The 288,358-nt window shown below is 31.9% G+C and overlaps 12 protein-coding genes and 2 long non-coding RNA genes across 21 annotated transcripts in view; 9 read left to right on the top strand and 5 right to left on the bottom strand.

Annotated features, from left to right (window-relative positions):
• Positions 1 to 8,245, bottom strand: part of LOC134689826 (demethylmenaquinone methyltransferase-like) — a 14,719-nt gene extending 6,474 nt beyond the window's left edge. The window contains exon 1 of the mRNA XM_063549792.1: positions 8,129 to 8,245. Coding sequence (XP_063405862.1) covers positions 8,129 to 8,245 — 117 coding nt within the window. The remainder of the gene's footprint in view (positions 1 to 8,128) is intronic.
• Positions 8,246 to 57,268: 49,023 nt separating this feature from the next.
• On the bottom strand, positions 57,269 to 61,408 carry LOC134689825 (serine/threonine-protein phosphatase 6 regulatory ankyrin repeat subunit A-like). The gene has a single exon (XM_063549791.1). It carries the CDS (start codon positions 61,406 to 61,408, stop codon positions 57,269 to 57,271), a length of 4,140 nt encoding a protein of 1,379 aa, XP_063405861.1.
• Positions 61,409 to 73,595: 12,187 nt separating this feature from the next.
• On the bottom strand, positions 73,596 to 80,021 carry LOC134689824 (uncharacterized). Its single transcript, XM_063549790.1, has 4 exons — positions 79,731 to 80,021; positions 76,800 to 76,878; positions 74,307 to 74,731; positions 73,596 to 73,787 (listed from the first exon to the last, which is right to left on the bottom strand). The coding sequence occupies exons 1-4, from the start codon at positions 80,019 to 80,021 to the stop codon at positions 73,596 to 73,598; spliced, it is 987 nt and encodes a 328-aa protein (XP_063405860.1).
• An 11,420-nt stretch (positions 80,022 to 91,441) lies between these two features.
• On the bottom strand, positions 91,442 to 95,710 carry LOC134689592 (platelet glycoprotein Ib alpha chain-like). Its single transcript, XM_063549560.1, has 2 exons — positions 94,922 to 95,710; positions 91,442 to 91,925 (listed from the first exon to the last, which is right to left on the bottom strand). Exons 1-2 carry the CDS (start codon positions 95,538 to 95,540, stop codon positions 91,849 to 91,851), a joined length of 696 nt encoding a protein of 231 aa, XP_063405630.1. The 5' UTR covers positions 95,541 to 95,710; the 3' UTR covers positions 91,442 to 91,848.
• A 5,682-nt stretch (positions 95,711 to 101,392) lies between these two features.
• On the bottom strand, positions 101,393 to 278,638 carry LOC134690836 (leucine-rich repeat and coiled-coil domain-containing protein 1-like). Of its 2 annotated transcripts, none has more exons than XM_063550943.1 (15): positions 278,540 to 278,633; positions 273,907 to 274,090; positions 272,870 to 273,012; positions 270,948 to 271,019; positions 269,712 to 269,819; positions 268,358 to 268,432; positions 266,411 to 266,585; positions 119,691 to 119,893; positions 118,740 to 118,799; positions 113,422 to 113,637; positions 111,635 to 111,775; positions 108,732 to 110,634; positions 107,326 to 107,370; positions 102,237 to 102,295; positions 101,393 to 101,600 (listed from the first exon to the last, which is right to left on the bottom strand). In XM_063550943.1, exons 1-15 carry the CDS (start codon positions 278,609 to 278,611, stop codon positions 101,475 to 101,477), a joined length of 3,582 nt encoding a protein of 1,193 aa, XP_063407013.1. In that variant the 5' UTR covers positions 278,612 to 278,633; the 3' UTR covers positions 101,393 to 101,474. The 2 variants fall into 2 exon arrangements, with proteins under 2 accessions (XP_063407013.1, XP_063407014.1); XM_063550944.1 differs by having other exon boundaries at positions 101,394 to 101,600; positions 273,907 to 274,194; positions 278,540 to 278,638.
• LOC134690837 (uncharacterized) lies at positions 122,288 to 148,648 on the top strand. 4 transcript variants are annotated; one of them, XM_063550946.1, is made up of 3 exons: positions 122,288 to 122,348; positions 125,458 to 125,632; positions 135,341 to 137,715. In XM_063550946.1, exon 3 carries the CDS (start codon positions 135,424 to 135,426, stop codon positions 136,966 to 136,968), a length of 1,545 nt encoding a protein of 514 aa, XP_063407016.1. In that variant the 5' UTR covers positions 122,288 to 122,348; positions 125,458 to 125,632; positions 135,341 to 135,423; the 3' UTR covers positions 136,969 to 137,715. The 4 variants fall into 4 exon arrangements, with proteins under 4 accessions (XP_063407016.1, XP_063407018.1, XP_063407015.1 ...); XM_063550948.1 differs by lacking the exons at positions 122,288 to 122,348; positions 125,458 to 125,632 and adding exons at positions 132,277 to 132,409; positions 148,027 to 148,648 and having other exon boundaries at positions 135,341 to 136,762; XM_063550945.1 differs by lacking the exons at positions 122,288 to 122,348; positions 125,458 to 125,632 and adding an exon at positions 132,277 to 132,409.
• On the top strand, positions 150,568 to 157,888 carry LOC134690840 (uncharacterized). Its single transcript, XM_063550952.1, has 2 exons — positions 150,568 to 151,164; positions 156,354 to 157,888. The coding sequence occupies exon 2, from the start codon at positions 156,394 to 156,396 to the stop codon at positions 157,486 to 157,488; it is 1,095 nt and encodes a 364-aa protein (XP_063407022.1). The 5' UTR covers positions 150,568 to 151,164; positions 156,354 to 156,393; the 3' UTR covers positions 157,489 to 157,888.
• LOC134690844 (uncharacterized) lies at positions 179,031 to 185,103 on the top strand. The gene is made up of 3 exons (XR_010102031.1): positions 179,031 to 179,157; positions 180,855 to 180,922; positions 184,579 to 185,103. It is a non-coding gene; the product is annotated as an uncharacterized LOC134690844 (long non-coding RNA).
• On the top strand, positions 196,896 to 209,187 carry LOC134690846 (uncharacterized). The gene is made up of 3 exons (XR_010102032.1): positions 196,896 to 197,000; positions 205,034 to 205,103; positions 208,831 to 209,187. It is a non-coding gene; the product is annotated as an uncharacterized LOC134690846 (long non-coding RNA).
• Positions 214,708 to 217,715, top strand: LOC134690838 (uveal autoantigen with coiled-coil domains and ankyrin repeats protein-like). Its single transcript, XM_063550949.1, has 3 exons — positions 214,708 to 214,937; positions 215,960 to 216,164; positions 216,564 to 217,715. The coding sequence occupies exons 1-3, from the start codon at positions 214,782 to 214,784 to the stop codon at positions 217,685 to 217,687; spliced, it is 1,485 nt and encodes a 494-aa protein (XP_063407019.1). The 5' UTR covers positions 214,708 to 214,781; the 3' UTR covers positions 217,688 to 217,715.
• Positions 220,670 to 229,046, top strand: LOC134690839 (uncharacterized). The gene is made up of 3 exons (XM_063550950.1): positions 220,670 to 221,913; positions 223,404 to 223,725; positions 227,862 to 229,046. Exons 1-3 carry the CDS (start codon positions 221,779 to 221,781, stop codon positions 228,764 to 228,766), a joined length of 1,362 nt encoding a protein of 453 aa, XP_063407020.1. The 5' UTR covers positions 220,670 to 221,778; the 3' UTR covers positions 228,767 to 229,046.
• Positions 238,491 to 246,254, top strand: LOC134690842 (uncharacterized). 4 transcript variants are annotated; one of them, XM_063550957.1, is made up of 3 exons: positions 238,491 to 238,684; positions 243,291 to 243,441; positions 244,956 to 246,254. In XM_063550957.1, the coding sequence occupies exons 1-3, from the start codon at positions 238,529 to 238,531 to the stop codon at positions 245,630 to 245,632; spliced, it is 984 nt and encodes a 327-aa protein (XP_063407027.1). In that variant the 5' UTR covers positions 238,491 to 238,528; the 3' UTR covers positions 245,633 to 246,254. The 4 variants fall into 4 exon arrangements, with proteins under 4 accessions (XP_063407027.1, XP_063407026.1, XP_063407025.1 ...); XM_063550956.1 differs by lacking the exon at positions 238,491 to 238,684 and adding an exon at positions 241,157 to 241,233 and having other exon boundaries at positions 244,956 to 246,253; XM_063550955.1 differs by lacking the exon at positions 238,491 to 238,684 and adding an exon at positions 241,242 to 241,318 and having other exon boundaries at positions 244,956 to 246,253.
• LOC134690841 (uncharacterized) lies at positions 252,076 to 254,347 on the top strand. The gene is made up of 3 exons (XM_063550953.1): positions 252,076 to 252,138; positions 252,675 to 253,303; positions 253,586 to 254,347. Exons 2-3 carry the CDS (start codon positions 252,680 to 252,682, stop codon positions 253,856 to 253,858), a joined length of 897 nt encoding a protein of 298 aa, XP_063407023.1. The 5' UTR covers positions 252,076 to 252,138; positions 252,675 to 252,679; the 3' UTR covers positions 253,859 to 254,347.
• On the top strand, positions 256,977 to 264,524 carry LOC134690843 (uncharacterized). Its single transcript, XM_063550958.1, has 3 exons — positions 256,977 to 257,218; positions 259,921 to 260,057; positions 263,102 to 264,524. Exons 2-3 carry the CDS (start codon positions 259,923 to 259,925, stop codon positions 263,816 to 263,818), a joined length of 852 nt encoding a protein of 283 aa, XP_063407028.1. The 5' UTR covers positions 256,977 to 257,218; positions 259,921 to 259,922; the 3' UTR covers positions 263,819 to 264,524.
• Positions 278,639 to 288,358: the final 9,720 nt, after the last annotated feature.

Raw genomic sequence — 288,358 nt, 5'->3', positions numbered from 1 at the left:
TCGAAGCCATATTCAGTTTGGGGCAACCCCTTAAGTAATGTTATCAATTTATCCCTTTGACATGTTTTATGAGGGATCAATATAAGTTATAATATATATGTTTGTACAAAAGGGCTCATATTTTCTCAAAGAACTATATATCTATCTGGTATTAAATGGTCAAAAAATGTCCAAGAATTTTGTAATATTCCTGGACTTTAACACATTTTCTTTAACAGTTTAATAATTATTCAAAATAAGTGGACCCCTCATTTAGAAAAAGTTGTTTAAAATATGATGCAACTCTCCTCTTGTTGAGTACAACATTCTAAGTTTTCAAAGGTTTTGTATATAAGAACTAAACAAATCCTTGGTCATGTTGGTATTTCTATTTTCTTTTCTACATCAGTAAAATGACCCCTTGTCTGAGGATGGGTTGTTCTCAACCTGATAATAACAAACACAGGTCAAAGTACGGCCTTTTACACGAGGCTTTGATACAGACCAAACAGCAAGTTAAAAAGGACCCCAAAATTATTAGCGTACACAATTCGAACAGGAAAACCAACGATCTAATGAATATATCCGAATGGGAAAATACCAATGAACAACATCAACAAACGATGCTGAACGACAGTCCCCTGAATCAATCAGGACAGGTGTTTAAACATGCAGCGGCTATGGATAGTTTTGTTTCGCCAGCATACAATATAATTGCAGTTGAAGGCAAATCCTTCAGAAGTTCTTTGTTCTTTATTCTAACAACGAACATTTTCTTACAGGGAATATAAGTAAGGGGGAAAGAAACCATTTTTTGTTCTTAAAATGTATTTCCGCTGTTCTAAATTTATATCGGAGCACTCCTGCTTTGGATAAATAGGTTTCATGCTAAAACAAATATTCTAACAGATATTTACACAGTGTGGTTGGGTGCTTATATGTTTAAAATCTTTATATACAGGTTAGAGTGTGATTTAAAAGACAGATGTTGATATCTTTTTAGAATATTTACAAAAAAAAAACGGTGCGGGAAATGGACATGATTACATTTCCGGATGCGGGAAGCGGGAATATAGAAAAAAATTTAAAAATCTGTTTTGAAAAAAATAGGTGCGGGCGGGTCCGTCGAACAAGGAATCAAATTGGTGTGGCCTTAACATTTGCCAAAGAAGAATCATGCAATTATGATCTAAAATATGCAAATTCATTATATAAACTAGATGTTTGTTTTTTCTACTTTTTTAAAAAGACATGTTGACAGCTTTGAACAATTTTGTTTAGACAGTTCTTAGCCATATTTCGGGCTTTACTAAGGACTTATTCCTTAATTCTGAGAAACATTGGAAACACATATTGAACATATATATATATATATATATATATATATATATATATATACGAGTCTAAATTGAAAACTACGTTAAAACCTATGATTGCGTTGGATAAAAACCGCAATTTTTATATGTGTGCATGTTAAACAAATTTCGTTGTAGAAGGGTCTAAAAACAGCACAAACAACATTTTCCAAAAGACTAAAAAAATGAAAAAGTTTATTTAAACAAAACGCATTTGACTAACAGATCGAACAACTGATGTTCTTTAAACCTGCTGACTGCCAATGGCGATTGCCAAATAAAATTGATCACAAGATGTAACAAAATGGATCTTAATTTAAATTTAATACTAAACAGAAAAACTTTTTAAACTTGTGGCCGCGATGTTATGCCACAATCATACGGTGTCAATATATTTTAGTACACCAGATCCGGATTTCGACAATAAATGTCTCTTCAGTGATGTTAGGGATCGAAACGGTATTTGGAAGGCCATATAAAGAGTATCCTCATTTTTAGAAAAAGTACCCTCATTTTTAGATAAACTCTTGAATTTAAAGAGTCAATAAAGGATGAACGGATCATATAAACCGGAGGGAAAATATGATACAAAGCCCAAACAAAAAAATATAAACGAGTCTTAATTGAAAACTACGTTCAAACCTATGATTGCGTTGGAAAAAAACCGCAATGTTTATACGTGTGCATGTTAAACAAATATATATATAGATATAAAATCACAATTTAGTAAAAACTGTTATTTTCATCACGAGAGTGATTAAGTTTTGTCAGAGCATGTCGATTTTGTATGTGTCAGCTATGTTTGCATGTATTTTCATCAAATGTGTACAAATACTAACATAGTAATATTTCATCAAATGTTTACTAATACAAAAATAGTAATATTTCATCAATTGTTTACTATAAAACTAACATAGTAATATTTCATCAAATGTTTACTAATACTAACATATTAATATTTCATCAAATGTTTACTAAAACTAACATAGTAATATTTCAGCAAATGTTTACTCATACTAACATAGTAATATTTCATCAAATGTTTACTATAATACTAACATAGTAATATTTCATCAATTGTTTACTATAATACTAACATAGATAAAAATATTACAGACCCCATGAATTTGAGGCTTCTGACTTGGGACAGTCACATATAGCTATATAATGTGAAGGGTTGAACATGTTTGTGAATGCTCAATCCTATTCCAACCTGGCACAGTGATGTGATAACACAACATACGAACTATAGAGATCAGTTACACAGGGCTTAATCATTCATCATATTGGATAGAGGCACAAAAACAAACAAAAAACAACAAAAAGACAAAAAGACAAAAAGACAAAAAGTACCGATCTTAGTGTACTCGCAGTTACTGAAAGCTAGTTCAAAGCAAATTAAAACTAATAAATAAATCACGTTTTTCCAAGAATAAAATATCAATCAGTACATATTCAATGGATTTAGTGAAAAAACGTCATAACACATTAAACAGTCTGACGAACATATGGCATTGTGCGATGCCAAAATAGATGTATCGACAAGATGTAGAACCATTTTAAAGTGTCATGACTACAGCAATACATACATTTTATCGTATTTAAGCTTGATAACTTCTCCTCATATATTGTGACGTCGCTAATAACATCTGCTCACGTCTCTAAGCAATGATACAAGAATTACGGAGCGACTGAACAGGGTGGTATAGACGAAGGGGTGGACGATAATTAACGAAATCAGTGTGTAGAAAACCCGATAAATCTATGCATATCATATGCCCAAACTCATTAACAAATATTTCTGCTGTTTATATTTTGTTTGAACAAAGAGGCTATATTTTTCTCTGAAGATATCTTTTTGGGGCCTATTCGGACCAAACGAGCGATTTGGTCCTATGTTTCAGTGTCTCCTTTCCATACACAGTATTTCATAAAAAACTGTTCTTTATCGTCACGCCATTAAATTTATCGTTTTCGTCAAATACAGATGAAAAAAAGCTGTTAACGTTAATTGGCAAAAAAATTTAACGTTAGTGGTCATGAAGGTACCCCATTTTATCCCCGGCTTAGTATATATCTAGGATTTTGATTGGTTAACGCACGTCGTTACAAAACCCATAGCCCCTGGGTGTTGCTAACCCATATCCCCGGACGTTGCTAACCATTATCCCGCGGGAACTTCATGCAAGTTTTCCTTCGTTCCATGGTTGTTCCTGGTGAAATATTGAATTCTGTAGATTATTCATGATGTTTGTAATCAAATATACTGAACGGCTTTAGAAACGCAACACTCATTTTGTTGATTTTTTTTAACCAAATCGAATTTGATTTTCTTACAACTACTTTGCATGCTTATCTTACTTCTTTCTCCGTACAAAAAATCAAAATCTGACTTACCTGTAGTTATTGAACATGCCGAATTTTTGAAGTCGCACGAATTACTTAAAGCGAAATTTTGGACCCATGAGAGATTGTTTTGGTTGTTTTGCTTTGTGAAACAGTTCATTCAATCCTTTGCCTCATTTAAACCAGTTTTAAAATGGTGCATCTCCATTTTGCCAAGACTGAGAAACAAAAAACTGAATTACCCCTTAAGAATACTGCAAACATTAAAACATAAACGTGCTGAAATCATACTGTATGACTTCAGAAACTCGTCTTACTGTCCTTCCAACAACGCTACAAGTAGACAAGATTTGTTGCTGGCCATCATTGAACAGATAAACGTTTAGAGACAATGAAACATTAACAGGAATTTGAATACGCAACGTCATTTGCCAGACATGTTTACGGTCGTAACGTCAAATGCTAATCAAATTGCCGGGTGCCATTGAGTACAGATTCATGCCATAAATGTTTCCCATCAACTGAATTGCCAAAGAATCGAGCGAAGGAAAACCTTAAAAGCCCTCAGGTTCAAACCGCATAATTGCCAAAATCAATTAATGGGTTGAACAAATGCAAACCCAGAAGGTGTAAAACAGAAGCCAAAACATGTCAGACAGAATTTGTTGACCTTTCTGACAATTATTTTTGTGTTTATAACATGCAGTCATCGCTTTTGACGGGGACACATTCATTCAAAAATAACACAAAAATAATCTAGTGTTGCGTTTCTAAAGTCGGTCAGTATTTTTAATGCATTAACGATATTGTCCTATTATGCCGATCATTTACACTCATTTCATTAAATGCATCACTTGACTGACACATTTTAAAGGAATGGGACTACTGAACTAGCTATGCAAATGACCCACATTGACGTCAAACTATCTATGACGTACCTCCAACAACATTGAGCGCCAAATTTGACTCAATCCGGTTTCTCTGTCTCCGTATTATAAACGTCTTATATTTGACTACCTGTAGGGTTCTACAAAAGGTAGTACCCTACACCCCGTAAAAAATATGTAAAATTTCCAAATTTCAGTAAAACTATTTTAGATAATGAAAAAAACGTTGTGTTCACGTTAGACTTGGTACCCGAATTTCCATAAAACTCGCCCGATTCGGACTAAGACCGGGGATAAATTCGTTATCTACGTTCATATCCGTAGATATGGGTATTTTAACACCCTGAAGTACCCCAGTACACCATGAGGCGTAAACTTATAATATCCCTCATATAAAGACGAGTTAGATGTATCATTTTGTTTTAGAAAAAAGGAGAAATACACTCAACAACAACAGTTTTGAAGCTATTGTGTGCGTCTAAGATTAGAAATATTACCGAGAAAATCAAGTAACAATATACTATATCATCCACGACAACTTTAAAACGTATTCAACTTCACATTCGAACTTTTAATCTTGTGAGATAAGTTCAATTTTGAATACATTTATTGTCGGCTTTAGGGGGTTTTCTAGCTTTCTAGCTTAAAACAAGCATAATGCCGATTTCCTGGTGCATGCAAGGCGTGTTTTTTTTCTGGAATAGCCCTCGTCAGTAAAGACGACAAACAAAAATAAAACGTATTAGAACAAAAACACCAAAGGGGTCAAGACAGAATAGACAATAAGCTAAGAAAGACTGTGGTCAACTTAATCCCCGGGAATTGAAATCTTAGTTTTAGTACAATTACAGAATTAATGAACATGAAATTTATTGATAAACTTTTTCAATTGAATCATGGCAGTACTGAAATACTGACTCCTTGGCGGGTTGTACTTTCGGGGAGTGATTTTAAGTCAGCTGCCAAGTGATTTTGATGACACAAGGAAGAGGAGTGTTTAACTGTTTTGCCTAAAAATGAAGTATAGAAATGAAAGTCATTGACGGTATATAGATAAGGAGACGGGGTATGATTGTAAATGAGACAACTATCCACCAAAGACCAAAGGACAATGATCTAAGCTATTACATACCGCCGATATGTTCATTTAATGTAAGATATTTGAAGTTTTATGTATAATTCCGAGTTTATACGATCCATAAATTCATTTGAAATAATACACTGTTAACCATACATTTTATATTTTGATTTAAAACTGAAATAAAGTTTGATACTATATATACTAATTCCAATAGGGACTAACTGTGCACCACTTATTGCGGACCTCTTTTTGTATTGTTATGAGTTACAATTTATGACAAAAATAAGCAAGGATCCACCAAAACAACATCTGATAAACAAATTTAATAATACTTTTAGATATTTGGATGATATTTTGGCTCTCAATAATGACGACTTCAGTATGTATATTAATGAAATTTATCCTGGTGAACTTACTTTAAATAAAGCAAATACTAACAATGACCACTGCCCTTTCCTCGATCTTGGTATCTATATCACTAACGGAAAGCTGAATACTAAAATTTATGATAAAAGGGATGATTTTTAATTTTCTATCGTTAATTATCCGTTTTTAGATGGTGACGTTCCCTTGTCACCATCTTACGGTGTTTATATATCTCAACTTGTACGATTCGCTCGTGTATGTAACAATGTTTTAGATTTTAACGAGAGAAGTTTATGTATTACTGCAAAATTATTACACCAGGATTTTCGATATCACAAACTAGTCAAAAAATTTACTAAATTTTATCATCGGTATAAAGACATCATTCGTAAAAATAGCTCAACATGCAGACTTCTTATACGTTCGGGTATTTCACATCATATTTTTTATGGAAATATTCTTTATAAAGCACAGAGGTGTCAGTATTCACCTCAGAAACTTACAAAACCTTTGAAAAGACTTATTAGGAAGGGATATAATGACGATACTGTTGTCAAGTCATTAAAGATTGCATATTTTGGCCTTAATATTGAGTCACTAATAAGGTCTTTGCGTCGGAACTAAACACATTTATTCTAAAAATGGTTGTTGGCATGACACGGGTTTTGTTCTTCTCCTATATGTTATGATGGTATGATACTAAACCCCTAACGGGAAGGATTGTGCCTGATGTTCATATGATGAAATCATAATCTTTCAGTCAGTTTAATTGAAGTCTGGAGCTGGCATGTCAGTTAACTGCTAGTAGTCTGATGTTATTTATGTATTATTGTCATTTTGTTTATTTTCTTTGGTTGCATCTTCTGACATCAGACTCGGACTTCTCTTGAACTGAATTTTAATGTGCGTATTGTTATGCGTTTACTTTTCTACATTGATTAGAGGTATAAGGGGAGGGTTGAGATCTCACAAACATGTTTAACCCCACCGCATTTTTTCGCCTGTCCCAAGTCAGGAGCCTCTGGCCGTTGTTAGTCTTGTATTATTTTAATTTTAGTTTCTTGTGTACAATTTGGAAATTAGGGTGGCGTTCATTATCACTGAACTAGTATATATTTGTGTAGGGGCCAGCTGAAGGATGCCTCCGGATGCGGGAATTTCTCGCTACATTGAAGACCTGTTGGTGACCTTCTGCTGTTGTTTTTTTATTTGGTCCGGTTGTTGTCTCTTTGACACATTCCCCATTTCCATTCTCAATTTTATTAAGAATAAATTGCTTACTAAAATTGTGGAGGATAAAAAAAGGGCATAGTAGAAAAGTAAACAAATCAAATAGTAGACAATCATATCATTACAACATCTCTGCTAATAATTGATGACTGATTGTTGGTGTTTTACGCCACTGTCAGCATTCTTGGCTTCAATTATTCATGATAAACGAATAAGTATGATGTTTTTGTATGTGGGAAATGTCATCTTTTTACACGGAACAATGTTTTGAAATGGAATGTAGGGTCTACTTTTCAAAACACTGCATGCGTAGTAATATTTTTCTTAAGTACTATTTTACACCCGCATGTGAGGGATATGTTTTGATATTATTACTTCTTGTTTCCCTCCCTCCCCCTCCAAAAAAAACCCCCAAAAAACTTGATTATCGATACTAAAAGCCAACATACTATTATATGATACAATAAGTATTATATGTTACTGCAAATGAAATAAACACTATAAATTTCGTCTCAGGGTCCGAAGCGCTTTTCTGGATTTACCTTCACCAGGGACGCTCAAACCTAAATTAGGAAGCCGGGGATGCTAGATTTACCTTTATCAGGAACGCTCAAACCTAAACATTTGGGAGCCGGGGATGCATAAATACGCTGAGACTTTTGGAGCTATCAACAATCTTCTACTACTTTTGCTGTTGATAACATAATACTATTTTTTACCCTTTTAAATCTGCCATAATCTTCGTTTTCAATCTTGAATGTAACATTTCTCATTTGGTGAATTTAAGACAAAGGATTAACTTTTTAAGAGTTTTTCCTAAAAAAGAATACCAACAAGCTTAATATACGCAGGAATGTATTGATCATTCTTACATACATAATTACCTTAATATCCTTCTGTAAATGCACTTGCATCATACCAACTATCACATCTGCCCCAGCTGCCCGTCGTCCATGGTCATAATTCTCTGAAGCCGATTCATAATCGGCAAACTGACTCATTTTCCAAGTAGATGCTTAGATGTTTCTCTATAAACGATAGGTTTTCAGTTAATATCAAAAATCAGAGAGTGCATTGTAATTATTTTGCAATTTTAGTTTCTAGTCGAAACCTCGTTTTTTTTAATTTACATGTATATATCTTTTTATATTTTGAAAGAAGGAATAAATGTTCAGATAACCATATTTTTCCTAATTATCTTCATTGGTTGTTTTATTAAGGGTTATACTAATAAATCTCGTGCTTTTTATACCAAAATCTTCTCCATCGAACAAATTACTTTTCTAAACTATAGAAATTGAAAAGATAAAGATGAATTTGTAAATATTGTATGACATTGCATTGAATTACATCTGTGGGACTAAATAATATTTTGATTATATGGAAATTTGTCAACAAGTATGTGTTAGGTTGTTGACCCACTGACTTTGACTTTTAAATATTGCTACAAAAACTACACTCAATAACCGTTAAATTTCATCTACTTGAAACATGTCTATCCTTTTAACTATCTCCTGACTACAATTATAGAATTTATAATTATGTTTGTAATGAAGCATATGCAAATATTGGAAATCATTATTTTTGGAATGTAAAAACCTCTTTGGACGTTTAAATATATTACTTGCTTTTAATGGTTCATTTAATTCGGTTGACATATATATGACTGTTCGACTCGGTACACTTCACTTCCATACAATCTTATTAAACAGAAGTTTTCTTACTTATTCAAATGGTCCTTCGAAAATCTGATTGAAAATTTATTTGCCTCAACTCATTTAAAGCATTCTGTAAAGAAAAGGTTAATATGCTAGATATAATTACTGGAACTATGATGAGATGATTAAAGCTGTTAATTTTCTCCTTGACAACATGTATGTACGTATCGGCAATACAGTTTATCGACGGGTTTGAGGTATTCCCATGGGCACCTATTTTACCCCTTAAATAGAAGACCTGTTCCTGTATTTTTATGAATCAAAGTTTATTGCCAAACCCAGTAAGTATCCGTTATAGATAACACTTACCGTTACCCTATAATAATAAAAAAAGTTTTAATTGTACTAAAAATTTACACTAGAGAATTTAGATAAATATTACATAATAACAGCCATTATTGTAATTTTTAAGATTTGGATATTTCAGTTTCACACGGGAAAATGGATAAAAAAGAATTAACGACAAAAGAAATGAATTTTCGTTCCTTATTGTTAATTTACCTTATTTTGATGATGTTGTTGCTTTTGCCTCTTCTTACAGTCTGTATATTTCCGAACTCGTTCACTACGCTAGGGTCTGTAGTGATGTTTTATTACAATGAACGTAATCTGTTTACAAAATGTATAACTGTATAATTAATAAATTATTAATTCAACATTTCATTACCACGATTAAAACCTTTAAATAAATTTTATCACAGATACAAAGTTTTGGTGTGCAAGTTTTATGTGAAGTTAGCAGCCGGTTCGTTATTCGTTATTCGATATTCAATATCCAACCGGCTGCTGGCAGTCAGTTCGATATTCAAAATTTAGTTGAAAATTATAAGAAAATGAAATACTTGATAACATTAAAAGCACGATTTTCATAATTAAAACGACTGATGAGATACGTAGGAAATCGTTAAACATGTTAAATGACTTCTTCAAGCTGTCGTAATTCAAACATAAACCCTAACCCTTCTCTAAGTTACATATAATTTGGCTGTATGTAATATAAATTTATGTCAATAAAACGACTTCAGATATGTACTTTTGTGTATTACATTTCTAAAGACAAAAAAGAAAAACCGATAACTCTAGAAATATTTATATTTTATAAATAGAAATATATACGGAAAGCCAAAAAAAAAATGTTCAGCTAAAAGATGTCAAAATGTTAGGACAAAGGTCACAGGGTAATGGTGAGAGCCCCCTGATCTCTCAATCTTTCTAATATTATGCAGATATTTAGTCAATAGGTAGATACAAACGTGACTAAAATGAATTTGGGTACACTTCCTGTCTTCCATGTTTACGGAGCGCCCAAAGTGCCAGTTGGATATTCAAAATATATAGCGAAAACCTACCCGAGACCGCTTAAATGAGGTTGAGACCCTACTGGTCTTTCTATGTCCATGAAATTCAACCAAATCATTGACTCTGTACATATAAAGGTTGTTATAGAAGGATTTTCCAGAATAACGTCATCCTCAATATCTACGGAGGGTTAAGATTGTCACTTTTCAGCTAAAAATGTCAAAATGTTAGGACAAAAAGGCACAGGGTAATGGTGAGAGCCCCTTTATCTCTCGATCTTTCTAATATAATGCAGATATTAAGTCAATAGGTAGGTACAAACGTGACTAAAATGAATTTGGGTACACTTCCTGACTTCCATGTCTACGGAGCGCCCAAAGTGCCAGTTGGATATTTAAAATATATTGCGAAAACCTCCTCGAGACTGCATAAATGATGTTGAGACCCCACTGGTCTTTCTATGTCCAAATATTCAACCAAATCATTGACTCTGTACATATAAAGGTTGTTATAGAAGGATTTTCCAGAATAACGTCATCTTCAATATCTACGGAGGGTTTAGATTGTAACTTTTCAGCTAAAAAATGTCAAAATGTTAGGACAAAGGGCACAGGGTAATGGTGAGAGTCCCCTGATCTCTCAATCTTTCTAATATTATGCAGATATTAAGTCAATAGGTAGATACCATCGTGACTAAAATGAATTTGGGTACACTTCCTGTCTTCCATGTTTACGGAGCGACCAAAGTGCCAGTTGGATATTAAAAATATTTAGCTCCGTAAACATGAAAGACAGGACGTGTACCCAAATTTCTTTTCGTCACGCTTGTATCTACCTGTTGACTAAATGTCTGCTTAATATTAGGCAGATTGAGAGCTCAGGGGACTATCACAATTGTAATGTGCCCTTGTCCTAAAATTTTGATAATTTCTAGCCGAAAAGTGACAATATAAGTCCTCCATAGATATCGAATATAACAAAATTCTGGGATATCCTTCTAATACAACCTTTATATATACAAAGTCTATGATTTGATTAAGTTTTATGGACATTGAATGACCAGTGGGGTCTCACCCTCATTTAAGCGTTCTTAGGTAGGTTGTCACTATATATTTTGAATATTCAACTGGCACTTTGGGCGCTCCGTAAACATGAAAGACAGGAAGTGTACCCAAATTTCTTTTAGTCACGTTTGTATCTACCTGTTGACTAAATGTCTGTTTAATATTAGGCAGATTGAGAGCTCAGGGGACTATCACCATTGTCCTGTGCCCTTTGTCCTAAAATTTTGATAATTTCTAGCTGAAAAGTGACAATATAAGCCCTCCATATATATCGAATATGACAATATTCTGGGATATTCTTCTAATACAACCTTCATATATACAGAGTCTATGATTTGAATGAATTGTATGGACATTGAATGACCAGTGGGTCTCACCCTCATTTAAGCGGTATCAGGTAGGTTTTCACTATATATTTCTTTTTTGGGCTTTCCATAAATATTTCTATTTATATTTCTTAATGTTTTCTAGAGTTAGCATTTTTTCTTTTTGTTTTAAGAAATATCATGTATAAAAGTAGATCTTTGAAGTTTATTTACTGACAACAATCTATTTTACTTAAAGACAAATATGCAACTTAGAAAAGGGTTTATATTCGAGGACAACGAGAATTTACATCAGCTTGAAGAGGCCGTTTTACGATTTCCTACGTATCTTACCAGTCCTTTCAACTATAAAAATCATATTTTTAATGTTATCAATGATTTTCAACAAAATTTTGAATATCCAACCGACTGTTAGCAGCCGATGGATATTGAATATCGAATAACGAACCGGCTGCTAACTTCACATACTTGTTTAATTTGGCTGTAGAATATATTATAAGAATATTATAAGAAACGGGATTTTACAGTGCATGATGGGTTTCTTTAACGATAGTTGTTAATATAGAGACCGTAATTTTAAATACTGTCAATGTTAACATATTTTGAATAAACTTAGTACTAAAGTACGAAAGCCGAGAAGGATCACTCATAATTCAGAATTCAAAACTCGCAAATCAAGAAAGATAATCCTTTTATTGCAGTTGCAATCCAAACACAACAAATATTGTCTTAATCTGATCAATTGATCTGATAAAATATACCGTAAATTAATAATACAATTATGAACAGACAAACATTATAACACTTTTCGAAGGATATGTGCCGACATTGTGTCATACAATATTCATGTTATCATTTTTACTCCGGGAGAGAGAGATATCGAGTGTCACTTCAATCCTTACTCGATTGTGTTTTTTTTTCTTTTTCTTTTCATGACTTGAGAATCTTTCATAATATAAAAATAAGACCATGTGGTATGATTGTCAATGAGACAACGCTCCACAAGAGACTAAAATGACTCAGAAATTTACAATTATATGTCACCGTACGGCCTTCATCAATGAGTAAAACCCATATCAGATAGTCGGCTATAAAAGGCCCCGAAATGACAAATGTAAAACAATTCAGACGAGAACACAAATTTGATATAATACAGCAAAAAAACGACAACCACCAAATTGCAGGCTCCTGACTTGGGACAGACACATACAGAATGTGCACTATCCTCATTTATTTATCACAAAGAAAATGTTGTCAACTTTTAGGTGTAGTGAATGAGAATTATTGTCAGGCGTAAAATTAAAGAATAGGCAGGCGAAGAATGGAGATCGTAGCGTTTTTTTTATCCACACATGGAACACATTGAGAGTTTTTATGCTGTAAGAAATTAAGCATTTCGCATTGTGTCCAGAAAGACAAATTTTCTTTCATTGTAGAGGATGCTTACATAGTTTTGACATACTATATTTGATTGTAATAAAAAAAAATCATTTTTTTTTTAGATGATTATTTTTTAATTTATTTCTGTTATTTCTTTAACCCGAAACCGTCTTTGGAACTGGTGACAATGTTTTGCAATGTTCCTGTATATCAATTTTACCCAGGGTTTTCCGATTTTTTCATTGCTGTCAGTGGGAAATCTAGTGTCAAAATATTACCTTTTAAGTAAACACTGAAAACATGATCTTTCCATGTTGGTTCTGTTTTAACAAAGACACTATAAGTTAAAAATTCACAAGAAAACTTTTTGGTACATGTAGTAACAATAAAAAAGATTTGCACTAAAAAAAAACAATTTCAAGTAAATTTATCATTTCCCTCTTAAAATAGCAATTAAACGACAATACAACAGGCTACAGAAATTTTGTGTATAATGAAGATAAAAAATTAGGTGAAAATACTCCTCTGCGAATAAATTCCCGGAGTCCCAGCTTTAATTTATGTTTTACTGGCTGTATACCTCTCTGGAACATGCTAATTATCCGCATATGTATCATTTGTACATTTTGGTTCACTGGTGCTCATGATGGCATTTGAAACAGTCCTCTTTTTTTCTTATAATGACATCAGGGCTTTATATGATTTGCTATGTGGTATGGGGTTCGATCATTGTTGAAGTGGTAATAAGCATTGTATGGAACTTTCATAACATTTGGTTAAGGCATATAAAGTTAGAGCGCGTAGACAACAAATTTAACATATTTTCCATTTATAAATAGGCATGAACGGCAAAAAGTGATGCCAGCCAAATTTAAACTTGATCGCATTTTGGTGGAAGTTAGCATTGTGTATAAGATTCATAGCATTTATTTGAGGCAAAAAAAAGTTAAATTGCGGAAAACTCGAAGTTGTAAATTTTCCCATGAATACGTACGTCCGACACGCGTTAAAATTATTGCCCCCTCCGCTGTAGCTTAGATGATTCCGGCGGCACGTCTGTCTATGTATACCTTCGTAAAGAAATGGGCCATTTATAAGAATGGATAAGGTTGAAAAAAGTTTGTGTGAGAAAAAGGGGGTGGCAAACTTCTAAAAGTGACAAGAAAAAAACTTATTTTCTATGTAGTGAATTAATCTAAAATTTAGTGATTGTTCTCTTTCATTTTCATTTTTTAGTTTAATTGTTTGTCTTAAAATGGGAGGGGGCATAGTTGTGTACCCTTTTTGTCCCTGGCTCCTATACATACACTGTTATTATGACATATGTGTTGTAATAGCAATGAAACGAGTAATTTCGAATACCTGTATGAAAATGAGACTGTTCTATGACGACTTTTGTTAATTGAAGGCCCTTATTTATAAAACAATTCTTAGCTCTATTTAAGAACATGTAATTTAAACTTGTTGAAATGAAGTTAGTTTAAAATTTGTCAAAGTAAGCTTAAAGAATTCCTTTTTTTTTTAAATTTGTCTTTTAATTTTATTTATCATACATAGTATGCGACGCGAATCAGTTTCAAAGTCTTGGTGTTCTCATTTACGGTGCATTTATTATAGATATATTTCAGACTCCATTTATGAAAAAAAATCTATAGAGCAGAGCATTTTTTTTTTTGTGGCTCTATGTCAGAATATGTAATTTAAACTTGTTGAAATGAAGTTAGTTAAAACTTTGTCAAAGTAAGCTTTACGAGTTCTTTCATTTTATTTAAGATTTAGTATGCATGTCTCTATACATAGTTGGGACGCTTAACAGTCTATAAGTAGGTGTTCTCATATATGCATTTGCTATGGTGCATTTGCTATGGATATATTTCAGTCTCCGTTTATGAAATAAAATCTAAAGAGCAGAGAACTTTGATTTTTTTGTGCGTGTATCAAATTAAAAAATGTAGATTCAAATATTTTACACTTCAAACGATAAAGTAAAACTTCTTCAAAACTTATATATAATGTATAGGTCGGCGTCCGCAAAAAAGAAGCCAAGGAAAATGTTTATCTCTTCTTCACAAATACGTATTTCATTGAATCTCGATATTTATCATGTTTATAATTTTTCTAACAATGACGTTCTACCTCCATAAGCCTGGAAAGGTCATGACGGGTCACAATTTCAATTTATAAATATAGGAACCATATATAAGTTATATTATATGAATATGGGTACATTGTTTTTATAAAACATATTAATACTTGTGTTTGTCCTCCTGGCTAGCTATATAGAGACTTTTGAAACCTCTCTCCTTGTTTTGTATAATTATATTGTAAATAGTTATTGTTGTTATCTCTGTACTGATGTGATTGCCTTGTTTGAACTGTAAAATGTGTGCACTAGTCTGAATAATCACCCATAATTATGCCCATGTTTACTGATCTATCTTACACAGCTGTTACAGGTAAGGTAATGGGTTCGTTGATCCCTTTTATTCAAAAAGAGCTCTTTCCAAGAGAATATCATAATAATATAGAAAAAAGGAAGGATGTGGGGAAAGCAACAAATGCGGCAAAATATGACATATAGAATACAAAATGGTTATTGAGTAAACATTCGCGTGACAACAACTCAGACGATACATAAAAATCAGAATAATGAAGAAAAAGTTGGTTTCCCTATATACGTGTACCTGCAGTGTTGATGTAAGTACAGGGCGCCGAATGGGACTCTTGTGGTTTTGTACAAAATTCAATTCTGTCATAACAAAATCATTTTTGTCTTACAAAACTATGTGATACAGACTTGTTTTGTGAGAACTTCAATTTTGTGATGACAAAATTCATTTGTGTAGACAAAATTCATTTTTGTCATGACAAAATTCATTTTTGTCATGACAAAATTCATTTTTGTAGACAAAATTCATATTTGTCATGACAAAAGTCAATTTTGTCTAAAAGGTATGCAAATATAAACATATTTGCATACAAAATTGACTTTTGTTACCTGATATGGAAATTAAATCACAAAAGTCAATTGTGTGAGGCAAAATTGACTTTTGTGAGACAAAATTGACTTTTGTGGACAAAATTAACTTTTGTGGACAAAATTAACTTTTGTGAGACAAAATTGACTATTATGAGACAAAATTCAATTTTGTTGAGACAAAAGTCAATTTTGTTAATTTTGTTGAGACAAAAGTCAATTTTGTCAATTTTGTTGAGACAAAAATCAATTTTGTCAATTTTGTTGAGACAAAAGTCAATTTTGTTTATTTTGTTGAGACAAAAGTCAATTTTGTCAATTTTGTCAATTTTGTTGAGACAAAAGTCAATTTTGTGACGACAAAATTCATTTTTGTGACGACAAAATTCAATTTTGTAACGACAAATGAGACAAAATTGACTTTCGTGAGACAAAATTGACTTTCGTGAGACAAAAATCAATTTTGTTGAGACAAAATTCAATTTTGTCAATTTTGTTGAGACAAAAGTCAATTTTGTCAATTTTGTTGAGACAAAATTTAATTTTGTCAATTTTATTGAGACTTAAGTCAATTTTGTCTCACAAAAGTCAATTTTGTCAATTTTGTTGATCACATTGGTCAATTTTGTCTCACAAAAGTTAAGTTTGTCAATTTTGTCTCACAAAAGTCAATTTTGTCAATTTTGTTGAGACTTGAGTCAATTTTGTCAATTTTGTCTCACAAAAGTCAATTTTGTGTAACAAAAGTCGATTTTGTATGCAAATTAGTTCACAGAAACCAAACGAAACTAATTTGAATACAAAATTGACTTTTGTTGCCCAATTTTCAAATTAGGTAACAAAAGTCAAGTCTGTGTAACAAAAATGAATTTTGTCATGACAAAAGTGACTTTTGTCCGCTGATAGATAATTTTGTATGACAAAATTTTAAATTTGTAGTATGATACAAATTTTGTTAAACTGAACTCATTTTTGTTGAACAAAAGTCACCTTTGTCCGTACAAAATTGAATTTTGAGTACAAAACCACAAGAGTCCCATTCGGCGCCCCGTAGTAAGAGGCGCGTTCATGATTTATATTATGTTACTTGATAGGAAAAATTGACAAAAAATAATATTTTACTTGTAAAAGTAAATCCTGAGCCTGTAATAGCTGCTCTTCTTGTTCCATTTGAATTAATAGAAACAACGCTTTCGCTTTTCTTGTTCTCATAGAATCATATGATATGAGCGACATGTTTTGTGAACGTCTTTCTTAACTGTCGTATTAGACTGACCAGTGCATATCGCGCATTGCACTTTAAATGCATTTTAGCGCGAAAATTAACTTACATTTTTAGCTGGTGTTATTGTCGTCATAGTTCCATCTTGTAGCCTACGTACTTTTATGCCATGGCAACACGACGGGATTACGAGGTCTTCACGAAGTGGTGTTGCCCTCGTAACACCTTCGGGTAACTTCGTGATTCATTCGTGTAGACATCGTAATGTCAAAACTGCCCGATGGAAACGATTGAAACACGAATGCAATACGACGTTCAAAGATGCATTCCCGGTGACATTACGATGGTGAGGATGGTGATACGAACTCAATACGAACTCTTCCCGAAGTTGTCCCCGAAGGCTAGAAAAAGTGGCCGATGGTTAAAGATGGTTAAAGATGGCACTAAGAATAGCCCGATCTGGATACGATCAGTCCCGATTTTGAAAATTTCCACAATCGTGTTGCCATCGGCTTAAAAATCGGGACAGTGTGACGCGGGCATTAAGGTTATCATTTTTACACTGTAGTAAGATCTTTGAATATTCTCTATTGGTCCTGATATTGATTTTGTTTTTGAATAAATAACATAACTTAATACATGTACGTATTGCTATAAAGTTATGAACACTTATGGTCCTACATCCTCACATATTATTTTTGTTTTTGCATTGCAAAAAGTATGTTTTACTCAGACTGTTTATGGTTCTTTATACTGAATCTGTTGGATGAGTACTGATTGATATTACAGTCTATGATAACATGCTTGGTTTATTAGTTTGTAGGGTATTCTTTATATGCCTGTCCGAAGTTAAAAGCCTGTAATTCAGTGGTTTTCATTGGTTGCTGTCTGCCATATTTGTGTTTTTTTTAATAGCTTTTAGCATAAATTAGGTCGTAAGTTATCTTTTTTGAATTACTTCCCATTTGTCATGTGGGGCATTTGATTGCTGAAATTTACTTTTGCTCGTTGTTGAAGGTCGTATGTTATCCTATAGTTGTTATAACATCCTCGTCTTTTGGTCTCTGCTGGATAATTATCTCATTGGCATTTACAATACATGTCATTACCAGTATTTTTATATATACGTTTTGTCAAATACATGTACCATGACAGAGAAGGTAAAACAAAGAGAGTTATCGAAGTGCTTATACCCCGGTGGTGGTGAAATATGAACGAATTTCATCTGATGAAAGAAAATACCTGTAAGATACACTAGCTATCTACCAATCGAAAGCATATAAATAATAACAATAGATAATAGTTAACAGTGCACAGCAAATAACTGTAAATTGTCAACCTTAACCCACAGGAGACTGATAAGAAATTAACATACATGTACATGTGTTTGTAAGTGAGAGTATACTAATTCACTCGGTGATAAACAAGTGAAATATGTATATTAAAGATATTAAATAGAAATTAATCAAAAGGAGTAGAATCAAGAGTTGTAACATGGCTTATATATCATGTACTGTGTTACAACTCTAGATTCTACTGACGAAGAAAAATAACACTAGGCCACCGAAAGCTGAATTTTTAGTTCAGTCTAAGTGGCCGAGTGGTCTAGAGCGCTGGACACAGTGCAGGCGGTGTTGTCACGATATCCCAATAGCATGAGTTCGAATCCCGGCGAGGGAAGAACAAAAAATTGCTTCAGCAAATTTGCAGATTTTACTTTGTTGTGCTGATATTTAGAGTAATTTTGTAGGATCCTTTACGATAGATAATTTAGCTGATCTGTAAGAATAACATCTTCATGCCTTATATATCATGTACTGTAGTAAGACGCTTGATTAAAACTGACGTGGAAAGGTAACACCCTGCCACCGAAAGATTCATTTTTATGAAGCCCAGGTGGCCGTGTGGTCTAGCGGGACGGCTACAGTGCAGGCTATTTGGTGTCACGATATTTCAGTAGCATGGGTTCGAATCCCGACGAGGGAAGAACAAAAAATTGCGAAAGCAAATTTTACAGATCTAACATTGTTGGGTTGATGTTAAGTCGAGTTATATATCAGTATATTGAATACAGCTTGTTTATAACGTTTCCATTAAAAAATATTTAATAGTTAATGTTACTTACTTAAATTTACATTCCTCCTGTGAACTATTATAATACGACGTTGAATTGGATAAATTATATTCTGGTCAATACTTAAAAAAAAAGATTTTTAATACACCAATGCTTACACATAATGTTAAATCGAGTTCATATGGCATGACAGAAATTTTTCAAATAACCTTTATATGGTGAAATCTTAATAAAAAGAAAACGTTGAATATCTTAATACTACAAAACTAACTATATCATATTAGCAAAATAATCTAAGTTAAAAGAATATCTTGCACACAAAAACATATTGAAATGATATTGATAAGACAAAACACTACAAAAAAATTCAAATGTTATTGTCAGTGTAATTTACAATTTGATGACGATACATACATATATTGTCACCAAATATATTTCATAATATCATAGTATCATGTATCATTGTTGTTCTGTAACATATTTTAATTTTTTTTTTTTTTTTTAATCGTTGTCGTTTCGTGAATTCCACATCTCATTTTCATGGAGACATGTAAGAAGGGCTTGTTCCAGCGACTGCAGTTATGTTAGAGGCACGACAAATCTACGTTCACTTTGACAATTAGAACATCAAGCTATTAACAGAACAGCTAATATCGTCTTACTTGAACAATACGTAGGACAGTCACAACCACATTTTTTTTAAATAGAAAATTATTCAAAATAGATACCTGGAATAAAAACAATTGCAAGTAAAAATACTTAAATCTTATAGTGAATTCCAAAAACAAATCTGCGTTCGGTATTACTAAATATGTTCATTTCTTTCGATTTCTGCTAAAACATAAGTGTTATATATCAACAGGTATATACTCAAAGAGGGCTGATGTGTAATATAATTTCGTTATCAAAAACAATAAAAGTTTTTATGATATTTTTAAAAATTTCCCAATATAAATTTATATTATTTACTACATTTGTGTCAGAGGTCATTCACCATATCCATTTTTCTACTTTTATCTAATGTTCATCCATAAAGTGTATAAATATATGCATAATATAAATATCCTAGTATGTGGAATACAGTGTGTTTAAAACGTTTCTATCAAAGAAATATATATTAATGATATTACTTACATCTTGTCTATATACCAGCTTTGGTTATTTGGAATATCTTCAAATTTTCACGTCTTCTTACTCAATTTGTTTAGACTTCAAAGATTTACCTGTATTATTAAAACCGGTTTTTTTCTAAAGTGAATATTTTCGAAGTGTTAAATATTTCGTAGTGGTGTATTGCAATGACTTTGTTGGTTTGTTTTTTGGCCTTGAATGTTTGTCCCTAATATTTTATTAACTGTGCATTTACATTCAGATATCGCCGATCAAATTTATTCGTTCATAGTGTTTGATTTACGTTTTTTGATTGGTTTAAGCCTGCCAATTGATATTTTATCGTGTGTTTTTCTATGCCGTGATGGTATGCTATTGTTTCAAAAAAAAGGGAGAAGCTTTGGATCCATTAAAACGTTTAATCTCTCTGCAAATGTTTGCACCTGTCCTAAGTCAGGAATCTGATGTACATTAGTTGTCGTTTGTTTATGTTATTTATACGTGTTTTTCGTTTCTCGTTTTTTTATATAGATTAGACCGTTGGTTTTCCCGTTTGAAGGGTTTTACACTAGTAATTCTGGGGCCCTTTATAGCTTGTTGTTCGGTGTGAGCCAAGGCTCCGTGTTGAAGGCCGTACTACATTGACCTATAATGGTTTACTTTTTTTAAATTGTTATTTGGATGGAGAGTTGTATCATTGGCACTCACACCACATCTTCCTAGCTATATCTAATTACTAAACATTCCTCCATTTTAAATTATGATATACAACGTTAAATTGGTCAAATCTAATCCTGTTCAATACATAAGAAAAGAAGTAACATTGTTCAAAATAAATATTGGTAAGACATCAATGAACACAGATAATGTAAAATCGAGTTCATATGGCATGACAGAAAATTTACAAATAACCTTTATCAGGTTAACTTTAAAAAAAAGAGAGAGAACCTTAGTTTTAGTATAATAATCACGCTAAATGTACAGTTAAAATGAACTGTACTATATATGAAAATACGGATGCACGTGCAATAATGAAATGATGTTTTCATGTCAAGCGAACATGCTCACTCTGTGCATACAGCAACAAAAAATAAATTAAAAAATATCAAAAGAAATATCATCTAATCCAAATGTCATTGTCAGTGAAATTTATGATTTGATGGCGATACATACATATTGTCATTCAAATATATTACATAAAATCACGTATCTGTAACAAGCCAGGAACTCTAACAATTGTTGTTCTGTAACATATTTTAATGTTTTTGCTCTTTGAATTTTTTTTTTTAATCTTCGTGGTGTAGTGAATTCCATATCTCATTTTCATGGAGACATGTAAAAGGGTCAGCTTGTTCCAGCGCCTCAGGTTATGTTAGAGGCAGAACAAATCCATATTCACTTTGACCATTAAAATATTACGCCATAAACCGCTAAAATCGTCTTACTTTAACTATACGTAGGACAGTTACAACCACATTTTAAAACATAGTAATGTAATGTTTATTGGTCGTTTAGGTTACAATAAAGTAGAATATTAATGTAGCAATGAATGGTTTACGCTTGACAAAGAGTTACACAGATTTAGACGTTTGACGGGAAAGTTTGTGGCCGGGTCGAAGGTTATGTGTATTGTACCTTGACACATAGTGACTACCTGTTGAATGCGTGGTTAAATTCAAGTTGATTTAAAGATTATCATTTTGTATCTTTTGATCTTTACTCAGTGAATTTAAGCCGTCACGGTTCACTTTTCTAGGTGTTAACATCATTTTGTATGAATGATAAACGAGAGAATCTTTTAAAATATTTTCCATAAGCTCAGTTTAAATATATTATTGACGCTGAAATTTTTTTGTGAAAAAAGAAATATTGAATTAATTTAATTGAATAATGATCTCCTTATAAACACGAGTAAATGAATTAAAAATTTTGAAAGAAAATCGGTGACTTTGAATTTTTGAAATATATAGTAATTTCCAATTGCTATTATATAATTGGTTCGTTCAAAGCGATCTTCTTTCTTTTTTTCTTTTTTTTACATATTGAGGAATTAGTGTCCTTATCAAAATAATGTAATTCTCCCCACGTACTAATTTTTCAGCTATTTGAACGAAAATATAAAAAAGGTTGACAGAAAATTTAAAGGTCAACTTTGTCTTACTAGAATGGAATTGAATAAGAACGAACATTTTTTTTATTCTTTGTGATTAAATCGTGCAACGAGTTGCTATTTTATTTCAATCAGTGTATGGTTTCAACCCCGAGGCCTTCAAAATCTAACATGAATACCCAGAGATTTGTTTGGATAACCTGAAATTTCAATGATGGAATCACCATTGTTATAAATACACAAGCTTATCAAATTTTAAAGACTAACTTCTACCTATTTTTTTTATAGAGGTCGGTCATTTACAAACGTATCAACCGCATCGTATACGTTGACGTATCCGCATCTGCAGATATATATAAAAATATTATGTGATCCTGAGCTTATTAGTAAGACCATGCTTCTTTAAAAAAAAAAAAAAAAAAAAAAAAAACTAATTGGAATCTCTTCGAAACAATCAAACATACACTTTCAATATTTGTAATAGTGGTGTTCAGTAAAAAAAATAAGGGGTGCTATCAACTACTTTTACATGCACTTAAAAAGGAGCCAATGTAGGGCAGGTAAACGAATATCATACACAATCCTTTAATAATCTAGTTAAAAAAAAATCAAAATATTACATAAATAAACACACACAAAAAAATCAAATGGACTTCTAATATACATGTAAGGAACTTTGAATATTGTTCATTTCCGATGTTATCATAACAGGTAATAAACAAGTTCTGAGTATCACTCTATTTGTCAATTAACAATTTGGTTCTACTAGAGCATTTGCATTAATCAAGTATTTGCTGGCGTATCCGTATCAACGTATCGTATAACACGTATATGAGGAAAGGATAAATTAAGTCAAGTTGGTCCCGATAAAAAATTGGCGACCTCGCATAATTAATTATCCAAACACATTTCTGCCCTTGCGGGTTGGAGATGCGGGTTCATCCCAAAATAATAAGTTTCTAGATATTGTCATAGAAAGTTCTGGTGGAGCGGAAATCATCGAAAACAATTCATTCAAATCTTCATCAACAGGCGATGAAAAGTTTCGGAGCATTTCAAGGACTTGCAAAACGAAGTCCATACTGGCATCAATTCTAGAAGAAAATTGAAGAAGGAACCAAAATATAACAAATACAATTCTACGTTGATCCTAAAACAATCAGGAACATATAAATATGAATTATAAAGAAGTCTATAAAAAAACAAAAATAGCTTTTATTTTCTGAATTTCTCTGATCAAAATATATTTTAACTCACAAAGGTGAATGTTTTAATTAAGGTTCATCATAACCTTTTGGCTAATATGGCCGTATTTACACCACAAATTTTACTCTGAGTACAGACAAACCTATTCAGCTGCAAAAGTTTTAAGGGATGGCAGGAACTAGATATATAAATTTTGCTTTCCAGTTTTTTTTCCGTTCCTGCAGAAGGTGCCAAAATAAACTAAGTCGAGAAAGAGGTTTAAGAATCTCCCCTCCGATAATACATGTTGTGAGTAGTGTTGATTTAGATGGACAATTATAGATGGACAATTGACATCTGCAGACAATAGATGATTTAAACAGTGTAAATGAGTGGACCGTATCAAATGAAACTGGGGTGTCTGTTTATTTTGCTATCTTCTGCAGACTGGAAAAATACGGACATCAAAATCCAGGTAGTTTAAAATTTTCTGAAACGTATACTTCATATAACTTTTATATATCTAGTTCCTGCCATGCCTTAAAACTTTCCTAGATGTACCAGTTTCTCTGTACTCATAGGAAATTTTGAGGGGTAAAAACGTCCATATTTCTAAATTCCTTAAGATGAACCTTAAAGATCATTTAACGTTTGGGATACGTTTTATGAATCGAGTACACCCCTCATTCTAAAATCAGATATGTGAGGCTCTGAATGTTTATTGTGTCTTATTGTTTGAGTTGATCAATTTATATCAAAGAAGTTATAATAACCGACTTTATATCAAAAATATTATTCAAATTGAGAAATATTCTCCAATTAATTTTTTTCCTGAAGAAAAGATCCTTGAGTAATGATAATTTTTGACTAAAGTTAGAAACTATCCTCGTGCGCCCATTTTACACGTATCCCCGTACGTATCACAAACCGTTAGCACGAGTGCACCTTACAGATGTAGACAACTTAAAAAATGTCTAATAAAGCTATGATTATGTATTTTGTGTGTTTACTGTACTTTATCTACGATTTTAAGATGTATTATACTGACCATATGGATGTAAATAGTATATAAAAAAAAAGTAAAATCACAAAAATACTGAACTCAGAGGAAAATCAATTTGGAAAGTCCATAATCACATGGAAAAATCAAAAAACAAAACGCATCAAAAACGAATGGACAAGAACTGTCATATTCCTGACTTGGTACAGGCATTTTCAAATGGTGGATTAAACCTGGTTCTATAGCGCTAACCCTCTCACTTTAATAACAGTCTCATCAAATCCCGTTACATTTACATGATGCGTTAAGGTTCATCATAACCTTTTGGCTAAAATGGACGTATTTACACCCCAAATTTTACTCTGAGTACAGACTAACCTATACACCTGCACCAGTTTTAAGGGATGGCAGGAACTAGATATATAAATTTTAAATGCATTTTATGTTCCAGAAATTTATTAACTTTTCTAGATTTTGCTATCCATTTTTTTTCGTTCCTGCAGAAGGTGCAAAAATTAACTAAGTAGTGAAAACGATTGAGAAGCTCCCCTCATATAATCAATGTTGTGAGTAGTATTGATTTAAATGGACAATAGATGGACAATAGACACCTGTAAACAATAGGTGATTTAACAGGTTTAAACTGTGTAACTGAGTGGACCGTATCAAATGAAACTCGGGTGTTTGTTTATTTTGCTATTTTCTGCAGACTGGAAAAAAATGCACATCAAAATGCAGGTAAGTTTTTCATTTTCTGAAACGTAGACTTCATATAACTTTTATATATCTAGTTCCTGCCATGCCTTAAAACTTTCCTGAATGTACCAGTTTGTCTGTACTCATAGTAATTTTTGAGGTGTAAACACGGCCATATTTTTCAATTCCTTATGATGAACCTTAAATAAACAGTCACAATCAATAAAATAGTCAAAATATGGGAACATCAGTCATCATCGTATAACAATTTAACAGGACACAACAATATATATACCATAATTGATGCTTAATACAGTTTCCAGTGAAGAAAAGGTGTGCTGGATTTGATTGATACTCTCAGTTCGAAGCAATTGTGCAACCCTAACCCTTTTTATCGGCAACATGTATTTCATGTTTTGTTTTTATTTACATTGGCAGAGGGGGGTTGGAGCCCCCCTTTTTTTGGCCGATGAATGCATTTGAATGGGGACATATAGTTGGAACACCCCCTTTTTATCCTGGATTGGGAACACCCACCCCCTTTTTAAAATTGTTAGATCAGCCCCTGTGGTAGTAAATCAACAAACATAACTTGTGTAGCAGTTTTTTTCATCAAATCTACATCAATGGTCCAGATTTTTTTTTTTAAAGTGAGATGGAGATGGGGATAGTCTCGCTTAATTTAACGGGTTTATAAGCAGTTTGATAATGGGACTGGGACCATATTCTGTCAAAATTTAATGATGATTTTTAATTAAATCCTAGATAAGGGCCCCTTATTCTCCCTCTTGACCCGCCTCGGGCAATAAACACACTTTTAAGTTCATAATGTACCCGTTAATGTTCGTAGACAAGGTTTGTTCGATTTGATCCTTTCATATATAAAATAATTTGTATATGAAAAAGATACACTTGGCACACACAGTTCTTAAATACGAAGCGTGTATGTTCTTGATCTGATAAAAGCAATGAGTATTTAGTGTTTTAACTATATATCATCAATATTTGGTTCATATTTTACATCTGTTTAGTTTAAATTGAGGTCGGGACTAAAACATTATTTTATACAAATCTGCCCGATACGTATACGTCGATCCGTGTACGTATATAGATAGGTGAATAATGCAAATGCTCTACTTATAGGTTAGACAATACTTGGTCATGTTTTATGAAGATTTAAGCCCAAGGCGAAGCCGAGGGCTTAAATCTTCATAAAACATGACCAAGTATTGTCTGACCAATTTAGAACATATTCACACTTTTGAGTGACCTTACAAAACTATCCTTTCCCATTGTAATATTCAAACCTAAATACGAGTTCACTTTTATAATGAACTAAATATAAAACATAGGTAATTAATGATCATTTCAATGAATGAAATGAAATAGCACGGACATAATTTGTGAAGGATAAATTGTTTTATTTCTGCTTCAGGTAAATTTTAATACTCATATATCTTTACAATTTTTTATTTTAAAAAGCAACACAATACTATATAAATCCCCTTTTTGGAATTTGATTTTTTTTATAGATATAAAACTCTCTGTATGCAAATTTGAATTCAGACCATTCAACATTAAATGCTTACTTTTTATTGATAAATATAAATGTATTGCGTTTCTCCGAAAACAACCCTTTGTTTTATATATCAGCAGTCTGGCATTGTGTTTTTTGAAGGAAAGAAAAATAATTCCCTCAAATGTAAGGTATACAAATTAAATAAATATCATTTTATTTATCCTTACCAATTTTGTTTGTGTATCCTATTATGTGTACCATGAGAAAATGCATGAAATTTTGCAAAATTCAAAATGTTTTTATTTTAATCTTGATCTTTCATCTTTAATCAGTAGGCTATTTTCCCAAGGAAAATGCCTTAGGGGATTGTACACTTCGTTAGTGTAGCTTTTAAGAGTTCACTTTCATAATAAACTGACAATGAAAAGTCATTCATGTATAGCATTTCATAGTGCATGGAAAACCATGTACTATGAAAATTAGAGGGCAAAACACTGACTTTTCATTGGACGAGAAGGGGTGAGTATGTTCTAAGTGAGCACAAGTTCATACACAAACAAACGATTTTACCGTATTCACTCCTATTATGCCTGTAAACTGTTCCAACTATCCGATATATCTTTAAAAGTCAGGTTACATGTTCCACAAAAATTCGATATTTCCTAATTGTTTTGTAAATTTCTGCATTAGCCATTAATCAGTCGCCCGTTTGCATTATTGAAAGTACATAAAATTAAAGCTCAGGATCACATACTGTTTTTTAAGTATTTCTGCAGATGCGGATACGTCAACGTATATGATACGGTTGATAGTCTTTAGATGACCGACCTCTTATACAAGATCAAAAGACGTCGAATTAACTTAATCAATGAACTTTTTTTCTCAATTTCTTGTTTTCTTATGATAGGAACGTGGTTGTTTTTGTAAGAAGAAAACAGTTTTATATATAAAGTATCATTGGATTTTTAAGAACATGTATATATATTTGTGCAATGTGTCTCATAGGCCAAATGATATGGTATTGATTGTTCCATGTATATTTTAATATTGTTGCATGATATGTATGTCAATCAATATGTGACACCATAATAAAATAGATTATTATTATTATTATTATAAAGCCCTTTAAATAAATCTATACTATTAAGCTAAAATGTCTAGTTCAGAGAGTGAAAGTTCTGATAGTGTATCCAGCTCCCAAAGTGAGACCAATTTTGAAGAGTGTGGGCAATTTGGGTACATATTAGAACCGGAGTACAACAAAGAAGAACTCCAACAAATTGAAACTGAAGAAAATTCTAGACAGCATATATTATAAATAACCCTCGCTAGTACAAACTGTATAGTCATGCCATTGCTGGCGGAATGTTTCTGCTGCCACGAATTTACACTATTTGATGAAAAAAATAAAATTGGGTGAATGTGTCACTGAAAACACAGATTGTAGATTAGTATGTCTAAACCCCTTTGTTCTTGAAACAAGCTTGATTAGTTTTCTCAAGCGCCATAGAGGGAGCGCTCCAGACGTACTTACTCACAGGCAAAGCAAGCTTATGGCTTATCGTCAGTTTGTGTGTTGGATCAGGAAAGGTCAACCAACACAGAATAATCCTACCGACTTGTGTAGTTAACATAGTGAGAAAAGAGTTTCAATCGTTGGATGGGGTATACGAATGATTCAAAGAATATGAAAGCGACACTTCAGACTCTGCATAGTTCAAAATTATTTAAACGATTTACCAATACAATTTTCACCGAATGTTTCAGATTCATTTCATTATGTGTGTATTAATAAACCTGAAAATGAATTATTTCACTTTGAGGTCTAATTTTATAGATTGCTTGTTGTTGTATATAACATGAATTTGTGGTATACCACAGTACCACGGAGCGTTGATATGATTTGACCCGAGGTCCTCCCGAGATGTTGGTGGGGTTCTTGTTGTGCAACCTAAACCAGTTTTCGATGATGTGTTTTTTATCTATTTGTTTGTCTTTTGATCGTTTAGTAATTTTTTGCTATGACGTTGTCAGTGTGTTTTTTAATACTGAATATGACTATCCGTTTTGGTACCTTCTGCCTTTTTACAAACAAGACCATGAAACTGAATATTGTAAATGTATCATGCTACTACAAAAGAAAAAGCACTGATGGATTGTCCTAAAAGCATATTTTATGAGAATAATAATGGTCTATAAGCAGTTACATTTATTTCATGTTTGAAGCGGTGCAATTTTTTAATTCAATTTGACTTTTACAAAGAAATGCATTGTAGCAAAGGGGAAGAGTAATTGTGGTCTAGTGTCAAATACTCGAAATAATGGAATTTAACAGAATAGGAAACAAATAACGGATTTTGGCAAAAATAGAGAAGGCTTTTGATACCTTTTCTCCAAACATAAAACCTTTTACAATAAATCATCCTACAAATGTACAACAGCTTAAAAGCTGGAAATGCCAGGAATTTCGCGGGTTTGTTTTAGTGTTCTAAAAATCTTATATTGATAAAAATGACAACTGTCTCCTTTAAATAATTGAATGTACATGTACAGGAAGTCAAACGATTACTGCACGTTCTAGAGACATGCCACGAACTAAGTATCATCTCCGTGTCATAATTGCGCATGCCTGTCTCTTCACATACAAGTAAACGTAAATTTCCTAATAGGCAAAATATTTCGTAAATGCGCATGCTCATATCAGAAATAGGACCAGAATGTTTGAAAGATAGTCATCCATAATTTATCGGTAAAATTCTCTAGGATTTACTCCAAACAATGTTGTAAAATGATGCAGTATGGTTTTTTTTCTTAATTTATTCATCACAACTCAAGATCATAACTTAAATTAAACATTTGATAAGCCAATAAAACAAGCTGACAAAACATTATGTAAGTTATTGTTTACAAAAGTATTGGCAGATCCAGGGGGAGTGGTTCCAGATGTTGGACCCCCCCCCCCCCTTTTTTTTTGGCCGATCAATACATTTGAAGTGGAACATATAGTTGGAACCCCCCTATCACTGCGTTACAAACCATGTACGATGACGGTCACATAGATTAGAATACAATTGGTTATTAAAAACTAGAGAATGCCAAGCCTGCATGGTCGATTGTATCTGCTTCCCAAATTACACAAGGTTAACAACCAAACAGCTCCTCCTTCTTTGTCTTAGGATTTCACTTTAAACAGTGGTATCAAATCGCTGCAAATTGGTTTACTTGACTTATTCTGCGATTTGCTGATCCAAATTCTGAGGCATTTATCTTTGTCGTTTGGACATCAATGCTTAATTCCAGGCCATCAAGTTGGGCAAAAATATTTGATGATTATGCAAATGATTTTATACTGCCTTACATGAAATCTTGCATCGATAAGTTTACAAGAGTAGACATTGTATTTGAGGTTTACTAAATGGATAATTTAAAGGCTGTGAAAAGACAAAGACAGGTTCTTGTACTAGACGAAATGTGTTGGTTCTGGTGGAACACCAAGGGTTTGGAGTAGTTTTCACTGTGAAGATGACAACGAAATGAAAATTTTCAAGTTTCTTGCCGACAGAAATGCTTCTTTAGAATTTTTGTTTATGGGCCAGTTGGAGGACGCCTCCGGGTGCGGGAGTTTCTCGCCGCATTGAAGACCCATATTTGGTCTTCGGGTGTAACGTCTGCTCTTTGGTCGGGTAGTTGTCTCTTTTTCCATTTCCATTCTAAATTTTACTTGCAATTTCAATAAGAATACTTCCCTGCTATCCCCTTGTAATCATGAAGAAGCAGATACACGAATGTTTGTCCATGTTCGGCATGCATGATTATGAAAATTGTCGTAGAAAGTAATTTTAGGTAGTACAGACACAGATGTTGTAGGAATTGCAGCACTTGCAAAATTAGGTTGAACAAATTGTGGATAGGTTTTGGAAGAAATAAAAACTTTTGATTGCTTCCTGTATGTGATATATTAAATGCGTTTGGTCCTCGTGTAGCTGCTCTTCCTTTCTTTCATGAATTCAGAAGCATATCAAGGAGGACATATTTGGGCTCAGCCTGATTCAAGTATTCGACGGATACATGTACAAAGTCATGAACGCTCGGGTTGGACGGAAAAAAAATCAATGACAGTTGGTAACCAAAATGAACTTCTTTTCCTCATGTCAAGACTTTTGAAATGCGGAGTCAAAAAATTCAGCTGTGTAGGTAACTGTAAATGGTTCTGTTCTGGCCTTCAATCTACGGGTTTTTGTATTTGCAATTGTCAGATTATAGGAGGAATAAGAACCTGTCTTTCTAACCAAACTATTTCATGCTTGTATCAAGATTTGCACAATTATTTCCATAATATCTCCCACTATTATATGGAAATGTAGCACTAAGTTGGTGTGAAAATTATGAAAACAAAAAATTTTGGTATCTTTTTTAGTTTTTTCAAAAAATAAGGTAAAAAATGCAAAAATAGAGAAAATTGTAAAAATTGAGAAAATTATGCTTTGGCAAACCAAAATGGTATTACATGGATCAAGTTGCAAAATACAATTTACTTTTGGCTTCTTTTGTACAAATTTTCACCAATAAAGTACTTAGTTGGAAGATGCAAGAAAATTCTCATTGAATTGGCCTGTAGATCATAAATGAATGCCACAGATACCTACAATATAACTTTTGCTTTAATTTGACCTTTGACCGCAAAGTAAAAAGATGATTTTTGATTACACTTTTGTGTCGATGATCTGTTAGCCCTGTGACAAAATCTTATAATATTTGGCACATGTGTGCAGCACCTCAACACTACCATCATCCCCAAATTTATCCCTACCTTTCTTTTGGGGTATTGAACCTTCTTCCTAAATTTCATAGAAATCCATTCATTTACACTAAAATGATTGTCCGGAAACCAATGTGTCTTCGGACAACAACGACACCATACTATTATACGATTCCAAAAAAAAATTGCGGTGGTATAAAAACTGTGTAGATCCTCATTTCTTAACCTAAAATATTCTAAACTGCCAACGGGCATGACCGTCATGACCATAGATCATGTCTATTTTTATTTTTTATTTTTTTTATTATTTTTTTTTTGGGGGGGGGGGGGAGGATTTCAGATCATTTTTCCAAGGGCAACTTTAGTAAGAGGATGGATACCACGCGACTACATTAGTACATGCACGTAAATACTAAATAGTGACACAAATAAGCATGCTCTTGGTTTTTGCAAAATCAAAAATGATATGCAAATTGGTTTAGTTCTTTATTGAAGGCTGTACCTATTGCTATAAACTTTTACATTGTTTGGTCTCTTAATGGAGAGTTGTCTAATTACAGTCATACTACATCTTCTGATTTTTATTGTGTTCCATAGCAGGTTCTCAAAACCTTAGGAATTAGAAGCACTGTTTATCTTCTTCACTTATTTTGTATAAAATTCAGGATGTGACAACAGAGAATTTTTCTCATACATCACAATGGTTATGGTGTAAAGAGAACTGTACAAGTACATTTTAGCCGTGAAATTGGCAATCATGTCAGCTCTTCTTTGTAATAATATGGATAACTTGGCCTGATTAAATGTGACATATAATTTAAATGTGACATATACTTAGCTACAGTGTGAACATAACAATTAGTTTATCATGTTTATTTAATCTATAAATTTTGAACAAATGCATGTACTGCACAAAACAAAAAATAACAAGGGCATACCACATTGATACTTATAAGAAGTTTAATTCTTTTTTATGCACATATTTCTGAATAACACAGAAATATTAACACAATTATTTTCAAAAATACATCTTTTTCCTTTTTTTTCCTTTTAAAAGATTTTTTTTTTATAAATTGATTCCATTTTGCGTTACTCTGTAATAATTTGGAATTCTTTTATCAACACATATACAACTTTTTTTAATTCATATAAACCCTTGCTTAACATAAATGACATACACTACAGCTCAGGTGGATTTTGCTTTGTCCACCCGTCCACAGTGGGAGTGGGCACCGGGTGGGCGAAATTTCTAGCTTGTCCACTCTGCCCACCCATAAGAGTGGGCATGTAATTTCTTTTCTGTAATCAAAAGACTTGCAAGTACAATCAATTACAAACATCATATAAGCATTTGTAATCAATATCTTTACAAAAAACAGAGATTGAAGCTAGAGTGTCCACCGGTGGGCAGGCGGAAAAGGCAATATTCAAACAGGCTGTTGTGTATATAAATATTTGCCTATAAACACGTGAAACATTGTAAATATCTAAAAAGTTTCAGAAAAAATTGGAATATTCTTTCAGACACCCAGCAAGTAAGCTTTTAAAAGATATAGTCCATAAACATTAAACTTGAGTTTTAAAATTGTCCTCTATTTCAAATTGACATTTTCAATATTGAGGTCTCTCAATTACTGAAGTAACTGCCGAAATATCACCAAAAGTCAAACATATACATAAAAAAGTATTAAAATGTTCTGTTGTTCACTTTGATGGTCCCAAACTGTTTACAGTTTCATGTGTGTTTTTCTTTTAGTCTCTTGAAAAAAAATAAAGGAATAGTCAAGCTATACACCTGGTTGAGATTTATTTCCCCGAGGGCATCACAAGCCCAGTAGTCAGCACTTTTTGTGCTGACATGAATTGTCATTGATATTGTTATATTTATAAATTTACTGTTTACAAATGTTTGATTTTTTTGAAATACTAAGGCTTTTCTACCTCAGGCATAGATTACCTTAGCTGTATTTGGCAAAACTTTTAGGAATTTTGGTCCTCAATGCTCTTCAACTTCGTACTTTATTTGGCCTTTTTAACTTTTTTGGATTCGAGCGTCACTGATGAGTCTTTTGTAGACGAAACGCGCGTCTGGCGTATACTAATTTTAGTCCTGGTATCTATGATGAGTTTATTTATACATCAGTTTTTTGCTTAAAAATGTTTTCAATTAATTATATTAAATAAGATTAATTTAAATATTATATACATGCAAAAATGTATATCATGTGAATAGTATAACATTATTCAAGTACACATATTTGAAGTTTAATATAATTTTTTAGAGGATTTCACATTCAGAACTTCATATACATTTGTAGTGGAAGATTAAAACCCTTCTGGCATATCTAGAGTACATTTTTTTTTGTGTGTTATATTTATATTATTTTTTTTAAATTAAGCCGACACTAGTCATCTACATGTAATATGTTTTAACAGTTCAATTGACATCAGACTCGGACTTCTTTTGCACTGAATTTAATGTGCGTATTGTAATGCGTTTACTTTTCTACATTGGCTAGAGGTATAGGGGGAGGGTTGAGATCTCATAAACATGTTGAACCCCGCCGTATTTTTTGCGACTGTCCCAAGCCAGGAGCCTCTGGCCTATGTTATTCTTGTATTATTTTTAATTTTAGTTTCCTGTGTACAATTTGGAGTTTAGTATGGCGTTCATTATCACTGAACTAGTATATACATTTTTAGGTGCCAGCTGAAGGACGCCTCCGGTTGCGGAAATTTCTCGCTGCATTGAAGACATGTTGGTGACCTTCTGCTGTTGTCTGTTTTATGATTGGGTTGTTGTCTTTTTGACACATTCCCCATTTCCATTCTCAATTTTGATTGTTATGCATTCTTAAGTTCTGATATGCATCATGTATGTACTGATGTAATGTCTAGTATATTGGATTTAAGATTTCACATGCTAAATATCTTATATGGTACGTTTTTGTCTAATTATAGGCTCCTCTACATGTAAGTCCGTCATCTAATGTATCTTTTATCGTTTAAAAGAAATAACAGATTATAACATGTATAAGGTGATCAATTATTCTTTGAATTGAATTTGGAAAATGTATTTAAAATCAAATTAGTTATTTTCTTATCTTAAGAACCCATGGAAAATATATATAATGATCCGTTAGCATCTTACTACATTAAAACATAGAAAACTTATTCAACCTTTCAAAGTTACAAGACTTTTTTGTATGATTATTTCTATTGTTAAATTGACAGGTTAATATAAAAAATGATCTAAATGAACACTTTAGTCCAGAAAGGTCAATTGTGATTTACTTATTACTAAACAAGTTTACTTCATATATTACCTTATATGCTTATCATGATCATACTTGTACATGTACAATTGTATCTAAATACTAATGACGAGATCTCAAAATGAGCTATTTTGGGGTGTGTTTTCTTGCAGTTTTGTACTAAATGTTAAAAGTTTGAAATCCTTATATCATATACATGTCTAGATTTATTTTCTAAGGACATGAAGGACAATAAACAACAAATTTAAGAAACGTATGGCCGTCCCAAAAGATCCCATCTAAATAGTGGATTAGGAATATTATTATTTTAAGATTTGATTTACAAGTTTAATTTTTTAGGCAGTTAAGCTGCCTTATGCGAGCACCCTAGATTTGTGTTCTACCCAATAAATGCCATTGTTATTATCTAGCTGGACGTTATGTTATTTATAACTAATTGGACAGTTTTTTCATACTTTTAATTCTTGATTACAAAAAATATGATCAGAAAAAACTTAAATGATCGTCGATTTATCCAAAAATTTTGAAGTTGCCGTAGGAAGTAGGGCACATTAGGAATCTTTATGTAGTTTATTATCCCTTGAGATTTTGACTAAGCTGTCAAAGAACAAATGTATGAAATGTTTTAATCGCCGAAAATCTCTAAAAACAAGTAGTTTAGATTTCCGAAATCGCAAAAGTCGTAGGAATATTGTTTTTCGTCAATACGTAGTCAACTACGTCAGTAGTCTTAAAATAAGTTCCACTGTTCATGCTGTTGGCGGCAATTTTAAATTATAAGCCAAAATTTTTGTATCTTTTCAATTTGGAGGCAAGGGTTCAAATTAGCGGTTGTCCGAGGTCTGCGACCTTCCACTTTTGCAGTCGGACTTTCGACTTGGTTACTAGCTACGCTCGACATGCCCGACTTGAGAGGAAATAAAAAATAACTTTGCAAACCTTTTTTCCAAAGTCTCCTAATAAACGATCTCAAAACTTGTTTTTATCATTATTATTCATGACAGCGATGTTCATTTTGTTCAACCGCTAGCTTTATACAGAAAATCGCCGACAAATAATATGTAAATTCGAGTAAAATCGTATCTGACAAAAACAACATTGAAAACAAAATGTGAGAAACATTTGTGGGTGTTATATACACCAATTTGTTCTACTCTGAAACCAGAGGTGTGCCTTCCCTCTCCACATTGCCTTGTCTTGTCTTGTCTTCTACGAATATTCTTTCAAAGGCAGAATATTCGTAGAAGACAAGACAAGACAAGGCAATGTGGAGAGGGATTAATATAAGTTGCAAAACTTGTTTCCCAATCCACTATAAATAAATATGTTTAAACTAAACTAAAAAAACTAAGGCAATGGCTGACATGAGAAGAAAATTACAATATCGGATCCAATTCCGGAAGCAGATATGGGTAATTCCGGGTTTTGGCGATGTTTGAACTTTTAAAAACATCAGACAGATGACAAAATACATCTTTGCATGGTAAATAAATATAAACACTAGAATTGAAAACCAAAATATATATGTAAAAGAATGAAAAAACAGAAAATATTTTGTACTGAAACTCAAAATTACTTTTTGACAAATTTTAATGTCAAAATCCAATACAATGTGAGTCTTTGTGACAGCTGGGAACAGTATATCTAACAATATATATGGTCCTGGTGACAGTATAAATTTTCTTTATCAGTAATAAATTTTGGTAAAGCAAGTTAGATGCTTTTAAAGTGTAAACATATTACTGCAATTTCAATGGGTATTTTTTTTCTCAATTTTGATGGGTCAGTTAAAATAGCTGGAAGTTTCTTATTTTACACATATAGTGCAACTAGATTATATGATATCTGAATGTAAGCAAATCATATGATATTTATGTGGAGTCCTTTTAGGGCACTCTAACCCTCCTGTTTAATAACTTTGAAACGGATGAGATCCCCACCTCTCAACCATATACATTCATGTATGGGACTATATAACTAATCAAATGAAATATAGGTGAAGTCCCTAGGGTCACCCACCAGCTCCTGCTTTAGAACTTGGAAACAGTCGAGATGCCCACCCCTCAATCATTCATGTATGTGACAATATAAACAATCAAATGAAATACAGTGGGAGTCCCTGGGGTCACCCCACCCATCCTGATTGGGAACTTTGAAACAGTCGAGATCCCCCCTAAAGCATATATATTCATGTATGGCACAATATAATAAATCAAATGAAATATAGGGGGAGTCCCTGTGGGTCATCCCACACTTCCTGTTTGAGAATTTGAAAACGGTTGAGATCCCCACCCATAAACCATATATATTCATGTATTGGACAATATAACAAATCAAATGAATTATAGGGGGAGTCCCTAGGGTCACTGCACCCTCCTGTTTGAGAACTTGGAAACAGTCGAGATCCTCACCCCTTAACCATATATACTCATGTATGGGACTAAATAACAAATAAAATAAAATATAGGGGGAGTCCCTGCGGTCACCCCACACCCCTACTGTTGTTTGAAAACTTGGAAACAGTCGAAATCCCCACCTTTAAATTAAACCATATATTTTCATGTATGGGACAAAACAACTAATCAAATGAAATATAGGGAGAGTCCTAAGGGTCACCCTACCCTAATCCTGTTTGATAACTTGGAAACAGATGATATCCCAAACCCCTCAACCATATACCATATATATTCATGTATTGGATAATATAATAAATCAAATGAAATATAGGGGAAGTCACTGGGGTCCCCACCCCTCCTGTTTGAAAACTTGATAATGTTCCAGATCCAGACCCCTAAACCATATATATTCATGTATGGGACAATATAAAAAACCAAATGAAAAATAGGGGTAGTCCCTAGAGTCACCCCACACCCTCTTGTGTGTGTTTTGAGAACCTGTAAAAGATTCAGATACCAACTCCTAAACCATATTCATTCCTGTTTGTCATTTCAAAAAGATTGAATGACATACAAGGTCAATCTCATAGGCGTCACATATGCATATCACTTTGCTAGACCTAACACCTGTCATTTTATTCCAAACTTCGACATCATGGACTTGGGTTGAAGGTGGGAGTCATTTACATTTACTATGGACAGGTCAGTCAGACCTAACCATTGATCCATATAGTAGTAAACATTTGTCTGATTTGTGTTTCATTACTTTTGTACTGTAGAACACAAACTCAGTTGTCTTTCCAGGGAAGCAAGTTCATTCATACTTTTACAAGCTCGTACTAAATATAAAAAAGAAGATATGGTATGATTGCCAATGAGACAACTATCCACAAAAGACCAAAATGACACAGACATTAACAACTATAGGTCACCGTACGGCCTTCAACAATGAGCAAAGCCCATGCCGCATAGTCAGCTATAAAAGGCCCCGATAAGACAATGTAAAACAATTCAAACGAGAAAACTAGCGGCCTTATTTATGTAAAAAAATGAACGAAAAAAAAATTTGTAACACATAAACAAACGACAACCACTGAATATACAGGCTCCTGACTTGGGACAGGCACATACATAAATAATGTGGCGGGGTTAAACATGTTAGCGGGATCCCAACCCTCCCCTAACCTGGGATAGTGGTATAACAGTACAACATAAGAACGAAGTCAACTTGAACTACTAACAGTCAACTAATACGAACAATTACGATCAACTAGAAGAACTGCAATCATTGCGAATTTGTACCACTGCTGACTCAAGACTCATGACTATGAAAAAAATATACTTGATATATACGTTGCTATTGAAAACCTTGATAAAATATAAATTATTTGCCTTAATGATTTAATTTAATTCATTAAATGAACAAGCATGTACAATTATATATGAATGTTTAATGTTTGTTCTTTTAAATCTTTAAAAAAAAAATTGAAGCAACATTAATATTGCCACAGTTTTCATAATTATGTTTGCCATGGTTTTTGGTTAACTGCCTACAGTGTTTACAGCGCTTTGATTTAGATATGCAATAACCAATTTAATGTGTGTCTTTCATATATCATAAGCCATGATAAGGTCATGTAAAATATAGGTATATGTTCATGTAGCAATCAAAATTACAGAAAATTTAAGTTTGACTCTCAATTGCTTCTGCTTTTTAACAAATTAAGCTTACTGTTTACATGTATATATCTGAAATTAACACATATGACTATCCTGATAACTGTAAGAATGTCTTTACTTTCTTAAATTGTGACTTGGATGGAGAGTTGTCTCATTGACACTCATACCACATCTTCTTATACATGAATCTATTCTACATGTATATACAAATCTGTTTATTTGTAGTTGATTACATTCATTTTTGTACATATACATACATTACTAGAACACACCCGTGATATCGCGGGTCCATGACTGAATTAAAGTAAATAACAATGCGTAAGCCTTATTTTAGTATTGGTATTATCATCTGATAAAGTCATACCGATTATAAGATACACAGTTTTCTCTCTGCTTTCAAGATATTTCTGTTTGAACCCGTCGACCTGGAACTTGTGAATTATTGGTTTTTATTAATTTTTTTGGAAAACAAAAGGTCCTGGAATGGAGTATTTTTAAATCAACAGCACTATAAATTAAGTTGAATTCTTGTATTCGCTGTTTACGTCATGCCCGCTAACAAATTGAAAACTGTACCTATACGCTTTATTTTAAGTCCAGATTTTTAGTATTCATATTGTTATCTTAGAAAGTCTTACTGATTAAAATACTACAATAGGGAACAATTTGACAATGATTGAATTTAGGAGTGTCAACCCTGTGATTATGACCCGTTTGCCTAATACATCTTTTGGTGGTGCGCCTGTCAAATGCGGAACGTACAGATAAGGTAATAGGTAACAGCCAGGTGAATATACTATTGGTATCGGTATCGGACTCGACCTGGAACTTGTTAATTATTGGCAATATTAATTATGTGGAAATCAAAAGGGTCTGGAGTGGTGTAATTTTTAATCTACACCATTGCCCTATATTAGTTATATATAAAGTTGAATTCTTTGATTTGTCGTTTTTACCCGACGACGGCTGACAAATTGGACCTCGTAATTTTAGTATTATAGATGTACATGTAGATATTAAATAACTTTAATGATAAGCATAATAGTGTGACAGACATGTATGGTATGTTGTGTATATGTAGGAAAGTGGTATCGTACATGTGATTTTCTCATTGGCAATCATCATGATCATACCACTTCTTCTTATTTTTGTAATTTTTGAGTCTGATAGTGCTAAATTTTTTTGAATTTTATATTATTATCCTACTCAAATAATGTTTGAACAAATTTAACGTAATGAATTAAAATGCATTCAGCGCAGATCATACATTTGCAGATAATAATTTCCCATTGTAACTCAAAAATTGGGGAGAGGGGGGATTTTTTTGAAATAATGGAACAGGCCTCATGGTTGTCAGTTGGGAAAACATTGTAATTGGTATAAAATGACTTCTAGTTTTCAAAATAAAGCAGCATCAAACAACAATGTGTCTGGAAAATTTTCACAGGAATTTGATTTTGATTCCATTTAAAAGACATTTTGAAAAGTATGTTTAGTAAAATTCATTTAATCTTCTGAATGCTAGTATAATAGTCCCAGCTCTGATTGGTGCCTTTTTGTATCAATTTAACCGAAAAATAATTTCAAACTTCCATAATTTAAACTATTACCTGTTCCAACTGTCGCATAGAATTCTTTTATACGCTATAACTATCATCTGCTTCAAAGTGATCCGCCTTTCCAGTTTTCAAGATGCCCAAAATTATGACATTTAGATCTTTCTTTGGTGTCCATGAAATACCATGTACTGTTTTAAGATTGGAGCAAACTGTATGATTTCCAGCTGGATCATCAAAAACTACCGACGGATGGCTTTAAATTCCTCATATTCCACATTTTCAGCAAATAATACAATAATTTCAGTCTTATAAATAATTATCATTCCTGTACAGAATTTGTAACTGCCTCTAACAATGTGTCTAGGAATTAAACATCACCCGTACATGCATGCAACATTTTCCTGATGAGGGAAGTAAGTTTCCCAACTCAAAAAGTTATATACTTTTGTTAAATCGTTTCAAAATGTTCAATTATGTTTCAAAATTTTCAACTGAAGTTCATTTTTCCATCAAAAAATTACAACCTTTATCGGTATATATGATGATTATGAAGAAGATTTTAAAAACATTGTATGTATTACTGAAAAATTATAACACCAGGGTTTTTCGATATCACAAACTAGTTAAAACATTTACTAAATTTTATCATCGGTATAAGGACATTATTCGTAAATATAGCTCAACATGCAGACTTCTTATACGTTCAGGTATTTCACATCCAATTTTTTATGGAAATATTGTTTATAAAGCACAAAAGTGTCAGTATTCACCCCAGAAACTAACAAAACCTTAAATAGACTTATTAAGAAGGGATATAGTTACGATACTGTTGTCAGGTCATTAAAGATTGCATATTTTGGCGTTAATATTGATTCACTTATAGGGTTTTTGCATCGGAACTAAACACATTTATTAAAAAAACAGTTGTTGGCATGACACGGGTTATGTTCTTCTCATATATGTTATGATGGTATGATACTAAACCGCTAACGGGAAGGATTGTGCCTGATATTCTTATGATGAAATCATAATCTTTCAATCAGTTTAATTGAAGTCTGGAGCTGGCATGTCTGTTAACTTCTAGTAATCTGTTGTTATGTATGTATTATTGTCATTTTGTTTATTTTCTTTGGTTACATCTTCTGACATCAGACTCGGACTTCTCTTGAACAGAATTTTAAATGTGCGTATTGGTATGCGTTTACTTTTCTACATTGGCTAGCGGTATGGGGGGAGGGGGGAGATCTCATAAACATGTTTAACCCCGCCGCATTTTTGCGCCTGTCCCAAGTCAGGAGCATCTAGCCTTTGTTAGTCTTGTATTATTTTAATTTTAGTTTCTTGTATAATGTTTAAATACTATGCTAGATTAACTGACATTGAAGTTGGAAACAACCCAAAATTTGATCTATTAAAATCTGCATTCATTGAAGATAAAAAATTGTATACACAAAAGAGCGCTTGCTGGGTACAGTCATTACATAAACTAAAAAAGTTAATCGACTTTGATTCACTTCAAATGTCACATAATATGTTTGAGGACTCACTGAAAAACTTTTATAAATGCAAGATTTTGGGTCAACTTGAGAATATTAAATCTAATAACACAGGTAAACTAAGATTTTATAGTAAAATGTGCTCATCATTTGACTTGAAAGCTTACTTAAGATTTGATATTAAGAAATATGATAGGTCACTGCTTACAAAAATTAGAATAAGTGCACATTCACTTGCAATTGAAACTGGGAGGTATAGCAAACCAAAAATTTTAGCAAGTGAAAGATACTGCAAACTTTGTAAAGATAAAGTGGAAGATGAAGTTCATTTTCTTTTACATTGTCCTCTATATAAAGACCTTCGAGAGAAGTTTGATATTTTCAAAAACCTTAATAATGATGATGATATTAAATCAACGATCTATTTACTTAACCCAGTAAATCTGGTTGCCACCAGACAAATATGTAGTTATTTAAGTCAAGCTTTTGAAGCTCGTAATAATAATCTAATGTCAGTTGGTCTACCATAAGTATAATACTATGTAATACTGTGATATTATATATATAATTGGTACTTCAAATGTTTTCTTTATTTTGTATTTGCATAAATTGTCATGTTTAATGTGTTTATATCTTGGAATACGCATTGTATTTGTCCAATAAAAATATTTGAATTTGAATTTGTATACAATTTGGAAATTAGTATGGCGTTCACTGTCACTGAACTAGTATATATTTGTTTAGGGGCCAGCTGAAGGACGCCTCCGGGTGCAGGAATTTCTCGTTGCATTGAAGACCTGTTGTTGACCTTCTGCTGTTGTTTTTTGTATGGTCAGGTTGTTGTCTCTTTGACACATTCCCCATTTCCATTTTCAATTTTAAATAAACATGCACCTGTGAAATCTAGGGATCAAAGAAATAAACCACTTCCATGTATGAATAAAGAACTGAGAGGGGCCATATATAGAAAACAAATGCTTTGTTCACAATATACTAAAAACAGGAGTGACAAAAATTGGGAGAAATTTAGACAACAAAGAAATTTGGTAACAAATAAAATACTTTTTAGAACGTTGCTCTAGATCTGGTGGGTCAAAATCTTGCGATTTTTGGACTACAGTCAAAACATTTTTATGAAAAAAGGAGAACTGTGGAGAGCTACATTATGTAACAGCCTTCCAAACCATTTCAGGACTGAAAACAGTTTTTCACATTTTTGTTCAGTCCTGGAACGGTTTGGAATGTCGCTGTTCTGCTTGCACATAATTCTTGAGCTGTTTATTATTTATGCTGCTTTTGGTTGCTCTGGTCAAGCATGTTTTTACTTCATTCAATAATGTGTTGCTTATTTTTATTGCATGCTATGTATGTGAGATTTCAACTTTGTATTAGGCCAACTAAATTAATTAGTAAATTTTCATCAAAATTTTTGAAAAAAATGCGGCGGGTGGGAGGATTTTATTTTTTATTTTTTATTTCTTATTGAACCCTCTTGTGACGTGTTCTTCATATACGCAAATGTAATAATAAGCTTATATCATGTATATACATGTATCTAAAAGGAATCATAAAATAATTTTGCAAATCTTAAATAAAAATCTAGTGTTGGCAACCATTCACGGTTTACATGTAATTGCTGTTTTAGAAACCCATTTTTAGTAAACAGCATAAACATACAAGAAATGCTCTCTTCAGTTGGACTTCCTTCACCATATTTCTGTTTTTTTGTCTCCATAAAACACAAGAACTATGAATACAGAATAAAATGAAAACTCAAACAGTTTTAAAATAATAGGGTTGGTGCTTTTATGATTCTTTTTATAGATGCAAATATAATTGATATGTAAAACATGAACTAAACAAAAAAGAAGAAGTTGTTTAATGACTCTATTGAGGGTATTGGGACAGAAGGTGTTTGCTTTTTGTCAACAAAAACACAATAGCCATGGGTAAATCTAAGTGTATGTTTGCCGACTTTTTGAACTCAATATATACTGTCATAAATCTAACAAGTTCGTGCTTGTGTCAATTTGTTTAATCCAGGTATGTTTTTGTACTAATGTGTTCCACGATTCTTGCTCTTTGGATATAATTCATATTCAAAAATTCCTGACACAAAGTCATTTTACCGATAGTGTGTTTGCACTTATACCGTAATTAACGATTCTAATCACAGAAATATATGTCATGCCGCGATTTGCGTTCTTGGACACATCGTATTACTTGAATCCCGATTATGTTATGCCCTTCTCGTAATCAATCTCTATTCTCGGTAGATGATTTTGTCAACATAGTCATAGAGCTGCAGAAACATTTTAAATTACTCGGAAGAAATACGAAAACCGAAATTTGAAACAGGAAGTTTGGAATGAAACGAAATTTTTGACGGTTACCGGAAACGGAAATGAACAAAATCCGGAAATCGTAATTTTTTTAAAATAAAAAAAATCGGGGCGGGGCGATTTCAGAGGTGCGGGCGGGGATGAAAATCTATCAATTAATTTTCATTGGCCTTACAGGTTGTTTTATATGTCTAAATTAATGCACTGTTTTTATGTTATTTATATGTTTTTATATTCGGTCAAAAGCTCCTTAGAGCTTGTGTTGCTTATTTGTACTTATGCCGAATCAAAATAAAGTTTTCTTATCTTATCTTATCTTATCTTATCTTATTGAAGAGCATCACTTTTGGTATGTCTAAACACCAAAAAGTTGAAAATAAACTGCTGTTTTCAGACAGTTTACTGCATTAGAACATTTACATATCAACAGATACCAGAGATGTTATTATCATTTCCTGCTGTATTCATGGTAATCTTTTAGAATATATATCAATTGTTATATTGTAGGCTGTTTTTGTTGAGAAATTAATACCCGTATTTCCCTATATAAGCAGTCAAATTTACATTAAAATCAAATTATTTTTTTTTTTGAGTTGCGGCCCCTGAACTAAGGTGACGGGTGTTACATAGCTCCGACGAAAATTAAACCTATTTGAAGATTTTGAAGATTTAATGGTAACATTCTTATATGTGTTGAAGACAGTAGGTAGTTGCACTACTCTAAAGAACTTTTCTGCAATATTTCGGGATAAAACCCAGTAAATTACTATTGTCAATGTGTACTGACAAAGACGATCCAAACAAAGAAAAAAACATGGCTGCCTCATATGCCGAGGCAGCAAAAGGTGACAATACACAATCACAAGCATATGATGATAAAATGACCGGAGTTAAACCTATTTTTTTACTGGAAGAAGATGTATTCGGAAACAATCTTGTAAGTCCCAATGGTCAGCGTTACTTTTTAACTCACCATGAAGTTTACCATGCAATAAATGAGCAAGTTCCAGTCAAATCACTGTCTGGTCTACAAAGAGTACGCGGTATATGGAGAATATACTTTGATAACGAAATGGACAAAAAAGACCTGTTGTCCAAAGGAGTTACAATCAGAAGGATTTCTGTTACCCTGTACACTCGAAATCCAAAAATTACTTTTCGTGAACAGGAAGATACAATCAGAGTACGGGTAAAAAACATTCCCCTCTCAGCCGACGACAACCAAATAATAAGAACATTAGAAACTTCTGTCAGTAAATGTGAGGTTCTTAGCTGTTATAGGGAGAGGCTCCGAATAGACAACAAGATTACAAATTGTAAAAATGGTGACCGCATATTGATATGCAAAACTTTTGAACAACCCTTACCTAAAACTATGCAGGTTGGGAAATACTGGGCCAACATAAATCATTATGGTCAACCTCATACAACAAGGCCAAGTACAAAATGCAGCAAGTGCCTTGATGAAGGACATACAGCAAGAGAATGTCCAAATGGCTGGAAATGCAAAAAATGTGGGCAATTTGGGCATAAACAATTTGAATGCACAGAAAATATGAATTCTGATAGTGAGGTAAATGATGATGGTGATGAAATGAATAACACGTTCAACAAAGAAAATCATGATGATGATGATGACGATGATGACGAAAGCAATGATGATTGCACAGGTGAAAACAATCAGTCTCTTGAGGAAGGAAATTCCCAAAATATAACAAAGCCGTCAATGAGTATCGAGGAAAGTAAGAAGACGGATATTAATCCAGAACAGTCTCAGTCAATCCTTGAAACTCAAAGTGTGTTGTCCAAAAAACAACAAGGTCAAACACCAAAGAACAACAAAAACACAGGCCACAAAGAGAGCATAACAAGATATCTATCAACAAAAGGCAGAGATCAAGACAGCACTAACAATATTAATGATACGCCTAAACAGTTAAGAAATAAAAATCCAAACGTTGAAAAATCTCCTGTGACGCCAACTGAAAATCTTCATGACGCAACGAGAGATGCAAAGAAGCCAAAGAAAATACGCTAGCTTGATGATGATGATATTAAAAATACAAACTTTAGATAGAAATACTTTTAATAAAAATTAAATATAAACATTAAAAAAAATGCATTGCCATGTTAAAATGTCTCACAAAATAGTTTGTACAGCACTGTTTTTATTTATATCATCCAGTATTTACTATCTAAAATGTTTGATCTGTAAATTTGATGTAAGCTGTATTCTATTGCAGCAAGTTGTGAAGAGAATTGAAGGTCTAGTTTCAACAGATTCTTTAACTCTACTGAAGTTAATCCTGTTTGAAATGTTTAACCTGAAAAAGAAAAAAGTAAAAAGAAAATATGAAGATTCTGATATAGAACAAAGGTGTACTAAGATAGTGAATAAATTACATTTAATAAATTTGAGTAAAACAAATCTTTTCTATTCAAAGCGAATTATGACTTGTCAAATGATAATAATGTTAAATTTGTTTGTAAAATATATAAGAAGCACACATTCAATACTCAGATTAGCTTCAGAAAAGGTTTTTAATATTTTGCCTAATAGTAAAAGCTCTAAAAATGCTATTTTTCAAACTGTGTACTTGAGAAAAACAGTATACTATATATCACATGTTTTTGTTATAAGAAATTTATATGTATATGTATGCTATTATGTATGGACATTTTTATATCTATTAATACTAATGATATACGTTCTAGAGATATGTATTGTGATAAAATTATCTTATCATATTTATGATGAAAAGAGTACTGATAACTGCATATTGTGCCAAAAAGCGCCTAAGTTTACATGCATTATTTTGTGGTTAAAAAAAGTGTGTCAACACGTGCTTGTGTTTACATACAGTGTCACGTGGGCAAGTAAATATAGGTCATTCGACCTTGAACGGACTTTTAAATCAATTTCAAAAGTTTTGTATCTTGCAACAAGATCTACTGACGAATGTCTTAAATGGTTGTCTATTAAATTTTATAACATAGTTTATAATGAGTGTAAATCATTAAAACAATGGAAACAATCATCAAAATTCGATTCAGCCTTAAACATGCATCTACATCTACATGCATCTACATCTACGACATAGCGGAGCTATGTCGTCACTTGAAAAGGGTACTTCGACCCATCACTCAAGTATGGTTTAACTTTTGACGTCCTCCAACATGACAATAAACTTTCTATATTTACAAATGGTTCCAAAATTGTGCTAGAAATTTATATACAGGTGCAGGTTAAAAACATTTTCTACCAGTATCGACTGTCTGTGTTGCTAGCCACTACAGAGGAGCTTGGTGAGTTTGGTCTTGAATTCCTCACTGCTCTCGATCTCTAATAGTTCATCTGGTAGTTTATTCCAGTCTCTGATGGTCCTAGGGAAAAAGCTGTATTTGTAGATATCTTTATTTGGCCTTATTTGTACATATCTTTTAGTGTTCGGTTGATGGAGTCTCGACGTTCTTCTTGGTTTTATAATGTGCGTTGGAATAGGTATAGCAACTCTTTCATGGATGGCTTTATGAAAGAGTGTTATACGTGCTACTTTTCGTCTTATTTCTAGTGGTGTTAAATTTAATTCTTCTAGAAGAGTTGTTACTGTTCCAGGCTCTCTTGAGTAATTGCTTTTGATAAAGCGTGCTGCACGGCGTTGGACCATCTCAATCTGATAAATATGTTTTTGTAGGTGAGGGTCCCATGCGCTGCAAGCGTATTCAAGGTGCGGTCGGACAAGGGCAAGATAGGCTTGTTTTTTAACTTCCTCTGGACATGATCCAACATTTCTTCGAATGAAGCCTAGTGCTTTATTTCCTTTGGTGACAACTTTGTTAACTTGTTTGTCCCATGACATGGTGTTGGTGAGTTCAGCTCCTAGGTATGGGTTTGATGCAACTGATTCCAGGATATGACCATTGATGTTGTAGTTGAAGTTGATGGTTTTCCTTTTTTTGGTTATTGTAAGGACATAGCATTTTGAAGGATTGAATATCATTTGCCAAATTTTTGTCCATTTTACCATTTTGTCGAGATCTTCTTGTAGATGTTTGCAGTCATCCTTTGACGAGATTGCTAGGTAGAGTAGGCTATCATCTGCAAACAGGCGAATTTTTGATGTTATGTCATTCCCGATGTCGTTTATGTATAGGAGAAACAGCAATGGTCCTAAAACTGTTCCCTGTGGTACGCCAGATGTTACTTTAGCAGTACTTGATCTTTCTCCTTCCAGTGTGACTTGTTGTTCTCTTTTTGTCAGCCAAGCTTCTAACCATGCAAGTAACATTAGACTCAATAGAAGAGTTATTAATAACAGTAGGTTAAAATCTAGAACATATGTAAAGAGGCAAGCAAATTTAAATAAATGTAGGATAAACCGTAACAAAAAATCGCCGGTAGTAAAAGCTAGACAATTGTTTAAAGGTACATCGATAAAATTTAAATCCGTAAGAATCAGTGAAGCGTATTTTGTAAATACTCAGGAAATATACCTGTATATGAAAAGAAAAAGCCATTTAAAACCTTTCTGTAAACATACATTTAAAAGTTATAAAAACGCTACATATATGGTAAAAGGTTTCTGCCAAAAAATGAATAAAAAGCCCTATGAAAAAGCAAAGTATAAAAATGATATACAAATGTATAGCAACAGCTGTATATTATATATGGAAAATATTTTGAAAACTATGATTAGAAAATGGTACTTACCAGATAAAACGCTCAATCAAATTTTTTTTTTAATCCAAAATGAAGAATAATCTACATATAAGCACGGTCAATGCCAATGGCCTGCAACAACCTGAAAAAATAAGTAAAATTGTAAGCTGGTCGAATCAACAAAAAAATGATATTCTATTCATACAGGAAACCCATTTTACAAATAAAATGAAGTTCACATTAGAAAAGGAATTTGGTGAAAATCTTTTTAGAAGCGATGGGACAAGCAATTCACGTGGGGTAGCGATATGGATAAAAGATAAAACCAGATTCAAATACATAGATGAACATAAAGACTTAGAAGGGAGAGTCATTATGATTAATATTGAAATTGATGAAAATATTTACACATTAGTTAATATCTATGCTCCGAACAGATTAAGAGAAAGAAATAGTTTCTTTAAAACAATAAAAGTGTTTATTAATAAATACGGACTCGGGCAAGTCATTCTAGGAGGTGATTTTAATGACATTTGGTCACTGCTAGATACAAAAAATAAAACTAAATCTTCCAAAAAATTTGATAAACCTGTAACAAGTTTAAAAGGGCTTATAAAATCATGTAAACTAATTGATATTTGGAGAAATAAAAATAAAAATACTAGACAATTTACTTGGTGTAGGAAAGATAGAACAGAAGCTACCAGAATTGATTATTTTTTTGTTTCTAAAGAAGTACAAAAAAACTGCAAAAATTGTGATATTCGACCTATTGTCCAAAAAATAACTGACCATAATGCAGTGTCACTCAAAATAAATACAGAAAGAGGAAATAAAGGAAGGGGGTATTGGAAGTTAAATGCTAGCATAATGAACAATGAAGAATATGTTTATGTTATTAAAAAGCTAATATCTAAATATGAAAAAGAATTAACCAACTGTGATGATTTGGGGATTCTTTGGGATAATTTGAAAATAGAAGTAAGGGATGCAAGTTTAGACTATTGTAAAAGAAAAGCTAAAGTAAGAAAAGATGAGATAAATGTTCTAGAAACAAAGTTGAATAACCTTAATAATAAAATAAATGATAGTACTGATATAAATAAAACATTACAAAAAGAAATACAGAATGTTGAAAATAAGTTAGACACTCTGTATAAAGATAAGATTAAAGGTCAAAAAATAAGGTCAAGGGTAAAATGGTTTGAAGAAGGTGAAAAAAATAGTGCATATTTTTTGGGGCTAGAAAAGAGTCGTCAAACAAAAAAAGTTGTTACTGAATTATATGATGAAAATGGTTTGGCTACTAAAAATCAAAATAAAATTTTAGAGTTAGAAGTAAAATACTATAAAAAACTTTATGAATCAACTAATCCCTGTGATAATGAGGTTAAGAAGTATATAACAGAAACAGAAATATCAAAACAGCTAGATGAATCAGAAAGCAATCAATGTGAAGGGGAAGTAACTGAGAAAGAATGTACAGAAGCAATCTTTAAAATGAAGTTAAATAAATCCCCTGGCCTGGATGGTCTGACGGTGGAATTTTATAGGCAATTTTGGAATAATTTAAAAAATATTATGGTTAAAGTATTCAATAATAATTATGAGAAAAAAGAACTTACCAATTCACAAAAAAAAGGTGCGATTTCCTTAATATATAAAAAAGATGACCCGCTTTCATTAAATAATTACCGTCCAATTACATTACTTAACATAGATACAAAACTACTGGCTTATGTGTTAGCACAAAGACTAAAAAAAGTTTTACCATCTATTATAAGTCTAGACCAAACTGGATATGTAAAGAATAGATATATTGGTTTTAATATAAGGCAAATTCAAGACATAATTGATTATTCAGAGAAATTTAACATAGAAGGAGCAGTACTATTTCTAGATTTCAGTAAGGCTTTTGATTCCTTAGAATGGATCTTTATGACAGAAACTCTCAAAAAGTTTGGATTTAAAAGTGGATTTATCAGATGGGTTGAAACTATGTATAATGATATTAAAGGGTGTATTTTGAATAATTGGTGGGTCTCAGGTCCATTTAAAATATACCGCGGTATTCGACAAGGGTGTCCGATTTCTGCGTTACTGTTTGTTATAACTGTTGAATTAATGGCCATAAGATTAAGAAAAAATAAAGAACTTAAGGGAATAACAATAAAATTAGACGGACAATCTTGTAATTTAAAAATCTGTCAATTAGCAGACGACACAACACTATTTCTTCAGTCTCGTAAAGATATAAGTCTAGCTCTCAGTATAATAGAGACATTTGGAAGTCTATCAGGGCTGAAACTTAATAGGAATAAAACAGAAGGAATATGGTTAGGGAGATTAAAAAGCAGTAAAGATAAATATGAAAATATAAACTGGACAAATAAACCAGTCAAAAGTCTAGGTATTTATTTTGGATATGATAATAAGGAATGTCAAACATTGAACATAGAAAAAATCTTGGATAAAATTACAAAACTTGTAGACAGATGGTCAAAAAGAAATTTAACATTGCTTGGAAAAATTTTAATTGTAAAAGCTCTTCTGCTACCAAATTTAACTTATTTTGCTACTAATGGTATTATTACTAAAGATAAGTTGCAAATCATCAACAATATAATTTATAGGTTTGTTTGGAATGGCAGAAAAGATAAAATAAAGAGGTCAATATTAACAAAAAATTATGCTGAAGGGGGATTAAAAATGATTGATCTGGAGTCTTATATAATGTCAATACATATAAAATGGATTAAAAAAATAATACAATCAGAAAATGCTAACTGGTCTGTGTTGCCTAAACTATACCTGAATAAGTTTGGCAAAAATTTGCTAATTTTCAAGATAAATATAAGAAATATAAAATTAATTGACAAAAAAATATGGAACAATACACCTTTATTCTATCAAGAACTGATAAAATCATGGATTCAGGTAAATCTGAATGAAGCTAAAAATAATAAAACATGGAACTTTTTAGAGATCAGAAAGCAAATAATATGGGGCAATAACTTGATAAAATTTAAAGGACAATGTCTGTTTTTTGATAAATGGATTGAAAGTGATATTCTATTTATAAATGACATAATTGACAATAGAGGACAAATATCAGAAAAAGTAATCAATTTAAAACTAAAAAACAAAGGTAATTGGATTGCTGAATTTTCAAAACTTAAAAAAGCCATACTAAATAACTGGGAGGAGAAGCTTAAAACTGAGAGATCATTCAAAACTAAAGTAAATATTAACAGAGAAAAAATCAGATTAAGAGACCATGAGGATATACTCGGCATTAATAATAAAGATATTTATAAGATAGTGCAAAGTAGAATAAAAACAGAAACACCCATTGGTTTTTTGAAATGGGAAAAGATATTACATACAGGAAATATAAATAGTGAATTCAAAGACACGATAAAATTCACTTTTGAATACTTAAAAGATAATAAAATTAAGATGTTCAGGTGGAAATTAATGCATTTCATCTTAGCAAATAAAGAGCTATTATTTCAATGGAAAATTTCTGAAAACAGCCTTTGTTCATATTGTAATGAACAAGACAACTACAAACATTTTTTCATCACATGCGCATATAACACAAACTTCTGGAGATCAATGAGAGATATATTTAACAAAATAGGTATTGACAAACATGTTATAAGCCTACACTCTCTAGTAATAGGATACAAGATTCATGATGATGCTTATTTTGGACTCAATCACTTGCTGAGTTTAATGTTTTTTTCAGTCTATAAATCAAATTATAAATCCAATAATAAGGCAAAAAAAATAGATATAGTGAACATTTTTAAATATGAAATCTCGAGTACAGTTGAATTATATTATACGGCCAATATGGAAATAAACAAAATGTTTAAAAAAGTGTTGCAGATCTTGAAATAAACAAAATTAACTCTTGGAAAAAAACAGAATGTATGTTCTAGAATGTTAATATTGTGTACTTGTTTTCAATATTTCACCAGTGGACTAGTAAAAAAATATGATACTATAATATAAGTATAGGTGTCTATGTACAAAAAATGTATGAAAACACATGTAGATACATGTACAATGTATGTGAATGCATCTTTTTGTAAAGGTCTTTATACATGTTATATGTGTGTGGACATGTATGTATGTAACTAGAGCATATGTGTGAATGAATATATATGTAAGTGTGAATGCATGTATGTAGGTATGTAAGTTATGTATGCATGAAAGTGAAGTATAAAAATAATTTGGAAACAAAAGGGGGGATAAAGGTAAAAAAAAATAAATATTCAACATGTATTCTATTATATCTGTACAACAAAGATTATGTACATTTTCATATGTTTAATGATGTTTTTCTTTTTTTTTTATGTGAAACTATATGAACATATTATGTACAAGAATAATAAGGATAATTCTAATGTTTACAATATAAAGGTCACAGACAGGTCACAGACTGTTCACAGGTAATAAAATTTGGGTCAAATTTGTAAAATCAAAAATCATGACAAAAGCTTATAAGAAACATACAAAGAGAATACTTTACTTACCATTTTTTAGTATTAACAAACACTTCCAAAGAATTGTATAAATCCAAAGGTACGAATTAACAAAAGTTAACAGAAACAGTAACCACGCTGTATCTCATTCATATTTTCATATGGTTCAAAATTCTATTAAAAGAACCGATAACGGATTTTTCTCCGTAAATTTCACGACACATGGTCTGTAACATCTTTAAGTACTTCGATAAGATTTTATATGATATTATGTATATTTATAAAGTAATGATAGAAAATAGAAATGTATTAAATGGCTATGTATAAAATAAGATAAGTTTTACTGTATATTCTCCCTGGATATCAGTTATAATTGTATGTAACAGGGATACTTGATGGAATGCTGTACATTAAGTAATTTGTTAAAACAGCAAAGAGTGCAATAAAGAATTTATGAATGTTAAAAAAAAAAAAAAATCAAATTATTTTTTTTTAATTACAATAACCCAATATGACTTTTAAAAATGTAATTTCCCAACAAAACAAGGTAAATACAATACAAAAACACATTAATCCAAAAAAGGTTGTTGAATGAAAATTTTCAAGTTCTGCCTAGTTTTCTCTAACATTGTTTGCTAGATGAATTTTAAAACTATGGAAAGCTAAAATAACAAAATTCAAAAAGATCTTTTAGAACCTGAATATAATATGAAAGTTTGATACAAGCTTTCTGGGTTTTCTTTGGATATTTTTTCGATTCTAAAAAATAAAAATAAAATATATTGACTCTGAAATAAAATTTTCAGTTATATATTTAAATCACTATATTTACTGCACAGACTTTAAATCCATTGTCAAAGACCATGGTGTCTTATTTGCATTTAAGAATACTGAATAATGTCAATTTTGTTATGAGAATACTATTAACCATTCTTTTGACATTCTTTTTTTATAATCAGATTTTTACTTTTCTTTATATTCTTATCTTAATAAAAGAAAATGTTTTTACATTTTGGTTTATTCCTCTTATTCACCAATTTCTTGGTAATATTGACTTGATTCTTTCATATTTCGTTCTCCTTTCTTAGTGGTCCATTACTAAAACCTCATTTTCTAACGTTTTAGTTTGTTGATATATGACCAATCGGTCATCCATACACGTTTACTAAGCATGGGCGGACTAACCGGACATTCGCACTCCCGTGAAAAAACACAGTTGACCCATTTGTCTGATCGGTTTTCTAATCATTTCAGATGTATCTTTGCAGAAATAAGATTATATACGTAACATTGAGTTTTCGGTGAAAAGATTGAAATAAGATTTTATGCAATTTTTATATAATAAAGAAAAAAATATACATGCACAAACCCTTAGGTGGGTGGAGTTACCGGACTGCATCGTAATATAAATTAATGTATCTTCTTCACGGTTAGATGCTTACTCTTTGTATAAAGTCATAAGAAACGAGTGACCGGTGAAAAATAATGTTCTTCCAATTCTTGAACCAATGCATACAAACATCATAAACTTAGTCTTCTGTGCTCGAATTTATAATTTTTTTCTTGCAAATTTCGTATAATTGTCAATTTTTTTTCAATCGGTCAGTGTTGTTGTGAAAATATGGCAGGTAATTAAAGTTCGTGTTTTGAAGCCGAAGTTCAACGATTGTCACCTGTTTGTCAACAATTGACGAAAAATAAACAAAAAAGCATGGAAATTGAGCACGTGTTTAACATGTAAATTCAGATAATAGTTTATTTTAAGGACATCCATGCGTATTGTGGTCACCGGATTTTTACGAGATGGGTCACACTGAGGTCACCTTGCATACGGAAAATATGTCGGGGGAATTGCTTGCTGGAAGGAAGCTATTCAAATAAAGTAAACTTCTTCTAAATATGAATAAATTAAAGAATTTTCTTCAGAAAAAAGTATATGTAAATAAGTTTTATAATGAAAACTATCCATTGAGATATTAAAATCATATGCATTATTTTTTTTTTATTTGAGGTTTCTTATGACTTTAATCGAAGAATCAAAAACATTAGTAATAAACATTTTATGAACTGGCTTTTTTTGTATTGGTCCTGTTATAGATAAACTCATTATAGATACCAGGACTAAATTTAGTATATACGCCAGACGCGCGTTTCGTCTACAAAAGACTCATCAGTGACGCTCGAATCCGAAAAATTACTATAGATTAGCAGTACATTTTGTATTTGGATCCGAGACTCGAAGACTGTTCTTGAATGAAGTTGCCTTAGTTGGTTAATTAAAGTATAAATATATGGACTTTTCATATTGGCCCTGTAACATGACCGAGGTATTAGCAATGGCCAAGGATGGTTGTAATGGCCCGAGGCAGCGCCGAGGGCAATTACAACTGTCTAAAGGCCATTTTTAAAACCAAGGGCATATTACAGGGCCAATATGAAAAAAGTCCATATAATGTCCATTAAAGCTATACTATAATACATGTACAATATGAATAAAACATAATAACATTTAAAAATAAATTTAAGGAAAGTGTGTAATATTTGTTTCTGTATATGAAGACATAACATCAAAAATGTGGTGCACACTCTATTACCATCGTAGCTGGGTTTTTTAAAGTGTGCACCACATTTTTTTATGTAATTTTGAATACAAAGAATATAAAAAATATTACAGTCATTCCTTATAATTTGATTCTAACTACTCCATTTAATAATGTAGGCGTTAAACTATTGATGGCATTGCTGTTATTCAAAATTTAAAGCTCTGTTCTAGACCTTGTCCATATCTATTATAACTTCATCGAATTTCACTTGCGTATTGTTAAAAAAACGAGAACTGTTTCCCCATTTTTAATATCATACCGAAGCAATTCAATGTATTTAAGGTCATCACTTGAAGAAGTTATTATATTCAGTAATGCGATACATATATGCGCTCCAAAAAAATGACTGTAAATGAACATGTTAACAGATTAGTTTATCGGTCGTCCCACTGTCTATATAACTATATTACTCAGCTCTTAATAAAATTGCATATCACGGCATTGTGACGTCAAAAACGTTGGCCCGGCCTTAATAACTTTGATCCGGACATATCAGCAATGTCATAATATTTGAACCGACGTTGACAAGTTTGACCCAAACTTATCAAATCGTCTTCCGGTTTGCTGTTGAAACAAAGAAAACACTCCCAAAAGTTGCAAATGCTGCCACATAAATCGATTATCATTTTTGATCTCGTTCACTGCGCTCACTCGACAAATAGCTTCATATTGTGACTCGCAGCTGATATTTTACGATATCAATATGCAAACAACCTGATAATCGGTACTTATCATTCCAAATATAGGAATCTATGTGTTTAAGTTACAGAGAAGATAGACAAGTCTCTTATTTTGTTCCATCATATATAACTTTCGGATTACTTTTATCAAGTACTAAAGAGTCAGTGTAAAAACACGCATTCATTTCATCTTCAAGAGCCGATCAATAGATTTTTAAAAAGCTCCTTCAAGTTTCTTTTTTCCTCTTTGTTTTAATCGATTGAAAACATCTAAAACGTCTTCGTGTATGCCCTATTTATAGCAGAGAACCAATACAAAATTCCCCTTGGTCAATGATTTCAGCTTATTATATTCGTGAACATTTTAGATTTGACACTCAAGATAATCGACTGTAGTGTATTTAATCCTGATAGTTTTCGAATAGTGCTTCAGATGTTAGTGTCTCTCCACTATTTGTTTTCAAATCAATATCGATTTCTTTACCTAAAATCAGTTCAACTAATTTTTCATCTTTTGTTTCTTTAGCTACTGACAATGGTGTTCTTCCAAATACATCTTTAGATTGAATATTTGCTCCATGTTTTATCAGTTGCTGAATCACTTTGTATTGGCTGTCGGTAAGATCATTGTATTTTAGTTCAGGTTGTGAAAGTTTACAACTCTCCCATTGATAAGGATAATCTGATGTCACTGGATGGAATCTTCTTCTGAATTCTGACAAACCAAAATTTTTTCCCGAAGGGAAATCCATTTTATTTTTTAATACATATACCATTAATGGTGTTATGCCATATAAATCACAGGCATTTATATCACCCCCATTCTCAATGATTATTTCGATAATCTTGTTATTTCCTTCTTCACACGCTGTATGAAGGCAAGATCGATTATTCGTTACTGCATCAACAGAAGCCCCACTATCTATTAAAAGTTGGACTACCTTATGATTACCAGCAAGGCATGCAGCATACAAACACGTTGAATCACCCAACTGATTAATGTTCGCTCCTCGCTCTATAAGGAACTTAACTATTGTATCGAATCCGCCGATACATGCAGCATACAGCGCTGTCTGGCCATACCGAACACATGAATTAACATCAGCACCTTTTTTAATTAGAAATTGGACAGCGTCAATGTAGCCTTCCCGACAAGCATCGTACAAAGTTTCCTCTAAATCTGCCCCACTATCTAAAAGTATATTAGTAATTTTATCAAATTTTCTTTGGAAGGCTGCAAACAATGGAGTATATCCATATTGAATAGTGGGGGATAAATTATCCCTTCGTAAAACACACTTTTTTTTAAAGGTTAGATTTACATTAGCGCCATATTTTAACAGTAATTCTATTACTTTTTTGTGTCCTCTTCTAATGGCTAAACACAATGGGGTTTGTTCAAACCAAATAATGTAATTGTGTTCTCTAGGTTTAAAGAAAATATTGATATTCAGTTTTGAAAGCACTGTTTCATTTATGAGTGCTTCAGTGTGTCCATTCATACATGCTTGAAATAGATATTCATATCTCTTGTCACGGTTATATCCTCTGTTTACTATTTTAAAAGTTTTGTCCGATATAAACGTATAATTGCACTGTTCGCTTATATACGCCGACAAATCATCATTTCCGGCAATGTCTGCTAATAAAAAAGGTGTGTATCCATCTTTATATACCATTTTTAAGTCAACTTTATTTTCATGCAAAGTCCGAACCTTTTCAGATAGACCTAACTTACATGCATAATATAACATAGTGGCATTAAAGTTTGTTAAATTAGTTGTATAACCTTTTGATACAAGCAAATATGATAAGTCATTTTTTCCACTCTGAAATACTGAAATCAAAGCTGTCTTTCTATCATCTTCTAACATTGCTATATGGTAATCCTTTTGTACTAAATACTCTGATATCAGATAAAACCCTCTATCTATTGATAAGAAAAGAGGATATCTTCCATCTTTATCTGGTATGTTAGATACTAAAACTTTCTCTGTCAGACGCTTGTATAAATCGTTATTGTGTTGCAAAGCTTTTCTATCCGCATATATTTCATTAACATCTGCCCCATTTACGATTAGCATTTCTGCTATTGTTTGAAATCCAAGCTCGCATGCTTGATATAAAGGTGTTTTTCCGTCTTTACAACGATAGTTCAACTTCGAACCTCTTTTAATAAGTAACTCCACTATATGAAAGAATCCCTTAGTGCATGCGATGCAAATAGGTATATTTTTATTGCTGTCGACATGATTGATGTCAGCACCTTTCTCTAAAAGAATTCTGATCGTCTTTATCGAACCCGCTTTGCATGCCAATGTCATGAGGGTGTTCACATCATCTCCAAAACACCCTCTCTTGCATAAAAGAATATTAACTGTTCTTTCATAGTCCCTCTGAATAGCAGTTAACAATGATTGATTTATATCCGCTCCCTTGTCAAGCAACATCTGTATTAATATACCATGGCCTTGTTGACAAGCAGCAATCAACGGTAGTTCACCATTGTTTGTTTTCATGTTAACGTTTGCCCTGTTTAGTAAAAGTGTTTTAACAGTTTCAACGTCACCCCGGTCACATGCTTTATATAACGGTGTCCATTTATATTGTTCCGCTTCCACGGATTGTTTCTTAAATTTGCCGTCGTGGCTTTTACTTATACGTATTCCTTTAAGTTTTCCTAGGGGTACTGTCTCTAGAAATTTCAACATGTTTATATCCGCAAGTTTACCTTCGGTTTCTGCCAAGTCTCCAGGGGTATAACCGTCTCTATTGGCTTTGTTTTTGTCTGCTCCATTTGCCAAGAGCGTTTGTATTACATTTACATATCCTTTTCTACATGATTTATGCAAAGGTGTTTCCCTATATTTATCCAGCATATTTACATCTGCCAAATTGTTTATCAAAATTTGCACTATATCATTGATTCCAGCATAGCAAGCAGCATGCAGAGGTGTGCTGCCAATTTTGTCGACCTTATTAATATCTGCTTTTTTGTCAATAAGCAATTTGACTATATTAGTATAGCCTTCCTCGCATGCAATTAATAAAGCAGTTCTCCCTTGCATATCGACAACATTTACATCGACTCCTTTTGTAAGAAGTGTTTCAACTAGTTTAACACTGCCTCCACAGGTGGCACCTATAAGTGAATCACTACATTCGAAAACATTAACTCCACTGTTAATCAAAAGTCTTGCTACGTTATCATGACCACTCAAACACGAAACATACAAAGATGAATGATTAGTATTATTTATTTTGTTAATATCAGCACTTCTATCTATCAAAAGTTCAACTAAAGCATAATGACCACCAAAACAAGCAGTATACATTGGAGTTTCACCATCAACATTAGTTTTATTTATGTGTGATCCTTTATTTAGAAGAATTTCGACTGTCTTTAAATGCCCATCCCGACACGCAGCTGTTAAGGGCGTGAACCATCCATTTCTGGCATCAACATTAGCTCCTACAGACACAAAAAAATTAACAAGCTCTTCATATCCTCGCAAGCAGGACGTTATATAGGAATTAATCCCCGTGACGTCCTTGGTGTTGATTAATCTCTTTTTCAAGTCATAGTCAAGATTTTTAAGAAGATCCACCAACTTTTCTCTATATTCTTTGTATCTCATTTGCACATTGTTCAAACACCAGTGTATCTTTCCATTTTCAACATCCTTCTTCAGCCGCTCTACATACTTGCTTTCATCATTTATCGAAATAATTATTGCAAATTCACTATTTGGTTTGTGTATTGACTCTAGTTGTACACGTTCACATATAAGTTTATCATCTGCGAATTTGAGAATCTGTGTAATTAATGCTTTTCCAAAATAACAACACAGAAAGTCAAACATTTTATCATGTATAATTTTGTACTCTTTGTCTACTTTTATGAAGTAAGTGTCAATACAGGCATTCAGTTTGTCTTTTATTGCTGAACGGGATGTGTCACGGCCTAAATTACAGCATTCAAAAATGTCTCCTAATTTCAGTAGATCATCCTTGTCTAACTGTTTAGAAATATCAACTATAGATTCATCAATTTTCCCGTTATATAAAACACATAGGAATAAAACACAGTATTTCTCTTTGTCTAAATATTTCAGCTTATTCCATTCCTTACAGAACGTATCGTATGGACTGTTTAAGAAGTCATTGATATCAAAGTGTTCATGTTTGGCACACATATAGCACATTAATGGGGTGAAGTCAACGTTTTGTAAAGTAGCTGATAACATTTCTTCATCTTGGTTTAGATATTTTCCAGCAATGACTAATTTATCTTTAAATGAATATTTTTCAGATAAATTGTATGAAGATTTATTGAATAACTCAAATGTGGCTTGGAATATTTCTTCGAGGAAGACTTCTGTACGACAAGTAGCCAGTATTTTTGTCATTCCCTTCCGAAGAATAGGTTTGAAAAATTCATCAAGTCTCATCCAATCCTCGATCTTCTGTCTATTTGTTGTAAATCTACCACATATGTCATCTATAAAAAACACCTGATTATAGGCGTCCGTATACCGCATTTCGATATCGTTAAGATTACTGCATGGAACTATACTGTATTTTTGTTCATGCCATAGATGCAATGCTATATTTTGTGCGGTCAGTGTTTTCCCCATTCCAGATACTCCGGTCAAAAGTACACAATGGCAGACTTTAAGGAGATCTAATATATCATTGACTACGTCAGTTTTGACAAAATGTTCCATTTTCTGATTCCATGTATTAATTAGGGCTTCAGCATCTGGAAAATAAATGATTGCATTCCTCACTAACATTTATCAGTTTCATTGGAATCGAACACATTTGTAGGGGATTGGCGTGTTTCTGAGTGTAACACATATATGTCCTGTTGTGTATTTCAATGGTTACACTGTTAATCATCCCCACCGGAAATTGGGTACCAACGAAGCGGATAAAATAAATAAACAGAATTTCTCTAATTTCTTCTATTTCAACCGTTACGATTAGCTTTTCAAACGATTGTCTGATATAAACAGCTTAAAGTTTTTATGTTCATTTTTTCGTTCATTTATTGCACATAAAGTAGGCCGTTAGTTTTCACGTTGGCAATCATACCACATCTTCCTTTTTATAAAAAAAAAAAAAAACCAATTCAGCCTAGAGTACAGCAACTCGCTCCTGTTGACACATTTACACTACCGCAACTTGTTTTCGAACTGTATGACAATTTGCTATTTTTACAGTATTTATATACCGTCCTTTCAGTCAAGAAACGGTTCACATTTTCCTAATTATACATGTTTCACATCTGTTTGAAATGCAATTCGTTTTGGTGACGGCATTGTAGATTATGATATTCCAACTATTGTATCAAACCAAGGATTGATATAACACTGTTTAACTCATTCAGGAAAAGAGGAATAATCGTTTAACTCAATGCCAGTTTGAAGAAACAGATGTGTAATAAACGTAACAATAAAATCTATGTCAGCAGTATTTTGACTTGCTATTTCAATAACAACAATAACATATTCAGCATTGAACAGACAAAACAATGCACCGGGTTGTCACTATAACTTAGTCTAATTATAATTTATAAGCATCGGAGAAACACATCGGAAAATTACCTAAGTAAGGGTCTCTTTATCAATCGACAAAATAAATGACTTGTAAATCCCGTTTGGCAAAAAATTGCAGTTGTGCGCTAAAAGTTTGATTTCGATAGAAAGATTGATAAAAATATAGATATAAGTATTTAAATCATTGTATGTACCTTTATAATACAAATTTGATTATTCGATTTTCTTTTGATGTTTTAAAATGTAGAACTGTTCAAAGGATTGGTTCAGACTGCCATATTTTTCTGCAGGCTCCAAATTATGTATTTTTGCACTGACGATGACGTAAGAGAAAACGTTAAATCGTCCATTCAAAAGCAACGTTTCTTACGTCTTTTATTTAATGACGCTTAAAAAGACGAACAGTTTTCGTTTAAAATAAATACAGAATCGTTATTAAGTTGTCTTAATTTTTTTTCTTCTTGTCCGAATTATTTTTAAAAGCGAAAAAAACTATAAGGACATTTCTATAAAATGATATTACATGTACTTAACGGACATAATAATTCCTGTCTACGGAGTATGAACTTCGATGTAAATTATAAAACATTCCGCATTAGATATAGTGCTTAAATGAGATAAATGAAAACTCTATTTTGTCATACATATAAACAATGGTAATTGTGGCAACACGACGGGTGCCACATGCGGCGTAGGATCTGCTTACCCTTCAGGAGCACCTGAGATCACCCTCAGTTTTTGGTGGGGTTCGTGTTGCTTAGTCATTGATTTTCTATGTTATGTCTTATATAATATTTGTATGCTTGTCCTTTTATTTTTGAGCCTTTGCGTTGTCAGTTTATTTTCGATTTATGAGTTTGACTGTCACTTTGGTATCTTTCGCCCCTCTTTTAATGATAAGGGAGGTAAACAAATAAAAAAAAACGCAATTTAATTGCATAGATAATGTGTTAATTTAAACAAATAATGATACTGAGATCGAAAATGAATGTAGAGAACGATGTCATGGCGGATGTAAACAAGTTACTTCTCACGAGAAGATTTGGCAAGATAAATCAATATTTGACAGAATAATGAAAGTATTCCAAAGGTAACCATTACCCAGATATACATATAAAACTGGTCCTTATCGTTTGCAAAGTATAAATGGTTTGAATCATGAGTATAAAAGTCAATGCATTAATCACTGTTTGTGCACAACCGAGAAGTTTACCATCGGTAATATTAAAATAAATGTACGCTGAAGGTTGCCTACGGGTGCGAGATTTTCGCTACATTGAAGACCCATTGGTTGCCTTCGGCTGTTGTCTGCTCTATGGTCAGGTTGTTGTCGCTTTGACACATTCCCCATTTCCTTTCTCAATTTTATTTAACACAATTAGTAACATATTAAAAAAAAACAATTATCAGTCCACAATGGTCACAATATAATGCTTCAAAATTGCATTAAATCTTTTGAATTAAACAAAATATACAGGTTTTTCCAGATGTATTCATATTATGTAAATATTTTACCCTTACAAAAAATAATCCATGACTGTTCCGTAAATACAACCTTTTAAATTTTTACTTACTTCTAGTATCTATCTATTTTTTTATTTTTCATTTTATCTCTTCTATTTTCGGGTAAGCGAGACATGCAAGGCAATGCAGTTAACAATGAAGAAATGAATTATCGCGAAGACTTTATCCGGATTAAACATATATTTTCATCAGTCTCTTGAGGGCCTATAGTTTATTTGTCAAAACAATACGTCTAACCCACTGTGTATCATCGCCACCGGACATTATTTACCAACGAAGCGGAGAGAAAGGTAAACTAAATAAAGAAGGTAAGAAATCAGTTAATTTTAACCTTTTCTAACGTAAGGATGATGTCAATGCTTTTCAAACGATTTTTTTTTTTTATATATAAAGCTTTAATTTTCTATGCTAGCAAGCAGCAATGAAAGACAAGATTTGTTGTTATTCTTCAAAACTGTGCACTTGGTGTCTAAAAATTTCTAGGTCGATCGCACTCTGTCGCCCTGTTGGACAGAATTCTAACTGTTTTTCATTCTTTTTCCAGACAGAGTTTAAGATTATGATAGAGTGACTTCATAATTTATTGAAATTCGCTATCAAAAAGACGTTTTCTAAAGAATATGACCAAAATAGTTTACATTGTACGGCGAATTGCACGACTTGTATGGCGAATTGCAAATAACAATTGGTTTTCTGTACAGCCTCTTGCAATATTCTGTATAGCACTGATGATATTAATCGCTCTATAGATGATAACACGAATAACGAAGGGTAATAGTGTGTATGTTCCAGACCGTATGGGTATTTAGACCGTACGCAAACGGTTTGAACCGTATGCGTACTTTTTCAAAATACGCATACGGTCGGACCGTACGCGTACGGTCTGACTGATATATATAAGTTGGTCAAGTTTATTATAAACAAATATATATAGCAGATCAACGTAACTTATATCTCAAATTAATATAATATTTCAACAGCATTTGAAATAAAAACTTAATATTTTAACTATTTAAAAAGATCACGCTTATTTAATCTGTTAATCTCCTGTATTTTGCATGTCAGTAATTCATTTATTGCAACCCAGTATGCTCACTGAAATTGAATTTACCGGAAGTAAACATAAGGTTGGAGGACAATTGTTTAAGAATAATTATGAACTTTACAAAAAAAATGCAAATGCAAAAAATATGACGTTCTTAGTAGAAGCAAGAGTCACCGCTGCCATCATAACAAAATAGAATTCACGGATATACAATTAAACAAATATTTAATCTCAAATGTTCGCTTATTCACTTTATCCATCTATTTTGTAATAATAACCATTTGTATAACTAAAAATAAAGATTTTAATAAATGTTTGTTTAAATTTAACCCATATGATCCCAAAACATGTATGATCAGCTTGACCATACGCGTATACTCATACGGTCCGATCGTACGCGTATGGTCGGAACGGATGAGTATACGTATACGGCCCGGACCGAACGCGTACGGTTCAAATACTCATATGGTCTGGAACATGTACATATCATTGCGCTTACAGCTTACAATAAACGAAATTCTACTATAGCAAAAAAAACTATTGATGCCGTTAACCCCATTCAGATGTCATTAAACAAGTTTGTTCGACATAATTATTCTAAATGTATTCAAATGCACTGTTGTTTAATTTGTTTTAAGCAAAAGGATAAAAAAAAAAGATCAAAAGTTCAATACAACACCTACCATTTATTTGCGTGGGCTTAATATTTTAGTACATTATTTGGTTTTAAATTTCTTTAATTAGGAATTTAATCAATTTCTTGTTTGAAATGAAAGTGAACAAAGTGCAATGTGCTATGTTACTATTTAAAATCAGGGGGTCGAACAAATGTTTCATTGTTTTTCGAACAAGATGTATAGTTTCTGTATGTTATTGAAAAATAACTTCTTTTCATTTAAGTCGAAAAAAAATAGAGAAAATCATGCCCCTTTAGGTTGCACTTTGTAAATACAGCTGTTTATCAAAACACGCCTCTTTTGGGGAGATCTTGAATATTCATAGAAAATTAGTTGTGTTTACATACTGGTTCCTAGTTATCCACTCTGTGTTCCATCTCACAGAGACATAACTTGGGAATGTTACCAGTAAATATACATGTGCATATTGTTAACATTGAAATCTGTGATAACTTTTCATTCGAGGTAGGGGCAGTTAAAAAAATAGTGTTAGTTTAAACACTGAGAAGTTCAGGGCATATAAACGTTGAAAATATGCCGCACAGCCCTATATTTTGACCTTTGAAAAAAATTGAGGAACATATGAATTTTCAATTCTATGATAAGACCAAAACTTCATAGTAAAAGTGGTACAGTTTTAGCCGTAAAAGGAGTTCCTATGGGAAATTGCATTGTCAATATTTACAGAAATGCACCCTATATAGGGTGAAAAAGGGGAACTTTAAGAATTTAACCAAATTTGCTTTATTTTACAGATCTTAAAGAAATCAACTCAAATATGATGTTTTATAAATATTTAATGAAGATTGATAGAATCCTGGGCCTTAAATATAATGACTCAGCATAAATTCACAGTTTACAGTAAACATAGTTTACTTAAAGTCCTGGATACAAAATTAATTCATAATATTTGCATATTTGTAAATAAAATTGTTAAGAAGTGTTTATATTAACTCTTCACAGTCATTGAAACTCATAGATCCTTCCTGAATATTATTTATGGGGCGTTTGTGTCCTTTCAATAAACCAAAAGTTAGCCGCAACACCTAAATCTGATTTTTTGTCACCACGGCATAATAAATACAAGCTAGAAAAACAAAAATCTCAACAAAACTTACAATAGTGTGTTCTATCCTGAATATGTACTAAATATTCCAAATTGCTAGAAACAGCAGAATGATTCAGGAAATTGGAGGCCCATGTGTCATAAAACAAATAATTTAACTTTTAAATGCTATAATTTTATGATTTTAATGATTTTGAAATGGAAAACAATAAATATACTTGGAATTTATTCAAAAATCAGATTTTAGCAGTCATCTCTATAACATTTTTAGTGAATTTATATCTCAGACTGGTATCTGCATACATAAAATTATTGCAAATTTGGCTTTGTTTGAACACTTCTAGTATATATATTAGCTAAATTGTGTCAGATATATGGTTACAGATGATACTGTTGTGACAAGAATTCTAAATTGACTATTTGAGGCAGAAAATGTGTACTTTAATTGAAAAATAGGCATACAGTAAGATGTGGACTGGAGACAGAGGCTGGATTGGATACTTTATATAATCTTGAATGTTGTAATGATTGACTGCTAAACATTACATTTAAAGTATTCTGGTATGCTTTCAATATGTTATCAAAACAGTTTTAAACAGGTTCTAGGCATTATATATCAGAAAATATGCAAATAGGGTAAGCTGGCAATGATTAAAGTCTTGTTTTCAAGTTCTTTGAATAATTGAAACAGGGGAGGGAGTATAAAATGTACTGTAAAGAAAAACCTACAGTATACGCAGTGATTTCTTTAAGGCTTTAATTCTGATAAATGAGTATTAATGTGAGAGAAACTGATTTAAGAGAGTTCTCTATTTGAATAAATGTTCGTACGGTGACCTATAGTTGTTAATATCTGTGTCAATTTGGTCTCTTGTGGACAGTTGTCTCATTGGCAATCATACCACATCTTCTTTTTATATTGTATAAAGGATGAAAAGTCAGTGCTTGAAATATAATTCTCTCTAAAAAAAAATCAGCAAATAGACCGCTGTCTACAATTATTTAGTTCTTCAATTACACGTTATCAATCCTAGCTACCAATGCAGCAGACTATTAATGTATGATAATTTGATAGCTAAGACCAATAATCACAGCTTGCGATAAATCTTGGAATGGAAATGAGGAATATGTCAAAGAGACAACAACCCGACAAAAAAGCAGATAACAGCCGACGTCTACAAATGGATTCAAGCACTGACTTTTCATTCTGCTTTAAAGGGGTATGAATTTTCCTTTTGCTTGTACATGTTGTAACAAATTAAACAACAGTTATAAGTTTATATGTATAACGATATTTGAATATATTTAGGATAATTATGTCGAACAAACTTTTTTATGACATTTGAATGAGGTTAAGTTAACGGCATCAATAGTTTTTTTGCTATGGAGTAGATTTCGTATATTGTAAGCTGTAAGCACAACGATATGTACACACTGTTACCCTTCGTTATTCATGTTATTATCTATAAAGCGATTAATGTCATCAGTGCTTTACAAAATATTGCAAGAAGCCTTACAGAAAACTAATTGTTATTTACAATTCGCCATACAAGTCGTGCAATTCGCCGTACAATGTAAACTGTTTTGGTCATATTCTTTAGAAAACGTCTTTTTGATAGCGAATTTCAATAAATTACGAAATCACACTATCATAATCTTGAATTCTGTCTGGAAAAAGAATGAAACCAGTTAAAAATCTGTTAAACAGGGCGACAGAGAGCGATCGACCTCGAAACTTTTAGACACAAAGTGCACAGTTTTGAAGAATAACAACAAATCTTGTCTTTCATTGCTGCTTGCTGGCATAGAAAATTAAAGCTTTATATATCTATAAAAAAAACAACGTTGGAAAAGCATTGACCTCATCCTTACGTCAGAAAAGGTTAAAATTAACTGATTTCTTACCTTCTTTATTTAGTTTACCTTTCTCTCCGCTTCGTTGGTACCTAATGTCCGGTGGCGATGACACACAGTGGATCTAAGTGCATTTTCTAGAATAGCTATTCTTCGATATTACAAAATAAATTGAAGTTGATGACTTTGATCTCTGTGATGTAAATCGTGTAATGCTGATATTTTTTCTGTTTTCATTGTGGCTTCGAACCAGTGTTGTTAATAGTTGTCAAAGGTACCAGGATTATAATTTAGAAAGTTTAAGAGCATTTAGGACCAAAAAATACGAAAAGTGGTGCCAAATACGGCTAAGATAATCTATGCCTGGAATAAGAAAATCCTTTGTTTTTCGAATGATTCAAAGTAAAACACATCATTTGAGGGCAATAAGGTTTTTAAAGATTTCACTCATTAATTCGGTTTTAGTGACCTATTTGTAGATGGCAATTCTGACATTGTGACAGTTGATGCATGAATACAGGAAACGCATTCTATGTTTTCAATTAATCTCCTCATAAACCATCAGTTACACTGATTCAAAAACAACGAGAAGTGCAAGTCGATGCAAAGTTGAAGAGACTTGAAGATCAAAGATTCAAAGAGGTTGTACCATACTCTGCTGAATACATATCTGTCTTTGTGTACTGTTTACCTAATGTCCTGTTTGTATTTCATATTGTGATTTAACATAAATAAGCGGCGTCAATGATATTAGTTACGTGCTGACTACTGTTCCTGATATTCACTATAGAGGAAACTGTTAAAAGTAGACTGAATGTTAAAATTTGCATTACTACAATGTACCTACCATATGAGGATTTACATTTCAATAACTTCGTCTCGTGTATTGCTATTTTCTGAAAATATATATATATATATATATATATATATCAGTTGGTTTATCGTCCTATACTATTATTATTTTAAGATTTGCATCATACAGAACCGAACGTCTTAACGGGCTTCAAGAAACTGATGTTCGTATTCAGTCAGATGATTGTAGTTCAGATTTAATTCAAAAACACGTTTTACTGTCACTAATTTTGAACTGATGGAAAAAAAAGATGAGACAAATCAATGACTCATTCCAGTCTGAAACAGATCCCAATTAAATAATTTTAAAGTTAGGAATGTTTAAACATTTGAAGTTTTATTACAGGCGTCAGCTTACGTCGTCAGTGTGTTGTGTTTACGATTTAATAAGAATTTTCCAACAGCTACAATACTTTCGAATGTTGTGACGGAGTATAATTCAATATGAATAATCACTATCTGATATCTGATATCCTTTGATATTAACGAAAAAGAAAAAAAATGTAAACTGTATGTGTTTTACATCGTATACTAACGTTGTCTTTTACAGAAAACCATATTTACTTAAAATCTTAAAAATAAATTGTCATAAATGACCTGCAATGTAACTGCAAAATACAAGACTAATACAAAGGATTAAAAGACGACCATTGGGCACAGACTTTTAGTTCAATGGTGTGCTAGTGACATAACGATTTACATGTGATTAGTAAATTCCATATAGGATGCGAGCAAAGCTCGAATCCCAATATGGAGTTTATGAACCTCATGTTTAACTCGCGTTGGCGGTTTGAAGTGGAGAAAACGCGATCAAGGTTAATCAAAAGAATAAAATTTCTACTGTTAAAACTGTTACCTCCAAGTAATGTATTGCACAGAAGGAATCGACTCTATTTCCAGCAGACAGAAGCAAATGTTTCAAGAACTATGTTTTCTCTCCGCAAATTTTCGTGTTGTAGATTATAATACACTTACTTTCCTAACTTACAAATAAGCTCTGGATAATTTTTTAAACCAGAGGCACATTGATCGTGTCGAGTTTAAGAGTATGAATATTCAAAAATCCTGAAAAAGTGTCTGAAATAGTTATCAAAGGTACCAGGATTATAATTAAAAGTGACTGTTTGTTTAGAAGAAACATATTCTATATTATGTATGGCATTGTTGAAATTAATGAACCTCTTTTGTTAAAAAATATCCCAAACAAAATAATGTTATTAATGCTAAAACAAAGTATCAATGGATCATACAATTGACAGCAGAAAGGTGCATTTGAGTCAATATTTTTGATATTTATAAGAACCATTTTAAAAAGTCGGATCAAAATGTGATTGCGTATTGATTGCATACATTATAAAAACAATTTATTGTTACTCACATTTTCAAGAGATGAGATTCTTTTATCGTACCGACTTAATGTTTTCTCAATTTCTGTTAGCTCAGTATAAACTGTTGAAAACTCTGTATCTGCTGACTTGCAAATACACTTCTCATATTCGACAAGTAATTGTATCTGTTGGCGGATACTATTAACCAACTCAAGGCCAAGGGTAGTATCGTTTAAGTAACTTGTTCCTAAAATGATCATACCAAAAGTAAAATTTAGTTTATTTGTCTTCTTATTCACAAAGTTTAAAACGAAATCAACAGCAATTGCATTATTGAAAGATGCAATCAAAATGGTAATCGAGTTTTGAAAATAATAGCAAGAAACATGTCATTTATGAAATCATATTGAATGGACCACAGTGGACTTGATGCAAGTAAAACAGAAAAGGTCTGCTGTTTTATAATCAAATTTGTTATAGATTCCGTACAATTTGTAGAAAAATACATTTTTCCGAAATGTGTAGTGTTTTTTTTTTTATTAAAATAGTAAAATCATTACAAAGGTCATATATATAAAGGCATTAGAAGTTAACTGATATTCAAATAAATCGATTATAATTACAAATCAAGAAAAAACATAAAGAAATCGTATGAACCGAAAACAAAGACCGCTTGCGTCGAAAGTGTAAGCGTCTCCTTGAATGCATGTTGCATGAATCCCGCATCGCAGAATCCACAATCTGGAATAAGACTTCGAAATGTGATCCGAGTTGGTTAAGTTACACATATCAAGTATCGGTGAACCATTTTGTAATGGTGACCTTAACATGTTTTAAAAGAGGGACGAAAGACACCAAAGGGACAGTCAAACTCGTAAATCTAAAACAAACTGACAACGCCATGGCTAAAAATGAAAAAGACAAACAGAAAAACAATAGTACACATGACACAACATAGAAAACTAAAGAATAAACAACACGAACCCCACCAAAAACTAGGGGTGATCTCAGGTGCTCCGGAAGGGTAAGCAGATCCTGCTCCACATGCGGCACCCGTCGTGTTGCTTATGTGATTACAAATCCGGTAAATAGTCTAATTCGGTAGGTCAAATTCATGAAAGGGAAGGGGATTGTAGTTACGACGTAAGGAACATATCCGATATCATTTGTGAAACGGTTATTCCATAACGGTCAACCAACTCGTGATGGCGTCCGTAAAATTTACGAAGGGATGATTTCAACTTCACCATTTGGAACTCTTGGTTTAATAGCTTCCTTGTGAGCAGTAACCCTCTATCAAGAAAATCATGATAGGAAATGCAAGCACGGGAATATCGTATCAATTGGGAGATATATACCCCGTATGCAGGTGCTGCTGGAATGTTGCTACTTAGAAATGGAAAGTTCACAATTGGAAAGCTGAAATCATCTCTTTTGTCGTAAAGTTTTGTCTTCAACCGACCCTCATTGTCAATTTCTAGATGTAAGTCAAGATATGAAGCCGACTTAACTGTATCTGTAGTATCCTTTATCTCCAATTCGATGGGATAGATGCGATCCACATAGTCACCAAATTTTGAATTGTTTAGTGAAAGAACGTCATCTATATAGCGGAAAGTAGAGTTAAAGGATATAGCTAACTTCTTATCTTTCTTCCTAAGAAGTTCCTGCATGAAGTCAGCCTCATAATAATAAAGAAACAAGTCAGCAAGTAGAGGGGCACAGTTTGTTCCCATTGGGATGCCGACAGTCTGTTGAAAAACACGTCCTCCGAACGTAACAAATATGTTGTCAATCAAGAAATCAAGCATCTTGATAATATCGGTTTCAGAGAATTTTTTGTTTGAATCAGAATGGTTCTTTACAAAGTATGATTTATCCCTCCCTAAGACAAGATACTTGTATCTACGTTGGCCATTCTTTTTTATGAAGCAAAGTAATACCAACTCTTTTAATTTGTCTTTTAGTTTGGAATGTGGAATACTTGTGTAAAGAGAAGAAAAGTCAAATGTTTTAATACTGTTACAAGATGAAAGAGAGTTAGATTTTAAGTGTCTCTTTCAGTCGTTCTGACCAAAAAAATGTTGCACAAGTGTGTGTATAAGCCTCGTACCATTGTTTTTGAAGTCCATATATTTACCGAGGTAAATATCATATCAAAACATTAGTGTCAGAGTTTGGTATTGAAAGAACTAAAATGCAATAATCATGTATCATGTATCATGTATCGCTATTTTATCATTAAACGAATAAATGCGATACATTGCATGTGTAATACAGTCGGAAGAAATAATCGCCTATCGGCATATCAGGAGTGACTAGCTGCGGTACCGTAGCTCTTAGGTCCTTATGGTATTTTTTTGACTATTTGCGGACCATAGAGCTACGGATTTTTCCTATTTCAAAACGTTCGGAATTGCGACCCAGGTTCAGGTCGCACTTATTTCCTAAAAAAATATTCTTTATAATCCATGCAAAGCTTGTCAATATATCTTGTTCGTTTCGTTAGCTATTTTTCTAGGATATGACGTACCTATTTATGTTTGAATATTCATTTCCTTAACACTATTATATAATTATTTCCATTTGTATACATTCTCCGCCTATTTTGTTCGGCCATATTGAATCTCGTAGTGACGTCACGAAAAACAAGAAAAGATAACTCAAATACCCTCGACCTCCTATGTTGGAGGTAAGGACCTAAGAGCTACGATACTGCAGCTAAGGATTGATAGGCTTTTATTAAGTACGCCATGTGAATCCTAGACTGTTAATCGTTTTGAAAAATATATATCGTGCTAGCCTTTGATATTTAATACAATCATCTAAAGTACATGTAATCACCATTGGTCTTCCATTTGTTCAATTCCCCTATGGTTTGATTTTTTTCTGTTGCATTCAAAGGAAGCAGATTAATGAAATCTTCGATTTTCTGTAGTGACTTGTTGTACATTCCAGAATTCCACTCTGTAAAGTTGCAGTGAGCCCATCGATTTCTTATTTCTGATCTGACCTAAAATTACACATTGTACATAAAAGAAATATAAATATGGGATAACAGTAACAATAACAATATACTTTATTTGGAAATACTCAGACACATATTTACATGTGCAACAAGAGGCAAAATACGTAGTTATTATTATAAAAGAAAATTTGTATCCTGCCTGAATAAAATATGATTTGTGTGTATCATCTAGAAAATAAGATGATAAACTTGCTTGGCGATCTTTGAGTTTAAATGTATATTTCAGATATGTGTTATTTTTTTTAAAGAGACTTAGTATCGCCTAACAATATCCCGAATAGTCAACGTATTACAACTAACGTACAGTTAGATTCAAACATCATATTGCCCAACAGAAAGGTTAATAAACATTGGAAACAAGTTATTATGGCTAAATAATGTATCAAATATTCGGAACAATAATAAGAAAGTGTTATTGAAAAAATGTCCAAATAAAATGTATGTTACGCGTTCTTATTATAATATATATGTTTGGAACTAAAAAGTGTTTCTAAATATTCTTACATATTCTGTAGCACTCTGTATGTTTCCAGGAAACTTGTCTATATTAACTATTAATCCAAGCAAAGCCGATGCATCACATGACTCGTCGAATCTTTTGTAATGTGCCATATTGATCTCCAGGAATAACTTTGCCAAATCCACAGCATTCTGTACCTTGTAATCATAATGGGGTGTTCGATTACCAAAAGTCTTTTTGTTATTGTTGATTGCCTTATAATTGAGGTATTTGATATCTACTGCGCCATAAATTTTTAGATGTCCTATGAAATTTTGTTTGTCAATCTGATGAGAGAGCCTAAGCGAGTTGTAAAAGTTGGTAACAACAGGCTCCACATATTTTCGTAAAGCAGGCGACAAAATACTGTGCAAACAGATTCCGATCACAAGCCATCTTTTCTTGTTGTCATCTATTTCTGTTGGTGGACCTTAGTAAAAAGTAAAATACAAAAAAAACACGAAAAGTTTTTAATCAAATGGCAAAAAAAAAGGTTAATAAAAATATAAATGAATAGAAAACACATGTCATATTCCTGACTTGATACAGGCATTTCCTTATGTCAAAAATGTTGGATTAAACTTGATTTTATTGTTCCCATTTCCATGGCAGTCGGATATAATGGCGTGTGAGCAAAACAAACCGAAGGCCGTATTATGACCTTTAGGTGTTAATAAGTGTGTCATTTGGTCTCTTGTGGAGAGTTGTCTAATTGGCAATTATACCACATCCTTTTTTTTATTTATACAAAGAAGACTCCACAAAAGCACTTAAAAATTATAAATAGATATAGAAAGAGTGGTATGAGTGCCAGTGAGACAACTCTCAATCTGAATAACAATATATAACAGTAAACCATTATACATGTTATAGGTCAAGTAACGGCCTTAAATACGGAGCTTAGGCTCACACCGAACAGCAAGCTATAAAGGGCCCCGAAAATTACTAAACGTGTAATACCATTTAAACGGGAAAACCAACTATATAAAGAGACTGAGAGAAACAGACACCATTCAATTTATTGACTCTTATTACATTCTTAACGATCTGCATCTACAGCATCAACTAAGCACTTACTTAATGCGACAAGTGACATGTCAATATTTTGAGCAATTCAAAACAAGAACTATTTTCATCATGTGCTCTTAAAAATCAAATCAAATCAAATCAAATATCTGTTATTGCTAATCAAAGCGCCCACAAGGAGCAGAACAATCAACAAGCATTACATACAATTGATTACAAGTGATTCAATAAGATTTAGACACAATGTTATATAAAAAATATTTATTAAGATAAACAGAAGAATACAACAAGCATAGTGTTCAATAATATAACTAGGTTAAGAAAGGGGGGTCACTGGGCATTACTAAATCTATATATCATTTAAGGAAACTTTCCTATAGGAGGATAAATTTTCCAATAATTCTCCGAGTTTCTGGAGTATGAAATATCTTCAGAAGAAGTGTGATTTAACATCTAAACCACCAAAATTTTTAATTCTTTTAAAAAGTTAAGACGAATATTTGAAAGTTTGTGGCATTGAAGAAGAAAATGAATTTTATCCTCAACTTCAGTACCACACAATTTACAGATACGTTCTGACATTGTCAGATTGTTGTACCTTCCCCTCTCAACCTCTAAATCTTGAGCACTAGTACTGATACGGAATTTTGTTAAGTAATTTCTTTATTTAAAATTTTCCTGCAAAAGGTAATTTTCTAAGCAAAATCTGCTTTTAAAAAGTCTATAAGTTCTAAGCTTGTTCCCATATAATGTATTGCCTCTGAAATCATTAAGCTCAGTTTGCCATATTAAATCATATTTTGATTGCATCTTTTCGCATAAAAAGTTTTGTAACTTTGTCTTTGAATTAAGTGCATAATTTTCATTGATGCTAAAGTATTTAAATAAAGATTTAATACTTGTATACCAGCTCTCTTTCTGCCCATCATGTAGAGACTTTGAGAGGTTGAAAGCCTCTTTTAATAATAAATCAAAAGATTTTTTTAAACGTATATAGTACTTAAAAATATTTTTAAAAAAACCTCCAAGAATAGAGGATATCTGCCAAGTTCACCCATAACTGCAAAATTTGTTGAATTTTTACATACCCCAAGTATAAATTTATAAAAGCTTAAACCGAGCCTTCTCTACTGCCAGGTCTCCACAGAGTTTTTTGAAATAGTTATCCCCTTGAGTGTTTAGTTTATGAAAGTTATCATTTCACTGCCATACATTAAGACTGATTTAACTGTATGGTCAAAAACATGAAATATTTTATTTTTGGTTTATGACCTGAGAAACATTTTTTTTTGTTTAAATCAGGCCTTTAGCCCTTTATTATGATTTACATGATTTGAAGATTAGGAATTTATATCATTAAACCAACAAAACGACATATGTACTCGCTAAGAGAAGTTAATGTATTCGAATATATTATCAAACAGATACATTTGTTAGCATTTCATAATGACAAATGCCATCAATATTCTTACCTGTATGTGACGAATAATCCATTTCGGTTATTCTTCTCTTTAGATCAGTTGGAATTGAACTATGTATCGGGGTTTTGACCTGAAGGCAAAATGTTCAAAAATTCTATGCTTATCTGGTTCTAAATAAAGGTGTCAGACCACTAATTCAAAATCAATCTTTTCTATCAAATTTTGGAATTTTCTTTTAACTTCATAGAAACCAGTTATATCATAAATTTTACATGTGTCACCTTCCTACATACCAATTTTCAGTCCTTGTTTGAAGACGTCCAAGAAAGACCTGCCTTCTGGAAGACACGTACTAAATTTTCCCTAGTCTGGAAATCTTAAATAAGTATACTAAAACATTTGTAACACTATGGAGTGCACTAATCCTCAATGTATAATGCAAACTCATAGACAAGTAGATTTGGCTAAAATGGTCTAAATATATATTTCTCTTTCACTAAAAGTTTCATTTTTGCAAATTTAGATGTCAGAGGCACTATTTTGTGTCAGATAAGAACTAATTTTACATTCGTTCAAAATTGGAGGGATTGAATTGGTGGTCTGACATTTAAAGGACAAAAAAATAATAATTAGAAGTCTTTTGTTTTGCTTAATTCTCTATTCTTGGTAAATTTCTAGTAAAAACAAATCCTATCTGAGCATAATGCAACTTTTATTGCAAAATCCACAGCTCAATTTAAACTACAGGAACATAATCTTTCAATACCAAGATCAATCCTTATTGATTTTTCCTTGTTTTGTACATCTACTTTGAAGACTCTCCACAATTTTAACAATTAGTTTGGTAAAAAGTCATAGGTATTGATGTGTCAAAAAAATATTGCCAAGTTTCCTGTTAAATGATATGATGGAATGATATAACGTGTACACATCATATTATTTCATAAAAGAGGGGCGAAAGATATCAGTGGGACATTCAAACTCATTGTTTGAAAACAAACTGACTACGCCATGGCTGAAAAAAAAGACAAACAGACAATAGTATACATGACACAACACAGGAAACCAAAGACTAAGTAACACGAAATAGACGAAAAAGTGTGGGTAATCTCATGTGCTCCGGAAGGGTGAGCAGATCCTGCTCCACATGTGACACCAATCGTGTTGCTTAAACAATTTCAAACCCGACAAAAAGTCTTATTCGGTAAATAGTCTTAATCTGCGTGACAACAAATAATTTTGGTAGTTAACGACCTATGGTTTAATGTTTAACACATCAGAAACAACTTACTGTGCATTCGTCAAATTAAGGATTATGAGAAACAATTCCTCCTGCTCGGTTAATTATTAAAATCAATTTAATCAGCAATCAAATCAGGGCTTCAATGTTATTTTGAAACTGCCTATTCTAGCGGTGGCGTGAATCAGATATGGATACTTAAAAATTCCATAGATCTTTCAGAGTACATAAAATCTAAGACTCTTTCATCTTTCAAATATTTAAACATTTTCACTTTTCTACACTTTACACAAATATTCGTGTTGAAAGAGTTGGTTTTGTTTTGTTTCATTAAAAAGAATGGTCAACGTAGATACAAGTACCTTGTCTTAAGATTGGGAAAGTTCTACTCTGATTTAAACAAAAATTCTCTTAAACTAACATTATCAAGATGCTTGACTTCTTGATTGACAACATATTTGTTACGTTTGGAGGACGTGTTTTTTCAACAAACTATCGAAATTCCCATGAGAATCAAGTGTGCCCCTCTTCTTGCCAGCTTGTTATTTTATTCGTTTGAGGCTGACTTCAAACAGGAACTTCTTAGGAAGAAAGACAAGAAGTTAGCAATATCCCTTACGTTTACTTTATGCTATATAGATGGTGTTCTCTTACTAAATGACTTAACACTTGGTGACTATACTGAAAGCATCTATCCCATCGAAGTAGAGATAAAGGATATACAACAGATCACATATAAGTCTGCCTCATATCTTGACTTACGTCTAGATATTGACATTGAGGATCGGTTGAATACAAAACTCTAGGACAAAAGAGATGATTACAGCTTCTCAAATGTGAACTTGCCATTTCTGTGTAGCAACATTACAGGTGCGCCTGCAAACGGAATATATATCTCCAAATTGATATAATATTCCCTGGCTTGTATTTCCTATCTTGATTTTCTTGATAGAGGGTTGCTGCTCACACGGAAGGTATTAAACCAAGAGTTCAAAATGGTGAAGGTGGAATCATCATTTCGTTAATTTTTCGAACGCCATCACGAGTTGGTTGACCGTTATGGTGTATCTGTTTCACAGATTATATCGGATATATTCCTTATGTCGTAACAACAGTCCGTTTCTTTTTTTCAGGAATGTGACCTACGGAATTGGACTATTAACCGCGTTTGCTTTAACATGAGCCACAAGACGTGTGCCACATTTGAGGCAGGATCTGTTTACTATTCCAGAGCACATGATATCATCCCAGTTTTTCGTGGTGTTCGAGTTGCTTAATCTTTTGATTTCTATTTTGTGTCTTGTGTAGTATTATTTGTCAGTTTGTCTTTTTCGTTTTTAGCCATGGTGTTGTCAGTTTATTTTCTATCTTTGAGATTGAGTGTCCCTCTAGTATCTTTCACCCCTCTCTTTTGTAGGACATTTTTGTATATATTAATGCATACTCTTACAATATGTAATGTCATTTAGTAAGAGAACACCATCCCTCTGTACTCCCAGCATCACATTATAAATGAGCATCCCCAGATTCAATGCAACAATGCTTTGTTTTTCTATGTTCTACTTATTTCGTTATTTTGAATGATATGAATATATTCAAAGACATTCACTTTTAATATACCAGAACCCCGACATAGTTAAATCTAAGTCACATCCAACTCTTCCTCCTAAAACCATCAATGGACAACTTCTTTGTATTGCATTCAACCAGTTTACATGAAATAAAAAGATGTATACACCTACTTTGATTCCCTTTGAATTCTTTTTATTAGGAGAGTTTTCGTCACTTCCAGCTGACATCCGTCTCTTGCTGCTTCTACACTGGGCATTTGCTAGCTCTATTCCAATGTGACACAACCGAATTAAGTCACTAGCCTCAAGTTTTTTGTTCAACATTTTTTCTACTTTATCAACTGACACTGACAAACTTTTTTCTAACCGATTCATCAAGTGATCAACACTCAAAGTTCTCAAATCTTCTTCTTCAGAAAATTTGTTGGTTTCACCAAATTCAATACCATTGTTAAATTCCATTATTAAGTCCAAATACATATCGGAATTAAAATCGGATACTTCTTTTTCAAGCAGCATATTGATGTTTGGTTTAATGCCCCAAAATATCAATAACTGATAACAGCCCTGGGAAATGGTATCTGTAATAAACATAAAGGAATCATTTAGAATATTATAAGTTACAGGAGAAGTCATGAATGTCCCTGTTATCCTTACAATGAAGTATGAAATAAACAGGATTAGCTTCAAGTTGATCATTAGGTGTGCAATAAATTCTAACTGTAAGATCTTTCAAATTCAATGAATATTTACAGAGATTGTTTAGTTGAACGATAAAAAATTTCAACATTTAATGTTTTTTTCATATATTTGTTACTTGTAACCAGTACAACCAGCTTTTTTCAACAAAGCTGCTGCTTATATATTAACATATTGGTAAATTATATTGATTCAATGCATATATTTATAAAAGATAAAAAATGCAGATACAAAACATACAGTTTTTTGTTTTGTCAAATACTGTTGGGCCTTAAATATTAATAAGAATAAAATGGATTGGATTTAGATGGGATTTCGGTATATGAAAACTTTTCTTGAATATCTGCTTTGGCAAGATAAATCTAAAAGAAAAGGGGTAACATCCAAATTGAGGAGAGAAAGTACAGGTGTTCGAGTCCAATGCTTTTCCCGTTAAATGCAATCTACATGAAACAAAACTAAACACAGATCAAATGTCATATCGTTTCAGAATCGATTATTATTGTATTTTAAAGCTTAATGTTCATTTTCTTTATATTAAAAATTCACATTTTAGCAGACTAGCTAACAAAAAATATCAGTTAAGTGAAATACCTGTGTAACATGTGTAATGAGTCATCGAAACATAGTACTAGCAGTGTTTTAAAAACATGACCTCATGTTGATTTAATCGTTGAAAGGCAAACATTTCATTCAGGATTGTTGTTCGAAAACCGAATTTCTAGCGGAAGGTTTGTTGGTTAACGTCATTACATACGGACAGAATACCGTTTACTTGGACATTAATCCAATCCCAGATGTTGATCAGATAAAATTTGTTGTTCAAGAAAGTTCATGTATGCGCAACTAAAACATATTCAACTGCTTTGAACTTTCAATAGCATATGCCATTTAAGTAGTAAAATTTCAGAAATGGACGAATAAATAAAGACAACAGTAGTATACCGCTGTTCAAAACTCATAAATCGATAGAAAAAAACAAAAATGAGTTACAAAATAAAACTGAGAGAAACGCATTAAATTCAAGAGGAGATCAACGACACAACATTAAAATATAACACACACAGAAAAAACTAAGCATTAAACAAAATCCGATGAGAATAACAAATATAACATCAAAACTAAATACATGAATTTGGTATAGAAAAGTACCGTGACACGTCTTATAATAATGTGAATTCACACTCAAATATAAGGGGAAACAAACGACACAAAAGAAACATAACTTTTAAATGTAACACACACAGAAACGAACTATAATATAAAAATGGCCATATTCCTGGCTTGGTACAGGACATATTTAAAAAAGAAAAAATGGTTGGTTGAACCTGGTTTTTGTGGCATGCCAAACCCCCCGCGTAAATGGCAATGATAAATATAACATTAAAATGACAATACAACATTACAGGACTACAATACAAATAAATAGGAGAACTTATTGGACAAAGAAACTCACGAATAATAGCTAACAAAAGGCATAAATCTAAAACATTGAATCAAATTAATAGTGTTCTTCTATATGCCATTTACAGTGGATATCATATGGGGTCTGAATTTATTGTTTATTGCAAACATTCAGTCTGGAAATAACAAAAAGTTTTGCAAAATCTTTGTGTTGTGAGACTTTATTATTTTCGTTTTATTTATATTTATTAATAGATGAAAAGTAAATTTACATATTGTGTTTAGTACAAAGAAAACCAGTACGGTGACCCAATTTACACTGTCACCCGAAAGTGCATTTTAGAATTATCATTCTGTTATATAATTCAAATAAAGGCGCCTAAAAATCCAACAATTTTTACACATGTAACGTAGATATTCTTAAATTATCTCGGTGAATCATAATATTTTAGTTTAACTAATTTTGAAATAGATATGCACTACATTTGACACAAATAGGGTAATTCATATTCAAACCCTTATCTTCCTGAACACTGCATTACAAAGGTATGTTTTATATTGGGGGTTTTTAAATGAATAAATGCGTCGGTATTATTGAAAAAAAAGCCTATTAAAAGATTTAAGGTCATTATTTAAATCCATATGTCGTTGAAATGCGATCGAATTGCATACTGGCTTCAATACAAGCGTTAGCTATACAACTATAGTGTTTTTTAAAGTCCCGATGTTGTTACTTGCATATTATAATCTATATTGGAGTGTTTAGTCGTTACAGTGTCATAGATTCGTAAGTCATGATTAATCTGTTCAATGGAGGACAGATTCTACAACACTATCCTATGTTTAACTAGGTGGTGTCGATAACGCTTACAAGATAATGTACCCGGAAGAAAATTAAAAGAAAAATGTCATAATTTATGTGATATGCAACTCTAGCTAAGGGGTTAAATTGAAGGTCACATGAATACGGATTCAAAAACATATCTGGTGTGCCAAATTTTAGCATGTTATCTCATATGAGCTTACCTGAATATAGGTGAATATAAGTACTCCGTCTAAAATAAGCCCAACCATTCTAAAGCTGCAATTGTATAACATATTGGTATCCGTTCAAAAGAAATAAACATGAAATTATAATAAACCAACCGTAATGTGTATTTTGTTAGACAATTTATTCAAAACTGCATTACAAAGACAAATTTTCAGAAATCCATATAAGCATACGTCAGTGTTTTACTCAATTTAAAGGTAAAATATAATTGTAAAACAGTTTAGAATAACCGGATGTTACACATTGTAAACACTTTATTAAAAATTGACGAGGATCAGTAAAGGGGTTTTATGGTATAAAAAAAAAACCTGTAGTATTAAAAAATCAATTTAAAGGTAATAGATAATTTTTTAAAATCTGCTGATATGGAAAAAAATACTATACCCGATCGTTGTATGACATGAAGTTAATAACAATAAACAGGTGAATGACAACATAAACCGGAAGGTCTAGAAAACAGTGTATTTAAAGTGCGAATCCAGTGTGTTTATTTTCAGTTATATGCGAGTATGTATATTGTAGAATAAAGGATTACGGGAAAAAACTGCGTTTGTTCACTTTTTGAAAGTACGAAATATTTGATTTAAATGTAAGTCTTAACACAATTTTATAAGAATATAACTTTCTAATGTATAATCCCAAGATTAAAGTAAAAAAAAAGTGTAATTAAAGCAGCATAATCCATAATACTGTTGACTGGTTGCTATTCATTTTAACTATTATAGAGGTGATGAATTGTCACTGAAAGTGCAATCATTTCTGATGTGGAATGTTTGGAGGCGCGATGAATTTTCATTATTGTTTTATATGATAATTCGACATGCAACAACTGCAAATAGTCTTAAAAAATGACTTTAATACTGATAATATTTACAATGCAAGCTGGTCGTAGATTAACACTTGAATATACACGGTTGTAACCAACTTATGGTTGATTTTGGACATTGTGTACTGTGTATCGATATTTTTTCTGTACTTTGTTTTATGTTTTTTTTCGTAATAGTTCTGGACCGTTCGTAAGTAAAACATCGAGAACATACTAGTCAACAATGTATGGGAAATTCAAACATATATCAAGGTGACTCGATTGATGCTCGAACTTTCTTAACTGTATAACATGTATATAAAATGGCATCACAAAAATTAGTTATGCAGCCATCCAGACGTCAATTGTAAAGCAATTGTTTGTTCGAGATGAAAACGTTACCAATAAATCAACCGTGAAATGAAGATCTGTTTGTGACTGCTCTTTGATCTTCTAGATGCATCCATTATTTTCATAATGCTTGTACTTAAACGGTTTGGTAGGCTTGTTTGCTTTTTTAGTATAAATGTGTGCTTAATCCTAATTACAATGCAGTTATAATTTACTTAGAGCTAAGAACTTCTTTTTACTTGCAATGGCACATTAGTTTATATAACAACAGATTTCTTTTTGGAAAAAGAACTATATTAATGTTTTATTGAAGAAAATGAGTATACGTCTAATTTTTAAAATTTTCTTGGAGGGGTTCATGAACCCAAACCCTCCTAGAAGGTCCGGATCGCTACGTAAAAAGCATTCTTTTTTATTGGCCCTAAAACTTTACAAGCTACTTTCGCATCACAAAAAAAAGTTACAAGCTGCTTTGCATTGAAAAAAATACAAGTTACTTTGACTCAATTAGAAAAAAGTTTGTTTAAAAAAAATCCAAAGCCCCCTCACCATAAAATCAAATGGTTGCTGCCTTAGCTGTCCAAGATATATGTATACAATGGTGGTGTGTCATAGGAAAGGATATATTTAATCCTACATATAGATCTGGGTCTAAAAAAAATTATCAGAGAATATAGAATTGACAATCTTACCAATAAATGCCATTTTTACGGAATTTATTGATATATTACTTCAAAGTTTCACTCACAAAGTATGCATATATGATCAATCCTTCTGACTTCATAAATTATGTAAGAGAGTCGGCTAAATAACGACTTTATATGATGAAAACTAATTAAAATCCTTCTGTGAAAATGCATCGCATATACAACAGTAATGAATCGCTCTACCGTGAAAATGAAAGTCTTTTATCATTATTCATGATTAAAAATGAATCGCATCACAAAAACAACAAATGTAGAATTTGATTCAATATCAACAATATGAACAACAAAACCTGTTTTAAGTTATACTACATTATAAATCATGTTAAAAGGTACATGTTTCTATAAATGAAACCTGACTGCTACTTTTATAACTCTTGCACGCTCTGTTCGTGAACTTTTCGTAATATATATGTAGTACTCGGAACCGCGATGGTTCTCCGAACCGCGATGGTCACGATGAAGTGCGATGGTAACATTGTGACGTTAATTTGATGATAACTACGCTGAAGTGCGATTGTGGTTACGCTTAAGTGCGATGGTGGCTACGCTGAAGTGCGATGGTCTAACTATGCAGCTGACTTTAATGAAACGATTAAGTGTAATGGTGTATACCAGTTTAATGCGATGGTCTGAAGTATGAACTCTATTGAATGAGGTGTGGTGTAGTAATTAGCGCATTAGCTTCGCATTTGGGAGATAACGAAACGTGACGCGAGTTCAGTGAAAAACTTGAGAATTAGCTGATTTTCCGCTATTCAGCAGACTTACCTGTTGCAAGAGATTTATTCTGTAAGAACACAATGTTTGCGATACACCACCAAACGCTAGATAGCCAATCTGCAGACCAGGATTATCTTTTGGACGCTTTGTTCCCTATGATTTGTTGCATAACTTAGTTATAAATATTTTTAAACCTACACCTCTAATGCTAAAAAATGTTCTGGATTTGAATCGTTCGTTACTTTGGTTTCTTTTTCATTCCTTTGTTCGCAATTAATCTTCATTTAAAAATTCTTATCCTCCTGCCTGCGAATCCGTGTTGTTTAAAAAACGTCACAAAAACTTTTAGTAAACGTCATGCTAAACCATCGCAATTCAGTGAAAGGACCATCGCACTTCGGCGTAGACCATCGCACTTCAGCGTCCCCATCACACCTCCGAGTCCTACATGTACATATATCTATCTATCTGTGTATCAATTTTACACCTGGATGGATGTGGGCACGATCAAAACCCGTCCGCATCAAATACATTTATCTCGAATTTATAAAAACAGTACATATTGTATATAATTTCTCATTTTATTCAAAAATCGTGAAATTGTCGTCTGTTTATTTATCATTCTACATAAGAAATTCATCACGGATACAGTGAAAATGAAATTTCAGGATTCGCACATTACATACACAAGAAAAATCCAGTTAAAACACATTTAATGTTCACCTAAATTAGTCGTTCGCCTATTCTCAAAGAAGACAAAGCTATACATATAAAATAATTTCATTCTTCATAATTCCCCAAAAAAATAGAACAAGAAAGACATTACTTTTAATCTAAACCGTTTTCTGTGGCTTTTAGTCCTCATCGTTTGATGATTTCTAGTTTACACTTTCATAAAAAAAAATCTTAAAAAATGCTGAATCGAACTTAAAGACTTTTTAAAAACAAATTCCAGTAAGAAAGACTCAAACTTACCAATTATACATAATACATTGTACATAAAATTATCCTTAATTGCTGCATTAATTAGTCCCAAAGTTAAGCCCGTCATCAAGAGGATTTGTTATCAAATTACTTCACTACGATCTTACTTGGTATAGTTTTGTATCAGGTGTACACACTGTCGTATACGTATCAGCTATATCATAACGTCTGAATGAATTAACCATGCTTTCAAATACAACAAAATATTGCACATAAAGCAGTTTAAATTGAAAGTGGACACATACAACATTTAGAAGCCGGAAAACACACGAATGGTAGGCTAAAAATTCTGAATCTCCCAAACCCCCGTATGATGGCTGCTGACTAACTTTAGGGTTTGTTGTCTAAGTTTACTGGTCGTGACCGTATTGAGAACGCTAAAATAAGGTAACAGGAAGATGATCTCTTTGAATCTTTTTTCTTGCGTTTCTATTCAGATCAGTTAATTAAACTTTGTCATAAAGTTTAAAAAATTATTCAGTGCATTAATCATCTTACTGTTTGTTTACTTTTTCATTCATCAGATATTCTAACCAGATGTCTCGTGGTTAAGATCACTGCATACGGACAGACTATCGGTGATTTTTTTTTTTTTTAAAGAAAATCCATGCATTTTAACGTGTTTTATGGTAAACATTTAAGCACATGAAACATATTCAGAGGTTTTTAAACTTGAAGTATCATATGATTTTTAAATAATAAAGTTTTCAGAAAATGATTGAATCAATCTTAATTATTGAATAAAATTCAACAGATTGACTCAGTTCTTCTTAGTCCATTTAATAATATGTGATGTCTAGCTTTATCTTTTTTTTTTTATTCAAAAGTCGTCGTGGAAATAACCAAAACAAGTGCAAAAAGACTTTTCTTTCAAACGAAATCAGAAATACATGTATCCAAATTACATAATACTACTACATCTGTGTCAGTACTACTTAAAATTACTTTTTACAATCATTTTCAGCAGCATGCTAATCATGGATAATCATTCGTGTATCTGTTTCTTCATGGTTACAAGGGGATAGCTGGGACGTATCCGTATTGAAATTGAAAAGAATATTTTCACCTTTAGTAACATAAGCATTTTCATAAATCACTAAAGAAGCAATTATGTCGGCAAGAAACTTGAACAAATCCGTTTTCTTGTCATCTTCACAGCGAAAACTACTCCGAACCCTTGGTGTGTTACAAGAACCAACAACTTTCCGTTTAGCACCAGTAACTTGCTTTTTTTTTTCTCGTCCCAGCCTTTAAATCATTAACTTAAGAAACATCAAATACAATGTCTACTCTTAGATACTTATCGTTGCAAGATTTTAGGCTAAAAGGCATAATTATCAAATATTTTGCTCCACGTGGTGGCCTGGAATAAACCATTGCTGCTCCTCAAACGACAAATGCGTCAGAATTCGGATCAGTTGATGGGAAATCGCAAAATGTAACAAGTATACCCACTTGCTGTGATTTAATACCACTGGTTAAAGTGACATTCTGAGACAAAGACGTTTTGGTTTACATGGCTTAAGAAATCTTCAAAGTCAAACCGTCTACTTTGACAAGAAATTAAGGTAAAGAAAAGAGATCGCAATCACTTTTCAGGTTATCCAACTTTGTTTTTGACAAAGAAGTTTCCAGTTTTATTTTACGCCTTTTATAGGGAATTGTTCTTTTTATCTGGTTATAAAAAGCAGATTCTCTTTCAAAACCGTTTTGCATTTGCTTCAAAATATCTTCGTATTGTTTGGACCCAATATCTTTGAGTTATATATGTATTGTGTTGTGATTTGTTGTGTTTTGTGTTGTGGTATATTAACCCGACGATTGTAATGCCCTTTGGCGCAATCTGGGGGAGGCTCAAGGTAGTAGGCCGGGACAACAATGGCAAAGAAAAACCAAACTAAAATATCAAGAAATTCGCTATTAACATTATAGCGGCTTGATTACTTTATATACTAATTTGTGCGTGTCTTGAGCCTTAACTTATCTATTATCTTTATCTGTAATTATAATGCCTACATGTAGTTGACCATTGTCCATAGTTTATGACATAATTTGTTAACCTTTATCAAACAAAATTAAGTAACATTTGTACTATCAGAAAGTCACTAAGAACAGCGTGACATTTACTTGAAACAAAAGTCTATTTGTTGTTTCTTATGTTCACCAATTCAACATGAAAGTTTGACTTTAAAGTATATAGTAGTTAAACAATAATTGACTATAAAATATTTTTCACAGAAGATTCTACATGTATTAATTAGTAACTATATAAAATCAAATAAAGTACATTTTTCTATTACAATAATCGCTCTCCCTTTGAAAAGGAGATTGTTCCACCAATCAAAATTTATTAACACCATGAAATAACCAACAATAATAACACAATATTTTTCTTTGTTTTGTTTTGTTTCTATTTTTTTTTTTTTTTTTTTTTTCATATACATATATATATAATACAATAAAATACACAATGAAAAAAAATTAAACATAAAATACAATTAAATGGATATATAACATAAATCAATGATTTAAATGCCTTCAAATATTTACAGATGTACATAAAGATACTTAATTAAATGACTATTTTAAAAACAATGATCATTATAATACATCATTCAATTAAGATCCATGACGTTAACGATTTTCCCTTTCATGCCTAAACAAGAGACATTTTTTTTTCTTTTTGTATAATTTATACACATATCACAATGGCAGCGATGATTGCATTTTATTTGTAAACAAGTATTTCGCGTTTATTCGCGCACTTGAAGGTAGGAAATTATAGTCCAAAATGAAGGGGGAATCTATATGAATTTTTTTTTTATTGTAAAACAAATTAATATATGAGAACTTTGAACAAATAGTAAATATAATATATTTATCAATTGACAAAATTTAAATTTAACGAAAGTATCTAAGTTGTCTGATGTATTGTTTGTGTAGTATTTCATAATAGGAAATATATAAACTTAATCATTATATGGTATATCCACCTCTTAATTTTTAAATAAAATTTCTAAACATGCAGTCTGAAGAGATGAATAGTTGAACGGATCAAAATTCATATCCGCTAAATAATTTAAGGCTTCTAAATAATCTATATCCGTATGATTATTAGATAATTTATACCAGAGCTGGGACGGCGAAAAGGTAGTCACGTCTTTAAACATATCAATATCTGAGAAAATAGAAAAAAAACAATATTAGTACAAGGTAGAAGGGTATACATTAGTGTTACGCATGTTTGGTTGACCTGAGTTATCACCATTTGTTGCGAATCTATTCTAATAGGACATTTAATGTTATATGATGAAGTAGTATGACATAAACAGAGAAAGGATGTTTAAGTATTGACCTTAGTGTGCATGCTTGGAAAATGTTCAGATCGATAATTTCAGGTACCTGAATGGATAGATAAGTATTTTTATTGCGAACCGTAAAATTTGGATAAGAAATATGTAATTTTGGCCTAATGTAATTTACAACAGATAAATTATCAATAATGTTTGGAAGTTGAATATCCCAGTATGTTGGACATAGAGGCATGGAATAAATTGGAATGCAAACACAATTGAAACCTGTTGTTATTTCTAAACATAATTTAGTATTCATATTTGTTCTTTTGAAGGATTTAACTAACAAAATAATAGTCATTAAAAAAGAAGTAAAAGCTAATGTAAAAACAGCATGATCCCAAGTTATATTGGAATTTAATACATTGATCCATGTAGTAGGTGCTTGAGTTGTGGAAGGGTCAAATTTAAAATTTGGTAGAGTGGTAGCAGATATTTGCACAGGTTGATATATAGCTATTGCAGCAGCTATAATTTTGAATTTATAAAATAACCAGATAAGAACAATTGTATTAAGTGAAGTAATAATAATTGCAATTAATGATAATATATCATTGGTCGTAGGCCATTTTTCAAAGTTTAGATCAATTTGTCCATCTACCATAGAATCAGCTAAAGTCGAATATATAGTATTTTGTGTCTTGACTCTTGTAACCAATTTTTTTAAATTGAGGTGATATTTTTCATCTTTAGCAAAAATATGATTCATTTTATTTTTGTATATTGTGAAGTTTGGTAAAGAAATAGAAACTGGATCAGTGAAAGTTGTAGTAGCAAGGATATTTTCAATTTTTGAATCATCAAAGAAGTGTTGTAAAATTGCTAAGTTAACTGGGTGAAGTTTGGTAAAATCATATGTTCCATTTTCACAAAGTGATAATTTTGTTGCAAAATGTGAATTTTTAGAAAGTAAAATACAGTGACAAGGGATCCTAAAAATACAAAAAGAACAACCTGATAGTGTTATATTTTTATCATTACACATTAAATTTAAATTATCATATTGATAAATTAGAACTGAATCGTCTGATATTTGCTCAATATGGGGTGAAATGGAATTAGGCAAAAATTTAAAATCACAACAGTTTTTAATTTTCTGTTTGTCATTATTGAAAATATGAAAAGCACATTCTGTAGTATTGGATGATTGGAATAAAGGATTAAAATTACAATGCTTTGGAGTCATACCTTGACACATATTCATTTGTTCAAAAGTTAGAGTTGTGAAAAATTTACGATCATGGGTGATCAGCATATATTAGGTACATTAAAAAGTTGTGTTGCGTGAGAAGTATTGGTAGTAACTTGAACAGGTACAGATTTTATTTTATAGACTTCAAATAGTTTGCCATGAGTTGTTAAAGGAAATTGGACAGCTAAATACAATTTTGTATTGTTTTGGAGAACAATATATTTAGCGTAATTATAATAGTAATGTGGATTAGAAGTTAAAACTTTGTATCCCGTGTAGTTAGCGTTTAAAATATTTTGAATATCCAACACAGTTTGTTGAATTACATTTGGTTTGAGAAGAAGAGGAGATAATTTACCTTCAACTAAATTAACAATGGCTGATTTCAAATCCATTATATAATTTTGTAAAGTATTAGCATCTTGATTTTGATCTGTTAGAATTTGAAAATATGCTGTATAATGTTCTTCTAGGTTTTTAAAATCTCTTTGAATAAGGGTATTTAAAAAGGATAAAGCCTGATAATTTTTTTCAATACCTTGCATTGCATTGTCAAGTCTTTTTTCTGTTTGTGAAAAAAAAGACGCTAAACTACCTCCATATTGCTTTAAAGCATTTGAAATTTTATTGTTTTCAGATGTTAAGGTATTTATATGGGAAACTATTTTTTTCATAGATTCTTCAGTTACTAAACCGAACAATCCCCCTACAATGCTTCCTACAAATGGGATTAATGCTCGCTTTGATTTGCCAATTAAAGTGATATTTAGTCTTGGTACCAATTTGTCTATTAATGATTTCGTGTCTTGTATTTGTGCATTCATATATTCTCTTATATAATTTACTTGTGAAGCAATTTTGTTATACGATTGACATTGACGACCTGCTTGTTTTGGACATTTAATGACCAACTTATGTTCTATATTCAAATACATTGGGATTTCATAAATATGTGTCCAATAATCAGTAGCAAAGTCAATATTAGGTTGATTTTCAAATATTATTCCATAATTTATTCTCTGTTCATCTGCGTTTGACGTTGACAAAAGTAAGACAAAAAGCAAAAAATCGCAAAGTCACAAATCCAAATCTTGACATGCCTACAATATAAAAAAAAAAGAATTAATTTGATTTCTGGAGATCAAAAGATTGGGGATAAATTTTTCCAGTGGTCTAAATGAAAGGACAATTTTGATATAGGTAGTCAAGTGGATTAATGTAATTGTGAATTGCATGTCACTTTTGTAAATAAATACTTTTAAAAGTTTTTTTTTATTTTTTTTAACGTCTTCTTTTTAATCTTTTGCGCGCTTTTTCTGAATGAAATGCTATCTTCAGAGGTTCACTAACATTTTCTTGCGGTTCCCATGTTGGGTTTGAATTATCTTTCCATTGAACTAAATAATGTTTCTTTCCTGAAATCCATTTTAGTTTTAATAATTTAATAGCCTCATACCATTCATCATTTTTGTTTTGACCTTGACTTGATGTTGCTTCATCAACATCTCTTTGAGAGTTATTTTCGGAATTTTCTGGTTGATTTAAATCTTCATTTAAATTATTAGGATTTGGTTGATTTATATTACCAGGCTCATTATGTAAAGTTTCATTATCTTTTCTAAGATTTGGTGGTGGCCTGAAATCCTTTGGATCTTTATAAGCTTTCAGTCTGTTTGCATGAATAAATGATTTAACTGGCCTAAGTGTTTTTATAAATCAAATCATGTCGATTTTCCAGTATAGAAAATGGTCCAATCCATTTAGGTTCTAATTTCCTTTTCTTTCCTATTTGTACTTTTTCTTGTTTAAGTAAAACATGATCACCTACTTTAAAATTTTGTATTTTAGTGGTTTTATCATAATATGTTTTGCTTTTAAGTTGAGCATCTTCCAAATTTGTTTTAGCAAGATCATGAATAATTTTGACTCTATTTATTAATTGATCTATATATTTTTCTGGAGATTGAGTGATTAATTCTTCAGGGATTAAAGCTGTATCTATCGGTAAAGGCATTTCTCTTCCAAAGATCATATAGTAAGGTGAAAAACCTGTAGACTGAGTACAAGGACTCATTCTAAATGCCATCATAATACTTGGTAAAATTTGCGGCCAATTTGTTTGTTGCTCAGAGCAATACGCTCTTAAAGATTGTGCTAATGTAGAATTTGTTCTTTCACATGCTACGTTACTTTGCGGATGATATGAACTAGTAAAATGTTGTGTAACATTGAACATTTTGCATAAAATGTTGACAAGTTTACTTAAATTACTTGCATGTCTGTCGGATACCAAATATCGACAAGCTCCATATCTGGTAAAAATTTCAGAATATAAAATGTTTGCAATTTCTTCAGCTTCTTGAGTTTTCATTGGAAAACTTTCGGTTAATGCGAGAAAGAATCGGTTACTAACAAAATATATTTGTATTTTTCTTTTGAAGTTGGTAGTCCCCCTAAAACATCCATGTGAAGGCGAACAAAAGGTCCTTGTATTGGTAATGATTTTTTAATGGTTCTAACAAGTAATTTTGATTCGGCAATGCCTGAGACAATCTAACACAAACGTTCATAATTGTATTAGGAGGGATTGTTGTCTTCCTATAGACCCTAGCAAAACCTGGTGTTACGCTTACTACATTGATTGTAACTGAATCTTTAATCAAAGATAATTTGTTAGTATTCCAATTTAAACAAACACTTTTTTCTTTGCAAAAATCTGTTCCTAAGATCATAGAATGTCTTAAAGCTGGAATAATATAAAAATTTTGAGAAAGTATTACTCCGCCTATTTTAAATTTTAACTCAATTTGACCTTTAACTGGGTAAGTAGCTCCACCTGCCCCAACTATTTGCTTAATGTCTGATTGTAATAAACGATTGCTTGCATATATCGTTTTCAAGAATGTTTTTTCATTAATAGCAGATATTGTTGATCCAGTGTCCAAAAGTGCTTTAATGTAAATACCACCAAAATATACAGGAATAAGACATTGATGCAGATCTGTAAGAAATTGTTTTGTTTGCTTTTGTGAACTTTCATGATTTGAACAATTGTTTTTAACTTTGTTAAATTTTGTATGCCTGTCCAAAGTAGAAATTCGAACAGGCTTGAATTGCTATTGTGGTTGCATTCTTCTGGTAGATAGACAGGCTGTTGCAAAATGTCCCATTTTGTTACAAAGTTGGCAAGTTGCATTTCTGGCGGGACATTGGTTTCTATCATGAGAAAACCTATTGCAGTATAAACATCTACGAGATGATGTTTGTGATTGATTTTGAAATCTAAATGGTTGTCGAAAATTTTGATTAACGGGATAGTGTGGAGGCATCCTATTGAAATTTTGACGTGGTTGTTGATTTTGTGGCGCCTTATACCTATTTGATAGATACCCAGTATGATATGGCGTTCTTGGGGTATGATAAACTGGCTGTTGTACATAAACGGAATTTTGAGGAGGTTGATAAGATTGATGTTGGGGAGTATCTGGAGTTGTACTATTTACATTAATAGATTGTATATGTTCCTTTAGCGAATGAATTTCATTTAAAACAGTTTGATTCATAGAATTTACAGAATTTACATTTGAATCAATAGCTTTTTCTGCCAAATTTGCAGCATGCCTAAATTCTTCAATATTTTTAGGTTCCTTCGTCATGACTATTGTTTTTAAATCAGCCCTTAAACCATTCATTGCTACGGCTAGCAATATATCAGATATATTTCTATTAGTAGCTAATTTTAACAACCTAGATAAGAAATCTAGTACAGACTCATTTCTTCCTTGATGGGTTTGTAAAATTGTTATGTCCAAAAGATGTTGTTTATCTTTAAAACGATCTCTGAAAGCAGCGATCAAAAAATCAAAATGATGTTTTTTTGAATCGGCCACTGTGTCATACCAAATTTTGGCGTGGCCTTCTAAATGAAAAGGAAATGACTCTGCACTCTTTTTCTTTGACAAATCGTAAAAACTACAATATTGATTAAAATTGGTTAACCAAGTTTCCGGATTTTGAGTAGTGTCACCTTTAAATTTTTCAATTTTCAAAATTGATGACATATTATAAATGTTGGTAGGAGGTTGTGTTGTCCTACCTTGGAAATGGGCTGTTGCTGCTGATCCTGATCCTGCTACTGCTCCTGTTCCTGGTCCTGGTCCTGGTCCTGCTACTGCTCCTGGTCCTGCTAATGTTAATGCTACTGTCCCTGGTCCTGCAGCTGTAGTTACTGGAACTGTTGTGGATGTTGTAGCAGTTACTGTTGAAGGAATTTGTGATGTTGTGGATGTTGTAGCTAAAATTGGTAGAGTAGGATACAATGATGAAAAATGTTGTGGCGTTTGAAGTAAAGTTGTGGTAGGTGCCGGTTTTTTAGCAAGCGTTGATGGAATAGATGGCCGGCGTACAATTGATGGTCTTAATGGAGTGATACTGGATGGCAAAGTGGGTTGTCCTGTCCACGACGAAAGAAAGTTGTTAGAATGAATAGGCGATGATTGAAAGAAAGGCTGGTCTTCAACGTATGGTATAGTGGTGTCGTTATCATCAACTGGATACGATGGTGGGTGATCCGGTTTGAAGCTTATAACGTTGTCTGGTTTTTTTGTGAAAAGATCTAAATTGTCGAAGGCTGATTCAATATCGCATTGAATTTCCTGATGGTAATTTGCTGGTGTTTTACCTTGTTTCAGTGGTTTTTTGCTATTGTTGAACATAGTCCTCTACCATATATTGTGTTGTGATTTGTTGTGTTTTGTGTTGTGGTATATTAACCCGACGATTGTAATGCCCTTTGGCGCAATCTGGGGGAGGCTCAAGGTAGTAGGCCGGGACAACAATGGCAAAGAAAAACCAAACTAAAATATCAAGAAATTCGCTATTAACATTATAGCGGCTTGATTACTTTATATACTAATTTGTGCGTGTCTTGAGCCTTAACTTATCTATTATCTTTATCTGTAATTATAATGCCTACATGTAGTTGACCATTGTCCATAGTTTATGACATAATTTGTTAACCTTTATCAAACAAAATTAAGTAACATTTGTACTATCAGAAAGTCACTAAGAACAGCGTGACATTTACTTGAAACAAAAGTCTATTTGTTGTTTCTTATGTTCACCAATTAAACATGAAAGTTTGACTTTAAAGTATATAGTAGTTATAAAATATTTTTCACAGAAAATTCTACATGTATTAATTAGTAACTATATAAAATCAAATAAAGTACATTTTTCTATTACAATATATGTCGTGTACAAGTTGCGATTTTGTACAGGTTATAACATGTACAAAAATATTGTACATGTTATAACTTGTATGATGCAAAAATACAAGTTATAACATGTACAAAAGTACCTCATACATGTTATAACCTGTACAAAATATTGCTTAAAAATGGTTTTAACTTGTACAAAATCGAAAAATAAGGATATGTTTCTATTATTGCAACAGATGTTATTGACATCAATAATATTTTCATAACTTTTTTTATTATTCCTTCATGTTAGTGTTTTTGTCCTTTTTTGATACAGTTAATGTCCAGGGGTCGGTATTACGAAGCATTCTCAAGACTTGTCATAAGATACATGTATATCTTAGGACATGTCTTATAATTCTCTTATGACTATCTATGGACATATCTTTATTTGATGAATTGTGAATGTGAGTGTCCACTTTGAAGGCAATAGTCAAATACTTTCATTCTAGTTGACACTTAAAGACATAAGAGGATAGCCAGGACAGATGTGTCTTCAAATAAAATTGGGAATGGAAATGGGGTATGTGTCTAAATGATAACAACCCGTTCAAGGAGCAGACAACATCCAAAGGACACAAATACATGCTTTCAAAGTAGAGGATATATATTTAAAACATAAAAATGACATTTGCCTAATGAAATAATCTTATAGTTTATAAAAAAAAATGAGTTATAAATTTACATAAGTCATGCTGAAGTCCAAAAATGTTGAAGAGTAGATCCAAAGATATTTATAATGAAACGTGGTGCAATGAAAACTATTTCAGCTCTCTCTTGATTTTACAGAGTAGGCATATAAAACATTGTTTTAGTCTTTGCATGCTATAAAACGAGAGGGAGGAGTATTACCCAATATTATTAGGCATCGTTCTTAAAATTTTGGGAAGAACTTAGGTACATGTACTAGTATCTAATGTAATTGTCATTGAGGAAATACAAGCTTTTAGTAAATAGTGTCACACTTATTTAAGCCATGATGGACTATATAAAACATTCAATCACATGAAAACACATTTTACCATCATAAGTCATGAAACATATATTTATGAAACTTTGTGATCATTGTCCTTTACAGAAAAAGACACGTTATGGCCTGTTTGTTGTTGTTGTTCTTTATGCATTGGTGAATTTAAATGTGTATTTTACTTCTTAAGATTTATCTTAAATTTTGTACAAGTTAGAACCATTTTTAAGCAATATTTTGTACAGGTTATAACATGTATGAGGTACTTTTGTACATGTTATAACTTGTATTTTTGCATTATACAAGTTATAACATGTACAATATTTTTGTACATGTTATAACCTGTACAAAAACGCAACTTGTACACGACATATACATGGCTTACCTGCTTCCGAATCAACAACCTCATTAAAGGAGTCAATTGTGTACAAATCTGACGACTCTTCTAGCCTGAAATAAATTTCCAAACTCGTTTATCACTTTGGAAAGCCTTTGAAGTTTTTTGAAGAACAACTTGTGTGTATCGTAGAGTCTTTATGATGTCGGTCATCTCTTGTAGCTTGACTCAAACCACTAGATCTATAAAAATTCCTCTACTAGCTATATATAGTCTACTGAATTCTGGTTCAGCTACTATACATCGTCTCGAAGGGATCTTTTGGTAAACGTATGGCACCAACATTGCCCTTCACAATTGTATTATTCTGTTTTTGTGCCTGATCAATTGTATTTTAAGAAAACAACTATCTGGTCTTACGCATTACCACTTGCAAATTTCATTGCTACCTGTAAGTGATGTTCGTGAAGGGATGCCATATCTCGGAAATGGATAGGTAACCATCAAGCATAATTAACATGATCAAGACAAACACAATACGGTATCATGCTTTGTATGGACTATTTGTAACGTATATATCTGACTTGTGAAATGGACGTACTACCGACAGCACAAGAAGTTCTTAATTTACGAATGAACGCCAGAAATAAAATTGTTGTCGAGGTGACTCTTCACAGTTGATCAAATACTTAAACGTCACAGAGTCATGAGTTATATTTTCTGCGTTTATGCTTTCATAAGCTGACATTATCAATTCCAGCAAAACACATGCTGTCATTTGATGCGAGTGTTTAGTCCTTATTACATATGAACATATATGAAAAGAATCTGCCATTCTAGGTGTTGCAATATCGGTTTCAGTGAGGGCACATGTCCATCCGCTATCACGCATTATTTCAATCAGACATAAAACAAGCCATTGCAATGTACAATCCATCAAACATGACGATAAACTTATCTTCTTCGTACAAATCTGGCCATTCCAACTGAAATTGCTTAGCCAATACCAAAGTGGTAGATCTGAAGCTATAATTTATGGTTGCCCGGGATTTAAAAAGTTAACCGCCTTTTTCATCTTATCCAATGAATGCTTGATCATTGCACCTGCAAGGATGTGTTTTCAAACAATGGCATCATAGAAGTTGCACGTTCTTGAACAGAAGAGCTTAGATGTGTAGAGGAAGGAAAAGATGACGAAGATATGTTAACAAAATCCAAATCCTCATCTGTTAGATGAACTACAATTTACATCATTGTGCCCTTGTAGTGCGTGCAAATCACTCTTCATGTCTATAAATAGCCTGCGCATGCGAGAAATTGTTAAACGCATGTGTATCATAACCTTAAAAATGGTATTAAACAAATTCATAACGTCATTGAAAATACCAAAGCGCTAATAATATAATGAATAGTTCAATTTTTTTGTGCTAATTTTGAAACATTTTTGCGCATGCGCAAACCCTGAACATGTAAAATATTCATTTCTAATATATATGTCACATGAAAAGAAGGTACCAATCAAATCTGATAATGTTTTGTTCTAAAAGAAGGCCAAAGAAAACGTTTTCCAGAAAAAATTGTATTTTAAACCTGGAAAAAACACCCATTTTAGAAAAGGTGGTGGCCTTCTTGAAAAAATGATTTTTTTTAAGGCCAGCAGTTTTTTTTCTCTTAAAAAAGTATATAAAAATGATGCTAAATGCTAATTTTCATGCTAGTATCATCATTTGCACAATTCTGTCGATTTTGCTTGTTAATATCTTCCACTATAAATACGGTGATCACATTTTCCAAAATCACCAACCGTATCCCACTGTCATCCTCCCAAAAAACACATTTTAGAATTATCTTCTGTTGTTTTTTATACAATTTTAAAACAACGGTCCTGTAACTTTAGTATTTTGAAAAGGCTCGTTGACCTATAATTTGTTTGAAATTGTATGATTGCACTATATTTAGAAACAAATATGACTATCTATGTTTACAGTTTTTTTAACTAACCTTAATGTGTTCTTCTCCTGTCAATATATTTTAAACTATATTACAAAATGTATTACGATATATTTTTTTATAAATTCCGTTCTCGATGAAAACAATCGTTCTAGTCTTTTATACAATTGAAAGAGAAAGGATTATTGAAAAAAACATATTTTGTAATTGAACTGAAATTAACTATAACCGAACTATTTACATTTTAAACTTTTTTTCTTAATACTAGTACGACAAAAAATGAGATTCAGTTAAGGGCATATACGGACTTAAATTGAAGTATTGGACAAATTCTGAATGTTTGTCCACAAAAAAGTTGATAAGTGTGTGTTAAGTTTTTACTATGTCACAATAGACAAACAAGTCAATAACACATAAAAATATCAACATGACTATATGGTCGTTAGCCTAAATGCACATTAGATCTTTTGGACATATATATCCTAGAAATTTGGCATTCACAGCGTGTAATTTTCTATAAATCTTATAGTAAATACATGTACTTACAAGTTATCCTGCTTTGCTATAATACCCATGTAACCGTTGCCTGCATGATAGGATTCGACGTCAATTAACGATAACACATGTTTTCCCCCGTTACAGTAGATAAACCTGTATTCAGAATGAACCATACAAATTTATCAATGTGTTCTTCGTATGACAATCCATTTTTAAATGCATGACGAGGAAGTATTTTTAGAATGTGCGTCCCGAGTGAATAAACAGTCATGTCAATGGGTTTTTTACACCCATCTATAGGAAACAGGTACTGCCATATTATGTTTGTTGTTATTGAAATGCAATTGTCTTTTACTTAAATAAATACATTGTAAACCTTCAGTTAAAAAATTGTAGAAGAAATGGTAGAGTGGCCTTAGAAATTTTTTTTCTTCATCAGTAATTTTCCTTTTTAGTGGAAGATATTAGCAAGCAAAATCGAGGGAATTGTGCAAATGATGATACAAGTATGAAAATTACCACAAAGCATCATTATTATATAATAAAGCTACAATATCTTAAATATATTTTATTTCAGAAAAACAGTCAACAATTTAAATAACAACACATTTAACAATAATAATGATAAGACAACTATGTGGTTAACATATATAAAACATTGATAGAACATATAGAAAACAGGTAAATTTTGATTTCAGAGAACAACAATTTGTCTCACAAGCAATACAAGCATGGATATATCATGACATGTCAAATGATCATGTCTAAAAGAAGATGGTCCTCTTGTTTCAATTGTTTTCACTGATTACTGAATATATTTAAAGGTTGGAAAGAAAAAGTTGGAAAGGATTTGATAAAAATGTCAACTTTACCCGGGTGACAGGATTTTTCTGCAGATTGTCAAAATATTGATGAGGGATAGAAGGCAAAATATAGCAGAAAGCTTAAAGTTCATGGCAAAACATCAACAAAAGAATTATCTTCAACATAACTGATGATAGTTAGGTAAAGCCATTTTGAAACTAAGTGATTATTTTATATCATTTCACTTATATATTACCCCTCAAGCAAACAGATAATGTATGAACCTCTTGATTTTACTACCTTAAACATTCTTTTGTTTGGGTTTAAATTCATGCTGAAGTATGAAAAACAAATTCTTAAGTTTTTTTAAAGCGTATCCCCCAAAATTCTTTATGTAACCATTAAAAGCACTTGTTCTTGTACTTGTAATTTTGACAGGAATAGACTGTAATTTCAAAAGTTTTACAACTAATAAATGATTTTTTTGCTTTATGTCTTTGAAATCAAGAACAACTTTTCAGTGAAGGACACAAATAAACGAGGTTGAGATACATGTAAGAGGAACACAAACTGATTAAATCTAGTGGCATAATAAGAAAGTTCTTCATGGGGGTCGAACAATATATCTGCTCAAAACAAGCTAATTCTAAATTAATATTAGAATAACTCAAGATAAAAGGCCTTAATTCTATCAAAAAAATAATTTAATCTTCAAAAAGGCAAATAAAAGTTTGTTTTTCTTCAATGTCAAGTATTTTGCATGACTGTCCTTGACATTCTTGTTAAAAATTTAATTTTCCAACAACTGCAAATAAAAATGTTTTTCATGTCTTAATTACGACAATCTTGGTCTTTTTTCCTCTGAACAGTCTTCCTGTGAAGATATCAATTCAATAGTGTCTTCATCATCATCTGAATAAAGGCACTGGTCTCCAGACATATTAAACTCAGGGGTAAGATGCTGAAATTAAAACAAAAGCTACAATAAGCAATAAAGGCACTGGTCTCCCGACATATTAAACTCAGGAGTAAGATGCTGAAATTAAAACAAAAGTAACAATAAGCAATAAAGGCACTGGTCTCCCGACATATTAAACTCAGGAGTAAGATGCTGAAATTAAAACAAAAACAACAATAAGCATGTATTGGTTACCAGACTTAATAAGCTGTATTTAGTGTTTGTTGTTTGTTAATGTGGTTCATTAGTGTTGCTCATCTCTCGTTTTTTATATAGATTAGACCGTTGTTTTTTCCAGGTTAGAATATTTTTACACTTGCCATTTTTTAAGCAGTTAATAGATTGCTTTTTTCAATGTGAGCCAAGGCTCTGTGTTGAAGGTCGTATTTTAACCTATAATTGTTTATTTTTTACAAATTGTGACAAGGATGGAGAGTTGTCTCATCAGCAATCATCCCACATCTTTTAATATCTATTGATGAAATGTAAAATAAAAATGACAGAAAATTGATGCTTTTTTATTTTGGGTCAAATAAAGAAAATGTAAAAATCAATGTTACTGAAGGGTACATGAATATATTACATATTGAAAACTAAGAAACAAAAAAAAGATATTGGATATTATACAAGTTATTATACCTTTACTTGAACCATGTTCTCTGAGAATGTTACATTTTTCTTCTCTTTTGATGGAGACTCTGAAAATATAAAAACAGTATGTTAGAAGGGAGATAACTCTAGAAAATATTTGTTTCTCTGTTTGTATTGTGCTAATTAATATATATTAGTCCATCAGCTGGTAGGGCAAAATTTCAATTCTGTGTTACACCCCAGGGTACCGCAATTTTTTGGTATAAATTAAAACAGTAATATATGAAGAATATTTTAAGAGGTGTTAGACTTTTGAAAAAGTGTCCAAAAGGGGTTAAAAGGGGACTTATTTAAGGGTATATCAAAAATTTTGTTTTGCACATATTTACAGAAAAATGTAAAAATAACCAATAATTAAGTACTATTCTTTTTATAAAATGGAACAAATCATACCTTATTAAAACGCAGGCTTATTTTCAATTAATTTTCAAATCGTAGAGGACCAAGAAAAAAGGGGGAGAGTAATTTCCAAAATTCATGATTTTGAATGAAAAAAAGCAAAAGTACTAATTTTCTGGATAAAATGGTATATTTTTTATATTGAAACATAGAGCATAATGTAACTACAATGTAAAGGCTGTTGAAAAAAACCATTTAAAGGTAAGAAACAAAAACATAGAATCAACGACAGACACAAACATAGGCAACTAGAAATGCACGATTCTTTCACAAATTTATACATCATATTCATGAAATAACTTACATATTAAAACACACAAAAATGTCAGGGTTTCAAGATCTCTATCTTTTTTTTTTTTTTGAACAACCGAATCACCACATTTTAAGGTCACGCAGAAGGTCAATCCATAGAATCGTCATTAGTTTGGTCACCTGCATGTACCGAATTATCATTATCATCATTTCCATCATATTCGTCGTCATCGTTAGCAATATCAACGTTTTGATAATCCTTATATCTACAAGCTTTCGAGCATTTACATACAGGTATCTGTTTAGGATAAATCTTGTTGAACACATGAACATCTGTTGTTGGCACAACCAGCTTTAAATGAACAGCATTTTAGAATTATTAAAGCATCTAACGCTAGTGGTTGGTCTAGCCAATTGATACTGATCAAATCATTTTAAACAATCCAACTATAGTTGTTTAGCAACAGACCAGTGTTGTGTTTAAGAGCAGATTTCGAAATCTTTGTCTGAAAGTTGGATGGTTTAATGTGCTTTAACATTGTATCTTTTGTTTGGGGCAGTAGATGACAATAAATCTTGTTTTGGTTGCATTGCAAAACGTTCTGATCTTTATTCATCGGTATTTCTAATTTCGTAGCCATATACAGAACACGAACACCTCTCGAGTGTTTTGCCAACTCTTCGTCAACCTCTTCAAAGGTTTCACCTCGATGTAAAAGACCTTCCGAAAACACATAACGTGTCAAAAAGCCGAATACTTTGCTGTTTTTCCATTACCAGACAAAACACTTATTGAATCACAACCTGTACTGCCGTGAAATCCTGGCAGTTTTCTACAAACATTCTCACCAATCTATCAATGTTAGAATTGATATGCAACTGTGAAAATAGTAAGCCAATACTTCTACATCAATGTCAGAAGGTTTTGTAAGAATGGAGTCGTAACTTTTGTCAGCTGCATATTTTTGCATTAAGAAACATTTTGTAATCGGCTTCTTCCTGTTTGATTATAAGATAAAACCATTCTACGCTATTTCATTTCCAACATTTATTTTGTGGCACATACTTCCATGTGATACAAATAAATCAATACATTCAAGTGTAAATCTATAGGATTATTTACTCTTTTCCAACTAACAAACATTTCTTCAATTCCCAAGAACACGATTGTGATGGTCTAGAACTTATCGTAATGATTTTCCCTCCCAAGGACCTGCTGTATTAAATTTTTTATGGATATTGTGGGATACTAATCAGTGACAAAATCAATACGGGACCTCTTTTCGAAACTAAAAGATGGTTTTTAAAATAACAATTGCCAAATAAAAAAAGTGCTTGGTATCCTAGTAATGGGTTGAATTAATGCCATGTCATCAAATATACACATGCTTTCCTAAGGAATGACCATTTTCTAAAAGACCATCCAGGACAGATTTTAATTTTCATTACATGTGTACTATCAAAGTTTGCAAGATACATTGGAAGAGGACCTAATTCAAACTGGAGAGCCTTTTGCGCAACCAACTATCTTGTCTGGGCTATGACAAGCAGTCGACATTTTTTTTATCTGCTCTCAATGTTTTGTTGTTCTTATCAGCCAATAACTGCTTGTCTTTTATTTCCTTTTTTAAAAATGTAAGCAATGAAAATCTTTTAATTGTTTTGAAGATATCGGTTGACTTTTGTATAAGCCGTTCATTAATGAAAATGTTTGAAGCAAATTTTCTTTTTCATTCGCGTTTAGAAGGTTGCACATTAATTTGGAAGAAGCAACAGAACCCGAAAACAAGCCATATAACTGCTCAGATTTGGCCAGCTTTGCAGTGTCTGAAACAATTTCATAACATCAGTTTTGTCTCGCTTCATTCGAGTTTTTTAAAGTTCTTTTCGTGCGGATGTTTCAGGGTTACCCATTCCTACCAAATCTCGAATTTTAAGGATATTGAAGCTCTTTCCACTGCTGGTGGACGTTTCGTCCCCGAGGGTATCACCAGTCTAGTAGTCAACAATCTGTGTTGACATGAATATCAATAATTTGGTCATTTATATAAATTTTCTGTTTATAAAACTTTGATTTGTTCGAAAAACTAAGGATATTCTTATCCCAGACATAGACTACCTTAGCCGTATTTGGCACAACTTTTTGGAATTATGGATTCTCAATGCTCTTCAACTTTGTACTTGTTTGGCTTTACAAATATTTTGATATGAGCGTCACTGATGAGTCTTATGTAGACGAAACGCGCGTCTGGCATACTAAATTATAATTTTGGTACCTTTGATAACAATTTCATGTACATTTAACAACCAACGCTTATCAGAATCTTTATTCAAACTGAAAACAACAAAGCCATTTTTTTTGTATCTCTTAGAAACCTAAGAACGTAAAAAGTATGGCCAATTCTCATAACTGGCTATTTGACGTTTATTCAAAGCGATGTTTGTCGATTGAATGACTTAATAATCTTAAGTCAATCACTACATAGCTAAAACACAAAATGTAATCAAGCACACTTTTATTGAGTTCGATAGAGTGCACCTTTTCTGAACGCAAAAAAAAAAAACACCTTAATTTGTACTTTTTCAGTAATATTTTGTTACACATTCACTTTATAAAATAGTTAGTCTCACCAAAACATCATAAATCGACATTTAAATGTGTGTTTTCAGTTGCAAATTGTTAATGCTTATGTGTGAATGCATTGTACATGTTGTATACTGAATCAAAGACGGTAATTTGATGATTTCCGTAATTTTACGAGTATTTGCACGTACATATATTTTATCGAATATTTCATATTTTAGACGATATATAAATACTGCAAATGATTGAAACATTGTATAATGATTAATTCTAAAGTTTAATTAACTAAAACGGGTAAATGTATAACGAATTTCGTTATGAAAGGAAAAAATATGCCTTAATTTAAACCCAAAAAAATCGGATTGTTTGTAATGTAAAAAAAAAATTTTTAAGACAAAAAATCTTCAGAGTAATATTAAATATGATAGTTTTGTATCTGTTTTAGTTGTTTACACCTATACTTTATTTATTTTTTAGTCGCTTTATATCAAAAAATTTATTTAAAAATTACTTAGTCGTGATTGCTAAATGAGGGGACCATTGAAAGGGACATTTTTAAACCTCTTTTGGACACTTTTTTTTCAGTCTAACACCCTGTATTTTATCAATAAGATAATGAAGTTGAATTCTATCAAAAAAAATAGCGGTACCCTGGGGTGTAACACAAACTCCTTAACTAGAGGGCTTTTGAGGACTAGCTGATGGACTATATAGAGACTTCTGGCTAAGTGTATATATATTTTTAGTCAATGGAATAAAGGGGCTTTCTGTAGGATACATGTAAAAATATTTGTTCAGAAATTTTTTGTTTAGTGTATCCAGTAAGTTTTTACAACCATGCCATAATAATTTGTTGTTAAAGCTAGTTCTTTATGGATGGACCACTCATATTTGCCAAACAAATATGAGACTAAAAGGCTTATTACTCAAATTCAAACTTCTAAAAAATCATTTGTGGTATTAACATTTTGTAATACTGTCCTTTATTGGCCCCCAGACTGATTCACATTTCTTTGAACATGTAGTTAAGGTCAATGTGCTTGTAAGGTTTTTTTCCAATTTGTTGTGAATTTATTTCATTGAGGCCTATAAACGTATCCTGTTTCCCTGGTTATTTCTTGTACAACTCAATTATCATTATACACAGTGTCTCTTTTTAATGCCAAAATGATGAAAGCTGTCAGTCTACTACAATTCCATTTTGATTGCAACTTTAAACTGAATGTTATTGGCCCCCAGACTGATTCACATTTCTTTGAACATGTAGTTAAGGTCAATGTGCTTGTAAGGTTTTTTTCCAATTTGTTGTGAATTTATTTCATTGAGGCCTATAAACGTATCCTGTTTCCCTGGTTATTTCTTGTACAACTCAATTATCATTATACACAGTGTCTCTTTTTAATGCCAAAATGATGAAAGCTGTCAGTCTACTACAATTCCATTTTGATTGCAACTTTAAACTGAATGTTTGTTTATTATAAACTGGTTACTGTAGGTTAATTTATATGCATGCTTACTTTATTTTGCATTATAATGTTCCTTCTAGACATTGTATATAATGATAATTAAGTTATACAAGAAACTGTACAAATATGATCGATTAGTGTTTGATTACCAATCTGATCGATAAGTTAAGTCTGGAATACTGCTTTGTGAAAATTGTAATTATCAAAATGCTAATACTGGATAAATGAAGCGAATACAATTGATCTTTACAATTTCTCACATTTTTGTTTGAGCCAATATATGCTTGACCATAAGTTAAGACCCCTATATATAAATTGTTGAAATAGTATAATAATCTAAAGTAAATCCAAATTTGCCAACTTTCCTGTCACTAACCTTTTAAAATTCCTCTTTTCTTTGCACTGCTCACTTTATTGCCTTCTATAACATAAAAAAAAAATCTTTAAGAATTTTTTAAATCTTTAAACATAAGTGTTTATGATGTGCCATACAAAAATGATGATATGAGTATTGCGGTCAGAATGCCAGTTCTCATAGTGGCAAATTGCCACTATGAGAACTGGCATTTTGATATCTAATACATATATCTGTATGCAGATTTTCCTGAATATTGTAAAACTTAATCCTATTTTTTTGTCCATTCTTCTAAAATCTCAAAAGTAAAAATACATGCAATAATTTCTGAATTTACAATAGACGATCACAATTTAATATCTTAACCCATTTGATTTATGATTAGTTTCCCCTCTTTCTGGTTGATTGATAACTATTAAATACATATTCAGACATTGAAGATGAAAAATTGAAAAGCTATATAAAGCATTTCTTAAAGTCCACTAGAAAATTATCTTATAATTAATATCTTTTACTAAAATGTTGTTAAACAATTTTTATCCTGAATATGTAATTATATATGAGCTGCGTTGAATATAAATAAACATTATACAAATAAATATCAAATTGAATACATCAATTAAGTTAAACCTATTTCAGGTTAAAAAAAAATTAAAACTCCCTTTCATGTTTTTCCTTAATTTTCATGGGTTCCAATTTTTGTAGGGTGAGGAGAAATAATATTTAGGTGGATGTTTGATTTTATTGTTCGCCAATCTACACAGCTACTTTTGCATAGGTACTATTTAGGTACTAAAAATCTGTAGTACTGGAAATTTACTTTTAATATTCAGTACTATTCTGTTACTTTAAAATTATTGTAATATTTAGGTACCTGTATTTTACAGTACTTAATTTGTACTTTAAATTTAGGTGCTACATATTTTTGGTTACTACCATTACGTTTTCAGCATGTTGAAAGTTTTTCTATTTCAAATCTCTTAAAATTATGATTTTCAAACATGGAATATTGTATTATTTCTGTACCAAAATATTTATTACAAATCAAGTACTGTAAAATACAAGTACCTAAATATTACAATAATTTTAAAGTAAAGAAATAGTACTAAATATTAAAAGTAAATTTCATGTACTAAATATTTTTAGTACATAAATAGTACCTATGCAAAAGTAGCTGTGTATGTATATATAAAAATTGTACTTCGTTGACCATTCACAAAAAAAATTTGTTGACCATTCACAAAAAAAAATATTTGTTGACCATTCACAAAAAGAAATTTCATGGACCATTCACGAAAAGAAATCTAACAAAATTGGTATCCAATGAACAAAAAGAAATCTCTAATATAAGGTTTCCCCATTAAACTAACCTGGCTTTTGTTTCATAGAATTAAATTTTTCCTTATTAGGTTTCAGCATAAACTAACCTGGCTTTTGTTTCAGAGAACTTATTTTTTCCATTTTAGGTTTCAGCAAGGCTTTATACCGACTGTACGGGCTAAGTTTTGATACTTCTGTCATGTTGGTGTCACTACACCCTGCTTTATTTACATCTTTCTGATTGTCTCTGGCAGATGGACCAAGAGAGCACCCAGCAATGGGCCCTGTAAGACTTGATACTTGATTATCAGCCGATGACGATTTTTTAACGGGATTTTCATCAGATTCTTGGAAATCTAGAGGATTTTTGGCACTATTGTTCATATTAAGGCCTAAATTCTCTTTGTAAAAGTTAGATCTTCTTTTAACAAGTGACAAAAAGCCCTTACTACTTGGACTTGAACTCTTGACCTTTGGGCTTTCTGTTTCCACTCTAAATCTGCCAATATTAGTACACACTTTTTCAGTAGGTTGCAAATACTCAACAAATTTTAAAGACTTTGGTACATCCTGGTTGTCTCTAGGTTTAACCATTTTGACGCCCACAGTATTTTGTAAATTACCAGAATTAATTTTACTTAAATATCCATCAACATGACTTTCGTATAAACTCATTTTCTTTGGTGTTTCTCTCAATGATCTATTTTCTTCCATGACTGTAGTTTGGTCTTTGTTTGACTTCTCTCCAATTGAGTTTATAACAGAACATTCTCTATTTTTGTTCTCGGTACTATACCCATATAAAATATTCTGATCTTTCATTGTTTTTTCTTTCCTTTTCTCAACAACAAAATCGTCCTCATCACTTTCATCTTTGGACACATTTGTTGATCCAGAAATAGTCCTTACTTCTTTCTCGCGAACATTATTAGACACATGACCCTCTGTGCTTGTTTCTTTATAATTCTTTCTTTCCTCCTCTTTACCTAAACTTTTCCCTGGTTGAATTACGTTGTCTTTCTCTGTTTCATATAGTTTTAAAAATTCTTTGTTAACAGAGAATGCCCTATACATACTTTTTATGCCTTGATTATCTCCCTTCTCACCAAACTCACTTTCATGAGGCATTTCTACGGGCTTATCCTTTTTAGAGGAAACTAAATACTCTGTTTGAAAATATGATTTACAACCTGTTTCTGTCCTATTTGGGCTGAGTGATTGATGTTTCAGTGGAGTATCATTCCTATATAATGCATTTGATTGCTGTGTTTCTGTTCTATTTGGGCTGAGTGACTTATTTTTCAGTGGAGTATTAAGACTATATAATGCAGTTGATTGCTGTGTTTCTATTCTAACTGGTATGAAGGACTTTTTTTTCAATGGAGTATTATGACTATATGATGTATCAGAATGCTGAGGTTTTGGAATAATGGAGCAATGATTAGCACTTTTAGCACTGACTTTTTCACCTGATTCCTGAGTTTCTGGAATAGTAGAAGAACTATTATTACTTTCCTCACAGACTTTTTCATCCTTTGCATTGTCAGAAGACAAATATTTCTCCATTCCATTCAGAGGTGTCATGGTTTTAGTAACTACAGGACAAATATCCCTTTGATCAACTGAATCTGATTTTCTAACCAGAGTTATCTCTCTTTCTTTGTTAATTTGTAATTCTGGCAGTGATTTTGTTAAAATGAATTCTTTTTTTATTTCAAGACAAAGATCCTCGTCTTCAGCCTCAGCCTCAGTTTGAGCTGACCTATTAATCAATGATGGCTCCCGTGTTTGTGTTGCAGAAACTGCAAGAGCTGGTGCGTAAGTCTGAGAGGAGAATTCAGAACATGGTGGAGGATCTGTCTGTGAGGTGATATGGTAATGTCTTGGCTGTTCTGTTTGGTTACCAAAGTTAGATAACTCTGGTTGTATCTGACATTGAGAATCCTTCATGTTTAACATACATAGATCTGTCTGGTATTCTCCATTTTCCTTGGGAACCTCCAATATCGCCTGTAATAAAAAAATATTAAAAAATTAAAAGATGCAAACACGTAGAGTAAATGATTCGACCAATATGTGATGCATGTACAATAGCACTCATTTTAAGCTTACAAGGTAGAAAAGTATACATAACAGTAAAAATCTATTAGCAGCATTTTTATGCAAGCTTTTTTTCTATGTTCAGTGGACCGTGAAAATGGGGTATAAACTCTAATTTAGCATAAAAATCAGAATGAACATATCATAGGGAACATGTGAACTAAGTTTCAAGTTGATTGGACTTCATCAAAAACTACCTCAACCAAAAACATTAACCTGAAGTAGGACAGACTGACGAACGAACAGCCTCACAGACCAGAAAACATAATGCCCATAAATTGGGCATGAATATAAAGAGATTTTTTTTCTTAAAGCTGTTTGAGAAAGTATTCATCAGTATAAACAATATAAGAATTGTAAGTAAGTATAATTTTGTTGCTTCTAAACATTACCAAATCAAACATTCATTAATCAATACACCTTATTGCTAATCCCGGCTGACCCGGCCGCTTGAACTTTTGACGCATTCAACAATCACTTTTCCATTGTGGCTTCAGATATTTTGAATTGTGACATCAAGATTTTACAGGAACATGTGTGATATCCAGTAATGGCAGACAAATAGCGATAAGGTGTATATGTGGAAAATTAAAAAAATGTTCTTAACTAGTCAGAAACAGTTTAGATGCATTATCAATAAGAAGAAAACTACAGCATATCCCTTTTAAGCTGGTTGTGCCTTTACTGTAAAAGGGAAATTTTAATATATTTTGCAAAAAAATAGTGAATTGCATATATATATATATCTAGAAAGCAACAATATTGTCATGAAGGGCGACATAATAGTTGGAGGCAGGAATCATACCTCCAGCCAAAAAAATACAAATCATCATATTGAAATAAAAATTTGCAAAGATATCTATATTTATCGTATGAATTCTAAAATATCCAAAAATTTAACACTAGTCACCTTTGCTGCATTTAATTCCTCTGACAGTCTGAAGTTCTGTACTGACCATGTTGTATTAAGCTGCTCCAACTCAGCCTTGTCGGATTTCTCTGTCTCCAATTCTTCTGTCAACTTGGTAATTCTGGATTTTAAGTCTTCTTCCTACAAAATTTATATTGTCTAATTGTGAAGATTCATACAATTGTACATAGCCAAATTGAAATGTAAAAAAAACAAAAAAATGTTACCTGTATGTGTATCAGTGTAATAATATAAGTATTTGTAAACAGAAAATTAAGTAGTTATTCAATGCAACAATTTATGCATCACACTGTAAAGCAAGTGCATACTTATCGGAAGACTGATAATAAATTTCAGTAAACTAGTAAGTTAACTTAGATGTGAAAAATTTCTTGGGACAGACAGATGAACACATACAGACAGAGGTTTAAATTTACTCCTTTCCTTTGTAGGGTACAAAGAAATAACAAGAGTGCACATGCTTAAATGTGTTGCCTTCTTTACTTTTCATTGATTTTATGTTGATAGTCCTAAATATAAAGCTTTACTACAACTATCACATACATTTAACATGATCCAAGAAAATGAGGACAAGGTCATATAAACCAAACAAGAAATACACCTCACAATCATTCAATACACCAAATATAGTTGACCTATTGCTTATAGTTTCTAAGAAACAGACTTAACCATGAAAACTAAACATAACCAATGAACCATGAAAATGAGGTCCATATCAGTTGAACCATGCCAGACAGACATATACAGCTTTCAATTGTTCAATACAACAAATTTATTTGACCTATTGCTTATAGTTAATGAAAAACTTAACACTAAGCAATGAACCATGAAAATGAGGTCAAGGTCAAATAAAACCCTGTGAGACTGACATGTACATCTTCAAATATTTCCATGCACCAAATATAGTTGACCTATTGCCCATAGAAAAAGAAAAATAGACAAAAACTCAAAAACTTAACTTTGACCACTGAACCATGAAAACTTTGTCAAGGTCAGATGACACCTGTCAACAAGACATTTACAACTTATAATCATTCCATACACCAAATATAGTAGACGTATTGCATACAGTATAAGAAAAACAGACCAAAACACAAAAACTAAACTATAACCACTGAACCATGAAAATGATGTCAAGGTCAGATGACACCTGCCAGTTGGATATGTACACCTTAGTCCTTCCATACACGGAATATATTAGACCTATTGCTTATAGAATCTGAAATATGGACTTAACCACCAAAACTTAACCTTGTTCACTGATCCATGAAATGAGGTTGAGGTCAATAGAAAACTGGCTGACGGACTATAGTTATCCTATTACTCATCATAAGACAGAAATTAACATTGCAAAAAATATTTCTAGAAGTGGATGAACAATGAAAAAGAGGTCAAGGACCATGAACATGTGACAGACATAAACTTCATAACATGAGGCATCTATATACAAAGTATGATGCATCCAGGTCTTCCAACTTCTAACATATAAAGCTTTTAAGAAGTGAACTAACACCATAGCTGCCAAATTACTATCCCTATGTCGACCTTTTTGCAACAAAGGTTGCAGGCTCAACAATACACTACTGTAAAATTATATATAATCAGTGCGACATTTAGATATTAAACAAAAAAAAAAAAAATGCCAGTTGAATTATCATGATTTTATGAGAAGCTATATACAGATATATGTAATATCAGAAACCCTGCAATCATTATTGAATTCACAGTACATGTATTAAACTGTTTATGGAAAGTATAAAGTCTACCTCTTTCTGCCATTTTTCTATGGATTCACTGTGTACTGTTTTTTGTATATCTAGTTCTTTGTGCAGAGAATCTAATGCAATCTCAAGCTTTTTCAGTTTTTCTTTACAAGTCTCTAATTCAATTGACAATGACTTGTTTTCCCTTTGATGTGCCTCAGCATTTTGTAGATGACGCTCTATCAGCTTGTGAGAATCTTGCAGTTTTAATAATGTTTCCTGTAACAAAGAAAATAAGAAAAAAAATAAGACTATGAGCTGACAGTAATGAAAATAACTTTTGTTAATACTAACATGGTCATAACCAATTAGACAGCAACCTAACAATAAATTTACAGAAAGTAAACAAATTTTATATAGATTAGACCGTTGGTTTTCCAGTTTGAATGGTTTTACACTAGTAATTTTGGGGCTCTTTATAACTTGCTGTTTGGTGTGAGTCAGGGCTCAGTGTTGAAGGCAGTACATTGACCTACAATGGTTTACTTTTATAAATTGTTATTTGGATGGAGAGTTGTCTCATTGGCACTCATATCACATCTTCCTTTATCTAAGTCTTAACACATTTAACATGTAAACTATGCAAAACAGTAAAGTCAATAAATACATCATGACTGAGGTGGCAGGGTCAAATAATCTCCACAGAAAATGAGATGTGATAATTCTTATACAACTGAATACCAAATATCATGGAACTACCACTTATTGTGCTTCCCCATTAACTGACCTTAATCATAAACTAAAACATTGTTGCCGCCACAACTAGAAACAAACATGTTTAACCCTGCCGCATTTTTGCGTCTGTCCCAAGTCAGGAGCCTCTGGCCTTTGTTAGTCTTGTATTATTTTAATTTTAGTTTCTTGTGTACAATTTGGAAATTAGTATGGCGTTCATTATCACTGAACTAGTATATATTTGTTTAGGGGCCAGCTGAAGGACGCCTCCGCGTGCGGGAATTTCTCGCTACATTGAAGACCTGTTGGTGACCTTCTGCTGTTGTGTTTTTTTATTTGGTCGGGTTGTTGTCTCTTTGACACATTCCCCATTTCCATTCTCAATTTTATTAAGTCTTGTTTTTCCAATGCAAGATCAACCCAAATGGCTAAGCCATTAGGTATAAAATAAGATCCCCATACAAAAATGTATTCAAAGATCAAAGTTGTACAAGGAAATGCAACACCATGTTTTATACTACTACATCTTGATACCAAATATGTCAAACAATAAAATAGCCTGAGTCAGGTTGTCTGAAAATATTTTAAAACAAGAAACCTTGCTTCTAAAACACTTAGATAGGGACGACAACAAAAGTTCAATATAGGATAAAAAAAAATTAATTCAGATAGTTTTTTTACTGACCCCCAACCCCCCTTTTAACTTATTTTGGGAAAAATTGATTGACCAATATATATATATGTAAAATCGATGTAGGATAAACAAAAATTGCAGCAAGTTTACCCCCTAGCCCCCAAACAATTTGAACTAATTTTTTTATCCTTCATTGATCTTTTGATGTTGTGCCTTATCTCTTAAATGAGAAAAGATTATATGCCTTTTTTCAATCATCAAATGCCCTACCTGTTCAGATCTAGAGAAGGGCAAAAAGACCTACTTAGTGACATAGTGATTAAATTATGTCTGTACTTTTGCGGGAATTCAAGGTTTTACACAGGAATTCAGATAAGACCCTTGTTGGGACTCTGGAACTCATTATTAATCTTTTTCAGGGTTTCAGAATAGAATATTGATATATGCTTTACTGTTTTTAAAGGAATTCTGACACCCTCGATCTACCACCCCATAAATAACAAGAGGCTGTCACAACGACAGCAAACCCGATTTATTAGCATTTATTTGTGTCCTGGCAATATCACAAGAACCATTACTGATGATTGGTGAAAGTTAAAATTGTCAATATCAAATTTGACCTCTATTTTGTCATCAGTATCAACATATTAAAATTTGAAAAGCTTAGATTGAATGGTTTGTGAGTAAATGCAACAACGTGAATGGAAACACCATTTTACGATCTTTCAAGAACCATAACTCCTGAACGGTAAAAGTCAAAATCTTCATTATTGAACTTGACCTCTATTTTGTCATCAGTAACAACATATTAAAATTTGAAAAGCTTTGGTTGAATGGTTCATGAGAAAATGCACGGACACGACTGGAAATACCATTTTTCAATCTTTCAAGAACCATAACTCTGAACGGTAAAAGTCAAAATCGTCATTATTAAACTTGACCTCCATTTTGTCAGCAGTAACAACATATTAAAATTTGGGAAGCTTTGGTAGAACAGTTCATGCGTAAATGCATGGACACGACTGGAAATAGCCATTTTTCAATCTTTCAAGAACCATAACTCCTGAACGGTAGAAGTCAAAATCGTCATTATTAAACTTGACCTCCATTTTGTCACCAGTAACAACATATTAAAATTTGGGAAGCTTTGGTAGAACTGTTCATGCGTAAATGCACGGACACGACTGGAAAGGCCATTTTTCAATCGTTCAAGAACCATAACTCCTGAACGGTAAAAGTCAAAATGGCCATTATTGAACTTGACCTTCATTTAGTTGTCAGTAACAACATATTAAAATTTTAAAAGCTTTGGTTGAACGGTTCTTGAGTTAATGCACGGACAACATTTGATTGCCTCCCGCCGGCCCGCCCGCCCGCCGAGCATCCCCAATTTAATAACCAACATTTTTGTCACAAAAATCGGGTTAAAAATTCAAAATATTTAAAAAACAAGTTAACTGTATCATTCTTCAGGAAAATAAAGGAGTAAGGCCTAGTTTTGGCCCAAGAAAATGAAATATTTGATAACTGTTTCAAATTGGCACATAATGTTTAGAAATGCATAGGGTCAAGAAATAAAAAAGAAAAACATAAAGAATTTTTATCTGATGACGTCACAATTACGTCATAATATGTACTGTTTTCACAAAAACGATGAAAAATACAGAAATTATGCAGTTTTCTTACTTTATTTCCGGTGTAGAAACATCCTGCGCAGCCGAGAAACAACAAAATAATTTAACAAAAGCTTTATTATAACTATTGGCATTATTTCACCATTAATATAAAGTTGTTTCTTGGGTGCGCACATACTTTTTCAGTCTAAAATATACTTAAAATTCGATGAAAAAACAAGGAAAATCATGAAATTTAACAAAATATGCAAATTAGGTTATGATTTGTTGCCATGGTAACTTGTTCGATGTCAAATCTGTTTTGTTTTTCTAAGTATCTTATACCTTAGACAAGTTTTCAGTTATTAAAGAAAATGTATGATAACTTTAAAATTTGCAGTAATTTTGGGCCAAATAAGGGCATTATTGCCCCTACTCCTTTATAACATCTAAGTTTGTAACATAATTTGTGCCTCAGCTCAGAACTTTGCTAATGAATGATATGAAATTGAAACAGAAACTTGAATTTGTATTCAAAACAATAACATTCAATCATCTAAGGTAAGTCTAAAGGAAAGTCAAATTAATAACGACACTCAACAATAAAACCCGTCTCCAGCAAGTACTGAGTAAATGCTGTTACATGAGAATGACATCTATTGTATTAAGTATTGATTGTCTACCCTGATTAAATAAAACACTTCCTGTTTAAATTGTCTCATTGTTTTCTGATAGGAAATAGAAATAAAGTACTGTATTGTTTCCTTATATTTCTGCTAAAATTACGACAAATTAAAACTAAGTTAAGAAATAACTTTAAATTAAGTAATGTTGTTTTTGCAGTTTTTTATGGAAGAGGACACCAGAGTGCAAGGAAAAAACCTCAACCTTCAAGAGAAAAACTGGCAATCCTTATTAGTCAATTAAGATTATAGACCAGTGCACTTGCACAAGCTAGGTTCGAAACTCACAACCTCAGTGTTGACCATGTTGACTCAGGCTAGTGATTACTATAGTAAATACTTAGACCATTTGGCCCAATCGCTCACCTTAATTTTTTGGTTAAATCTCTCATCAATGATTATTTTGGCTTTTCAATTTATTTAAATGTTCTTTGAATCGTCCTATTTTCTTCATTTGCAAAAAAAAATCATTTTCTCCTATGTTCTATTTTAGCCATAGCAGCTATGTTTCTTGACATACAAGGAAATAAAATATAAAATTTATACTAGATACTCTGAAACTCATTTAGCCTAAGTTTGGCTGAAATTGATACAGCAGTTTCAAAGGAGAAGATTATTTAAAGTAAGTCAACATGATGAACAAATTGTGAAAAAAGTCTTTAAAGGGCAATAACTCCTTAAGGGGTCAATTGACAATTTTGGTCAAATTGACTTATTTGTAGATCTTACTTTGCTTAACATTTTTGTCATTAATAGTTTATCTGTATCTATAATAATATTCAAGATAATAACCAAAAACTGCAAAATTTCTTGAAAATCATCAATTCAGGGGCATTATACCTGAAAAACCAGTTTCCCAATTCGGCTGAAAATTTCAGGACAGGTAGACCTTGACCTAATAAATACTTTAACTTCTTGTCTTATTTGCTCTAAATGCTGGAGTTTTTGAGATATAAGCCAAAAACTTCATTTTACCCTGTGTTCTATTTTTAGCCATGACGGCCATGTTTTTTTGACGAAATAGAAAATAAAACACAAACTTTATTTTATACACCCTACTGATCATTCAGTTGAAGTTTGGTTGAATTTGATTGAGTAGTTTTTAGAGGAGAAGATTTTTTAAAGTTAGCAAATATGATGAACAAATTGTGAAAAATTGTCATTAAAGGACAATAACCCCTTAAAGGGTCAATTGACAATTTTGGTCATATTAACTTATTTGAAGATCTTACTTTGTTGATCATTTTTGCTTTTTACAGTTTATCTTTATCTATAACAATATTCAAGATAATAACCAAAAACTGCAAAATTTCCTTAAAATTACCAATTAAGTGGCAGCAACCCAACAATGGGTTGTTTGATTCATCTGAAAATTTCAGGGCTGATAGATATTGACCTAATGAGCATTTTTACTTCCTGTCAGATTTGCTCTAAATGCTTTCGTTTTTGAGATATAAGTCAAAAACTGCATTTGACCCCTATGTTCTATTTTAAGTAACGGCGGCCATGTTTTTTGAAGGATCAAAAATCGCAGCACAAACTTTGAGCAGGATAATCTAAGGAACAATCATGCTAAGTTTCATCCAAATCCATTCAGTAGTTTCAGAGAAGAAGATGTTTGAAAAATTGTTAACAACGCCAGACGATGATGACGACGGAAGCCAAGTGATGAGAGGTGAGCTAAAAAGCCAGGCACGGTAATAAATCTCTATGTACCTTATAATTAGTAGTGGACTTGTTAAGTTCCTGTTCTGTCTCGGTATGATCTTTTCTCTCCTAAAATAATCAAGTTGAACTCTACATAAAATGCTGGAAAGAACTGATAAAATAAACCTAGGAAATATAAGGATTATTACTGTTTTCAAAATGTCATTAAACTTTCATCGTGACATTGTTTTAGCGAATGAGTTAAAATGAAAAAATCAAATTTTCCTTGAGATGTAAACTGTATGTAGAGAACTGAATGATCTCAAACTGTTCTATATTCATATAAAACCATAAAACTGAAAAACTGAAAACCCCAGTTCATAATGGTAAAATTGAGAATGGAAATGGGGAATGTGTCAAAGAGACAACAACCCGACCATAGATAAAAACAACAGCAGAAGGTCACCAACAGGTCTTCAATGTAGCGAAAAATTCCAGCACCCGGAGGCGTCCTTCAGCTGGCCCCTAAAAAAATATATACTAGTTCAGTGATAATGTTTCTTTCTGTGTTTTATAAAATTCTATGTATGTTTGACACATATATAAAACGTTATTCTGTTCAACACCCATTACCAATGTATCCCTTCCATGACTTTTGCTGCAGGTAACATACAATAAATAGTGACAGAGGCATGTTTGTACAAGGACCTCTTTTTTTACTAATTGGGTCACTGGCATTTTAACATATCTTCCATGTCTTGAACCTCCATATTTTTTATTACAGTCTTAGTTGAAACATGTGTATTTAGAAACTAATATCCATAAAATTGACAATGGAAATAGGGATTTGTCAAAAGGACAACAACCCGACCAAAAAACAGAAAATGTTATTTGTATGTGTATACATTTGTTTATTTCTGTGTGGTCTCTTGTGAAGAGTCGTCTTATTCAATATTGGCAATCATACCACATCTTTTTTTTCATATGCAATAGTAAAATGATTATTTCTGTATTTCTTACATTTTCTAATTGCTGTTTCAGATTTGATAATTCTTGTTCTTGTTCGATTCTACTGCAATCTAAAGGTTTGGATTCAACCTTGACCTTTGTATCCAGAATCTGACTATTGAGAAGAGTAATCTCCCTTTTATGTTGTTCTATGATACATTTCTGGTGTTCATTTGTGTACATTAAATCTCTGTTTAGTTTCACAGCTTCTTTAACTGGAATTATATAAAAAAAACAAGTGAAACTGCGAGCTACTGCTCACTGATGATACCCCCGCCGCAAGTGGATAATATTAATAGTGTAAAAATATGCAAGTGTTCGGTAAACAGGAAGTTGTCGAGTGATGAATCTGAAAACGCATCACAGGGTATAGCTGACTTATATAAATCCTGGAACCAAATTTCAGAAATCCTTGTATTGTAGTTCCTGAGAAAAATGTGACGAAAATTTTCAACTTGGCTATCATGTGTAAAATCATACAAGTGTTCGATCTGAAAACGCATCACACGGTATAGCTGACTTAGATAAATCCTGAAACCATATTTCAGAAATCCTTGTATTATAGTTCCTGAGAAAAATGTGACGAAAATTTTCAACTTGGCTATCATGTGTAAAATCATACAAGTGTTCGGTAAACAGGAAGTTGTCAAGTGATCAATCTGAAAAGGCATCACACGGTATAGCTGACTTAGATAAACCCTGAAACCAAATTTCAGAAGTCCTTGTATTGTAGTTCCTGAGAAAAATGTGACGAAAGTTTCATGGGACGGACTGACTGACTGACTGACGGACAGACAGACAGACAGAGGTAAAACAGTATACCCCCCTTTTTTAAAGGGGGGGTATACAAATAATATATAGGATAAATTAAAGTCACCATAAATATGAGGTTTTAAATTGCATATGCTAGACCTTGCTACCCTTTGTCTTCAAAAGACTCAAAAGTGACAATCGAATAAAAAAAAGTTTTAATAAGCCAAAAAGAGGACTAAGTCAAAGAGTATTGAGAATCTAAAATTCTGAAAGGTTTTGCCTAGTACAGCTGAGATCATTTATTCATGAGTTAGAGAATGTTTTAGTGTTTCAATAAATTCTAATTTTTTTTTAAACAATTAACTTATAATTATGACAATATCAATATTAAACCATGTAAAAGCAGAAGTACTGAAACCTCCACAAGCATTGGCATCAACCAAGAGGTTGTAAAAAACCTTAACCAGCAAAGGAATTGAATCAGTGGTTGTAAATAAACTCATCAATGATTAAACTTTTGAGTTATCTCCCATTATTGCTTTGCATCACAGTGCGAAGCAATTATAGTTTCAATAGACATACACACCATCTTGAAATAATTACTGATCACTGATTGGTGACTTTATGATGCGGCTTAGAATCAGCAACAGCCATTGGTTTAAATGAGATATAAAGAATTACAAACTTTTCTCATTCAGGATAAGTCATTAAAAAGTCGGAAAATTATCTATGTGTATATCAGTTTCAACCAACTGTCATTAATTCATGTTCGTTTCATTATGCATATATTGCACACTGAAATTCAATATTAAAATATAAATTATCAATACATGTTTATTTGCTTTGTCAATCTGCATGATTTTCTGTGCTAGACAATGTTCCTTTAAGTTTTCAAAAAAGCAAAAGCATTATCTGTATTTTATAACTTCTCCTAATCTAGGCACACCTCCGGCACCCCTCCAGTCAGGCACACTCATAACCCACACTCTTAAAATTAATTTTATATCAATCAACCATCTAAAATGCAAGTTTTATTTTGGAAGAAAACAGTATGCATTCTTTACTTTTTGTTATGTTTTTATCATACTGACTCTTACAAACATATCAAAAAGATTTAATGCAAGATAATCGAAATAAGATGCACAATTGGTAACGGTGAAATTTGAAACACTTAGGAATCCTTTAAAATATTTTTGCCATTAACATTAACTTCAAGATCTTTCAAGGTAGAGAATGATAAAAAAAAAGTTCAGGGTTTTGTTCGGATTTGCAGGTAAAGTGGCCCTGGGAAATCTACAGATACTTTTCAAGACTGAAAACCTTAAAAGTCATTTGCTACAATCGGAGATAACTCATGGTTTAATCATTGATGAGCCATCTTTCCATTAAATTTTGCAACTGAGTGTGGCTACAACTATTTTATTATATGACTGATTGGTTGATTAATTAATTAATTTATTGGTGATTAACGCCACATTTAGCACTGTTCATGCCAGTCAGTTTTTGTAAGAGGAAATCACATTGTTAGTAGAGATCATTGAATTGTTACATAAAAATATCAATTTTCTAAAAAATCTCTCTCAATTCTACAAATAACATCTGTTTTACCAATATTTAAAAGTCAAAAAAAACCATTAAAATGGATTGATACTGTTAATAACTCCCACAAATCTATCTATTCCACAACACTTGAAACCTACCCTTAGATTAAATACAATAGGGAATACAGTTCTTTCTATGGATGAAAGTGTTTTATGTTTACAACCCGCTATAAATACCATTAAAAGTCAGCCGTAGACAAACATCATAAAATATGTATAACCATGTTAGATTATTTAACTGGTAATTAAGTAATCCAAAAATCATTACAATCCTGTCTGACTGAATGTAATCAGGTACTGGGAACAGTAATTAAAGGTAAGAACTGTAATTATTGTAAATTAGTAATTAAAGGTAAGAACTGTAATTATTGTAAATTAAGGTATAAAATTTTTTTTTTTTCTAATTTGACTGATTTTTTTCAGAGTGTTCACCACAACAGTGGACATTTGAATATAACACAGGTAGAGAATACTTTTGTCAGAGTGGTATTCTAAAATTGCCAATGAGAATAAAATAACCGCTATAAAACACCAAAAATCAAAATTGTGAAAATACAAACAAATATATATATAGATATAGGAAGATGTGGCCAATGAGACAACTCTCCATCCAAGTCACAATCCACAAAAGTAAACCACTTGTTTATAGGTCAATGTAGTCTTCAAACACACAGCCTTCAGGTCAGATGGAACAGAGCAAGCTATAAAGGGCCCAAAAAATCAAGTGATAATGAATATTGGTGTATACATGCTGTTTATAAAAAAACACTTTCAATGTCAACAGTACTATTATGATATGTACATACAGGAAAAGAGAGGGGCTTGGACGATTGTACAAGTTAAATCCCTCTCTGGTCCAGATGAGAAAGATGAAAATATCAAGCTGGGATATAAAAGACATACATGTATGCTAAAGGGACTTACAGAAAACAATGAGATTTTGGTCAATGATGATAAAACCCATGCAAACATATATATCCCTTACAGCTCAGGATAAAAAAAAATTATCATAGGCTGATAAGAGAAATAAAAGAAGAAAAGTAAAAGACTAAAAAGATAAAAAAAAAAAACAAAAAAAAAACAAGTACAGGCCATTAAATCCTTTTCTAAATTTTGCCAGAAAAAGGGGCCAATAACCAACCATTGTAGACTTCTGGTCTCTAGTGAAAGTAAATAGTGTCTCATTGGCAATCGTACCACATATCCTGACTTCTATATACATGTTATTAAACCTGTGTTGACACTGTTACAATACCCGTAACTGTATTATATATTTAACAAGTTTTTGTCCTCTCAAGTGAAAATATTTTTTAAACTGACAATTAAAAAATTAAAAATATTTTATCAATAGTTGCTTTAAATAGTCTGGTGTCAAAATGTTTTCATAAATAATTGACACAGATTTTATGAAGAAATTGTTGAGCTTGACTGTTATTCTGCATGGTAGGTAAAAACTTGTTACTCAATGTTCATTTTCAAAACTATTTTCATACACTGCGATAAACTTAATGGTTGGAATATAATCAATTTACTAGTCTTTTTTTGTTTCATACTTTTCATTATACAAATAAAGAAAAGTTACCATTTAATTCCAATATTTTTATACATTTTAACTATTGAATTCCTCACTGAAGGTAACTTGTTAAAAGTTTTACATTAAATTTTAGTGCTGCTTTTGTTGATTTTCTTTTTTGTTTTGCTTAAACTATATTAATATTGGAAACTTTTCCTTTACATTTTAAACAATGATTTACAAATGTCAATTTTAGGATCCTTTTACATTTTGAAGCCTGCAAACTTAACACTAAAATGATCCATACCCATATTCAAGTATCTACTTGGAATAAAATAATAAAATTCATATTTTGGGGGCAAGTAAACACACCTGCTACAGCCAGCACATTCTGTATTTGCCTGTCCCAAGCCAGAAGCCTGTTATCTGGGTGTTGTATATCATATTTGTTTTGTACATTAAGTCTTGTACCAGTAGTTTGTTATCTTCTTAGAATTGATTTACTTTTCATAATGTCAGGATCTTTTGAGAGTGTTAGACAGTAAGAGTTTTGCCTACTGTTGAAGGCTGTACTGTTATCTAATTACTGTAAACCAACTTATTTTTGCGAGCGATTTATTTTCGCGACTTTCGCGGTTAGAAAAACAACGCGAATATAAATCGTCGTGAATATGTAAACCTTGGATCTTTCCATATTAAACTTCATAAAGTATATCAGAAAATTGCGAAATTAAATAGCCGCGAAGTGGTCAAGAAAGGGTAAAACGCGAAATATAGTATCCGCGAAAATAAGTTGGTTTACAGTATTTGCTAATAGTTATCAAAAGAACCAGGATTATAACTTCATACCCCATACGAGTGTTTCATCTACATAAGATTCATCAGTGACGCTCATATCAAACCATCTATATCATTTGGTCTTTGGTGGATAGTTGTATCATTGGCATGTATGAGGCCCTCATGGGAATTTCCAAGTACTCACATAATCACAATTTTATTGTCAATATAACATAATCACATTATTACTTATTATTTTTTAAACAAGGGAATCAGATAGTCAAAAATACAGTCCAAGATTATCAAATAATCATGAAATTTTATTTGGTAAAGTAATCAAGGAATCACTATAAAAACAGCTAAGAAATCACAAATTCAAACAAGAATGTGTCCATAGTACACAGATGCCCCACTCGCACTATCATTTTCTATGTTCAGTAGACTGTGAAATTGGGGTCAGAACTCCAATTTGGCATTTAAATTAGAAAGATTATATCATAAGGAACATGTATACTAAGTTTCAGGTTGATTGGACTTCAACTTCATCAAAAACTACCTCGACCAAAAACTTTAACCTGAAGTGGGACAGACGAACGAATGAACAGACGAACGGACGGACAAACGAATGAACAGAAGGACAAACAGACAAATAAACGCATAGACCAGAAAACATAATGACCCTCTACTATCGTTGGTGGAGCATAAAAACCCACACAGAACTCATTCATACAACATCTTTTTTCTTTATCTTATAACAATTGAGCTTAAGTTCAGTGACTTATATATCAGACATTAATATAAATGCAAGGTAGGGAGAATTGTGATGCCTAAGTGGGCCAATGATATCAACTCGATCATTAGTCAGTACAAGAAATATATCAATTCTCTAGGATAATATTGTGATAAAATTGAGAATGAGTAAAGTGTCAAAGGAACAACCCAACCAATTCAAAGCGCAGAAAACAGCGAAAAAAAATCCACACCTGGAGACAAGTACTTAAAGGAGTAAATCAATTTCACTAAAGTGTAAATCAATTTCAACAGATTAAATTTTATTTTTATATATATATTGCAAGTTTTTAATGGATATTCATGTATATACTTTTATAATTTATTTTGTATAAATGATTTTCAGGAAAGAACTGGAATAAATGTGATTATACTAGGATAATACCTTAAACTATAACAAAATCTGTAGTTGAAGAGACAATTGTATGTATATATACTGGATGATTCAATTTATATGGAAATTCTATAACATATGAACAAAGAGGAAAGCAGCAGTGGACCTCAAGATTTCTTCTGAATAGGTAAATACAAAAAAGAAAAATTAACAATTAGGAAACCAATGACTCCTTTGTGTAAATGACTGAATCGATTAATTGTTTGTCCAGTGGCAAATATTTCAGGACAAGAAAAGTTAACAATAAATACAATAGGTAGGTGTTGTCTTAAATGCACCTCTAAATGATGAATCTGGTTGATAGGGACAGAAATTTAGCCTTCCAACAGGTCACAGTTTATACAGACACTTCTAAGTGCTGTGAAAAGACTAAATAGTTTTCTCTATAAATATCAACATATAAAAAATGTCAGATTTTGGATATCATTTGAGTGTGAGGCTTGCCAAGCTTATAAATTACTAAAATTTAAGGTGGTACCTAACACTTTAACTAAAATTAATTTGGCTTGTTTAATTTTCTTAAAATTTTAAAAAAGTATTTACTTTGACCCTTTGACAAAAATATAAAAATTTCAAAAAATTTGAAACAAACTGCTTTATCAGAAAAATTACACTGGTTATATAGCAGTTTGACAAACACTTATTTTGATCATTGAGAAGCTTAATATTCCCTTATGAACACTACGTCATAATAAACAGCTGCGCCATGAGCGCATGATATGCCCGACGTCTTGTGTGGAAGTTTTATGCCATTATCATAAATAGTTTCTGACAAAGTTTTAAGCAATAACCATATATTGTTTTTGAGACACGGCGGGACATGTGAAACCCCCAACCCTGGTTTTTTTTTTACAAAAAACTAAATATCACTAAAAAAAAATTTGAATCAAAACCAAAAAGTATACAGATCTTTAGATTATTATAACAAAGAAGTGTGTAAAGTTTTAAGCAATAATCATAAATTATTTTTGAGATACCGCGTGACATGTAAAAAAACCTCCCCTGTTTAACAAAATACTCAATAACTCCAAAATAAAGTTTTGAATCATCTCCAAAAGTATACAGATCTTTAGATTAATATAACAAAGAAGTGTGTAAAGTTTTAAGCAATAATCATAAATTGTTTTTGAGATACGGCACAACATGTAAATAAACCCTCCCCATTTTTTACAAAATACTCAATAACTCAAAAATGATATTTTGAATCATCACCAAAAAGTATACAGATCTTTAGATTAATATAACAAAGACATGTGTAAAGTTTTAAGCAATAATCATAAATCGTTTTTGAGATATGGTGCGACATGTAAAAAAACCCTCCCCCTTTTTTACAAAATACTCAATAACTCAAAAATAAAATTTTGAATCATCACCAAAAAGTATACAGATATTAAAATTAATATAACTAAGAAGTGTTTAAGGTTTTAAGCCATAATCAAGAATCCTTTTTGAGATACGGTGCGACATGTGAAAAAAACACACCCCTGTTTTAGTTACAAAGTGCCGTAACTCAAAAATTTTTAATCTTATTTTCACCAAAAAGTATACAGATCATTTGACCATCATAAGAAACAACTATGTTAAGTTTCATGAAATTTGGATAAGTCGTTCTCAAGTTACGGTGCGACATGTTTACGCCGGACAGACAGACGGACGGACAGACAGACGGACAGACACCGGACATTTGTATACCATAATACGTCCTGTCAAAATTTTGACGGGCGTATAAAAACGTTCTGCTGATTTTACAGAGTTATCTCCCTGTAGTGTTAGGTACCACCTTAACTGTTGAGAGTGGAGGAAAATCATTATACACAAGTCATAGTATAGTTGTGAATCTGTTTGTCTTATGATTTTTAGACGATATCTAAACAAAGTTTATCCTTCATTTTCAAAGATTTAAAAAAACTTGGGTTCTTTACATGTTATGTATAGGAAATTCAGAAAAAAGCAAGAAAATTTGACATCATTATTGACTTTCGACCAATCATTTGCCGAGTACAACTTTTTCCTCTAGAGATAAGAAATACTTTTCTCACACTAATTGAGAAATGTGAAAATAAATCATGAAAATTAGAGAAATAGCAAAAATCACTATTATGTTTGTCTAACCTCTAATTCCAATAAATCTTTTAAAATCGTGAAGATTTTTTCCCTTTTCAATTTTGTGAGTACAGTAAATTCAGAAATTATTGCAAGGTTTTTATTATTGCGAAAAATGGGACAGAGATGTTAACGCAATAATCGTAAAAATTAAAATTGCATTCAAATCTTAAATGACAAAATCACAATAATAAATGCATGCAATAATTTCTGAATTTACAGAATTCAAACAATTAAGTCTTTAAAAAAATCTGAACACCAAATGGAAAATTTATTGAGGGGAGATAACTCAATGTAATAATTTAAACACTTCAGATATTTATATAAACTTTAAAATACTGCATGAAAGTTGTAATATATATATATATCATATATATAAGTGCCTATAAATAGCAGCAATGGAGAAAATTAACTTCCTCGATACGGCGAGTTACATCAAGAACGGAACCATTATAACGGACCTTCATACCAAACAAACGGACAAACATCAATTCCTTTCTCCAAAAAGTTGCCATCCTAAACATTGCTCCCGTGGTATCCCATTCAGCCAGGCATTACGAATCAAGAGAATATGCTCTAATGAAAATACGAAAGATGCTAGACTTGGACAACTTCGTAAACATCTAGTTGTTCGAGGATACAATAACAACATCATTGATAGCGCTTTCGAAAGAGCAAACAAAACTAGTCGCCAAGAACTTCTTGAGTACAAAGATAAGAATAAAGCAGCTAACAGAACACCCCTTGTACTCACTTACCATCCTGATTTTAAACATGTGTCATCCATTGTTCAGAAGCATTGGAAAATTATAGAAAATGATTTAAATCTAAAAAAGGTATTTTCATCACCACCAGTCATGGCCTTCAGAAGACCTAAAAACATCCGTGACAAATTAGTGACTTCTGTATTAGTAAAGCAGCCTACTCCATCGCCCGGTTGCTACAAACAATGTGGTCGAAGGAATTGTTTGTGTTGTAAAGCTGCCAATACAAGCAGTTCTTTCATCAGCTCCGTTACTAAACAAAATTATACCATCTACTCAAATTCCAACTGCAAAACGGAGAACTCAATTTATATATTAACATGTGACACTTGTGGCATTCAGTATGTGGGAGAAACAATGGACAAATTTAATATTCGGCTTAATAACCATCGTTCATCGTACAAAACCAACAAAAACTGTCCTCTCACAAGACATCTTCGTTCTACGAAACATCCTTTTGAAAATGTCACTTTCCAAATTATAGAAGTCAACACCGAGTGGGACACCACGGCGAGAAGGAGAAGAGAAAACTTTTGGATCCACCAACTCCACACTTTAGAACCTGATGGTCTTAACGAAAAAGACGAGAAAAGATACAGGAAAGATAAAGAATAATTTAAAAACAAAGCATCGTCCTTTTTATCCCGTAATATCGGCCAATGGACGTTGCTAATTTCAACTTCCAATTATGTATTTTTAAGGCAGCTAAATCTAAGAGCAACATATACATGGAGCTGCAAAAATTTATTTATTTTTTTATTTTTAAGGCAGCTCAATCCAAATTCAACATAGACATTGAGCTGCAAAATTTTCTTAAAAATTTTTCTTATTTTCAAGGCAGCTAAGTTCAACATATACATTGAGCTGCAAAAGTTTCTTATCATCTACATCCGATTTCACCTGGATAGATGCACGCTTGATAAAGCTAGTTGGTCTAGCGAAATATTGCGTTTATTTTCATCATTTTGTAAATATTTTAAACATTCTTATATTTACATATTAAATAGTGTGTTAAAATTACATTGTTAGGCAATCTATATCATATATATAGGTATATTTACTTAAAGTCCTTATAATGCCCTTGTTAACAAATCAAAGCTTTAAAAAAGTAATAAAATGTCTGAAGTCTGCAGTATATTTTTATTCTGTCAGTGAATAAGTACGTACTCCAATAAACTGTGGACTCAGAGATATGTCTTGCTAAAATATACAGTTTTGAGAGGAAAATTTAAATGTTGAATTCTAAATTGCAAAACTTTGGAAAAACATTTAAATTCTCTAACAATGAACAAAGATTCAGTGCCAAATAAATATCCAAGTTAATGAGATGATTTATTGCTAATTCAACTGCATACAAAATGTACACTTATACTGACCTAATAACAAACTTTAACATTTAAACGAAGTGCATTTCACTAGAGTATTAGACTATTTACTGGATTTGTTATAACATGAGCAACACAGCGGGTGATACATGTTGAGCAGGATCTGCTTACCCTTCCGGAGCAACTGAGATCACCTCCAGCTTTTGGTGGGGTTTGTGTTGCTTATTCTTTAGTTTTCTATGTTGTGTCATGTGCACTATTGTTTCTGTTTGTCTTTTTTCATTTTAAGCCATGGCGTTGTCAGTTTATTTTCTATTTATGAGGTTGACTATCCCTTTGGTATCTTTCGTCCCTCTTCAATAGACCTTGACTGGTATTGAAGCCAAACAATCTGCTATGACAATAAAAATACAGCTGCAGACCAAAAGGCACTCCCTTATCAATAGTGGTTTTCTTTAAACTGATCTAATCACAAACTTTCATTAATAATTATCGTTAAATTAATAGTGTTATTGCTGAAAATAGCAAAAAAATAAAATTTGCTGAAAACAGCAAGCCTATTAAAGTCTATCCTAAACAAGTTACTGAGATGAGACAATCAAACTGTTTGAACTCAATTTGATAAACTCCTCTCAGATTATGATCACTTAAGCTTTTTTTTCATTTTGGAGAAGTATTTGGCCAAAACAAATGTTACATCTCATACTGAGTTACAACCTCATATGAAATCATTGGGGAGGGTGCAGGGCATTCTTTCTTTTGTCTTCATCAAGCTAGTGAAAGTCAAGATTTCATCCAAAAAGCATTTATTAAAAGAATTTTTATCTTTAGTGACAATGATCTTAGACCTGTTGACCTTTAAATCAGTAGGTTTCTTTCCTTTCCCTAAATCATCCACTGGTATTTGAGTTTTGTTATCAAGCAAAAGCAACTTTACCAATTTGTTTTTAAAAATTATTAATATTCTATTAATAAAAGTTTCACTGTAGTCTGTATTCAAGTTAGGAAAACTTAAATTACTTCAGATGTTTACAACACACAGACGGACAGACATAAAGTGATCAATGGGAATAAAGAGAGATGATGAAGACAATTGAAAATAAAGTCCAACAAAAATAAATTAGGAGTTGCCTAGTGAACATAGAAATTATCAAAAGTCTTCATGACGTTTATTAAAGGTGATCCTTTTTAATTATTCCTTATTTTTTGAAGGTTTAGTCTAAAAAGTCTAATTTGGTTATTTCAAATTGTTGGGTAGCTGTCTTATCAATATTTATCCTATTAGTTGCTCATGTAGCTCTTTATTCACCTTTTAAAGCCGGCATCCCAAACAAACAATAAGTATCTGAAGGAATTGAGTATACTTTAATAACAATGCAAATTTATTTAAACGATTGCTTTAATATCAATTTAGGATACAATTTAACAAATATTTGTGTTGGTATATCGTCAATTAAATCACCCCTATTGATCAATATAAAGTCTACGCAGGGGACAGGGTTACCTAAAATTTAACCTGTTCAATCCTTCATTGTATACAATGTTTTTCAAATTAAAATATGATTTTAATTTGATAATTACACAGTCCTTTTATACTGGGTTAAATAATGTTTGCTAATTGTCAAAATTAGGACCAACCAAAAAAAAAGATTGAAATGTTTGATGATTGAACTTAATCGTTTACTTTAAAATTAATACTAATTAGATCACATAGAAGGAAGCCCTATAAGGGTATGGTATTTAAGTACAATGTACAGCTATTTCCAATTTGAAGCAGAGTTCGTTACAATGCATTGTAAAAATAAGAATTTTTTTATGATTTTATTATATTTAAGGTACTGGTGCTTCGTTTGCACCAGTTTTTGAAATGTTTAAATTTAGATTCTAAATTGTATTTTAATTAGAAACCTCCCTTTTTTAAACTTTCTATATAACCTATATCTTCTATGACCAGACAGGGATTATTTAAAAAAAAAAAAATGCTAAATTTTGTGTCTGCGTTCATACTACTATTCCAAAATTAAGATAACAGAATTACTCTTTTCGTCATGTATCCGTCATGTATCCGGCCTGAGTCCCTCTGTCTGGCTTTATGAATAACATACTTATCTGTTAATAAGGGAAAATTCAGACAGTAGGGAAATTGACTTTTACAGCTTATACATTTATATATCTGCTACTAGATAGAGCTTAGGTTGAAATAATAGAATACAACTTAAGACTCGTTGCAGGTTGAATATTAGACTACAATCAATCAACTTCAAACAAAAAACTCTTTAACAATACATATAAGTTTTTTTATCATTCTCTAAATCATTTAGATTTCTTTTTGTCAATTATGTTCAAATATTCTTTTACAGCACATGCCCTCAATAAAATAAAAACAATCTGTTTTATTGATTAAATAAACTTTTTTGGAGAAAGGTGTTAACACCAACTGTGAAATTTCAATTTATTTTTCAAAAATCTATTCATAAATCTTTTCAAATCTACAAAATCATTAAATATCTTATAATTAGCTTTACATTTAATCATAACCAAAAAATTATCTCCCCTTGGCCTATGATATTAGATAGTCGAAGCCATGTAACTGTTTTTAAAGAGATCGGAATAGATGTTTAAATGATGTGTAAACCTAATGTAGAATATCTGTCACCTTCAAATCATGGACTGATATTATTTCTGGATATAGATTTCCAAAATGTGTAGAAGGTTTGGTAAAACTGTAGTTTCAATATAATATCTAGTTTTTTTACAAATTTAATCTTCCCAGAATGAATCTGTTACATTCTCGAAAGTAGTAAATTTAAAAAATAATAAAAAAATTGAAATGCATGTTGAATTTTGCTATTAAAATTGATAAAGATTTCTTTTTAACTAGGCATGATGTAAATCTATTAGTTGCAATATCAAAGATATATAAGTTTTATTAAGTCTTCCAATGTCACTTTTTTGTGTAAGGCCCATATAACCAAGATAACTACAAATGTAATAAATGATAAGAAATTATTGTGAGGTTTTTATTAATGCAAGTATATTCTATGCGATTAGGTGATAATCAAAAAAGAACTTGCATTCTTATATTTTATACATATATCTGTATGCAGATTTTTCGGAAAATCTCAATAATAAATCTCTCATCTTTGTCTATTCTTTTGAAAATTCGTAATAATAAATGCACACAATAATTTCTGTATTTACAGTATTAAGTTTAATATTGAGGTATACAGTTTAAAATATATAAGTATTTACTGAACAGGAATTTTATAAATGTAACAAGGAATCTTTAAAAAAAAAAGTCACACAGGGATAGCGTGAGGTAAATAATTATAGCATCTCCGCTTTAAGCCAGAGAAAAATGTGATAAACACGGACACAGTACGGGTAGGCCTCCTTTGTAGAGAGGGGGCATAATTACAACTTTTTGCAACTTTTCATTAAATTTTTCAATGCAGAAGACTATCAGGTGATCTATGACAAATATGGTACAAAGTTTGTTTTTTCAATGTAAAAACCAATCTATAAACATAGCTGTGAAGAAAATCTCTTTCAAATTAAAAAATATTGAATTTTATTGGATTTCTGTTAACTTTTGAGTAAAATCCATTAGACACAATGTTCTATAATTGGTAAGGTATATTACCTAAGCCAATTCATTAAAATGACTAGGTTTCTATGAGGCAAGTAATTCAAAATGACAGTTTGTGATTTACGTATTAGTGTTTTGTGACCAGAAATTTATCGGCTTATTCATTAAAATAGTTGTGTTTCTGTAGAGGTATTTATACAAGATCAATATATTTGACTATTTGCAGCTTTAAAGTATGAAAATTACAGTGTTTTCAATTTTCTTCTCTGTTTGAAGCAAGGGTTAATTTCTTTTAAAGTAAACATCATTGGAAAAAACTTGAGCTCTGGCATTTCTGAATCAAACAATTGATTTATTTGTAGATAATGAACAATTGGATCTGTTCAACTGAAAATTTCTCCCTAAATACTTCAGCATTATATGAACTGGGTTATTATGTTTTAAAAATACAAACAAAAAAGATAAATTCTAAATATGAGAAATCTTTATTACTGTAATTTTTTTCTCTTCCAATTATAAAAATTAAGAGGTGGTATGATTGTCAATTAAACTGAATTCTGAGTGTTCAGAGCTTACAAAGCAATCTACCCGCTATTAAATTAATACTGAATCAAATTGTTGAAGTGTTTAAACTAACTATGGTCTATAATGTTTTGAAACTGTAGAACATTAAAAAAAAATATATAGGTTTGCTCTCAAAAGTAGCAATTACCACCTTATAAAGTATTTAAAAGATATTTAGTTACAAAAAATAAAATAAATCTGTTAAATTTAAATATTTTTCAAGCTTGTTTGTACAGTTCTACTTCCAGAATAACTTTTTCAAATATATTATTAAATGTCTACATATACATTGATCATTTAAATTATATATTTGATACTTTTTCATAATATTGAATCAACAAGCTATTTAAATTATATATTTGATACTTTTTTTCATAATATTAAATCAACAAGCTATTTAACTTTTAAATGGTTGAAGTGTTTAATTATATATTATATTCAAGCACCTTCAAAAACCAGTCCAGTTATTTGAAAATCATTTATTTTAATGTAGTACATTTAAACTGTAGATGTTGGGTTATAGTCACAGGGTGGTGTATACTGGTTACAAATATTTTTCTCCTTCATTTATTTGTTAAAAAAAAATCATACTAGATCCATAGAGACTTCATGTTCAGTTAAATCATAATAGAAGAAAAAAAATGTGGTAAGAATGCCATTGAGACAACTCTTTACAAGAAAACAAATGACACAGAAATTATCAACTATAGGTCACCGTACAGCCTTCAACAATGAGCAAAGCCCATACCGCATAGTCAGCTATAAAACGCCCCTATATGACAGCTGTAAAACAATTCAGATGAGTGAACTAAAGGCAGCAAGTTTGTTTATATTTCAATTGTAAAGGAATAAAAAATGTGTGAGTCAGTTACCCAACAAAATAATTGTTCACAAAAGAAGCAAGTTACATGATCTATACTATCATATAATAAGTCAGGACTAATTGACAAATGACTGTAGGTACCTTATCTACCAATAATTTTAAATCAATTGAAGTGACTGCATATCTTATTTATCTTGTTTATTAGGGGTTTCATTACATATTTGACAACAGATAAATATCGGTGAAAGTGTCAATGAGGATTTATTTTCTGTCGTTCAATACAATTTAAATGGAAAGAAATGTAAATATTTTTTATTCTAAGGCCATCACAAATCTATTTTCAGTTTTTTAACTACATACATATGTCATTTTTATCAATTTGTAAACAGACTTAGTCTGGATCTATATCAGTAGATCTTGTTGCTTAAATCTTTATCATTTGAGGTCTCTGAGTGAGGTCGATAGTTAGAAATTGGAAATATTGACTCATACTGTCATCAACCACATCTCCTTTTCCATATTAACAAAAAGGGTGAAAATTGTTTAATATTCTTAATGTCTTTTATTGTATTTTGTATGTATTTACCTCTTGTTTCACATGTCATTGTGACAGAGTGTTTTTAATTTGATGACATTCGGCTTAATTAGATTTTTTTTATTTTTGCAGGATTTCAAATGATGCTTTTCATGGAGGTGGTTGTAAGATGACATACAAGTAACTGAAAATCACAAGCCGAAAAATCTTCAACAATGAATCATCATGCTCCAGCCCCAACTAAACAACATTATACAGCCTTCCATACAGATGATGATATTCAAGGGGCCGTAACTCAATTCTTGGAAGATGAATCTCATGTACTTCAAGGAAAAACCATACATGAAGGCATCGGTGAGATTTCACAATGGCTAGGAGGCATGATACAGCAAGAAAGAGAAGGCTGGGCTTATAAAATCAAAATGTCTATGCAAGAAATAGAAAATCATCGTAGGGAAGCTCTCAAAGTACAAAGTGTAATTCAAGATTGTGGTCGGCAACTTCATCTTATATCTGAATGCTGTAACATGGATACTAAAACTCTGGCAGATATTGAACAGGAAGAGGCGAAAAAGGCCCTGCCAATGTATATAGAGTGTGTAACTGACCTCATTAATTCATTAGTCGAGGACCGTCTGGAATGTCTTCAAGTCTTACATATAAAATATAATGATGGGTCGTCCATCTGCAAGATGTTGAAATCGTATCTACAAGAAACTCAAGTGAATGCTGACAACACTATAATTGATCTGACAATGAGAATGGAAGCACTGGAACAAAAAAATAAAGAACTGACCAGTGAGGTTCGGAAACTTCAGAAGCAGGTCAATAACAAGCAGCAAGATCTGGATAGATTAACAAACATTTTACAATCTGTCACTGAGGAAAAAATACTAGGCAAAAAAGGCGGGAAACATAATGGCTATTCTGAGTCAATGTTTCCAAGTATTTATGACCGTGCAAGTTCACCAAACTCGATTAGAAGTTATGCTTCATCAAGAGATGATAAGGACATTAAAATAACCAAAGAGAAACTGAAAAAAATCAAACATAGTGCCAAAAAGTTAGAAAATTCTTTACAAGATGCTTTATCACAAATTGATCAGTTCCGTAAAGGTTCCGAATCAACAATGAAATACAGTCATGCATCAATGATTGCACATAATATGAAAATACGGCCACTTCTTGCAAGGACAGCAAGTTCTTCTGATACAGAGTCAATGAGAGATGGAAACACTACAACTCGTCGACAACTTCCACAACCACCGATTCAAACTAACGACAATCAAGAATTAGAGGTCAGTGCACATACAAACGTCCTTCAAACACCCGGAAAAGAGGGTGGCAAAGAAAATGAAAGACCACCTCCAGCATTGAAATCAAAACAGCCATCAAAAAGCAAACGAAGATATCAAGATAGTAATGTATCTAGAGGAAGTGGTGATGGTTCAGTACAACTCAGGGGAGACAAGACCAACACCAGCCACTCATGCACCTTCCGAACATTGGTTCGATCGCTGGACGAAATAAGAACCAGAAAGTCATATAAAAAAGGTGGGAAAGTTTCTAAATGCTTACGTTGCCAAAAATTGTTTACTCTGAATGACAATCATAAAAAAGCCTGTCGATATCACTCACGCAATAAAGAGAGACGTGAAGAGTATACAAACAAAGGGAAGTTATCCAGGGTGAACTATGTATGGCAGTGTTGCCATCAAGGGGGAGATAACCCAGGTTGTTGCTATGGACACCATTTATAAAAATGGACACATTAGCAATTTCAAACAATTGAATGCAAACTTTAAAAAGGGATGCAAATTAAACATTTTATACATTCTTTGCAACCTCCTGAAATTGACAAGAATGATCCAAGGTTGACATTTTTTAGTTTCACTCATTCTTTTGCAATTTCATCTGAATGTTATTGTAAACACCTATTGCAATCATTACCTAGAAAATCTGTTTGTTGGTTATGGGCATAAAATAGCAGTCATTAAACAAAAATAATTAGAAAACTATAAGGTAAATTATGATTTAGATTTCTGGCAGTTTGAACCCTATGTTAGACACTTATTATTTATTAGGATTACTAGTTTCCTTCCAATAATTGGTGCTTCTCTGTAAGTACTTCAAAGTTAACTTCACATATGGAAATTAGATGCAATGACAATAGCCAAGCTTACTGGCAGTGGCTTTTAACAGTAAATATGCAAGCAATCAATTGGTTGTTTCTAGAAACTGATTATTCATAAAAAAAAACTAAGACTATATTACAATACATGACAATTCTTTTATATTATTTTCAAAATATCTTTCAATAAATCTGTACTCAAACTAAGAGAGCACTTTACAAACGGAGTGAATTAATATCCACCATTTTAATATCAGATCATACAAATATTAGGTGGTATTAATATAATGTAAATTAACTGGATTTAATTTATAATGACAAAAGAATTTATTTAACATCATTGAGGTAAACAATAATACAAACATATCTAAGTTCATCACAATGTTTGTGTATATTTTTGTTATTATTTATAAAGTGTGCCAATTAAATGTTGAATTTTGTCAAATGTTTAAATGTAGTTTAATTTGTTTCATATGCCTTTATTGATCTGGAAACTTTAAGACTTTACTGCATTGATCTGGAAACTTTAAAGACTTAAACCCAATCATACATGTGATTAATATAATAGATGCTTTCATAACACCAATTTATAAACTATAATTTATAAGTAATAACTATATAATTTAGACCATAGAGTAATTTCTGTTTTTAAGTCTACTTCTAGGTACTCATAAACTCTGCTTTTTTGTATGCCAAAAACAGACAAAAATATTTTAGTTATGAAAAAACATGGTTTATTTATAAGCTGTAATTGGCTTTGAGGGGAGGGTTGGGATCCGGCTAACATGTATAATCAGGCAACATTCTGTATGCAAGTGCCTGTCCCAAGTCAGGAGCCTGTAATTCAGTGGTGGTCGTATGTTTTTGTGATTCATTTCGGGGCCTTTTATAGATGACTATGTGGTTTGCGCTGTGCTCATTGCCGAAGGCTGCGTACGTTGACCTAAAGATGCTAATTTTAGTGTCATTTGGTCTCTTGTGGAGAGTTGTCTCATTTGCAATCATACCACATCTTCTTTTTTTATATTAGATCTAGATTTCAGTAACTGGTACAATTCTTATATCCCTACTTTGTGTAGTCTTTTTGTTACTTGTTTTTTGTGACAATCAGACAAATCAAGGCATTTCCAACTTATTTTTACAGTTTGTTTTTATAAGTGAGTTTGTTTCACCAGGTCTAAATTAAGGGACAACATCAAAAGTTCAATGTAGGATAAAAATATTAATTCATATAGTTTTTTCAGTGACCCTCTTAACTTATTTGAGAAAAATTGATTGACCAATTAGGATATATAAAATCGATGTCAATTAAAAAAAAACTATTTTTATAGCTTTTTGTACAGTTAACGTTTTGCTCATTGTTGAAGGCCATAAGCATGCAGTTACTTTTAGTTGCTTGCTTCCATGTTCTTTGGTCTCTGGTGAATAGCTGTGTTGATCATTGGCAATCATACTACATCTCTCATTTCTATATGAAAGAAAGAAAACTAAAATTAGGAGTGAAATCACACAGAGATGGACTCCCCCATTATGCTATACTATTTTATAATGGAGTAAGTAAATTTGATTGTTTCCATTTTAAAATGTTGGGTCAGGATTAATTTTTGTTATCACAGTGTAACCTGCCTAACCTAACACATGAGTATTACAAGATCCTGCTAAAATTAACCAACACATTCACATTTCATGGTTTCAAAATATGGATATACTTGCAGAAAAAACCTGAGTATTCTGTCACTCTGCTTAATCTGACAGTCACTCAGTATGTCTAATGATATAGGTTACACTATATCACATCCTCAGGAAATTTCTACAACTGTGTCAAGATTTATAAATATCTGTCCATACCGAGAGACTTTATTACCACCTAACATTTTCATAATTGAAAACCCTATCAGAATGGTTTGGTGTCATTAGATGGGGAAAATAAGTAAATTGGATTATCTCCCCTTTAACAAGTAAATGCAGGAATATATTTTTTTTTAAATAAATCTCAAGATAGTGTCCTAAAACTATGTTAAGCTGCCCTTTTTTACTATTTTGTCAATGTGTGGTTGTATCTATATACTGTATGCCCCATATATATTTCATTCAAACAGTAATCAAAATTGGATTTTTCTAGTTTTTCTAAGCATTGGCTTGTATCAAACTATTTGTGGTGCCAGATCACACATAAAATGAAGAAACAAAACATTTACTGTTGGTTGAGTCAGAATTTCACCCTTCTTTTTATTAAAAAAGGCTTGAACTTTACATCTTATAACAAATGCAAATAAGTGTTTTACAAAGAAATTAAACAGTAAACAATTTGAAATTGAAGTAAATAGTCTGAGGAATAGTTTAGGTGGATTTGAAAGATTTAAATTCATTGAGATCATAACTGATTATCTGACACATCAATATTCTTTAAAAACAATCTTTGTGCATGGACAATATGAACGTATGAGGATTAAATAATGCTATAAAATAGTATTGAATAGAATCTTATTCTCAGGAATAAATTACCTCAGCTGTATTTGGCAACATTTTTTTAGGAATTTTTGGTCCTTAATGCTCTTGGGCTTCTTACTTTATTAGGCCTTTTTTAACTTTTTTGTATTTGAGCATCACTGATAAGTCTTTTCTAGACGAAATGCGTGTCTAGCGTTTATACAAAATTTAATCCTAGGCTGGTATCTACGATGAGTTTATTGCATTATATATGAGATTTGGGGTAGTATCGAGTAAATAAGTACCTTTGATTTATGTTCAGTATCTTATTACAATCTTTAAATGACAAATTCTCCTATTCATCAAATAATTCACATGTTGACAATATATTGATGAATAGTCGACCCTCCCTATCTTACATTCTTGATATTTTATTTTATACCCAAAACAGCGCAGCAGGAAGTCCCAGTAAAGTTTTTTTTATTGCTTCACTATTTAGTTGAGCATAAATTGATGGTGATTGAGCTCTCAAGACTTAAGAGAATACCCTTTTTTTTACTTACTCAATGCCTTAAATAAAATAAGTATATCGAAGTAAATAAATTTGATTATCTCCCCTTCAACAGTTTTAATAGAATTATATTTTATCATATAACTTCTACAACAGTGTGTAAAGTGTACCTATTAAGGCAGAGTTGAACATGTATGGTACATGGACAGACTGACATGAAAAGACAGGTTCCTATACATATCATAATATCCCCACAAAATTTAGGTATAATTTTCCATCCTTATTGATATATTTCAAACTTCAATGTTTGCAATAATGTACAAAGAATTTTTTTTTGTTCTAGTTACAAAGTGACCCGTAACTATAAAAGTTTTAATCTTATTTTCACCAAAAAGCATACAGATTGTTTGATCATCATAAGAAACAATAGATATAGACAGATGTGGTGTGAGTGTCAATGAGACAACTCTCCATTCAAATAACAATTTAAAAAAAGTAAACCATTATAGGTCAGTGTACGGCCAACTATATTAAGTTTCATGAAATTTGAATAAGTGGTTCTTAAGGTACGGTGCAACTTGTTTATGCTTGACAGATAGACAGTCATTTTTTAGAAACTGTTGAATAAAACTATGAGCGATGATTTCAATCTTGCTACACACACCACAAATTTGGAGAAATTCAACAAACTGCAGACACAATCAATGAAGGGCTACTAAATCTATCAAATACTGGAAGGTTATAAATTGGACAGTTCTGTCATTTATACACAGTATAAGTGTAAATTGTCGAAATAAATTGACAACAGCAGGTCAGCTTTATCTGCCTTCATTAATGAGCAAAATATTTTACAGTAAATGATACTTTATAAACAACTCTTAAAAAGAAAACACAAATAAACAAGACTGTGTCCAAAGAACACTAATGCCCCTTACATACTATCATTTTCTATGTTTAATGGACTGTGAAATTGGGGTCAAACTCAAGTTGATTGGACTTCCAACTTCATCAAACACTACCTTGACCAAAAACTTTAACCTGAAGCTGGACAAACAAAATGACAAACAAATACACAATCAAACTACCACAAATACTAAAAAAATATAATGCCCCTAGGCAGGGCAAAAAGAGGCAGAAGAAACCATTAGGGGACATTCAAAACTCTTCTTTTTCTTCTTCTTCAAAACTCATTAGTCAAGAGAGATTGATAACAACACGTCAAAAACAAAAGGCAACATAAAGACATACAAGTGAACAAAACATTACATCTAAAATTATGAAGTGCATGACCAACAAGAACCCCACCAAAAAAAGGTGATCTCAGGGGCTCTAGAAGAGTTACAGCAGTTCCTGCTCTTTTAGTGACACCTGGTATGATACTCATAAGAAATGCAAATCTGATGAGAAGTCTCATTTGATGAAGACAGGGCCTCGTTCAATATCACAGCAGCTACGTAGTGCTTTGTAGATTTTGACTATTGAACGTGAAGCTATATACTAGTTGTTACATAGATATTGATAGCAGCTACGATATTGAACTCAACCAAGATGTCAGAGAAAAGAGAGAGTGGTTAAAGACAGTTGACACATAAGCATTGTCTTCTGTGACACAGAAATTCCACAACAGTCAATTTGTGATGGCACTGCAAAACTACAGTAGGGATAACCTCATCTTCACCAGAGTTTGGATTCCTTAATTTCAATAGCTGATCTCTCCTTGCAACAAGAAACACACTGTCAAGGAAATAACAATAGAAATAAAAACATTGAAATATCAGATATCTATATTCTCCATATGCAGGAATAAATATAAAAAAAAATAAAATTATAGAGTAATTTCCCTTACCATGTACATAATTTTTATTTCTTGCATGTGGTTGTGTTAAGTTTATTTTGGATAGATTGTAAACATTCTCTTAACAAAAACTGAAGCACACATTATATCAATACAAGGGTAATACTATGACAAGAAATGCATGTGCTGTTGTGCTAAGTATTCCCTTTGCTTGTAATTCAAAGTGCCAGAAAATAGAAAGTCAATATGTCTGCCTATTACCTAAAGCATGCACACTTTACAACTAATCACCAGTTACCTAAAGCATGAACACTTTACAACTAATCACCAGTTACCTAAAGCATGCATACTTTACAACTAATCACCAGTTACCTAAAGCATGCACACTTTACATCTAATCACCAGTCACCTAAAGCATGCACACTTTACATCTAATCACCAGTCACCTAAAGCATGCACACTTTACAACTAATCACCAGTTACCTAAATCATGCACACTTTACAACTAATCACCAGCTACCTAAAGCATGCATACTTTACAACTAATCACCAGTTACCTAAAGCATGCACACTTTACATCTAATCACCAGTCACCTAAAGCATGCACACTTAACATCTAATCACCAGTCACCTAAAGCATGCACACTTTACAACTAATCACCAGTCACCTAAAGCATGCACACTTTACATCTAATCACCAGTCACCTAAAGCATGCACACTTTACATCTAATCACCAGTTACCTAAAGCATGCACACTTTACATCTAATCACCAGTTACCTAAAGCATGCACACTTTAAAACTAATCACCAGTTACCTAAAGCATGCACACTTTACAACTAATCATCAGTCACCTAAAGCATGCACACTTTACAACTAATCACCAGTCACCTAAAGCATGCACACTTTACAACTAATCACCAGTTACCTAAAGCATGCACACTTTACAACTAATCACCAGTTACCTAAAGCATGCACACTTTACAACTAATCACCAGTTACCTAAAGCATGCACACTTTACAACTAATCACCAGTTACCTAAAGCATGCACACTTTACAACTAATCACCAGTTACCTAAAGCATGCACACCTTACAACTAATTACTGTCAAGCTGTTGAGCAAATATTTAGTTTACTGTTCAGCAGATCTGTGGCAATCAAATTCATAGGAATGAATTAGCAGAACTAGTAGATGTCTGTCCGACAGATAGTAAAAAAAGCTCACAAAATACAACTCTCACGCTCACAAAATACAACTCTCAAGCTCACAAAATACACCTCTTAAGCTCACAAAATACAACTCTAAAGCTCACAAAATACAACTCCCAAGCTCACAAAATACAACTCTCAAGCTCACGAAATACAACTCTCAAGCTCACAAAATACAACTCTCAAGCTCACAAAATGCAACTCTCAAGCTCACAAAATACAACTCTCAAGCTCACAAAATACAACTCTCAAGCTGCTCACAAGATACAACTCTCAAGCTCACAAAATGCAACTCTCAAGCTCACAAAATACAACTCTCAACATTATCAAATATGAAGACATTCTACTCAGTATTAAACTTGAAAAAAGTGTGACAGAAATGTTTTTTGGAAAAAGGTTACAAAAATAAATTCTCCATTAGAACTGATATTCAAAGAATTGAATCAAAAAATTAAAAAATATACTCCATCAGAAGGTGTTTTAGACATTCCTAGTAAAAACCTTTGATAATCTGCCTAAAATTGTATGTATTAGAGCTAAAAGGACTAGACAGAGAGAGAAACAGACACAAACCAATCACCATGCTCAGACAGATGAGTAAATTAAGTTCATTAGATTGCAAAGATTAACTCATTACAGATACCTGAGGAATAAAATTTTGTATGCAAAATGTGAGTTTTGTCTACATAAGAATATCAGTAACTCTCAAATAAAAAAAGTGAAAAAGGCAAAGTAAAACAGCATTATCTCAGGACAAACAAGAATGTGTCCCTAGTACATGGATGCCCCATCCTCACTATTATTTTCTATGTTCAGTGGACTGTGAAAATGAAGTTAAAACTTTAATTTGGCATTTAAATTACTATTAGAAAGATCCTATCATAGGTAACATGTGTTCTAAGTTTCAAGTTGATTGGACTTCAACTTCATCAAAAAATACATCCACAAAAAACTTAAACCTGAAACGGGACAGACAGACAGACGAACGAACGAACATACAGACAGACAAACAGGCGCAGACCAGAAAACATAATGCTCATAAATGGGGCATAAAAATACTGAAGCAGTTGCAAACCATGTCTGGACTAAGAAAAATTAATTGCTGTTCGTTTATTATTGAGCATTAAAATATCTGAGGAATCCAAATACCACCAATACAAAGAAAATTTCTCACTGGAAAAAGTGGTAATGCTGGGTAGGGGCAGAAATTTGTTCTTGTATTTGATCACCAATATTTCTTTCAAAGTGTTCTGCCAGGTTATTTTATGTGAAAAGGGCAATTTGAACTCTTATTACAAAAAGCAACAAAGGAGTATGTTCGATAAGGTCCTGAAATGGCCCCCTTTTTTATCGTAAATTTCAAATTCGGATTTATCGACCAATATCTCGATAAATTATAGCTAATACATTGACTAGCTAGGATATAAACCATTTTGTTGAAAATTTAACGTTTATGCATTCCATTATGACGTCACAAGTTGTACTCGTATTGATTTTTCACGAAAAAATCAATAAAAATGGGTGAATTTCAATAGATTATTGGACAGGAAACATAGAGCGCATTCGTCGACAACAAATATCTTTTAAAATAATGTTTGTAAAGACATTACACATGTCTTATTTGAATCTTAAGCTTGTCGACGCCTGCGCTCTATGTTTCCTGGTCCTTTATTTGGGTGAAATCTAGCTGATTTTGTCAAATTTCACTAAAATCCCTTATTTTGACCTTTTTTGGATGTAAAAATCAACCTATTAGAATAAAACTTTGACAAAAACAGTTATGTTTAACTATCTAACATGTCTTTAAGGCAACTTAAAACATTTATTGTCTTGTAAATATGAACTTTATAATTGGGGCCAAATATGGCCCTTACCGAACTTACTCCTTTATCTTTATCATGAGTTGGTTCACTGTTATGGAATAACTGTTTCACAAATGATATCGGATATGTTCCTTACGTCATAACTACAATCCCCTTCCTTTTCATGAATGTGACCTATTGAATTAGACTATTTCCCGTATTTGTTATCACATAAGCAACACCACAGGTGCCACATGTGGTGCAGGATCTGCTTACCCTTCCGGAGCACCTGAGATCACCCCTAGTTTTTGGTGGGGTTTGTGTTGTTTATTCTTTAGTTTTCTATGTTGTGTCATTTGTACTATTGTTTGTCTTTTTCATTTTTAGCCATGGTGTTGTCAGTTTATTTTTGATTTATGAGTTTGACTGCCCCTTTGGTATCTATTGTCTTCTAATTATAACAGGACATGACTGTGTATTTAAACATCTAGCATATCCAAATAGTTTATCCCAGGATTATGATCATGAGTCTCACTTCCTAATACGAGAAGACTGGGTCTTATGTTTCTAAGTAAGGCCGATTAAAATTAATTGATAGATTTTCATCCCCGCCCGCCTCTCTAAAATCATCCTGACCAATTTTCCAGATTTTGTTCATTTCTGTTTCCGGTATCTGTCAAATATTTCATTTCCTTCAAAGCTTCCTGTTTCAAATTTAGGTTTTCATATTTCTTCGAGTATTCTAAAATGATTCTGCAGCTCTATGATGACAAAATCATCTATGGAGATTAGAGATTGATTACGAGAATTCGAAAGGGCAAAATAATCGAAATAATCGGGTTACAGTAAAACGCTGTGTCCAAAAACAGAAATCCCGGCATGACATCAATTTCTGTGATTAGGAAAACGTTAATATCTTTATTAATACAATGACTTTGTGGCAGGAATTTTGGACTGTGAATCATATTGAAAGAGCAAGAATTGTGGAACACATTGGTACAAAAACATAACTGGATGTAACAAATTGACACAAGCACAAACTTGTTAACTTTATGACAGTATATTGAGTTCAAAAAGTCGACAAACATACACTTAGATTTACTCATGGCTATTGTTTTTTGTTGACAAACAGCAAATACCTTCTGTCCCAATAAATAGAGTCATTCAACAACTTCTTATTTGTTAAGTTCATATTTTACTTATCAATTATATTTGCATCTGTAAGAAAAATCATAAAATCACTAACCCTATTATTTTCAAAACAGTTTGATTTTTCATTTTATTCTGTACTCAAGTCTTTTGTTGGATACCAATGCATATTTTGTTTCATTTTATGGAGACTTTCTTAGAAAGACCATAAAATTTGGTGAAGGTAGTCCAACTGAAGAAAGCAATTCTCTATGTTTTTGCTGTTTACTAACAAAAGCTTTCTAAAGCAGCAGTTACATGTTGAACAGTGGTTGCAGTGGCAGATCCAGCCATTTTAAAAGGCTTCGCCTGGATCCGCCACTGGGTTGCCAATCAGAGATTTAAATGTGAGATTTGAAAAATTATGTACGATTTCTTAAACATGTATATACATGATATTAGCTTAGTATTACACTTGCATATATATGAAGAACACGTCACAAAAGTGTTTCATAAGAAATACAAAATAAAATCCTCCCATTCGCCCCATTTTTTTCGAAAATTTGGATGAAAATCTAATAATAAATTTTAGTTGGCCTAATTAATGTGAATAGTTCGCTCAATATGAATTAATGAAGCAATTAATAAAGGTCAGAGTGACTGGGAATTCCTTTTTTTTGGGGGGGAGGGGCATTAAAATATCATCAGAAGAATCCCAATGCCATTAGAAAGAAAATATTAAATATATATGAATTTCTAAGGTGGTACCCAACACTTTAACTATAATAAATTTGGCTCTTTTAATTTTCTTGAAATTTTTACAAAGTATTTACTTTGACCCTTTGACAAAAATAAAAAATATAAGCGAGAAGCTTAATTTTCCCTTAACAACACAATGTAATTAAAACATTTAGCTGATTTTACAGAGTTATCTCCCTGTAATGTTAGGTACCACCTTAAAGATACTGGTGACACAGAGATATATCTATTCTTTTTATTATTTTGAAGGTAATTTGCTATCTTGAAATTGAATTACAGTTACCCATAAACTGGCCTTGTAACCAACTAATACATCTAAACTTATCAAATTCTTTTAAAGTTAATAGACCATGACTGAGGAGGCTGGCCCAGATAATATCCTTTTGAAATGAGTTTATATGCCAAAGCTAATACACCTGCATACTAAATGTCATTGAGCTACTTCTAGTGGTCTCAATACACTGACCTTATCACTATAGCTATACTACATTAAACTTAAACTAAGCAAAAGTATTAATGTTAATAGACCATTATTGAGAAGGCAGATCCAAATAATCTCAATGGAAATGAGATTTGGCAATGCTGATACAACTGCATATCAAATATCATTCACCTACCACTAGTGGTCCCCAATACACTGACAGTGTGACTGACTTATCACAAAGCTAACACATTGTACATGTAAACTAAGCAAAAGTTTCAAAGTCAATAGACCATGACTGAGAGATAGAGCAGCCAAATATTCTCTATGATGTATGAAGACACTACTGTGGATTCATTGGTTTTTGGGGGTATCAACTTTCGTGGATTACGGAAAACTTGCATAATTGTGGATATCTAATTTCCAGGTTTTGCAGAAGTCTACATACAAGCCTATAGAAAATTTGCTATTCTTTAAACAATTAATTTTGTGGTTCACATGTACCCACAAAGCCACGAAAATTGGTATCCAATGAGTAATAATGAAATCATAGTTCATACCTTATCTGATATATAATAAACAAAACTTTTCTTTTGCAGATGATTTTAATGACATTATATTTTCTTTTGTAGATGATCCAGACAGACCAAGGACAGAAAAAGATGACAAGAGACCAGTCAGAGTACGGAGTAATCCCCCTTGGTATCCTGAACATGCAAATCTATTACTCTGATAAATGTTGATTCTAGATCTGTTCCTGGATGGACTGTGATAAAAATTTACATTAATTTAAATAGAAATCAGGCTGTCATAAGAACAAGAACATTGTTAGATGAAGCACTATCTGCTGAGTCCAACAATATGAGCTGTGTAGGAACACAGTCGCCTGAAGATTTCATAATTATAGCGAAAAATGGGGGAAATAAAATTCTTATAGAAACCCTCAAGTTACAAAGCAAAATTGTTAAAGAAACCTTAAGTAACAATCCAAAATTTGTCTTTCATTTCAAATCTGAATTTTCCAAAATTGTCTACAATTTAAATGCACATGTATATATGTACCCTTGCATCAGGTTGATTTCAACGCTATATATAACCGATGCAGCTCAAATATATTAAAAAGCGAAAATTTAAAAAGTGGGATAGAGAAACCAATTTTTGCTGATCAAAATAATTTTAATTTTGAGTACTTTTTTTCAAATACTCGGAAATATACTCATTACTGTGCTAGCCAATCTGTTTATTGATTTTCAATGTTGAACACCTATATATATGGAAGCATTTTTTAGTGTGTAATAATTATTATGATTATTAATTGATTAATCTTAATTTCAAGAAAATATGCAATAATTGTTCAATTTATCTGTGATGTTACAAGTTTTTTTATTTGTTGTTTATTAAATGTAACTTACATATCTAAATCTGATAACAAGATTCTCACGGATTAAAACAGATCAAATCTACTTATCAGGGGAGATAATCATTTATATCATCATGTTTTTCAATGACCCAAACTTTTTTGTCAGTAACGGTCATTTTAAAATCTTCTGAACAGATTAAATTTTAGCACTATCAAATAGTTTATGAATATTTAAAGACCTTTTGTTATATTTTTCTTTTTGTTTTGCTTTGTTCATCTGTCAATCCAGATCCCATTAATCTTTGAATAAATCTATTAATGGTTTGATCTTGTTATGATAAAGGATTTAATTTGTCAAGGTCACCTGGTTTAAATCTGAGACAAATGTCAGATGAAAATCACAAATGGTAAGCTGTGTATCAGTTATTATCATATACTTGAAGTGTTGTGTATTTAAGGAATGACTGTAAACATATTTCTGTCCATTTCTTCTTTGCTTCTTTTCATTTTTTTTTACATAAATAAGGCCTTAAGTTTTCTTGTTTGAATTGTTTTACATTGTCAACAATGAGCAAAGCCCACACCGCATAGTCAGCTATAAAAGGCCTGATAAGACAATGTGGTATGAGCTTTGCTCATTGTTGAAGGCCGTAAGGTGACCTATTTTAAGTTGTTAATGTCTGTGTCATTTTGGTATTTTGTGGATAGTTTCTCATAGGCAATCATACCACATCTTCTTTTTTATAAGGACTGGATTTTTAATAGCATTTTTAAGCAGAAATAACATAAAAAAAACTTTGATGACTTCACTGTCACATTATAGAATTATGTATATGAGCTGATAGACAAAACACTGTCATCCAATCAGAAATCATGTTACAGACAAAACTAAATCATAAACATTCTTTAAATATTGTGTATATACACACTTGAATTATTCCTTTAGTTAGATATAGGAAGATGTGGTGTGAGTGCCAATGAGACAACTCTCCATCCAAATAACAATTTGAAAAGTAAACCATTATAGGTTAAAGTACGGCCTTAAACACGGAGCCTTGGCTCACACCGAACAACAAGCTATAAAGGGCCCCAAAATTACTAGTGTAAAACTTTAGACACTTTTTGAATTTCTATAATTGAATTCAGACAGTATGACAACCTGTAAATGTCTTTTGGTTATTATGGTGGTACCTAACACTTTAACTAAAATTCATTTGGCTCGTTTAATTTTCTTAAAATTTTGACAAAGTATTTACTTTGACCCTTTGACAAAAATATGAAAATTTCAAAAAAATTGAACCAACCGTTTTATCTGAAAAATTACACTGGTTATATAGCAGTTTGACAAACACTTATTTTGAACATTGAGAAGCTTAAGATTCCCTTATGAACACAACGTCATTAAAACGTTCTGCTGATTTAACAGAGTTATCTCCCTGTAGTGTTAGGTACCACCTTAATGTTCTTGAGAGCATAAAACTTTGCTTAGTGCTCGCAGCACAAAAATCATGCTTGAAACATGAAATCCAGCAATTTGATTGGTTGAAATTCGAGTCTGAGTACAAAAATCATGCTCAAAATTTGTATGACAGTTTAACTGGAAAATAAAACTGGCTTAACTGGAAAATAGTTATTGTATAGCTTTTAAAACATTACTGTGAGGGGATTAAATTCAATGTTTTAATCGATTTTTTTCTAAACAATTATGAACATAGTTTAATTTTAGTTTAGAGGGACGACCTTATATAGTATTCAATATTATCTTCTGCCTATATTTTAAAAAATATAATATGGTTCAAATTAGTCAAATCTAAAATTATAACATATAAATATCGATAAAAATCTAGCGATCCCAACTCTTAACAAGACGCAATAATTAGGGATAATATTAAATAACATGTCAGATTTAACTTGGAACAATAAGACCCAATCAACCGTCAAAGATTATTTATTGTTTAAATTTTTACAATCTCACAGTCAGAGATATTCTAAAGACTGAAAAATATTGAATATACTGGACTTTAAATGGTAAAATATGTATGCTAATTTGACAAAAAGTGTAGTTATTTTGAAAAAATAGCCGACTAACAACTATTCCCAAAGTATAAAATGATACCGTGACAAAAATAAAAGACTTTGGAGTGTTTTGTTTTAGAAGATAACAATCACTAATTGTTTTATCTGGACCTTACAAGCGTATGAATACTCAATATACATATTACATCAAGACATTAACTAACTTAAGACATTGTTTATCTTATAAAGAAACTAGTGCGGATATACAAACTAACAGACCAAAGTCTTTTTAGAGAATGTTTTTGAGATGTTTAAACCAAATAATTTCTATAATTGATTGGAACGTTAAGTAACCTTTGAAGAAACAGAAGTAAAACATCTTCATACAACTTGGGTAAGTTTATTTCCTATTTACTTATCTTAATTACTGATAATGTCATCATCAATTATATGAAAAAGATTCACTTTTCAGTGGCTTCTATCTCAATTGAGTTGAATCATTTGCTCAATTTGGATGACATTAAATAATGTGCAGTCATTCACCAGACTTTTAGAAATCAACAGGACATTTGGTCCAGTAAATTATTGGTCTTTAATTTCACACAGGACCAGACTCTTTTTATCAGGACATTCATAGAAATGATTTGATCAAAATTGTCAATTTGACTGGTCATTTGGTATAAAGCATATTTCTAAACTAAACCAAACATTTCATACTGGTCTTTGCCCAATGTCCTGTGGCTTTGGGAATGACAATTCAGTATGATTTTCCATTGTATGGTATTGGTTTTGAATGGCGTACAATGACCTTTAGCTGCTTTCTTTTTCTGCCATTCAGTGCAGAGCAGATAGTTGTCACTTTGGCAATTATATCACATATTCTTACTTTTATATCATTTGACTCAAGTAAAAGTATTTTCCCACAAAATCATTTGATTTCTGATGAAGAGTTGTCTCATTGAAATTGGCAATCATATCACATCTTCTTAATTTTATAATAATGAACATTAACAATCAATGGGACAGAAGAACCATCAATGAATGGACTTCTTGTTTAATTTGAATTACATTTAATTTTTCATATTAGCTAGGGCTTGTAACATCCTGGATTTCTGTGATGAGGTAAGGGTTTTGTTCATTGTTGAAGTCTGATTCTACAATTTTTGGTCTATGATGAAGAGTTGTCTTATTTACAATCCTACCTCATCTTCTTATTTTTTTTATAACTAGTGCCAAAGCTTTATACGGGTAAGATGTTAACTAAAGTTTAACCTGTGTTAACTGACACACTGGGGGACCAAAAGAAAATGCCCGATTAAGCAGGGTGTTAGAATATTCACGTTTTCTCTACAAGGATCAGCATATTTTGAAGCCATGAATATTTGTCTGTTAAAGCAGGATGTTGGAATACTCAGGTGTCGGATTAGGCGGTTTGCACTGTATAAACCAAATCTGAGTTCCATATAAACATGCCACAGACACTTGATCTTTAAACATTTTTGAATCCCTTATAATCTGGATAAGATATGCACTCCTTCATTTGTTTAGCCCGTAACCAAAGGATAAAGGGGTTGGTAACTCATTACTGAATTGTATAAGTACTTACCCTGTCACTGCACTTGCATGATTAACAATCCATAATAGAGTTCACAGGTTAATCGTTTAATACAATGCATATTTTTCAGACGGTTTATTTTATAATTGAATATCACTTTCATTCTACAATTAAAACCACTGATTTGCAAACAAAAGATTAAAAAGATCATAACACCTTTAGTATTCAATGGTTCTGCATTTAAGTTCATTGGGGGTCTTTTAGACTTTAAGACTTCAAACTTCATACAGTTCTATAAAATTCAAAGCTTACATCATGTACATTGTAAAATTGATAATTGCTTTATTAATAAATTCATAAAAAATACCAGGCTTACAATTTTGTATACAAGAGACATTTGTTTGGTCTACAAAAGACTCATCTTTGACACTCAAATAAATGAAAGAACAGAGTTCCAATTTCCCCTACGTTGCATTTATTTAATATTTCCAAGGGGCATAACTCTATTAAAAAATGTTGATCATCCTCCTGTCATTAAGAACTTGTACAAGATATTGGTGATACTTACCTATAGTATAAGTTTTATAAAAATCTGGCAAGAATTGTATTCTCCAGAGCACTAACAAGGACATTTTCCAGAAATTTCATTTTTCTAAGGGACATAACTCTTTTTAAAAAGTCAAACGTCCACCATTTTATAACTTCTGATACTAATAAGTTCTAGAGAACACATAAATTTAATATTTCTAAGGAGAATATTTGATCTCAAATAACCTTACTACATTTGATGCTAACTAAGTAGCTAGAACATGAGATTTGATAAATGACAATGAGCTCATTTAAGGATGTTGGCTGCTCAGTTTCAAAATAAATAACTTTTCATAAAAATAGTATTTATTGATAGGGTATAAATTGAGGAATCAAAAAAGCCAAAAAAATATAGGGGTCAATGTGCATGTTTTCGAGATATTAGCCATTGTAATTTTGGCGGGAAAATGTTCTCTCTTGATTTTTCATAGCTTTATCATTGACCAGTTAAAGTTCTCAAATACTATTTAAAAATAAATAAAATTTTATAAGACTTTTAAAAATGACTTATAATTATGCATGTTAAAGATTTAAAAAAAAGAAAAATGGGGGTTCATGGGAAAAATATTTTAAGGCTTTCAAATGGATAAAACCAGAGGATTTCGAAAATCTGACAAAAAAATCAAAAACATGACAAGCAGACATCCTTAACATTAACTGTAGTGAAAAATGGATGTTGGACTCTAATACTGTGGATACATTAATATTCGTTGGATACCAATTTTCGTGGTTTTCGTGGTACAGTTGAACAACGAATTAAAATGTTCAACGAATTACACATTATCTATAGGATATGTATGCAGCGATAACTAAAACCACGAAATCAAATACCCACGAAAATGCAAGTTTTCCTCAATCCACAAAAATTGATACCCACAAAAATAAATGAATCCACAGTATCTATAAAGGGCATTCCTCCTGCAAAATGTGGCCATGGTTAAAACCTTAAACACATAGTTAAAACATGGCTCACCATGGTTCTCCATGCTTTTAACCATGACTCCTACCCTCTATTATATCATAACTAAGTCCAACAATACTTAGTCTTTTACTTTTTATATATCTTTCAAGTAGACACCAATCTCTTTTTAATAACTTCATAAACATAAACTTGAAACGTTTAGTTGACTTTTAAACAAAGGATTAAAAGATTATACATACACTATCCCATTACACCTTCAGAATTACAAAAGATTGAAAATTAATACACTTGGCTGTTTAAAAATTTAAAACATAAATTATGGCTAACAAATAATATGAAGGTTTATAAGGGTATTTAAAATCATCCACCTGGAAGGTCACAATAAGGAAGCTGATATGTTTTACTGTGGATACTTTTATTTTCGTGGGTATCAATTTTCATGGATTGCGGAAAACTTGCATTTTTTGTGGATATTTGATTTCGTTGTTTTGCTAATCTCTGCATACAAAGCATAAAGAAAATTTGTAATTCCTTGAACATTTGAATTTAAGGTTCATCTGTTCCCACGAAACCAACAAAAAATTGGTATCCAACAGTAATGAATTCACAGTAAAGAGGGTGGTAAAGGGGGATGCTTGGACGAAAAAAAACATGAAATAAGACATAATTTCACGTTGAAAGTGAAATAGTTTCTGTAATGAACGTTGCACGCAGAATAAATACTTTTGTGTGAACCGAGTCACTGTCTTCTTGTATATATTAACTCTTTGTTTTACTTGATATTCCCCATTTAGTATACACATTTATGATATAATTGGTTTACGGCTTTTAAAAAATGATTTTTTGACAATCCCTGCCAGTGTTTGAATTTTATTTGACAAATACTGAGCACGCAAAATAAGACTTTGAAAATCACAATGCACATAAAATTAAATAAGCAGAACACGTTGAAGGAGGCATCCATCTTGCACGAATGTACGTCAAATAAAAAAGTAAAAACACTTTGAACGTGAAATAAAAAAACGGCGATCACTATGCACGAAAATAACCCTTTACCACCTTCTGTTAAGTTTTGTTTTCAAACAACTCTCATTATCAATTTCTAATATATATCTTTCTAATAAATATCTTTTATTCAGAAAAAGGGCCTCTCTGATTGATGCCTGCCCCATATCTCATTTCTAGACATATTTTGTAAAATTGAAAATGGAAATGGGGAATATGTCAAAGAGACAACAATCTGACCAAAGAGCAGACAACAGCTGAAGGACATCAATGGGTCTTCAACGCAGCAAGAAAATTACGCAACCAGAGGTGGTCCTCAGCTGGCCCCCAAATAAAATCTTGATTGCTTAAATCTCTATTTCTTACAGACCCATATGTATATGATCATTCAATTTGTTCATATTTTTTATTCTTCAAGTTTACAGACAACAAAATTTTTCTTTTTCTTTTATCATATATTTCTGGATCTTTGTTTGCTTTTTACTAATATGCCTTTTTTCTATACTTTTATTTTCAAATTCAGCTTGAATATGTTTCAAATTTTGGTAAATTCTATAAAACATCCATGTGCCTATCTATAATAAAAAAGATGTGGTATGATTGCCAAAAGAGACAACTCTCCACAAGAGACCAAAATGACACAGTTCATTTCAAAGGGAACATGCAGTGCTGATAAAAATATTTTTTAATAACAAAAACAAAAATATCTTCAATACTGTGGATTCCTTATTATTCGTTGGATACCAATTCTTTGTGGGATTTTTGGTTACAAGTGAACCACAAATTCAAATGTTCAGCAAACAAACAAAATATTAAGGCTTTGCATGCAGTGATGTGCAAAACGATGAAATCTAAATTCAATGAAAAAAGAAAATTGATGCCTACGAAAAATAAATGAATCCACAGTACTTATATAATGTTTCCTCAATTTAATCAATGTCAGATGGATTAAAGTCATACATTATTTACATGAAAAAAATGAAATATTGATAATATTCAATTCAGGTTTGTGAAAACTTTCATGTCGTTAATTGATGTTACAGCTAGGAATGATATGTTTTCTACCTATTTATTTTAAGTCTCAATTTCTACATCATGCTGGGGAATAAACTGAAAAGGTAAGAAGTGGGTTTAATAAGGTCTTAGAATGGCCTCTATTTCTAGCTTAATTTTCAATAAGAACTCATTGATCAATATGACAATGAATCATAGCTAAAACAATAACAAGATAGGAAATATGTCTACCGGGGCGGATCCAGTCATTTTTAAAAGGAAAATCAGGGGCAGATTGGGTTCCTAACCCAGGATAAAGGGGGTTTCCAACTATACGTTCCCATTAAAATGCATTTATCGTCCCAAAAAAAAGGGGTGATGTTTCAACCCCCAGAACCTCCACCTCTGGATTCACCACTGGTCCATTTGTTGAAAATTCAAGTTCATGTATTAGCATTCACTTTTAATGATGTGATAGAGATAGCACAAATTATAATGTTTCAATTTCATCTGCTTTCAGATAAGTCATCAAAATATCAACACAAACAAATAACGTAATAATGACTGAAGAGAGAATAACACGAAAGTTATCCATTCATATGGAGCAAAATGTTATGGAATCTGATGACAAGGATGACGAGACGTCTCCAATTGATGACGATATTATTCACACCGTCACAAAATTACTAAAGTTCGGCAAAAACGGCATGAATTCCCCGGACCATATAGAAACTTCTTTGTGTAAAACTCTCCAAGCTGAACGGAATCACTGGAAAGACAAAACAGATGCTGCAATGAATGAGATAGATCGTCAACACAGAGAAACACTCGCCAATCAAGTTTCGTTACAAAATTTGATGGATATGTTACATTTTAATAAACGAAACATAAGTCACGCTAATCTAAAAATAGACAACAGCATTACAGAAGAGAATGCATCTGTAGATGACATGCTGGATACACTGAAATACCGGATTATTAACCTTAAACAAATGGCGGGAATCATAGACGAAATGGACGAGACAGAACCACAGGATAAACTACTTAAATATTCCGACAGAGATATCGAATATCTCAAAAATGCTATTGCCAAAGCTCACTGGGAAAAAGAATCAATTCAAAAACAACTAACTGAAAGAGTCAACGAGGTTAAATGGCTGACCTCTGAACTGGATAATGTTAAAATGCACATGCATAAACTACAAGAAGTTGTAAAAAAATACAATGAAGCCCACACTGGCACAAACTTTCATTTGAATGAAGTAAAGAGTGAAGTTCCAAAGAGCCCTGGAAGAACAATTAAACACTGTGCTGCGCCATTGAGCTCTCGGCAGAGAACTTATATTGAAGGCGATTGGTTGCAAGGATATCCGAATCCAATCGATGAATCATCAGCTCTGAAAACACGCCTACAAGCACACATTTATTCCAATAAAAATGGGAATTCTAAAATGGGCGTGGCTCAGTGTTTGAGATGTCAGAAACTATTCAAACCAAAAGAAAATTCCAGCAAGTCTTGCCGCTATCACCCAAAAGGTCGGGAAATTACGGAACAATACGATGTAAATGGGAAACTTGTGCACGTTGTGTATAAATGGGCTTGCTGTAAAAAAGGACTAGACTCAGCAGGCTGTATCTATGGTCACCATGTCTAAAGTTGTTTCTGTTATTAAATGTATTTGAGTGATTAAATCTATCTTTCAAAGTTTTAAAAGTTCCCCTAGTATTTAGGTTAATAAAGATGTGGTATGATTACCAATGAAATAATTCTATCCACCAGAAAAAAAAATCAGTAGAACTGAACAGCTATATGACACCGTACCTTCTTATTAGTCATTTTCTGAAGAGAAAAAATTATCTTATAGAAAAGTTAAAATCATTTGAAACACTCTTGGTTTTTTTTTCTCACTTTAATTAATAGACAGACTTGTTAGGATTTTCCATACTACCAAATCAAATAATAGATGTGTGTCCTATTTCCCTACCTACCTGATTTTTTATGCTTAAAACTAGCCTACCTTAAAGTTTATTTTGTCATTTTTCAATAATAAGCACTGTTAAGGAGGCTCGCGGGTATAAGATTTGCAGAAAAAAATCAAACATTTATATTTTTTTACAAATTTTATTAATTACCTTTAGTAGTTGTTACTTTATCTTATGGTACAAGAATTTTTCAAAAAAATCAATACATGTTGGCCCCAGGTGACTTTTAAAATTTAGATATCATTGAAAAAGCTCCAAATTATCTCCCTTTGGTGCAAAAATGCCATTTTTTTGGCTAAAAAATGAAATATCTTTTTTAACTCATCGGTGACCTATATTTTTTATTGTTGTTTTCGAAAAGGCTGTACATAAACTGAATAATTGTAAAATTTAACAAATTTCTGTAATTTAGTTCTTTTTTTATTTCGATATTACCAATATTTCTCCTATTAGTTCAACAGAAAAAAAGGACATTAACAAAAATGTATGCTTTTTTCGAAGGCAAATTGTGAGCGTAAATGCACGGTGACCCCATTTTTTTATTTCATTTTTCCATTAGGTATCAGATAAAGTTAATTTATAGAAAAATATAAAGAAATCCTATATTAAATTAAAAAAAATGATTTAGACCCGCGGGCCCCCTTAAAGTTAGAATATCTCTCCAATTGTAAAAATAAATTGTAAAATAAAAAGAATTCCCTACCTACCTACCCTTTTTTTTCAAAGATGCAATAGGAAACACACATATTATTTTATTTGGCCTAACTTAGGTTTCATTGTTCTATTGCCTCTTTTGATTTAGGTTAATTTTTCTGTACATACTGGTAATTTGTTTTACATTGGGCCTTTTATACTGACTATGCAGCTTTGCGCATTATTGAAGGCAGTACGGTGACATGATAGTTGTTTTAATTTCTGTGTCATTTTGGTCTCTTGTGAAAAGTTGTCTCATTGGCAATCATATCACATCTTCTTTTTTATAGATAACATTAGATTCATAATTTATTAAGGGATACCAATGTTCCCTGATTACATGGATAAAAGTGAACAATAAGATAAAATGTTCCAAGACATTTTGTAGGTTTGTATGAAAACAGATTTTAGATAAATGACATCAAATATCCACTAAAACTACACAAGTGAATCTTTGATTGACTACTCACTAATGATATCCCCCAGTGGCGGTTCCAGAACTTTTCTTAAGGGGGGGCCCGTTGACTGACCTAAGAGGGGCCTTCTCCAGTCATGCTTCAATGATTCTCTATATAATCAACCAAATTTTCCCCACGAAAGGGGGGCCTGGCCCCCAGGGCCCCCCCTGGATCCGCCTATGCCCCCTCTAAAAGAAGTTGTTGAGTGATGCATCACACCATATACAACACATGGAAGTTTTAAAGACCTTGACTGGCTATACAGCCCTTGCACTGTTGAAATAACACACAATATAGCTGACTCATATAAACAAAATTTCATAAATCTTTGTGATCCTGAGAAAGATGCGACAAAATATATATTCATGGATGGATAGATAGAGGTGAAACAGTATACCCCCCCCTTTTTTGAAAGTAGGGGTATAAAAAATGAACCCAATGTATACTGCTTTTAATTGAATAAGTTTCAAAACATACAACACAGTATATATTAGTATGTCTTTTATGTAGTTTCAGAAAAAATTGCTTCAAAATTTTATACATTTCCAATAAAATTTAAAGAAATATATATTTATTTCGTATTGAAATAGGCAGTTTTGGAGCTACAATTCGGATATTGTGTCACACAGCATATATATACCATGCTCACATTAAGCTTTTGGGTGACACACAGACAGATGGGCAGACATTAACCAGTAAAACCCCTCTTTTCAGAGCATAGGTGTAAGATTTGTGCAATAAAAGTTTTCATTGTCTGATTATCACTTTTTTCTCTACTAGATCATAATTTATGTTAAATTGGAACAGTATACCTCAGATCTTTATTGTACACTTCAATTTATTAATACCTCCAACATACTATTAGGGACGACATCAAAAGTTCAATTTAGGTTAATAAAAGTTATTGACCAATAAGGATATATATAAAGTCACTTAAACAAAACTTGCAGCAATTTTGACCCCCCCTCCAAACTATTTGAATTAAGTTTTTTATCCTTCATTGATTTTTGATGCCGTCCCTAAGTGCAAGATTAAATGTGGAAATTTATAGTAGGGGAAATAACTCAACAATTCAAATAATTTTTTTTTGGCAATCTACATAATTAAAATTAAAAAGCTGAAAAAACATACATATATGGCTATGACATATATGAAAAAATTGCATTTCAGTCAGATATAATATGCATTTGAACAACCATCATCAATGGAGAGAAGAAAAATACAAAAAGTCGATTCACAGTAATTGTTTAAAAACCCTAAGATCTATGTTAGGCATTCAACAAAAATTACATAAGCATTTGACGTTTCAAGTGCTTTGGGATATGAATGTTTTATAAATAGAAATAAAATTAATGCAAGAAAATTTTAAAGGAAATAGAAACTTTCTTTCATTGTACTTTTATTTCTGTGTTTTTTCTTCTTATTGTTCTTCATCACTCCCAATTGTTTTTTCTTAATATAGTTTTTCAATTATCTTACACCATGCAGACTTTATGGAAACTGAGCTTGTCTGCCTATATATACATATGTACCATGATATAATCTTACACAAGTCATTTTCTATGTGTGACTTAGGAACATCCTGTAGTTTATGTTCTAAGAAAGGAAAGGCGGCAGTTTAAATAGAAGGTATGTGAAGTAAACATGCTATGAGTATAACGGACTACAAATGAAATTTAGAGGTTATTGGAATAAAAGTTAACCTTACTTTGTAACCAAAATATTTCTAAGATTGAAAATGTCATGCCTCAATCTGATTAGATGTGGGTACAATGGTAAAGTATTTTGAAATTAAATTGCGAATGGGAATTGGGAATATGTCAAACAGACAACAACCCGACAAAGAGCAGATAACAGGTGTGTGTGATTTAATAATATAAGCCTTTTTTTTTGCAGAGTCGTTATTTCGCCTTTAGCCCTTTCTAGCCCATTTAGGGACAATTTAATTTCACGATTATCCAGTTTTTTTTATGCAGTTAAAATTAAAGGAAAAAATCCTGGTTTTACATATTTTCGACAATTTTTATTTGCATTGAAGTTTTCTATTTGCAAAAGTCGCAAAAAATAAGTTGTTTTACAGTATGTTGACACTTAAATAACCTAACATGTCTGTGTACCATGATACAGATAAACTGATGTCATGGAAACTGCAGTCTTGTTTGAGTGTAGAAACATTATAGAATGATTTTAAGTATGAAATTTTATTTCAACATCAATGCACTGCCAATATTAGTATATATGAGACATGTGTTTTGGCTCAAATAAACCTTATACTGCACGAAAATTGGAAAAGAAAAAATGACCTTAAGAGTTGTCTCCCATTTTCATTTTGGTCTCTTGTGGAGAGTTATCTCATTGGCAATCATACCACATCTTCTTTTTTTTTATATGTATATACTTATTTAGATTTCATAATACTAGAGGGTATAAAGAAAACATATTTTTTCATAAAACTAGAGGGTATAAAGAAAACATTTTTTTCATAAACTATAGAGTATAAAGAATTTTTTTTTCTTCATAAAACTAGAGGGTGTAAAGTAAACATTGAAGTCCAGGAAATAAAGACCATAGCAAAAGAAAACCAACAAGCTAAACAAAAACACTAGTACCCCCCCCACCCCAAAAAAAAAAAAAAAAAAATTTTTGGCCTGTCCCAAGTCAGGAGCCTCTGGCCTTTGTTGGTCTTGTATGATTTTTAATTTTAGGTTCTTTTAGTAAAATTTGGAGAGTATTATCGCCCCTGTCATGGCGGCGCCCATGAAAATTTCAAGCTAAAGAAAAAGAGTAACTTATCCATTTATTATGTGTTTATACATATAGTTATATAACTTTCAGAAATACTGTGGTAACAAATAACCAATACGAAAACAATATATCGAAAAAAATATACGTAGATAGATTGACTGATTGAAATTCGAATGAATAACATGGCGACAAAAGAAGATGTCACTGATCTTAAACAGATAATGATGAGTATAGACAGTAAGGTCACAAACTTTTCATCTAGGCTTGACTCCGTTGAAAAAAACTTGACTGAACTTATTAGTGATGTGAAATCTGAAGTAGGTCAAGTAAAATCTGACCTTAGTATCACAAACACTGAGGTAACACAACTTAGGCAAGACCACAATGAGCTTGAGAGAGGTGTGGGACATTTGGAGTCTCAGTTCAATTGTTTAGAAACTGAGAAATTAGAAAAGCTCAAATTAGACATAGACAAAAAACTTGCCTCACTCAAAGAATGTCAAGTACTACTTGAGAAACATGATAGGAAATACAACATCCTCATCTATGGAATCGAAAAAAAACCAAATGAGATAATTTGGGAAGTGCTTGATAACTTATTTGTTAAAGATCTTGGTATTGAAAAATTTAAAGTTGACAGTTTCCCTATTGCAAATGCACATAGGATTCCTGCAAAAGCTCCAGTTGACGGTACAAAACACCCTGATGCAATTATTGTTAGGCTCATGCACTATGACGACAAGCAATTTATTATGGCCCAGGCTTACAAAGTTGCAAAAAAAAGGATAAGAATTGTTGATGATCTCCCCATTGTTATGAAAGAGGCACGTAACGATCTTGCGAAAATGGCATATAACATCAGGACTAAAGAAAAACTACAAACAAGGATAAGAGTAAGAGGGGTACACGTGGTTTTAGAAACCCGTCTTAATGCACGAGATGTCTGGAACGTCCGTAAAGACATCAGTTGTGTCTGATCAACACTTATAAATGTAGAACAAACATAACACAAATTATATATATATGTATCTCTGGTTTTTTTTGTGGGTTCTTTTGGTATATTTACTTGTCCGGTATAAATATATGTATGCATAAACAAATTTGAATACAAAAATGTATACTTAATACTTTAATATCTTTTAGGGTGTAACATAGCAGTAAGTATAGTTGTGTTAATGTTCTGTTTTTGTTTTACTTTTTGTGATGTGTGTATGTTGGTGTATTTTATTTTTTTTTTGCGTTATTTGTTTGCTAAACTACAGCTTTATATTTTTATTTTAGTGCTTTCCAGCATGTACAGTTGGTAAAACAGGAATGTTTTCCTACCCCACTGAAATAGCCAAAATAGGATACTAGGTTAAACTTTGTATGTCTTATATACATATTATATAGACTAAAAAATTATGAAGCTTAATGACTATTTTTTTCTCACGCTTAAATGAATGGTCGTAAGGTCAGTACTCACCCAATAATAGAAACTGTAAAACAGTTAGATTTACACAAAATTCATCATTAAAAGCCTTGTTCTAATGAAACCTTATGCAACAGATTTTTTTTTCTAAACTATTATCTGGTATCAAATAATACCATGATAGAAGGTGAGATTATTACAAATGAATGATTAAGTGAAGCTGGCTTAACAAAGAGTACAATTAATTTAAAATTTATTGAGAAATTTAGAAATTTTATTTCTTTTAAAAGAGAATCAATCGCTTATCCTTATCAAACATGCTTTATGTTTTCCACTAGTGCTTACTGCTTAGCTTATATTAATATGATTTTTATTTGTGTTGATTTGCCTGACGCTTAATTAAAATGTGCATGACTGAAGCTTAATTTGTACATGTCAAGAGCTTTTATATTAGCTGCTATTAATTCTCAGTTACTTATACATGTTTTCCTGTGCTCATGGTGTAAATATCATGAAGTGCATTAAATATACACTTGCAAAATCCTGAAAATGTTAACACTACATGGACAATATCTACTGATTTTATTGAAAACCAAACATTTGTTTGTATGTACAAACAAAACTAAATATACACATTTTTATTGTCTTCATTAACCCTTAATTTCTTTCGGTCTGGGTCATTTGAATTGAAAGGAAATAAAAACCTACTTTAATCAACCAAAACAGTGTATATTGAATGCATTTAGATTTTGATATGAAAACACATTATATGATGGAGATAATTTTTATTATAATTTAAATTAGATAGATTTATCTCCCTTTGTACACAGTATTTCTGTATTAAAAAATATTTGAACACAAGTGGATAGGTTGCTCTTCACTACAATAGTAATTTGTTTTTAATTTTTATTATATCTTTGATATTTACACTATGATCTCAAATTTTCTTTCTTTTTGTTTCTTTTATTTTTTATGCTTGTTTTTCATTTTGACACAGTATTACTTATTATATGAAAACTATGATGTATTTAGGATACAGCAGGAAATTAATGCAGACAATGTAGAGGAGGTCAGACATTTCAGAGTTACACTATCACTTATTTATATAAAATACTATGGGAGAATCGATCGCAATACACTTATCAAATCTCATGTATTTATTATTCAGCTATAAAAATAAATGAATAAATGAGTGATAATGGTATAAAAATTGTTTCATACAACTGTCAAGGTTTAAATTCAAAGGAGAAGAGGAGAGATGTTTTGGATTATCTAAAAGCAAAAAATTGCCACATATATTGTTTACAAGATACACATTTTTCAGAAAAAGAAGAAATATCAATAAAAAATCTATGGGGAGGAGACTGTATTTTCAATTCTTTTGCAACAAACAAAAGAGGGGTAGCAATATTTTTTACCAAAAACTTTGAATACAAGATACATAGGATAAAAAAAGATGATCAAGGAAATCTGTTAGGAATTGATATTGAAATTGAAGGAAAAAGAATAACTTTGATATGCTTATATGGTCCAAATAAAGATTCACCTGAATTTTATTCTAGAGTAAGTGATATAATAGAAGACTTGAACAACCAATCAGTTATAATAACTGGAGATTATAATTTAGTCCAAAACCAAAATCTTGATACTTATAATTACCAAAATGTAAATAACCCGAAAGCCAAAGAGGAAGTTTTAAATATAATAGAAAATTATGATTTAACAGATCCCTATAGGGAATTGTACCCTGAACAAAAAAAATTTACATGGAGAAAAAATAATCCCATTAAACAAGCAAGATTGGATTTCTTTTTATTATCGCAAAGCCTTAATCAACATGTACATGATATACACATTCTTAACAGTTATAGATCGGATCACTCCCCAATAATGTTACATTTAAAGATGAATAACTTTATAATTGGTAAAGGTCTATGGAAATTTAACAATTCACTTTTACATGACATTGAATATTCAGCTGCTGTTAAAGAGACTATAAATAAAGTAAAAGAACAATATGCATCACTAGTATACAACAGAGAAACATTAGAAAAGATAAATGACTTAGAAATTCAATTTACTATAACCGATCAACTCTTTTTAGAAACTTTATTAATAGAAATTAGAGGAAAATCAATTGCATATGCTTCTTTTAGGAAGAAACAAAAAGATAAAAAAGAAAGAATACTATTAGAAGATATTAAAAAACTAGAAGAACAAATATTGTCAGAAGAAATATTTTTTGAAATTGAAAAAAAGAAAACTGAGCTTAAAGTATTAAGACAAGAAAAGATGAGGGGTTCTTACATCAGATCCAAAATGCAATGGATAGAAGAAGGAGAAAAACCTTCAAACTTTTTTCTAAATTTAGAAACAAAACATTTTATAAATAAAACTATTCCAAAATTAGTCAATGAAAAAGGTGACACTATCAGTGAGCAAGATAAAATATTAAAAGAAGCAAACAATTATTACAAAAGGCTTTATACTAAAACAGAAAGTTTGAATAAGGTCAACCTAAAAAATGAAATCCCTGATACTGATATTAAAAAAATAAATAATACCATCAGAGAATCTTTGGAGGGTGAAATTACTTATGATGAAATAACAACAGCTTTGCGAAAAATGAAAAATGAAAAAAGCCCTGGGTCAGATGGTTTCACAAATGAATTTTTCAAGTTTTTTTGGATAGATATAGGAAAATTTGTATTTCGGTCTATAAATAATGGTTACGAAAAGGGGGAATTATCAATAACTCAAAGACAAGGTATTATAACCTGTATACCAAAGGGAGATAAACCTAGACAGTTCATGAAAAATTGGCGACCAATAAGTTTACTAAATACCACATATAAATTAGCATCAAGCTGCATAGCTGAGCGTATAAAATTAGTTCTACCCCAAATTATTAACAGTGATCAGACTGGTTTTATTCCGGGTAGATTTATAGGGGAGAATACTCGTCTTATTTACGATATATTATTTCATACAGAACTAAATGATTTACCAGGACTGCTCCTTCTCATAGATTTTGAAAAAGCTTTTGATTCTGTATCATGGAGTTTCATTGAAGAAGTTTTAGATTTTTTCAATTTCGGCCCCTCTATAAAACAATGGGTGAGAACCTTTTACAAAAATATAAGTTCTGCAGTTTCTCAAAATTGTATTTTATCTGAATTCTTTGAAATTCAAAGGGGTTGTAGACAAGGGGATCCTTTATCTCCTTATATATTTCTTTTATGTGCAGAAATACTTGGAATATTAATTAGAAAAAATAAAGAAATAAAGGGAATTAAAATAGATGACACTGAATATTTGATCTCTCAATATGCTGATGACACGTCAATTATTCTTGACGGTACACCAGAGTCCCTTGACGCATCTCTCCGCTTATTACATAAATATGCTGAAATGTCTGGTCTCCGAATGAACTTAGACAAAACTAAGGTGGTGTGGATAGGAAAGAAAAAATATAGTCAAGATACCATGTGTGTAAAGTGGGGATTGGAATGGGGTTCCAGTAGGTTTACACTATTAGGAATAAACTTTTCTGTCAATTTGCAAGAAATGGAATCTTTGAACTATTATCCTAAAATAAAAGAAATTGGAAATATAATCAATATTTGGTCTAGACAAACACTTACTCCAGTGGGAAAGATAACAATTATCAAGACACTAATTATTTCAAAATTAAATCATCTATTTCTAACATTACCAACACCATGCAATACTACTCTTAAACAACTTATTCATACACTATATTCATTTATTTGGGAAAACAAGCCTGACAAGATTAAAAGAAAAATATTATGTCTGGAACATAAATTTGGGGGGCTGAAAATGTTGGACATTGAAGAATATATAAAAGGGTTAAAATTAACGTGGGTCCGACGGTTGCTAAAAAACAATACAAAACTCAAAAAACTTATAGAAAGTACAGAAAATATTAATATTGAAGATCTAGTATTTCTAGGCCCACCAAACAAATGTAAAAACCCCTTTTGGAAAGATGTTTTTAAAGCATGGACAGAAATGCAATATAAACTTAAACCAAAAAATGAAGAAGAATTTTTAACAGTTTCACTTTGGAATAATGAAAATATTAAAATAGGTAGCAGATCTGTGTTCTATAAAGACTGGGCTAATAACGGTATTTTGTTAATTAACGATCTGGTAGATAATGAGGGTAAATTAATGTCGTTTGAACAATGGAAAAATATTTATGAAATTAAATCTAACTTTCTAGTTTATAATGGAGTTATATCAGCAATAAAATCATATCAAAATTCACTCAAACATAATATCTCTATAGAAAATCTTTATAAAGTTCATGGACCAGTTCTACCAAATAATATTAGAACATTTTTTTTGTCAGTTAAAGGATCAAAAGATATGTATAATATTTTCTTAGAAAAAAGTAATACTAGGCCTACTTGTGAAGATAAATGGTCTTTAAGATTAAAAAAAAAATTTGATTGGAAAAAGGTGCATAATATGTCTTTCTACACCACAAAAAGCTCTAAACTTCATTGGTTCCAGTACAGAATAGTGCACAGAATCATAGGCACAAATGAATTTTTATTTAAAATTAAGGTAAAACAATCAGATAAATGTACTTTCTGTAATGAAGCTATTGAAGATATTGAGCACATATTTTGGACATGCCATAAAATTTCAGATTTATGGATTGAACTTGGTGATTGGATTTATAACCAAACACAAATATTGATTCCAGTTAATATAGATATTATTTTATTTGGAAATTTAGGTAACAATGGAAATGACAGGATAAAAAACTTAATAATACTCCTGACAAAATTCTATATTTACAGAACTAAACTCTGTGAAAATATTGTAAATTTTACAGGACTTAAAAACTACCTCAAAGAATCTCTGGTTCTAGAAAAGAATTTATTTTTTAAAAGAAAACCTTTCCATAAGGCCAATATCTGCTGGCCGGGACCCTGGCTTCCGATTTTAGAAGACTAGTTTATTATCAAAAATTGGTACATTATGTACCAGAATTATTTATACGTACATTCCTTTCCTTATCCACACCACCACCTATGTTATAATTTAATACTGTTATATGCTGGTTTTATATATATGCTTGATGTTTTGTCTATGTTTATAACTACATGTAGGTTCCTCTAAGTTATTGCCTGTATACAAATATTTGAATAAATATATCCTGCAAGTAAAATATATTTATTATTTTTTATTTTTTTTATTTTTTTCCAAAATTCAAAACTTCTGTTTTTTTTTTTTTTTTTTTTTATTTATTTATTCTTTATAATTTATTAATTTTTTTTATCTATTCAGATTTATTGATCATTCTATATTGATAATGTTTTTTAGTTGGATATATTATAATTTACAATGATTTATGAATGTATATATTACAGTTAAGAAACTAACAAATACTAATCAAATTAATTATATGCTACTAACAGTTAACGAGGCCGGGATAAGGTACCGGTATTTGATGTATCCACTAACAAATGTAAAAATATCAATAAAGTATGATTACTTCAAAAAAAAAAAAAAAAAAAAAAAAAAAAAAAATTTGGAGTTTAGTATGACGTGCATTATTACTGAACTAGAATATATATTTGTTTTGGGTCCAGCTGAAGGACACCTCTGGATGTGAGAGTTTCTCGCTGCTTTGAAGACCTATTGGTGACCTTCTGCTGTTGTCTGTTCTATGGTTGGGTTGGTGTCTCTTTGACACATTCCTCATTTCCATTCTCAATTTTATCCTTCATTTAAATCTTTTCTGATTAAACAAATTTTGTATCTAAAATGAGCAGAAAAATCTTTCAAATGGAAGATTTTTTTAAATGAATACTGCTGTGGAATATTAAATAAAGATATAGCATTTATGGACACTTCCCATTTCATACTTCAGATAGAGAAAATTACATCACTGCACTAAAAAAAAGTTTGGTTATCCCTGTATGTAAAACCTCCTTTACTTCAACTAAAGTATAAATCTGATAAAAATTTCCTCATTTCAAATTCTAAAAATATATAATTCTATGAAAGAAAAAAAACCCAACTAACATAGCTAAAGAATAATGTCAATGTCAAGTATATGTATGCAACAATAAAAAATTTGAAAGAATTTTACAGATTGAAATAAACAATTAATTTCCCCATAGGCGACAATGGTAGTCTTTTCTAAGACTCAGACTTTAGAAAGTTGATTTTTTTTTTTTAAAGAAACCTTGCTAGAATTAAAGAAAAGTCCTTGGGACAGTACTTTTTGGTTAAAAAATTTTGGTTCGCGTTGCTTTTCTTAGTGTAATTTGTACTTATCTCCCATGCCTATCAATTTTGCATATAAAAATAAGTGTCTCGTCTTATGGTTGAAAAGTCATCTCAGTTCCATAGGGCTAAGGAAAATAATTTATTTTGCCTTTTGTATAAAGCAGAGTGCCCAAAGTCTCTAATAATAAAAAATAATGGGCGAGCATATCGACCTATCAGGATAATTAGCCATACTCATAATTCTGAATACCTTGTTATGTTCATAAAATGGCTGCGCTCATAAATTCGAATGGTTTATTGTAACCTACAGGAACCTGAAACTATTGGTGAGTTATTTCCCTTACACCAATGCCTTTGACAGATTCAGAAGATAAAAATATAATACATTTTATAAACAATCAATAATAGTTTTGGAGCTACAATTCGGATATTGTGTCACACAGCATATATATACCATGCTCACATTAAGCTTTTGGGTGACACACAGACAGATGGGCAGACATTAACCAGTAAAACCCCTCTTTTCAGAGCATAGGTGTAAGATTTGTGCAATAAAAGCTTTTCATTGTCTGATTATCACTTTTTCTCTACTAGATCATAATTTATGTTAAATTGGAACAGTATACCTCAGATCTTTATTGTACACTTCAATTTATTAATACCTCCAACATACTATTAGGGATGACATCAAAAGTTCAATTTAGGATATAAACTTACTATCATATAGTTTTTTCACTGACCCTCCTCTTAACTTAATTTGGGAAAAATTTATTGACCAATAAGGATATATATAAAGTCACTTAAACAAAACTTGCAGAAATTTTTACCCCCCCCCCCCCCCCCTCCAAACTATTTGAATTAAGTTTTTTATTCTTCATTGATTTTTGATGCCGTCCCTAAGTGCAAGATTAAATGTGGAAATTTATAGTAGGGGAAATAACTCAACAATTCAAATAATTTTTTTTTGGCAATCTACATTTAAAAAGCTGAAAAAACATACATATATGGCTATGACATATATGAAAAAATTGCATTTCAGTCAGATATAATATGCATTTGAACAACCATCATCAATGGAGAGAAGAAAAATACAAAAAGTCGATTCACAGGAATTGTTTAAAAACCCTAAGATCTATGTTTATAGGCATACAAAACAATTGCGTATTAAGCATTTGATGTTTCAAGTGCTTTGGGATATGAATGTTTCATAAATTATTTTGAAATATAAATAAAATTTCTACAAGAAAATTATAAAGGAAATAGAAACCTACTTTCATTGTACTTTTATTTCTATGTTTTTTCTTCTTATTGTTCTTCATCAATCTCAATGGGTTTTTTTCTTAATATAGTTTTTCAATTATCTTACACTAGACTATATGGAAATTGAGTTTGTCTGCCTATATATACATATGTACCATGATATAATCTTACACAAGTCATTTTCTATGTGTGACTTAGGAAGATCCTGTAGTTTATGTTCTAAGAAAGGAAAGGTGGCAGTTTAAATAGAAGGTATGTGAAGTAAACATGCTATGAGTATAACAGACTACAAATGAAATTTAGAGGTTATGGGAATAAAAATTAACCTTACTTTGTAACCAAAATATTTCTAAGATTGAAAATGTCATGCCTCAAGCTGATTAGATGCGTGTACAATGGTAAAGAACTTTGAAATTAAATTGAGTGGAAATTGGGAAGGAATATGTCAAACAAACAACAACCCGACCAAAGAGCAGATAACAGGTGTGTGTGATTTATTAATATAAGCCTTTTTTTTTGCAGAGTCTTATTTCGCCTTTAGCCCTTTCTAGCCCATTTAGGGACAATTTAATTTCACGATTATCCAGTTTTTTTTATGCAGTTAAAATTAAATAGAAAAAATCCTGGTTTTACATATTTTCGACAATTTTTATTTGCATAGAAGTTTTCTATTTGCAAAAGTCGCAAAAAATAAGTTGTTTTACAGTATGTTGACACTTAAATAACCTAACATGTCTGTGTACCATGATACAGATAAACTGATGTCATGGAAACTGCAGTCTTGTTTGAGTGTAGAAACATATAGAATGATTTTAAGTATGAAATTTTATTTCAACATCAATGCACTGCCAATATTAGTAAATATGAGACATGTGTTTTGGCTCAAATAAACCTTTATACTGCATGAATATCGGAAAAGAAAAAATGACCTCAAGAGTTTTTCTCATTGGAAACCATACCACATCTTCTTTCATAAAAGTAGAAGTTATAAAGAGAACATTGAAGTCCAAGAAAAAAAGACCATAGCAAGAGAAAACCAACAAGCAAAAGGATAACACTAATTAAAGAACCTTAATGAGCGCGCTCACATACCCCACGTCCCCACATTGTCATTGGAGAAATTAAATAAGTGTAAGAAAAAAATAATGAATCATAATTTCCTATCAATATGCACATCTACATAGTATGTCCTTATTATCTACAAAATTTCATAAAATTCTGTTGTGTGGTTTCAGAGGAGTTGAGATGACAAACTGTTGAAGTGTACTACTTAAAGCAAATAAGTTCAAAGGGTTGAAACTCCTAGAAAAAAAATGAATTGTATTTCCTGTAGATATGCACAACTACATAGTATGTCCTTATTATCTGAAAAGGTATGTGAAATACTGTTGTGTGGTTTGAGAGGAGTTGCGATGACAAACTGCTGCAGTAGTACATTAAAGTAAATAAGTTCAAAGGGCCTAACTCCTAGAAAAGTCGATATGCACAACTACATAGTATGTCCTTATTATCTGAAAAGGTTTCATGAAATTCTGTTGTGTGGTTTAAGAGAAGTTGCGATTACAAGAAACAGGACTGACGGAAAGATGGACAGACGGACAGACTGACGGACGGGTCAAAAACATTATACCCTCCGCAACGCGTTGCGTGGGGTATAATAATCTCCCCCCACCAAACTACCAAAAAATATATCAACCAAAACTGCATAGAGAACCCAAAAGACTGAGCAGACAGACCTCAAATAATGGGAGATTTGGACACAGGTGCTAAATGAAGGTCAGCAATTTCAGCCTCCCCGCCACATTTTTTAGCCTGTCCCAAGTCAAGAGCCAGGGTGGTTCTGGGGGTTGGAACACCTTTTTTTTTTGGACGCTCAATGCATTTGAATGGGAGCATATAGTTGGAACACTCCCTTTTAAAAATGGCTGGATCTGCCCCTGATTAGTGATCTTCTGCTGTTGTCTCTCTATAGTCGGGGTGTTGTCTCTTTGACACATTCCCCATTTCCATTCTCAATTTTATCCTTCATTTAAATCTTTTCTGAATAAACAAATTTTTGTATCTAAAATGAGCAGAAACATCTTTGAAATGGAAGATTTTTTAAATGAATACTGCTGTGGAATATTAAATTAAAAATATAGCATTTATCCCCATTTCCCATTTCCCATTTCATACTTCAGATAGAGGAAATTACATCACTACACTAGACAAAGTTTGGTAATCCCTGTATGTAGATCCTCCTTTACTTCAAATAAAATATAAATCTGTTAAAAAAATTCCTCATTTCAAATTCTAAAAATATATATTTCTATGAAAGAAAAAAACCCAACAAACATAAAATAATGTCAAGTATATGTATGCAACAATAAAAGTTTGAAAGAATTCTACAGGAACCTGATATTATATATGAGTTATTTCCCTTACACAAATGTATGTGACTGATTCAGAAGATAAAAATATAATACAATTTTATAAACAATCAACAAAAAACAAAAAGCTGCAATTAGGTATAATACTGTTGATTTTCTGGTCTGGTAGTCTATAGGTTGGTAATGGGCAAGGGGTGTGGTAACTGTGTAGGTATTTAAAAAAAAAAATTTAACAAGAATGACATGTCCATTTTTCACAGATGCCCCAATCACACGATCATTTTCCATGGTCAGTGGACCGTGAAAATGGGGTAAAATCTCTAATTTGACATAAAAATAAGAAAGATCATTTCATAGTTTGTGAACAAGTTTCAAGTTGATTGGACTCTTAACTTCATCAAAAACTGCCTTCACCAAAAACTTTAACCTGAAGCAGCTAGAACAGATGGACTAATGGATACACAGATCAAAAACCGAATGCGGCGCCCTAGAAGGGGCAGAAAAATGTTTTCAACTGGAGTCAAGTGTAAATGGATCAATTAGCTATAAGTTAATGTAAACCAACTTATTTACGCAGATACTTTATTTTGTGTTTAGCCGTTATTTTTCGAATTCAGCCCTATTTTTATTCGCAATGTTCTCATTTTGTTGCTACAAATAAAGATAACTAAATAATGTTTTTATCTTTTTTTGTTTAAAAGTTGTAGAACTTAGTAGTAGAGATCACATAAGACTGTCAAGCAACTATTTCATAAATATGTGATAAAATTCCTACATGTAGTACTCAATGAGTGCCAGATGACATGGAGCAGGATCTGCCTACCCTCTGGAGCACCTGATATCACCCCATGTTTTTGGTGGAATTAGTGTTGTTAAGTCTTTATATTTCTATGTTGTGTTTTGTGTACTATTGTTTGTTTGTTTGTCCTTTTTAGCTCACCTGGCCCAAAGGGCCAAGTGAGCTTTTCTCATCACTTGGCGTCCGGCATCTGGCGTCCGGCATCGTCTGGCGTTAGCTTTTACAAAAATGTTCTCCTCTCAAACTACTGGGCCAAATCAAACCAAACTTGGCCACAATAATTATTGGGGTATTTAGTTTGAAAAATGTGTGGCGTGACCCGGTCAACCAACCAAGATGGCCGCCACGGCTAAAAATAGAACATAGGGGTAAAATGCAGTTTTTGGCTTATAACTCAAAAAACAATTTTTGGCTTATAACTCAAAAAACAATTTTTGGCTTATAACTCAAAAACAATTTTTGGCTTATAACTCAAAAACCAAAGCATTTAGAGGAAATCTGACATGAAGTAAAAATGTTTATCAGGTCAAGATCTATCTGCCCTGAAATTTTCAGATGAATCAGTCAACCCGTTGTTGGGTTGCTGCCCCTGAATTGGTAATTTTGAGGAAATTTTGCTGTTTTTGGTTATTATCTTAAATATTATTATAGATAGAGATAAACTGTAAACAGCAATAATGTTCAGCAAAGTTAGATTTACGAATAAGTCAACATGATCGAAATGGTCAGTTGACCCCTTTAGGAGTTATTGCCCTTTAAAGTAAATTTTTAACCATTTTTCATAAATCTAAGTAATCTTTTACAAAAATCTTCTCCTCTGAAACTACTGGGCCAAATTCATCCAAACTTGGCTACAACCATCTTTGGGATATCTAGTTTAAACTAGAGGCTCTAAAGAGCCTGTGTCGCTCACCTTGGTCTATGTGAATATTAAACATAGGAAGCAGATGGATTCATGACAAAATTATGTTTTTGGTGATGGTGATATGTTTGTACATCTTACTTTACTGAACATTCTTGCTGCTTACAATTATCACTATCTATAATAAACTTGGTCCAGTAGTTTCTGTGGAAAATGTAACCGGTAGTAAAAATCTACAAGTTTTATGAAAATTGTTAAAAATTGACTGTAAAGGAAAATAACTCCTTAGGGGGTCAATTGACCATTTTGGTCATGTTGACTTATTTGTAAATCTTACTATGCTGAACATTATTGCTGTTTACAGATTAACTCTATCTATAATAATATTCAAGATAATAACCAAGAACAACAAAATTTTCTTAAATCCCAATTCAGGGACAGCAACCCAACAACCGGTTCTCTGATTCATCTGAAAATTTCAGGGCAGATAGGACTTGACCTGATGAACAATTTAACCCCCATGTCAGATTTGCTCTAAATGCTTTGGTTTTTGAGTTATAAATCTGACATGTTTATTACCCTTATAGTCAATTTTTAACAATTTTCATTAATTCGGTAAATTTATGTAAATTTTTACCAAATATTTTTCTCTGTGACTAATGGGCAAGGTTCATTAGAGAAATAATTGTAAGAAGCAGGAACGTTCACTGTAAAATAAGAACTTCAAACACATCACCATCACCAAAATACAATTTTGTCATGAATCCATTTGTGTCCTTTGTTTAATATGCACATAGACCAAGGTGAGTGACACAGGCTAGCCATGGCGTGGTCAGTTTATTTTTTACTTGTGAGTTCAAACGTCCCTTTGGTATCTTTTGCCTCTTTTCTTGTATTTAATAGCTTATAACATAAAATTATGTAAACAAGAAAAATTATATCAAATGAAATTAAACTTTTGCTGTTTTTTTGTTCAGATCTAATACTCTGAGAAAGCTTTTATAAAAGTATTTGTTGGATAAAAACACATAACAATATACAGGATAGATGATACTGTTTTGGTCTATTGGTTTAAGATGAGAAGATTTTTACAAGGGAAGCAATGCAATGGTAACAGATAACAAGGCATGTTGGCATGCAACTTATGTCATACATTAGAATGCTGTTTGGTTGACATTTACAGATTACCTGCAGAGGCGGATCCAGCCATTTTAAAAATGGGGGGTTCCTAACCCAGGACAAAAAGGGGGGGGTTCCAATTACATGTCCCCATTCAAATGCATTCATCGTTCAAAAAAAGGGGGGTTCCAACCCCTTGAACCCCCCTGGATCTGCGCCTGATCTAAGCTGTATTTGGTAAAAAAATACGGGAACTTTTGGTCTTCAACCTCATACTTTGTTTAACCTTTTTTAACTTTTTTGATTCCAGCGTCACTAGTGAGTCTTTTGAATACGAAACAAGAGTCTGGTGCAAATAAAAAATCTCCACAATCCTGGTGTCTATGATGAGTTTATTCAGTATGAATAAGTGACAATTTATCTTGTTTTATAAAATACTCCTCAAATTCACACAAAGTCTTATTTAAGATCTACAATATATGATTTCTACAAATAATTGTATATGATTAGAAATTATTTTGTCAAATGCTTAGTCAAATGAAAGTATCATCAATGAAAGTTGAAGGAGAATACTTAAGGAAATAGATACTGACTTTTAATTTCAGTGGGTTTTTTGTTTTTATCTTTTCATCAATTTAAAACAATACTTGGAAACTGAGTTTGTCTGCCTATATACAATGATTTTATCTTGTAAAAGTATTTTTCTATATAAGAGTTGGAATATTGTTATAGTTTATCTTAAAAGAACAATCAAGTAAATTTCTGAAGATAAATTAGGAGGTAGGTAAGGATAAAATATGTTATTGTAATTCAGGCCTCCATTTAAAATGGTAAATTTAGATGTAAATTAGTTTTTGTTCATGTTTACTAAAACAGATATTCCACACATTGAAATAGTCATGTTAATAAGGAAAATTAGTTTCAATAAAATAAAGCTTTGAGTTTCAAAAGGGCGTTCAAAACCATAAGTTGCTGAAAGACAGACTATATATATCATGACTTAAATCAAAGTAGAAAACACAAACATGGTATAACAATCCACAAAAACTATACAGAACTAAGGAAAAAAATGAACCAACATCCTAAAATGAATGACAGTGTTACTAGATTGAATGGATTCAACACCATTATATATATATGTCTGGATCAATTCAAAATGTCTATGCCCTATGATAAATGATAGTGTAAGTGATTAACTAATTTGATAGAAGAAGATGTGGTATGAGTAACAATAAGACAACTCTCAATCTGAGTCAAAATTTGTTAAAGTAATCCATTATAGGTCAAAGTACAGTCTCCAACACGGAGCCTGAGCTTACACCAAACAACAAGCTACTAAAGGCCCCAAAAATGACTAGTGAAAAAACATCCAAACAGGAGAACCAATGGTCTAATCTACATAAAATACAAGAAACGAGAAACACTTTTGAACCACATCAACAAATGACAGCTACTTAATATCAGATTCCTGACTTAGAACAGGTTTAGTTTAAACATATTTATCTATAGTGGATTGGGAAACAAGTTTTGCAACTTATATTAATCCCTTTCCACTTTGCGGGTGCAGGTGCTGCCTTGTAGCGGTGTCATATGGTATTTTGAACCCCATGGTAAAATGACCCCGGGGTCAAAATACCGCTATGGTAAATTGAACCCCCCCCTGTATGGAAACATTAAGTTAAACATAGTTAGTATACTCCAACAAGTAGTTTGTATGTATTTAACATACTGGAAAAGATATTTTGAAAATTTTACTTAGCCATGGTATTTTGACCCCCCTGCGGTATATTGAACCCCCTACCATAGACCTTAAATTTCAAAAATTTATGATATTCTAACTCCTTTACATAGTAATAATACTCCTATCAGTAGTTTGTTTTGTATTTAACATGCTGGAAAAGATATTTTGAAAAAAAAAAAATTCCATGGTATTTTGACCCCTGCGGTATATTGAACCCCTACTATAGACCTTAAATTTCAAAAATTCTAGCTATTCAAACTCCTTTACATAGTAATTATACTCCAACAAGTAGTTTGTATGTATTTAACATGCTGGAAAAGATGTTTTGAAAAAAAATAATTTCCATGGTATTTTGACCTCCCTGCGGTATATTGAACCCCTACTTTAGACCTTAAATTTCAAAAATTCTTGCTATTCAAACTGCTGAACATAGTTATAATACTTCAACAAGTAGTTTGTAATTATTTAACATACTGGAAAAGATATTTTGAAAATTTTACTAAGCCATGGTATTTTGACCCCCCTGCGGTATATTGAACCCCCTACCATAGACCTTAAATTTCAAAAATTCATGTTATTCTAACTCCTGTACATAGTAATAATACTCCTATAAGTAGTTTGTATGTATTAAACATGCTGGAAAAGATATTTTGAAAAAAAAAAAATTTCATGGTATTTTGACCCCCCTGCGGTATTTTGAACCCCTACTATTAGACCTTAAATTTCGAAAATTCTAGCTATTCAAACTCCTTTACAAAGTTATTATACTCCAACAAGTAGTTTGTATGTATTTAACATACTGGAAAAGATATTTTGAAAATTTTACTTTGCCATGGTATTTTGACCCCCCTGCGGTATATTGAACCCCCTACCATAGACCTTAAATTTCAAAAATTCATGCTATTCTAACTCCTTTACATAGTAATAATACTTCAGTAAGTAGTTTATATGCATTTAACATGCTGGAAAAGATATTTTGAAAAAAAATAACTTCCATGGTATTTTGACCCCCCTGCGGTATATTTAACCCCCTACTATAGACCTTAATTTTCAAAAATTCTAGCTATTCAAACTCCTTAACATAGTTATTATACTTCAAATAGAAGTTTATATGCATTTAACATGCTGGAAAAGATATTTTGAAGAAAAAAATAATTTCCATGGTATTTTGACAAAAGTCTGGTGCAAATAAAAAATCTCCACAATCCTGGTGTCTATGATGAGTTTATTCAGTATGAATAAGTGACAATTTATCTTGTTTTATAAAACACTCCTCAAATTCACACAAAGTCTTATTTAAGATCTACAATATATGATTTCTACAAATAATTGTATATGATTAGAAATTATTTTGTCAAATGCTTAGTCAAATGAAAGTATCATCAATGAAAGTTGAAGGAGAATACTTAAGGAAATAGATACTGACTTTTAATTTCAGTGGGTTTTTTGTTTTTATCTTTTCATCAATTTAAAACTATACTTGGAAACTGAGTTTGTCTGCCTATATACAATGATTTTATCTTGTAAAAAGTATTTTTCTATATAAGAGTTGGAATATTGTTATAGTTTATCTTAAAAGAACAATCAAGTAAATTTCTGAAGATAAATTAGGAGGTAGGTAAGGATAAAATATGTTATTGAAATTCAGGGCTCCATTTAAAATGGTAAATTTAGATGTAAATTAGTTTTTTTTAATGTTTACTAAAACAGATATTCCACACATTGAAATAGTCATGTTAATAAGGAAAATTACTTTCAATAAAATAAAGCTTTGAGTTTCAAAAGGGCGTTCAAAACCATAAGTTGCTGAAAGACAGACTATATATATCATGACTTAAGTCAAAGTAGTAATCACAAACACATACCTGCCAACTGTCACTATTTGCGGGGGATTTCCCCCATGAAAGCTCTCAAATAGAAATTTTGAAAGAGCAATTTTGTCCACAATTTTAAACAAAACAGTTAATTTTATAAATTCTATAAGCTATTAAAAGTATGAAGAAGCCAAAGAACAAAATTAAAATGCATTTAAAGGCCCCCTTGAAAGTTTTTTGGGACCACAAGGGTCCTCTTGCAAGTAAAACCCCCATGGGCATTTTGAAAAGTTGGCAGTTATGCAAACATGGTATAACAATCCACAAAAACTATACAGAACTAAGGAAAAAAATGAACCAACATCCTAAAATGAATGACAGTGTAGATGGTATGGATTCAACACCATTATATATATATGTCTGGATCAATTCAAAATGTCTATGCCCTATGATAAATGATAGTGTAAGTGATTAACTAATTTGATAGAAGAAGATGTAGTTTGAGTGCCAATAAGACAACTCTCAATCTGAGTCAAAATTTGTTAAAGTAATCCATTATAGGTCAAAGTACAGTCTCCAACACGGAGCCTGAGCTTACACCAAACAACAAGCTACTAAAGGCCCCAAAAATGACTAGTGAAAAAACATCCAAACAGGAGAACCAATGGTCTAACCTACATAAAATACAAGAAACGAGAAACACTTTTGAACCACATCAACAAATGACAGTTACTTAATATCAGATTCCTGACTTAGAACAGGTTTAGTTTAAACATATTTATTTATAGTGGATTGGGAAACAAGTTTTGCAACTTATATTAATCCCTTTCCACTTTGCGGGTGCGAGTGCTGCCTTGTAGCGGCATTAGCCTACACTTTTTCGAAATCTACAAGGGTGTCTTTAACGTGCAAGAGATATGGCTCTCTCTTAACATGGGTCAGCCATTTATCGTCCCCTTCCGACAGACTATCATCGTTTCCTCAAGACCATACTCGCAAATGGTGTCAAGGGAGAGCAGAAAATTTGGTTCCTGAAATTTTCATCCCAGACGGGAATCGAACCAGGAACCTTTGTGCTAGTAGTCCGATGCACTTACCACTACACCACGGCTTAGAACAGGTGCAAACAAATACAGCAGTAAAAAGTACCAACCTTCACTCTTATCTAAAACAATACAGTGTAGTCATCACAACATAGAAAGACACACTATACAATATCAATTGAAATGGCTCAACTCAATCAATAGACATATTAACACAAACCAAACATACACCTACCAAATACTTAGTTGGATCTATATCAGATACAATGTACAAAATCAATAAAAAAAACTTGCTGAAAAATGCAGTCCATATCTGGGCGAGTCTGAGGGTTGCACTTTGTAAATACAGCTGTTTCACAAGCTACACCTTATTTGGGGAGATATATAATATTCATATATTTTGTTGTGTTTACATACTGGTTTCCAGATATAATCTCTATGTTTCATCTTTTAGAGACACTACCAGTATAAAAACATAGGGTAGTGGTGGAAATTTTATTCTGAGAAAGACCCAAGGTGAAGGTAAGGGTATTACAGCATTTTAGTATCAGTTTAATCTCTTAGAAGATAAGAAATGTTGAAATTAAAGAACCTTAGTGAGCACGCTCACATACCCCACGTCCCCACATTGTCATAGGATAAATTAAATAAGTGAAAGAAAAACAATTGTATAAGAAAAAATTAATTTCCTGCCAATATGCACATCTAAATAGTATGTCCTTATTATCTACAAAATTTCATGAAATTCTGTTGTGTGGTTTCAGAGGAGTTGAGATGACAAATTGTTGCAGAAGTACATTGAAGCAAATAAATTTAAAGGGGTGTAACTCCTAGAAAAAAAATTGAATAGCAATTTCCTGTCGATATGCACAAATACATAGTATGTCCTTATTATCTGAAAAAGGTTTCGTGAAATTCTGTTGTGTGGTTTGAGAAGAGTTGCGATGACAAACTGTTGCAGTAGTACATTATAGTAAATGAGTTCAAAGGGGTGTAACTCCTAGAACACAAATTGAATTGCAATTTCCCGTCGATATGCACAACTACATAGTATGTCCTTATTATCTGAAAAGGTTTTGTAAAATTCTGTTGTGTGGTTTGAAAGGAGTTGCGATGACAAACTGTTGCAGTAGTACATTGAAGCAAATAAGTTCAAAGGGGCATAACTCCTAGAAAAAAAAATGAATCGCAATTTCCCGTCGATATGCACAACTACATAGTATGTCCTTATTATCTGAAAAGGTTTTGTGAAATTCTGTTGTGTGGTTTGAGAGGAGTTGCGATGACAAGAAACAGGACTGACGGACAGACGGACTGACGGACGGATGGACTGACAGACAGACGGGTCAAAAACATTATACCCTCCGCAACTCGTTGCGTGGGGTATAAATATGCGGCACAGCCCTGTTTTGAACTTCATAGTAAAAGTGGCACAGTTTTAGCCACAAAATGAGTTCCTACCGGATACATAAGTGCAACCTGAAATGTTTGATCTATTTATATTTACACATGAGGGAATTTCATTTTAGTGAAATTAAGTGGCAACTGCCTTAATTTATATAGGTGCAGACACATTCAATTGATCCCAAAATTCATTAATACAGGTATGGATACAGAGTTAATAAATCTGAGATCTGGTTTTTTATGTCCTTTCTAAATCTTCATGATCAAATCAATCAATATATGGTGCTAGTGTTCTCTTAAGTTAGTATGTTCATTTTGATTAAGCTGGAGCCTGGTGTCCATTATTTTATTTATCTTTGATCAATTTTACACTATATTTGAAACAAAAATAACATTAAGTTTGGAGTTCTGAAAATAATTTAAAAAATAACAAAATAATCCTGGGGATGTCTTTTCTGTCATTATGTTTGTTCAGAATATTTGATATATTTGCATATTGTAAAATTAAATGTGACTACACCTATATGGTTACACATTTTTTTCAATAAGGTTACACAAGTTATGTGAATTTTACAGGTTTTAACATTTTTTTTTAAAGCAGACACATTAATTGCCAACAAAAATATTTCAACTGAAATTTTGAACTGTATTGTTACAGGCAAACTAGCTGCATTTTACTTTAATAATTGATGGACAAACAGGAAAAATGCAGAAACAAGTCTTAATTATTTTCCTTTTTATCAATAAACCATCATAAATCTTAATTTCTCCCAACAAGATCAAGCGATTTTTTTTTTTTTCAAGTAGACTACATATTTTCTATTGGTTTTTTTTCTTTTAACAAGTGAGGGGGAAACTAAAACTATGTTATCTTCATGTTTCAGTAAACAAAAACTTTTCCAAGTTCTAAAAAAAAACTTCCGTAAGAGAAACATCCATCCATCACTTTACTACATAATGACAAAGTTAAAAAATCACTTTGAAAAGTAGATTCATTTTCACCATCAGCTAAAACAATTTCCTCATTTCAAATAATCATATATTAAATCACTTATAAAATATCCAACCAGGAAAAGGAATGTTTGTCATGATTCTATAAGAAGATTAACTTCATTTTAAAAACTATTTCTATTCTTTAATTGTTGAGTTATTTCCCTTACTATATATTTACAAGTTCTGCCTCTCAAGTAGATATGTTAAATAATAAAACAAGAATGTGTCCAAAGTACATGAATGCCCAACTCGCACTATCATTTTCCATGTTCAATGGAACATGAAATTGGATAAAAATATAATAAGGCATTAAAATTAGAAAGATAATATCATAAGGAACATGTGTACTAAGTTTCAAGTTGATCGGACTTCAACTTCATCAAAAACTACCTTGACCAAAAACTTTAACCTGAAGCGGGACAGACAGACGAAGGGACGGAAGAACGAACGGACAGACAGACGGACGAACAGACCAGAAAACATAATGCCCCTCTACTATCGTAGGTGGGGCATAAAAACTGTCAACCAAGGGTCAGGAAATTATCATATTTGTCAGTCATGTCCTTAACTGAAAGCTATTTGTCAGAAACAGCAGATTGGTATTTTAAATCTAATTGTCACCACGTTTCAGTTGATTTTGCAACTCCAGTATAGTATGATAATCACGAGGACCCTCCTAATAACCATATTAAAGATCCTGAGAAATAGGGCGATATCTTTTTGCCCCAAATATGAACTCATTTGCGCCACAATTTATGTGTGCCAATGCTACTTCTGCGCCATTTCATTTTAAAAATTATAAGTATCATTTGCACAAATAAAAATATCATCTTAGTGTGCCAACTTTATGAATATATTTATGGTTACTGATTGAAATCAACTAAATAGCCCTACCGCATAGTCAGCTATAAAAGGCCTGGAAATGACAATGTAAAACAATTCAAACACAACAACTAATAGCCTCATATATGTACAAAAAACGTATGTAAAAAAAGGTCATTTCAATAACAAAGTTATGCTGAATTAAATCCTCTACTGATATTTATCCAACCAAAGGCTGGTATAGAATATAATCCTTTCTGCTCACTTCCGTTCTCTCAATAGTTTTTGGTACTAATAATTTTTCAAAGTTTTCTTTTTCCGAGTCATGTTGACTTCTTACAGCTTCTTGTTCTCTTCTATCAGACTACATATTGTAGAACTACATTTCATACAACTTAACACGTGAAAAACTATTATATTACTAAACAATTAATTTATTGGGATTTTTCACATTTTTGATGAATGTTTAGTGGAAAGGCTAATTATAGTACATGTAACATGTATGATATAGGTAAAAAATCTACAGGTAAATGGAGTGGAATTTGATTCCATTTATTGTTGCAATTAATACCATTAGAAAAATAGAGTGGCGCAACTGATACCTTTTCAAAAACTGTAATTGGCGTAAATTGATTCTGCCTAAGAAACATTGGTAAATGATCACTAATCACTTTTTACATGTTTTTTATTCATCCCTAACAGATATCATAAGCTGAGAACTAATATTATAAAGATATTAAAATTCCATGACAACTGATGCTTCATTATTTAATTTCTTTTCAGCAAAAACTTTATGTTAAACATTTTATATTAAAACACAGACAGCAAGATAAAGATAAATGTACAGGTAATGGCATTAAATGCCAACAATATAATCAAATAATCAAACTTTTAATACAGAGAACTCTTGTCTGAATCTCTGAATTATAAGTAAAATGGTTTTTTTTGTTTATTTTTAGAGGGAAATCAAGAGAAATTCATCATGTACCATTCAAATGACTTTCTTGATAATAATACCATCAGTCGGAGACCATAACAAGGATAGAGAACTATCTAGAAACAATAGAAAACCCTCCTGAGACCATTAAAAGGATAAAAAACTATCAAAAACAAGAAACCATTACAATATTATAAGACTGTATAGACAATAATACAGTACCATATGTATACTGGAGCATAGCAAGGTTAAAAGAGAATTCATAAACAATAACAGTTCAATCCAGAAACCATTATAAGGAAAAAGACTATCTAGACAATCATATAGTACCACCAAGAAACCATAACAAGGATAAAGAAAATATTTAGAAAATAATACACTTTTATCTACAAACAATTTATAAAAAGAATAAAAGACTAGTCTAGAGAAAAGTAAAGTACCTACAAGGACAGAAAGAATTAATAGACTGTAAACCAGTACCATCCGGAAACCATTACAAGGATTAAAGACTATCTAAACAACAATACAGTAACCTTCCAGAAACCATTACAAGGATTAAAGACTATCTAAACAACAATACAGTAACCTTCCAGAAACCATTACAAGGATTAAAGACTATCTAAACAACAATACAGTAACCTTCCAGAAACCATTACAAGGATTAAAGACTATCTAAACAACAATACAGTAACCTTCCAGAAACCATTACAAGGATTAAAGACTATCTAGACAACAATACAGTAACCTTCCAGAAACCATTACAAGGATTAAAGACTATCTAAACAACAATACAGTAACCTTCCAGAAACCATTACAAGGAGTAAAGACTATCTAATCAACAATACAGTAACCTTCCAGAAACCATTACAAGGAGTAAAGACTATCTAGACAACAATACAGTAACCTTCCAGAAACCATTACAAGGAGTAAAGACTATCTAAACAACAATACAGTAACCTTCCAGAAACCATTACAAGGATTAAAGACTATCTAGACAACAATACAGTAACCTTCCAGAAACCATTACAAGGAGTAAAGACTATCTAAACAACAATACAGTAACCTTCCAGAAACCATTACAAGGAGTAAAGACTAACAACAATACAGTAACCTTCCATTAACCATTACAAGGATTAAAGACTATCTAAACAACAATACAGTAACCTTCCAGAAACCATTACAAGGATTAAAGACTATCTAAACAACAATACAGTAACCTTCCAGATACCATTACAAGGATTAAAGACTATCTAAACAACAATACAGTAACCTTCCAGAAACCATTACAAGGATTAAAGACTATCTAAACAACAATACAGTAACCTTCCAGAAACCATTACAAGGATTAAAGACTATCTAGACAACAATACAGTAACCTTCCAGAAACCATTACAAGGATTAAAGACTATCTAAACAACAATACAGTAACCTTCCAGAAACCATTACAAGGATTAAAGACTATCTAAACAACAATACAGTAACCTTCCAGAAACCATTACAAGGATTAAAGACTATCTAAATAACAATACAGTAACTTTCCAGATACCATTACAAGGATTAAAGACTATCTAAACAACAATACAGTAACCTTCCAGAAACCATTACAAGGATTAAAGACTATCTAAATAACAATACAGTAACCTTCCAGATACCATTACAAGGATTAAAGACTATCTAAACAACAATACAGTAACCTTCCAGAAACCATTACAAGGAGTAAAGACTATCTAAATAACAATACAGTAACCTTCCAGATACCATTACAAGGATTAAAGACTATCTAAACAACAATACAGTAACTTTCCAGATACCATTACAAGGATTAAAGACTATCTAAACAACAATACAGTAACCTTCCAGATACCATTACAAGGATTAAAGACTATCTAAACAACAATACAGTAACTTTCCAGAAACCATTACAAGGATTAAAGACTATCTAAACAACAATACAGTAACCTTCCAGATACCATTACAAGGATTAAAGACTATCTAAACAACAATACAGTAACTTTCCAGATACCATTACAAGGATTAAAGACTATCTAAACAACAATACAGTAACCTTCCAGAAACCATTACAAGGATTAAAGACTATCTAAACAACAATACAGTAACTTTCCAGATACCATTACAAGGATTAAAGACTATCTAAACAACAATACAGTAACCTTCCAGAAACCATTACAAGGATTAAAGACTATCTAATCAACAATACAGTAACCTTCCAGAAACCATTACAAGGATTAAAGACTATCTAAACAACAATACAGTAACCTTCCAGAAACCATTACAAGGAGTAAAGACTATCTAAACAACAATACAGTAACCTTCCAGAAACCATTACAAGGATTAAAGACTATCTAAACAACAATACAGTAACCTTCCAGAAACCATTACAAGGAGTAAAGACTATCTAAACAACAATACAGTAACCTTCCAGAAACCATTACAAGGATTAAAGACTATCTAAACAACAATACAGTAACCTTCCAGATACCATTACAAGGATTAAAGACTATCTAGACAACAATACAGTAACCTTCCAGAAACCATTACAAGGATTAAAGACTATCAAACAACAATACAGTAACCTTCCAGAAACCATTACAAGGATACAGCATCCTTGTATCATTTATAAATCCGTACAAAATAACAGATAATGTCTCACAGTAAAACAGAATCCTTGCATTTTTATGAATATTTGTGTCAGGTGATTGGATCAGAGAAAGTAGTTAAAGCAAGACGACTGTCGTCTATATGTAAGGACTCTACAGGCTTCGGCAAATTTATATATGACATAACCAGTGGAAGTAAGGGAGAAGGACTTAATCTTAAGGGTAGTGATTATGACCTCATGTACATTACTTCTGTATTTGCAGTTTATGGATCAGTAAAAGATGTTGTCGAGGATTTTAGAGTAGCTTTAGTCATGGATACTGAGGAAACACAGCCATGTTTTACACATCTACAAATATATACCAAGTATAATTCTTTACACTATAGTACTAAACAATTGATACAACAACACAGAGGAAAAAACCTACTTTCAAGTGATCTTTTCAAATTACATTTTTTAAATTTGCTAGGGCCGAAAATTACTACTATTCATGGTCCTTGCTTAACAGACTGTAATGGTATGGTTGATTTAGCACTCTGTCTGAAATGTGATCAGTGGGTGCCGCAAGCGCAACCATGGATCACTCGACCACGTTCATTATGGCCTTCACCTGAACTTATTACCAAAATAACTTCATGTGGTGTTTTATTTGTACCAATTGGCAACAAGGGTTCTATAAATGAGAATCTTCAGTGGCGATTATCATTTTCTATAGCAGAAAAGATACTGATTTTTTCTTTCAGTCATACCCAGTTACTATGCTATGCTCTGCTTAAAATTTTATTAAAAGAAATCGTAGATAGACGTGAAGATGTCAAAGGTTTATTATGTTCATACTTTTTAAAGACCCTTTTGTTTTGGATTTTAGAAGAAACAGAAACATCAGTTTGGAGACCAGACAATATTATACCATGTTTTATGGCCTGTTTACAAAGATTAATATACTGTATAGAATATTCAACATTATTACATTATTTCATTCCGGACAATAACTTGTTCTATTTAAGGTTTAACAGTAAAAACAAATACACATTAATCAACATCCTTAAGAATTCATATCAAAAAGGTGTAAATATTTTCTCATCATCTGAGACTTTGCATGATTACAGAAGATTTCCAAATGAAATCACTAGATCAGTATGTGAAATTGATCAATTAATACAAGAAATTTGGATTTTTCTGTTCCCCTTTTGTTCAGGTTTGAACAAGGTATTACATAAATTTCACACCTTGCTGCATCATTGTAAAACCAGATTATCTAAAGGTATCTTTTCTCTCAGTTTATCAACTGGATATTGTGTAAAATCTTTTAACATGTTTAAGTTTGTGCGGTTCATGAGGGTACCACAAATAAGTAAATCGAACAACAAACAACAATACAAACACTACAAAGATGAGCTCAGTCAATTGTTGGTTGGTGTACAAACAGATGCAGTGTCAGGGTGGCTAAAATTGGCCTCTTACTTCTACCTTCAAAATAATTATGGTACATCAATAGAAATAATACACTATAGTTTGTCAAAATGTACAGATGATAAAATTTCATTAAGACCAGATTTACTATCAATTATTAAATTGAATCAGAAGCAGACAAATAAACTTAAACTGATGACACAAGAAAAGCTTACATTAGTGATGAAGGCAAATGTAATTAATCCAGTCACATTTCCACCAGCATCACAACTCATCCCAACAGAACTTAAACCTCATAATTGTTTTCAGACAAAAATGTTTGATCCCATAGAATTTGCAAATTTCCTCTATAGTCAGTGTTGTTACAATCTAAAAGACTTTATATAATGTCTGTTTCATCACAAACAACATAAAAAAGTCTCATAAAACATACAAGTAGTCAAGTTTTACTAGGAATAGGGTTTAGTCAAACAACTAGTTTTTAAAGTTGCACAAAATGATAAGTATAACCAAACCAGTTCTGCTTTAAGAATCTCAACTCATTATAGGAGGCTACTTATGAAGCATATTTGTTTAAACTAGTTGCCACATAAAAGTATAACAATAAAATGGTTATGTTAAGATCACAATGATATTGTTGAACATTAACTTTACTGTGTCTTATAGTAAAATCTCTTGTACTATAAAGTAAACTTGAAATTCTGTTAAGCTGGGGTCACACATTCACGATTTTTACTACCGTTCTTGATAGGACCATTCCCGATTAAAATTTATTAAAAGTCTGATCAAGATCCTGTGAATCGTGGATGGAAATTCAAACTTAAATTAAAATTTGTAAAAAAAATAATTTGATCACGACAACAATCAGATAGTATTCAGGAAGCACCGATATTCAACCGTTTCTAAGCGAATTAGTCCCGATAATACCGTTCTGAATCTGCTTCTAATCCGATTTGTATTTTTCGCCAGGTAAAATTCGACCGAGTCTGTCACGACTGCGTCCCGACTCTACCGAATGTTATCCGACTGAGATCAGACAGTGACCGGACAGTGAACCGACGCTGACGGAAGTTATCCGTTCGAAAACTGTCGGCATATTCGGGATGATCAAGTACTGTCAGAACGTAATCCTATCATAGTCCGCTCTATCGCATTGCAAACAGCTTTGTCTGGTCTCAGTCGTATTGTATTCTGTAATTGTCGGGACTCTGACGTGGGTATCATTGACGAATTTGGTATTAATAACGGGACTGTTTCGGAACGGTTTCGGCTAAAAACGGTTCGCAATCGACAAGATCTGGATGCAATCTGGACTCAATCGGCAGAAAAACAACTATGAAAAATTACTCCGGATCATTCCTGTTCCACAGGACACTGTCCAGAATACACAAGACATTGTTCGGAATTCGATCCGATACAGCAGAATCTGTCACAACATAGCCACGATTGTAATCCAACTAGACAAAATCGGCTGAGTTGCCCCAAATGTTACGGGACGCACCTAACTGTCAGGATGCTTTGCCGAACTATTCGGACCCTTCCCGATCCGTAGGAATCTGTTACGAACTAAAACGAATGCGTTCAGACAATGATAGGACATTCCAGATAATTGAGGATTCTAATCCGACTTTTTCACTTTTCGTGTCGTATTGCTGTCTGATCTCAATCGGGAGCAATAATCGGCAATGTGTGAACCCCGCATTAACCAAACAAACAAAAGAAATCAAAGTCTTTCCTTTAATTACAAACAAATAAAAAATAAATAGCTGCAAAACGCTTTTATAATGCTATATTTGTTATTCTCATCGGATTTTGTCTAATGCTTAGTCCGTTTCTGTGTATGTTACATTTTAATGTTGTGTCATTGTTTTCCTCTTATATTTAATGTGTTTCCCTCAGTTTTAGTTTGTTACCCCAATTTTGTTTTTTGTCCATAGATTTACGAGTTACAAACAGCGGTATACTAGTGTTGCCTTTATTTATAATATAGACTTTTAAAAATTCAATTTTTTTTTTAAATAAGTATAAGGTTATATCTTGTAATAATTGTAAACATAATTGATCATCTCAGAAGGCTTCATTTTTCTATTTATCAAATGTATGTTGAGATATTATATATAAATTTAGAAATAACTTTAGGTGAATCTTTTAATTATGTTATCAATGATCTACTATTTTCACTGTGTATTGCAAAATAACAGAATTTTGTGTACACTGAAACCAAAATGCATAAATTATTATAATAATCTCTTGTACTAAATCATGAAGAAAGCGAATTATCATTTCTTACATATACAGAGAAATTACCAACCTGGCAGAAATTAACCCATCTGATGTATTATTGAATTGGGGAGTATTGTTAATTCCCCATGAATTATAAAGGCCAAATGAATGAATTCATTATGAAGAATGAGCGAATGCCCCCAAGAAATATAATAATTGTAATTGTTTAAATAATATGTGATTAATTAATCCAATACAAAGAACAATTAAAATGTACCAGTTAATAAAAATATCTAGTTTACATGGGTACAAAGTGATAATACATGAATGCATTTTAGAGTGAATTTACATGACTTTTGTATTAAAACTTCATGAAGAACTATTTTTAAAAGTGAAATAATAGAAACTTCGTAATAATTTTTATATTTGTTTAGATTATGTAATAATTATGTAAATTGTTGTATATTTAGTCAATAAATCATAATAATTCTTAGCTTTTCACTTTGGTTATAATTGCTGAAGATCTTAATTGCCAAATGAGAAAGCTCTGTTTAGTGTTTTCTAGTGAATTGAATGAGTATTAATTAGCCTTGTATGGGAGAAAGATTAACATACTAGGCACTAGTTTCTGAATCAAAGTGATTTCATGCAACTCAATATGTGCTATTGGTTTCTTGCCAGAGAGTTATAAGGATTCAGCAGGTCATTATTTTTCTTTAGTGATAACTTTCTGAAATAGACAGGTATTACACAAATATCAAAATAACAATAACCAATTGGTTCACCCATACAATTTGTCGGTGGCTCAATTCTCGAGAGAGATATATTAATGCAGTCTTAGATTTCAAGATATCAGAACACTTGTTAAGATACTGCAGGATTACCAATTCAAGTACCATGTAAAATTGAACTAGAGGCTCTAAAGAGCCTGTGTCGCTCACCTTGGTACATTTGTATATGTGAATATTCAACAAAGGACACAGATGGATTCGTGACAAAATTGTGTTTTGGTGATGGTGATATGTTTGTAGATCTAACTTTACTGAACATTCTTGCTGTGTACATATATCCCCATCTATAATGATTGGCCCAGTAGTTTCAGTTAAAAGTGTTAGTAAAAATTTACAAATTTTATGAAAATTGTTAAAAATTGACTATCGATTTAACCCATGCCAGTTTTGCTCTTAATGCTTTTGTTTTTGAGTTATAAGCCAAAAACTGCATTTTATCCCATTTCCTTTTTTTAGCCATGGCAGCCATCTTGGTAGGTTGACCAGGTCAACGGACACAATTTTTAAACTAGATACCCAAATGATGATTGTGGCCAAGTTTGGTTTAATATGGCGCAGTAGTTTCAGAGGAGAAGATTTTTGTAAAAGATAACTAAGATTTACGAAAAATGGTTAAAAATTGACTATAAAGGGCAATAACTCCTAAAGGGGTCATTTGACCATTTCGGTAATGTTGACTTATTTGTAAATCTTATTTTGCTGAACATTATTGCTGTTTACAGTTTATCTCTATCTATAATATTTTTCAAGATAATAACCAAAAACAGCAAAATTTCCTTAAAATTACCAATTTAGGGGTAGCAACCCAACAACAGGTAGTTCGATTCATCTGAAATTTTCAGGGCAGATAGATCTTGACCTGATAAACAATTTTACCCCATGTCAGTTTTGCTCTAAATGCTTTGGTTTTTGAGTTATAAGCCAAAAACTGCATTTTACCCCTATGTTCTATTTTTAGCCATGGCGGCCATCTTGGTTGGTTGACTGGGTCACCGGACACAATTTTCAAACTAGATACCCCAATGATGATTGTGGCCAAGTTTGGTTTAATATAGCGCAGTAGTTTCAGAGGAGAAGATTTTTGTAAAAGATAACTAAGATTTACGAAAAATGGTTAAAAATTGACTATAAAGGGCAATAACTCCTAAAGGGGTCATTTGACCATTTCGGTAATGTTGACTTATTTGTAAATCTTATTTTGCTGAACATTATTGCTGTTTACAGTTTATCTCTATCTATAATATTTTTCAAGATAATAACCAAAAACAGCAAAATTTCCTTAAAATTACCAATTTAGGGGTAGCAACCCAACAACAGGTTGTTCGATTCATCTGAAATTTTCAGGGCAGATAGATCTTGACCTGATAAACAATTTTACCCCATGTCAGAATTGCTCTAAATGCTTTGGTTTTTGAGTTATAAGCCAAAAACTGCATTTTACCCCTATGTTCTATTTTTAGCCATGGCGGCCATCTTGGTTGGTTGACCGGGTCACCGGACACAATTTTTAAACTAGATACCCCAATGATGATTGTGGCCAAGTTTGGTTAAATTTGGCCCAGTAGTTTCAGAGGAGAAGATTTTTGTAAAAGTTAACGCCGGACGCAGGACGACGACGACGACGGACGACGACGACGGACGCCGGACGCAAAGTGATGAGAAAAGCTCACTTGGCCCTTCGGGCCAGGTGAGCTAAAAAGGAAATGGGGAATGTGTCAAAGTGACAACAATCTGACCATAGATTAGACAACAGCCGAATGCCACCAATGGGTCTTCAATGTAGCAAGAAACTCTTACACCCGGAGGCGTCCTTCAGCTGGCCCCTTAAAAAATATGTATACTAGCAAAGGCCAGAGGCTCCTGACTTGGGACAGGTGCAAAATAAACATGTTTATGAGATCTCAACCCTCCCCCTATACCTCTAGCCAATGTAGAAAAGTAAAAGCATAACAATACGCACATTAAAATTCAGTTCAAGAGAAGTCTAAGTCGGATGTCAGAAGATGTAACAAAAGAAAATAAATAAAATGACAATAATACATAAATAACAACAGACTACTAGCAGTTAACTGACATGTCAGCTCCAGACCTCAATTAAACTAATTGAAAGTTTATGTTTGCATCATTGAATATCAGGCACAATCCCTCCGGTTAGGGATTTAGTATCATACTATCATAAAATATATGAGAAGAACATAATCGGTGTCATGCCAACAACTGTTTTTTAAATAAATGTGTTTAGTTTCGATGCAAAGACCCTATAAGTGAATCAATATTAAAGCCAAAATATGCAGTCTTTAATGACCTTACAACAGTATCGTAAGTCTGTTTAAAGTTTTTTTTAAGCTTTTGAGGTGAATATAGTTAGAATTGGAATGCAAGTGATGCATACAATATCATCTGGTGCATCCCAATTATTGGCATTTTTAATGTCTATTTGGGTTGTCATAATCACCAAATTTTGTCAATATAACTCAACAGTATACACCTGTCATACAAGTGGACAGTTTAGCTAGCTATTAAACCAGGTTCAAAAACACATTTTCAATTGATTATTCTAAGTAAAAAATATGACACTTATTTTCCTGCCCTTCCGTTGATTGATAGATTTGAATTTTTTGGTTCTATCGGTTTTGATAGTCAAATTAAAGAAATTCTGTCTTTCAGTAATGTTTATAACATTGATATAAAAATAAGAAGATGTGGTATGATTGCCATTGAGACAACTCTCCACCAGAAACAAAATGATACCAACAATAGGTCACTGCGCTGCCTTCAACAATGAGCAGAACCCATACAGCAAAGAAAGCTAAAAAGACAATGAAATGACAAATATAAAACAATTCAAAGAGAAAAAAAGTGCCTGATTTATGTACAAAAAATGAAAGGAAAACAAATATGAAATAGAGAACAACAAACACTGAATATCAGGCTCCTGACTTTGAACAGGCACATACTGAATGTGGCAGAATGAAATTGTTTGCTGGCGCAAAACCCTCCTTCTTACCTAGGACAGTGGTGTAAACATATATTAAACAATGAACATAAGAACAAAATTTGATAAACAGCTGCGCCATGAGAGAATGATACGCCTGTCGTCTAGTCTTGAAGTATTATGCAATAATCATAAATAGTTTCTGAGAAAGTTTTAAGCAGTAATCATCAATAGTTTCTGAGAAAGTTTTAAGCAGTAATCATATATAGCTATTGAGATTTGACAGGACATGAGCCTCCCTCCCCCCACCAGTTTAAAAAAAAAACCAACTAAATATCACTAAAATAAAATTTTGAATCAAAACCAAAAAGTATATAGATATTCAGATTAACATAACAAAGAAGAGTGTAAATTTTTAAGCAATAATCATAAATTGTTTTTGAGATACGGAGTGACATGTAAAAAAAAAAACCTCCCCCTTTTTTACTAAATACTCAATAACTAAAAAAATGAAATTTTGAATCATCACCAAAGAGTTTACAGATCTTTAGAATAATATAACAAAGAAGTATTTAATGTTTTAAACAATAATAATAAATTGTTTTTGAGATATGGTGCCACATGTAAAAATCCCCTCCCCCTTTTTTACAAAATACTCATTATCAAACTCAAAAATGAAATTTTGAATCATCACCAAAAAGTATACACTTAAGATTAATATAACTAAGAAGTGTGTAAAGTTTTAAGCAATAATCATAAATCGTTTTTTAAATACAGTGCTACATGTGAAAAAAAACACACCAGTTACAAATTGCTGTTACTCAAAAAAAATATTTTCACCAAAAAATATACAGATCATTTGACCATCATAAGAAACAACTATAATAAGTTTCATGAAATTTGGATAAGTTGTTGTCAAGATACAGTGTGAGATGTTTACGCCAGACTGACAGACAGACAGACGACAGACAGATGGAAGGACACCATACATTTGTATACCATAATAAGTCTTGGAGAGTTGTCTCATTGACAATCATACTACATCTTTTTTTATAAAATCAAATCAATTCAAAGCACATTAAAATCTTAGCACACAAAAAAATGTTTAGTTTGGTATTAATTTTCCAATAACAAAATCAATATTCATACCTATAAAAACAAAATGCAAAGATCTAATTTACAGTGTTGAGAGGCAACCTTTAAGAATAAGTTTATTTAAGGATTTAAAAGGTTTCCTGGAACCTATCTGATTTACATACTAGGTAAACAACATCACTATTGTTTGTAATAAGTCTTCTTCAGGTACAGCCAAACTTCAAAACCAAATCTTGTATCTATGGAAGAATTTGGTAAATGTTTTAAAAATTTGTGAACATGAATGCATGAAATCTATTGTGAAAGACAAGAGTTAATATCAGCAGTTTTATTCATAATATATGTCCGGATATGATGTTTCTTTTTTTAGAATATTGTAATCTTGAAACTGAAAATAATAAAAAAAAATAAAAATCATATAATTTAAATTGACAGTCAAGTTCAATGGCAATCCCTCAAATGATTTGTAGTTCCAGAGAAAAGAGCAATATACTAGTATAAGCTAAATGTAACAAATGTAAGCCTTTTATTTAAGTATTATATTTTTTTTCTTTTAAAACATTAAATTGGTACAGTATCAGACCTTTACATAGCAGATCTTTCTTGTATTAAACTGTAATTGATTATTTCCTCTCACAAGTGCAAGCTGTATTTTATTAGTTGGAAACGTATAGTAAGGGAAATAACTCTACAATTTAAATGAAAGGACAAGTGTAGAAAATGACTGTGTTCCATCCTCTATAACGTAAAGCCCTTAAGATTGCAAGGAGAGACTTATGCTAATACTAGAACCTGCAAGGGTGAGCTGAAACAAGGGCCAGTGTAGAAAATGACTGAGTTCCATTCTCTATAACGTAAAGCCCTTAAGATTGCAAGTAGAGACTTCTGCTTATACTAGGACCTGCAAGGGTAAGCTGAAACAAGGGCCAGTGTAGAAAATGAAACATAATAATATTAATAATATAAGTTGAGTTTTATAAACATAAATAAATTGCATCAGCTATTTATCTTTAAAGTGCTTTGTGACGTGAAAGTTTCATAAATCAAGTTTATGCAAGAAAATTCTGAAGGAAATAGGTAGTACTTACTTGTAACATTACTGTGATTTTGTTATCATTTTTTCATCTATCTCAGTGTGTTTTTTCTATTATCTTTATATTGATGTGGGTTTTTTTCTATTATCATTAGATTGAAGTGATCTTTTTCTATTATCATTTCATCAATCTAAACACTATGTTTGGTAACTGAGTCTGTCTGCCTATATTATATTCTATGAAATTATCAAATATTAAAATACAAATTCTATGTGATACTTGGAAGATCCTGCAGTTAATGTACTAAAACAATGACTGCCGTTCAATGAGAAGGTAGGTGAAGTTAACATGTTACAGCTTATTTCTAAATGCTTGTAGAGTAAAACTTTGATTGACTTGCTTGCTTTGTTTGCATAAATATTTACCTAAGCTTTGTTATTAAGATTTGCATCTTGAAACATTATATATAGGCATAGTTAAACCTGTATATATCAAATTTTAATTTGATTGGAAGTTTTTCAATTACAATTGTACAATATACGAACAAAGCTTAGCAACCTAACCAAAGTCTTGCTCTACATGCATTAGGAAATAAGCTGTAAAGAAATAAAAATTTAAGGCTGCTTTAAGAATGTATTCTTCTGACTTTTCAGTCTCATTCAGTCTCGTTGAAATCTCTTTCTTGAATTATTTCCAAAACATGTGATACAAGTGGAAAATATCAATGAATTTTAAAAATATTATAATCAAACATAACTCTGTGAAAAAATTGTGTATTTACAATGATCGTTTTTTGAATAATCCAGTTTTAAAATATTAGGACATATCAAGTCAGTATTTTTAGCCAAAGTTTTGAGAAAATGGGTGAGGGATACAAAAAATGATTTTACAAGAATCATGTACATCCCATATCATTTTGGTCTTTTCAAATTTCTTAGGCCAGGATTTTTTAATTTGTTGGTTTACGGATCCGCCGACCCGATTTTGCCGATTCATAGAATAAAAATAAAATTGACTTTTCATGCTTTTTTATTCCCGCCGACCCAAAAATTTACATTATCCCTGAAAAATAATTAAATTCTTCTTTTTTATGAAATGAAATGCATGAATCACTAACAAAATTGATAACACTATCTGTTGTGAAAAAATAAAACTTCCAGTTTACGTTTCTAAAAATAGACAAATCAATTATCACTGACCTTGAAATGTCGTTTACGCAAATAATTTTGCGGAACGAAATCTGTGTTTAAATCCCATTACACAATAAGTTTGTTTCCCTTATTTGTCATCAGTCTGTAAGATGCACAATCTCATAGAAATAGACTTGTCCAAATGTGGACAGGTGGAAAGCACGGAAGTAAAAGTTCTGCATATCAACAAGTCATTTAGAATTTTCTTGTTTCATTGATAATAATTAAAAGAATATCGTCCATTTGAATTAAAAACAGGAATGCATGACACTAGATTAACCCGATATTCTCGTTTTTTCGTGGACGAGTCTATTACATTTTCGACACGTGTGTTGAAACTTATTTTCGTACGACGTTTTTTACATTATTTTCTTTATTAGTTTCGTTTTTGAAGATCATTACTCACCAAGTTTTTCTGGAATTGACTAAGAGCTACGCGAATTTGTTTTTCTTGTTTGTGAAATAACGATTTAAGTTCGTCTTTGTCTGTGAACACCCCCCCCCCCTTTTTTTTTTACGGCAAATCATTAGACAATGTCATGCGATATTTATGACAGCTGAGCAAGAATATTTCATCGAACTTAAATTTGAAATGATGACAAAATAGCATCAAAAAAATTTTGTTAGAAAGGTGAAATGTATATTTATTTTGCATTTTTTTTTCTGTCTTGAAAAATATTTTTTTTTCTTTTTTTTCCCGACCGACCGACCCGACTTTTTCATGGGGAAAATCCGTAAACCAACAAATTAAAAAACCGTGGCCTTATATATGTATTTTTTCAATCATTTATAACAACAAGAGGCTCTCAAGAGCCTGAATCGCTCACCTTAATTCTTTTGGTTAAATCTCTCATCAATGATTATTTTGGCTTTTCAATTTATTTAAATGTTTTTTGGATCGTCCTATTTTCTTCAAAAGCCAAAAAAAATAATCATTTTCTCCATGTTCTATTTTAGCCATAGGAGCTATGTTTCTTGACATACAAGGAAATAAAATATAAAATTGATACTAGATAATCTGAAACTCATTTAGCCTAAGTTTGGCTGAAATTGATACAGCAGTTTCAAAGGAGAAGATTTTTAAAAGTAAGTCAACATGATGAACAAATTGTGAAAAAAGTCTTTAAAGGGCAATAACTCCTAAAGGGGTCAATTGACAATTTTGGTCAAATTGACTTAATTGTAAATCTTACTTTGCTGAACATTATTGCTGTTTACAGTTTATTTCTATCTATAATTATATTCAAGATAATAACCAAAAACAGCAAACTTTCCTTAAAATTATCAATTCAGGGGCAGCAACCCAACAACAGGTTGTCTGATTCATCTGAAAATTTCAGGGCAGATAGATCTTGACCTGATAAACAATATTACCCAACGTCAGATTTGCTCTAAATGCTTTGGTTTTTGAGTTATAAGCCAAAAACTGCATTTGACCCTTATGTTCTATTTTTAGCAATGGCGACCATGTTTGTTGATAGATCATAACTTCGGATACAATTTACAAACAAGATACCCTAAGGAACATTCAGTTAAAGTTTGGAAGTATTTGGCCCAGTAGTTTCAGAGGAGAAGATTTTTGTAAAAGATTACTAAGATTTACGAAAAATGGTTAAAAATTGACTATAAAGGGCAATAACTCCTTAAGGGGTCAATTGACAATTTTGGTCATATTGACTTAATTGAAGATCTTACTTTGCTGAACATTATTCCTGTTTACAGTTTATCTCTATCTATAATAATATTCAAGATAATAACCAAAAACAGCAAAATTTCCTTAAAATTACCAATTCAGGGGCAGCAACCCAACAACAGGTTGTCTGATTCATCTGAAAATTTCAGGGCAGATAGATCTTGACCTGATAAACAATATTACCCAACGTCAGATTTGCTCTAAATGCTTTGGTTTTTGAGTTATAAGCCAAAAACTGCATTTGACCCCTATGTTCTATTTTTAGCAATGGCGACCATGTTTGTTGATAGATCATAACTTCAGATACAATTTACAAACAAGATACCCTAAGGAACATTCATTTAAAGTTTGGAAGTATTTGGCCCAGTAGTTTCAGAGGAGAAGATTTTTGTAAAAGATTACTAAGATTTAAGAAAAATGGTTAAAAATTGACTATAAAGGGCAATAACTCCTAAAGGGGTCAACTGACCATTTCCGTCATGTTGACTTATTTGTAAATCTTACTTTGCTGAACATTATTCCTGTTTACAGTTTATCTCTATCTATAATAATATTCAAGATAATAACCAAAAACAGCAAAATTTCCTTAAAATTACCAATTCAGGGGCAGCAACCCAACAACAGGTTGTCTGATTCATCTGAAAATTTCAGGGCAGATAGATCTTGACCTGATAAACAATATTACCCACGTCAGATTTGCTCTAAATGCTTTGGTTTTTAAGTTATAAGCCAAAAACTGCATTTGACCCCTATGTTCTATTTTTAGCAATGGCGACCATGTTTGTTGATAGATCATAACTTCGGATACAATTTACAAACTAGATACCCTAAGGAACATTCAATTAAAGTTTGGCAGTATTTGGCCCAGTAGTTTCAGAGGAGAAGACTTTTGTAAAAGATTACTAAGATTTACGAAAAATGGTTAAAAATTGACTATAAAGGGCAATAACTCCTAAAGGGGTCAACTGACCATTTTGGTCATGTTGACTTATTTGTAAATCTTACTTTGCTAAACATTTTTGCTGTTGACAGTTTATCTCTATCTATAATAATATTTAAGATAATAACCAAAAACAGCAAAATTTCCTTAAAATTACCAATTCAGGGGCAGCAACCCAACAACGGGTTGTCTGATTCATCTGAAAATTTCAGGGCAGATAGATCTTGACCTGATAAACAATATTACCCATGTCAGATTTGCTCTAAACGCTTTGGTTTTTGAGTTATAAGCCAAAAACTGCATTTGCCCCCTATGTTCTATTTTTAGCAATGGCGACCATGTTAGTTGATAGATCAAAACTTCGGATACAATTTATAATTTAGATACCCTAAGGAACATTCAGTTAAAGTTTGAAAGTATTTGGCCCAGTAGTTTCAGAGGAGAAGATTCTTGAAATAGTTTACGACGACAGACGACGACGACGGACGACGACGGACGCCAAGTGATGGCATAAGCTCAATTGTCCCTTCGGGACAGGTGAGCTAAAAAAGCTGAAATAATATGCATTTTGTTCTTAAAACTGAGAAAAATTGCAAAAATACAAATTTGACAGCATGGTAAATTTTACACAAAAAAGCGTCAAAATATGATAAAACTTTCTTATATTAACACCTACCTATAGTTTTTTTAAGTAAATTTTTTTCAGATTGGTCCACCTCATCTTTGTAGAAAGTATGAAAAAAAGTTTAATTGTGGAACTGTGATTTTTTTCACAATAATAACCCAAAAATAGGTAAAAATCAATGAAAAATGGGAAAATCATCAAAATTGGGCATTTTCAAAGGGCCGTAGGGTAGCAAAAAAAGAAGTGCACCACCATATGATTTTTTCTTCACCAATAATTTTGTAACAGTCATATAAACCCAAAAATCAGCTAAAGAAAAAAAGTTTAATTCTGGAAATGTTTGGCTCCTCAGAGGTTTCATCCTTAATTGGTGAAAATTAAGACATTATATCAATTAAAGACATTTTTATAGTTTGTTCTTATGTTGTACTGTTATACCACTGCCCCAGGTTAGGGGGAGGGTTGGGCTAACATGTTTAACCCCGTCACATTATTTATGTATGTACCTGTCCTAAGTCAGGAGCCTGTAATTCAGTGGTTGTCGTTTGTTTATATTATGTGTTACATATTTGTTGTTGGTTCATTTTTTTACATGAATAAGGCAGTTAGTTTTACATTTTCTTATCGGGGCCTTTTATAGCTGACTATGAGGTATGGGCTTTGCTCATTGTTGAAGGCCTTACAGTACATATAGTTGTTAATGTTTGTGCCATTTTGGTATTTTGTGGATAGTTATCTCATTGGCAATCATAACACATCTTCTTTTTTATATTTCTTCTATTGTTTTAATATATTGCAGATACTTCATGCTTTAAGCACCAACCATTGATCTTTTATAGTAAAAAAAAACAATCAAATTTTCTTCAATAAAATACAGGATCAACAAATTTGTTTCATTTTTGAAACTCAGTTGTATTTTTTTTTCATAAATTCAATGGAAACAAATTTCATTGCCATTCTGAAACAAAATATTTTTTTGAAGAAATTTAGATTTATACAATTTATTTAAAAAACCATGCATCCCCCAAAATAAGATTAAAAGGTTCCTATGGGAAAGGACCATCAGTTAAAAAAAACTTTGTTAAAGAAAAAGTAAGAAGCTATCAATTGGGCAATAAAAATAACTCTTAGTCAGAGAAAGACAGACAGTTTCATTGCTGAAAGAAAAAAAAAGAATATGGCTCTCTACACTAAAGGTAGTATGCAAACTGTGGTTTTCCTCCCCAACAATAATTCATGTTTAGCTAGTTGGGGAAAATAATAATCATTAATCAATATTACCGTAGTTTGCAGTGTATAGTATGCAGTTGTGTATCCTCCAAAATAGTGATTTTTTTTTTTATCTAAAAACAAAAGTAAAAAAAGTAAAAATGAAGTTGTCTTATAAAGAATAAAAAAGTAAATAAATAAATAAACAAACAAAAAAGAATTTAAAAAACAAGAATGTGTCCATAGTACACAGATGCCCCACTTGTACTATCATTTTCTATGTTCAGTGGACCGTGAAATTGGGGTAAAAAAACTCTAATTTAGAATGGAATGCTTCTTTTTGCAACTTCATTGGGGTGTAAAAGCGTTGACTGAAGTACATTTTGTTTCCGCGCTTTCTACAAATGTGTGCATGGTCACAGGGATGATTCCAATTGTTTTCAGATGGGTCCCTTGACTATTTAATTGGGAATTTTCATCTTAATTGGAAATTTTTTAAGCATAAAATCTAAGACGAAATAACATTATTTTCCTGTAAAAACGGAAAATGTATAATAAGTTTCACCTGTAGACTGCTGTAATAAGTTGTAACATTTTGAATAATCCTGGACGGGTTACTGATTATGATATACCGGTATATAACCAGATCGCTTGACGGTTATTGGATTGATACGAGGGAAGATGTTACATGAAGATCATTGCACATGATGCACTATCTTCCGGCTCTTAGCTATGGTATTAACCTAGGCCTTTTACATATATAACAGCTAATATAAACCACTGAAAAAATCATCCATTGGGTAAATTTTTCAACAGCAGGTCATCTTTATAAATTTACCTTGATTCAAATGGATTTCAAATTGAACTGGTCAATTGTCGAATTCAGAAAAGCAATTACAAAAGTTCAAGTACTTATTGGATAAGATTTTTTTGTGATTTTTGCTTTCTGTTTAATATGTAGAATGTTCCCATAGTTTAACTTTAAGTGTAACCCTACAAAACAGGAAATTAAAGCATTGAACCAGTGTGTTTAAATATTATTATATTTTGGATCATTTTCAGACTTCACCATGTTCACAACTTTTGAAAAAGTTCCATGATGTTGACATCCATTTCATGAATGATCCATCATTCACATGTATTTTCAAAAACGCTCAAACGTTTGTCTTTTGAGGAAATAGAGCCTGTCAAAATATAAAATTAATTTCTTTCACAAAAAAAAGTTTTCATCATATTATATAACCGGTTCTGCTGGGCGATCTCCTTTAACGAGATCGGCGCCCATTAAGATTTATTCATCAATGTTATATCTAAATTGGAATTTTGCTCTCTGCCGAGGTCTGCTTCCATGAGAACCATTTTGACAAAAAGCATCTTTTTATCGACCTGCTGGGTGATCTGCTTTTACGAGATCAAATACTCCCATTACATTTCCATCAATTGAATACGGCTGCTAAAATTGTTTACCACATGTTGTCATAATTAAATCGTTGTTAATAAAACGCGATCGTTGACAGCATTCTCATCTGGATTTTAAAACGCTTTGATGACAAGCTATATAAAGTTATAGTTGCCTAACTCGGTGACGGAAACATTTCCCAAAATATCGATTTTTTTTTTTCTGAATTGGGAATTTTAATTCACATTATTTTTTGGGGGGCCACTGGCCAATCTTAGGGCCGTTAAGCGGCCCTAAACTATATAGAAGAAGAATCCCTGGGTCAATGCTTTTACAACCCTATGAAGTAACAAAAAGAAGCATTCAATACTTATGATTACATTTTTTAGCTAGGATAATGAAAACACGAATTTTATACACAAAAAAAAAATTAATTCACCTGTGCACTTTATTGTGGTTATACCATGTGTTATCATGAATGATAAGTTTTATTGAGTGATACACATGATGTGCAGTTAGCAAATCAGAATAACGTATTATAATGAAACATACATCTTATGTAATTATTTGGCATTAAAATTAGAAAGACCGTATCATTGGGCACACACATGTGTACTAAGTTTGAAGTTTACAGATGATCTAATGATTTATGCAAGATTCCTATCTACAAAAACAATTGTATTGTATAACTGTGTAGATAGATGGCAAGTTTAAGTAGTGATACTGTAATCAAACCTATCAAAGGTATACCCCTGCTTCTCACTATAACAGTGGCTACAGGTATATAATTACGCATTTCTTCAATAAAGTCAAACAAATTACTGTGGATTCGTTTATTTTCGTGGGTACCAATTTTCGTGGATTAGGGAAAACTTAAAGGTTCATGGATATTTGATTTTGTGGTTTTGCCAAAGTTTGCATGCAAGCCATGAGACAAATTGTCATTCCATGAACATTTAATTTTGTGGTTCAACTGTTCACACGAAATCCACGAAAATTGGTATTCCACGAATAATAATGAATCTACAGTATGTTATTTTTAACAAAGATTCATATAATTTTAATTTTTGTGTTGAGATCAGGTTATGAAAGCAATCAAACATATAAATGTTAATTCATGGTAAGTGTATTTAACCAAATTCATACAAAATCATTCTTTGGCAAGTAAAATCAAAGGATAAAAACAGGAAGACTACCAAATCAAGCCAATATTTCTCTTTTTAATAATAAATCAGCATCTTAATTTCTTCTGTCAATCATTAACAAATTTTTAGTAAACAGCTTATTTTCCATTTCTTATCATTTTATAGGTGAAGGGGAAGATGGACAATGTGTGTTTTCTTTGAGCAATATCCCTTATGTCATATTGAATTTAAAAAAGTGAGTAAAACTTAACTCAGAAAGTCTTTATATAGATATATGAAGATGTGGTATGAGAGTCAATGAGACAACTCTCCATCCAAATAAAAACGTATAAGAGTAAACCATTATAGGTCAACGCACAGCCTTCAACACAAAGCCTTGGCTCTCACCAAACAGCAAGCTATATCTTGAGGCCCCAAAAATTACTAATGTAAAACCATTCAAACAGGAAAACCAACAGTCTAATCTATATAAAATAGTTATCAAAGGTACCAGGATTATAATTTAGTATGCCAGACGCGAGTTTCGTCTACAAAAAACTCATCAGTGACGCTCATATCAAAATATTCATACAGCCAAATGAGTACAAAGTTGAAAAGCATTGAGGATCAAAAATTCGACAAAAGTTGTGCCAAATACAAGTATATTTTATTTTTTTTTTACATTCAGGAATCTTACAAAGAAACAAATCAAGAAAAAATCAATCAAAATTATTATAACGTCCATATAACACATCAATATAAAATTCTTGACAATAATGAAGAAAAACAATAATAAAATGAAATGAACTCTTGGTGCATAGTTTTCTTTTTGGTATTTCTTTATTTCTAAATATAAATGTAACAATCAAATATATTTTAAATGTGTAACTGAAATTATGTTATCTTCCTGTTTCAGTAAAGACAAACTTTTCCCATTTTATAAATTTTTAAAGAGGAAATTTTATCACTACACTACTAAATGACAAAGTTTAAAAAATCCCTTTAAGTAGAACATCCTTCCCCTCAACTTCAAATAATTCTAAATATATTATTCTATGAAAAAAACACTTGAACACCAAAACTTATTAAATATCCAACAAGGAAAAGTTGTTTGTTCTGATTCTACAACAGATTAACTTCATTAAATCTGTGAAAATATTCTATAATTGCTGAGTTATTTCCCTCTAATACTTAAAATTGATTGATTGATTGATTGCTGTTAAAGAAATTTTAGCCTGTCCCCAATAATAATAATAAAACTGTCAACTTAAGGAGGTAGACCTTGGTCCAGGGAGATAACTCTTTAATTCAGTGATGCGTTTGTAATAGTCAAGTTTTATTAATGCATTTTAAGCATTTACCTGAAACAGATTGAAAATAATCTATGTATCCTGGATGCTTAGAACATATTTATGAAAAAGGCTGACACAAACGTACTGATAATTTTAAGAGTTATCTCCCTGAACCAAGGTCTACCCCCTTAAAGCTGTACGGTGACCTATAGTTGTGAATGTTTGTGTCATTTTGGTCTTTTGTGGATAGTTGTCTCATTGGCAATCATACCAAATCTTCTTTTTTATATACATTGATATTGCAATGTAAAAATATAAACAGCTGCACAATAAGAGCATGATACCCCATGTCGTTCTCTGAGTTTCTAAGAAAGTTTTAAGCAATAACCATATATTGTTTTTGAGATTCGGTGGGACATCTGAACCCCTTTTTACCAAAAAACAAAATAACTCAAAAATCAAATTTTTAATCATCACCAAAATGTACACTGATTTTAAGAATAATATAACTAAGAAGTGTGTAAAGTTTCAGCAATAGTCAATCATTTTTGAGATACAGTGTGACATGTGAAAAAAACACACCCATGTTTTAGTTACAAAGTGTCGTAACTCAAAAAGTTTTAATCTTATTTTCACCAAATAGTATACACATCATTTGCCCATCATAAGAAACAACTGTATTTAGCTTCTCACTATTGGTAAAATTCATCATTTAAGGGAAATTACTCCTACATGAAGTAGTCTGACAGTTTTGATGTCAATAGGTAGATCTCAATCTTTCAGAACAATTCTAACGTCAGTTTTTTCAACATTTTTATCTTTCTATAGCAGTATTCAAGAGAATAGACCAAAAACCTAAAGAGAGACTATCTAGACAATACAACAGTACTGTCCAGAAACCATTACAAGGCTAGAGAGAGACTATCTAGACAATACAACAGTACTGTCTAGAAACCATTACAAGCCTAGAGAGATACTATCTAGACAATACAACAGTACTGTCCAGAAACAATTACAAGCCTAGAGAGATACTATACGGACAATAGAACAGTACTGTCCAGAAACCATTACAAGCCTAGAGAGAGACTACACAGACAATACAACAGAACTGTCCAGAAACCATTACAAGGCTAGAGAGAGACTATCTAGACAAAACAACAGTACTGTCCAGAAACCATTACAAGCCTAGAGAGAGACTATCTAGACAATACAACAGTACTGTCCAGAAACCATTACAAGGCTAGAGAGAGACTATCTAGACAAAACAACAGTACTGTCCAGAAACCATATCAAGCCTAGAGAGATACTATCTAGACAATACAACAGTACTGCCCAGAAACCATTACAAGCCTAGAGAGATACTATCTAGACAATACAACAGTACTGTCCAGAAACCATTACAAGCCTAGAGAGAGATTATCTAGACAACACAACAGTACTGTCCAGAAACCATTACAAGGCTAAAGAGATACTATCTAGACAGTACAACAGTACTGTCCAGAAACCTTAACAAGCCTAGAGAGAGACTATCTAGACAATACAACAGTACTGTCCAGAAACCATGACAAGTCAGAGAGAGACTATCTAGACAATACAACAGTACTGTCCAGAAACCATTACAAGCCTAGAGAGAGACTATCTAGACAATACAACAGTACTGTCCAGAAACCATTACAAGCCTAGAGAGAGACTATCTAGACAATACAACAGTACTGTCCAGAAACCATTACAAGCCTAGAGAGATACTTTACAGACAATAGAATAGTACTGTCCAGAAACCATTACAAGCCTAGAGAGAGACTATCTAGACAAAACAACAGTACTGTCCAGAAACCATTACAAGGCTAGAGAGAGACTATCTAGACAATACAACAGTACTGTCCAGAAACCATTACAAGCCTAGAGAGAGACTATCTAGACAATACAACAGTACTGTCCAGAAACCATTACAAGCCTAGAGAGATACTATCTAGACAATACAACAGTTCTGTCCAGAAACCATTACAAGGCTAGAGAGAGACTATCTAGACAATACAACAGTACTGTCCAGAAACCATTACAAGCCTAGAGAGAGACTATCTAGACAATACAACAGTACTGTCCAGAAACCATTACAAGCCTAGAGAGATACTATCTAGACAATACAACAGTACTGTCCAGAAACCATTACAAGCCTAGAGAGATACTATCTAGACAATACAACAGTTCTGTCCAGAAACCATTACAAGCCTAGAGAGAGATTATCTAGACAACACAACAGTACTGTCCAGAAACCATTACAAGCCTAGAGAGAGACTATCTAGACAATACAACAGTACTGTCCAGAAACCATTACAAGCCTAGAGAGAGACTATCTAGACAATACAACAGTTCTGTCCAGAAACCATTACAATTATAGAGTTCCATTACAAAGACAAAAGAGATAATACAGCACCATTGCTGCATTTAGAATCCTTACAAAATAAAATACAATGTCTCACAGTAAAGCAGAATCCTTGCATTTCTATAAATACTTATGCTACAAGATTGGAACAGAGAACGTTGTTAGAGCAAGACGACTGAAATATACATGTAAGGACTTTATATCTTTCAACAAATTCTTTGATGAAATAAGCAGTGGGAGTCTTGGAGAAGGGTTAGATCTTAGAGGAAGTGATCTTGATATAATGAGCATTAACTATAACTTTGTAGTATATGAATCAGAAAAAGATGCCCTCCAGGATTGTGGTGTAGTGTTAGTCATAGATACTGAAGAAACCTGGCCTGAATCAGAAAAAGATGTCCTCCAGGATTGTGGTGTAGTGTTAGTCATAGATACTGAAGAAACCTGGCCTGAATCAGAAAAAGATGTCCTCCAGGATTGTGGTGTAGTGTTAGTCATAGATACTGAAGAAACACAGCCATGTTTTACACATCTACGAGTTACCAATTATAATTCTTTATCCTCTTGTATTAAACAAGTGATGGAACAACATAGAGGACATAACCTACTTTCCAGTGAGCTTTATAAATCACAGTTACGTAAACAAGTTAGTCTGATCTGTTCAGACTTAAGTAAAATTCATGGTCCTTGCTTATCAGACAAGGGAGACTATATGGATTTTGCATCTTGTCTTAAATGTGATAAATGGGTGTCACAAGCGCGACCATGGATCTCCCGTTCACGTTTAACCTGGCCTTCTCCAGAACTTATTTCCAAAATAACTTCATTTGGTGTTTTATTTGTTCCAATCGGCAACAAAGGATCTATAAATGAGAATTTTCAATGGCGAATATCCTTTTCTATAGCAGAAAAGGTACTGATATATTCTTTTAGTCATACCCAGTTACTATGCTATGCCCTGCTCAAAATTTTATTGAAAGAAGTAGTAGAGAAAGAAAAAGTAGATGGAAATGAAAAAGATAAAGATTTAAAAGGTTTATTGTGTTCATACTTTTTAAAAACCCTTTTGTTTTGGATTTCGGAAGAAACAGATACATCAGTCTGGAGACCAGACAACATAATACCCTGCTTTACAGCTTGTTTACAAAGGTTAATATACTGTATAGAATATTCAACACTTTTACATTATTTCATTCCTGACAATAACTTGTTCTATTTAAGGTTTACAAACATTAAACACAAGAACATATTAATCAACATCCTTAAGAAGTCATGTGAAACAGGAATTCATATTTTCTCATTATCTAAGACTTTACATCGGTACAAAAGATTTCCAAATAAAAATCGTAGATCAGAGTCTGAAGATGATCAAATGATAAAAGAACTTACAAGATTTTCTTTCCCAAACAATCCATCTACGATAAGGGTGTCGCATACACTTCACACCTTGCTGCATCATTGTAAAACAGGGTTATCTAAGGGTATCTTTTTTCTATGTTTATCACTAGGATATCAAAGAATTGTCCGACCACATGTAGATATCGCAAACAACAAACAGCTATACAAAAACTACAAACATGATCTAAGTCAATTGTTGGTTGGTGTACATTCAGATGCACTATCTGGGTGGCTTAAATTGGCCTCTTACTTCTGCCTTCAAAAAAATCATTTTGCATCAATAGAAATAATAAACAACTGTTTGTCAAAATGTACAGATGATAAAATTTCAGTAGGAACTGAATTGTTACCGATTATTAAATTGAATCGGAAGCAGAAACATGAACTTAAACTGATGGCAAAAGAAAAATTAACATTAGTGCTGAAGACAAAAATACTGAATCCAGTCACATTTGCAATAAAATCATCAGTCATTCTGACAGAACTTAAGCTTGAAGCGAGGGTGAATTTTGTGCCAACAATATTTGACCCCATAGCATATGCACATTTCCTTCATTTTCTGTGTTGTTATCATCAACAAGACTTTATATCATGTGGGCATTGTATAACTCAGTTATTACAAACAAGTATAGTATCAAGTACACCAATAGGGCCTTATAGTAATGTCGAGGTATCCAAGACTAGTCAAATTTTACTAGGAATAGCATATCAGATACAAGGAAAAAAAAGTTTAGCCAGAAAAATGTTCCGTGAAGTTGCACAGTGTGATAAGAATAGTACAACCAGTGCTGCATTAAGACTTGCTCAACTTTAATAAGTATAATACAACCAGTGCTGCATTAAGACTTGCTCAACTTAAATAAGTATAATACAACCAGTGCTGCATTAAGACTTGCTCAACTTTAATAAGTATAATACAACCAGTGCTGTGTTAAGACTTGCTCAACCCTTATACATATAATACAACCAGTGCTGCATTAAGACTTGCTCAACTTTAATAAGTATAATACAACCAGTGCTGCATTAAGACTTGCTCAACTTTAATAAGTATAATACAACCAGTGCTGCATTAAGACTTGCTCAACTTTAATAAGTATAATACAACCAGTGCTGTGTTAAGACTTGCTCAACCCTTATACATATAATAAAACCAGTGCTGCATTAAGACTTGCTCAACTTGAATAAGTATAATACAACGTTTCCTGTGCTGCATTAAGACTTGCTCAAGTCTAATAAGTATAATACAATCAGTGCTGCATTAAGACTTGCTCAACTCTAATATGTATAATACAACCAGTGCTGCATTAAGACTTGCTCAACTCTAATATGTATAATACAACCAGTGCTGCATTCAGACTTGCTCAACTTAAATAAGTATAAAACAACCAGTGCTGCATTAAGACTTGCTCAACTTAAATAAGTATAAAACAACCAGTGCTGCATTAAGACTTGCTCAACTTTAATAAGTATAATACAACCAGTGCTGCATTAAGACTTGCTCAACTCTAATACTTACAATACAACCAGTGCTGCATTAAGACTTGTTCAACTCTTATAAGTATAATACAACCAGTGCTGCATTAAGACTTGCTCAACTTGAATAAGTATAATACAACCAGTGCTGCATTAAGACTTGCTCAACTCTAATAAGTATAATACAACCAGTGCTGCATTCAGACTTGCTCCACTCTAATAAGTATAATGCAACCAGTGCTACATTAAGACTTGTTCAACTCAAAAAAGTATAATACAACCAGTGCTGTTTTAAGACTTTCCGACCGTGCAAGGGCTGTATAGCCAGTCAAGGTCGTTAAAAACTTCCATTTGTTGTTTAAGACTTGCTCAACTCTAATAGCAAATAAAATTGAGAATGGAAATGGGAAATGGAATGTCAATGAGACAACAAACCGACCAAAGAACAGAAAACAGCCCAAGGCCAACCAATGGGTAGAAAACCATATTAGTTTATGCTAGTTGCCATAGAAAAGTATAACAATAAGATTTTTTTTTTACATTTTTTTAGGAAATAGAAATCACATTTATATTGTTGGAAAAATCCCCGTTGATATTAACTTTTTCTCTGTTAACCTAAGAATAATGTCATTAATGATGTACTTTATTAAGACTTTAAGTGAAACAATAGGTTATCGTATTTACATCATCTTTTCATGATATAATAATTAAGTTCATTGGTGTATATATTGAGTCAATATATTATTTCTAAAAAACTTTTACTGTGTCTATAATTACTGAAATATCTTACCATATGAGTAAGCTGTATAGTTGTTCCTGTAATACTGTAAATTCATAAATTATTGAGAGGATTTTATTATTGCGAAAAATGCGACAGAGTTGTAAACGCATTAACTTAAACTTGAAAAAAATAAAATCGCGTTTCAGTCTCAAATGACAAAATAGCAATAATAAATGCACGCAATAATTTTTGAATTTACAGTAGATAATTTGGTAATCATGGTAAATTACTGTAATGCTTCATCTTGTTTTTTTATTAATCTATTATAATATTCAGGAACAGTTTGTCAGGAACATCAGAGGCACATTTTAGGGGGGAGGGCCTCCCCTTCTGGAGCTACATATTATGATAAATGCATAGAACTTTTACAAGTATCACTCCTAATGTTGGCTTGCCCTCTGGCAAGCCCTTAAGGGGCAAGTCCTTTTCAAATTTCTTTATCCACACCTGTATATATATAAGCCATTTTCAAATTGCATTTTCTTTACTGATCCTGAAACCAGCAAAGGCCGGGTCTAATCTTCTGAACTTAATGAGTTAATGTAATGATCTTTTTTTATAGGACAGCAAAAATTGAATTATTGGGGTTCTTTGATATGCCATATCTAACCTGTTTTTAGATTCTTAATTTTTGGTCACGTTTTCAAATTGGTCTACATTAGGGTCTAAAGGGTCCCAAACTAAACTTTGTTTGATTTCAACAAAAAATGATATATATGGGGTTCTTTGATATGCTGAATCTAACCATGTATTTAGATTTTGGATATTGGACCATAAAAGGTGAATGTCCAATTTAATTTTTCAAGTTCTTAGACAACATTCATTCTGTGTCAGAAACCTATGTTGTGACAAGTATTTAATCACAATCCAAATTCAGAGCTGTATCAAGCTTGAATGTTGTGTCCATACTTGCCCCAACTGTTCAGTGTTTGACCTCTGCTGTCCTACCAAGCTGCTCCCTGCAGAACATTTTATTTACATATGTCAACTACTGCAAAAGACATTTTTTACCTCAATTTTTGCACTGTACATAATTGACATACTAGCTATCATCATTATTTTTAGCACTTTGGTAATAGCATGATTGTCGAAGGTCAAACGGTTGCCTATAATAGCATACATTCACTTCATTTGAACTTGGGTGGATAGTTGTCTCATTGGCAATTGCAATCATACCACAATTAGCTCATTTTATACTAAACATGTAAAGCAAATTAGTGATATCTTAAATTTTATTATTTTATTTGTAACATATTATATATAACAATGATATCAAAAAATTGTTTGTGGAAATCCATAACTACAAAGCAAATTAGTATAACAACATGGAAAAGAGAGTGAAAGATACCAAAGGGACATTCAAACTCATCATAAATGGAAAATAAACTGACAAAGGCCCACGGCAAAAAAAAAAAGACCAACAGACCAACAGACAAACAACAGTACACAAGACACAACATAGAAACTAATGTTTGAGCAACACCAAATGGTGAACTTTAACCATAACCTTAAAGGCTTAGCTAAGTTAGGGTGACCTATATAACCTTAAATAGTGACCTATAACCATAACCTTAGATGGAGAACTTAAATCATAACCTTAGAGGGTGACCTATTACCATAACCTTTGAGGGTCACCTATAACCATAACCTTAGAGGGTGAACTTTAACCATAACCTTAGAGGGTGACCTATAATCATAACCTTTGAGGGTCACCTATAACCATAACCTTAAGAGGGTGACCTATAAACATAACCTTAAAGGCTTAGGGTGATCTATATAACCCTAGAGGATCACTGTTATTGCTGGGTTACCTTCAAAGCTTATTAAAGTTTCACAATGATCAGTAGATTGGCTTAAGGTCACCTGTTTTAATAACAAAACATTAAAACCTAACAAAAAGTAAAGGATTAAAGATTAATCCACAGTAAATTTAATCTTTAATTATGATTGGTCCAAATTAAAAAAAAAATGGATCAGGTTTTATTACTCTCACACAAAGTTTAATACGATGATCTAATATGGAATTAAAAAGTAAAACTTTCTTTGCTAAAAACTGACCGTGATGCAACATTTATGTAGCAAAAATATATGGACTATATTTTCATGTATCTTGTGGATTCAAGTACTTAGCGAGTGGAAAATTTAGTACCACAAGTTGATCTTTATGATATAAAACAACTTTGTATCAAAGTTTTGAAGTTTTAGACATTTTTTGCTTACTTCCTATAACAACAAAAAAATCTAAAGAATTATGAAAGTGAGGAAATTGTTACAGAAGCTGAATTTTACTGAAGAAATAAATTCACGAGTGAAAATAAGAGGAATTTAGTAAAAATAAATTGAACATCTTTAATTTGGAATTTTTAAAACACTGAAAAGGGTAACCCCCTCAACAAAGTGGACTATATTTTTTATATAATGCATGGATATCTTAATTCTATTGTTACAAAACAGTTTACATAACATTAATACATCTAGCTGAAATGGAAGCATAATCATCACTCAACCAATTATTCATTTTAATGAATGGAATGGTATAACGAAAACCATCTTTTGGATTAAAAATTTTAAAAATGTGAAAGTGCTTGCGTAATAAATTACTGGTAAATGTCAAAATCAAACGGCAAGATGAATGATGCACAGAGAAGCGTATTACAGAGACATTTCCGTCAGCTGTCCAACGACCTTATCTTAACAGATGACCTCCTTGGTGCTATGTATCAAAAGAAAATATTTGAGAGGAACATGATAGAACTTATAAAGGTAAAAAATATACTGCAAATTCAGAAATTATTTTGATGGTTTTTTTTTAATGCAAAAAATGTGACAGGGTTATATAATGGATTTTTATCAATATCGCAAAATTTAAAATCGCATTTTAATTCTTAATGACTCAATTGCTATAATAAATGCATGCAATAATTTCTGAATTTACAGTATCAAATTGAAAATAAGTTTTTTGTGAACAAAATATAACATATTGTATATACAGGTAGTATCAATTAAGTAAAGAACAAAATACTTAAAATTAGGGTTAGGGGGTGCACATAATCCCTCCAGGAGCACCTGATATTACTTCCTGTTTTCATTGGTTTTGTGTTTTGTCAGTATATAGTTTCTATAATGAAGTGGTGTGTATTATTTTTTTCAACCAGAAAGCATCAATCAAAATCATTGATATAATATGTTTTTATTGCTTGAAGAATTCAGGCACTTGTAAGTGGAAGGATCAATCACAGGTAATCTCAATTTCCTCCATAGATAATTTGTATGTAAAAATTAAATTCTATCGGAAAGTCTCTAATTATCAAATGGCAAAATCAAATGACAAAACACATCAAAAGAATGGACAACAACTGTCATATTTCTCGACTTGGTACAGGCATTTTCAAATGTAGAAAGTGGTGGATTGAACCTGGTTTTATAGCGCTTAACCTCTCACTTTTATGACAGTTGCATCAAATTCAGTTATATTTACAACGGCTACCAGCTTTTTTTTCGTTCCTATTTCAGCCTGACTTATTTAATACGTCAGCTCATGTAAACTTTCACTAAAATAGTATGCGATAGAAATTGTATAACTTTTAAATAGTAAACTGTAAATCAGAAGTACTTTATTAAAGAAATCTCAAATTGGAACAAACAAAAAACTAGAGCTTTCCCCATAGCAGGACTTATGTTAACTACCAAAGGGTTCAAAGTTAGAGAAGGGGATAAAGACAATCTACCAGTGCAATGCAGTCACTTCAGATAATACTTATTTATTCTTGTTTTAATAATTTCAGTCGGAGAAAACTGCAAGTGAGCAAGTTGTACGAATGTTGGAATTACTACCAAAACGAGGCCCTGATGCCTTTGAGTCCTTTGTAGAAATTATTACAGAGAATTATCCATGGTTGGCAGCCATGTTGGAAAGCAGTTTGAAACAGGAATCTATGAAACATAACCAGTCCATGAGAGTAGAGTCAATTAAATCTGAATACATGAATGGTAAGTTAAAGTGAAAAGCATATGGGGAGTGACAGGCAGCATATTCCCTTTGTAATTGCAAAGGTAGACCTAGGGGGTGGGGTGAGAACAGAAGACCCATGCCCCCTTAAAATGAACTATGCTATATACATGATAACTGCATAGACTTTTTGCAAGTATTATTACAAAAATTGGCTTGCAAGGGCACCTCCTCTACTTTTCAAAATCTGGGATCTGCACCTGAATTGTTTTAATACCTAGCTAAAGAAAATATCTAAAAACATTCTTTTAAAACTACCTTGACCAAGACAGAAGGACAAATAGACGAACAAACAATTTTAAAGATTATTTTGATAATTAAGAAAATAATGTGTAATTATTTTTTGTGTTGCAATTCTGTTCCTCCTTTTTCTTTTTTAGATCGAGCTGACTCAGTCCGTTTTTCTGACTACTTTGAACCAGAACCAGATATTAAAACAAAAGTTGCTTCTTTTGTTCACAAACAATTTGGTCACAGCAAGCGGATCTCTGAAAACGACAAAAAAGCAATGTTTCGGTGGATGTCATCTCAGTTACAGACAGAGAGAAAAAGATTTTCCTCAGCAACGAGTAGAACATCCTCTGTTATTCCCGCCCCTGTTCTTGTTGATGTTGGGGTCAACACCGATTTAATAAAGGAAGAAAAATCACAATTTGATATGAGTCAGCTACAGCCCAGAATTAAAAAAATATATGAGAAAATTCAACAAATCAAGACTACAGCTAACTCTAAAAATAGCCAACTGAATTGTAAATCGGCTAACGGTGTTGTTATAACACCAAGGACACCTAATGGTGCCCAAAGGCCTCCTCTTACGCCTGCAAGTTTTGATACTGTTATCAGTGAACTTGATACAATGGTTACACGCATCGAAAAACTTGAAGAGGAAGTCAACAAATGTCATGTGATGTTGAATGATAAAGATAAAAAACTATCGCTATCGTTACATATTTACGACTTATCGTTAACTATTAAACAAAGAGACAAAGAACTCCAGCAGGAGAAACAAAAATGTGAAAAAATGTTGAATGAACTGTATGACTATTCAAAGAAAGTTAATCAGCTTGATCATGCTAGTAACAACCAAAAATCAACAATCGATAATCAAGCAGACGAGATTGAGAAACTAAAAGCTGAACGAGATAAATTTTCTAATCAAGTTTCACATTTTGAAAAAATATCAATGATGCATAGTGAAAAACAAAAGACATTAGAAAATTTAAAAAGTATGGTGCGTGACCTTCAAAATTCAAAGGATGCAACACAACCTTCACATTATGAGCGTACAAATAACCGAATGTCACAGGATTCTCGTAGCAGCCTACGGAAGTCAAATGGAATTATGGGGAAAGCTTTACAAACAACATCCCCAACGCGTTCAAGTATTAGTCGACGTGGAGTACCAGATGAAACTCCTCTATCTTCAAGTCCTTCTCGTCGCTATGGTTACAACAGACCGCAGCAATATAAACGTAAAACTTCCAATTCCATTTACAAAGTGTGAGATTTTTTCATTAAATTTGTTTTCATAACTTGGTTTTAATTTTCTTAGCAAAACTATATAAGATACCAAAAAGACATTCAAACTCACTATGTTAAAATAAACTGACAATGTCATGGCTAAATAAGAAAAATTCAAAACAGTAGTACACAAAGCACTGCACAGCATAAAAACCTAAAGACTTAGAGCAACAAAAAACTGGGGGTGATTTAAAGGCAAAGACAGGAAATATACTGTTGGATAATTAATTGTTTGATGACTACTGTAAATTCAGAAATATTGCGTGCATTTATAATTGCGATTTTGTCATTTTAGACTTCAATGCAATTTTGATTTTTACGATTTTGAGAAAAATACTGTTTTAATTCGTATAAAATATTTCAAAATGCGAGTTTAGATTATTGCATTTACAACTCAGTCGCATTTTTCGCAATATTAAAAACCTCGCATTAATTCCTGAATTTGCAGTATTTGATTGCTGCAAAGTTACAGTAATAGTACTGTGGTCAACTGCAAGACAAAAGCAATACTGCAAGACAAAAGCAATATTCAGTTAACTGTGATTTCATCATTATCTGTGGGATTCCAATTTTTGTGAATTATGGGTTCAGGTGAACCAAGGATTTAAATGTTCAAGAATCGCAAATTATATATGGATTAGTATTAAGACTAGCCTTGCAATTAACCACATAATAAAATGCTCATGAAAATGAAAGTTTTACTCAACCCACTAAAAATAAATGAATCCATGATATAGTGTTTCAATATATATGATTCAATAAATTCAATATATACAAGTACTCTTGCTAAATTTACACAGCAGGTATACACATGATTTAGAATGTGAATCATTTTGGAAACTTTAAAATCGTCATGCAGCAAATAATATATGTATATATACAGGTGTCGTTACAATGTGACAGATCATACTTTTGTTTCTATTTGATTATTTAAACTGTCTTTTGGAACATTGATTTTATACAATAAACTGAGGCACAATGCAGGTTTCTTTTGCATGTTTCATTTTTTGTAGAAAGTGTGAGACTAATTTTCTCTAGACACCTTCAAAATATTTTTTTTTTTTTTTTTAAATTGATTCTTATTTTAATTTTTCAAATTGTTTAAAAATTTTATTACTTATTTCTTATAAACAAATCCCAATCAATGCCATCTTAATTGGAGAGGTCAAATATATTTGTTTTTAAGAAAGTGAGAGAATAGTTTCATCTTTAAAGTAAATTTTTGACAATTTTTAACATTATAAAAATAAAAATATGTGGTTATTGGTTGCCAATGAGACAACTATTCATTAGAGACCAAACAAGATAGAGGTTAGCAATTATAGGTCAGCATATGCAGCCTTCATAATAGTCCAAAATATTTGAAAATATCCAAAATATGAAATAAGTTAAAATGCTGACTAAAGTCATCAATATTTACTCTTCAATATATAATGTTATTAAGAAAATAGAATCCTTGTTTCAAAAATTTCAAAAGGGAACATATATCACATTACTACAATTTAGAAAATAGCAGGCAAACATTGTGTTTTTTAATCTCATGGTTTAATTAAAGTTTAAGCTGCAGAACCAATGACAAAATGTATCATAATATAAGCAATTGCAAATTAAATAACATTAATAGGCCCTTTTATTTCCTGGTTGCCAAACTTTATACCCTATTCACACAGGCCTCTATAACAAGTTTGACCCTGTGACCCTGATCAATATAATCTTGTCAAAGCTCTTCCTATTATTGACTTAAGACTTTGTTTCACTGAATGACACCAATATATGTACAGGTTTCATAACCTCCTGGGTAGCTCTCTGTAGTGGGGGTATAGGTCATACAAATCTTTTCTATAGAACTGTAAATTTCACTATATATATTGTATATTTCTATGAACAGAAATTTTGACAACTTAACTGCCAAATAAGGTAATATCAACCGAAAGTGTTCACTGCGAAAGTGACAGTCTTTTTACTTTTATTTCCAAATAAAAATCTTAGACAGTTTTTGGGTTTTTTTTTTCTCTTTTAATGGAAAAATAAATGTCAATGGAAATCACTAGTACTTTAGTCAAGCTAAATTTATAGATCCCAGTAACAGATCTAGGGGAGGGTTACAGGGTTGGGACCCCCCCCCTTTTTTTAACAAATCAACCCCCTTCCCTTTTTTCTCCTAGGTGGGGAACCCCCTTTTAAAATTAGCTGAATGGATTCTGCTCACATTTCTCCATTTCAAATTTATTGAAATGATAAAGTGATTTGTTGTTCTCTTTTATCGTATGATTTTTTTTTATTCTGCAAATTCAGAATTTATTGAGTACATTAACATTGAAATTTTTGGAAGAATGGACAAAAAAAGATCACTTGATCAGCTCTAACTTTCAATCACTGATATTAAATAAGGAGATGTACAGGGTATGATTGCCAATGAGATAACTATCCACCAAAGATCGAAGTGAATAGTTAGAGGGAAGCAGACACTTTGCATAACCTAAAATAAGTCTTACTAAAATCTTATGTTGAAATAGCAATTACTTCACAACTATTTTAGTATTTATTATCATTTAAATCATGTCTAAAAGTATAATATTCCTCGTCACAACAAGTCAGGCCAAAGACCTGTGTTTCTGCTAACATGCAGAAAAAACATAAGAGTAGGTAGGGTTTTTTTTCATTTTTTTTTCTGGTATATTAAAACAAGAGAACCAGTCAAATTTTAATAATGCATGCTATAGAAATTACAAAGAAAAATCTTTAAGGTATATAAAGGCCCTATGAGTTGGGGCATGGTAGGGTAAGAAATAAAACCTGTGATTCCATTCACATTATGATATATTGTAGTAGGTTTAGGTAAAGATATATAGGCACAACAAAAGTTTGCTGATAAAGTATTTGACTGCTTTAAACAAGAGAAAGTCTGTTTTTAATAGTACAATTGTTTTATTTATAATTACATAAAAATCTTTAAGGTATAGGCACTATAAGTTGGGGCATGGTAGGGTGATAAAAAAGACAGGTAATTTTTTCATTAGGCCTTATCTCAATAAAACAATACATGATTTACCATATCTAGTGTATTCTCATTGTATTACGTGACTAATTCAAATTCACATGTTAAATATACAATTACCATTGGGATATTTAAATATTTAAAAAGAAGCAAAAACCGACCTTATCAGGGGAGAGGGGTCAAAGGGAACATATATAATTCTTTATGTACATATAGATAAGATATTTCATAGCGTTTAAAACTCTACAAGTGACCGCCGATTGCCAAGTATAATTTATAATGTTTTTGAAGGACGATTTATTATTTGCACGGTAAATATCTTGTTCAAAAAGATAAAAATCAAGGTTTGGAGTAATATTTACAAATAATAGTTTAAAACTTATTTGAACACGACATAACATTTAGAATTTCTGTGACAGTTGTGGTATATTTTGCACTTTAAGACTGCAATTGGAAGTTGTTTTGATCATTCTATGTATTTCATACTGCGTGAATGGAATTTTTAGTTTGGAATACATTCGCTTACTGTTTAACACTCAAACTTGAAACTTGTGTTAAATTATACATACATATATAATTGGACCTGATTTGATGCCAAAAATTTTGCACAAGGAACTTTGTGGATTTCATAATCAATTCGAACAAGTGGAAATAATTTTTGTGAGAAAAACTGATATAAGCAAAATTAATAATCTTTGCAAGGTCAAATGAAAAAACTAAGTATTATTTCATAAGTTCATCATGATAATATTTAAGAATTAGACATATAAGTTAAGAAATGTATATGTGTTATTTGTGAATTATCAAATCTGTTCAAAATGACGAAAGAAATGGATGTTTTAAAGTGAAACAAGAATATAACAAAACAGCATCTACTTTAAATATTCAAAGCTGTTAAAAGACAACTGTTGAAAACATTCATTCTAACTGGGAAGTGTAGAAAATCTTAGACATATTATCTTAGTTAATACATTAAATTTTAGAGTGAGGAAAAATCCATTCTAGCTGAAAAATATAGAAAATCTAAGACATATACATTAAGTTCTGGGAATTATTTCAACTTCGACAACTGAATAATGGATGCAGCTCAGCGTACAGTTCTCCAAAACAATCACATGGAGTTAGCACGGGACATTGTGACGACGGAAGATTTTTTAGGGATTTGTTACCAGCAGAAACTATTTGACACAAATCTGATAGAGATAATCAGGGTAAGATTTATAATAGGTATTAGAAGATGTGGTATGAGTGCCAATGAGACAACTCTCCATCCAAGTCACAATTTGTAAAAATTAAACAATAATAGGTCTAAGTACAGCCTTCAACATGGAGCCTTGGGTCAGAATGAAACAGCAGGCTTAATTAAAGAACCCAAATATTACAAGCGTAATACCATACAAACGGGAAATTAAAGTACACAATTAATTGTTTTAATGCCGAACATCTTGGTTCTCTAGTGGTACACCAGATTCCTCCACTAATAAAAGCCATATCATATAGCCAATACTGTGGATTCATTTATATTTGTTGGATACCAATTTTTGTGGATTTCCTAGGTACAGGAGAGCTACGAATATAAATGTTCAACAAATTACAAGTTTTCTAAAGGGATGTATGCAGATTTTGCCAAAACCACGTAATAAAATATCCAAGAATATGTAATTATCTCTCCAACCATGAAAAAATGGTCCCATGAAAATAAATGAATCCACAGTATAGTGCTTGAAGTGACATTAAACACCTTCACTTACAATCAATATATCAAATCATATCATCTGAGATATACATTCTTTAAAGATGAAAGACATTAAGATACATATTTTGCACTTTACTATATCTTTAGACTTTTTTTTATTAAATGGTATTTGGGAAAAACATGATAACACTGACAGACTGACTGACAAAGCAATTATTACTATATTTTCTTCCAAAAAGGACTATTGGATGGACAGAACATTAATATAGAAAAAGACAATCCAAAATTGATTTTAGGTGTGTATGTTAATAAAACGGCATTCCTCGGAAAAAGGGTTAAATTACAGAACAGAACATAAAATCAGATTTTTTTCCATTTATAAAGGGTCATAACTCTAGAACAGTTGAATTGACACTACTTAAATTCACACTTGATCTGTGTTTTGTGGTGATAAGCATTGTTATAAGTTTCGTAACATTTGATTGAGGCAGATGAAAATAGGAGAACAGAAACTAAATATTCAGTAATTTTTCCACTTAAAAAGGGGCATAACTTCAGAACATTTAAAGTGACGCCACCCAACCTCAATCTAAATCTGTGTTTTATGCTAATAAGCATTGTGTATAAGTTTTATAAAATTTGGTCAACGCAAACTAAAGAACAGAAACCAATTTTTGGACGGAAAGACATATGAACGGACATGCAAATGGTCAAGTGTAACTTAATGCCTCCTCCATTACAGTGGAGGCATAAAACTAAAATAAAAGTATATATGGTGTACCAACATAATAATATTATTGATAATTCTAATCCGTTTGAACATCTATCGTCAGTTGCAATATGAAAATTCTCAATGAAATATGGTTAACTGTGCTATGGGAGCTGCTCTTTTTTTTTATTGAAGTATTATCCACATATCAAAATATCAAATGCTTTTTAGAAAAACAAGAGTTCATTTTTTATTTTTTGATCATTTTTATTTTATTTTATCTTAAATTTTTGCAGTCACAACCAGGAATTAAAGCTCAGACATATAAAATGTTAGAACTTCTACCAACAAGAGGCCCAGAGGCATTCAATAAATTTCTGAAAATGATTGACCAAGAGTACCACTGGTTGGCATCAAAACTTAAATCAGACTTAGAACAGGAAGTCGCTAAAATACCACAAAAGGAAATGACAATGGTGGCCCCATCTATCAATCTTCAAACAAATCAGACAAATGGAATTAATAATAGCAAGTTACTTAAAGATGTTGAAATGGTTCCTGTGGCAACAACTCAAACCAACCAATCAGTGTCAAGATCTGTGTCACAAACAGAACCAGGTAATTGAATTTTATTTTGTATTAAATGTAAATTTTGTTGATTGTTAGTTTTTTTAATATTGAATATTCATATTTTATTATATTAGTTTACACCTTTATTTAGTTTAATTCAATTTTCTTAGAATTCAAATTATTAAAATGTGACAAATTTACATACATTATATTAAGCTGGATTTAATAAAACTAGAGGCTCTAAAGAGCCTGTGTCGCTCACCTTGGTCTATGTGCATATTAAACAAAGGACACAAATGGATTCATGACAAAATTGTATTTTGGTGAAGGTGATGTGTTTGAAGTTCCTACTTTACTGAACGATTTTGCTTCTTACAATTATATCTATCATGAACTTTGCCCATTAGTAACAGAGAACTATATTTGGTAAAAATTTACATAAATTTACCAAATTAATGAAAATTGTTAAAAATTGACTATAAAGGGCAATAACTCCTTAAGGGGTCAATTTGACCATTTAGGTCATGTTGACTTATTTGTAGATCTTACTTTGCTGAACATTATTGCTGTTTACAGTTTATCGCTATCTATAATAGTATTCAAGATAACCAAAAACGGCAAAATTTCTTTAAAAATTACCAATTGGAGGGCAGCAACCCAACAACCAGTTGTCCAATTCATCTGAAAAATTCAGGGCAGATAGATATTGACTTGATTAACAATTTAACTTCATGTCAGATTTGCTCTAGATGCTTTGGTTTCATAGTTATAAGCAAAAAACTGCATTTTACCCCTATGTTCTATTTTTAGCCGTGGCGGCCATCTTGGTTGAATGGCCAGGTCATCGGACACATTTTTCAAACTAGATACCCCAAAGATGATTGTGGCCTAGTAGTTTCAGTGGAGATTTTGTAAAAGATTACTTAAATTTATGAAAAATGGTTAAAGATTGACTATAAAGGGCAATAACTCCTAAAGGGGTCAACTGACCATTTTGGTCATGTTGACTAATTTGTAGATCTTACTTTGCTGAACATTATTGCTGTTTACAATTTATCTCTATCTATGATAATATTCAAGATAATAACCAAAAACAGCAAAATTTCCTCAAAATTACCAATTCAGGGGCAGCAACCCAACAACCGATTGACCTATTCATCTGAAAATTTCAGGGCAGATAGTTCTTGACCTGATAAACATTTTTATCCCTTGTCAGATTTTCTCAAAATGCTTTGGTTTTTGAGTTATAAGCCAAAAACTGCATTTTACCCCCTATGTTCTATTTTTAGCGGTGGCGGCCATCTTGGTTGGTTGACCAGGTCACGCCACACATTTTTTAAACTAGATACCCCAAAGATGATTGTGGCCAAGTTTGGATTAATTTGGCCCAGTAGTTTCAGAGGAGAAGATTTTTGTAAAAGATTACTTTAATTTACGAAAAATGGTTAAAAATTGACTATAAAGGGCAATAACTCCTAAACGGGTCAACTGACCATTTTGGTCATGTTGACTTATTTGTAGATCTTACTTTGCTGAACATTATTGCTGTTTACAGTTTATCTCTATCTATAATAATATTCAAGATAATAACCAAAAACAGCAAAATTTCTTCAAAATTACCAATTCAGGGGCAGCAACCCAACAACCGATTGACAGATTCATCTGAAAATTTCAGGGCAGATAGATCTTGACCTGATAAACATTTTTACCCCATGTCAGATTTCCTCAAAATGCTTTGGTTTTTGAGTTATAAGCCAAAAACTGCATTTTACCCCTTTGTTCTATTTTTAGCCGTGGCGGCTGTCTTGGTTGGTTGACCAGGTCACGCCACACATTTTTTAAACTAGATACCCTAAAGATGATTGTGGCCAAGTTTGGATTAATTTGGCCAAGTAGTTTCAGAGGAGAAGATTTTTGTAAAAGATTACTTTAATTAACGAAAAATGGTTAAAAATTGACTATAAAGGGCAATAACTCCTAAACGGGTCAACTGACCATTTTCGTCATGTTGACTTATTTGTAGATCTTACTTTGCTGAACATTATTGCTGTTTACAGTTTATCTCTAACTATAATAATATTCAAGATAATAACCAAAAACAGCTAAATTTCTTCAAAATTACCAATTCAGGGGCAGCAACCCAACAACCGATTGACCGATTCATCTGAAAATTTCAGGGCAGATAGATCTTGACCTGATAAACATTTTTACCCCATGTCAGATTTGCTCTAAATGCTTTGGTTTTTGAGTTATAAGCCAAAAACTGCATTTTACCCCTATGTTCTATTTATAGCCGTGGCGGCCATCTTGGTTTGTTGACCGGGTCACGCCACACATTTTTTAAACTAGATACTACAATTATGATTGTGGCCAAGTTTGGTTTAATTTGGCCCAGTAGTTTCAGAGGAGAAGATTTTTCTAAAAGCTAACGACGACGGACGACGACGACGGACGACGACGACGGACGCCGGACGCCAAGTGATGGGAAAAGCTCACTTGGCCCTTCGGGCCAGGTGAGCTAAAAAATGTGAAATCTTTAACAAATCTAAAGAATGGTTGATAATTCTTACAATTACAAGAAATGGGAGATAACTTTTACAACAATTACAATAAATTATAGATAACTCTTAAAATGAAAAGTTACAACTTGTTGAATAACAAAAGATACGTTTCAATAAAGCAAATAAATTAATTGGGAGATAACTCGTACAATTACAAGAAATGGAAACTACATAGCTGCCAACTTTTGAAAATGCCCATAGGGTTTTTGCATGCAAGATGGCTGTCATAGTCCTAAAAAAACCTTCAGGTGTCCTTCAAATACATTTTAATGTTGTTTTTTGGCTTTTTCATGCTTTTATAATTAGCCTAGAGTTATTGTAAATTAACTGTTTTGTCTAAAATTGAGGACAAAACTGCTCTTTCAATATTTCAATTTGGAAGCCTCCATGGGGGAAATTCCCTGCAAATAGTGACAGTTGGCAGGTATAAAACTACTCTTACAATTATAACAGATAGGAGATACTATTTAAATAAATGGGAGATAACTAATACATGTACAACCATTACAAGAAATGGTAGATAACTCTTATAATTACAATAAATGGGAAATAAGTTTTATTATTATTACAAGAAATGAAAGCCTACACTTATATGAACAATAACAATAGATAGATTTCAATAAGAGGGAATTTGGGTTTATAAGCACTGTCCCTGAGCCACCCTTTTGGAGGGGTAAATGGTTGATTGTCTTACTTAATTATCCAAATTGAAACATGCATTGCAAACAAAGGTATATACGAGATATTTAAAAGATTGCAGTGATGAATCAAGCATGGCTAAAAAAGTTATTCAGAGAATTCAGGCCCATAAACAAAAATCTATACTGGTTCAGTGATAATGGACGTCATAATAAACTCCAAATTATACACAAGAAACTAAAATTGAAAATCATAAAGCTTATTCTCTATATTACTCATCAAGTTTAAATTCATAAAACTAAATATTGTTGTCATTCAGTGCACACAACTATTTCTAGTAATATCTATAGAATGATCTAGCATAGATATACACATGTACTAACTAAAGAGGTTTAAAAGTCAAACTTAGATAACAGGATTTTTAAAATTAAATTTTTCAAAGTTTAAAAATCTTTCTTCATAACATGCAATAATTCAGAGTACAATACTTTTGTTTGCACTATCAGGAAAGAAGATCCAAAACATGATTCATCAAAGTTACACTTATCTACAGGAAATCCAAAGGCTTTAATCGACTACTATACAGACTAAAGTATGTGGTATAGGCTTTCTCATTGTTGAAGGCCTTACTGTGACCTATAGTTGTTACATCTGTGGCATTTTGGTCTCTTGTGGAAAGTTGTCTCATTGGCAATCATACCACGTCTTCTTTTTCATATAGTCTGTTACATTAAGCTTAATAGACATCTTTTTAATTCATATATGACACTTGGTTATAAACTTACATGAAATATTTACCACTTGATGTTTATCAACCAACAATTAACCAATCAATGTAAATCATAGGTCAAATAGGATGTTTGACCTTGACTCTTCTATTCTTGAAGACCATATGATGATTTCTGTTTAATCTTTTTGGTTTGCTGTCACTTCGTATACCCCAAATTTCATTATTTATTCAACTTAATATAATTTCCTTTGTAGCTTCACCAAAAGATTTAACAGATTCAGCTATAGCTCTCAATGGTTTTAATGCAGTGAAGAAAAAAATTGGGAATTTTATGACTCAGCAATTTAGTTTAAGTCGAAAACTTTGCCAATCAGACAAACAAGCAATTGAAACTTTTATAACGGAACAAATTCGAGAAGTTCAAAAACAGTCACATCAAAAAGTATGTGAAGTCCGCGATCACAGACGTCTAAATGACGAAGTTCAGCGCTGGTTACAAGATACGTGTAGAAAACTTGAAAGACGTGTAGGGTTCATCAATCCTCGTGATACTATGGACGGAGGATTTATCAATGGAAAATCAACAATAAAAGATCTGGAAGAATGTATTCATCATATGGCGGAACAACATCATAAACTTGAAAGTGAGGTTAAAAAGTGTTTATCATTGTTCGGGGAAAACAGTGACAATCTTTCATTAGCATTTCAAGTTGAACATATTCTTTCAGAAAAGAGAAAGCTTAAAAAAGATATAAAAAAGATTTCTCAAGAAAACGAACTTATGGTGTCAGAAAATTATGATTTGTCTTCTGCTCAGCAGAAGTTAAAACAAACGAACTCATACAAAGATGTGGAACTTGAGGTTAAAGACCGTCAAATAAAAAATTTACAATCGGAAAAACACGACCTTAAAAAGGAGATAGAACGATTACAAAGACTTCATATTCAGCATTTGGAAAAAGAAAAGACATTATTAAACCTTCAACAAATGGTGCATGCTCTAAAAGAGCAAAACAATGACCTTGCCGATGCAACTGTTAAAATGCAGGACGATCTAAAACGTAATTCACCTCGTAGATCCCAAAGTATTCCTAAAAATTCAAGACCTACTCTATCAAAGTTTAGATCTCCTAATAGAAAGAAAACATATCGAAGCTGAAAATTAATTGATTTGCAAATAAATAATTTGTTTAGACTAACTACAGTAGTATGTACTGACATTGTTAAATAACAAAAGAATTTTTATATGATATTCTGTTTCTAGAAAGAGACCACAATTTCTTTTCGTCTCTTGTGTCAGAATAGTTATGAAATACAACCATGGCTATATGCCATCAAAGAGCTCTCAATGCATAAAATCTTAAGATATAGATGTGAAAACTTTATCCATAATGCATTAGATTCTATAAAAGCAGTGAGGATTTATTCAAAATATTCCTATGACTATTTTTGTACAAAAAGCTCATCTGTCCAACAGTACAAAACTGCTGTAATTCTGTAAAAGAAATAAGATAATCTGTCGTCTAACTAATTTCCATCATCGTCTTAACAATTTCAGTGGTGCAATTAGGAAATCTAACATGGTTTTCAGAACTGAATGTTTATAGCCATGGCCTTAAAGCCCTTGTCTGAATCCTTCACAATCCAATCAAATCATTGAAAAATTAAATACCTCACATTAAGTCATTTTCTATCCAATCAGAATCGAGATATAAAACAGAAAGTGATACAATGTTTATAATAAACCATGAAAAAGTTCAAAAGGGATGTGACCTTTTCATTCATATTTCTTATACCTCAGGAAAGAGCAATACAATTTCATAGACACAAACATACAGAGGATAAAAGTTGTTTTCTACTGCACTAAGTATACATAAGTTTTGGGAGTAATCATTATCTGTGTAAATTTTTTGGAACTGTAATTACTCCTCAAGCACACCAACAAAAGCTCCTGGTAGGTGTACTATAAAGATCCTAGCTATTTCATAATCAGTATATAAGAAGAAAAGGAGGAAAAAAGGACTGAAAAATTATGAAATATTCTGTCCAGTGCATGAGAATTACATATAAATTTGCAATAAACTGTGTTCTGCTTTCAATCATGCTAAACATAACGATTACATCTCCAAATATGCCTCAAACATAAAGAAAATTCTACTATCCAATCATGCATAAAAACAAAATTAAATCTCCCAGCATGCATCAACCACCAGACAAAATATCTTATTATATGAGGGTCATAATGGGGGTAACCTTTATGACAATTAACAGTAAAAAGTCTTGCCAAACGATGTTAACAAATTTTTTGAGTATGACTATAAAATGTACACTTTCTTTTAGAAGATAAAAACATGGACTGATTTTAACGAATCATGTTTATTTTTTTCTAAAAAAGACGGTAACAATAATTATTTAAAACCTCTGACAAATCACGATAAGGATATTTTAATATATCACAGCAAAATTTTTACCAATTTGACGCTAACAGTAGAAGAAAATGACTGTGTGATGCCTGATGTAAAAGGACATTACTACCGTCTTATATGAATCGATCAAGACAAAAATATTCTACCCTTCTTCAAACATTAACAAAACCCTCATAATACATATAGACCAATATTACAATTAAGGTAAAAAATCAATTGTTATTTATGTGAAATTGTTATTTATTATAGCATTGTTGTATGTATTGCTTTTAAACTATAAATCTTGTTTTGCAAAAAATGATTTCAGTTCTTTATAAGCAAATAAAGAGATGTGGTATATGACTGCAAATGAGACAACTTTAATCCACCAAAGTTTAATTGAAGTAGATGTAAGAAAAAATGTAAGAAAAACTGTATGGCCTTCAACAATAAGAAAAAAGTAATCCATCAAGGAACTTATTTCATACACCTTTTTTATTGCTTAAAACACTTTTTCCCGTTTGTATTGTTTTACACAAGTCATCTTTGGGTGCTCTTTATATATGAATATTGCTGTTTGGTGTGGGCCAAGGCTCTGCATTGAAGACAGTACTTTGAGAGTTGTCTCATTGCCACTCATACCACATCTTCTTATATCTATGTTGTAGTAGAATGTTACATGCACTAATTAAAATGAGATGCACATCTTCAGTCGGTTTGAAATAACTTGGCAAAATTTGAATAAAGCAGAGAGAAAACTGTTGAAGCTACACATCACTCAAACTACTAATAAACTATTGTTTCAGATAAGGGTGAAAGTTGGTACCTATTAAAACGTTTAAACCCACTGCATTTGTTTGAGTCTGTCCAAAGTCAGGAATCTTATGTTCAGTAGTTGTTGTTTGTTGATGTGGTTCATGAGTGTTATTAATTCCCCATTTGAATGGTTTTACACTGGTCATTTTTGGAGCTTGCTGTGTGGTGTGAATTGAGGCTTCGGGTTGAAGACTGTACTTTGACATATAATGCTTTACTTTTACAAATTGCGACTTGGAAGGAAAATAACATATGCATTATATTTTAGTTCTCTTTTGTATACCACTTGACCTTGAATTTTTATTTTGCTTCTCAAACCTAAATATACTACAATACAAAATAGATTTGTCATGTATATCTGTTCTCTCTTTGTTGAATAGTATAACTATAATTTTCCAGGCCCAAAAAAGAATATAGAATTTGCTGTGGGTTTTTTTTATTAACTTTCATTGACAGAAATGCTCTGATCTCAAAACCTGGGAAAAAAGTGTATATATATATAAAACTGTGAGAAAGGTAAATACCCAATGGTTAAAACATATCTGACAAAAAATGGCCTGGGTATTTCATAACTCTACCATATGTATTTATTAAAAATTCAATTCAATACAAATACAAATAAACCTATATCAACAGTTCTCTTATCAGTAAACAAAACTCTATATCCAAAACAAAACTGGTGAAAAATGACCATGCAAGGTTTAAATCCTGATAGTATTCTCCCAAAATCTATATTTGGCAACATTCTATATACTGAAGATTGTTTTCAGCTGTTAGTACTATACTATTTATAATATAAAGGTACTATAAAATATTTTATGTAAATTTCATCGTAAAATTTCAATAAATTAAAAATATTGCATCTTAAACAATATGTAAAAATTCTTTCTCCAAAAAATTATGTCAAAGAAATTTCAAGCTTAACAATATTTGCACACAAACAGAAAAAAAGCAAGACAGACAGAAAAGGACATACAATTCTTAAATGTTAGCACCAGAGCTGCAGAAATTAGACAAATAAGTCCTTATCAATGTTGCTAAAATAATAGCAACTACTTGAAAAAAATATTTAAGGGTTCATTTACACTAATAATGAGGAAATAAACTCACCATAGATACCAGGACTAAATTTAGTATATACGCCAGACACACGTTTCGTCTAAAAATAGACTCATCAGTGACGATCGAATCCAAAAAAGTTTAAACTGCAAAGTACGAAGTTGAAGAGCATTGAGAACCAAAATTCCAAAAAGTTTGGCCAAATACAGCTAAGGTAATCTATGCCTGAGGTAGAAATCCTTAGTATTTAAAAAAATCAGTTTTATACACCTTATCGCTATTTGGATATATCAGTCCATCTGGACCCGATAATCTGTACCACTTAAACTTCTGACATCATATAACTAGTTCACTTTTCCATTGTGGCATCCAATATTTTCTATCATAATGTTAAAATTTTCCAAGAACTTTTGTGATGTTGAGTAATGGCAGACAAATAGCGATAAGGTATATTGAAATTAAGAATTACAATGGAATATTTTAACACCAGCATCAGAAATTTTTTGTACAACAGTTGTACATTTTACATCATGCATACTGTGTATTCATTTATTTTAATTGGTACCTAATTCCGTGGGAGAAGGAACACTTACATACTCGTTGACATTTAAATTTGTGGTTTTGTCAATGTCTTCATACAAGCCTTCAGAAAATTTGTCATTAGTTGTACATTTGATTTTGTGGTTCACCTATACCCACGAAAAATCAACGAAAATTGGTATTCAACGAATAATAATGGATTCACATTATATCTTATTATACCAGTACTTAAGCCAAATTTGATGTAATAAAATTGAGAATGAAAAAGGGAAATGTGTCAAAGAGACAATAACTAAAAAAAAAAGCAGAAAACAGCCAAAGGACTCCAATAGGTCTTCAATACGGTGAGAAAAATTCTGCACATCGAGGCGGGCTTCAACTGGCCATTAAAAAAAAATTTGTGACGAGTTCAGTGATAAAGGATGTCATACTTGGCTCCGCAATATATAAAACTACAAGATACCATATAACTGACTGCTTTTTATAATTTTGTACATGAGCCATTATAAGTAATAGCACATCATTGTCAAAAGTGAGACTTCAAGGTTGTTTACATGTAGCAAAATAATTTCCAACATAATAACATTAAAACTGATGCTGTTAAGAAATCTTCAGTATACAGGCAAGTGATAAACTTTGTTTTATTTACAATTTTAATCTCGTTTTACTTAAACCAACAAATAAATCATTAATATCCCAATTTTGTGTGATTGTCTAGTAATCTTTCACTATCAAACAGATATTAAGCATACTAAAGTGTTCTTTTAAAATCAGTCCAAGGATCACCTCAATAAAACTGCCTGTCAGTTACCTTTCAAACATTAATTCACACACTTTACACAAACTATAGATAAGGTATTAATTTCAGTCAAAATTTCTGGATAAGGTTCTTTTAAATAAATTGGCTTTAAATGCACTTTTCAATAAAAGTTTACAAAACAAAATAGAAGTTAAAAATAGAAACCGGATGGACAACAAATAGATCTTGATCAGATTTCAATTTATAATACGGAAACAGGATAGACATGAAAACTAACTAAAACATCAAATGGAAAGTTGAAAAAAACTATATAAGACATATTTGGAAAATTTAAGGTCAATTGCAGTCATTTGATAAGTACCTATTACAAAATATAGTTGTGAACTTTCTGCCCAAAAGTTGGTAATCAGATGCAAAAAGTGTTAATTTTGACAATTTTTCGTCTTTTTTCTTGATCTGGAAAACAGAGGAATGCAAATTGATGGATCCATCTGTAGTCAATTTGCATGTAGAAAGGACCCCAGTCAACATATTTATCACAACAGTTCTTAGGTTGGAGTGAACCTGATCTGGGTACATTCAGCAGTCTAAAGAAGGTCATTTGGACAAAAAATTAGAAGTTACCAGAATTTTTTTCCGATTTTTGATTTTAAGTGGACCTGCAACTAGAAGTAGTAGTATCCAAGGCATATTTCAAAATTAAACACTATCAGTAGTTATATGCAGGTTTACACTTTTTGGGGGAGTTTTAGGCCTCTAAACCTAGTGTGAAAGACATCAAAGGGAAGCCCACCCCTTAAAATAAAACAGTTTTATCGGACTATTTGGGTTAACAAGTACTTGAGTATTGCTCAGTAATACCATCATATTAAAATACCAAGATGATACTCAACTAATCAGAACCATCAAAGTGTAAAATACATATAATGTTTTACAATTTTGTAGATATTTTACCAAGCGAGTACTCCAGTATGGCTTGGCAAATCCCATGAGTACTTGAAACGCAACTCTTCTTAGAGTTGACAACCCTAATATATATACATGAACCTATATATCTTATCTAATTTTTTATATGGGATTATTTCTTACTCTTCAAATCTATCATAAAATTTATAACTATGCAGTTGTATAAACACATAAAAGCAGATTTACAACTTTTAAATAATCTTCATATTCTTTTATTTAGTGTTGTATTGCCTCATAAAAACAATAAATTATCTACATATTACCATGTGCTTAGACTGGTCCTATTTAATCCAGTATAGGTTTATTATCTCTTTCCAAACACTTTACATTTTACTAACCTCTTTGTTATATAACTAAATCGTAGTAACACTAAAGAGGCATATCAATCTTGCAAGTTCAGATCATTCGATACAGTACATGAATCAAAAGCTGACGTCACAATGACTTTAAGAAAAATCAGTATGCGGCAAAGTACTTTTAAAATACCTACTTATTCATGGAATTTCAATTTTTCATCAATTTTATGGATTAAGGTGAACCTCCAATTCAAATGCTCAAGGAAATACAAATGTTCTGAATGCTTGTATGCAGACTTTGGCCAAACCAAGAAATTAAATATCCACATTAATGCAATTTTACTGAATCCACGAAAAACTGATACCCCAAAAAAAACAATTGAATCCACAGTATGTTAAAAATCAAAATATCTCAGATTTACAGAGGTGAATAAGTTTGATTTTTAGCATTTGTAATTTTTTTTTAATACATTTACTTTTATTTCATTGCATGGAATATAACAATAACAATCCTCTTCTATTACAGGATTTATATCATTCAGTGTAATACTTCTGATACTAAATATTCTGTGACCAAAAGACATAATTAAATGACTAAATTGCTGGTTCATGCTTTGGTGAACTTAATATAATCTTTGAACGGGAAAATGTAGGTCAAAGTTACCTATTTTTTTCTTGATACTGACAGCCATCCCCTTTCATGATACAACAAATAACTACAGGATTCCAACAAGAGGCTCTCAAGGGCCTGAATCTCTTTAAATTAGAAAACATGATAAACAATTTGTGCAAAATTGTCCTTAAAGGATAATAACTCCTTAAGGGGTCAATGGACAATTTTGGACATAGAAGTTTATGTGTAGAACTTGAAAGTCTTTGTGGTCTGGACAGCCAGATCAACCACAGAGGCAAGCATGATACCACAAGACCATGTGACGTAAGACAAGCAGTAAACAGCCAGATTAACAAACAATAAAGTGAGTTCTTGTTAAAAGGTAACAAATTAAGTATTTAGCAATTATGTCATTAAATAATTCTAATACTCTACTTAAAATAAAACCATACAAAGACAAAATTATTTAACCAACTTTAAATTTGTTAAATCATCCTTAATTAACATCTTTAAAAAAATTTCAATTAATAAATTTGCATATATCATATATTTGATTGCGCCAATGTTATCATAAATCGTAATGACTCCATGCACATACAAAGACATTTTTAAAGTGTCATCTTAAGAAGGTTAACAAGTCAGATTTATCTGGTTACAAGAAGTTACAATGTATTGATTTAATATTGGATAATTCTTTATAAATCAAAATGGAACCCATCTAGGCCTTGAGTAATGAAATATAATATACCAAAAATCATTTTAACACTGAACAAAAATAGCATTGGATCAATTGGATGCTTGGGTCCAAATAAAAACAAATACACTGAGTCTGAAAATAGTACTCGATTAATTGCATATGTCTCTACTAGCATTTTCAAAACAAAAAAAGCAATCTGGTAAGTAGTACATATGTTATACATTTTTGTACAGAACCTTTTTAGAAAGAACAAGCTTTATGAGTTTTGCACATTATTGAAGGCTGTACCATGATCAATATAGTTGCCTATCTTCTATGTCATTTGATGTATGTTAGAGGGTTGTCTTAGACATTTGCATTCTTACCATATCTTTTTATGTTTATATACTTGTATTCTACATCAGTTGACCATTAAAAATGTTTTCAAACTATTGCCATGTGACATGAGTTTGACCTTATTTTTATGGTCAACTTATTTATTTTTATCAACACTAAGTTTAGTTTATAGGTATTTTTTTCTATTGAGACTTATGAAAATTTCTTGCCAATGCTTTATTTTTGGTTTCTTTTGAAATGACTCATTTAAGTCATCTTATACATTCAATAGCTAGACAGTTATGCCAAAATGGTTAATACAATAACGATTTAATCTACATTGCATTTTATGCAAATTCCATACGAAAAAGATAATATATTTCTATGTATTTTATTATTGATGCTAATACATGACACCTTATACAATTCAACAAAGTGATGGTCCTCACTTCAATACCCTTGATCTAAACATAATCTGTCAAACTATCGCAGACAAAGTGTGTATTTAAAGTGTGTCCACGGCTTTTATAAAACAATCATGGTTCTTTATGGTCTTATAAAAGAGATTTACAATTCATCTATAGTTAACTAAGTAAATCTGGAACCTTATAAATCTGATTTAAAACACTACCTTTGTTGTATTAGGCCATTCAAAGACTATTATATAGTCTTACTTACAAGTATGATGGGGACTTTTTACAACGAAATAAAACTAAATTTGATAAAATTAAATTCATTCTATCAATATAATTTATTTGTAGAGTTAAAATAAAAATTCATTTGTAGAGTTACAATATTGTTTGGCCTTTTAAAGTCTGCAAGTTTATTAATAAGGTCTATCAAGTTTGTTTTTAACTTAACAACCAACCAACTCCTCTAGTTTAGCTGAGGACACTTTTAGTCATAGTCATGCTAATATAACACTGCATTTATTGCATCTCAAGATCAGGGACATTTGAAAACTATAAAGTAATTTCATTCTGAGAAATATTTTGGAACTTTCAAGAGATTACCATATTGCATAAGTATTTAAATTGAGAACTGACAAATAATTTAATTTTTGCTTGGCCTAAGAATGCAGATTATAAATATTGATACATTTAAATATTGTTTACCATTGATTTTTCATACAGTACTGCAGGATTTATGAGTTTGAAAATTTTCACAAATATAATGACACCTTGAAAACAAAAAGGTAAGAAAAGCGTCTTTCTGCTTTCAACTACAATTCCCTATGTTTATAACTAATCAAATTGCTACTGATGGTGTTTGTGTGTGCTTATATGTGTGTAGGTGTCATTTTAACTGAAATATGAAAATATCGCAAGCAGTATTTGATTGTCTTTATCCAATTTTTATATATTATTAATATCATTAAGAAGCAGGGTGTCAGACTAAAACATTTGACCACTACATATTGTACAGTATACAAGGTCATGAAAAACTAGACCTGGAATTCTAATAGAACTCTGGTACTGAGCTTTTGTGCATCTTATTACATTTTATCTGCATCTCTTAACATCATATCAGTATCTGTCTTCTATTTCTAGAAGATACTATAGTAAGACAATATCATTGTATGAATCATTATAATAAAAGAGCTGTGCCATAAGCACATGATACGTCCTGTCACTTTTTCAAAGAATTAAGTTCCATTACTTCTTAAAATCAATGTCATATCAAATTTTTTTATAAACTAAAGGGATCTTATTCAAATATAAAAGAGTCACAAAAGTTTAATAAAAACAGCTCAAAGCATTATTGAGTTGTTATTGACCGTAACAAAATTCCCCCTTTTCTATGAATAAAATCCCATAACTGACGGAACTGTAATATGTTGAAAAACAGATGGAAGGACGGACAGACAGATTTAAATTATAATTTGTTTTTAAATGAGAAACATGGAAACAACAATAAGCGAATAACTAGCTCCTGTTTTTATTTATTTGCTCACTGTTTTATCTGTCCTTTCTCATATTAGGAATAATTCTTATTCATGTTAATATTCATACTTTTTCACATGTATGGTAATTTGTGTTTTGCTCATTACTGAAGGCTGTACAGTGAATGACCTACAGTTGCTAACATCAACATCATTTGGTATTTATTTGATAATTGTGTCATTGCAAATCATACCACATATCTCCTGATTTTATATACCGTATAGTGGGTTACTTTCGCAAGGTCCAAATTTTTCCCAGATAGAAAAAATCACCAAAATATATTCCTCCAATATAAAACAGCTTATGCAAAGGTATTGATAAAAGTTTTAAATCTGCAAAAAAAATAACCGCCAAAATATTTTGTATACCTTATTCAATAAAAATTGGCAAATTTTACACTTGCGAATATAACTCGCTATAGTTATAATAACAGTGGTAATGAATTAACTGTTACTATTATCTTTTACAGTTCTTTAAGCTAATGTAGATTACAGATTTAATCAAACCAGTAATGCTTCTACAAACAGAAGACATGAACCAAATTGAGAAAGCCACGTTACAGAACTGTCGTAATTGTCTCCTGGAAGATCTAGATCCTACCATGTCATTTCTATCACTACTCTACTGTTCTAGGATAATCACCGAGGATCAGAAAGACAGAGTTGAGGTAAGATCTAGATCCTACCATGTCATTTCTATCTCTACTCTACTGTTCTAGGATAATCACAGAGGATCAGAAAGACAGGGTCGAGGTAAGATCTAGATCCTACCATGTCATTTCTATCACTACTCTACTGTTCTAGGATAATCACCGAGGATCAGAAAGACAGGGTCGAGGTAAGATCTAGATCCTACCATGTCATTTCTGTCACTACTCTACTGTTCTAGGATAATAACTGAGGATCAGAAAGACAGGGTCGAGGTAAGATCTAGATCCTACCATGTCATTTCTATCACTACTCTACTGTTCTAGGATAATAACTGAGGATCAGAAAGACAGGGTTGAGGTAAGATCTAGATCCTACCATGTCATTTCTGTCACTACTCTACTGTTCTAGGATAATAACTGAGGATCAGAAAGACAGGGTTGAGGTAAGATCTAGATCCTACCATGTCATTTCTATCACTACTCTACTGTTCTAGGATAATAACTGAGGATCAGAAAGACAGGGTTGAGGTAAGATCTAGATCCTACCATGTCATTTCTATCTCTACTCTACTGTTCTAGGATAATAACCGAGGATCAGAAAGACAGGGTCGAGGTAAGATCTAGATCCTACCATGTCATTTCTATCTCTACTCTACTGTTCTAGGATAATAACCGAGGATCAGAAAGACAGGGTTGAGGTAAGATCTAGATCCTACCATGTCATTTCTATCTCTACTCTACTGTTCTAGGATAATCACAGAGGATCAGAAAGACAGGGTCGAGGTAAGATCTAGATCCTACCATGTCATTTCTATCACTACTCTACTGTTCTAGGATAATCACCGAGGATCAGAAAGACAGGGTCGAGGTAAGATCTAGATCCTACCATGTCATTTCTGTCACTACTCTACTGTTCTAGGATAATAACTGAGGATCAGAAAGACAGGGTCGAGGTAAGATCTAGATCCTACCATGTCATTTCTATCACTACTCTACTGTTCTAGGATAATAACTGAGGATCAGAAAGACAGGGTTGAGGTAAGATCTAGATCCTACCATGTCATTTCTGTCACTACTCTACTGTTCTAGGATAATAACTGAGGATCAGAAAGACAGGGTTGAGGTAAGATCTAGATCCTACCATGTCATTTCTATCACTACTCTACTGTTCTAGGATAATAACTGAGGATCAGAAAGACAGGGTTGAGGTAAGATCTAGATCCTACCATGTCATTTCTGTCACTACTCTACTGTTCTAGGATAATTACAGAGGATCAGAAAGACGGGTTGAGGTAAGATCTAGATCCTACCATGTCATTTCTATCTCTACTCTACTGTTCTAGGATAATAACCGAGGATCAGAAAGACAGGGTTGAGGTAAGATCTAGATCCTACCATGTCATTTCTATCACTACTCTACTGTTCTAGGATAATAACCGAGGATCAGAAAGACAGGGTCGAGGTAAGATCTAGATCCTACCATGTCATTTCTATCTCTACTCTACTGTTCTAGGATAATAACCGAGGATCAGAAAGACAGGGTCGAGGTAAGATCTAGATCCTACCATGTCATTTCTATCTCTACTCTACTGTTCTAGGATAATAACCGAGGATCAGAAAGACAGGGTCGAGGTAAGATCTAGATCCTACCATGTCATTTCTATCACTACTCTACTGTTCTAGGATAATAACCGAGGATCAGAAAGACAGGGTTGAGGTAAGATCTAGATCCTACCATGTCATTTCTATCACTACTCTACTGTTCTAGGATAATAACCGAGGATCAGAAAGACAGGGTTGAGGTAAGATCTAGATCCTACCATGTCATTTCTATCACTACTCTACTGTTCTAGGATAATCACCGAGGATCAGAAAGACAGGGTCGAGGTAAGATCTAGATCCTACCATGTCATTTCTATCACTACTCTACTGTTCTAGGATAATAACCGAGGATCAGAAAGACAGGGTTGAGGTAAGATCTAGATCCTACCATGTCATTTCTATCACTACTCTACTGTTCTAGGATAATAACCGAGGATCAGAAAGACAGGGTCGAGGTAAGATCTAGATCCTACCATGTCATTTCTATCTCTACTCTACTGTTCTAGGATAATAACAGAGGATCAGAAAGACAGGGTTGAGGTAAGATCTAGATCCTACCATGTCATTTCTATCACTACTCTACTGTTCTAGGATAATTACGGAGGATCAGAAAGACAGGGTTGAGGTAAGATCTAGATCCTACCATGTCATTTCTATCTCTACTCTACTGTTCTAGGATAATAACCGAGGATCAGAAAGACAGGGTTGAGGTAAGATCTAGATCCTACCATGTCATTTCTATCTCTACTCTACTGTTCTAGGATAATAACCGAGGATCAGAAAGACAGGGTTGAGGTAAGATCTAGATCCTACCATGTCATTTCTGTCACTACTCTACTGTTCTAGGATAATCACCGAGGATCAGAAAGACAGGGTTGAGGTAAGATCTAGATCCTACCATGTCATTTCTATCTCTACTCTACTGTTCTAGGATAATCACAGAGGATCAGAAAGACAGGGTCGAGGTAAGATCTAGATCCTACCATGTCATTTCTATCACTACTCTACTGTTCTAGGATAATAACCGAGGATCAGAAAGACAGGGTTGAGGTAAGATCTAGATCCTACCATGTCATTTCTATCACTACTCTACTGTTCTAGGATAATCACCGAGGATCAGAAAGACAGGGTCGAGGTATACTTTGATATGTGTGTTGTGGTAATAAGCATTGTGTATCAGATTCATAACTTTACTTTAAGTTGAACTTAAGTTAGAGAATGGAAAGAAAAGAAACTAGAGGCTCTAAAGAGCCTGTGTCGCTCACCTTGGTACATTTGTATATGTGAATATTCAACAAAGGACACAGATGGATTCGTGACAAAATTGTGTTTTGGTGATGGTGATATGTTTGTAGATCTAACTTTACTGAACATTCTTGCTGCGTACATATATCCCCATCTATAATGATTGGCCCAGTAGTTTCAGTTAAAAGTGTTAGTAAAAATTTACAAATTTTATGAAAATTGTTAAAAATTGACTATCGATTCGTCTGAAATTTTCAGGGCAGATAGATCTTGACCTGATAAACAATTTAACCCATGCCAGTTTTGCTCTTAATACTTTTGTTTTTGAGTTATAAGCCAAAAACTGCCTTTTTTCCTATGTTCTATTTTTAGCCATGGCAGCCATCTTGGTAGGTTGACCAGGTCAACGGACACAATTTTTAAACTAGATACCCCAATGATGATTGTGGCCAAGTTTGGTTTAATATGGCGCAGTAGTTTCAGAGGAGAAGATTTTTGTAAAATATAACTAAGATTTACGAAAAATGGTTAAAAATTGACTATAAAGGGCAATAACTCCTAAAGGGGTCATTTGACCATTTCGGTAATGTTAACTTATTTGTAAATCTTATTTTGCTGAACATTATTGCTGTTTACAGTTTATCTCTATCTATAATATTTTTCAAGATAATAACCAAAAACAGCAAAATTTCCTTAAAATTACCAATTTAGGGGTAGCAACCCAACAACAAGTTGTTCGATTCATCTGAAATTTTCAGGGCAGATAGATCTTGACCTGATGAACAATTTTACCCCATGTCAGAATTGCTCTAAATGCTTTGGTTTTTGAGTTATAAGCCAAAAACTGCATTTTACCCCTATGTTCTATTTTTAGCCATGGCGGCCATCTTGGTTGGTTGACCGGGTCACCGGACACAATTTTTAAACTATATACCCCAATGATGATTGTGGTCAAGTTTGGTTTAAATTGGCCTAGTAGTTTCAGAGGAGAAGATTTTTGTAAAAGTTAACGCCGGACGACGACGGACGACGACGAGAGACGCCGGACGCAAAGTGATGAGAAAAGCTCACTTGGCCCTTTGGGCCAGGTGAGCTAAAAAGCAATTTTCTGTTTGTAAAGGGGCATAAATCTAGCATGGTAAAAGTGAAATTGTGCATTAACTTTCAAACCATTTGGTTGAGGCAAACATAAGTTAAAGAACGAATAGGAAAAATTCAGCAATTTTTCCATTTGAAATTAGGGGCATAAATCTAGAATGGTAAAAGTGATGCCACCAAAATTCAAACTTGATCTGTATATTGTGGTAATAAGCATTGTGTATAAGAGTTATAATATTTGGTTGAGGTAAACTTAAGTTCAAGAATGGAAAGAAAAGAAAAAAGCAATTTTCCGTTTGAAAAGGGGCATAAATCCAGAATAGTAAAAGAGGTATTGTGCATTAACTTTCAAACCATTTGGTTGAGGCAAACATAGGTTAAAGTACAGATAGGAAAAATTCAGTAATATGTCCATTTGTAAAGGGGCATAAATCTAGAATGGTAAAAAGAATGCCACCAAAATTCAAACTTTATCTGTGCTTTGTGTTAATAAACAGTGTATGAGGTTGATAACATTCATAACCAAACTTAAAATTAGAGAACAAAAATCAATGTCGGACATCCATACAGACTGATGTACAGGCAGACAAGGGTAAAAAACTTAATGCCTCTTCAGCAATGGTGCGAAGAAAATCTTAAAACATGAGTCTACTAATAATGAAAATACCTTTCATTTCAGAACCAAAGAACAAGACAAGATAAAGTTATAACATTATTAGATATTCTACCTCGACGTGGTCCCAGGGCCTTCCGTAAATTTATAGATGTCCTAGAAACAGACTATAACTGGATAAAAGAGAAATTAGAAGATGAATTACAGGCTCAGGAATGTATGTTACTAATTTATAAGTGTTATGAAATATTAAATTAAAAAATACTTTTTATACAATGTCATATATGTAATTTATTGCAAGATCCATCTGAATAAAATACAAAGTCTCTGAGCTTTGCTTTCCGGGATCTGACAACAGTCTGTTTTACTTTCTGTTCTTCTTCAACTTTTTGAAGTTCAACTTTTTGAAGGTGTGCATTAATCAGACAACACCAGCATGACCAGAGGATGTAGAAAGTTTGATAAAACAGAATGTAGAACATGTTTACAGATCCTCATACCAAAACTTGGATACAGGATCGGATTTTAATCAAATGATAGGATACTTCTAAAATCTTAGTATAATAATTTGTCACCAATATATATTATTATGAGATATGGTTTGATTGCCAGTGAGGTGATTATCCACAAGAGACCAAATGATACAGCTAGCTACTGTAAATTCAGAAATTATTGTGAGGCTTTTATTATTGCGAAAAATGTGACAGAGTTGTACACGCAAGAATTTAAACTTGCATTTTAAATATTTTATATGAATTAAACAGGATTTTACTCAAAATCGTAAAAGTTAAAATCATTAAAGTTAAAATCGCATTTAAGTCTTAAATAATAAAATCGCAATATTTCAGAATTTACAGTAAGCTATTTTTTAAATGGTTGACTGATTGATTGTTTCATGCCTTATGTCATTATCCTGACCAGTGTGGGAAAAAAAATTCTCTTTACTGGTGAAATATCTGTTCTTATTCTTAGCAATTGATTGGTTGAAATTTAATTGTGACGTTAAATTTTCTTGTTTTCTTCTGAATTTTCTTAATGTGAGGTCATGAAAAAAGGTAACTATGTCTGATGACGTCACATCAAAAGTACACAACTTTCTTCAAATCTTTGAAAAGGAAGGATGAAAAACTTAAGAGAAACACCACTGTAACTGATGTATTACGATATTTCTCCACTCTCAATAGTTCAATTTTAATTATCTAAAAAGCTGCACAAGCCTCATGCATTAAATATTAAAATTTTACTGTCTCGAGTAAAGAAATATTCTAATTTACTTGTTACAGTTGTGGTATCTATATTTCTTCATCCTTCTGCTATCTGATACATTATATTTGAATGGAGCTTTCTGAAAATCTCAATTATTAAACTCACATTTTTATTCGATCATTCTTCAAAAAACAAAATAATAAATGCACACCATATTTTTTGAATTTACAGTCAATGACCACAATGACTGGTACAGATTCTTAACTGAAATTAGCAAATTTTGCTAAAGAAATAAAGTTTATTTTCGTAAACATTTTCAAATATAAATTTATAAGGGAAGATAACTCAATTTTTTAAATTTCCATTCACATATATGCTTTAATTTTGTACTACTTGCACTATAAATATGTCTCTCCTTGATATCTTGTGAAAAGAGATAAAAGTAAAAAAAAAAAATTGTTATTCTATTTGGTATATAAATAAAGAACAATGAACAATGACAAGTTATTTTTTTTCTAATTTCAGATCATAAAAGAATACTCGATGCTATTGATGACAGAATGAAACAAAATGGAGAATTTATTCGTGACAAAGATTACATAGACAAGATAGTCAGGGAAACAATTTTACCATTTCTTCTTCAAGAATTACGTACATCACCTTCAAGTAGCCCCTCAAATAAAATAGATCAACCCCTTAAGGATGTTATAACCAATCATTTGATTCCATTACTTGGAGGATCTTCTGCTAAGAATAAACTAGAGGCCAATCAAGAGGTTTTGATGGAAAAAGCTATTGAAATAATTGATCAATTACGGGAAAAGTGTTGTGACACTTTGGGACTATCAAGTGAATCCTGCCAAGATGAAACCCTACCTGCATTAATTGAGAGAAGGATGATTGAGGTTAAAACAGAGATAACACTTTTACGGAAAGAAAACAAAAAATCTAAAAAGGCGGAAGAAAAATTAACAACAGAAAATCAAAAACTGAAATCTGATAACACAACACTAAAGTCAGAAGTCAAAAAGTTAAAATCAGATTCACAAGGCTCAAGGAGCGAACTAAAAAAATTAAAAGACGAAGTTCAGAAATACAAAACTGAAAGTTTAAAACTCAAACAGGAAAAAAATACTTTAAAAGAAGCTTTAAATGATGCTGGAGTGGACTTGTTGATTTCTTCAGATTTCTGTGGAAGCTAGCATTCAAAGATCTCTACTGAATTCTGTAGAAGCCAGCATTTGACAAACTCAAAAGGATTTCTGTGTAATCTAGTATTCTACAATCTCTATAGAATTTTGTGGAAGCTATTCATTCAAGAGCTCTTAAGAATTCTGTGGAAGCTACTGTGGATTCGTTTATTTTTCGAGGATATCAATTTTTCGTACATTGAGGGAATATTGTTTTTTCGGTTAATATTTGATATCATGTGTGTTTGCAAAAGTCTGAAAACATGCTTATACTCGGATTTGAATTTCTTTGAACATTGAAATTTGTGGTAGACCTTTACCCACGAAATCCACAAAAATTGATATCCAAAGAATAATAATGAATCCACAGTATATCATTCCAAAAATATCTACGGATTTATGTGGAAGTTAACATTCAACAATAATTTCAGATTTCAAATAATACCTGTAGACGCTAGCATTAAATGATCTTTCTGTTGAAGCAACCTTTGTGTATTTCTACAGATTTCTGTGGAAGCTAGCTTTGAAAGTTTTCTATAGATTTCTATGGAAGCTATGCTAGCATTATTTTTTATTTTTGTTACTCATCATATTATTTATATGCCAATGATATTGTGCCAAATGTTGCATTTAAATCAAAATGTATTTATAATCAAGATTTTATAAAGTTTGTTTTTTAACTTTTTTATTTTCATTCCAGCCTTTAAAAGCAAAATGTATTCAATTATGCATGAGAAGTCACATTTTCCTACAAATTTAATTCTATTCTTTTCCTTTTAAAAAAAGTCAATAGACAATAAATTTACAGCCTTTAATCAATCAAATGAAGGAAACTTTGTCATCTTTACAAACAAGTATGTAAGGCCTAAAATAAAATATTTTTTGTTTCCCCAATCCCGACTGACCCTCCAAAAATGGTGCTACTCTTAACATTTTATTGTCAAAACTAATTCAAATATTATTTTATTCATTTTCAATTTTCACGCTTGCCAGATCAACCAAATTTGTTCCAGCATTTTGGAAGAAAAAACAAATATTTCCCTACCTACCCAGACCTGGCTCGGCAGGGACGGGATTGGGGAAGCAAACAACATCTTTACTTAGGCCTAAGACTGCTACTGGTCGAAATAGCAGCTCTAAAAACTAAAGCAAAAGAACAAACATCCCTTTAACCAGGTTTATTCGATTTGAATTATGAACACCCAGATTTTTACCAGACTAACATGCTCAGATGGATTTATAACTTGCTATTAAATCATTATTCTTCCAAAATGACATGTTTCCCTACATAGGAACATAATTACTTTTGACCAAATAGTACTTGATCCTGTTCTTACATGAAACCTATCTGAGCAGAAAACATGAAGTCTAAAGTCATAGGATCGACCTTGCAAGCTTCATTTCAGGGGAAGAAACAAGTTTTATAAAGTCTGCACACATTGATAGATACCATCAATAATATTCTAGTTTTAGTAACTTTTAATTAAAAACGATTCTGTCAATATAAAAAAGAAGATGTGGTATGATTGCCAGTAAGATATCTCTCCACAAGGAACAAAATGACACAGAAATTAAACAACTATAGGTCACCATACAGCCTTCAACAATGAGCAAAGCCCATACCGCATAGTCAGCTATAAAAGACCCTGATAAGACAATGTAAAACAATTCAAAAGAGAAACTAAAGGCCTTATTTATGTAAAAAAATTAACGAAAAAAACAAATATATAACACATAAACAAACAACAACCACTGAATTACAGGCTCCTGTTAAGTCCCCTTATAGTTCAACCACTAATTATGAGAATTTTACAGAGTAACATCAAATGAACTGTCAATAATTAGCCATGTCATATTTAAACAGAGTGACAAGTAAGCAATTTACAGTATTTCAATGCTATCTTATCATTTTTTTCTATATGATTCAATGGTATCTATTATGACACACCCCTTTAAAAGTACAAACTTTAATTAGCCTTAATCATATTGCATTGTCTATTTACTGATATTCATCTTCAAGTTTGATTAAATATCTGTCAAGGTGACAAGTCCATAATGACCTTAAGTTTAAAGTTCAGGACTGTAAACCAATGACAAAGCAATATTTCACCACAGTAGTAAGGGGATTTCTTGAACATAATGACTATTTATAGTACCCAATAATAAAAAAAATTGTCATATCAAAGTGGGGGTACATTAAAACTTAAGCTTCTGACATTGGTCTAAGGTGTGGAAATCGCACTTTCTTCTTCAGTAGACACATTTGGTGATAGTCCAATATTAATTATTCCCCCAGGTGGTCCTTGAAGAAAATCTACTGGTCCTCCACTATTACATTTTTGCTAAATTTTGGTGGTCAAAACCAGGTCTTCCAAGAAGAAGTGTCAGGAAGCACAAAACAGGGACTAAACTTGGGAATTTCAAACTGGGAGCCCAGACCAGATATTCCATAATTATTTTCTATATGTTCAACTTAACTTTATCTGAAAGTTTAGGAGCCCAGCTCAAAATCTAGGAGCCATGAGCGACTGGGTTCCCTTTAAGTTTTTTCCCTGCAAAAGTGAGTTCCCACTAAAAATAAGACCTAATATTTTAACTGAAAACAATATTTTTCCAAAACATATTACCAAGTCACTTTATGAGAGATTTTTATAAATTATATACCATTATTATTATTAAAAAAATTAAAAAAGATGTAGAAATTCTGAATGTCTGAAGTTTAATTGTTTATTTGCCCATAATTTCTGTGAGGTTTGTTTTCATTATCTCATGGGTTGAACTAGCTGCGAAAATACGTAGCTGTTAAGGTCCTTTTTAATGATTTTGATATTTGTGAACCATGGCAAATAAAACTAGAGGCTCTAAAGAGCCTGTGTCGCTCACCTTGGTCTATGTGAATATTAAACAAAGGACACAGATGGATTCATGACAAAATTGTGTTTTGGTGATAGTGATGTGTTTGTAGATCTTACTTTACTAAACATTCTTGCTGCTTACAATTATCTGTATCTATAATGAACTTGGTCCAGTTAGTTTCAGTGAAAAATGATAGTGAAAATTAACAAATTTTATGAAAGTTGTTAAAAATTGACTATAAAGTGCAATAACTCCTTAGGAGGTCAATTGACCATTTTGGTCATTTGACTTATTTGTATATCTTACTCAACTGAACAATATTGCTGTTTACAGTTTATCTCTATCTATAATAATATTCAAGATATTAACCCAAAACAGCAAATTTCCTTAAAATTACCAATTCAAGGGCAGCAACCTAACAAAGGGTTGTCCGATTCATCTCAAAAAATTTAAAGCAGATAGATCTTGACCTGAATAACAAGTTTACCCCATGTCAGATTTGCTCTAAATGCTTTGGTTTTTGAGTAAGCCAAAAACTGCATTTTATCCCTATGTTCTATTTTTAGCCATGGCGGCCATCTTGGATGGTTGGATGGGTCATTAGACACATTTTTCAAACTAGATACCCCAATGATGATTGTGGCCAAGTTTGGTTAAATTTTGCCCAGTAGTTTCAGGAGAAGATTTTTGTAAAAGTTAACGACGACAGACGACGGACGGCGACGACGACGGAGGACGACGGACGCCAAGTGATGAGAAAAGCTCACTTGGCCCTCAGGCCAGGTGAGCTAATTAAAAGGACAATAGAGCTACATTTTCACAGCGTTGAACACAAATGCAAATGTTGGTGATTTTAATTTGGTTACATAGCAAACTTTATATGGCTTAAATCTTCATAAAACATGACCAAGTATTGTCTGACCAATTTAGAACATATTCACACTTTCGAGTGAACTTACAAAATTAGCCTTTCCCATTGTAATACTCAAACCTTAAAAAGAGTTCACATTTTATAATGAACAACAACATAGGTAATCATCATTTCAATGGATGGAATGAAATAGCACTGACATAGACTGTGAGGATCGAATGGATAAATTGTTTTCTTCTGCTTCAGGTAAAATTTAAAACTAATATATCTTGAGATTTTTTTATTTTAAAAAGCAACACAACGTTATATAAATCCCCTTTTTGAAATTTGATTTTTTTTTATAAATTTAAAACTATGTATAAGCATTTAGATTCAGACCATTCAACGTTAAATGCTTACTTTTTTATTGGTAACTTTATATGTATTGTGTTTCTTCGTAAAAAAAAAATCCTTTGCTTTTAAATATATATCAGCAGTCGATCTGAAATTGCTTTCTTGAAAAAAAAAATATATCCCTCAAATGCCCGGTTTATAAAAAATAAATATCATTTTACCTAGATCCTTACCCCCATTGTTTTTATTTATTCTATATATGTGTACCATTAGAACATTTATGAAAATTTGCAAAATTCAACATAATTTGATTTAATCTTTGCTCTTTCATCTTAAATCAGTAGGCTCTTTTCCAAGGGAAAATGCCTCAGGTGATTGTACACTTCATTAGTGCAGTTATTAAGAGTTCACTTTCATAATTAACGGACAATGAAAAGTCATTCATGTATAGCATTTCATAGTGCATGGAAAACCATGTACTATGAAAATTAGAGGGCGAAAAACTTACTTTTCATTGGACGAGAAGGGGTGAGTATGTTCTAAATGTAGCGTTAAAGAAGAGTGACATACAATAACAGTCAGCTATGCTAAACTCAGCCAATATTAGTCAAATTAAATTGACAGTTTAGTATAGTCAAGTGTCTTAACAAAGAACAAAAGATTTCAGGCAAATGATCTCAATTTGAATTTCCATTGTTCCCCATATGGTTACAACTAGAAGATATATAGTATGTAAATTAGGAGACTGCAACTCATTTTACAATGTATCTTCATTTTTATAACAGATAAGCTCTCAATACCCTTATTGATAATTCTCCATAAACTTTCATTGAAACCTGCAATTCAAGGATGTATTTAGATGAAGTTTTAAAATATCAAATAGCTTATTTTGTTCCAATAATCAATGCTCTTCCAACTTATAGTATCAATTTTAAATTCATGTTTTTTTCTAATTTCACCTAATATACAAAAAAGATGTGGTATGATTGCAAATGAGACAACTCTCCACAAGAGACCAAAATGACACGCAAATTAACAACTATAGGTCACTGTACAGCTTCAACAATGAGCAAAGCCCATACCGTATAGTCAGCTATAAAAGGTCCTTCAGTTAAGGTAAAGCAAAATATTAAAAAGCTTCACAGTTAATCTTATCTATTATATGTTCATAATAGTAGTTAATAGTAGTTAATAGTAGTTAATAGTAGTTAACACTAATACTTTCCAATTCTATTGTTACACATTAGTTTGTAAGGAGATTAGCAAGACCAGACTTTTACGTGCCAACCTAAAATTCCCGTACTTTTCTAACCCCTGGTCTAATTATTACAATTAAGCTATTAAGTCAAGGCCTTGTTAAAAGAAACAAAATACAAGTTGAATTATGATCATTTGTATTTTAAATTTTAAAAGGTCAAATTTCAGTGTGGAAATAATTGAGAACTAGTCCAAACAATTTATATATCTATTTTGACGGCTTAGACTTATATTTGAAAAGATACTGTGAAGCATGGCGTGATCATGGGTCACTGAAATGTTTTGTTTACGGTAGATTTACATGATATAAGGTACAATAAAAAACAGTTCCATGTTTACATGAATATATAAAAGTTTAAATTGCTTTTTGAATTTTCACATTTAAATACATTTATGACAATCATATTAGGAAACTCCAGAAAAAATTAGAATCTTCACTTCACAATTTTATTTTTTTACACGTGATTGCTCAGTGGAATCATCCATCCTTACCATGCAATGACATGCAGATAGCATATGCTAGTTACTACCTGAGAATATGGGAAAACCTCGAGGATTCATCGATGCTTGCATGCAATATTATGATGTCGATCTCTAATTTCCTATGTAATGCTTTGTTGATATTTTTAAGCTCTTTGGTAGGGTTGTTGTCTCTATGACACATTCCCCATTTTTATTCTCAATTTTTCTGTTTGTCTTTTTGGTTATTTCTTAATTTTTAGTTTCTCTTTGGCTTATGGGCGTTGAATATATTGCTTGGTACCTTGCACCTCTTTTATTCTTTAAATAAATAAAGTCATCATAGATTGAAATTTTGTATTTGAGCCACAGACGCTAGTTTAGTCAGTAAAAGACTCATCTAAGATGCCCTAATAAAAAAAAGTTAAAAAGGCAAAATAAAGTTAATAACTGAAACAGTCGCAGTGGAAGATTAAGATTCAAGAACTGTTTCAATATGTTTAATTCAAAGCTTTGCCTTGTTATTTACTTTAAAATCTGTCTATAGGAAATACCCTAAAATGACCCTAATAATTTGAAACAATTCTTTTCATTAATATGTCTCTTTTATGACACATACTTGGTATTGTTACTTATTCTTCCATAACTTTCACAGAACAGTTCATTTTTAGCTTAGATTTCAGAACTTGAAGGTGGGAGGGATATAGACTTAAAGCCAAAATTGGATTTAAACAATAAAAAGGTATTTAACTTTAATTAATCATCAATTATATTACTTAAATACAAATTCTTTATTTAAATTTTAAGATCTTCTAAAAATTAATTGTGTTACATTGAAAAAATTATGTGATTTTGATACAAAAAAAATTAACCTTCATTTGCAGAAAACAATTCGTTAAAAATGTTTTTCCAAATTTAAATCAAATACAATGAGAAACTTAAGGATAAATGTAAAAAATGAGAAGTACGTGAATTGTGTAGTCTTATAATCTATTTCAGTACTTTTACTTTTATTAGAAACTTTACAGCAAGCAACACCAATAACTTATGTTTCAATTGTCAAGTACTGTAAATTCAAAAATTATTGCAATGTTTTATTATTGCAGAAAATGCAACAGGGTTATAATCGCAATAATTAAAACTGGCATTTGGAAATTTTTTGGATGAATCTGAATATTGCAAAAAATTTAAATCAATTTTCGTCTAAAATGACAAAATCATAAAAATAAATGCACACAATAATTGAAATAACAGTTATTTGCATAATAATAATTACAGAAATAATGGAACCAAATCAAGTAAGAGCTCTCCACAACTGCCATCGTGACCTCTTACGTGACCTTGAGGTTGATAGGTCATTCCTCCTGTCCTTGTACATTGACAATATCATCACAGAAGAACAGAAAAATGAAATCATGGAAGAAAAATCACGAAGAGGAAAATGTGCAAAACTTTTGGAAATTATACCTCGACGAGGACCCCGCTGTTTTCCAAGCTTTGTGTCTAAAATAAGGAAAGATTACTCATGGATTGCTGAAAAACTTGACAAGGAACTCACAAAAGAACGCAAAAATTTACCAAAAGACGTAAATGATAAATTGACGGAAGTCATTAACAACGAAGTATGCCCAATGGTTTATGGTTGTGAAAGGAATATTATAACTCCCTCCAATAACCACCCTGGACAAACTGTGGGTAGATTATCGGAGATGATGACAGCACTGAAGTATAGAAGTTTACGTGCCCTTGAATTGTCCACCAAGGACAAACGCATTGAAGAATTGTCCTTGCCAGGACTTATATCCAGAAAGGTTCAGTCTTTACATGATGATGTCAACGGAATGAAAACAGAATTACAAATGGAGAGAAAGAAGATAAGAGCAAGAAATAATAATGATGATCAAAAGGTACGTATTATTATCGGAATTCTAAATGCAGGTTCTTCAAAAAAACAGTTTGAATACTTTCCCAGATGATTGTTATGAGTTATAATTGTGTAGGTCTGGAACAATTTTGGTCCAAATTGAAAATCCACTGGAGGTTTTAAAAACAGTGACAAAGAAAATGATTGTGAGAAATTATATTCTATATTCCAAATTTTTTACACCATTTTGTTTCTCTATTATCATTTTCTATTCTCTATTCTTTATAAAAAAAATTTGCTCTTAATCTTTACTATATGTTTTCAGGTAAACAAAGATATTTTTAAACTGACAAAAGACCTCAAAAGACAGAAAGAATCAAACAAGAAAATGGAATCGTCAGTGAAAAATAAAGACAAGAAAATCAGCAGTTTACAAAATTTTAACCTTCATCTAGAGAAGGAAAACTTAGATTTGAAGGCTCGACTAGAAGAACTTGAAAAGTCTGAAAAGCCACTAATACATCGATATGGTTCAGCGACTACACATGGATCGCAGGGGATTACAACAATATCAGAACTTTTTGACATCACTTCATGAAAACTTAGACAATCTTGTAAAAAATATTGTCTTAATAGCATGTATATCTTTTTATTAAAGGTATGGGTGAAAGATCACCATTTCTTTTCAAGAAATGTATTGGAAGATATTTTGTAGAATCATGCTTACTGTGGATTCATCATTTTTTGTTGGATTTCAATTTTTATGGATTTTTACAGTGAAGGTTAACCACCAATTCAAAACTTAAATTGCATTTTTTTTACAGGCAGAATATTATGTTCTTTCTTCATAGCAAGAAAAGGAGATAGACTTGCCATTGGTTTTTTTATGTTTTAAGGTATTCATCTAGTATCCACAATTGGGAATTCAAATTTATGTTTTCAAGTCTTAATCAATAGTAAGAACCTGAGATTGACTTGCCATTCATAGTTTTGATGTTTTCATTTTATAGCAAATTTGGATGTTTTTTTATGTTTTTATGTTTTTTTTTGTATTCATACAACAATCACAAGGCCAAAAAAAAATATATGTCTGTTTACCGTTACCCGACCAACCCTATTTTGAGCAACAACCCTAAGCCGTTTTATTTCCATCATGGATTGTAAAATAAACAGACTTGTGTTAAAAGTGAAGATAGTGTTGCCTGATACATCCCAATGTTCATAATCACCAATATGATAGCTGTTTAAAAGAAATTTGCGACTTGTGTGATGAAATGAACATTTTGCCGCCATTTTTTTTCAATCAATAACAAAGGGAAACAATCCAATCATTAAAAAATACAAGTTAACTCGGCCCATGGACAACTCTTCAAGACGGACCGCACAACTCAAAATCATTACGCAAAAAATAAAATGGAAATACCGACCTACCTACGCTATTTATTTTAATGATGTAACCTTAAACAGACATATATATTTTTTTTGGCCTAATTTGAAAATGAATTGCAATATATTGTTTTTATATTATTGTGTTTCATTCAATAGCAAGAATTAGACATCAATTTGCCATCTATTGTTATTAACCCTTTCAATGCTACACAAAAAAAAAGAAAAATGGCTGCTGCTGCTACAATTTTTTTTGGGCTCATTCATTAGAACAGTATTTTCCTTTTCAGACTGCTGTATCTTTTTTTATATGAGATACAGAGAAAGTTATTGCATGAAAAATGCTCAGGAGAGTATGAACTGCAATGTTAGGCAATTATTTTAGTGAAATTTTTCTCAGGTTACCTGCATTTTCAGGTAATTAACAGGTAAAAGGTGTAATTTATTACATTTGTGTTGAATTTTTAATAAAAACTACTTTTATTCTTCATTTATTTTCTTGTTTTATCTGCCATATTATAAAGAAGACATCAGCTGCCTGATTGGATAGCGTATTGCACCATACACAACGTATTATGTAATCGTGGCACAAATAAATAGTTCCATCCTAAAAAATTTCAGTCAACCATCGTTTTCCCCCCTTTTTATTTCAAAATGGTACATATTTTTCTCAAGAATTGCTATTCAGTGAGAAATATTCTTACCAGGAAGATTTGAATAACAAGAATATGACCATAGTATACTAACTTGACTTAAACTTTAACCTGTAGCAGGACAGATGGACAAACAGACTGATGCACAGCCCAAAAACATAATGCCCATAAAAGGGGCATAGATGAAGAGATTGACAAACAAGTGAATGGATGCACAGACTAAAAAACATAATGGCCATAAATGGGGCATAAAAATATGAATGAATGAAAATACAATTATGTTTTCCTTTCATATAGTTTAAAATATACATATTAAATTATTATTAAATATATTACTTCATTAATGAACTTTCATTGTTTTCTCTTTAAGTCAATAAAATGATTTTGAAACTTAAAACTACAAGACCACTATTGTTAAAAGTTTCTGTGAATCTATCAATGCCAAAATTTGTATACTAAAAAGGTTAATACATGTATATGAATGCAGAAACTATTTTAAGGAGTGAATTAGGAATGACATCAATTAAGAATTGAATGCTTCTTTTTGTAAATTTATTGGGGTGTAAAAGCGTTGACCGAAGTACATTTTGTATGAAGCGCGGAAGCGCTTCATACTAAAAATGTGCGCCCGGTCAACGCTTTTACAACCCTATAAAGTTACAAAAAGAAGCATTCAATACTTATAATTACATTTGTTTAGCTATGATCATGAAAACACGAATTTTATAAATTTTGTATTTTATTCACCTGTGCACTTTTTTGTCGGACCACGTGCTATCATGAATGAAAAGTGTTATTGAGTGATGCTATTGCCTACGGAATGACATGTGATGTGCAGTTAGCCAATTAAAATAAAGTATTATAATGAAACATACATCTAATGTAATTATAAGTTCAATGCAAGATAAAAAAATATAATTAAAATAGTTTTTTCACTGACACCACCCCCTTTTTTACCCCCCCCCCCCCCTCTTAACTTAATTTGGGAAAATTGATTGACCAATAAGGATATATATGAAATTAATGTCAATTAAACAAAACTTGCAGCAATATTTACCCCCACCCCTAAACTATTTGAATTGAGTATTTTATCCTTCATTGATTTGTTGATGTTGTCCCTTAGCATTTGTAGAGATATTTTTGTAATGCTTGTTAAGTTCGTCATTTTGCTGGTTTTCAAGATAATAAGCATATAAAGGTTAAATTTGGTTACAAATAGACACTAAGGGGCAATTACTCCTGAAAGGCTTAATCTTATAATATAAGTTAAACGAAGTGTTAACATATCTTTATATACTGAGCATAAACAGAATAAATATGGTTATAAAAGGCCACTAAGCGGCAATAACTCCTGAATCACTTAATCTAAAAATTAAGTTAAACAAAGTGTTAAAAGATCTTTACATACTGAGGATTTTCTTGATGAATCATTTTAATACTTCAGCAGAGTTTATAAGGGTGTCCCCAAACTTAAATTCGCTTAATCAAGCTTTATCAATAACAAAACAACCACATAATCAGCTTGATACTTTGACGAAACATACAGTTTAGTCTTAATCATATAAATGAATATGACCTGGAAAATCCATATACGCACATGTTAAATACAGACTTATAGTAGATAAAGCATTTGGATTTAATAATATGTGCAAACAGAAAGTTTTTAAAAAAACAATAAAATAAAATTTTATAATCTTCTCAAGGCAAAGTACTTGTCATTTAAATCAACCGATTGCAAAATGGTAAAACTGACACAGAAAGTTCTCAACAGAATGTTTAAAAACATAATCTCTTAAATAAATCGTGACATTTAAACGCAGTCTAAAGACAGAGCTAACGTAAAAATGCTACCTGGTTTTCAATTTAGGAGATTTTGATACACCTGGATTCTAACTGGAACCTTAACGACCCACAGACAGGTAAAGTATTTGTTTTTTGGTTTTGAAATATTCATTTTCTATCTTTTTTTTTATTAACTTTTAAATGATAATAATGATCATTTTTTCTCAAATTAATAAAAAAAATTAAAGACATCTTTTGAAAATTGAAACTACACAGTTCTGTATGTATACGTCTTTAGATTAGAAATTATAAATTAACATATTTTTTCTTAAAATTGGACCATTTTTAAGTTAAGGATACTAAGAAGGAGTCCATTTTTTGGTTATTTGTGTTGAAGGGGAATCAGTCCATTTGATTTTCTGATTTGTTTTAATTTAAGTAGAATCAGTCAATTTTTGAGAGTTTTTATTAGTTTTATTAACAGCAGTAATGTTGGTTTGTCAACTTGGTAAAGTTGGGAAAATGAATTGAAATCTGTTAAAATCTTTCCAATCTGCATAATTACTGCGGATTCATTTTTGTCATGAGTACCAATTTTGTGGATTAAAGTAAATTTACATGTTCGTAGATATTTAATTTTTGTGGTTTTGCCGAAGTCTTCATACAAGCCTATAGAAAATTTGTCATTTGTTGAACATTTAATTTCAAGGTTTACATTTACCCTCGAAATCCACGAAAATTAGTATCCAACGAATATCAATGAATCCACAATAGTCTGTGACACAGATTTGGGCACACATGTAGCTTAAAGTCACAAGACAGGGGTTTTGTTCTACCTCCACACTGGAATGGCCACTAATCTCACATATCCTCTATCGATCAAGTGGTTTTAGAACACTACCTGTATGCAAATTGTTATTGTCATTATAACATACAGAAAGTAATGGTAATAAGTTAGCCAAATTACCAATTTTCTTTTTTTTTTTATTATTAATTTTTCCAATCATCATCAAATAAATTAGATTTGTTACTATCCTACATTTGTAATTGTTCTACCTTCTGGAAGAGCAGGACAAACTTTTTAAAAGGCCATTTGCCAAACCATTATTTTTTCCAAAAGTTTTCTACATTGTTTTTCATATAAGATATTTTTGGTCTAGTGTTCATATAGCTAAAACCTTCTGAATTCTGAAATTTAGTCTGTATGGGGTATAATTTATTAGAGGTATAGCTAGCAGAGCCCTTGGTACAAAAAAATTACAAGTATATTTTTCTTTCTATGCTATCGATGCATCATAATTAAACTAAGGATATGTTCAACATATTAAATTGTTTAAGCTATAGTGCACATGCTTAAATGTCTCGCGTGCTTTACTTATCATGATTGCATGATTATAGGTTGGCAGTCATTTTAGATAAAAGGTTTCACTACCAATTTGACAATTACTAATCATTATCAAAAATCTGAGTAAATGATTTCAAAGTCAAAGGCACCCTACCCTGTCAGAAAACATGGGCACCTTACTTTCATTCCATACACCAAATACAGTTTACAAGTAATGTGCTAAATTAACACCTATATCACATGAAAACTTAACATTGACGTAAACTTTCCAACTAAAAATATTTTTATACAAGACATAATGCATCCAGGGTTTGAAGTCATAAAACTTTGCTCAGTGCACAGAGCACAAAAATCATACTCAAAACATGAAATCCAATATTCTGATTAATTGATTTCGGAAGTCCAAAAATTGACTCGAAAGTTTTATGACATTAAGGCCCTGGCCTGACGGTCATAAAACTTTCGAGCATGATTTTTGTACTCAAGACTTGAAAATCAACCAATCAAATTGCTGGATTTCATGTTTCGAGCATGATTTTTGTGCTCCGAGCACTGAGCAAAGTTTTATGCCTTCATCTTCTTTAGCTCTATATAAATAGTTTACACTGTCACCAGATTTGCTTCCCTATATATTTCTCATTTAGCGACAAAACAAAAACCAAGATTATCTCATCAGAATAATGCTGTCTGAAAAGATTAAGCTTGTATCTCTTTTGATTGTACAGGCATGGAGAGATAAATATGTAAAAGGACTATAATCAGAACGAAAGTAATACGGTCATGGAACTGTGCAGTGATGCTACAAAAATAATACACAAAGATAAGCAATTCCAAAGGTGTTTTGAACATTTGGAAATATCCATCCAATTACTGGAGGACTTAGCATTTGTAAAATTTCAACAAATAACTCTGTTTGGTACAGTTCAGAATGAAAATTAACTGGATGAAATGTTCACTAAAAATCAGACAATCATCCTGATAATTTAAATCATTATGAGTAGCAAGAAATTGCATTCAAAGTTATCTATCTTATTATTAAACATTGTAAAAAAAAAATCAAAGCTAACGGTAAAGTAAAATTCAAAGTATTATTAAAAGTGTGAACAGATATGAAAAGGACTAATATATAGTAAAACACAACATATTAAAGTTCAAATCATTCCTTTATACAAATTCATAGGATTATGTACCTTAACAAAAATTACACTTTTTACAGACCAATGAAACAGATTAGGATAGATCAACCATCTGACTTTCCCAGATACAAGGTCGTTGCATTGTACAACCTACTATATGAATTGGGCAGAAAACCGTATTGAGTGGGTGTAAATATAGACACCAGGATATACAATTCATACTTCACTCTAATTTTTAAAGGCTGTAAGGAGACTTAAAGTTGTTAATTTCTCTGTCCTTTGGTCTCTTGTGGAGAGTTGTCTCATTGGCAATCATGCTACATCTTCTTTTTTATAAGATTGATTTTGTTTTTTCCAGGCATGGACCCGAAACAACTACGAGCTCTGAATCAATGTCATAGAGATATACTGAGAGATCTAGACATAGATAAACAATTCCTTCTTAGTTTGTACATAGACAACCTCATTACTGAAGCTCAAAGCAAAGATATAGAGGTATGAAACTTTAAAACTCAACTCTTTAAATCTTTGAGGTTTTTTTTTAACATTTACTGTAAATTCAGAAATTATTGTGAGTTTTTATATTAATGCAAATAATACGACTGGGTGAGTATCCCAATAATAAGAATTCCCATTATGATATCTTTATTTATATACTTATAATAAAAACTAGAACAATTGTTGATTTCAGAAAAATCTGCAAGCATATATATATATATATATTTAGTCAGCAGGGTTTAAGAACATCAGTTGTTCGACCTGTTAGTCAAATGCGTTTTGTTTAAATATACTATTTCACTTTTTTGGTCTTTTAGAAAATGTTGTTTGAACTGTATTTTAAAAACCTGTTAACTTTATAAAGAACAAGATGAGTCCCAAGTACATGGATACCCCCGTCCGCACTATCATTTTCAATGTTCAGTGGACTGTAAAAAGGGGGGGAAATCTCTAATATGGCATTAAAATCAGAAAGATCATATCATAGGGAACATGTGTACTAAGTTTCAAGCTGATTGGACTTCAACTTCTTCAAAAACTATCTTGACCAAAAACTTTAACCTGAAGCGGGACCAGCGGACGGACAAACAGACGAACGATCAAACCAACAGACAAACAATGCACAGACCAGAAAACTTAATGCCTATAAATAGGGCATAAAAATATAATAAAATTGAGAATGGAAATGGGGAATGTGTCAAAGAGACAACAGAGAGCAAAAAACAACTGAAGGCTAATAATGGGTCTTCAACAACTTTTAAAAATCCTGTACCCAGAATTCCATAAAGGTTTCAGAGGAACCCTGAACTGTCTTCCATGGGATTGTTTTCATTGTAAGTGTTAATACAAAAACATAAAGATGCAGTTTGATTCCAATATTATTAATGAGACAGGTCTTCACCAGAGACCAATTGACATAATACTGACTGTAAAAAAACTAAGCCCTTTAAGGAGAAAATACAAAAAAGTCATTAAAAATCCAAACGAATTTCTTCAGATGCCATTTCTTGATCATGAAGTAACTTCAGTCCATAGATTATATCATTATAAGAGTGTTAATCAAAATTATAGCTATAAAAACTGCAATTTAATATCTTATTTAAAGCTTTTGAAATACAGACTATGCTAAAATTTCACAAAAATCTGTAAACTTACAGAAAAATTATTGAGAATAAAGATGAAAAAAGCGAAATATACAAATTGACCCTCCAATGTTCTGTGTAGTACATATATATTTTCTATTCATGATTGACACAATAACCAACAAACAGATTTATTATAATTGCTGATGTCATATCCTCGTTTTAATTATCTTTGAAAAAAAATTACATATAATTATTTGCAAGTTATAATTTAAACTATTGACAATACAAAATAAGATTTAAACCTTTTTATTTCATTTAAAGATATCTGTCTTATCTTTTTCTATAATATCAATCTATGTTTGCTTTCACGTCTAACCGAAGTGTCGAGTATTGAATTTCAAGTGACAAGGTAAAATATTTGTTTTGTTTGACGAGGCACATTTATATATATCTGTATATTCTTTTTATGTATATAGAAGATCAGATTTATTTACACAAGGCTAACGATCCACAGGAACTCTATGTAATCAAGATAAAAAGAAAATCTTTTTATTGATAAATTTCCACCATTTACGTAAGAAGTGGTCTACTTAAATGGTAAAAATTAATCGTAGACAGTGGGACTATTATTGATTATCTGTCAGAGGTAAATCACAGAACTGGACCAAAATTATAACAAAATAAGGCCAGAAAGTTAGCAAGGACTATCTAAAGTCAAGGCTGGGCTAATTCTTCCACCAATTTACATTATAATATCCTCAAATTTTCACAAATAAATATTTAAGTATTCAAACCATTAAGATGGTCAAATATTTCAGTTATGAAATAAATCCAACTATAATTATAAGCTCTATTTCAGACAATCTTTAACCCAGCTTCAATTCCTAAATTTAATTTACTTGAACCAAGCAGTTTTTACTATAAACTTTTGAATCTACAGGCCAGAGGCTTAATTTTACGAAAATTTTAGTTAGAATCTATTTGCCTGCATGTAGAGATGGTTCTAAACAGACCTGATAGCATTTTATCAAGCTAGGGCTAGTGGGAATGTGGTTGAATGTGAAGTGAAGACAGTTTGATTTTGCTGTTTCAGAATATTTGCAAAGCACTTTTTATTATTCATAGGCGGAACAATCATTTTTATAAAAAGTCGCATCATTTTTTTTTACTCATAGTAAGAGCGTTTCTTTTTTTCATAGTCAGAATATATTAATTGTCAATTTTCCAAGCTTTCAATCACTAAGCAACATTTGGAATAACATCTTTTTTTTAAATTATTGATTTTTCTTTTGAGCTTCATTTAATTTACTTACAAAAGTTTTTCAACATGCCAATTATTCTATGCAGATATTAACAACATAAAATTAGAAAGACAAAAAAGCAAATAATACATGAATGATGACAAGGATTAAAATTTACTTATTGGAATCAAGACATCAAAGCAGTCTAAATAATAGAGGGTGGTTAAGGGTTATTTTCATGCAACATGTTTTGCCATTTTTATTTCATGTGCAGCCGTGAAAAAGGTTCGTTATTCACTGAGTTTCATGAAAAAGGTTTGTTAATCACTGTGTTTCGTGAAATCAGTAAAAAAGATCAACGTTCAAGACATTTTTAATTGTTCGTTCATCGGGAAATGGCAATTTTATTTGGTGTTTCCCCCCCCCCTCCTCCCCTTTACGCCCCTCTTAATATATACCTGATTTTGTATTCTGTTCCTACATGTTCACATAGAAAAAAGTCCTGTTTTAAGCAATAATAGGATTATAATTATATAAAAATTAAAACTACATGAATTATCCTCTCTATAGCTCTTTCAGGAAACAATTTTTAATCTTTCAGTGAAATATTCCATCAGTTTTCGGGTCAAGACAATTATGAAGTATAAAAAGTACTGTTTAATTTTTTATATTTTAAAACAGTTTTCATTATAACTTTCAATTTTTTTATTTTCAGCATGAAACATCCAGAAGAGCGAAAGCTTCCAAACTTATGGAGGTATTACCACGGAGAGGGCCTTCCATTTTTCCTCAATTCGTTAACAAATTACGGCGAGATTATTCTTGGATTGCTGGCAAACTAGATACAGAATATGAAAAGGCACAAAAAGAGATGCCCAAGGATATCAACTCAAAATTAATAGATGTTATAAACAACCAGTTATGTCCCCTGGTTTACGGGGTCGACGATCAAAACAGTTTGTTGCCATCGGAAACACATCCTGGTCATTTAGTTAATCAATTATCAGACACTGTGCATACACTTCAATACAGGAGTTACCGAGCTCTTGGGATATCAACACGTGACCCAGCAACTACATATATGTCACTTCCGAGACTTATAGATCGTAAAGTTCATAGTTTACAAAACAGTTTTAATGAGATAAAATCGTCACTTTCTGAAGAGAAAAAAAAGAACAAGACAAATGTACCAGTAGACAAAAAATCTACCAAAGAAGCCACTAAAATGAAAAAAGAACTTGAAAAAATGAAAGAGGCTAACAAAAAACTAGAATCTTCATTGAAAGGAAAAAATAAAAAGATTCAGTCTCTGTCGTGTGAGAACTTAACTTTACAAACACAAAATCGACACCTACGAGATCGTGTTGAAGAACTTGAAAAAGAGGCTCTGGTCTATCACCGAGGGGCAATGATCACAGAATGGAGAATGTAAAGGGTACCAGACTCAGTATTATAAAATAATCAAGCTATCAGAAGGAAGTTAAATGAAGGGCTTCTGATTTAGACTCAAGATAGTTGGGAGTGGGTTTCTCAAAAATACATACAACTAAAATTGATTGTAATCCATGAACAATTTAGTATACTTTCGATCACTTTTTTTCTTTTTCTTTTAACCTTTAAATATTTGATTACACTACTGGTTGTGAACAATGTCCCATTAATAGCGCTACAAAATTGACGCTGAGGTCCCTCCCTGTGTTATTCATGTTATTAATTGCTAATGAAACCAGGGAATTCGATTAAGAAGATAGATCATACATTTATATTTAGATGATTCTTAGTTGTAAGTTTTTTGGTGAAACAAACTCCAGCATTCTATTTTTTATTTGAGCTAGGAGTGTATCCAGAACTCATATTCATTATTTGATCTCATTTGTTGTTTAAATACTGCCTCGTGTCAAAATATGAATATGAAAATTCATAACAATACTACTTTATAATCAGTGCTTATTCTCTGTGAGAATGTTAATCCAATTTACACATATATTTTTAATAAAGATATAACAAAGTCAATACATACAAACCTTTATGCACTATAAATTCAGAAATTATTGGGATGTTAATATTATTGCGAAAAAAATGTGACAGCGACAGGGTTAAAATCACAATAATTCAAACTTGCATTTTGTAATTTTGATATGAATTATACAGGATTTTTCTCAATATTGCAAAAATTAAAATCTAAAATGTCAAAATTGCATTAAAAAATGCATGCAATAATTTCTGAATTTACAGTAATCATTATTGAACATTCTTTTTCATTTAAAAAAACATTACTTCATGTGCCTTTTTTATTCAAGTTTGGTGCAAACTTTTACATAGATCTATCAAATCAACCCAGATTTCATAGATCTAGAGATAATAAAAATATTTATTTATGTTGTGTACTTCTTTGTTTATAACAGAGCTTTCCTATTATATACATTACTGCAGCTGTGCCAAATAAATAATAAAATTTGTGTTTAAACAATTTTTTTTTTTTAATTTAGTATCATTTGTAGGGTACATAACATTGAGAATGGACATAGGGAATGTGTCAAAGAGACAGCAACCTATAAACCTTCATGACTCTCATATATCATGTCCTAAAACCAAAACTTTAATTTTCCTGACTATTTCATACTATCATTGAAAATGATACAGTTTAATGCAGTGCTTGAAACCAAGTGCTTTACCCTGTAAATCAAGCACCACTTTTTCAGAAACTTAAATTTTGATAGCCTAAACTGAATTTTTAAAAGCCCAAACAGAGAAGCCCATTAAGGATTTTACTACTCCAACAAAATAATAGCCCCAAAAGTGTTTTACTTCTCCAAACTGACGGTCTGCACGGTTAGCCACTAGTCTGATGCCCCATCCTAGTAAAATTTCATTCAGACTAGTAAGTTTTTGCAAAACTTTGTTTGGACCAATAAGAAAAACGTGAGAATATTGGTCTTCAGACTAGTAGTTGAAAAAGTTTTTGGTGCAGACTGCAAACAGAAAAGCCCAATTGGAATTTTAATAGTCCAAACAGAAAAGTCCATAGAATAAAATTTAAAATTAAATCAAGGTTTTGCTGAATAGATTGTTCAAAACTGTTTTCTTCACATCCTGTTAACACAGTTTGGATTAACAGTCTCCCAGTTAACAATTATTCCTTGGTGTCAATTTTTCATGGATCAGATGTAATTTTCTTTTTGCTTTATTCAACAAGTTTTACAACTGGAGAGTCCTTATAATTCAGTATAGAGAGCTGGAGCAAAGGTTTCGGAATCTTTTCCTAATTTGTCCTGCAGATTCTAAGGGGACAGGGGAGAACTTTAAACAAATCTTTTCCTGTTTTGGTGATAATTTCCTAATTCGTCCTGCAGATTCTAAGTGGACAGGGGAGAACTTTAAACAGATCTTTTCCTGTTTTGGTGATAATTTCCTAATTTGTCCTGCAGATTCTAAGGGGACAGGGGAGAACTTTAAACAGATCTTTTCCTATTTTGGTGATAATATCCCTAATTTTTCCTGCAGATTCTAAGGGGACAGGGGAGAACTTTAAACAGATCATTTCCTGTTTTGGTGATAATTTCCTAATCGTCCTGCAGATTCTAAGGGGGACAGGGGAGAACTTTAAACAGATCTTTTCCTGTTTTTGGTGATAATTTCCTAATCGTCCTGCAGATTCTAAGGGGACAGGGTAGAACTTTAAACAGATCTTTTCCTGTTTTGGTGATAATTTCTTATTTGTCCTGCAGATTCTAAGGGGACAGGGGAGAACTTTAAACAGATCTTTTCCTGTTTTGGTGATAATTTCCTAATTCGTCCTGCAGATTTTAAGGGGAAAAGTAATATGATGTTTGACAGATTTTTAAAATTAAAACATGCAGACTTACCGGTCCTGGACAATCTGTCTTAAACTATCTGATATTTTCTTGCAGTATGTTGAAATAGTTCAGTGATAATTTTTTAATTCCTCCTGCAGATTCTAAGAGGTCCGGGGAGGAGTGTGGGGTGTTTGACAGATTTTTTAAATTAAAACATGCAGACTTACCATTCCTGGACAATCTTTCTTGACTTTCTGATATTTTCTTGCAGTAATTTGATATAGTTTGAAATTTTTCCTCAGCAGACGACAGTTGTTTCAGATGCTGATTGGTTGATGAAGTTTGTAGCTGGAGTTTTCTCCCTTGTTCTCTCAAATTCTTCTCTAAATTGTAATTTGTTATCTATACCATTAAAATATAATTTATTTAAGAATTGAATGCTTCTTTTTGTAAATTTATTGGGGTGTAAAAGCGTTGACCGAAGTACATTTTGTATGAAGCGCGGAAGCGCTTCATTCTAAAAATGTACGCACGGTCAACGCTTTTACAACCCTATAAAGTTACAAAAAGAAGCATTCAATACTTATAATTACATTTTTTAGCTAGGATTATAAAAACACGATTTTCATGAAGTTAAATTTTTAAATTCACCTGTGCACTTTATTGTGGGACCTCGTGTCATCATGAATGAAATGTTATTGTCTCATGCAACTGCTTACGGAATAACATGTGATGTGCAATTAGCCAATCAGAATAACGTATTACAATGAAACATACATCTAATGTAATTATTACAAAATACAAGAGTATAATTTTTCGATAAACGAAGTTAGATAAATTACAACAATTGATACGCCAGTTGAAAGATTTTGAAGAATTCCTTATAAATAGCATATATATGGGTCATAAATAATAAATACATTTCTTTGGCCCAATCAGAAAAAAATATCTCAATTTTCCAGACTTTAGTCAGTGTCCAACAGTCTTAAGGAATGACTGCAACTCTCACAGGTTGGGAGAGAGTTAAGCACTAACAAACATTATTATCCATGTAATATTCTGTATGTGCCTGTCAATAGTCAGAAAACTGTTATTCAGTGGTGGTTGCCGGTTGTTGTCTGTCATAGTTGTCTTTCTTTTATTGTTTGGTCACAAATCAGGTGTTTGGTTTTCTCATTTAAATTGGTTCCCTTTTTTTGTCATGCTGGGACATATTATAGCTGGTCATTTGGTAAAGGTTTTACTCATTGTTTAAGGTTGCATCATGACATATGTCTGGTAACATCCACACCAATTGTACTTTGGTGGACATACATGTATAGTTGTCTCATTGGCAAGCATATACCCTATGTTCTTACTTTTATATCAGTATCTTTTACTTTCCAGTTGACATTTTTTCATAACTGAACTCTCTGATAAGTTATGTGACCTACCGAATTAGACTATTTACCAGGTTTGTAATAACATGAGCAAAACGACGGGTGCCACATGTGGAGCAGGATCTGCTTTCACTTCTGGAGCACCTGAGATCATACCCCATTTTTTGGTGCAGTTTGTGTTGCTTAGTCTTTATTTTTCTATGTTGTGTTTTGGCAACTATTGTTTGTCTTTATCTTTTTTAACCCATGGTGTTGTCAGTTTATTTTCAATCTATGAGTTTGAATGTCCCTCTGGTATCTTTTGTCCCTCTTTTACTACACATTCTCATTTCGTTTAAATGCAATTCATTCCTAACAATTTTAAAACACCTATTGTTGCATGATGTATACAAATGATAAATCAGGATTTATCACATGTGCAATATTTATTCATACTTGACTAGCATATCACAGTATTTCTCTGCAACCAATCTCATACCTGCCAACTGTCACTATTTGCGGGGGATTTCCCCCATGAAAGCACCCAAATGGAAATTTTGTAAGAGCAATTTTGTGTACAATTTTAAACAAAACAGTTAATTTCACAATTGTTATAGGCTTTTAATCATATGAAGAAGCCAAAAAACAACATCAATATACATTTGAAGGCCCCCTTGAAGTTTTTTAGAATTATAAGAGCCATCTTGCACGCAAAACCCCCATGGGCATTTTGAAAAGTTGGCCTGCAACCAATCTAATAAATGATAGTTATTCATGTCATTTTCACATCATCATTGCATGTTTTTTATTCCAAACCTGTAAGCTTCTAATATCATCTTTAAGTGACTTTGTCTCTTTTTGTCCACAATCTTTAAACACTTGGTTCTGTTTCTAAAAATAGAAAAGGAGGTAGACACTATATAATAGGTAGACTGTATACCAACTGAATTTTATGAATACCTAATTTTGCTAATACTTAAAATTTTGTAAATACTTAATTTCGGAAATACTTAATTTCTTTACTAAGTATACTTTATTTTGTGAATATTTTATTTTGTGAAAACTTTATGTTGGGCTTAGTCATTGAGGTCCAACTCCTGACAATTTATATTATGATTTTATAAACTTTTATATGTAATCTTTACATTTGAACTGCAACTGAAAAAGAAGGTAGATGTATGTTGAAATTAAACTGAAAATATAATTTATATAACTGAATAACTATTTTTCTATAAAACATGTGTATTTTTTTTATAAGAATATCCTTTAATTTTATCCAAATCTTCAGGAAATGCAAAGCTTATAATTGAAATATTGTCTTTCTCATATATGTAACAGAGTTGTCAATTCACAACTGGAGAAGTTGCTGTCCAAGACAACTTTTTCATATGCATATTCATCCGAGACTACAATTGTCGTCCCTTGATTTTCGTTGTTCACGAATATAGTCCCTAGTGTTGACAGTGGGTTACTTGCCATTAATTTTTATACCCCTTCCAAATTTATTTCTCCATGTTTAATGCCTCAAATTGCAAGTAGGGGGGTGAAATTACACTGTAAAAAAAATTGGGTCCAGAATTTTAGGAAAGTAGTGATTTGGTCCAGCTGAAAAAGGTTAAAAATTAGCACTTTGGAAGCTGTCAAAAGATTTCAAGACGCCCTAAACATAAAATTGTCCATATTTTGAGTTAGAGCCAATGAAGTTTTCTATAATTTTGATATAATTTGTCCCAAAAGTATTACAACACTGTAAAAAATTCTTAGAGAAAGCGCAGGTGGGATTTTTTTAATTTTCATTTATGTTCTAAAAGAAATGCACTACAAATAATTGTGGTCTTGGACCTTGCAGTAACCTAGCCTAACCTTACATCAGATATAATAACATTAACATGTTTTGTATATTCCATAGCAAAAATCAGTAACATGAAAATATTATCTTTATATAACAGTTGATATCACCAAATACTTCAGGGCTATTCCAATAAAATGTATGAAGGAGGATAGAAAGGGAAGTTTAATTATTGAATGTGGGTCATGAGGTCTTTTTTCAGTATGTGTCTATTACCAATATGTAAAACTATCTAAAATGGTTATTAGTTGTAGGGATATTTTGAAAGTCCCTTCCTACCCTCCCACATATATTTTAATGGAATAGCCCTCAAAAACTTACAACTTCTGCTTGTAAAACTTTAATTTTGTCTTCAAACTGACGTTTAATTTCAGCAACTTTCTTGTCATGCTCTTCTGACAAGGAGGCAAAATGACATTTTTCTCCATCCTGAAACAAAGAAAGATTTATTTAAGGGGGAAGACTTGAGATTAAGGGGAGATAACTCTTTATATTAATCATGTATACCAGTTTTTCTTGGATTTCAATGGTAAATGTGAATCACAAGCTTAAGGTGGTACCTAACACTACAGGGAGATAACTCTGTAAAGTCAGCTAAACGTTTTAATTACGTTGTGTTGTAATTGGAATATTAAGCTTCTCAATGATCAAAATTGGTGTTTGTCAAACTGCTATATAACCAGTGTAATTTTTCTGACAAAACGGTTGGTTAAAAATACTTTGACAAAATTTTATGAAAATTAAAGGAGCCAAATTAATGTTAGTGAAAGTGTTGGGTACCACCTTAAGTAATCAATTTTGTACAAATTTTCTACATGCGTCTCGTTGGCACTCATACCACATCTTATTATCAATTTTGTATGCCCTTAGGCAAAAACCTGAAATCAAATATTCCTGAAAATGCAAAATTTCCTCAATCCATAAAAATTATATCCAGGAAAATATTATGAATTAACAGTTTATGTTATTTTGATTTTAAGAAAAGGCTTTGGCCCTGAATGCTGACTGCCCCAGCAGGTTTTTCAGTAAGCATTATCTATTGACATGATTGATATATATGTGTTTCCGATTCTAATTTTAGAAAATAAAATTTTCCGATTTGATTAATTTACCTTTCACGATGTTATTAATGCTGTTGAAGAACTGAAATAATATCCTCAGATATCGTAGATTTTAATTGAAACATTGATTTCAACTGTCAAGAATGGCAAATAGCGTAAAATTGCGGCTTTTATTGGGACAATATTTATGTATCCTGAAAGATACACTTGCCCTGAGCATCGCGTATCCTCAAGGATAAATCCGCCCTGCGCATTGTTTATCTTCAAGGATACACTCGCCGCGAAAGGGTTAACGTACCATGGATTACTTTTTCTTCTAGGGTACTAATTCAAGAAAACAGATATAAATTTATCAACACATAAACATGCCAGACAAAGCAATAATAGCAGAAATAAAACTAAATAATAAGCACTATAGTTTGTTTGTAAATAAGCACATAAACTTATCATGAAAATGTGTAGAATGAAACTTAATAGGATCCTAATTATTAAATACCAGTTTTCTCTCCATCTCATATTTTTCCTGTACAAGATGTCGAATTCTTTCTTCATTCTCCAAATCATTGTTCTGCGACGATATAAAAAATATGAAAAAAGTTTAATTTATTAAAAGAACATTTAATGAAAAAGAACATGAGAGAAAAAGTTAGATAGGGGGTTTCCATCCACGACACAAAATCAGTACATGCATATACCAGATAACAAATCATTAAATTTTCTGGGTAGTGTGTAGTTTTGCCCCGACTTTTTTATGTTGTTATTGTTCAGACTTGAGCATGTTTTCGATATTTTCTGTTTTGATATGCTGCTGTCAGTTTCTTTGATGGTTCGTGACTCAATAATTTTGTTTGTCCTTTTGATTTATTCCATCTTTTTTTAATTTCCTTCATACCCAGTTTTGAAACCAAACCATTCAGTTTCTCCCCAATAAATATAGTACAAACCCACCATAAATTTTATCCACAATTAATTAGGCCAGGATTTCTTAATTTGTTGGTTTACGGATCTGCCGACCCGATTTTGCCGATTCCTAGAATAAAAATAAAATCGACTTTTCATGCTTTTTTTTCCCACCGACCCAAACAAATACATTATCCCTGAAAAATAATTAAATTCTTCTTTTTTATGAAATGAAATGCATGAATCACTAACAAAATTGATAACACTCTCTGTTGTGAAAAATAAAACTTCCAGTTTAAGTTTCTAAAAATAGACAAATCAATTATAACTGACCTTGAAATGCCTTTTGCGCAAATAATTTTGCGGAACGAAACCTGTGTTTAAAACCAATAACAAAATAAGTTTGTTTCCCTTATTTGTCATCAGTCCGTAAGCATGGTAAGATGCATCATCTCAGAGAAATAGACTTATCCAAATGTGCACAGGTGGAATATATCAATTAAAGTACTGAATATTAACAAATCATTTGAAATTTTCTTGTTTAATACATAACAAAAAATATCGATCATTGGGATAAAAACCAGATTGCATGACAACTGATTAACCCGATATTGTCGTTTTGCCAGTGGACGAGTCTATTACGTTTTTCGACACGTGTGTTGAAACTTATTTTTGTTCGACGTTTTTATATTTTTTTTCTTTATCAGTTTTTGTGCTTGAAGATCATCATTCACCAAGTTTTCTGAGAGCTATGCGAATCTGTTTTTCTTGTTTGAGAAATGACTTTGTCTTTGTCCGTAAAACCCCCCTTTTTTACAGGAAATTATTAAACGATGTCATGCGATGTTCATGATCACTGATCAATAATATTTCAACGAACATAATGTTAAGAAATGATGACATAACAGCATATAAGATAAACATTTTGTTTAGTAAGGTGAAATATATATATTTATTTTGCATATTTGTTCTGTTTTGAAAGATTTTTTTTTTCTTTTTTTTTTCGACCGACCGACCCGACTTTTTTATGCGAAAAATCCGTAAACCAACAAATTAGAAAACCGTGGCCTTACGTTTTTGACATGTGGGTTGAAACTTATTTTTCGTACGAAGTTTTTTACATTTTTTCTTTATCAGTTTTCTTTTTTGAAGATCATTACTCACCAAGTTTTCTGGAATTGATTAAGAGCTACGCGAATTTGTTTTTCTTGATTGTGAAAAGACGATTTAATTTCGTCTTTGTCTGTGAACACCCCCCTTTTTTACGTCAAATCATTAGACAATGTCATGTGATATTTATGACAGCTGAGCAAGAATATTTCTTCGAACTAAAATTTGAAATGACAAAATAGCATAAAAAACATTTTGTTAGAAAGGTGAAATGTATATTTATTTTGCATTTTTTTTCTGTCTTGAAAGAATTTTTTTTTTCTTTTTTTTCCCGATCGACCGACCCGACTTTTTCATGGGAAAATCCGTAAACCAACAAATTAAAAAACTGTGGCCTTAAATACCAACCCGTCTTAACTTGACCTCTTCCAGAATTTCTGTTAAGCTGTTTCTCATCCTTAAACAATCCACATGATTCATCTGTTGTTGGCTTATAACATCTGGTAAGCGATCAGTTAACAACGAACAATCTTGACTCAAGTCTTCAACATCTTTCAATATACAGAAATCAAAAAATTAAAAAAGTTTATAACAAATGTAATTCCAATTTAAAAGTTGTTGAAGTAGTATACAACTTAGTGAAAAGAAAGAATGTTTTACTTATATAATATAAAGTTTCTCTGTGTTTTTGTTGTTTTGTTTTTGTTTGTTTGTTTGTTTGGATTTGTTTTTTACAAATACTTTGTACTTATGAATTTTTTTCCTACCTGTTTTGTTGTTTTTATTGTTTTTGTTGTCTATTTTTAAACAGTGTGACTTTTTAATAGCCTAAAAAGCTACAAAATGTATATAGAACTAAATTGTAGTAATATAAATAGTATGATTACCAATGAAACAAATGACCACCATGGACCAAATTATTGGTCATCACAAGCCTTTAAAAATGAGCCAAACCAATACTAGAAATGGTTGAAAAAATACTGGACCAAAAGACCATCGAGTTCCAAAATAACTATGTTACATATCTGTTATTCTGTAGCAGTATTTAAAACATGTTTAAAAGTTGATGTAACCTTAAACTCCCACAAACAAAAAATTTAACTTACCCTAAAAAAACTATGACCTTACCTAAGAATGTACATGTAAGACAGACACAAAATAGAAGTTCCTTAATAATATAAGTTCCAAAGGAATGAATATTACAGTAGATGTTCCTAATGGCATAAATGGTATAAAATATTTGTTCCATCAGGTACAGGTATTATGACATTGTTTATAACAAAGTTTCCACTGGAACTTCTGTTAGATGGAACAAATATACGTTGACAAGACAGAGTATTTTCTTCATATTTTGGCATAATTGTCAATTAAGATTTTTCGTTGGTTAAGTTGATTTTTATGTTTAACATGTATTAGATCTTTATATGTTTTATTCCAGCCCTTACCAAGTTCCTTTTTAATAGTCCCCTCCTCGATCAATATAACACTATCCGATCTCTGGGACAAATCTATATCTCTCTGACTTAGTGCTGTACCATCCTCCTGCTGCGGCCTCGGGCAAAGTAACTCGCTTTCTACTAACTGTGATGATGTCATACTCGTCTTACTACCAGTCAAACTAACATCTGTCTGTGAAAAGATTGTATTCCTTAGGCAAAGTTGTACACCTCTCTCTTCACATATTTGTTTTTCATGTTTAACTTTTTCTTTCTTCTGTTTTTAAGACTACATTTCTGCAAGAGAGAAGTTTAAAAATATTCTGCATAAAAAAGATTGAAAGTAATCCATATTGTTAATGGTAAATTATTAAGTCAGTGATTTTGTTTCCATTAATTACACAAAACTGTTACCATGGTTACTAAATTCTTTCATAGATTCAAAGATTTGGTTTTTAAGTTTGGCTGTACCCGTTGAAAACTTATTTCAAATTGAATAGCATATCCTTTTTTTTACAGAGATGTGGTTTACCAAGCCTAGAAGTTTAGATATGAATATCCTGGTAAACTTAGGCCTAAAATAAAATATTGTTTGTTTCCCCAATCCTGACCGACCCTGCAAAAAAGGTTTTGACTCAAAAAAAAATTATTGTCAAAACTATTCTGTCAAATATTATTTCATTCATTTCCAATTTTCAGGCTTACTGGATCGACTAATAATTGTATTTCAGCTTTTTGAAAATAATAAAATAATTTCCATACCTACCTAACCACTCCTGACTTGGCAGGGTCAGGATTGGGGAAACAAACAATATATTAATTAAGCCGTTTTTTTTGTCTAATTTATCTTTTTGATAATATTCTCAACTTAATTTGTTCATATTGTACTGCATTAAAGTAGTACATCTATTATTCTTATATTATAATGATCTAACTATATGAATACATTTTGTATAACATGGTTAAGTAAATTCATCATGTCCAAATGCTCCATATAGACTCTTAGAATAATTACTAACTTTAACTGGGTATTGGACAAACCACTTTTTTAAATATTATTATTTTACCTGGTACTGGCTATTGGACAAACTACTTTTCTAAATAATTGTTTATTCTGGTAGTGACTATTTTGACCTTGTCTTTTAACTATATATACTGTGGTTTTATCTATATTTTCAATGCTTTTGCAAAGAATTCAGACCCAAAGCAACATTATGAGCCATAGTGAGCAGTAGGAGATATCTGTAAATTTCATGATATAGCTATATTGAATACTGTAAATTCAGAAATTATTGCGAGGTTTTTATTATTGCGAATAATGCGACTGAGTTGTAAACGCAATAATTAAAACTCGCATTTTGTAATATTTTAACTGAATTTAGCATGACTTTTCTCATAATCGTAAAAATTAAAATCACATTCAAGTGTAAAATGACAAAATCGCAATAATAAATGCATGCAATAATTTCTGACTTTACAGTATCAAATCAATATCTAGATGAAAAAAAATTAGAAAACTGCCTGGCGGATGGACAGACAGACAAAGTCTATTTTGACTTTGAACATTGCAAACGGTAAAAAAACTGTGTTATTAGTGTTAACCATTTATCCTTTATTTTACCCTTTCACCGATAGCTGCCCAGACAGAAGCTACTCCAAGATGATGGCTTCCCTGGCTACTATTACTCAAGTGGGAGATCTTCATAATAAATGTCAATAAAAACTTGTTTGTAGTTATTTGTGTCTTTATTTTTTTACCCATAACGGCAAAATTTCAAAAAATTTAATGAGGCTGTACAAATTCCTTACACTGCATGGTGTTTTGGACATGAAACGACAAGTTATGTCAAAAAATTATACTAGTTTGGCTTCAATTCTTCCATGTTCTTTCTAAAAAATGTTCCCTAATTTTAAATTTTCATAAATTCTGTAAATTTCCTATGATTTTGACACGGCCATGTTTACTTTCATCCGGGTATTCAACAAAGAAAGATAACTAATGTTTGCACCATTTTGAGCAGAAAATATAAAAATGTATTCCCAGTAAAACGGGACTCATCGTCAGCTGTCTGAAGCATTAATCCCAGTAAACTGGGACTCATCGACGAAAGGGTTAATAATATATTTTTTAAGGGGGAACGCGAGGGTCAAAATAAATTGTTACAAAATTTCTTCAAACAAAAATATTTATACAGATGTTACATAAGTTTGTTTTCCATTTACAGGCATTTAAAAATTAGATAAAAACTAAATAACGACAATGATTTTGGAGATAAATTTTCAGTCCTGTATGTCTTTGAAAAAAAGATACTCTTTTACTATAATTGATGTGAATTCATGTTCAATATTTTGCTTTTGAGCAATTCAACCACCTGTCCCAACCCCACCCTTTTTTGGCAAAAAAGGTAATAATATTTGAAGAAATTTTCTTTTTAATTTCTGAAATCTGAAATGAGAAAAAATTGTCCCCTCCAACAATTTCTTATTTTCCCTCTACCCTATATTTTTCTGTCAACCACCCCTTTTTTCCCTTCGTCCAAAAAAAATGCTTTCCCTCAAGTTATGGTCATAATCTAAATTCAAATGTCTAATGAAGTTTGCAGCCATAATAATCTGTTTCCCGGCCGTTATTGAAATTCTTGACTGGATATTTAACGGAGATGACCAACCTACAGCCATAATTACTCATTTAAAGGGGCACTAGCTACGAGATAAATAAAAAATCTTAAGTCTGATTTTTTTTGGTTCAGTCAATCATGTCAATAATGAAAGTGAAATAGTGAAATAACAATTCGCTTTTTGCAGCCAAAAAGGTTCAATTTTGTCAAATTACGGTATGAAACAATCATTGACAATTAGGTTTTCTCTTGCAAATGAATGAGTCAACCTCTTTTGTCTTTAAATCCGTACGCATGTGAACTTCAATTTAACCCCTAGCTAGAGATTGACAATGCATGCATTATACGTGTACTGGTTATTTCAGGAAAAAGAATGTCAACAATGAAAGTGAAACTACGGTATTAAAATCATTTGATTACTAATTCGATGCACATAAAATCATTCTTATACAGTTAAACATGTTAAAAGCAATGAGAAACATCTATTTTTAATCTATAAAAATCCAATTGCATGTGCTGGTTTAATCTCTTCATATCTTTATTTAAGTTTACATCGCTTATATGGTCATCTGAGGTCAAATCGTCAGATAATTAGATGGCGTCTGGACTAAAACACACACGAAACGAACCTATATTTTATCTACCCCGTGCTCTGTAAACTGTTTATTTTAGACTTTTGATAGTGTGGATAAATGTTTTACATTGTTATAAATCAAATATAAGAATTTAAGTCAAATCGGTGACCATGAATTTGACAGCTAGTGCCCCTTTAAGTACATTGTACTTTAAATGTAATTGATTTAACCTCTCTTAAGACTGCTTTAAAATTGTCATAAGTGTCAGAAACCCCTTGTTTTTCCCCTTTATTTGCCCTTTTTTTAGCCATAACCATCAAAAGTCAATCTCAACCATCCCTTTGTGGTATGGAAACTTGTGGTATTATAATTTCAGAGAGATTCATATAGAATAGAATATTAGAATAGAATATTTTTATTTCCCAAATTACAGGGCCCATAAAGGGCATAAAATCAGATACAATTGATTTACATATTAATTAGTAACAACAGCAATAATAGAGGCATATACATATATAATTGGAACATATACTTAAAGTTATTGTCTGAAAACTACTAAAATGCTTATTTTGGCCCCTTCTTTTCCCCTTTTAAATTCCTAAACTGTAGGGACTAAAAAACCCAAAATCAATCAATCCCTTCCTTCCTTTTGAGGTTATAAAGCTTGTGTTCAACACCCTCTTTTTTTAGGCCAATCAATGCATTTGAATGAGGACATATACATGTAGCTGGAACCCCCCCACCCCCCTTTTACAATGGCGGATCCAGAACTTTTTCCTAAGGGGTGGCCCTCTGACTGACCTAAAAGGGGGGGGGGGCCTCTCGAGTCATGCTTCAGTGATTCCCTATATAACCAACCAAATTTTTCCCACGAAAAGGGGGGGGGGGCCCTAGATCCACATTTCCTTTATCCTGGGTAGGGAACCCCCCTTTTTAAAATGACTGGATCCGCCTCTGTATGCAAAAAAAAAAAGAGTCATTGTCCATGTTGTCTAAGGACTAGGTAAACATTAAGTAACACAGAAGATACTTTGAAAATAAAATACCCAAATAGTTACAATGTACTCTTTATATTTCTTTTTAACTGTTGAATTTAAGGATTGATTTTACGAAAGGCTTCTTCAACTTCTGCATCATTTTTTTTAACCTTGGCTTTGCAGAAATTACTTTTCTTTAAGTCCAATTAAATATTCATGACGCTTTGAAATAAATAACCAGTTCATCGTGGGACCTTTCATTAAAAAAAAATGAAAATAATCCTCTTCCACAGGCACTTGAAACAAGTGGCACTTGTTTCTATCATTCCAATGGATAGAAACAAGTGCCTGTGTCCTCTGCCCTGGTTCCGTCAACTTTTTTAAGTAAAATGGAAAAGTCAAGTGTCAGACGGAGGAATTGTTAAAAAGAAATTAATTAAAAATGAAAATTTTTAAATATCCTAGTCCTTACTGGATGTATATGAATACTGCTGTTTTGTAAATGAAATCCAGTTAATATTGTTGTTTTAGCAGATGACAACATGGAAAATGTTGCGGGAAATATTGACCGGAAATACAAATACTAATATTCAGAACCAACAGGTTTGAACTGACACGGAAAGTCTGTCATGCACACTTCTAAGTTTTAGCTAAAAATCCTACATTTATTGAAGACTATTCGCCGGGCATCGACTATAAAGTTTGACCTATAGCTGTCAATGTTTGTATCATTTGGTCTCTTGTGAAGAGTTGGCTCATTGGCAATCATACCACATCTTCGTTTTTATATGAACAACTTCTGCCATATTCAGTTTATGAACCTGTCCAAAGTCAGCAGCATGTAGTTTAGTGTTTTTCGTTGGTTCATGTCTCATCTTATATTTGGTATTTTTCAAATTGTGTTGTTTTGTATAATTTATATAGGCTGTATTAGTTTTATCGTTTCAATCGGAATTGTTTCACACTTTCATAGATATAGGAAGATGTGGTGTGAGTGCAAATGAGACAACTCTCCATCCAAATAAAAATTAAAAAATTAAACCATTATAGGTTAAAGTACGGCCTTCAACACGGAGCCTTGGCTCACACCGAACAACAAGCTATAAAGGGCCCCAAAATTACTAGTGTAAAACCATTCAAACGGGAAAACCAACGGTCTGATCTATATAAACAAAACGAGAAACGAGAAACACGTATATATTACATAACAAACGACAACTACTGTACATCAGATTCCTGACTTAGGACAGGTGCAAACATTTGCAGCGGGATTCATGGCGTTTTATAAACGGCTTTACAGTATCGTTTTTTTTTTTTTATTGTTGAAGGCCTTACGGTTTCCTATTATCGCCTCCATCCACTACTTCATATTATGATAGTTGCGTCATCAGCAATCATATCACACCTCTTCGTTTTAATATTATATACCCGACTTTTTCTCTCGTGTTTTTCTGACTGACATGCATGAAATATTTGTCACTGGGCGTTAACAATTAGCATCAATTTAAACTTGTATTAGATAAGAAAAAAACATCTGATATTTATTTATTTGTTGGGATGAGGGACAGGAGATTTTCGTTTATGAATATGTTTGCCTGGTAAGAGCAAAACAAAAATAGGCATGATTAGCTACAAATTAAAATGAATAATGATGTCATCTTTCCTTCTTCATTCCTCATCTATTGATTTAAACTGACTACTATCCAGTATTGAAATTAGCGTTAAATTTAATTATGGAAATCGAAATCATCTAAATGGAAACATTATGATAAATAAATATTATAAAATAATCTTATTTATACTTATATTCTAATTCGTCACCTCAAACGCATATAAAGTATTTATAAAATAAAAACAAACACTTGTTACATAGGAATAGCTCGCCAGCATGTGCAGCTTACTGTTAAATTTTATTAAATCAAAATATTGAGTCCCGATGTCATGATATCGGTCACACTGCTGCGTAGTACACGACAGCCTACAAAATAGAAAACAAAATCAGAAATCATATATACATATAAATCTTAATAATCAAACAAACAATTTCCTACTGATAGTATAAATATCTTTCTATCTATGCGTGAAAACATTTCAAATATACAAGCATCTTAATCCGGGAGGGGTGGGGGTAGGGGGGTCTTTACCTAAACTAAGCTGCCTTACTGAACGGTATACGAGCTTCGAATGACCATATATCTTAAAAATTACTTAACAAGACAACTATTCGCGCTTTAAAAATCCCGTGCTATTTACATAACAAATATCATACTCAATATATTTACGCAATGCGACAAATATTGACCAATCCGAAATATCATATATTTAAAACACAAACCTGTTTATCCAATATAAACACCAATAGATGACCACTATGCGGACACACAATCACGTGTGATTGTTTACATAATAGAAAACACGTGTATGCTCAACTTTAATAAATACATTTATAAAGCATACATTTTTCTATCGGCAATTCTAGAAATTGTATTTTAACTTACCACATACAGAAAACATATATCAGGTTAACCGCAAAAAGGTAAACTCGAATTGCACCGCTCACTGATATAGTTTCGTTGTTCATTTTGGGAAATAACTTTATTTTTACAATAGAAATTACATTTAATTACTGTATTTAAATTAAACTTTAGCATAACTGTTTTAGCAGTTTTTCGTCTTTATATATAGATTCTTACATTGGTACCAGTGGATTATCATATTTATCCAATCGAGATAGTTAAATTATCAATTTTAAAGTCCGAGCCGCCTCGGCGAGGACTTTAAAATTTATAATTTAACTATCGAGATTGGATAAATCCGATAATCCACGAGTAACTATGTAAGAATCTGTTTCTCTAATGATTAAAAAGACATTTTCTTTTTTTTGTTAACCGAAATTCCCCTTCAAGTGCCTTTCACATTGCACGAAGTTGTCAATTTCATTAACACCTGGTATCAAATGTTGATTCATCCAGTTAGCTAAAAAGGTCATGACCCTTAAAATCATCCAATGATCTTTTGAGATCACCAGCAACCACACGTTGATTAAATTTTTTTATACAATGGGTTCGGAAAGGGATAAATTTCCATAGAATTAGAGAAATAGTAATATTGCACGCGTGTTGGATTGCTAGTCGTAGTTAATTTGAACTTTGAAACCTCAGCGCCCATATTTTAACAATAATATACTTTATGACACAAAATAACCAGAAAGACTCAACATTGTGACAGAAAGACTCAACCAGTACCTTTATATCTCAACCATGGTTTAGAATTTTTCATATTCCTGCTTAGGCTTGACAAAAAATATTTTTGCAATTAACAGACGCGGTTATCGTAAAGCATAAAAAAAACACAAATAATTGACATATTTTCTTGCTAGGTCATTAAAACCATAGCAGTTTTATCAGATTCAAAGAAAGTAAACGTGATAATCCGTAGGAGAAAAGTGATTGTGACTTCAATTTCAGATATTTTGAACCAAACAGAGACATATTAGCTACAATTATCATTTATCTATGGCATGACATTCTCATATTTTACAAAAAAAGTCATTGATTTTCAGTAAATTTACGAAAAGTCGACCTACCCAATGTTTATTTTGAATATTTTGAACCAGAAAGACTCAACAGGAAGTGCCAGAATACTTTTTTCCGTCTCAACATTTTGGTTGAGATTAGATGGTTTAAAGTGAGGTGAAATATACCAAATGAACATTTAAACTCATTAGTGGTAATAAGCTGACAGCGCCATGGCAACAAATAAAACAAGTTGCTTTCTTTAAAAAAAGAAATGCAATCGTAAACCCAAATGTTTGTTTGGCATTATATATATATTAGATAATTGTTTAATAAAGATGTATTGTTTTATATTACTTTTGTTGTGCATAAGAATTAGAAACTGACATTGCCTGTTTACCTAATGTAATACCGGCTTCACACATCAACGTATAGATCCGACGCACGTCGGCCCTGGTAAAAAAAAAACCATGCACGCTACCAATACGCTAGTAAATTTGATGCATTCAACCTGTCAATCATATCTGTATCGTGTGCACAACGACCTAAAACGTGTATTGGGTTTGCGTAAAGCGTACCTATGCGTTTCTCCTAGCCTTTCTACATTCCCGACTGCAGGTCTGTCTATATGTGAATGTTTGTCAATAAGTCTGTCACATTCGCCCGTCTGTTTACATGTTTACCAGTCCGTCTATGCCCACTGGTTCGTCTACGTGTTCACTAGCTTTGAAATAGCTTTCGGTAAGTGCGATTATTTCAGTGATTTGTGTCTATTGTTTTTATGTAAGTGATTATTGTGCACTTTACCCATATTTTTAGGGACGCGAATTGCAACTGATATTTTTCAGTTTTTTTCTTGCGATGTGTTGTCCTTATGGTTTGGTTCATTAGGGAGGGTTGGGTTTATGGCCACCACATTGTTTATGTACCAATGTCCATTCTAAAGCCAGGAACATGTAGTACAGTGGTTGTTGTTCATAATTCATGTCGGTCAAGTTTTTTCGTAAATTATTTTGTTATCAATAAGGCTATTTAGTTTTTTTTGATTTTTGTTTTTAAATCTTAATGGTCGGGGCATTTAATAGCTGACTAAATAGAGTTTTTTTCATTTTTGGAGGCCGCTCGGTGGCCTTTAAAGACTTACTACCGCGTCATTGTAAATCTGGTTGATACTTGTATCATAAGTGCTGGACCATGGTCGACCCTATGCACCTTTGAGGCAGGCGGGGTATTTTTGTAGATATTGTACAGCTCAAACTAATGGGAGTAGTTTCTGTACTTCTATGTCTTGTCCCATGTTGCATGGTTGGAAAGGGTGTAATATCTTCTGTAGGTTTGATGAAGTTTCACCCGAATCGGACTTCTTCTCCTGAATGAAAGCTTTAAGGCGACGAGTATTTTTGTATGCAATGTGCCCTTAACGTGTCTCAAACTTATCTGTAGCGTTTTCAACGCTCGTGCAGCGTGTATATTATGTACGTGCAGTTTACAGGTAAACGCTTGACAAACGCTTGAGCTGAATGAAATTTTTTATGTTCCATTAAAATTTTCCTGAAGGAAAATAGTTCACCAAGCGTATACAAGGGGTACAATCAAAATCACGTGATTGATATAAACACACCGGAAGCAACAGTCGAGCAGACCGCTTGAAAGGTAAGTAGTCGTATTTAATTGTTTATATCAATAAGATTGAATAAATAAGGTAGTGCACCGAATATCGGATACTATCTAGTTTTGAAATACACAACTGTCCTTGCTGGAAGGCGTGCAGTTAATGCTAACACTTCGACACAGTTCCAAAATTTCACCAGATAACTGTGTCGAAGTGTTTGCAATAACTGCACACTTTCTAGCAAAAATAATTGTGTATTTAAAAACTACATACTATCCGATATTCGGTGTGCCAACTTATTAATCAAAATTTAATTGATATAAACAAGAAAATGCAACACTAACCTTTCAAGCGGCGAGTTCGACTGTAACTTCCGGTGTGTGTATATCCATCACATGATTTTGATTGTACCCCTTGGTATACCAAATTACCTTTGCTTTTCGACGTACTTCAAACTTATGGAACGCGGGTTTAAATGCTTGCGAAGCGTTCCTCTGGTGAGCAACTAAGTTACGCATACGTACGATGATACGGACCCTGTTAATTTTCTTTTTCGACTGATTATTTTACATTGTCTTTTCGGGGCATTTTATAGCAGACTATGCGGTACGTGCTTTGCCTGTTGTTGAAAGCCGTATGGTGACTCATAGTTTGTACTTCTGTGTTATTTTGGTTCATTGTAGATAGTCTCATTGACATCAAACCATGTCTTCTTTTTTATATTTGATATCTTATCGCCGACCTGGTTAAGTCTGCTAAAAATGCATGCATGATTCATTTTTAGGTTATCAGTCGTAATGAAAGTGGCACATTTAATTCGTAGTTTCATTGCCTGAAGTATCATTTCTTACATCTGCATGGTCATATGTGTATTTTTTTTTTAAATAAATTTTAGATTTAGATTTCAGTCACGGTTATTTCCCCCCTTTTCATATTGATTATCTATACTTATCAGTCGCATTTTAATGACGAAAAGGATTCAGAGGTTATTATGTGACCTCCATGTTTAAAAAAAAGTAAATAATGTTGGTAATATTTAAACAAAGAAAATAACTTTCAATTTGCAATATTAATTAATGAAAATAAATACGGACATAACTTTCATAATTAATTTTAACGTTATTTTCAATAAACGATTTTTTTTTTGAAAAATCCTCGTTTTTACACCTATTTGAGGCACATATTTATGATTCCCATGTCCTTGGTCTATCCTAGACGTAAAATTTCAAAAAGTGCTAATACTTTTTTTAAAGATTTTATTATTAGTTGTTCTCGTTCAAACTTTATTTTTTCATTTTTAATATCTATTTAATTTTATTTTTGATAACCATTTTTTTTATATAAAAGTTTTAGCAAAAAAACAAAAAAAACAAACTGTAATTTAATCATATGCAAGAAAGACTTCCCTTTAATTTCATTATAAAAAACATGTACATCTTCACTAAACGTAAAATCTAAAATAAAATGCTACTAAAACTCTTTCTAAAGATTTTATTTTTAATTATTCTCGTTCAGAACATAAAGCGCATTGTTTACATGAAATCTTATCTCAAATCTAGCACAGCTGGTTACATCGTTTGACTAATTAAAATAGTACGCATGTAGGTTAATATTAGCAGCTTGTAATCGTGTGCAAGAAAGTATTTATATTATATAAATTTCAGAGCATACGTAAAATATCTCTATAGCAACTTAAGATGCTAATGCATATTCAACAGATTAGTAAGCTATTGCGCATGCATTTGAAAAGTGGTCATAGCTATTGCGCATGTATTTGAAAGGTGGTCATGGAAAGAACAGAAGTGTTCCGAATAACATCCGGTGTTCCGAAAGACTACATCACTCGTCCAATATATACTGCGTAAACCCTCAGGGGTTTACGCAAAAAAGAATTATAGACAAACAGTACACAAAACACGGTGGTTATCTCAGGTATATCTAAATTTCTGTTCCCCAAAGAATCGACATTGCATTTCAAATTGAAAGGATGCACACAAGGTATCCACTAAATAAATGCACAATCTGTTTCCACCAAGTGTACAGTTACAAATGACTAATAACCTCATCATAGATACCAGGATTAAATTTTGTTTTTATTACGCCAGACGCGTGTTTCGTACACAAATAAACTCATCATAAATATCAGGACTTAATTTTGTATATACGCCAGACGCGCGTTTCGTCTACAAAAGACTCATCAGTGACGCTCGAATCTAATAAAGTTAAAGACCAAATAAAGTACAAAGTTGAAGAGCATTGAGGACCAAATTCCTAAAAGATTTGCCAAATACAGCTAAGGTTATCTATGCCTGAGGTAGAAAAGCCTTTGTATTTCAAAAATTCAAAAGTTTGTAAACAGTAAATTTATCAATATAACCATATCAATGGCAATTCATGATCGAACTGAACGACATCATATACCCAATAGTGGCAAAAACATCGCAATATCCAATGCATATTATTTCCAAGGTATTGTGTTTAAAGTGAGGTGAAATATACCAAATGAACATTTAATCTCATAAATGGTAATAGGCTGACAACGCCATGGCCAAAAAAAAAAGAAGAGAATTATAGACAAACAGTACACAAAAAACGGTGGTTATCTCAGGTATATCTAAATTTCTGTTCCCCAAAGAATCGACATTGTATTTTAAATTGAAAGGACGCACACTGGGTATCCACTAAATAAATGCACAATCTGTTTCCACCAAGTGTACAGTTACAAATGACTTATAACCTCATCATAGATACCAGGATTTTTTTTTTTTTTTTTTACACCAGAAGCGTGTTTCGTATACAAATATACTCATCATAGATACTAGGACCAAATTTAGTATATACGCCAGACGCGCGTTTCGTCTACAAAAGACTCATCAGTGACGCTCGAATCTAAAAAAGTTAAAAAGGCTAAATAAAGTACGAAGTTGAAGAGCATTGAGGACCAAATTCCTAAAAGATTTGCCAAATACAGCTAAGGTTATCTATGCCTGAGGTAGAAAAGCCTTTGTATTTCAAAAATTCAAAATTTTGCGAACAGTAAATTTATAAATGTGACCATATCAATCAGCACTCGTGCTGACTACTGGGCAGTTCAAAAGACTCATCGGTGGCGCTCAAATTCAAAAAAGTTAAATAGGCCAAATACAGTACGAAGCTGAAGAGCATTGAAGACCAAATTCCTAAAATTTTGCCAATTACAGCTTAGGTAATCTATTCCTGAGGTAGAAAAGCCTGAGTATTTCCAAAATTAAAAAGTTTTGTAAACAGTTAATTTATAAATATGACCATATCAATGATAATTCATATCAGTCAAGAGCTGACTACTGTCCTGGTTATACCCTCGGGGAATTAAAACTCAACTCCAGCAGCGGCATCGACCCAGTGGTTGTAAATAAAATCATCATAGATACCAGAATTAAATTTTGTATCTACGCCACACGCGCGTTTCGTCTATACAAAAGACTTATCAGTGACGCTCGAATCCAAAAAGGTTAAAAAGTACGAAGCTGAAAAGCATTGAGGGCCAAAATTCCTAAAAGTTTTGCCAAATACAGCTTAGGTAATCTATTCCTGAGGTAAAAAAAAAAAAAAAGCCTTAGTATTAAACCGCACTTAAAGTATAGTATAATAAACTCATCAAAGACATCAGGATAAAAATTTTATATTTACGCCAAACGCTCGTTTCGTCTATAACAGAGTCATCAGTGACGCTCGAATCAAAAATGTTTTAAAAGGCCAAATAGAGTACAAAGTTGAAGAGCATTGAGAAACAAAATAATAACAATATATTGGGTACATTGAACTAACTAGGAGTATTGCACAATCTGTTCCTACTTTTACAATGGACAGGTACAAATGACAAAAATTCACTTGAGGTATAGTATAATGCAAGCAATATCTCAACTTATTATAGATACTTTATCTAACTAACTGCATAAGTGTTTAAAAAATAATCTGAAATAATACATACAAAGTCACAAAAATAATCATTTAAAACAGATTAAAAAAAAAATACCCGAAAAATTCAAACAAGTGAACAATACAAAAAAAAACCATATACATACATGGTCGTCATGACTGTAACAAACCTTTGAATTAATCCCCAGATCCAAAATACAAAGCTATTCGAAAAACGAAATATATGTATGTAAAAGAACAAAAACACAAAAATGTGGTCATGACTGTAAAGTGTTTTTTTTTTTATTTTTATTTATTATCAATAATTGCATATATGTTTCATATTGAGTATTCACTCTATTAATTACCGGAGGGCACAAGGAAGTTAAAGTCATAAGAAACCTCACATTAAAAAAAATATGCATATGTTTTTTATAACTATATGGATAGTTTTCATTATACAACTTATGTACATATACTTTTTTCTGATGAAAATTCTTTAATTTGTCCACATTTAGAAGAAGTTTACTTATTTTTAATTGCTTGCTTCCAGGAAGCAATTCGCCGACATATTTTCCATATGCATAGTGACCCGAGCGTAACTCTCCTCGTAAATATTCCGTGATCACAATACGAATGGATCTGCCATTGAAATAAACAAATATCTGATTGCGTAAACCCCTGAGGGTTTACGCAGTATATATTGGACGAGTGATGTAGTCTTTCGGAACACCAGATGTTATTCGGAACACTTCTGTTCTTGCTATGACCACCTTTCAAATACATGCGCAATAGCTATGACCACCTTTCAAATGCATGCGCAATAGCTTACTAATCTGTTGAATATGCATTAGCATCTTAAGTTGCTATAGAGATATTTTACGTATGATCTGAAATTTATTATGATATTATATTTTCTTGCACACGATTACAAGCTGCTAATATTAACCTACATGCGTAGTATTTTAATTAGTCAAACGATGTAACCAGCTGTGTTCAGATATGAGATAAGATTTCATGTAAACAATGCGCTTTATATTGTGAACGAGAATAATTAAAAATAATTTAAAATCTTTAGAGAGAGTTCTAGTAGCCTTTTATTTTAGATTTTACGTTTAGTGAAGATGAACATGTTGTAAAAAGCAAGCTATTTATTTGTATATACTGAAATTAAAGGGAAGTCTTTCTTGCATATGATAAAATTACAGTTATTTTTTTTGGTTAAATATTGCAACTTTAATAAAAAAAAATGGTTATTAAAAATAAA

This window comes from Mytilus trossulus, chromosome 11 (genome assembly GCF_036588685.1).
Source record: "Mytilus trossulus isolate FHL-02 chromosome 11, PNRI_Mtr1.1.1.hap1, whole genome shotgun sequence".
Taxonomy (NCBI): Eukaryota; Metazoa; Mollusca; class Bivalvia; order Mytilida; family Mytilidae; genus Mytilus; species Mytilus trossulus.
The sequence above is the reverse complement of the archived record's forward strand: the minus strand, read 5'-3'. Positions and strand labels throughout refer to the sequence as shown.

What these genes read in the sequence shown, in the direction of transcription:
- LOC134689824 (XM_063549790.1), bottom strand. Translation starts at nt 80,021, where the DNA reads ATGGAATTTAACAATGGTATTGAATTTGGTGAAACCAACAAATTTTCT. An exon ending in AGAATTCAAAGGGAATCAAA is followed by an intron (nt 76,879 to 79,730) that starts GTAGGTGTATAC and finishes TTTTGCCTTCAG; the next exon opens with GTCAAAACCCCGATACATAG. An exon ending in GGATTATTCGTCACATACAG is followed by an intron (nt 74,732 to 76,799) that starts GTAAGAATATTG and finishes CTTTTTACTAAG; the next exon opens with GTCCACCAACAGAAATAGAT.
- LOC134690842 (XM_063550957.1), top strand. Translation starts at nt 238,529, where the DNA reads ATGCTTCTACAAACAGAAGACATGAACCAAATTGAGAAAGCCACGTTA. An exon ending in ATCAGAAAGACAGAGTTGAG is followed by an intron (nt 238,685 to 243,290) that starts GTAAGATCTAGA and finishes CTTTCATTTCAG; the next exon opens with AACCAAAGAACAAGACAAGA. An exon ending in TGAATTACAGGCTCAGGAAT is followed by an intron (nt 243,442 to 244,955) that starts GTATGTTACTAA and finishes TTCTAATTTCAG; the next exon opens with ATCATAAAAGAATACTCGAT.
- LOC134690840 (XM_063550952.1), top strand. Translation starts at nt 156,394, where the DNA reads ATGACTGAAGAGAGAATAACACGAAAGTTATCCATTCATATGGAGCAA.
- LOC134689592 (XM_063549560.1), bottom strand. Translation starts at nt 95,540, where the DNA reads ATGTTCAACAATAGCAAAAAACCACTGAAACAAGGTAAAACACCAGCA. An exon ending in AGCAACAGCCCATTTCCAAG is followed by an intron (nt 91,926 to 94,921) that starts GTAGGACAACAC and finishes TTTATATTGTAG; the next exon opens with GCATGTCAAGATTTGGATTT.
- LOC134690841 (XM_063550953.1), top strand. Translation starts at nt 252,680, where the DNA reads ATGGAACCAAATCAAGTAAGAGCTCTCCACAACTGCCATCGTGACCTC. An exon ending in ATAATAATGATGATCAAAAG is followed by an intron (nt 253,304 to 253,585) that starts GTACGTATTATT and finishes ATATGTTTTCAG; the next exon opens with GTAAACAAAGATATTTTTAA.
- LOC134689825 (XM_063549791.1), bottom strand. Translation starts at nt 61,408, where the DNA reads ATGCGGTATACGGACGCCTATAATCAGGTGTTTTTTATAGATGACATA.
- LOC134690838 (XM_063550949.1), top strand. Translation starts at nt 214,782, where the DNA reads ATGTCAAAATCAAACGGCAAGATGAATGATGCACAGAGAAGCGTATTA. An exon ending in ACATGATAGAACTTATAAAG is followed by an intron (nt 214,938 to 215,959) that starts GTAAAAAATATA and finishes TAATAATTTCAG; the next exon opens with TCGGAGAAAACTGCAAGTGA. An exon ending in TAAATCTGAATACATGAATG is followed by an intron (nt 216,165 to 216,563) that starts GTAAGTTAAAGT and finishes TTTCTTTTTTAG; the next exon opens with ATCGAGCTGACTCAGTCCGT.
- LOC134690839 (XM_063550950.1), top strand. Translation starts at nt 221,779, where the DNA reads ATGGATGCAGCTCAGCGTACAGTTCTCCAAAACAATCACATGGAGTTA. An exon ending in ATCTGATAGAGATAATCAGG is followed by an intron (nt 221,914 to 223,403) that starts GTAAGATTTATA and finishes AAATTTTTGCAG; the next exon opens with TCACAACCAGGAATTAAAGC. An exon ending in TGTGTCACAAACAGAACCAG is followed by an intron (nt 223,726 to 227,861) that starts GTAATTGAATTT and finishes TTTCCTTTGTAG; the next exon opens with CTTCACCAAAAGATTTAACA.
- LOC134690837 (XM_063550946.1), top strand. Translation starts at nt 135,424, where the DNA reads ATGAATCATCATGCTCCAGCCCCAACTAAACAACATTATACAGCCTTC.
- LOC134690836 (XM_063550943.1), bottom strand. Translation starts at nt 278,611, where the DNA reads ATGTTGTCATCTGCTAAAACAACAATATTAACTGGATTTCATTTACAA. An exon ending in AGTCCACTACTAATTATAAG is followed by an intron (nt 113,638 to 118,739) that starts GTACATAGAGAT and finishes TCTTTGTTACAG; the next exon opens with GAAACATTATTAAAACTGCA. An exon ending in TTCTCTGAAACAAAAGCCAG is followed by an intron (nt 107,371 to 108,731) that starts GTTAGTTTATGC and finishes TTTATGTTATAG; the next exon opens with AAGGCAATAAAGTGAGCAGT.
- LOC134690843 (XM_063550958.1), top strand. Translation starts at nt 259,923, where the DNA reads ATGGACCCGAAACAACTACGAGCTCTGAATCAATGTCATAGAGATATA. An exon ending in CTCAAAGCAAAGATATAGAG is followed by an intron (nt 260,058 to 263,101) that starts GTATGAAACTTT and finishes TTTTATTTTCAG; the next exon opens with CATGAAACATCCAGAAGAGC.